At 55.4% G+C, this 281,190-nt stretch overlaps 6 protein-coding genes, 1 long non-coding RNA gene and 1 pseudogene across 13 annotated transcripts; 4 read left to right on the top strand and 4 right to left on the bottom strand.

Moving 5' to 3' along the window:
- The first annotated feature begins 18,782 nt into the window (after positions 1-18,782).
- CEP170B (centrosomal protein 170B) lies at positions 18,783-41,307 on the top strand. The gene is given in 20 exon segments (XM_058290905.2): positions 18,783-20,032; positions 20,130-20,260; positions 27,521-27,610; positions 28,531-28,611; positions 29,150-29,206; positions 30,245-30,380; positions 31,886-31,990; positions 32,094-32,564; positions 32,759-33,468; positions 33,684-33,794; positions 34,004-34,094; positions 34,217-34,380; positions 34,382-35,927; positions 36,736-36,961; positions 37,750-37,909; positions 38,296-38,439; positions 38,587-38,675; positions 39,037-39,130; positions 39,358-39,409; positions 39,573-41,307. Coding segments are annotated over 20 exon segments (5,514 nt in total). The 5' UTR covers positions 18,783-19,206; the 3' UTR covers positions 39,803-41,307.
- Positions 41,308-62,503: 21,196 nt separating this feature from the next.
- Positions 62,504-150,372, top strand: LOC101446272 (uncharacterized). Of its 6 annotated transcripts, XR_011648135.1 has the most exons (8): positions 62,504-62,884; positions 66,150-66,243; positions 66,814-66,951; positions 71,100-71,217; positions 71,906-72,077; positions 72,867-72,944; positions 88,063-88,176; positions 150,290-150,372. It is a non-coding gene; the product is annotated as an uncharacterized lncRNA (long non-coding RNA). The 6 variants fall into 6 exon arrangements; XR_011648140.1 differs by lacking the exon at positions 88,063-88,176 and having other exon boundaries at positions 150,290-150,355; XR_011648134.1 differs by lacking the exon at positions 150,290-150,372 and having other exon boundaries at positions 88,063-90,606.
- Positions 119,143-124,443, bottom strand: LOC105744198 (histone acetyltransferase p300-like; annotated as a pseudogene).
- A 168-nt stretch (positions 150,373-150,540) lies between the features above and the next one.
- Positions 150,541-157,857, top strand: PLD4 (phospholipase D family member 4). Of its 2 annotated transcripts, XM_058290848.2 has the most exons (11): positions 150,541-151,446; positions 152,861-152,953; positions 153,192-153,412; positions 153,863-154,046; positions 154,908-155,028; positions 155,332-155,459; positions 155,959-156,159; positions 156,632-156,771; positions 156,847-157,012; positions 157,088-157,184; positions 157,434-157,857. In XM_058290848.2, the coding sequence occupies exons 1-11, from the start codon at positions 151,420-151,422 to the stop codon at positions 157,634-157,636; spliced, it is 1,581 nt and encodes a 526-aa protein (XP_058146831.1). In that variant the 5' UTR covers positions 150,541-151,419; the 3' UTR covers positions 157,637-157,857. The 2 variants fall into 2 exon arrangements, with proteins under 2 accessions (XP_058146831.1, XP_058146820.1); XM_058290837.2 differs by lacking the exon at positions 150,541-151,446 and having other exon boundaries at positions 152,861-153,412.
- Positions 157,858-160,896: 3,039 nt separating this feature from the next.
- Positions 160,897-204,750, bottom strand: AHNAK2 (AHNAK nucleoprotein 2). Its single transcript, XM_058294905.1, has 9 exons — positions 204,696-204,750; positions 203,440-203,492; positions 198,467-198,599; positions 177,828-177,886; positions 177,624-177,722; positions 176,962-177,063; positions 176,208-176,349; positions 175,786-175,961; positions 160,897-175,701 (listed from the first exon to the last, which is right to left on the bottom strand). Exons 1-9 carry the CDS (start codon positions 204,748-204,750, stop codon positions 161,458-161,460), a joined length of 15,063 nt encoding a protein of 5,020 aa, XP_058150888.1. The 3' UTR covers positions 160,897-161,457.
- Positions 204,751-210,772: 6,022 nt separating this feature from the next.
- Positions 210,773-216,125, top strand: CLBA1 (clathrin binding box of aftiphilin containing 1). Its single transcript, XM_058290863.1, has 5 exons — positions 210,773-211,223; positions 212,122-212,270; positions 213,367-213,497; positions 214,701-214,798; positions 215,816-216,125. Exons 1-5 carry the CDS (start codon positions 210,870-210,872, stop codon positions 215,978-215,980), a joined length of 897 nt encoding a protein of 298 aa, XP_058146846.1. The 5' UTR covers positions 210,773-210,869; the 3' UTR covers positions 215,981-216,125.
- A 5,910-nt stretch (positions 216,126-222,035) lies between these two features.
- Positions 222,036-229,296, bottom strand: CDCA4 (cell division cycle associated 4). Its single transcript, XM_058290901.2, has 2 exons — positions 229,230-229,296; positions 222,036-224,899 (listed from the first exon to the last, which is right to left on the bottom strand). The coding sequence occupies exon 2, from the start codon at positions 224,891-224,893 to the stop codon at positions 224,249-224,251; it is 645 nt and encodes a 214-aa protein (XP_058146884.1). The 5' UTR covers positions 224,894-224,899; positions 229,230-229,296; the 3' UTR covers positions 222,036-224,248.
- A 17,380-nt stretch (positions 229,297-246,676) lies between these two features.
- On the bottom strand, positions 246,677-260,973 carry GPR132 (G protein-coupled receptor 132). The gene is made up of 3 exons (XM_058290821.1): positions 260,871-260,973; positions 256,907-257,018; positions 246,677-248,897 (listed from the first exon to the last, which is right to left on the bottom strand). Exons 2-3 carry the CDS (start codon positions 256,911-256,913, stop codon positions 247,942-247,944), a joined length of 963 nt encoding a protein of 320 aa, XP_058146804.1. The 5' UTR covers positions 256,914-257,018; positions 260,871-260,973; the 3' UTR covers positions 246,677-247,941.
- Between the last annotated feature and the right edge of the window lie 20,217 nt (positions 260,974-281,190).

Here is a 281,190-nt window from a genome sequence, read left to right as displayed (position 1 = left end):
CCCACCCGCCACACACCCCGCCAGCCCATGCAGGGACAAGCAGGGAGGACAGGGGCAGAAACTGCGTCCGGGATCTGCCCGTGCTCTTGGGACCCCGTTTCCTCTCCCTCAGAATTGTGGGTGACTACTGCCACCGCCGCCACCGCCACGGGCAGAGAAGAACGGAGAAAGCAAGTGGGGTGTCGGCCAGAGCCAGAGTTTTGAAATTGGGGAGTGGGAGTCCTCACGTTGATCTTTTCCAAGATTATTGGGGTGCCTTGCAACTCCACAGGAATGCGAGCATCCGCTGGTCCTTCTCTGCAAAAAGGCCGTTGGGATTTTGAGGGGGATTGCGCTGAATCGGCGGCCACACTGGGTAGTTCTGCCTCCTTGGAGAGGCTCTGCATTGGTTTAGGTCGTCCTTAATTTCCCTCTGCAAGTTTTGTGGTTTTCAGTGCACAAGTCTTTCAGGTCCTTGGTTAAATTTATGTCAAGGTATTTTGTTCTTTTGTATGCTCTTGTATTAATACACGGGATTTTCTTATGTTCCTTTTCGGATTGTTCACTGCCAGCGTACAGAAACACAACTGAATTTTGTGTGTTGCTCTTTTACTCTGCAGCTTTGCTGAATTCGTTTATCAGCTCCAGTAGCTCTCTTGTGGATTCTTTGGGATATATAAGATCATATCCCTTGCAAATAGAGATCGTTTTACTTCTTTCCGATTTGGGTCCCTTTTATTTCTCTTTCTTGCCCAGTTCCAAGTTCTGTCTCTTCCTTTTGTCTTTGAACACTTCGTGCTGACAGCCCGTGGGTGCCTCTGGTCTCCGGGGCTGCCGTCGGGAAGTTTCCCCCGGGGGTTAGGGCTCTCCCCTCCCGTGGACTTGCTCCCGTGTTTCGGCTCGTTGTGGAGCTCGCCTGTGCTGGGACTTGTTTTCCCCTCTCCCAGGGGCCTGGGGCCGCCGATGCCCAGAACCGGGCTGGCTCCTGCCGTGGGACCTTCCTCGGGGGAAGCTCGCCGTTCCGAGGCCGTGAAGTGGCCACAGGAGGCGTGAGCAGAGCGGCCGCTCAGGGCCCGGCGCAGAGAGCTGACGGCCAGCCGTGCCGACGCCCCTGCCTGCCCCTCCGGAGCCCGCCGGGTCCGGGGCTCGGCACCAGCTCCCCGCCCTCGGGCGTCAACTCGGCCCCGCGCTGCCCCGGGGGCCCTGCCTCCAGGCCCAAGTGCGGAAGGCGCGGCCACCGGCGTCCCACGTGCTCCCTCGTGGCACCCTCAGACACGCGGCTTCCTTTTTAGAAAAAGACACTTAGATATATAAATGTCACATAAAAACACAGGGGGCTCCCAGATGCCCCGCTCCCCACACCACCCCCGTCAACAGCATCCCTCAGTAGTGGGGTACGTTCATTGCAATTGGCGAACACATTTTGGAGCATTCCCACTAAGTGTGGATTAAAGTTTACGTCGCAGTTTATCTCCCAGTTTATCTTACACTTCTGTAAGTTATGACAAGACATATGATGGCTGTATCCGCCGTCACTGTGTTGTTCAGGACGATTCCCAAGTCCTGGCAGCGCCCTGCTGTCACACCTGCTTCCCCTTCCCTGCCCTCGCGACCGCCGGCGAGGCGGCGTCCTGTCCTCCTGTTTCTCTTTCTCTCTGTATCAGACCCAGCGAGAGAGCGAGACCTGAGCCACGCCGCCCGATGTGGCCAATCAGACCGGATGGATTAGTTTAAAAACATAACCGTTCTCCTTTTGGGACTTACAAAAGAATTTTGAACCATCCCCCGGCCTCAGAGGTCTCCGCACGGGTTGGCCTGGGACACCCGGGCTCCCCCACGGTGGCCCCGCTCCTGCCCCCGGCCTGGGCCTGGCCGAGGCCTAGGCCAGAGGTGCAGATGCCCTCCCCCCCCCCCCCCCCCCCCGGCTCACAGCGACCCCTGACCTCGCCCTGCTCGGTGGCTCCCCCGGCACACGACCTGGCCACAGTGCCTCGCGGCCGCGCGGTCCCGTGTCTGCCCGGAGCAGGGGCTTCCCCGGGGACCCCGGGAGCTGCCTTTCTGCTTCTGAGGCAGCGCCTGCCGTGGCCCTGGCCTGGGCCCTGTTGGCTGCCCCCCCCTTTCTTTCTTTTAAGATTTATTTTTTTATTTCTCTCCTCCCCCCCTACCCCATTGTCTGTTCTCTGTGTCTATTTGCTGCGTGTTCTTCTTTGTCCGCTTCTGTTGTTGTCAGCGGCACTGGGAATCTGTGTTTCTTTTTGTTGCGTCATCTTGCTGTGTCAGCTCTCCATGTGTGTGGCGCCATTCCTGCACTTTCTTTCACACTGGGCGGCTCTCCTTATGGGTGCACTCCTTGCGCGTGGGGCTCCCCTACGCGGGGGACACCCTTGCATGGCACGGCACTCCTTGCGTGCATCAGCACTGAGCATGGGCCAGCTCCACCCGGGTCAAGGAGGCCCGAGGTTTGAACCGTGGACCTCCCATGTGGTAGACGGACGCCCTAACCACTGGGCCAAAGTCCGCTTCCCCACCGCCTTTCTCGTTTGGCTCCCGCTCCTCCCCTCCACCCACAGCCCCACAGCAGGGACCCCTCCTGACTTCCCCCTCAATTCTGTTTTATTTCCACGCTTACTACCACCTAACGTTTAGACAGATTTGTTTGCCCTCTGCCTCCTCCAGCCCTCCAGAGGGGCTCCGGCCCCGACGCGCTCACTGCCGTCAGCCTGGGCCTTGAAGCAGCTGTGCTGCCCGCACGCGCGGGGCGCGGCGCTCTGCAGGGACAGAGGCGGCGGGGCGGCACGCAGCCGGGCACTCCCCGTTTTCCTTTTGCCAATGGAGGTGCGCACAGCGGCGAGCACGTAGTTGTGTGTTCCCCTCGCCCGGGGGGGGTGTTTTTATGGCACACAGTCTCAGTTGGGATCGCTGGGCCCAAGGCCGTTTGTCGTTTTAATGTGGGGGGGTCGGCAGATGGCTTTCCAAAGCGGCTGCGGCACGGCCCATCTCTGCCGGCCGCGAGCGAGGCCCACACCCCCGCCGGCCCCGGGGTCTCGAGGCGCTGCCTGTTGCCGGCCCCGGGGTCTCGAGGCGCTGCCCGTTGCCGGCCTCGGGCAGCCTGCGGCCAGGGCCGGCGGCCGCGCTGCTTCAGGCTGCGTCCCCCTGACGCCCCTGCGTTTGACCCTCCTGCGCTGGGTCGTTTGCCTCTGCTCTTCCGGGAGTGGCTTATTTATCCCCTTCATCCGTTTGGCTCTTGGCTTTTAAAAATCTGTCTCTTGTCCATTTACAAGAGCCTTTTGCAAATTGTAGATACTAATCGTTGTTCTGTCCTCTGCGTCCCAAATAAGCAGTTTTCCATGTTTATCGCTTCTATATTGAGTTTATTGTGGTGTCTCTCCCCATGCGGAAGGCTAATATTTCGAGGTGCCAGCTCCGTCCCCCTTCTTTCACAGCACGGGGTCTCCAGCGCCAGCTGAGACCTTCCCCTGGTTGCCGCCAGGGAGTCTCTGCCCCCGGTGCCCCGTCGCCCAGGTGGGGCGTCCCCGGCTCCGCCCGCTCGCCTGACGCTGGAGGCGGCGCCCAGCCAGGAAGGCCCCTCCCTCTCCCCAGGTGACTTGCCCCCCTTTCTTGGGCACAGCGCTGCCTTCTCCACCCAAGCCCCGGCCCTCCCCTCGAGCAGTGCGCCGCCATCACGCGCACTCCCCGGAGCCTTCGCCGACCCCGCTGGCTCCTTCCCGGCACGCTTCTGCGTCTTCAGGAGCCGACGCGGAACCAGACACCCGGGCAGCCTCGCGTCTTTGGCTGCTGCCGTCCTCTCCCTCCTTCCCCTCGCCCCGTGGGGCCACCTGCGCCCCCCCCGGCCCCGCCTTCTGTCGACAGACTCCTCCCTGCTTTCCCGTCTGTGCTTCCTGGCTCTCCTGAGTTCCAGGGACACGGGGAGATTATACCAAGTCAGCGCTTCCAGCACATTCCCAGGAACGCCTGTCCCCCCGTAAGCCATGTGGGTGAGGGCTCTCTGCCAGGTCTGTCCAGAAGCCGAGCACCTGGGCCCACCTGGGGAGAGCCACGGGCTCGTGGCCATTTAGAGGCTCCGGGAAGTTCCAGGGAATCAACACAAGCTTTCCCAGGCCCCATTTTCTTTCCTGAACACCTGACTTCCCATGGACATGGTCCCGCAGGTTTAGCTTGGGGGTACCCAGCGATTACGGGGCTGCCTCCTGCCACGTCCCACTCGGCGTGCCTGAGTCCAGGGAGGACGGCTGAGCCGAGACTTCCTGGCCGGCCGGCTCCAGGAGAGGCAAAAGCCACGTTGCTCGAATTCCAGGAAGCCTTCCTCCTCCCTCAAGCACCTGGCCCCTGGAGAAGGGAAGGCACCTTGGTTTTGAGACCACAGCCTCGACTCTGGATTCTGGAATGCAAACGAAAAAAGGTGACTCTTCCTCCCTGGGATCAGGCAAGCACGGAAGGAGGACGCAGGAGAGGAGGCTGTCTCAGGACAGCAACGTGTTCTGCGACTTTAGTGAGAAGAGGAAAGACGTGCATGCTAGTCTCCTCTGTCCCTGCTTGGGGGACACTTTTCCCACCCTGTTTCCGCTGGAGTGGTCCCCCAGGCCCCTCTCTGTCCCTGGCAATGGCGAGCACGCCATGCGCCGCGCAGCGAGGACTCGCCCTGTCGGGTGCTCCCGGTGCCCCGGCGGCTCTCCCCGGAGGCAGCGCCCCAGGTGGGAGGGAGGAAGTCTGAGAACGCGGCGCGGGGGATGCCAGCGGGAGGGTGAGGCCAGGCGGCCACTGCGGTACGCGCTCAGCCGGCAGGTGTGAGCCGCAGCTCGGCCACCTCCCCGGGAGCGAGGGCCGGGCTGCTGTGCCCCTGCTCCTTCCCGCCTCCGGCAGGCGCCGATCCTCCCCCTCAGGGTGAGCGCGGACCCGGGGCCCCACGGATTCAGGGCCCCACGGATTCAGGGCCCCACGGATTCAGGGCCCCCACGGATTCAGGGCCCCACGGATTCAGGGCCCCACGGATTCAGGGCCCCACGGATTCAGGGCCCCCATGGATTCGGGAAGGGTGCAGGCAAACGCGGACGCTGGCAGCTGGCGGAGCCACCCAAGGGGGCACCCATGGGGACGGCGCAGCGTTCACAGCCTAGACCACACGAGGAAGCAGCACCCAGGTCCGAGGCCCTCTTTGAACTTCAGCTCTTCTTTTTCCTAATATAAATAATTACAGCTGTGCCTTTTCCTCTGCGCATGCCTGGAGTTGCTTCCCACAATTTTTTTTTTCATTCTTACACTTTTTATTTTGAAATAATTTCAAACTTACGGAACAGTTGTGAAAGTGATACAAACCCATACAGAGAACTCCACCCCCACCCCGACACCCAGATCCACCAACTTTGAACATTTTGCCATATTTGCCAAGCCAGCCTATCATCTGTTTGTCTGTCTAGCATCTATCTATCTCTCCTAAGCATTTATGAATGTACGTCATATATATCATGCTCCTTAAATGACTAATACTTTCATGTACATTTCCTAATATCACGTATATTCACTTGTGTAACCCCCTTATTGTAGTTATCAAGTTCAAGAAATTCGGGAAATGGTTGTGGCTCAACTGATAGAGCATCCACCTACCATATGGAGGGTCCAGGGTTCAAACCCCGGGCCTCCTGGCCCCTGTGATGAGCTGGACCACGCACAGTGCTGATGTGCGCAAGGAGTGCCGTGCCACGCAGGGGTGTCCCACCTGCAAGGAGAGCTGCCCCACGTGAAAAAAGCACAGCCCACCCAGGACTGGCACCGCACACATGGAAAACTAATGCAGCAAGATGACGCAACAAAAAGAGACACAGATTCCCGGTGCCGCTGACAAGATACAAGTGAACACACAAGAACACACAGTGAATGGACACAGAGAGCAGACAACAGGGGGGAAGGGGAGAGAAATAAATAAAATAAATCTTTAAAAAAAGAAAAGAGGGAAGCAGACTTGGCTCAACAGTTAGAGCGTCCGCCTACCACATGGGAGGTCCACGGTTCAAACTCCAGGCCTCCTTGACGCGTGTGGCACTGGCCCACACACAGTGCTAATTCACACAAGGAATGCCCTGCCATGCAGGCGTGTCCCCCACGTAGGGGAGCCCCACGTGCAAGGAGTGCACCCCGTAAGGAGAGCCACCTAGTGCAAAAGAAAGTGCAGCCTGCCCAGGAATGGCGCTGCACACACGGAGAGCTGACACAGCAAGATGACACAACAAAAAGAAACACAGATTTCTGTGCTGCTGACAACAACAGAAGTGGACAAAGAAGAACACACAGCAAATGGACACAGAGAACAGACAACTGGGGTGGGGCGGGGTGTGGGGAGAAGGGGAGAAATAAATAAAAATAAATCTTTAAAAAAATTAACATTGGTATCAAGCTAATGGTTTATGTTCCAATTTTTCCTTAAGTTCTAATAACGTCCTTTCGGGCCTTTTCTCCTCCATTCTTAGATGCCGTCCAGCATCATGTATTGCACTTAATTGTCGTTGTCTCTTTTTTTTCCTATATTTTTTCTTTTCTATGTTATTTTTTTTATTAAAGTTAATAGATCACAAGGACCGTTACATTGAAAAACATAAAAAAACAAAAAACATAAGAGGTTCCCATATAACCCACTCCACACCCCCCTACCTCATCATTTTTGTAAATTGTATTTTTTTAAGATAAATATATATCACAAAAAAAGTTACATTAAAAAATACAAGAGGTTCCCGCATACCCCCACCCCCACCCCACTCCTCCCACACCAACAACCTCCCCCATCATTGTGGCACACTCATCGCACTCACTGAACACATTTTGGGGCACTGCTGGACTACACAGATAATAATTTACCCTGTAGTTTGCACTCTCCTCCAGTCCATTCAGTGGGTTATGGCAGGATATCTAATGTCCAGCATCTGTCCCTGCAATATCATTTAGGACAACTCAAAGTCCCAAAAATGCCCCCACATCACATCTCTTCTTCCCTCTCCCTGCCCTCAGCAATTACTGTGGCCACTTTCTCCACCTCGATGCTAAAATTTCTTCTATTACTCGTCACAATACTTTTACAGTAGAATATCAGTAAGTCCACTCTAATCCATACTCTATTCCTCCATCCTGTGGTCCCTGGGATGGTGATGTCCCCTCCACCTCTAGATCAAGGGGGGGCTTAGATTCCACATGGATGATGGATGCAATTCCTCTGCTTGCAGCTGTAGGCACTCTTGATGCCCTGGTGTGGTGGCTGACGATCTTCACCTCCCTGTTAGCTGACCTGGGTAAGTCCAACGAACCACAGAGTAGGAGTCGCCACTCTGCTGAGGCTCAGGCGCAGCTGGCACACGGCAGTCCAGAGATTCAAGACCCCTGAGTATGCACCATCGCTAGCGCCAACCGCAGGTTCAGTAAAAGTGACAGAAGAGGCATGTGTAGAGAGGTCACATCTGAGTCCAGCTCCATCACTCTCAGGAGCACAAATTCCAAAGTAGGGCCTCTGACATGGCACAGAGCTCCAAATCCATCTGCCATGACCACACACCCTGTGGGTCTCCGTAGCCTTCGGGAGAACCAGCACCTGGGGTTGTAGCTACCTTGGCTTTTCCTGGGGTCCTGCTGAGGTGTGCGTAAGCACGACCCCCCTGATTGACCTCCTGGCTCTTTTTGGAAGACTCTTAGCCATATCAGCTCATTTGTCTTTGCCATTTCCCCCTTTTATTCAAGGCTGAAGAGCAGTTTTTAACGCATGATCCTACATGTGGGCTGAGATGTCACTGTCTCTTGCTTCACTATTTGTTTTAAATTGTGGAATCACAAATACAACATACGCTCTCCCAGCTCAGCCACTTCCCAGCAGGCCTTTCCGTGGGATTTGTCACTTTGCAGTGTCATGCCTCCTCTCCACCATCCGCTGCCGGGACGACCCTACGCCCAAACAGAAACCCAGCGCCTCCCCGGCCTCATCTCCCCGACCCCTCCCCTGCTCCTGGCGGCCTCCGTAAGTTGGCGTATCCTGGCTATTTCTTATAAGTGGGATCATAGAGCAGCGGTCCCTTTGTGTCTAACTTATTTCACTCAAGACGGCATCTCCGAGGCTCCTGTGTGGGCAGTGTTCTCCTCTGCTCAGGAGGTCCCTCCTTCCACAGCAGGGTAATCTCCCGTCGCGGGGATGGGCACGTCTTGTTCATCCGGTCATCGGTTGATGGCACTGGGGGCGCTCCCGTCTTTCGGCGATTGTGAATAATGCCGCTATGAACACTGGTGTACAAATACCTGTCTGATTCCCTGCTTTCAATTCTTTTGGGTTTACCTAGGAGTGGAGTTACCAGGTCACATGGTAAATCCATGTTTAACTTTCTGAGGAAATGCCACAGTGTTTTTCACAGAGGCTGCACCACTATATGTTCCCACCAAAATGCACGAGGGTTCTTATTTTTCTGTATCCTCACCAACACTTTTTTAAAATTTAAATAAGACCCATCCCAGTGGGTGTGAAATTGTATCTCATTGTGGGATTTTTTTATTTATTTCTCCCCTTCCCCCCCCCCACCCCGTTGTCTGCTCTCTGTGTCCATTTTCTGTGTGTTCTTCTGTGACCGCTTCCATCCTTATCAGCAACACTGGGTATCTGTGTCTCTTTTCATTGCTTCATCTTGTTGTGTCAGCTATCCCGTGTGTGCGGTGCCATTCCTGGGCAGGCTGCACTTTCTTTCGCTCTGGGCAGCTCTCCTTACAGGGCGCACTCCTTGCGCGTGGGGCTCCCCTACACGGGGGACACCCCTGCGTGGCACGGCACTCCTTGTGCGCATCAGCACTGCGCATAGGCCAGCTCCACACGGGTCAAGGAGGCCCGGGGCTTGAACCGTGGACCTCCCATGTGGTAGACGGACGCCCTAACCACTGGGCCAAGTCCGCTTCCCTCATTGTAGTCTTGATTTGCATTTCCCTATTGGCTAATAATATTGATCATCTTTTCATGTGCTCATTGGCCATTCATTTATCTTCTTTGGAAAAACGCCTATTCAGGTCTTGGTCCCTTTTTAAATTGGCTGTTTGTCTTTTTGTTGTTAAGTTGTAGCAGTTTCTTTGTATATTCTGGACACTAAGCCCTTATCAGCTACATGGTTTCCAAACATTTTCTCCCCACTGCCAGCTGGGTCCTCTTCTCTGCAGTTTTTCTCTGGCCCCTGGCGGCTCAGGGCTTGGCTTCCTAGCAGCGCTGAACCCCAGTATTTGTGTCCCCAGGATGGGGAGACTGCTCACAGCTCTGAGCTGCCCCGTCCTGCTTGGCCTCCAGGCCCTACCCACCCACCCCTGTGCAGCCGGGCCCTCGGTGTGAGCCCCTCTTTCCAGGCGCCCCTCAAGTCCTGGCCGCCTTGGCTGCCTCCTGATGCCTTCAAACAGCCTTTTTGTTTTGTTAAATCCAGTTTTCAGAGTTGATTTTGGTGCAAAGTTTTGTCTGATATTTGCTATTTGATGTTGCTGAAAGTAGAAGTTTGTATTAGTTTTTGTTGTGTGTTGTCTGAGGCTTTACTTTTGGGTGCATGGAGGCTCGTGACTATTGTTAAAAAGCAAATGCTCTAATAAACCGTTAATGAGAGATTAGATATAGGTCTGCTCGGGAGACAGCAAAAATGGCCTACTGGATGATTTAACTGATATGAGAGAGTATCATATTATATTTTACATATGTGTGGGTGTGCATACTTCTATAACAGAACAAAGAATGATAAAAAAAAAAAGCAAGTTGCTTTCATTCATTAAGACCCCCAAAGAAGGCATATCGTGCTAAATTATCTGTTTTTCTTTTCTTCTCTTTCTCATAAAACTTGCTCTAAGAGCAGGAGCCCGAGACGGACGTGCTAGATTCACTTGGTGTGGGCTCAGCCCCTTGTCCTATCGCTGAGTGGCCTGGAAATCCCAGTGTCTCCAGCGCCAAGCGAGCCTCCCACCCGCACGGCTTGTTCTGAACCTCGGAGGCAGATCATCTGGCCCTGGCACCATCCCAGAGGCTGTGGTCGCTTACTTAGAAGAATTCCAGTTTCTTCCTTCTTTGGTTTGGGTCTCGTTTGAGGACCATAGACCTTGCCACTTTTTGTTTAAATTGTCCCCGTTTAAGCAAAAGACCTGGGAGAAAGGAGCTTGCACAGCACACTCCTCGTTGGCCATTGGAGAGTTTCATAAAATATGTTGAAATTACAGATGAAGACGCGGCTTGAGGCCGTGGCCAGGCAGGGCTGGAGGGGCAGCGGGGAGGCTGACCAGCCTGGGCGCCCGACGCCTGCACCGGGGCACGCCCGCGTTTGGGCACAGCACGCACTTCCTGAAGGCGGGTCACTGTACGGTGTATCTAGAAATGCTGCCGTGGCACTTTTCTATATGTTGACTTTTATTATCTACTGTACAAACAGCGTATGTGCATGAGTTAAAAAAAAAAAATACCCACAGGGGAAGTATAGGGTGCTAAAAAAGAAAAATAAAATAAATCTGAGACTTGAAGCCAAAAAACTCCATTCTTTGAATCAAAATAAAAGGTAATTTGCTTACTAAAAAAGGGAGATTTCAATATATTAAGAAGTCTTTGAGGAACTAAAGTGATAATGACAACTAAAAGTAATACATGACCCTGGGTGGCATCTAAAAAGGGAGGAGAAAAGGCTCAAAGGACAGGTGAAAAGCTGGAAGAGAGACGCCGAGCTTTTAGTCACTGTTAGGTTACTTGGCTTGACAGCTGCACTGACGGTGGCTATGTGTGTGAGTATCACTGTTTGGAAATGTACAGGCAGTGTTAAGTGTTCAAGGGCCTGATGTGCACAACCTACACTCAAGTGTTCAGAGAATGGATGGATGGATAGAGAGAGAGAGAGAGAGAATACAGCAAACGTGGCAACACTTTTAAACTGGTGGGTCTGCGTTCAGGTGGAGGGCTGTATTAGTCAGCCAAAGGGGTGCTGATGCAAAAAACCAGAAATCTGCTGGGCATTATAAAGGGTATTATTTGGGGTAGGAGCTTACAGATACCAGGCCATAAAGCATAAGTTACTTCCCCACCAAAGTCTATTTTCACACGCTGGAGCAGGATGGCTGCCGACGTCTGCCAGGGTTCAGGCTTCCTGGGTTCCTCCCTTCCAGGGTCTTGCTTCTCTCTGTGTTCAGGGTCCCCTCTTCCCAGGGTTTCCTTCTTCCTGGGGCTGGTTTCTCTTTCCTCTGTGAGCTGACTTCCCGGGGCTCCAGCTTAAGTCTTCAGCATCAAAACTCCAACATCAGAAACCCTCCACTCCGTCCTCTGCCAGGCCTTTTATCTGTAGTCCCCACCCAGCAAGGGGCGGGTGCTCCACGCCCTAATCCTAACTCAGTCATGCCCAGGTACAGAGCAGATTACAAGCATAAACCAATATCTATTTTTGGAATTCATAACCACATCAAATTGTTACAGGGGTGTATGTTGAAGTTCTCTTCACAGGGATTGTATTTTTTTTTAACTATCCTGTAAGCTTGATATACATAAACACACAATACTGGTGTTGATGTTGCTTTCACAGAAACATCTATTACCAGTATTTTGAAGACTGGAGTTGGGGGAAGTCTGATCTAAACGCACTATGCAACATGGATTTGTCAGCGTTCAGCTGCAGTGAGCAGAAAACCCAAGCCAAAGGAGCCTAAACACAGCAAGGAGTCTTCGTTTGTTCGTGTAACAAGCATAGGTTCTATGGGTGCTGGGTGCAGTCCAGTGATGGCAGGGTCTGCCCTGGCCCTCTGCTTTCCTCTTGGTCATCAGGTGGCTGCTGCAGCTCCAAGCATCATCTCCTCTTCCAGGAAGGAGCAGGTGGAGGGTGCGGGGCGCCTGGCCTCACCCCATCTCTTTACTGGGAGGAGCACCCTCTTTTCCTCCGCTCCTCTCCCCCCAGCAGACAATCCAACCCCACTGGCCCCAAAGCCATCATGTGGGTGACGGACGGTCTTGGTGACGCACGGTGGCGATGGTGGCACAACGCTGAGTGGAGCCGACGCCGCTGAATCGTGTGCTGGAACACGGGAAAGTGTAGGTTGACGATACATTACCAGAATAAAAAGTCTACAAACACTTAGAACTGAAACACAGGGTGAGCCCTAACGTGGACCACAGTGTGACTCCAAGCACCTCGTTTCAAAAGAAGCAGGTTCCACCCCAAAACAGCTGCTAATAACAGGGCGACTGCGTGTCTGAGGGACCCAGTGCCCATGCCCCCCGATGCAGGGCTCTCCCGCCGTGGCTGAAGGAAGTGGGGGCAGCGGCAGGGGCCCACAGGGGCCACACGGAGCCACGACGGGGCCCAGAGGACGGCAAAGACCTCGGCCTCCCCGGCCGCCTGGCGGCCGCACCCTGCACTGCCCTGTGGGAGGGGGCAGGAGAGGGCCCCCGGACGGCCAGAGAGGGGGCGGCCGCTGCCTTCCCGCCAGGCCTCCCCAGCACCACCCACCCTGGCATCAGGGGAGCTCTGCGAGGGGCACGGGCGGACGGCCTGCCCCTCGGGCCCGGGGGCCGGGGACGCAGGCCCCGGGGATGTCCCGCCTCAGCCCAGACTCTGCTGCGCCCCCAGCCAGCCCTTTGCTGGCTGCACCCCACCCTCCGCAGCAGGCTGAGGGGAGGCTCAGCTGGGGATGGACACACGGACAGCAGCTCGGGTCGCCTGCTGTGGGTGGGGGACAGGGTGCCAGGCAGGACCGGGAGAGCAGCCAGGGACCCCCGCCCCGAGCCGGCCCTGCCTGCTGCCCGAGACAGGCCCCTGGGGCCCTCTCAGGCTGGGCCCCTCAGCCTGGGCAGCCACGACGTGGACACTTCCAAATGGGGGTGGCCAGGCCCGGCCATCCACTGCGCGCCGCAGCCACGAGCCCGGCGGTCAGAGCCGGGCAGGCCCCGGCCAGCGGCCTTTGGCCAGCTGCAACCAGGTCGATGTCCACGGGCCTGCTCGTGCGTGCGGCTTTGTGTTCTTCTCCCTTTCTCCGGCAGGTCAGCTGGAAGAGCTCTGTGGGCTCAGCGCGGCCACTGTGGGAAGGGCACCAGGAGCTGTGCCCAGCAGCACCTGCCCGGGGGGCTCAGCAGGCAGGGCCCTGGACACGAAGGCTCTGCGTGGAGCCACGAGACGCCCCCACCCGCAGCTTCCGCGCCGGCAGTCGGCACCCACCGCCCTCACTCGGGCGCGGCTATTGGGAGTAGCCGGTCTTCCACACCGTGGACTTGAGAGGCGCGAAACGATCCCAGCTCACGACAGCCGTGGCGGCACTGGCCTTCGAGGCAAGTGCTACCAAACCCGCCGCCGCTTCGGAGAAGGGGACCGTGATTGGGCCTTTTCCACCCCAGAAGGGCAGAGACTCCAGGACAAGGAGAGAGCTTGGTCACTTCCGTCCTCCACGCGGCAGGAAGGAGGCGGCTCCTGCAGGAAGCCCGGGAAGAGGACGGCCCTGGGCCTGACAGTTTGCTGCCGAAGAGCAGAGAGCAACCGAGCAGCCGAGCAGCCGAGCGAGCAGGCCGGGACCTGGCAGAGGGGCCGTCCGGCTTCCCACATGGGGCTGGCCCTGGGGAGGAGCGGCCTGGAGCGGCGCTCTTTAGAGCCTGGCGCCTCAAGCTCCTACCCCAAGTAAACACCCTTGGGAAAAGCCGGCGGCGTCCTGGGCTCTGCACCGGCAGCCCCTGGCTGACCAGCACGGGGGAAGGCAGCCCAGCTCATGGGCCGCAGCTGACCTCTGGCTTCCGGTCACGGGCAGACGCGGGCGAGCCCCCGACAGACACCGAGGTGCGTGCCGGCCCCGCAGCGCCCTTCCCACCGGCAGCCAGCACGGCGCCTCCTTAGGTCTCAGCCTGCGGCCGGCCGCTTTCGACGTGCGTGAAACAAGTGGCCGGACACGGGACCCCCCTTTTGGCAAAGAGACGGCCGGGATCTCACAATCCCTGCTGGCGGAGGCTGGGAGGCGCGGGTCTGCGCCAGACCCCAGATGGAATGGGGGATGGAATATGGGGTCCAGGAGGAGGCCGGGGGAGCAAGGCCCCAGCACCGGCCGGTCCCAGTGCCACGGGGCTGCCAAGCTGTGATTTCGCAGGGGCTCGGGGCCCAGGGGCTGGGGACATGGTGGGGGAGAGGCCTCGCCCCCCTGCGCTGCTCTCCAGTTCTGCCCCTCCCCTCGGTGCTGCCCACCAGCTCGACCCCTGTCCTGTGGCCCACGTGTCCTTGTCCCCTGCTGACCCCTCCCTTCTTTCACATTCCCTCCCACCGTCCCCGAGATTACCGTAAACATCATCAATGTGGGGACATTCTCCTCGTTCACCGCAGCCTAGGCAGGACCGAGGGTCAAAGGTGAACAGGCTGGGGCGGCAGGCTTGGCCCAGTGGTTAGGGCATCTGCCTACCACACGGGAGGTCCACAGTTCAAACCCCGGGCCTCCTTGACCTGTGTGGAGCTGGCCCATGCGCAGTGCTGATGCACGCAAGGAGTGCCGTGCCACGCAGGGGTGTCCCCCGCATAGGGGAGCCCCACGCGCAAAGAGTGCGCCCCGTAAGGAGAGCCGCCCAGCGCGAAAGAAAGTGCAGCCTGCCCAGGAATGGCGCCACACACATGGAGAGCTGACACAAGATGACACAACAACAAGAAACACAGATTCCCGTGCCGCTGACAACAGAAGCAGACAAGGAAGACGCAGCAAATAGACACAGAGAACAGACAACTGGGGTGGAGGGGGTGGAAAGGGGAGAAAACTAAATAAATAAATAAATCTTAAAAAAAAAAAGAGGTGAACACGCTCCCGCCGCCCGCAGGCTGCCGCGTGGGCAGGCCTCGCGGTGGGTGCGCAGTCCGCACTTGACCTGACTTCACAGCTGCCGCGCTGGCCGAGGGTCGCGCCACACCTGTGCCTTCCACGGGCAGGATTCGGTTGTGGACGAGCTTTGCGGTGGCAAAGGGGCGACCGGCCGAGTTCCCCAAAGGATGAGACCCCACAAGAGGGAAGGCCCGGTGGGCCGGACAAGCATGTGGGAAGAGGAGGCGTAACTGGGAGGGGGCTGTCTCCCCACCCTTTGGCAAACTCTTCATGTTTGCCAGGCCACCAGGTGAAAATGAGCACCTCTTGGTAGCATTATCTTGCATTTTTATTTTATTTTTTATTATTTTTTAATTTAGCTTGCAGTGTTTGGCTACAGATAATGTTAGGCATTTTAGCAAATGGCTGTTCCCATTTCCTGTCCCTGCTTGTGTGGCTGGTCCTCTCCTTCATTTATTTACAGAAGCGCTTTACCAGGAAAGGCCCTTTGTTGGACACTGAGTTGCAATTAGTTTTTTACTAGTTTGCTGTACTTTCTTTGGTGTTAAGGCTTTATCTAAGCAAAATGTTTCCATCTGGCACATAATCAGACTTACCCCCAACCTTTCTGAGACTGCCTTCAGATCACCCTCTGAAAAGCGGTGCTCACCCCGCGATGGCTAACCGCGCTCCTTCGTGGGCGCCTGCTTCCCTGGGGTCTGTCTTGCCTTCACAAGTCTGGTGCACGTGGGGTTTATTCTGGGGTGAGGACATCACACTGCCTTCTCAGCTGTCCCCTCGCCCCTCGGCCCTCCAGTAAGCGGGGCCCTTTCCCTCGCGGGCTTCAAATGTCCCCACCAAGCCATGCGAAAAGCCCGCAGGGCCTGCGTCCGCTCCGGGCGGCGATCTGCCTCGCTGTGTGTCCACTGTCCTGCCGGTCCCCAACTGTTCTGGTCAGCTCCGAGGCAGATGCCACCCCAGGGTTGAGAGTGGAAGTGCCGGGGCCACAGCAGCCTTCTGACCAGGAGTTCTACCGGCTGCGCCTTTGTTTTCCTCGTGAACTTCAGAATTGGCGTGTCTAGTTACAAAATCACTCAATGTGCCCATCAGCTTGGGGGAGCCGGCCCCCCTTTCCCACCCCGCCCCCTGTTCACCCGGCCCACCTGCTCTGGCCCGGGCAGAACGAGGGCACCAGCCCTTGTCCCCCCACCCTCGCTCACCCCAGCTGCAGTCAGGGTCCTGCTGAAAGAAAGACGCAAATGGGGTACGTCTGGGGCTTTCCGGAAAGGCCATTTAGAAGATGTGGACAAGGGAGGAGAAACCAGCAGTGGTGCTGAAGGCCCTGGGGGGGAGGTGGGGGTCCCACAGCCCTGAGGGCTGCAGAGGCAGGAAAGGGCCACAGGACAGGCCTGACCCCTGGGGGCCAGTGGGGGCAGGGGCCTGCCAGTGCCGGCCACCCCTCTCTGCAGCCAGGAGGCATCCAGGCCTGGCCCACTCTCCCTCCCACCCCCAAATCTTATTCTCCCACCCACTCTCTTTGGGGCCAGAACGCTCTAAAACCCGCATCAGAGGCATCAAACCTTTGGGAGCCACAGTGTCCTCGGGATAAAGTCCAAGCTCCGTTGGCCTCTCCCCCTCTTGCCAGCCCACATCCCCTCTCCCTCCTCTTGCACCTTTGCCCGCCCCCGGGGCAGCTGCCCGTCCCCCAGCCTGCTCCAGGACCTCGGTGCTCCCGCCCTGAGCGCGGGGCCTGGCCCTACTCGACCGGGCGACTGTGCAGGGTCCGCGGGGCAGGTGGCCGGTGGGTACCGGCGCAGCCCTGGAGCGCCCGGACGCCTGGGCCGCGCGCCCCCCGCCTGCAGCTCCCACGACACCCCTCCACTTGGGCGGCCTCCCCCGCCAGGCAGCAGGAGTGCGGGCGAGAGGCCCCGCCGCCCGCCCCGCCCCCGGCGTCGGCCTCGTCCCCTCCGGGACCCCGGGCCCCCCACCGCGGCGCCCCGCGCTGGGCGCGCAGCCGTGGGAACCGACCCTGGGGCGGCGGGCGCCCGGGCCCACCCCGCCCCTCCGCAGGCCCGGCCCGCTCTGGGGGGCCAGGTGGGGCAGCGTCGAGGCCCACGGCGCCGGGGGCGCAGGGGGGGCGTTTGCGCTCGGCGGGTGCGGGACCCCAGTCCGTCACCAGCCACGCCTCCTTCGGGCCGGAGGGGCCAAAGGTTGGGGGCGGCGCCCCCGCGCGCGGTTAAGCTTTAACCTGCGGGCCGGGGCGCAGGGGCGGGGCCCGGCCCGGGCGGGGGCGAGCGCGGGGGCGGGGGCGCGCTCACCTGGCGGCCGCGGGCCGGCCCCGACCTGGACTTCCGGCGGGCGGGCCGGGGGCGGGCCGGGGGCGGGCGCGGGGCGGGGCCAGCCGCCCGCAGTCGTGACGGACCTGGCGCCGAGGCCGCCGCTGCCCGTGGCCCCGGAGCTGGGCCGAGGTGCGGGCCCCGCCGGGCATGTCCTAGCGGCGCGCTGCGGGCAGCCCCGCGGCCCCGCGCCCCAGCGTTCGGCCGGCGGCGGGAGGACGGGCCGGGCCGGGCGAGCGGGGCCCCCGGGGGCCGAGCCGAGCCGCAGGTAAGACGCGCCGGCCCCGCGCCCCGGCCCGGCCGGGTCCCCGCACCTGCCGCCGCGCGCGGCCCAGTGGGGAGCGGGGAGCCGAGGGCGGCGCGGGGCGTGGGCGCGGCCGGGCCGGACAAAGGCGCGGGGGTGGGGGTCGGGGCCGGCGCACCTGGCCAGGCCGGTCCCCGCAGCCGCGGAGGCGGCCCCGGGCCGCGCAGGCGGGGGACGGGGGGCGGCCGGGGCGCGGGCCTGGCTCGGGGGCCCCGCCCGGGCCCCGGCTCCCCCCACGAGCGCTGATTCAGGCGAGGACGGACGCCGCGCCCTCCCCCGCCGGGCCCGGCGCTCCCTCCCGGCCGCGTCGCGCCCTGCGCTTCCCGGGCCTGGCCCGCCCTCCTCCCCGGTGCCCCCCCGCCGTGCCCCCCCCCGCCCCGTCCCCCCCCCCCGCCGCGCTCCCCCTCCGCCACCGCCTCCTTTCCCTTCGCCGCCGCCGCTCCCGGCGTGCCTGCCTCCTCCGGGCCTGTCCCCGGCCTCCGCTCCCTCCGGCGCCCGCCCCGGCGCCTGCGCCTGGCCCTCTCCACGCCTCCCTCCGCACCTCCGGGCCGCGGAGGGGCAAGTTCGGGGTGTTTATTATTATCCTTCCTGGCAACCACGGCCGGCCCAGCCCTGAACGCGCCGCAGGCTGTTGGGGAGCGTCTGCGGCTCCCAGGCCCCCCCTTTCCAGGACTGGCTGGGGAGGGCTGGCGAGGGGCTGGGGGCGGCTGGAGGAGCCTAGGAGGGCCGGGGTGGGGGTGGGGGGTGCGGGCGGCGCTGGCGGGGGGCGGCGGGGTGGCGGCGGGGGGGCGGGGGGTGGCGGGGTGGCCCCGGCTGGCCGGCAGCGGGGACCTCCGTGCGCCGCATCACCAGGCCCGGGCCTCCGCCTCCCTTGGCTCCCAGCGGGGCTGGAGCCTCCTCGGGCGGGGGTCCCAGGACCCTGCCCGCAGGGGCAGCGGGCACGGATGGGCTGGGTGCCCTCCCAGGGGAGCCTGCCTGCCCCTCCGCAGTGGTCCTGTGGAGGTGGGCGGTCCCCTGGGGACAGGCAGGGCGGGCGAGGGGTCTTCGCCGTGGCTGTCCATGCCTCCCCACCGCTCGCTGCGGTCAGGGTCTGCCAGAGAGACGTGGCCGCGGGACCTTGGCGGTTGGGCGGGGCCTAGCCGCAGCCTCTGCCTCTGGAGGGGGGGGCGCACTGCAGGGACCGGGCCTGGGGGTCCCTCCCACCCCTGGGCGGAGGCAGCATGGGGCGTGGCCTTGCAAGGGGGACATCTGTGGGCCCACATGGGCTTCCCGGTAGGCCCCTGCTTGGCAGCGCCACCCCCCCACCCCCCCCAACCTTTTTCCCCTCTACCCCCCCCACCTTCCCACCCCTCAAGCCATGGCGCATGGCACTGGGCCCCCCTCCTTTCCCCCCTCCCTAGCCCCCTGCCCCCAGCCCTCCAGGGTTTCTACACTGCGGCTGCCCCATGAGTCCTCCTGGCCATCGACTCTGATCCCCTGGCCAGGTGTGCCCCTGACTTTTGTGAAGTCCTCCCTCCACTTTGAGTAGACCCCCAGCTGTCCATGGGGCTCACGTCTGCCCAGGTGCCCCCTCCGCTGGGAGACCCCTCCCAGTGCTCTTGTCTGTGTCCCCGACAAGCCGGGCACCCGACAAGGACAGGACCCGGTGTCCCGGTCACAGCTGGTGCTAGGACACGTCTGCAGAATGTGCATGTGTGTCCGTGGAGCGCGCATGTCCGTGGGGTGTGTGCGTGTCTGTGGAGCGTGCGTGTCGCTGTGGAGCGTGTGTGTCCCTGTGGATCGTGCGTGTCCATGTAGTGCATGTGTCCATGGAGTATGCGCGTGTCCGTGGAGTGCGTGTGTCCGTGGAGCACGCATGTGCATGGAGCGCGCATGTCTGTGGAGTATGCGCATGTCTGTGGAGCGCGCATGTCTGTGGAGTATTGCATGTCCGTGGAGCGCGTGTGTCTGTGGAGTATGCGTGTGTCCGTGGAGTATGCGCATGCCTGTGGAGCGTGCGTGTCCATGGAGCGTGCGTGTCCGTGGAGCGTGCATATCTGTGGAGCGCATGTGTCCGTGGAGTGTGTGCGGGTGGCGTGCCCTGGTGGGCGAGGGCGAGCACTGCACGTCTGTTCGGTGCCCGCAGGCACCTGTGCTCGCGGCACACTTGTGCCTGGATGGGGCAGCAGAATGAGACCCTTGGCCACCCTGTGGCCTGCTCTCTCCTCCCCTGGTCTGCCTGCGGACGCATTCCAGCCCGGCCATTCCCAGGACATGCCCTGCGCCCCCTGCCCGCACCACGGCACCGCAGACCTTCCTTCTTGGAGCCTGGGGACAGCGGCACCAAAGCACTGGGGCTGCCTGGCTCTGTCCCCTCCTGGGGTCCGACTCGGCCTCAGTGGTCCCCAGGGGCCATCTGTCCTTCTCTTTGAGCTGGGTGTACCTACCCGTGGCTCCAAGCTCCCCTTTCTGGCTCTGCCCCCAGGTTCCCCCGCCCGGGCCCCCGTTGCCACCCCGTGCCGTTGGCCTGGGGCACGCCAGGCCGCCCATGAGCTGCTCGTGGTCAGCCTTGTGGACCTGCGTGGCTCCACCACTGGCACTGGAGGAGGGAAGGACCGAGTGGGGGCGCCCAGAGGAAGGGGCCCAGGTGACCTGGCCGGAGGCCGGGCTCTCCTCGGGGCGGGTGGGGAGGCAGGTCAACGCGGCGCACCCGCACTGAGCCCGGACGTGCCTTCTGCCCCCAGGGCGCGCCGGCCTCGCCCACGACAAGATGAGCGCCACCTCCTGGTTCCTGGTGAGCAGCAGCGGCACGCGTCACCGCCTCCCGCGCGAGCTCATCTTCGTGGGGCGTGATGAGTGCGAGCTCATGCTGCAGGTGAGGCCTGGGCTCCTCGGGGCGCGGCCCTGCGTGCGCAGGGGTGCGAGCAGGCGCTTAGCGTTCCAGCGTTTCCTCAAAGGCGTCGGGGACCCAGAGCAGGGGGCAGGGGGCCAAGCTGCCCCTCCCTGTGCGGACGGGAGCTGAGGCTCAGGCTGTGCCTTGCAGGAAGGTGGGTGCCTGCCTGGGGGCACCTCGGACGCGAGGGGTCCGGGAGCCCGGGGGCCGGCGCGGTCCGTCAGAGTTGCCTGGAGCAGGGCCGCGCCGCCTGGTGCTCGTAGGTGTCCCCGCGTTGGCGGTGCCCCCTGATGGCGCCCTGGGCCCTTGTCTGTGACGAGCTTGGCAGGGCCCACCCGGGAGCCAGGGCACGGGCGAGTGACCGCCTGGAATTTCTCTCTGGCCTGGTTTCAGGGACCAAGATGGGCCCCCGCGGGGTCCACCCGCTGGTGCTGGAAACACGGGTCGGGGGCACAGCCCTGCAGCCCCATCCTGGCGCAGGGTTCTCCCCGCCGCTCCCGGCCGGGCATGGGTGTGCCCGCAGGCTGCCATGAGGCTGCTTGAGGCGCCACGGGACAGGCCGTGCCAGGGCTCTGCCGCCAGTTCCCCGGGAGCACCGTGGCCTTGCGCAGGCCCGTGGCCCACCTGCGACCCTGTGCCAGGCCCCCACGAGGGTGGGCCGGCCTCGGGCCTGCGCGCTTGGGCAGCAGGTGTGTCCACCCTGTCCCAGGGCCAGCCTGAAGCCCCTCACTGCCACGGCTATGCAGTCCAGCAGGGCAGGTGGACAGTGCTGTGCGTGCTGTTTGTTTCACTTTTTTATAATGAAAAACCCCAAAATACAGAAAAAGATGACGGAAAGCGCCTGCTCATCTCCCAGACGTATGGTTTTTGCCCCCTGGCCTCACCCGTGCCTTCTTGCTGAAGCACTAACCCCAGGCTCGTGCCTCGGTACCCCCGGGCACTGCCCACCGCGACGACCTTTCCCACCCCGTGACAGCCGCCGCCGCCATGGCCGGCGTTCTCCCCGGAAGTCATTGGATTTGCGCGAATCTGGGTCTGACGGGGCCCCCGGCCTCGTGCTGTCGGGTCTCTCGAGCGTCCCGTCCCGTGGGGCGTTCTCTGCCTTTTCCTCTTCTCTCCACGCCTCTGCTGGGTGAAGAGACCGAGCCGGGGTCTTGAGTGGGTTGAGACCCTTTTCCTTAGAGTAGATATTGTAGGCTTCGGTGGGCCATATGGCCGCGGGCCCCAGGACAGCCCTGGACAGCGCGGAACCTGACGGGCGTGGCCGCGTGTTGATAAAACTATTTGCAACATGGAAATGCAGTTGGTGTAATTTTCACGTGTCACAGATGGGCTTTGATTTTTTCTAACCACTTAAAAACATGACGAGTGCGCTTAGCGGTCAGGTGACGCGCTGGATCTGGCTGCTCCTGGCTGGTGGCAGGACCGGTGGTCTGGATTTGGTGCCGGCTCTGGTGGTGGCTTTGGGGCCCCCCTGGTTCCCACCTGTTGGAGGAAGAGGGAAGGGTCCGCTGTTCCCGGCTGACACCCCAGGCCGGAGCCGCCGTGTGTCCGTGCTGCGTCCAGCCCTGAGGCGCCCGGCCTGGCGGAGCTGCTGGACGTGCCCTTCCACCCTGGGCGCTTCAGATGTTTCAGATGTTTCAGGCGTTTCAGAGGTCCCTTGGACGACTGGGCGGCACTGGGAGGGAGCCTGCAGCACCTGGAGCGCCCCCCCACCCAGGCCCCGCCCCTCACCTGGGCCCCGCCCTTCACCTGGGCCCCGCCCCACACCAGGCCCCGCCCCTGCAACAGACCCCTCCCCTGGTCTGGTCCTGCCCCCTGCCCGGGCAGGTTTCTGCTTGGTCCCTTTCCTGGCTTTGGGGGGTGGGGAGCAGGTGTGCAGGGTGGCTGTGGGGTCCCCTGCTGACCTGGCCAGTAGGAGGTGGGGCCCGGAGCACGTCCTCATCCGTCTCTCCAGCCCTTCACCCAGGCGCCCGCGTCTCTGCCCCACTCAGTCCTTCTTGCACAGTTGCCAGGCTGGGCAAGGCCGGCGAGTGCCGGGGGCTGCGCCACGGTCGCCTGTAGCCGCCCCCTCGCTCGGAGGCCCCTTCCTCTCGTCCCTCCGCCCCACCTCCCGCGGAGCCTCTTCTGCTTCTTCCCTTCACCCCTGCTAGGAAACGCGCCCTCCACGCCTCTCCTGTTCTCGCTTCCAGTCCATGAGCACGGGTCACCCCGGCCAGCTCCGCGTCCCCACTGTCCCACTCCAAATCGCACTGCCTGGCTCTGCATCCCCACCCCAGCCCACTCCGTGTCCCACCCCGGCCAGCTCCGCATCGCCACCACCTGGCTTCGTCCCCGCTGCCCCGCTCCACGTCCCACCGCCTTGCTCCAAATCCTCACCACTGGCTCCGCGTCCCCACCGCCCGGCCTCATCCCCACTGCCCGGCTCTGTGACCCCACCTAGCTCCATGTCCCCACTGCCCCGCTCTGCGTCCCCACTGTCCCATTCCAAATCCCACCGCCCCGCTCTGTGTCCCCACCCCGGCCAGCTCCGTGTCCCCACCGCCCGGCTCTGTGTCCCCACCGCCCGGCTCTGTGTCCCCACTGCCTGGCTACGTGTCCCCACCCAGTTCCATGTCCCCAGCCAGGTCCGTGTGCACACCCCAGCCAGCTCTGTGTCCCCACCGCCCAGCAATATGTCCCCACCGCTTGTGCCCTCCTGGCCCCCGCCCCACTGGCTCTGTGCCCCCAGCCGCTGTCTGTCGCTGCCACGGCCTCCAGCCCTTGGTGGCCTTCCCCTACCCCGCCCCCGTCCCTCGGGGCCTCTCCTGGAGCGGCCGCTGCAGTGCCCCTCGTTCTGTCACGCGCCCTCATTGGGCCCCTCCCCACCCATGCCAGGTCCTCTGCCTGCTCGCCCCTTCCTCTCCCTGCGGCCCATCCACCCGCGCCTCCTCACCTCTGCTCAGATGGTCCACCCAGATGGCTCGAGCCCACCCAGCCCCCGGGTCCCGGCCCCCGTTCATCTGCCACATGGCAGCTCCACGTGGGGCCCCGTTGGTGTGAACGACCGGCCATGCGGGGGCGAGCTGGAGACGCAGGGCCGGCCTGCCCTCTGCATGTCACTCCAGGTGATCCCTGAGCGCCGCCTCCAGCCTCGCCCGGGTGGATGGGATCATGCATGGCCGGCCAGGCCTCTGCTGTTCCCACCCCACCCCCCGGCTGACCACAGGGGGCCGGCCCAGGAGGCCATGAGCAGTCCCTGCCATGCTCCCCAGGTGCCCTGGGCCTCCCCTGCGGCGTGCGCCTCCGTTCCTGCCTCCATTCCCTCACGTGTTTCTCTGGCGCTGGTGCTGTGCCAGGGCTGGGTGACCCAAGAGACCCTCTGCCTCCGGGAGCGCCATCCTGGAGGGGCCCAGCCCACAACCGGGCAGCTGGGCGGGGGGCTCCGCGCAGAGACGGGAGGCGGCTTGGGGCCGGCCGGGCGCGTTGGGCCCTGACCCGGGGGTTGGGGAAGGGGTCTGGGCAGAGGGCACAGCAGGGGCCCTTGGAGAGGCCTCTGGCTAAGGAACAGAGGGGCCAGGCGGGGCTGAGTCGAAGGAGGGGAGCTGGGTGGGGGGCTGGGGTGCAGGAGGAGGGGCCCGCAGGGAGGCCTCCCCTGCCCCCCGGGCTGGACCTGCCTCTGCGCTGGAATCACCTGGCCCCAGGCTGCCCTGGTGGTTCACTGGGCATCGGCCCCTGCAGGGGCTGGGGTAGCAGGCAGGGCTCTTAGGGGGAGTGCCCCCAGGCCCAAGGAAGGGCCGGCCAGCAGGGCGGGCTTCTCAGAGGGGACAGAGGCCGAGGCCTGCCCGGGGCCTTCGGGACGCGCGAGAGTCAGGAGGAGGTGGCGTCTCCTCCGCCGGGACCCTCCAGGGTGGAGGCTGTGGCCGGACGCCCGGGGTGTCCAGCGCCGGGAGCCATCGCTGCGTGGGGAGCCGGGGACAGGGAGAGGCCTGGGGGATGGGGGCGGTGCTCTGGGATCGTGTGTCTGCCCCAGGAGCCCACCGGGTCGGCGGGCAGGGCCGAGCCACCCTGCGCCCACTGCAGGCGCCAAGGCCATTCGGCCCCGAGTCGGGCAGAGGCCCCGCCTGGGAGCCCTGCTCCCCTGGTCAGTACCCCCGCACCCCGTCCCCAGTCCTGGGGAACTGAGGTTCTGTGAGGGCGAGGGGTGCCCTGCCGCCCTCTGCACTGGCTCTCCATCCTGCTCTCCCTCCTTCCCCGCCACCTCCCCCAGTTGTGTGGTCTCTTTGTCTATTCGCTGTGTGTTCTTCTGTTTCTGCTTGTATTCTTGTCAGCGGCACTGGAAAACTGCACCTCTTTTTTTGTTGCGTCACCCTGTTGTGTCAGCTCTCTGTGTGGGCGGCGCCATTCCTGGGCAGGCTGCACTTTCCTTCGCGCTGGGCGGCTCTCCTTATGGGGTGCACTCCTTGTGCGTGGGGCTCCCCTACATGGGGGACACCCCTGCGTGGCAGGGCACTCCTTGCTCGCATCAGCACTGCGCATGGGCCAGCGCCACACGGGTCAAGGAGGCCCGGGGTTTGAACCGCGGACCTCCCATGTGGTAGGCGGACGCCCTATCCGTTGAGCCACGTCCGCTTCCCCTCTCCCACCACTTTCTTCCTCTCCTGGCTGTGGGTGATGCTGAAGCGCCCCGTTACGGCCCCAGCACTGTGGGGTCAAGTTGGGCCCTGTGGGTTCCCTGACTGCACGAGAGGGACCCACCACCCACCCACTTCTCAGGGTGGCTGCAGTGCGGAGGCGGCAGTAGCTCCTTCGCCCCAGCGCTGGGTGGGCGCCCCAGTGGAGTGGCCGTGGCTCAGGCCTGCTGCCCCGTGACCCCCGCCTGGCCACAGGCCCCCTTCCCAGGGCCCACCCTGGTGTCAGCCCAGCCCACCCTGTCAGTGCCAGGGTCCAGCACCCCTGGAAGGGCCAGGGTGGGGGGCCCGGCGGCCCCAGCTCTCACCCCACTGCTGGGTGTCAGGCCAGGCTGTGAGGTTCTGGCCTCTCTCACGGTCAGCGGAGCAGCATGTCCAGGGTCCCCCGACGTCCTCGTGAGACCAGGGCTGTGGGGGAGGCAGGGGACAGGCCTGGCAAGTGGAGGACGGCAGCGCGGCTGCAGGGCCGGGCATGAGCCTCCCCAGGGCCGTCCGAGGGGCCCGGCAGCCCGTCCACGCTGCAGGTGGGAAGGCTGAGTGGTGTGCTCAGAAACAGGACCGACCAGAGACACCTGTGAACAGTGAGCGCTCCTACGAGACCCTCTCGTGGCCGTGGGCACGTGCAGGTCCAGATTCCGCAGGCGGGCCGCGAGCCAGGGCGCTGCGGAGTCCCCGACGAGTCCCCAGGAGACGCTGCTGTCCCGGGCAGAGCTGGGGGTTCTCCTGATGTGGACTCACGTCCCTCGGAGGCTGCAGTGACGCGGCGTCCTCGCTGCTGACGGCCACCTCCCTGGTTGATGAAGACGCCACCAGCTGCCTGTGCGACCGCCCCCTGACGACGAACGTCCACGAGTGCCCCGTGTTACGCTGGCCCAGAGCTCGACCAGACCCGTGTGCACCTGACCTGGCCGAGCGGGCACCTGAGCCTGGCCCTGTCGGGGGCTTGTCGGCTGGTGGCCGTGGTGGGCCGGCCTTGCCCAGACCTTTGTCCACACACCCCTCACCCCCCACCCCACAACTTGCTCCAGGGTTCCAGGGAAGAAGGGGCCCTCCCCGGCCTTGGGGCCTCCTGCTGGGACTGTTTCAGGGGGTGTGGCTGGGAGGGGCGGGGGAGGGGCAGGCAGTGCATTGGGGGACAGGTGGGGGCTCAGGTGCGGGGAGGCAGCCCTGGAAGGTGCCGCGTCGCCCAGGACTCACGGGGCGTGCGAGGTCCGGCCCTCCCGGGGGGCGCACCTGCACAGTAAGGTGCAGCCTTCGTTGCTTTGCACCTGGAGCCCCACCCAGGCCGGCGTTAGGTGGGGCGCCCGGGCTGCCGGGATCCAGCCTCTCCTGGGCCAGACCCCAGGCCTGCAGCTCTGTGGGTGGGGGCGGGTCCTGCACAGACCCCCAGGGTGCCCCGCCTCCAGCAGCAGCCAAGGCCAGCCCACCCCTGGCCCCACAGCGCCGTCCGTGGCCCAGGCCTGCCCGAGGGAGCCGGGCAGCCGGCCTTGAAGGAAGGGTCCGGGTGACGCAGGAAGGGTGGGAGCGCCCTTGGATACGGGGCTCTGGTGTGTGCAGGGGCTCAGGATGGCGTGTGCAGGGGCGCAGGATGGCGTGTGCAGGGCGCAGGATGGCGTGTGCAGGGGTGCAGGATGCCACGTGCAGGGCGCAGGATGCCACGTGCAGGGGCGCAGGATGGCATGTGCAGGGGCGCGGGGTGCTGCGTGCAGGGGTGCAGGGTGCCGTATTCAGAGGTACGTGATGCCGGCTGCAGGGGTGCTTTGTGCAGGGTTTTGGGGCACCAGGTGCAGGGGTGTGTGATGCCAGGTGCAGGGGTGCAAGGTGCTGTGTGCAGGGGTGTGGGGTGCTGCGTGCAGGGTTGCGTGATGCCAGGTACAGGGGTGTGGGGCGCCATGTGCAGGGGTGCATGATGTCAGGTACAGGGGTGCAGGGCGCCGGGTGCAGGGGTGCGTGATGTCAGGTACAGGGGTGCAAGGTGCTGTGTGCAGGGTTATGGGGTGCTGCGTGCAGGGTTGCGTGATGCCGGGTACAGGGGTGCGGGGCGCCAGGTGCAAGGCGCCGGGTGCAGGGGTGCGTGATGTCAGGTACAGGGGTGCAGGGTGCCGTGTGCAGGGGTGCATGGGTCACCGGGTGCAGGGGTACGGGAGCACCACGTGCAGAGGTGCGGGTGTCGGGTACAGGGGTACGTGTATGATGGGTGCAGGGTGCTGCGCACAGAGGTGCGTGAAGCGGGTGCAGGGGTGCGGGGTGCCTTGTGCAGGGGAGCGTGGCGGGCGCCAGCCCAGAACCCGATGCATGTGTGTGGGCACGTGGCCGTCCCGCTGAGGAGTGGGTGCTCCAGAGGTGCTGGCTGGAGCGGGGCCTGTGGGGGGTGTCGCCTCCCTGTCCCTCCCTCTGGCCAGGCCTGTCCCCCGCCTGCCCTGGAGGGAGCAGCCTGCCCCAGAGGGGCCTGTCACCTGGGGGCTCCAGAATGAGGGTGAGGGGCTGCCTCCTGGCTGGACCTGCAGGGGGCTGTGCCCCGGGGCCCACCTGGCAGGGACGGCCATCTGACGCTGCCCGCATTGTCTCCCAGTCCCGCAGCGTGGACAAGCAGCACGCCGTCATCAACTATGACCGTGACAGGGACGAGCACTGGCTGAAGGACCTGGGCAGCCTCAACGGGGTGAGTGTGCACCCCACCGCCCCTTTGGACACCGCCCTGCCTCCTCTGTCCTGGCCCCGCCTCTTTGGACATGGCCCCGCCTCCTCTCCTGGCCCCGCCCCTTCAAACACGGCCCCGCCTCCTCTGTCCTGGTCCCGCCCCTTTGCCTCTTGGCCCGCCCCTTGCCGTGGGGCTTGCTGCTTAGCTGGGGGCGAGCCTCCTTGGGGTGCAGAGGCCTGGGCCCCCCTCTCCTCCAGGAGGACTCCCCCTGGGCAGGGCCACCAGCCTCCAAGGGGTGGGGCTCCTTCTCCAGGGGTGGACCCCTGGGGCAAGCAGGGGACACATGGGGGCCCCCACAGACTGGGAAAGGGGGAGCTGAGAGGGGAGGGCGTGCTGGGTACCCCGTTTTCAGGGGGGTGCTCTGGATCCTCCTTCCCTTCTGTGAGGTGTGTGGGTGGGGAGGGGTAGCAGGCAGGGGGCCCTGGCTGAGGAAGGGTGTCAGGGCTGGGGGCGGGCGTCTGTGGGGTCCCCCTCGCTTTGTTCTTCCCTCGGCCTGGGCGGCAGGAGCCCTGGGCTGGGGAGGGTCTCCAGAGACGGCGCGTCACCCCAGGAGCGGGCCTGCAGACAGGGGCCCTGCCGGGGCGCCCCACACATGAGGGCTCGCCACCAGCGTCTCCTGGAGGAACGGCCCTCCCGGGGCGAGCTCGTGGTTTTGTGCCTGGGGGACGACAGGGTCCCGAGCACTGGGTGAAACCTGGCGCGCGTCCGCGGCCCACTGCCCTGGGTTTTCCCTCGTGCCAGTGGCACCCGGGGCTCAGGACGGTGTGGGCGGCTGGGGGCAGGGCCCGGCAGGGACTGGGCACTGCAAGGCCACGCTCCCCTCCCGCCTGCACCCGCGTCGGCCCCGACACCCGCCCCACAGCCCACCGTCTCCTCCGCAGACGTTCGTGAACGACATGCGGGTCCCCGACCAGAAGTACGTGACGCTGAAGCTCAACGACGTCATCCGCTTCGGCTACGATATCCTTTCCCGCTGGCGCTCACTCCGCGGGGCTCCCCGGCCCCTTGGGCCAGAGCTGCCTCGCGGCCCAGGTGACCAAGTGCCCACGGCCTAAGGGGCCAGAGGATTAGAGATCAGGTGACCAGTTTGTCTAGAGGCCCAGGTGATCAGGTGTCCATGGGCCCAGGTGACCAGGTACCCAGAGACCCAGGTGCTCACAGGCACAGGTGACCAGGTACCAAGAGATCCAGGTGCCCAGAGACCCAGGCGACCAGGTGCCCACAGGCCTAAGGGACCAGAGGATTAGAGACCCAGGCGACCAGGTGCCCAGAGACCCAGGTGCCCACAGCCTCACGTCACCAGGTATCCATGGGCCCAGGTGACCAGAGGCCCAGGTGGCCAGGTGCCCAAAAGCCCAGGTGTGGGCCTGGCCATGGCTTGGGCTGACACCAGGCGCGAGTGGGCATGGCCGTGTGAGCCTGCTTGCAGTGCCCACGCAGAGGTGGCGGCAGTACAGTTCCCCGCCTCCCTGCCGTGTGCTCCTTGACGCGCGGCCACATGCCAACATGTACGTGCTGGAGCGCGTGCAGCACCGCGTTCCCGAGGAGGCCCTCAAGGTCAGTGCTGGAGGGCACCGAGGGGCAGCCGGAGGGCCCCCTGTCCCCGCCCGCCAGCCCCGGCCTCTGCCAGCCCGCCCCTCCGGGCTCCCGGCCTGGGGTGCCTCGGGCCGCCCTGCCCGGCTTGGGCTCCCTGAGTCACCACCTGCCCCGCCGGATGGCCCGGTCTGGCAGGCGCGGCAAGTGGTCACCTTCCCAGCCGGGAGGGCGGCTGGGGCCGCGGGGCCAGCACCCTCGTGGCTGTGTCAGGGGATCCTAGGAGGGGCAGCCTGGGGGGCTGCCCAGGGCTTCAGCTGCCCAGGGGCAGTGAGGAGCTCCCTGGCATGCAGGATGGAGCCCGAGGGGCCACTGCTGGGGCCCCCCAGGCGTGAGTGCTGGCGGGTGGGACCGAGGGGCGGGGACCCCGGGAGCGAAGTGCCTCCACGATGCCGCAGACGCCCCCACGACTCGGTGCGGGAGCCCAGCCAGGCTGCCGCGGGGCCGGGGGTGGGACCTGGAGGCGACAGGCGCAGCCTTTGGGGCCAGCTTCCCAGAAGGCCCCGGGGCTCCGCTCCCCAGCCCCCCGCGTAGCTGGACTCCCACTGGGGGTGAGGGGCCCGGGTGGGGGCGCCCCTGCCGCCCAGCGGCCGTCGTGGACGCAGCCGCAACCGTTTGCTAGTGAGCCACAAAGGGGCACCGCCTGCCGGGTCGGCCAGAGGGCAGTGGGGTCAGGGTCCTCGCTGCGGGGTCCTGCTCGGCCGCGCGGGCATCGCCTGCCTGGCAGTGCGGCCGCTGGCTCTCACGTGCTCACACGCACGCCCTCGGGCTCGTGTACTTGTGTGCTCACGTGTTCCCTAGGGCCGTGTGCTCGTGTGTTCACACACACCGGCTGCTGCTGGCCGGCCCGGCTCGGAAGCCGGCCTGGGGGCGTCTGGGGCTCGCACCTGCCCACGCTGGGTGCCCTGACGGGAACCCCGAGTGCCTCCTGCTCCGGGCTGCTCAGGCTGCGGGAGGCTGGGGTCCCCGAGGCTGGTCCCTCACCCCCCGCCCCGCCCCCAGCACGAGAAGTACACCAGCCAGCTGCAGGTGAGCGTCACGGGCCCGGCGCCCAGGGGCGAGCCGCTGCCAGACTCCACCCCGTACTGCGAGTCCTCAAGCCCCCGGCTCGAGAAGGGTGACCGGAGACCAGGAGCAGGTAGGACGGGGGACGGGGAGCAGGTAGGACGGGGGACGGGGAGCAGGTAGGATGGGGGACGGGGAGCAGGTAGGACGGGGGACGGAGAGCAGGTAGGACGGGGGACGGGGCCCAGGCTGGGAGGGGAAGGGGCCGGGAGGCAGCTGAGCACTGGGGCAAGCAGGGCAGCTTTCTACTTGGGGGTGGGGGTGCACCCCTGTCCAAGCCCCCACGTGGGGGTCTGAGCCCACCCCCACCTGTGCAGACATGGGGTCCCCTGCTCCCATACTGCCCAAGGTCCCTCTCCTGACACGAGCCCCTCCGTCTTTCCCCCACTCCCCACTCCCACCTGACCCCGTGCCTCTCCTTCAGCAGCCCCTCCCCCCAGCACAGCCCCCCCGCCTGGGCAGCTCCCCCACCTGCCCATGCCGCCCCACACAGCTGGGGCCAGGGCTTGCCGTCCACGTGTGCTCAGACCCACCTGGGCAGATCCCGCCCCTACAGAACGCCAGCCGCCTTGGCGCCTGGGCACCTGGGCAGACCCCGCCCTAGCTGCAGGTGTGCAGGTGGAACACAGAGGGCCTGTGGGGTGCATTTGGGGACGTCCCGTTCCCCTTGGCCCAGCGTGTACCGGGTGGCGCCCGGCGGGGGCCCCGCCTCCAGGTCTGTGCCCTGCCCGGTGGACCCCAGTGCCACCTCCCCTGGTGAGGCATGGTCTGGGGTGCTTTCCAGCCCCCCGTGCCACGCAGCAGTTGCCAGCCTTCTGGATGCTCAGGGGTGCGGGACCCCAATCTTATGTAGAAATCCTGACTTTTAAGTTTGGGCCCCGAGAGGGCCAAGCAGGACCCGTCTGTGGCAGCATTCAGCTGTTTCTGGGGCCTGCCCCCCGCATGTCCACAGGGACAATGGCCCCTGGGGGTTCACCCGCTGGGCCTCGCAGAGCAGTGGTCTTCCCAGGACGGTGGTGTGGGGACTGTGCTTCCCCAGGTCCCAGCTCGTGGGGGACAAAGCCCCCCCAAATGGCTGCTCGTGGGGCGGGGCAGGCACGGCGGGAAAAGGAACCTCACGGAGGCTCCTCGGCCCCCGCTGGGCCATCGAGGCTGGCTGGGGTCGAGCGTCCCCCGTGGCCGTGCCGGGCGCCCGGGCGGTCGAGCATCCCCCATGGCCACGCCGGGCAGCTCCCGGGCGGTCGAGCGTCCCCCGTGGCTGTGCCGGGCAGCTTCTGGGCAGTGGAGTGTCCCCCGTGGCCATGCCGGGCGCCTGGGCGGTCGAGCATCCCCCGTGGCCGCGCCAGGCAGCTCCCAGGTGGTCAAGTGTCCCCCGTGGCCGCGCCACGCGCCTGGGCGGTCGAGCATCCCCCATGGCCGTGCCGGGCAGCTCCCGGGCGGTCGAGTGTCCCCCGTGGCCGCGCCAGGCAGCTTCCGGGCAGTCGAGTGTCCCCTGTGGCCGCGCCGGGTGCCCGGGCGGTCGAGTGTCCCCCGTGGCCATGCCGGGCAGCTCCCGGGCCTGCCTCCTCTCCCGCACAGACACGGTGACCTACCGCACGCCCCTGTATGGGCAGCCCTCCTGGTGGGGTGAGGACGACGGCGGCAGCCCACCCGAGGACCCCCGCGACGGGGACCCCTTCCCAGGTAGGTCCCCCAGGGCAGCCTCCGCATGTCCCCGTGGGTGGGGCTGGCGGTCCCGCGGAGGCGGTGGCGCGAGGGTGCACGCTGAGGACGCCTCCCGCCCCAGAGCGGCCCAAGGAGCCAGCCCAGCAGGACGGGGAGCCAAGCGCGGCCCCGGCCACCGGCTCCCGGGCCGCCCCTGAGCCGCCCGGCTGCGCCTTCCGGCGGGAGCCCAGCTACTTCGAGATCCCCACGAAGGACAGCCCCCCGCAGGCCCGGCCCCCCGAGGCGCCCGCGCACGAGGCGCCCACCCGGGACCTGGAGCCCGGCGGCGGGGCGGCGCCCGTGGTGCAGAGCCACGCCTCCTTCACCATCGAGTTCGACGACTGCAGCCCCGGCAAGGTCAAGATCAAGGACCATGTCACCAAGTTCTCCATGCGCCAGCGGCGGCCCCCGGGCAGGGAGGCCGTGTCGGCTGAGGCCAAGGTGGCCAGCTGGCTGGTGCAGAGCGACCCCGGCCTCCTGCGCCAGGCCGGCCCGGGGGACGACCGGCACAGCACCAAGAGCGACCTGCCCGTCCACACGCGCACGCTGAAGGGTGAGTGCGGCCGCTACTCCCCTAGCTCAGCCCATCCGAGTTCTGCCGTCGTTCCCCAGGAGCCCTGTCCGTGTCTCCTGTCCCCATGGCTGTGCGTGAGCGTGTGCCAGGGGCCCCCTCGGGCAGGGGCAGGGGGCCTGAGGGCTGCGCTTTCCTCCTCCTCGGCCTGCTGAGTGGGGGTCTCCTGCCCCCAGGCCACAAGCACGAGGACGGCACTCAGAGCGACTCGGAGGACCCCCTGGCCAAGGCCGCGGCAGCGGGGGTCCCCACCGAGGCCGGCGGGGAGCAGGCGCGGCTGCAGCGGCAGATCAAGCGGGACCCCCAGGAGCTGCTGCACAACCGGCAGTCCTTCGTCATCGAGTTCTTCGACGAGGACGCGCCCCGCAAGAAGCGCTCCCAGTCCTTCACGCACGCGCCCCCCGGGGACCCCAAGGCCGACAAGCGCCGCAGCCCCGGGCCCCCTGACCGGGAGCGCACGGGCACCCCGCCCCCGGCCAGGCCGGTGGGGGGCGGCTCGGGGCCCCCGCGGGCCAGCTCGCTCAAGCGGGAGAAGACGGAGGAGCGGCTGAGCAGCCCCGCGCCGCCCGGCCGGGCCCCGCTGCGCCCCTTCGGCAGCGTGGGCCGCCGCTCCCGCCTGGCCCAGGACTTCGTGGCGCAGTGCCTGCGTGAGAGCTCGCCCGGCCCCCGGCCCGGCCCCGAGCGGGCGCCCCCGCCCGCCCCCCTGCTGCCCCGGGGGCCCGGCCCCGCGGCCTCCGCGACCCCGCCACCAGCCCCCGCCGACCCCCAGCTGGCCAAGGCGCGTAAGCAGGAGGAGGACGACAGCCTGAGCGACGCGGGGACCTACACCATCGAGACGGAGGCCCAGGACGCGGAGGTGGAGGAGGCGCGCAGGATGATCGACCAGGTGCGCGCCCAGGGCTGGGGGCCGCACGGGCGCCGCCGGGGCCCAGGCCCGGGCCGGAGGCCGCGCTCTGGCCATCTCGCCTTCCCACCCGCCGGGCCGAGCTGGACGGCTGGGCCGCATGGCCAGACCCTGGCCGAGCTGCCCCCGGGTGACTGGGGTTAGAGGCCGTCCTGACCTCTGACCTGGGGTGCCGGGTGTGACTCTTCTCTCGGCAGGTCTTTGGGGTGCTGGAGGCCCCCGAGCTGTGCAGGTTGCCCTCGGCCACCTTCCGCCCGGTCATCAGAGGCGACAGTGACGCGGGCGTGGCCCCACAGGTGGAGCACCAGGTGTGCTGGGGGGGCTCAGGCGGCTGTCTTGGGGGGCAGTGGGGGGCCCTGCCCCGTGGGCGGTCAGCCCTCATGGCTCGCAGGCGCTGGCTCTGCCAGGAGCCGGGCTTCCTGCGCGAAGGCGGGGTGGCATGCGCACGCCCCCAGGGCAGGCCGCCGGTGGGGCCCAGACCCCCGCAGGGCTGACCCCCGTGGTTCCCTTCCCGCAGGGCGGCCCAGTCCCCGGCTTCCCTGGAGCCTCCAAGTGGGTGTCCCGCTGGGCCAGCCTGGCCGACAGCTACTCGGACCCGGGGCCGGCAGGTACGGCCTCAGCGCTGCGGTGGGGGCGGTGACAGGCTCGGCGCGTCGTGTGCGCGAGCGAGCGTCACGGGCCCCTTGGCCAGCACGCCGCGCTGACGACCTCCCCCCCCCCCCGCCCGCAGAGGACAGCCGCAGAACCGCAGAGCCCGAGGCGGCCCCGCCTTCACGCACCCGGCGCCTCCTCCCGCAGCTGCCCAGCGACAGGGTGGACAGCCCTGTGGGCCCCGAGGATGCCCGGCGGAGCGGGCCTGGGCGGCCGGAGCCGGGCAGCGAGCAGGCTGGCCGCCACCCCCGGCCAGGAGGATCTGGAGCCTGACAGCCTCAGCGACGCCAGCGGGTCAGACGGCGGGCGGGACCCCGAGCCGGGCCGGGCGCGGCTGGAGCGGCGCGGGAGCCCCGACGCGGGCCTGGCGTGGCCGGGGGCCCAGCGCGCCCCCCAGGCCGTCACGGAGCCGGCCCCTGCCTCCTTCTTCATCGGGAGCCGGGACGGCGAGGCCGGCCGCCCCAGGAAAGCGCTGGCAGCTCCGGGCGAGGCCGAGGGCTCTGGCCGGGCACCGCTGTCCTGGGCAGCCCAGCCCAGCGCCCCGGCAGAGGACGGCGTCTACGTCAGCCCCCACGGGCGGATGGTCATCCAGCTGCAGACCAGCCGGCCCCCGGCCCCCGGCGGCCCCAGCCTTGTGCCGCCCAGGGAGGCCCCAGCCTGCGTCCGGCAGAAAAGCTTCACCAGGGAGCCGGCCGGCGGCCCGGCCCCCCCCGGCCAGCTGCCCCACGTCTGCAGCCACCCCCTCCTGCAGGACCTGGCTGCCACCCGCGCCCCACACATGGACGCCCACGTGCAGGACACACAGCTGATCCTGAAGGAGACCGAGACGGCGCTGGCGGCCCTGGAGGCCCGCCTCCTGTCCACGGCCGTGGGGGCGCAGGGGCCGCGCACGCCACCCGAGGACTCGCTGTCCGGGGACTCGGACGTGGACTCGGCCAGCACCGTCAGCATGCTCAGCGGCCAGAACGGGCCCAGCCCCACGGCCCCCCCGCCCCCGGGGCCTCGGAAGGACAAGCGGCCGTCCCCGCCGAGGCCGCAGGAGCCGGAGGGTCCCGGCCTGAGCAGCGCCCGGGGGCTGCCCTCCGAGAAGCAGCGCCACCTGCCGGCCGCCGGGGAGCCCGGCCGCAGAGAGCCGGCGGCAGTGCGCGGGGCCGGGCGGCGGGGCCCCGGGTCCCAGGCGTCCCCGGACTGGGCCGACGAGTGCCGCGGCTCTGACCTTGCCCACCCGCCCGGCGCTGACACGGTCGCCTCAGACCATGAGGTGCCCGCAGCCGGCCGGCCGGGCCCGCGCCGGAAACCAGCCGCCCCGCCACCGTCCCCCGCCGCCCGGGAAGAGCCGGGCCGCGGCTCGGCCAGCGCCCAGAAGGTACAGCAGGCACTGACCCGCTCCAACAGCCTGTCCACCCCTCGGCCCACGCGGGCCTCCCGGCTGAGGCGGGCCCGGCTGGGGGACACCTCGGACACTGAGGCCTTGGACGGAGAGCGCGTGGCCGCGGCCAACCCCGAGCCGTCGGGCCGGCCAGCCGCCGACCCGGCTAAGAAGCTGTCGCGCCTGGACATCCTGGCCATGCCCCGGAAGCGCGCCGGGTCCTTCACGGGGTCCAGCGAGGCCGAGGCCGCCCCGCCCCGCGCAGGCTTCTCCGGCCGCAGCGTCGAGCTGGGCTGTGCCGGCCGCAAGCCCACCGTGGCCGAGGCTCGAGCTGCAGCCAGGAGGACCGCCACCACTGCCGCGACCTCCCGCCAGCCTTTCAGCCGGGCCCGCTCGGGCAGCGCCAGATACCCGTCTTCCAGTGAGCAGGGGCGGGGGCGGTGGGGAAGGGCGCAGTGGAGAACTGACCTGAGCCCACGGCCCTGTGGCCAGGGAGGGCGGGCACCCCTCCCCCATGGACAGCAGCCCCCTCCATGCCCTGCTGTCCTCGGCCTGTGGCAAAGGGAGATGGGCTGCCATGGACTGGCTCCCCTTGGGCGCCGGCCGGCCCCACGTGGTCTGGGGGCTTCTTGGGCGCTCGGTCCAGCGTCCTCGCCGTGGCCTGCCTGAGGGCCACTGGGTCCTGTGGGTGCGGGTGGGGGTGGGGTGCTGACGGAGGGGCTCACGGGGGTGGGCCGGAGCCGGGAGGACGCCCAGAGCCAGCCCCTGCCCGGCGGGTCGCAGCCGACCCCCTCCCTGCCCACTGGCTGCGCTGCCCCTAGCACGTGGCCCCCTCGGTCCCTCCTCACTCAGCGCGGGAGGAGGCAGCCACTTTGGGGCTCGGTGGCGGGTGGCAGGGGGGAGCCCTAGACTGCGCCTGGGGGCTCCCAGGGGCTCCGGGGAGGGGTTGGGCTGGCTGACCAGGCCCGCTGCTCGGGCTGGGCCGTGGGGGCTTCAGGTGGCGGGGCTGTGCCGTGGGTGGTCTCGGGGGCCCCTGATGACCAGATGGGGGGGTGCCGCGGGCTGAGGGCCTTGCAGTCTGCAGAGCTCGCGGCTGTTGGCGCGTCAGTTGGGCCTTAGGGGTGCGTGGGCGCTGGCAGTGACCAGGCCCTGCCCTGCAGCCAGCGCTCCGGGGGAAGCCGGAGCTGACCGCTGCCCTGCCCTGGCTCCTGAAACCTGTGTGCACGCAGCTCGCCGCCGGCAGCAAGGCTCGGATTACACGTCCACTTCCGAGGAGGAGTACGGCTCCCACCACGGCTCCCCCAAGCACGCCCGCCCCCAGGCCCCCTCGGCCACGCAGAGCCCACGGGCCGGCAGCTGCGGCCGTCCCCGGGCCCGGGACACTGACGACGAGGAGGACGAGCCCGGCCCCTACGGCCTCCTCGTGCAGACGGCCGAGATCGCTGAGATCGCCAGGTGAGCGCCGGGCGCGGGTGGCCGTCCCCTGGGGGGCAGCGCCGGGAGCTCCAGACGGGGGGCCCTGCTCCAGGCCCAGAGCAGGAGCTCGGGAGGCGCCCGTGGAAGGAGCAAGGGGACGAGAGAGGGCACAAGTCGCCAGGGCCGGGTGGGCTCCGCCAGACCTCTCGCGCATTTGCCAGGGGAGGGGAGCCGGGGGGGCGGTGACTCGGGGGCCTTCGCTGCTCCGTGGTCGGGTGGTCAGGACTGGCCAGCGCCCCTCTCAGGGTCACAGCCGCCTTCCAGGGGGGGCGGGGCCTGCTTGCCGAGCGGTCCGAGGGGGTGCTACAACCACTGTCCAACTCTGACCAGAGGCGGGGTGCCACCACCTCACCCCAGCCTCCTCCCTGGCCTCGGTTTCCCTGCCTGCCTAGCAGGGCTTGCGTGGCCCCGTTCGCTGGGGGAGTAAGGTCTCCAAGCTCCGCGCTGGAGCCCCTGGGTGGGTGGACATGGGCTTTACTGAGGGGTCTGTCCACCCTTCCCCAACCCCATCTCCCAGCCCAGCTCTTTACCCTTGACCCTCGGGGGCAGGTGTGTCTCAGTGGGGCCACGGCCAGTCCTGGCACGGCCAGCCGAGCATGGTCTGGAGCCAGGTGAGAGGATCACGCTCTCCAGGCCCCGGCCCCTCGCCCGGCGGCTGCCCCCTGGAAGTGGTCAGGCCTGCTGACCAGCAGGGACTCCTGGGAGAGGACAGGGTGGGGACCCAGTCCAGGGAGGACGCAGCCATATCTGCCCCCTGCCGGCCGCAGGCTGAGCCAGACACTGGTGAAAGACGTGGCCATCCTGGCCAGGGAGATCCACGACGTGGCGGGGGACGCCGACCCCCTGGGCTCCCCAGGGCCCACCCGCAGCCCCTCCCTCAACAGCGTGCCCAGCACCCCCGCGTCCACCATCTCCGCCCGCGAGGAGGTGAGCCTGGCCCTCAGGCTGCCCCCTGGGGAACTCCCTGGCTGGTGTCCCCTGCCCAGCCAGGCCAAAGCCCCACGCCCGTGGGGTTCTGGCAGGGGCAGCACACATCTGTCCTCTCCGGCCCTCGCAGAGGCGGGCCTGGCTGTCAGCCTGACCACCGTTAGTTGGGTGACCCACCAGGGGCCCCTGTACCGCGACTGTCAGCCAGTACCCCGACTGTGCTTTCCCCTGCAGCTGGAGTGGGTCCTTCTGGGTCCCCCAAAAGCAGCCTCTGCCCCCCGGGGCTGGGGGGCTGGGGACAGGCCTCAGCCTGTGTGGGCCGGGGGAGGCTTTGCAGGGCCCTGGGCTGCCCCGGGTGCGCCGACGCCCCCCTGCTGCCCCCGCAGCTCGTGCAGCGCATCCCCGAGGCCAGCCTCAACTTCCAGAAGGTGCCCCCGGGCTCCCCGAGCTCCCCCGACTTGGACCAGAACATGAACGCCCGCCGCGAGGAGCCCCTGTCCAACAAGACCAGGCCACGGAACCGCGAGGAGGCACGCACCCTGGGGCGGGGTGGGGCCGGGGCGAGTGGGGCGGGGCCAGAGGCAGGGTGAGTGGGGCGGGGCCAGCTGAGTGGGGCGGGGCCAGAGGCGGGGAGGGGGCGGGGCGGGGCGGGGCCTGCTGACGCCCCTGTCCTCCAGGTGATCTTCGACAACCTGATGCTCAGCTCCGTGTCCCAGCTGTCCCACGCCATCCGCGAGAACACGGAGCACCTGGCCCAGAAGATGAAGTAAGGGGCCCCGCCCCATCAGCCTGGCGCCGGGAGCCCGGTGGGGAGGGGACGGGGCTCAGCCAGGGCTGACGTCCATGTGGGGGGACACCCTCCAGACTCGTGGTCCCCCGCCCAGAGCTGCCCTATCCCCACCTGCACCCCCCGCCTCGCCCGCCCCCATCCAGCTGCCCCTGGCTCAGCCCCTCCCTGCGGCGGGCCCAGAGACCCCCACCTGGCCAGCCCGGCTCTGGGCCTCAGTTTCCCCTTTGGGTCCAGGAGAGAATTGTGTGGACCCTCTTTTTTACGGGGGGAGAGGGCGATGGCCGTGGAGGGGGCCGTGCTGGGTTCCGTCATCACCTCCTTCCTCCTTGCGCCGCAGGATTCTCTTTCAGAACACAGGGCGCGCGTGGGAGGAGCTGGAGGCGAGGCTCAACGCGGAGAACGAGGTGCCCATCCTGAAGACGCCCAACAAGGTGGGCGCCCAGGCCCCACCCGGGACACACGGGAGGCCCCCTCCCCGCCTGAACTCCCGGGACAGGCGGCCTAACCCTAACCCTGCACGCGGCCCTGCCCTCCCCGGACCCCCCCTGGCTCCACCCAGCTGTAAGGTTTAGAGGGGCCCGTGCCTGGGGTCCCCGGGGAAGTGGCCGAACGCGCCCCGCGCCCACCCCATGTGCGCCCTGCCTGTCCCGGGTTCCAGGAAATCAGCTCCATCCTGAAGGAACTGCGGCGCGTGCAGAAGCAGCTGGAAGGTGGGTGTGGCCGGCGTGGGGGCCCCCGGGGGCGGGGCTTCCGGCCTGGGCGCGAGGGGCGGAGCGGGCAGACTTCGGGGCCCACCCCAGGCGGCTGTGGGGCCCTGGGCGGACGCGGGGCCGGGCCGTGCGCGCAGCTCCCACCCGTCCCCTGCCCTCGCAGTCATCAACGCCATCGTGGACCCCAGCGGGAGCCTGGACCTGCTCGCGGGCACCAGGAGCCCTGCGGGCGCCCCCCAGCCGGCGCCCGGGAAGAGCCGGTCGGGGGCGCAGAGCCCGTCGGCGGAGACGCTGCTGCCCGCCCTGAGGGGCTGCCCGCCGCGCGCCCCCTGCGGCTCCCCCAGCCTCCCAGACCCCGGCTTCCTGCCCAGCGCTGAGAGGTTCCTCATCTAGCCGCGCGCGCTCGCGCCCGCGCCGGCCCCGCGCCTCCTGCGCCCCGGCCCGCGGCCCCACGGCCCCACCCAGCTCCCCACGTGTGCCATAGCCCCGGCGGCCGGCGCCCCCACGCCCGCCCCGCTGCCGGCCGCACCCCGCAGGATGGTCCCGGCCGCCGCCCCACGGCCCAGGGCGAGCCCCCGCGGGCACGCGCCGCGCCCCGCCTCCCTCACCGCCCTTTCCGTCTTCAGCTGTAAGGGAAGGGGTCGTTTGTGCCCCGCCGCGCCCCCCTCCCGGCAGGCCCGCCCACGCGCGGGCTCGAGGAGGCCGCCGGGCAGCGTCGGTTCCGAGGCCCTGCCCTCGCGCGCCGAGCCGGGCCGGGCCGCGGGGTCGTTCAGTGCCAAAGGCGAGCCGGGGAGGGGCTGGTGCCTTTCCCGGGACCGCCAGGGGCGGGGTGGGGCCGGCAGGGCGCCGCGCAGCTGCTGTCCCCGGAGCCTGGCAGCTCTCCGCCGGGCCCGGCGAGGGGCGTCCGAGTCCAGCAGTCCTGGCAGGACCCCCGCCCTGCTTTGAGTCTTGGTGCCAACACAACTGCCAAACCCACCGAGCTTGTGGGCTGAGGGGCCTTGGGCCGGCTAAGCCAAGGGGCCCAGAGCGGCTGTGCACGAGGTGTGCGCGCGGGCGCACTCGCACTCTCACACTTGTGCACACACGTACACACCCACATCTGTGCACACACCTGCATCTCAAACCTTGCGCGCACGCCACACAGGTGCGCATACATCCACGTGCACGCTTATACACACTCGCCGTGCGTGCACGAGCCCTTACCCGGGCACGCTGCTGCACCCCAGGCCTCCGAGGGCGGCGCGGGGCCTTTGCACGCGGGCCTGCCGCGGGGGGCGGGGGGCGGGCCCCGCTTCGGGAAGCTCTGGGCTCGGCGCCCCCAGCTCCCGCCTGGGGTGCCGCTGGGGCAGGGGCGGGCCGGAGCGGCGCCTTTCTCAGGATCCCTTCAGCCGGGGACACGCAGGTGGACGAGCTTCCGGGGCCCCAAGCCAAAGAGCCCGGGGGCGGCGGGGGAGGGGCGGCGCGGGCGGGTCCGCCGGGGAGGGGGCGTGCGGCTGGGACCCGGGCTCCTGTTTACATTCGGCCGCGTGGAGCCCCGGCCGCCTGGCGCTTCCACGCGTGCGGGGGGGAGCGGCCCGTGGCCTGCGGTGCGGACCCCTGCATGCCCCGCGCGTCGCCCCCGCCGCGGACCCCGGGCGCAGCCGGCGCCGTTTCCCTGCATCCGAGACTTCCTTTTCCATCCGCTCCCCCCCCCGACTGCCCCCCCTTTTAAATCCACGAGGTCGCGTCCTCCGCCGTTGAGTTCTCGGTGCCCCCCGCCCCCGCGGGTCGTGACCGATTCGTCTGGCTTCTCCGAGGTGTCGCCGTGTCTGTCTCAGGTGGTCGTGTGGATGTGTCAGAAAATGCTTATTTTATATGATTTGTCATGGAGTTTGTTCTAATAAATCATTCTTCTATCACATGGCAGCACGGCGGCGCCCGCCGTGGCCTCGTTTCTCCCTCCGTGGCGCGTGGGCCGGGTCCCCGGGTGCCGGGAGGACACGCCTGGGACAGCCGGCCTGACCGGAGCCGGTGGGAGGCCGCAGTGCCGAGGGCTGGCCGCGAGGTGGAGCCCGGGAGGCGGCGCTGGGGACAGGGGACCCCCGGGGGTGCGCGTGGCTGCAGCCGAGCCCTGCTCCGCTCCCGTGGTGCTCTGGCTTCACGGGGTCTGTGGCCTGACCACGCCCACCCCAGGGCGGTCACTGCCCCCGTGACCACGGGAGGCGCGGGTGGCCTCTCAGGCCTGAAAAGTGACCACAGGGCTGGCCTGGGGTGCTACCCCTGGGCTGGCACGGCCCTCCCAGGACCAAGGGACACCCTGGGGACAGCCTGGGGCCTGCCCCTCTGCCTCCAGCCCGGCCCCTGGAAACCCCCACCCGCACCCCCGTTGCAGGTGCGCTGAGAAGGTCGGGGAGCGGAGGCGGCGGTCACCACCCCGGCTGGGGGCTCGGAAGGCAGAGAGGGCGCTTTGATGGGAAGGCCAGGGCCTAGCCGGTGCCAGGCGCTGAGCGGACACCTGAGGTAGGGGGGCCGCGCAGACGCAGCGCCTCTTTCTGCAGGGGTGTGTGGCTCTGTCCCTTGTCCCTGTGCAAGGATGCCGGCTGCGGGAGAGTGCGTGAGCCCAGCCCCCGCTTCCCGCCTTCTCCTGAACCCGGGATGCAGGATGGGGTGGTGGTCGGGGCTGAGCTACCCACGAGGATGCAAGTGCAGGTGGGGCGCAGAGGCTTCTGCAGGCCCCTTGGGCCCCGCCCTGTGTGAACCCCACTTCCAGGCCCACCCTGGGCGGACAGCTTCGTGGAGGGGGAAGGGGAGACCTAAGGCTGTGCAGCAGACCCCTGAGAGCTGCGTCCAGGAAGGCCGCCCCAGTGTCCAGTCAGCCTAGGGCCCTGGGTGCTGGGTGCTGGGCCCCCACGCCATTTCCAAAAGCTGAACTGACCTCAGTGCCTTGTGGCGTGTGGGATGGGGAGGGGTCGCTGCCAGAGGGCCTGGGGTGGGGGGAGGTCAGCTCAGGCTTCCAGAAGGCCAGGCGGGGGACAGGAAGCCCAGCGCTGTGGCCTCGGGAGTGGCTGCAGGGCTCGGTGGCACTGGGCAGGGAGGGTGCGGGAGGAGATGGGCTTGGCACTGAGATCGCTGCCCAAGGAGTGGGGGCTCCTTTCCTTGTACAGTCAGCTCGGAGCAAGGAGTGAGATCTCAAGTGTCGCAGGGGAGGGAAATCCAAGGAGAGGGAGAATCCTGGCCACCGTTAGAGGGTGGACTGGATGGTGCTAGAAAGGTGAGCCCTGCGAGAGGGTCGAAGAGGGCAAGGGAGATGCCCAGGTGTCTAACCTAAGCCAGCAGGTGGACATGGGGACAGTGAAGGGGCAGCAGGTTGTGTGGTCGACAGCGAGCTCAGGTAGGGGCACATGAGACTCTGAGGGGCTTGTGGGACACCTGGGGGGGTCCCTTAGGGAGTTGGGTATTTGGCTTGGGGTCCAGGGAGAGACCCTGTGGGCATGAAATTTGGGAATCGCTGGCATAAAGGTGGTAGCGCAGTGGCGCTGAGCCTGCCTTGGGTCCTAGATCATTTGGAGACACTGATGAAAGCACGTAAATACATGGATTTGTCTCCAGTTAATTTTGTTGTAGGCAAAATATAACCCCAATCTTCAGAAAGAATAAAATCCCCACATGTTCCATGCAAGATTTAATGGTTTTTTTTAAGAAAAAAGAGACAAACTCAAATTATGCAAAAACTGGCCAAAAAAGTAAACTTTAATTCTGTTGAAAAGAAATCTTAATGACACAGCTGTCATTATTTAGCTTGAAAAAGAGCTTAAAGTTATGGCATGGGCAACTTCTGCTGCTGAACATGATGGAGTAACACGGAATGGACTTCCCTCTCAATGTAAACACAGAAAAACTGGACAAAATATATGAAACATCAATTTAAGACATTGGACAATAGGTAGCACAGGACTATCATCCCGGAGGGGAGCCCAGCAACTGCCCCAGCCTCGTGGCAGGGAGGGGACCTCCAGAGTTTGACGGTGTTGCTTAGTTGAGTAGACAGATCAGAATTTGAGGAGGCCAAGGCTGCTAAAAATTGCAGAGCAAAGTCCTGAAGAGGCAGATCCAACGCAGAGACAGTCCCAGAGATCTGCAGAGGCAGGGAATTAAGCACCAGAACTGGAGCTGAACAAGTCTGAGTTAATGCAGGCCTGGGGCTGGTTTATATTTCTATCAGCAGAGTAGAAGGACCTCATGGTACACGGGGCATTGGTGAAGTCTTCAAAAAGGAATTGTCATTAGTGGCAAAATTAGCCCTGGACTAAAGAGGGCTCTAGACTCCCCTAACAAAGCTTAGAAGGGAACCTTAAAAAAAAAAAAAAGGATTCCAAGTATCTTTGCCAGAACAAAGCTCATCACTTCTTAAATAAATACAGTGAAATCTAGCACCCAACAGTAAACATAACAATGTCCAACATCAAATAAAAACGACTAGGTATGAGAGCACAGAAATGTGGAGTAGGAAGTTTACAAATCACTCCCTCTACAAGAAAAATAAACGAGCTGGAAGATGGATTTGAATCAACCAGGTGCTGACCGTGGACCTAGACTGGACATTTGGAACCGTGGCTGAGCTGGAGGATGAGGGGTGCAGAGAGTTCTGCTTTGGAAGGGAAGGTGAGCTTGAGCCAGCCTCAGTGCCCACTGCTGGGGGCGAAACGGTGGTGCTTGCAGAAATGTGTGGATCCTGGAAGTGACAGCGGGGGGGGGGGGGGTGTGAGGGCGGGGAGAGGAAACCCTGTCTCTGAAGTTGGGGTGGAGGGCCGAGGTAGGTATGTGGACCCCTTGGAGGCCGGCGCCAGTGCTAGCCTGTCTCGCAGCAAGAGCTTCGGCTCCAGCCAGCACCTTCCAGGGCACCTCGGTAGATTTTCTTTCCTCTCTCCTATTCTGTGTGTGTGTGGGGGGGGGGGGTTGTTTGTTAGGATTTTTTTCCTCTTTCTTTCCTTTCCTTTCCTTTTTTCTTTTTCTTGATTTGGTGAACTGAGGAATGGAAAAACTAACTTCCCAGAGGGAACACAATATAAACAAAATGTCTAGTTCCCTGAAAACAAAACAAAACAAAACAAAAAAACAACCAACTAAAAACCTGCAAGAAGACAAAAGAGTATAACCCAGTCACAGGAAGAAATGATTTGATAGAAACTATCCCAAAGGAAGCCCAGTCTATAGTTACTAGTCAAAGATTTTAAATCAGCTCTCTTAAATAGGATCAATGAATGAAAAGACTACATGGAAAAAGAACTAAAGGAAATCAGGAAAACAATATATTGACAATATTGTAATTTAAATAATAAGACAAAAACCACAAAGAGGAACCAGATGGAAATTCTGGTACTGAAAAATACAGTAATGGAAATTAAAAAATTTTATAGAGGTGTTCAGCAGCAGACAGAACAGTTACAAACATAATTGCAACTAAAAACAGGACCCAAAGTATGTGAAGCAAACTCACAGAACTGAGGGGAGATACAGACAGTTCTGAAGTAAGACTTGGAGATTTCAGTACACTCTCAGTACTGGACAGACACCTCGACGGGAAAGTGAGCAAGGACGCAGGAGCCCTGAGCGACACACAGAACCCCCAGACCTACAGGCACACACACTTCACCCCCAAACGCAGAACACGTTCTCTCCAGGTGCACGTGGATCATTTCCCAGGATACAGCGTATTTTAGGGAATAAGACAAATCTCCATGAATTGGAAAATATTGAAATCATACAAAGAAGCTTTTATGACACAATGGAATGAAGCTAGAAATCTATAGCAGGGGAAAACTGGGAAATTTCCAACCCACTTTGAAACAACTACTTGGTTAAAGAAAAAATTATAAGGAAAATAATAACGAAGAATGGGAAACGAAAACACAACATACCAAAATTAATGGGATGCAGTGAGGTTGGTGAACAGAGGGAAATTTATAGCTGTAAATACCTATAATAAAAAAGAAGACAGAGCTAAAGCTAATAACCTAACTTCACCTCTTGAGGAGCTATAAAAATAGAAGCAAAGTAAACTCAAAGTTAGCACGAGGTAGGAAATAATTTAGACTAGAGAAAGATAAAGGAGAAAGACAAGAGTCAGTTCTTTGAAAATATCAAAAAAGGAATAACCTTTAGCTAGAATGATAAAGAAAAAATAAAAGACACAAATAACTAAAATCAGAAATGAAAATAGTGACAATACTGACCTTGTGGAAATAAAAAGGATTATAAGGGAACATTTATAATGAAAATTATATAGCAACAAATTAGACAATCTGGGCAAAATGGAAAAATTCCTAGGTACATACAAATTACCTAAACTGAATAAAACCTCAATGAAACTACAAAAAGTAGACAGCGATCAGTAATCAAATCCCACCAAAGAAAAGCTTCAGATCAAGAGAGCTTCACTGGATAATTCTTCCAAATATTTAAAGAAGAATTAATACCAATCCTTCTCAAAGATTTAGAGTCTTTGAATCCAAAGAATTCAAGAGAAGAGAACAATTCCTAATATGTTTTATAAGACCAGCAACACCATGATTTTAACAAAAAAGCATGATCAAGACATGACCAGAAAAGAACATCAAACAAGCTTGCAAACAAGATGGCAGCACGAGATGTTTCAGGATGCCATTTCCCCACAGACTCTTCCTACAACCAGCAAAAGCTGTCAGAACCATCTAACTCAAAACTCCAGCACACAGTTAAAAGTTGGCAGTAACTGGGCAAATGCTGAATCAAGACAATACACTTTTAAAAGACCCGAATAGACGTTTTTCTACAATACAAATTGTGAGAGGAAAAAAACACGAAAAAATGTTCATGTTAAGAACCAATATCACTGGTTCTTAGGGGAATCAAAGCTACAGTGAGATATTTCCCACCTACTAGAATGGCCACTATTTTTTATAAAAACAGAAAACTACAGGTGCTGGAGAGAATGTGGAGAGATGGGAATGCTTATTCACTGCTGCTGGGCATGTAGAATGGTGCAGTTGCTGTGAAGGTCTGTCTGGCGGTTCCTAAGGAAGTTAGATAAGATCTACCGTGTGACCTGGCAATACCGCTGCTAGGTTATATACCCAGAGGAACTGAGAGCGGTGACACGAAGAGACATCTGCGCACCTGATGTTTGTAGTGACATTATTCACAATACCAACAGACTGAAACAACCCAGGTGTCCATCAACTACAAATGGATAAACAATTGTGTACAGACATGATGGAACACTATGCAGCTGTAAGAAGAAAAGACGTCGTGAAGCACATGGCAATGTGGATGAACCTGGAGGACATTATGCTGAGTGAAGCAAGCCAGACACGAAGGAAAAACACTGTATGAATGCACTTTATGAATTAAACCAACTGAGTAAACTCATGGAATTAATAACGAGAATATAGGTCACCAGAAATAGAATGTGCTAGACAACGGAAGCTGAGGTTTCATCTGTGCAGATTTGGTAAAAAGGTTGTTTGGAAATGGTGAAAAGCACATCATAGGGTTTGTAATTAGTAGTGCTAATTTATGGGTATGATAGTGGTTGAAAGAGAGAGTCTAAGGACATATATATCACTCTAAGGAAAGCTGAAAAATGAAACAGGACTGTATAACATAGTGAACATTTGTGAAAAATAACAGTGAACATTTGTGAAAAATGAGTATTGTTAATAGTGCATATATTAGAATGTTTTTCTCTGAAACAGAACAAACATAGGTTAATGTTACAAGAGGTGAATACCAGGATGATATTTGGGCACAAATACAACCAAAACAAGCTACAGTATATGGTAATATATTAATAACATTCCATCATGGTTTAAAAAAAAAACAGCAGCAGCAGCATGCTAAGAGAAGGAAACTAAAGGTACTACATATAGTTTGGCTCCATTTCTGGAAAATGTAAATACAAATAAATTACTGAGATGGAAATAGATTAGCAGTTATGTATAGCAGGGGAAGGATAGAGGTATTGAGAGGAACTTAGTGATAGCTGTTATTTTGGTATATGTTTGTTTTTTAATTTTTTGGAGTAATGAAAATGCTGTAACATTGATTGAAGTGATGAATGCACAACTCTGTAATTATACCAAATGCCACTGATTGGGTACTTTTGGTCGCTTGTATGGCTTCTGGAAGTGTTTCAATAAAGTTGATTTATGAAAAGCAGTAGGAGAAGCTTGTGGGGCTATTGCTGGACGCCCCCGCCCTGCCCTGGTGTGGCTCAGTGTGGGGTCCATCCCTGTGGGGCCCTGGCCCTGGCCCAGCAGGAGCAGAGAGCCCCTCTGTGCATGCCCGAGTGCCTGTGTGTCAGCACCAGACAACTGGGTGGCAGCGTGAAAGGCTGCACCAGGAAGTTCATCTCAGGATCACAAGACAGGCAGGGCAAGAAAGAATTAAGTCTAAACAGCTTGGGCAAAGGATTATATGCTTTAAATCATACAATCGAGCATCCAAGATAGGAATAAAATCCTTCCAGAGGAGTAAAAGGGGCATTCAAATTCCCGTAAATGGAGGAATTCCTAAGGCCACAAGAAAGCACAAGACGAGGGCAAAGCACTGGCTGGAGAAGACAGAGAGGACCCTGTCCTTCGCATTTGCCTCAGGCTGATCTTCTTCACGGGACGGCTAAACACTGACTCAGAGCACCAGCCCCTGCAGAGCCAGTTTGCAAAAACTGTAAAGGGTGTTTTTTGGGTGGGTTTGTGTTAGTTCCTAGCACCCAAGGAAATTTCTTTCCTACAACTAGCTGGGTACAAACTTAAGGAATAGACATCTCAGGGACTAAATCCCAGAATTAAAACTTGAAAATATTAAAGTGTACGGTGTTCAACAAAAGATTACAGGACAATAAATAAAAGAAATTTTTAAAAAAGGAAAAAAAGTTTACAAGACAAATAAAGAAACGGGAAATAGTAGTTCATCCAATAGAACAGGATAAAAATCCAGAAACCAAAAAAGAAGACCAGATTTTGGACACACTGGACAAAGACTTAAAAAGAAAATGATCTTCAATTTGCTCATGGAGATAAAGGAAAACACAGAGAAAGAACTAAGTGATATCAGAAAAGTAATGGTCAGAAAAGTAAGATTACTACAGTAATCTCAGTAATGACATAGACACTTTAAAAGGAGCCAAACAGAAACACTAGTGTTAAAGACCACACAAACTGAAATGAAAACTTCCCAAGAGGATTTCAACAGCAAAGTAGACCTGGCAGAAGAAAGAATCAGTGAACTTGAAGGCAGGACAGTTGAAATTATTCTGGTATAGGAGCAGTGAGAAAAAAGACCTTAAAAAGCAAACAGGGCCTCGGAGACCTGTGGGACACCATCCACTGTGCAAATATATGCATTATGGGAGTCAAAGAAGAAGGGAAAGCAGCAGAAGGAATCTTCAAAGAAGTCATGGCAGGAAACTTCCCAAATTGAGACAAGCATATTCAAAAAGCCCAAACAGGACAAACTCAAGGAACACTCCCAGACACATAGTAGTCAAACTGTCAAATGCTAAGGACAAGGACAGAGTTCTGAAAGCTGAAAGAGAAAAGCAACATGTTATGTATAAGAGAGCTCCAATAAGATCCCGTGCCGCTGACAACAACAGAAGCAGACAAAGAAGACGCAGCAAACAGACACAGAGAACAACTGGGGTGGGGTGGGAAGGGGAGAGAAATAAATAAAATACATCTTAAAAAAAAATAAGCAAGGAAGATGAACAGATTCAGCAAGTAAAAAACAAGGGAGTAGGAAGAAATAAATAAAATAAATCTTTTTTTAAAAAAGAAAATTCTTTCAACAATTGTATCAAAGGTACCACACTAATGCAAAGTGCTAATAATATAGGGGAGCGGTTAATATGGGAACTCTACTTTCTGTATGAGTTTTATGTAAACCTACAACTTCTCCAACAAAAAAACTACATAAAAGAGAAAATTACATTCTAATTTCATTTGTGAATATCAATGTAAAAATCCTTAACAAAATACTAACAGACTGAGTCCAACAGCATAATAAAATGATTATACGGCAGGACCAAGTTGGGTTTACTCCAGGAATGCAACACTCAGAATCAGCCAGTGGACTGCCCGGCATAGAGAGAATGAAGGAAAAGCCCATATAGTTATCTCCATAGACACATAAAAGGCATTTGACCAAAATCCAGCACCCCTTATTGGTAAATAGACCCAGAAAACTAGGAATATAAGAGAACTTTCTCAATATGAGAAAGGCCATTTTTTAAAAACCCACAGCTAATTTTCATATTACATAACTAGAAACTTAAAGCTTTCCAGTTCAGATCAGGAATAATTTAGGGATGCCTGCTTTCCCCACTGCTACTCAATATTGTACTAGAAGTTCTAGCCAGAGCAGTTAGACACAGGAGGAAGGGAGGGAGGGAGAAAGTAAAGGTATCCAAATTGGAAAGGAAAAAATAAAATTATCCCTAAATCAATACATAGAGAAAACCTAAAGAATCCATAAGAAAATTTCTCAAGGTAATAAGCAAATCCAGCAAAATGGCAGGGTACAAAATCAATAAAAATCTATTGTGTTTCTATACATTAGCAATGAACAATCCAAAGAGGAAATGCTGAAAACAATTCCTTTTACAGTAGCATCAAAAATAATAAAATACTAGTCACAAATTTAACCAAGGGTATAAAAACTTGAATACTGAAAACAACAAAACACTGCTGAAAGAAATTAAAGATGACATAAATAACTGGCAAGACATCCCGTGCTCATGGACTGGAAGACTTAATATTGTTAAGATGTCAGAACTAGGCAAAGTGATCTACAGATTTAATACAATCCTATCAAAATTCCAGTAATGTTTTTTTTTTGTAGATATGGAAAAGGCAATCCTCAAATTCATGTGGAACTCCAAGGGGCCCAAAACAACCAAAAAAATGGAGAAAGAACAAAGTGGGAGGACTCACACTTCCAGATTTCAAAATGTACTGCAAAGCCACAGTAACCAAAACTGTGTGTAAATGGCAAAGAATAGACAAATAGACCAATGGAATAGAACGGAAAGTCCAGAAATAGACCCATCAATCTATGGTCAATTGATCATTGACAGTGTTGCCAAACCCACTTAATTGGGGAAAAATTAGTCTTTTCAATAGATGGTGCTGGGAAAACAGAATATCCACATGCAAAAGAGTGAAGCTAGACCATTCTTCATACCATATAAAAAAATTAATTCAACATGGATCAAGGACCTAAATATAAGCACCAAACCCATAAAACTCTTAGAAGCTAACATAGGCAAACCTTCAAGACCTGGAGTTTGGCAATGGATTGTTAGATATGACACAAAAGGCATAAAAAAAAACCCAGATAAATTTGACTTCATCAAAATTTAAAATTTTTGTGTATGAAAGGACATTATAAAGAAAGTGAAAAGACAACCTACAGAATAGGTGAAAATAGTTACAACCATTTTTTGGATAAGATTTTTTTGTTTTGCTTTGTTTTTTGGATAAGGTTTTAAAAATATCCAGAATATATAAAGAACTTTCATAACAAAAAGACAAAAAAAAAAAATTTAAAAATGGGCAAGGGTGGGAAGCAGACTTGGCCCAACGGATAGGGCGTCCGTCTACCACATGGGAGGTCGGCGGTTCAAACCCCGGGCCCCCTTGACCCGTGTGGAGCTGGCCCATGCGCAGCGCTGATGCGCACAAGGAGTGCCCTGCCACGCAGGGGTGTCCCTGTAAGGAGAGCCGCCCAGTGCGAAACAAAGTGCAGCCTGCCCAAGAATGGCGCCACACACACAGACAGGTGACACAACAGGATGACGCAACAAAAAGAAGCACAGATTTCTGGTGCTCCGCTGATAAGGATAGAAGGGGTCACAGAAGAACACACAGAGAATGGACACAGGGAGCAGACAACTGGGGGGGGGCGAGAAATAAAAATAAATCTTTTTTAAAAATAAATAAATAAAAATGGGCAAGGGGCTTGACAAGGCATTTTCCCAGAGATTATACAAATAGTCCAATAAGCATATGAAAACATGCTCAACATCATAACAATAGGGCATTGCAAATCAAAACCATGTGCTATCACTTCACACCCACGAGGATGGCCATTCCATATTTAGAACGGGAAAATAAGTGTTGGACAGGATGTGGGGAAACTGGAACTCTAGTGCCTTGCTGGTGGGAATGCAAATGGCATAGCCACTGTGGAAAGCAATGGTGGTCCCTCACAAAGGTCAATATAGAATTACCTTATGACTTGGCAGTTCCACTTCTAGACATATACCCAAAGAAAGCAAAAACCAGATCTCAAACAAATACTTGTTCACCAATGATTATACCAGCATTATTCACAACAGCTAGTACGTGGAAGCAACCCAAGTGTCCGTCAACAAATGAATGGATTAACAAACTGTGGTAACACACTGTGGAATATTATCAAGGAATAAAGTTCTGAGACATGCTGACACATGGAAGAAACTTGAGAACATTAAGCTTAGTGAAATAAACAAGGCACAAAGGGACAAATATTTCATGATGTCACGGATATCTGAAAATGCAAACTTGCAGAGATAGAAAGTAGATTAGAGGTTATTAAGGGGTAGGGAGAGAGGGGAAGGGGACTTTTGCTTGGTGGCTATAGAGTATTTGTCAATAAAAAATAATTTTAAAAAAGAATTGGTTTAAGCTATGGCCTCTGAGGAAGAGCTGAGGCTGGAACTATTGTGCTCCATTTAAGCTCATCTCTTCTATTTGATTTTTTTTTTTTACCATATGTGTGTGTCACCTTGATTAATTATAAATATTAAATAAATTTATGCACATAATTATATGCATAAAAATGACCAGGCATTCAAACAAGCAGAATAATATTTAGAGATAAAAATATCACATTAGCTAAAATGAAAAATATATTGGATGGTATTAACAGCAAATAGATACTGTAGTAGAAATAATCAGTAAGTTGAAGATATGACACTAGAGACTACCCAAAATGAATCACAGGAAAAGACTTTTTAAAAAGATGAACGGAGCATCTTGGGACAATATTTCAGGCAGTCCAACATATGTGTAGCTGGAGCCCCATAAAAAGAGTGGGTGACAAAAACAATAAAAGAAATCATGGCCAAAATTTTCCCAAATCTGATGAAAACTGTAAATCCATGAATCCAATGAGCTCAACAAACCCCAAGAAAAGTGCAAATAAAGATCATCACTAACACGTCATAAATTGCTGAGATTCAGTGGTAGGGGAAATGGAAAAGCAGTCAGAGATAAAAAGATTTATTACATCCAGAAAACAAAACTATGATTGGCCTTAGACTTCTAATGTCTAATGTTAAAGGTATGACAATAATCTCCTAGAAAATAAATTAGAAGAATATGTTCATGATGTTGGGTAACAGAGATTTCTTAAATTGAATACCAAAATCATTAACCATGAGGACATTTTTGATAAATTGGGCTACCTTAAAACCAAGAAGCTTATTAATCAAAAGACACCTTTAAGAGAGCAACCTTTAAGTATGGTTCTGCTCAACCAGTAACTTGTATCCAGAATATATAAAGAACAACTACAAGCCTGAAAGTGAAAGACAATCCAATAAAAATGGACAAGTGGCTTGAACCAGTCCTTCACAGGAGGGTGTCCAAGAGGCCAGATGCCTGTGGAAAGGTGGTCAGCATCACTGCAGCAGAGAAATGCAGATTGAAAGCCCAGTGCGACCCCACCACCCCCGAGACAGCAGCCTCAGAGACCGCTGCGCTGGGATCTGCTGGGACGGACGGCTGATGAGGAAAAACCGGCCGTGCTTAGTAAAGCCACGTCTGCTGACTGAGGGTCCAGCAAGGCGGCCCCGAGGTGACACCTGCCGTGGTAGAGTCAGGGCCGCCACGGAACCCCAGGCCTGCGGGTGAAGCCACCTGCAAGCAGGACCCTTGAAGGCACTGCTGGGGGAGCGAGTCAGGCTGAATCAGGCCGGGCCCTGGTCCCACGGCTGGAGGCCTCGGGAGGAGAGGGCATCTGCCGCGGTCGCAGGAGAGAGGGGGAGTCGGGGAGCAGCGAGGAGGCAGCCTGGGGCCCGGGGCCGGCAGCCACCAGGGAAGGCGGCAGGCTTTGGAGAGAGCCCGGAGCGGCCCCCCGACACCGCGACTTAGGCTTCTGGCCTCCGAGACTGTGAGTCATGAACCACTCCTGTTTAGGCAGACAAGCCGGTGGCGTTTGTGACAGCAGCGCTGGCGAGCTAAGATAATGCCCAAGAGAAATGGGGACATGATCACCCACACGGCGCGAGGAGGCTCCGCAGCTCAGCGTAAAATCCCCTGCGACAGCCAGGGGCTGCGGCGCCCAGAAGTGGGCTGGCTGTTAAAATGGGAATTTTATTGGGGGTGAACGTTCACAGTTCTGAGGCTGCGGAAAGTCCACGTCAAGGCGCCATCGGAGCTGCTTTCCCACCAGAGTCGGGGACGGTGGGCCTGGTGTCCCGTGACATTGTTATAGACGCGATATCGACCAGACTCAGACTCTGAATAAAGTTCCAATTGAGAGCTTTATTAGCCGCGCGGCGACTGCCTCGTCCTGCGCAGAGGGGAGAGCAGCCCCGAGTTTGCTGATATAGGCCTTTAGGTTCAGGGCAGGGGCGCTAGCTCAGCAAGCCGGCGCGGGCAGAAGCAGGAGTGTGCGGGTAATCAAGCGCTGGGAGTTCTGTCGCGAGGTAAGCGGCTGGGGAGTTCTTGTTACTTACAAGGGTCTGGGTCAGGTTGGTCTGGGGGCTGACGACACTTTCTACAGGAGGTGGCCTTGAGATAAGGCTTTACAGTCCAGCAAGCTTGTTACAGAAGCGAGGTAATGCGGTGAGGGGGCTGTGGGATTTTCCTCTCGGGTGGGGTGGTCACAGGATCCCACTTCTCCACAGCGTCAGGCAGGACGGCGCACCTGCTGGTCTCGCTCACCTTCTCCCCGATCCGGCGGTGGCCAGGCGGGCCTCTCTCTCGGGCTTCTCTCCTTGCGCTCAGCTGTGGGTAAACCTGGGGCCCTTCCTCTGACGTGGCCGGAGCAAATACGGGGCTTCCTTCACTCTGCCCCCCTCTGTGTGTCTCGGTTTCCATCAGACCCAGCCAGAGGGCAGAGTCCAAACTGGCTCGCCCCTCACAGTCCAGTCAAAAGCAAGGCAATCACACGACCTGGAGAGACTCTAGTGCAGCCAAAGTGCTCCATACCACATGGGAGTGGATCCGTTTAGGAACATAATCTTTTGGATCAACAAAAACTGTCACACCCGTCAATAAGAGAAGGGATAAATAACTCTGGTAGATTCATGCACTGGACTACTACACAGAAATTCAGAACTATTTTCCCACAATATGGACGAATCTCACAGATGGATCAGCGGGTAAAGGAAGCCAGACACCAAAGTCTACATGCTGTATGATTTCAAAAATAGATAAAATTAATCTATGACAGTACAAGTCACAAAGGGCTTACCTCTCGGGGGGAAGGTATAGCTAAGAAAGGGTTCGAACCCGGGGATGAGCCTCCCTGGCAACGAGGGACCACTATCAACTACCAACTGATGATGCAACTGGAAAATGACCTTATACGGAAGGTTCAATGCAGATCAGCAGAATATCCATGTCTACATAAAATACCATGACTTTAAAATGCTGTTTGACCTAAAGTAAGGGGGAAATGGAAAGGAGAAATGAGTTTATATGGCTACGAGTTTCTAAAAAAGAGTCTGGAGGCTGGCAGAAGGTTTGCCCTCATGCACAACTGAGCAGAGTCAGAGAGACAGATAAAGCAGATACAACCCCCAGATATTGGTTCCTTTGAGGGCTAAAGAGACCCACGGGAGTTATGGTCATGGCCGATGGGGTTAACTACCAGGGCAGATGGCCCCTCTTTGGAAATGGTGTTTATGTGTGATGAATCTGGACTCAGATGGGATCTCCCTTCATAAGACTTTCATGCCAATGTGCTGGAGGTGCAGTTAATGTTGGGGTTTAAGATATATTTAGGGGATTTGAATCTCTGGACTGACAATGTGATAGCCAGATCCTGAGCCTCAACAGACTCCAGCACCTACAATCTGATTTATTGGACTTACCACACTCAGCTAAGATGGAGTTGAAGAAGGACAACCACCACACCATGGAGCCTAGAGTGATTACAACTGAAAATGGGAGGATTGCATCCAGCATCCAGGTGGAATCTGACCCTCCTCTTGACATAGAGGTGCAATGGACACAACCAATCCAATGTCCACATAGAAGAGGTGGCATTGGAATGGGAAAAGTGGACATAGTGGACGAAGGGTATGGGGAAAGGCAGGAAGAGATGAGAGGTGGAGGCGTCTTTGGGACATGGAGCTGCCCTGGATGGTACTAGGCAATCACCGGACATTGTAAATCCTCACAGGGCCCACTGGATGGAATGGAGGAGAGTATGGGCTATGATGTGAACCAATGTATATGAGGTGCAGAGGTGCCCAAAGATGTACTTACCAAATCCAATGGATGTGTCATGATGATGGGAACGAGTGTTGTTGGGGGGGGGGGAGAGGGGGGGTGGGGGGATGGGGTTGAATGGGACCTCACATATATATTTTTAATGTAATATTATTACAAAGTCAATTAAAAAAAAATTAAAAAATAAAAAATAAAAAAAAAAATAAAAGTGGTAAGATTTCTTTTTCTTCAACAGCCAAGGAAATGATAAGGTTAAAGTATAAGAGACTCTTTTGATAAAGGAGATTTTTCTTTTGTATACTGATTAGACATGAGAAAAACTTTTTGCAAACTTTTGCTGAACCATACCGTTGATTTGGAGAATTTTGTTATTTTAACAGAGAAAGAACAAAATTTTAACTTTGCATCTGTATACTATTTGATATTATAGCTTTTAAACCTTTATATATAGACATAATAAATTTTACTTAAATTTAGCTACAAAAAAAAAAAAAAAAAAAGAAAGGGTTCGAGGGAGAATGTTTTCCCTCTTGGCCTGGATAGTAGTTACCTAGTTGTACATTTATGCAAAAAAAGAAAGAAGTTTCACACTTTACAATTTTTGCCCTCTACATATGTGTGTCATAGTGTAATAGTAATTTGAAAAAATAACGATGATGGTATTAATAATAAGCACTGCGTTGTCCATACTGTCCTCTAGTTGTATTTCTAACACCCGTGGCATCTGTTGTTCTGCCTTCATTTTCACCCTTATATTGGTAATTCATGCCTTCTCTCTTTTTTTTTATCTTGCTTAGTCTTACTCATGATTGCCAATTTCATTATTCTTTTCACACTTTTTGGTTTCGTTTATTTTTTCTGTTACACGTTTGTTTTCTATTTCATTAATTTCTGATCTTATTTTAATATATTATCTTTGCCACCCCCCCCCAATGTTTCTATTGTTTTCTGACTTATGAGATGGATCATTATTGATTTTTAGCATTTCTTCTTTTCTGATGTATGTGTTAAAGGCTATAAATTTCCTTCTAAATATACTTTAGTTGATCCTCTAAGGCTCATTATACCATATTTTCATTATCATTCAGGCGAAACAATTTCTAGAGTCCATTGTGATTTCTTCCTCAGTCATTTAGATATGTTGGTAATTATGAAATAATTGAGGATTTTCCAGTTGTTTTCCTATTGGATTCTAATTTATTTTTACTCTGGTTAGAATATATGTTTCAAATTATTCCACTCATTTGAAATATAGAGAGAATGCTTCATGGCCCAGTAGACGGACAATTCTGATCCATGTTACTGTGCCTTGAAAAGAAGCACGGACACCTCCACTGTTTGCAGAGGTGCTCTCGAGGGTTTGCGGACATCCTGCTCTTAGAGCGAATCCATTCCTGGGCATGTCAGCCTGCTGTAGGCAGGAGCTCCCGATTAAACGTCTGATTAAACCAGCGAAGTGCCTTTGGTTAGACTGTGGGGCGCAGAGTCTTAATCCTCTTACTGGACTAAAAAGCTGCAGACACCACAAAACAGCACAGAGACAGAGAGAAGCCTCCAGAGGCTGACGAGCCCAGGACAGAGAAAGCCACAGACGGAGCAGCCTGGAGCTGAGGGGAGGCCGGCGGGGCCGCCTCGTGCTCGCCGTGCGGCAGGCGTCCAGGGTCGCCAGCGGCCGGCCTCGCGGAGGGCCTGGCCTGATGCCTTGGTTGGGATGTTTTTCTCAGCCTCAAAACTGTCAGCCTTTAACCTAATAAATTCCCATTGTAGAAACCAACCCATTTCTGGTATATTGCTTCCAGCAGCTTTTAGAAAATTAAAACATTCTCCCTTTAGTTAGTTAGGTCAGTTTATGAACCGTGCTCAAATCTTCTGTGTCTTTACTGATGTTTTGGCTGCTTGTTACGTCAGTTACTGAAGGAGGTACATTAGAGTTTGACATCATGGTTGCAGATTTATCTATTTTGCCTTTTCGTTCTGTCAGTTTTTCTTTTTGGATGTTGAAGATATGTTATTAGGTGCTATATTAGTCAGCCAAAGGGGTGCTGATGCAAAATACCAGAAATCTCTTGGCTTTGATAAAGGGTGTTTATTTGGGGTAGAAGCTTACAGTTACCATATAAGGCATAAGCTCCTTCCCTCACCAGAGTGTGTTGCCCCGTGCTGGAGCAGGACGGCTGCCGGCGTCCACCTTCCTCCCGCTCTCAAGCTCGTGGTCCCAGCTTCTTCCAGTGTCGGCTGCAGGCCTTCGGGCTCTCTAGGCTTTCTCTCTCCCTGGGGCTCGAGTCTCTCTGGGCTCAGGCTGGCTTCTCCCCACAAGGTCAGCTGTAGACTCTCAGGTGAGCGGCTCTTCCCGGGGCCTCTGCCGCGTCGAGAGAGCCATCTCCATCCTCTGTACTCTCCCCCTGCACTTCCTGGGCTGCTTCCCCGGCTCCAGCTCAGAACGCCAGCATCAAAGCTCCAGCTCTCTTCCCTGCCGTGTAGTTTTCCCTTTGAGTCCCCTCCCTGACATGGCCCAATCAAAGCGCTAATCATAATTTAATCATGCCAGACCAGGTTGCAAACATAATGCACTCTCTATTTTTGGAATTCATAAACAATGCCAAACTGCCACAGGTACATACAGTTTAGAATTGCTATATTCCTAGTTGATGTATCCTTTTATCCTTTTATCTATCGACCTCTTCTTTGTCTCTAGTTGTGCTTCTCAACTTAAAGCTTATCTTCTTTGACATTAGTAGAGTTATGCCAGATTTCTTTTGGTCAATGTTTTCATGATTTCTCTCTCTCCATCCTTTCACTTACACTTTTCAGGGTTTTCTTTTTCAAAATTCAGTCTGACAATATTCGTCTCTTACTTGAGTTTTTTAGTACATTTATTGTAATTACTGACATATTGGGGTTGAAACATACTATCTTCCAACTATTATTTGCCCTATTTTCTCCCTTCTTTCCTTCTTTAGGATTAATCAAGTATTTTTTTAATTATATACCCTCTCATTTGCTTGTTAGTAGTACTTACTTTTATTATGCTGTTACCCAAACAATGTTTACCCAAACAATTGAAAATTCATTCTCCACTTATTGTGGTCTAATGGAAATCTGTTCTTTCTATCATTATAAAACAATTCATAATTACAAAATTGAATTATCAGATTCACCCTTCACTTATTAGAGTCTCATGTAAGTTTGTACTTTTACCACTTTCTGGTTGAGGAACAAGGACCTCCCAATGCTTAAAATCCAACTGCCAGAACTGCTGGGAAGACGCTGTGCAAGGAGCAGCGGGCTCACCACCTCTTCCATGAAACAGTAGGCTTCTTCCTAGAGCAACTGTTGTGGGGCTCGGGAGGTCGTGGGGTAACGTGCAGCATTCAGGAAAGAGCAGGAAGTTGGAGAAGCTGCAAAAACTGTGAATCAGCCCCATGGCGGGGGCGCCCACCCCCCACCCTCGAGGGAAGCAGCCTTGGGTGCAGTCCCAGCCGGTGGCCACCAGCAGAGGGGGCTAGAGACCTCCCTCCCTGGTGAGAAGGCAGGGCGCAGCCAGGGACAAGCGTGGCTGTCCAGGCATTTTTCTTTTTCTTTGTCCTTCACTGATTTGTTAAAAGCACATTTTGAGTCACATGATCTAAAAATCGAATGAGATATATATACTATTTTCATAAACAGGTTGGTAGTTATGTTCTCTCACATTGAAAGTCTAGAGAGTGAAAGGTAATCCTTTGGGTCCCACCAATATCTGTTTTTCCTTTTAATAATTTGCATATAAAATGCCAGGTAGTGACATGGAGCTTTTGGTTCTTGCCGTCAGGTTTTTAAGTCAGATTTTGCAGTCACTGCTATGACTATTTTAGGTAATAGTGTTAGCACTCACTGCCAAACTATTTCTACTTTAATATACTTAAATTTTCTTCATTCCTACCTTTTTGTCATTGTTGTTCATCATTTATTTAATTCCTGAAACTGTCTCAAAAATGGATTATTTCTTGTTTTCACCCAGTCAGGAACTTAGATAAATTTCTATGCCTTTTTCTATAAAGCAACTTAACTGAGTTTTTTTGCTCTTTCATAACAAGCAGTGCTAACTTGTTAAGTAATTACTTTGAGTGACCAGTTATCAGTGGTATTTGGTATAATCACATAATTGCGCATTCATCATTTCAGTCATTTTTAAAGCATTTTCATTATTCCAATAATAGTAATAATAAAACAAAAAACAGCAACAACACAACATCATCACCTCTCAATCTGTTTCCCTTGCCGTGCATAACTTCTATTCTGTTTTCTTCTCTCTAGCATATTTGTATTTATATTTTGTAAAAAAGTCTTACATATGCAGTATCACCCAAATTCATATTTTGCATGAGGTTTCACTGTTACACAGTCCCATGTTAAATTTCTTAGCTTTCCTTCTAGTAATATACAGACCTTAGAGTTAACTTTTCAACCACTGTCATAACACACATAATAGCTCTGTGATACACTTTCACTATTTCTAAGATTCCAAAGATTTACAACCTTTTTACCAGTTCTGCACAGATTAACCCTCGGCTTTCCATTCTCTACCCTCCTATTTTCTGATGGCCTATATTCTAATCGTTAACTCCATGAGTTTACATAATATGTTTAGTTCATAATAGCACAATCGTAAAGTATTTGTACTTTATATATAGAGAGAGTTTAATAATGGAGTTTACTAGAACACAATTTTTTTCTTGGTTAATTGCCATAATGTTTGCCAGGTGCATTCTCTAGTAGCGTGTATTAGAACTTCCCAGGACTGAACAGTCTTCCATTGTATGTGTACACAGCGACGTTTTGTTTATCCAGTCAGTCGTAGACACTTGCCACCTACACCATCTTAACCCAGCAGTATTCTTGGAGGTCCTGCCAAGAGCATGGATTGATTCAATATGTAATTACAAATCAGGGAAAAATCTGTCAGGAAATTAGGGCTATGAAAAAGGATTGCGTATCTCCCAACAAAGACAAAATCTTCTAGTCATTGCAGATCTAAGTGTAAAGGAAGTCTAGTGGCTTCTTTCCCCCATTTCTAAAAGATGAATGCAGGTTTTTTTCTCTAAATTGTAATGTGAAGTTTTCAAACCTGCATAAAAATTGGAATAGTCCAATAAACACCATACGCCCTATTTCTATGTAGACTCTAGACCTCCTGATGCTTCACCTGATACTAGACCGCTAAGTTTCAGCATATATCTCCTCATAATAAGCATTATTCTCCAAAACTATAGTACCATTATCATGCCTGAGAAATTTAACATTAGTTCAATAATGCCATTTAATATTCAGCCTATATTCAAATTTCTCCATTTGCAACTCAGTCTTTCAAAGTTTTTACATTCATTTTGTTAGATATCTTCTGTCTTCTAATCTAGAAGTCATCCCACTTTCTCTAGTCGTCACACATTTTTTACATAAAATCTTATTGAAGTATAGCATTCATACATGAACATTCATAAACAGTGTCTAGTAAAAGTTGCGAACTTCCAAAACAAGCATACATACCGTCATATAGGGTTCCATACGACAGCGCACCGTGACCGCCTTGCCTTGTTATGAAACATTTATTACAAACTGTGAAAGAGCATCAGCAAACTATTACTACTAGCTATAGCCCTTACATTTGGTGTATTTTCCCTAACGCACCTGAGTAACACCCTGTATTCATATTTGTTATTTGTCCTGTCAACTACAGTCCGTCTTCCACCGCTAGATTGCCTGTGTCGTACAGCCCCGTGTTTCATACAATCCATTCAGGGGCTCTCGCTTTCATCCCAGAGTTGCTCACACACTGACTTTTCACATGCCCAGTTATCTTGTAGATTGTGCTACAATTTGGCTTTATCTGATTGTCTTCTTATAATTAGATTTGGGATGAATATGTCATAGATGATGGATTGAATATGATCAAGCTGTAAAAACTTCAATGTATCTTGGCACTCTTGTTTGCCTTTAACTAGTCTTTCTTATAGGAGCCCTGTTCTCTCTTCATTGTTAAATTATTGGTTAAGTTACTATCTTTCAACTGTCTTAGGAAATTTCTGGAACTGTTATCAGAAACTCACTTCTGCTTTACTTTGTACTCTCTTCTAAAGATTTTATAGCTCAGTTACTTAGTTGCAGTCCTCTTTACTGTATGTTTCCAGGCTGTCAGTTCTTTAGAAAAATAATATTTAGGATGATGTCATCCTATCTTTACTTGAGGTTTGTAGTACCGTATAGGACATAGAAACAAAGCAAACGTTTGCAGGAGAGCGGCAGAACCATTCAGCCTGCTGTGTTGCGAGCGACTAGATGGGCACAGTCTCTAGTCCACACGCTTTTGGGCGTTATAGACCAGCGATATTGACCAGACTCAGACTTTGTCAAAGTTCCAATTGAGAGCTTCATTAGCCGGGGCCACTGTCTCATCCCGGTGCAGAGGAGAGAGCAGCCCGGAGTTTAAGGGAAGAGGTGCTTGTATAGCCTTGGGGGGGGGTGCTAGCAAGCAAGCAGGCACAGAGGCGGACAGCGGCTAGGGGAAGGGGGCGCATCTATGTTTCTTCTTCCAGGCCCCTTCTTGTGGGCAGCCCCGCGTCATTTACCGGCGCTCTCCTCGGAGCCGCCCTGAGTCGTTCACGCTCTCCTTAGGGGCAGCCCTCAGTTGCTTACACTCTTCTTTCAGCAGTCCTAAGTCACTTATCTATCTGAAGGCGCTTGCAATTCCTACTTCCTATGTAGTCCTGTTCCTGTTTTCCCTACGCGGCCTCACCCTGCAGGGGCGCACCCAAAAGATGGCGCGGGGCACGGAGCCAGGGTCCCCGCCCTCCCGGGAGCCCCCCACCCACCAGCGCTGCCGGGAAGCCGGGAGGCACCGCCGCCGCTTCCTCACAGAGCGCGCCCGACCCGGCCGGAGCGAGTGTAGCTCCCTCGTCGCACCCCAAGAGCCCCTCGTTCAACAGGTGGAGACCCTAACCCTCACCCCAGCCGCGACGCCCCCGCCGTCCACACTCGGGTAAGCGGCCCCCGCGGGCAGCTCCCCTCCTGCGCCCGCTGCGCGCCCCCCGCGCCCCCGGGAGGAGGCACGTCCAGCGCCAGGGCAGCCCGTGGCCAGTCCTGGGACCCACAGCCGCGCCCACCCGGGCTCTCCACCGTCTCTGCGCGACCCCCGGGCCTGCGCTGCCCTGCTAGAGCGCATGCGCCGCAGAGTTCACGGGCAACGCGCGCCCTCCCGGCCTCGCCCCTGCCCCAGCCCCGCGCGCTGCCTTTGGGGGCTCCGGGGACCCCCAGCCCCGGCCCTGACACAAGGGCCGCACACCCTCCCCGGCGCGCCCCCCGCCGCCGCCGGACCCCCGCCCCGCGCGCCGCGCGTCCCCCTCCCCGGGGTCCCCGGCGGGGCGGCCTGTGGCGGCGGCGGGGCCGGGGGCTCCGGTGGTGGCCAGGGGTGGGTGGGACGGTGTCCCCGGGGTGGCGGCGGCAGCAACTCTGGGCGCGCGCGGGCCCTTCCGGCGGATCTCCCGGGCTGCGCGCGCTCGCCGTGGGCCCAGAGGAGGCGTGGGGGGCGCGGGGGGAGCCTGCCCTCCGTTCCCCCCCGCTCGCCCCTCCCTCCAGGGCCGGGTTTCCCCCGCCTCCCCTCAGCCAGAGCCTCGCAGCAGACTTAAAATTAGTGCAAACCAAGGGAATCCAACTGTTCAATTAAAACAAAGCATCGCAGAAGCCCGCAGCGAGTGTTACGAGGTATGATTTCTGCCCAGTGCTCTAAATGTCAAAGTAAGAAAACCCTTGTCCAACAACAGCCAAACCTTAAGCTCACAGAGCCCAGGGCCAGCCCCAGAAAACTCCTGCATTTATTATACAAAAAAACAGAACAACGAGCAAATGGCGCTTTCTTCATAACTCACAAGCCGTCAACTCTCATGGAAACAATGAGCTCACCACAACCAGATCTCCTCATCCCTCAGCTGTACACAAAAATGGTTATATTTTTATCATAAACATAAAAGATTGTTTCTTTTCCATCCCACTGCATAAACAAGATCGCCAATATTTCACCTTCACAGTTCCGGCAGTTAACCGTGCTCTACCCACTAAACAGTACCAATAGAAAATCCTCCCCCAAAACATGAAAAACTGTCCCCTCTATGTCAAAATTTCGTGGGCAATGCCACGTTACCATTGCAAACTTACTGCCAAATCATCCACTACATGGATAGCATTCTCATAGCACACCCTAATCAAAATCACCTAACAAACGGTTTTAAAGTGTTACTCCACGATCTAGAACAGTGAGGACTACAAATCGCCCCCGAAAAGGTGCAAACTAAACCGCCCTTCAGCTTTCTAAAATAGCTTATCGATACGGGCATCAAGCCCTCGCCACCTCCTCTAACACCACAAAACTGCACGTTAAATGAGCTGCAGAAGATCTGCGGGGACGTAAACTGGATCAAACCGCATCTATTCTCTTGCTGTTTTTTTAGGTTCTCTTAATTCTTTTTGTGTTCATTTTTGACTTCTCAAGTGAATGCTCACTCTTTTCTTAAAAACGAGCTTATGTATGGGAGACGGATGTGGCTCAACCAGTTGGGTTCCTGTCTGCCATATGGGGGGTCCAGGGCCCGATGCCCGGGGCCTCTTGGTGAGGGCAAGCTGGCCCACGCAGCGAGATGGCCCATGCAAAGTGCCGGCCCACGTGGGAATGACGGCCTGTGCAGCAGTGCCGCCCTGCGTGGGAATGACGCCCAGCGCCGGCCAGTGGCGAAGAAGCTGGGGCAGCAAGATGCTGCGGCAAGGTACACAGAGGAGAGCGGATCAGAGGCTGCGGAGGAGCAGCGAGTTGAGGCGGTGCAGGAGACTAACCACCTGCCTCCCAGCCTGGAAGGTCCCAGGATCGGCTCCTGGAGCCGCCTAATGAGAGTGCGAACGGACACGGAGAGCAGGCAATGGGGGGATAGGGGGGAATGGGAGGGGAGAAATAATAAAATAAATCTTTTTTAGAAAACCAGCTTGCGTAAGGTTATTCCTTCTCAAGTTAAGATTGAGTCATTGCTTGCAATCATATGCCCGGTATTAAGTCGACTTGGAGGCTTTGGAATGCTGTGCTGTTTTCACGTAGTAACATAAGAAACTTCATAATAGAGAGTATTCACTTTTTCTTTTACCTAATTGCACTATTATTCTTGCCTTCAAACAAATAACTTTTCTGTAAAGGAATATCTACACATGGAGTTCTTTACAGTGACAAATACAGAATTGTGGATGACACAATATATTTCAGGAATACTTCTAGCAACTATGTTTCAGAAAGCTGGCCTGTTGTTAAATAGAGAGTTCTACCCAAGCACTTAAGGAAGCTTGGCTGAATGAAGGCAAGAGTATCTTTCTTCATTTAGAGAAACAACATTCATTAAAGTTTTCGGAAGTAATATGTGCACATAGAACTATTCAAGCCATCGAGGAGCAGGAGTCAGTAAAAAACAAGTGTTTCACAAAACCCAGACACTGCCTCGCATCCCTCTAAGAGGCGCTGTTCTTAGGTGCCTGTGTTCATACGCACAATTTTATGCTAATGAAAGTTTGTGCCTGTCAGTAGTTAAGTCCCTTAATTTGGGTTCTGGTTTTCTGCTTCTTTTAACATTATCACACAAGTATCTGTTGCTATAAAACTTTAAGATTATCAGAAGTAGAAATCTTTAGTCAAAATATGTCCACAACCTTTTTATTCGTTAACAATTGCCAAATAACCCTCTCAGGACATTGTGTCCGTCTACAAACCTATGAATTTTGGTTGAAAATGCTTCTTACTCCATACTCTTCCAGTACACTTGGTATCCTCAAAATTTGAGAAGTTTCTGACAATTAAAATATATGAAAAATGTTTTAAGTTTTACCTTAACTGCAAATACATTAGAGCATATATATTTTAAGTTGTATTTTTCTGTAAAGTTCTGTTCCTTTCCTTTTGGATCATTCATCTTTTTCTTACCAGTTTGTAAACACACATAACATCAGCATTTATATACGTGTTGCTAAAATTTTTTTTTTTTTGATGTGTCATTTTCCTCTTGGCTTGGTGTACATTGTTTCATGTATTGATTTCCTACTGGAATGTACAGATACTGTCCTCCGTGGCTTCTGAGTTTGGGGTCTTCGAAAGGATAAAAACTTGTGATGTTTCTTCTAGTGTTTTTATAGCTCTTCCTTTTTTCTTTTTTTTTTTTCTTTTAATTACTGCTATTTAAAATATTCTCTTTTTTGTGTTTTTGTTGTTTTTAACTTAGGTGCTAGTCCTATGGGAGTGAATGGAGGTGTAGGGGTTCAAACACCAAATCTTTTTTCTGACTCGATGATGCCTTCAGCCATAAATTCTCAAAAGTAAGTTTTATCTATGTCACATTTCAAATGCTTGTTAAGTTCCAAATTTGAGTTTTTAAATTTAGTTTTCTTGATTTGAAGAATATCCTTGTTGATTGAAAACAGAGTATTTGGCTCCATATTTTAGTCTATCCATATAACCTTATTTGAAATGTGTCAGTTATCTGTAGTAATTATATTTTCTCAAATACAGTTGGAAGTTGCAGGGTTGCAGCTACTTTAAAAATGAGTCTGCTCTATTCCAGTGTTAAGAATTCATCTATTACCCAAGGGGGTGTTTCCTGAGATAAGCTGTGTTAAAGTGACAGCTTAAGGTGAATTTATAACTCACTAGACTTCCATCCTTCTCTCCACCTAGAGGTGTTGTGGTTTATCGCTTTCCCTCACATAACAACAAACATACATACACTGATCACATACCCTTTCTCACCCAGATTTCTTTATGTGCATAGGTTCCTCACGGTATTTTGGGTCCAGTGCAGTAATCACTGTCAGCTCTATTTAAATAAGATCTTTCTCCTACCCTTTTATAATTATTTTTAAAACTGTTTTACGATTCCTTTTTTAAAGCCCAATGATGAGTGAAAATTCCAGTGTGGCCTCCCTGGGTTCTGTGCCAGCAGCACCTCAACCATCGAATACTGGAATTCGGCAACCATGGCATGAAAATATTACTCAGGATCTTAGAAATCATCTTGTTCACAGACTGTAAGATTGTGGGCATGTCTTACTCAGAAAGAGTTACGTGAATATGCTTCCAACTAACTCTGCAGTGCATTTTACCCACCAGAGGAATATTACTGGTATTTCCATAGCTTGGCTGTTGCTACTGTTATGTCTGCTTTTATGGCTTCTTTTTCTTATTTTCCCTTAGATAAACGTTTTTATTTTAGAATAGATTTAGATTTACAAAAAAACTGCAGATAGTACAGGGAGTTCCCATATACCCCACACTCAGTTCCCCTATTAACATTTTACATTGGTGTGTTAAATTTGTCACAATTAATGAGCCAATATTAATGCATTATTACTAACTAAAATCTATACTTTATTCAGATATTGTTTTTACCTAATGTCTTTTTTCTGTTCTAGAATCCCACCCAAGATAACACATTACTTTATTTTATTTTATTATTTTTTTAAAGAAGCTTTAGATTCACATTACATTTTTTTTCAAAGATTTATTTTTTACTTATTTCTCTCCCCTCCCCCCCAGTTGTCTGCTCTCTGTGTTCATTTGCTGTGTGTTCTTCTGTGACCGCTTTTATCCTTATCAGTGGCACCGGGAATCTGTGTTTCTTTTTGTTGTGTCATCTTGTTGTGTCAGCTCTCTGTGTGTGAGGTTCCATTCCTGGGCAGGCTGCACTTTTTTTTGCCCTGGGCGGACACATCAGCACTGCACCTGGGCCAGCTCCACACGGGTCAAGGAGGCCCGGGGTTTGAACCTTGGACCTCCCATGTGGTAGACGGACACCCTAACCACTGGGCCAAGTCCGCTTCCCTCACATTACATTTAGATTGTCATTTCTCTTTAAGCTCCTCTTGGCTGTGTAGCCTCCTCAGCCTTTTCTTGTTTTTTGATGATCTTTTAAGGAGTACTGGTCAGATATTTTGTGTCATCGCCCTTCAGTTGAAATTCGATGTTTTTTTTCTCAATTAGACTGTGGTTGTGGCTTTTGGGAGGAAGAGACCACAGATGTGAAATAACCATTTTTGTCGTTATTTTTTAAGATTTATTTCCTGACAACACCCCGCCCCTGCCCCTGTGCCTGCTCTCTGTGTCCATTCTCTATGCATTCTTCGCTGCCTGCTTGTCTTCTCTCTTTAGGTGGCACCGGGAACCGATCCTGGGACCTTCCTGAGTGGGAGAGAGGTGTTCAATCTCTCGCGCCACCTCAGCTCCCTGGTCTGCTGTGTCTCTTATTGTCTCCACTTTACATCTCTTTGTTACGTCGTCTTACTGTGCCAGCTCTCCCTGTGGGCCAGCACTCTGCTTGCACCAGCTTGCCTTCACCAGGAGGCCCTGGGAATCAAACCCTGGACTTCCCACAGGTAGACAGGAGCCCAGTCGCTGGAGCCACGTCGTATCTGTGTACATGCTAACAGTATGACTTTGCACCATTGTTGTTGATTTCATCATTGATGTTAATCTTTTTTTTAATTTTTTAATTTTTTATTGAGGTATATCATTCATACGTGAACATGCATAAACAATAGGTGTATAGTAAAGATTGTGAACTTACAAAATAAACATATATAACATCACACAGGGGTCTCATACATCGCCCCTCCACCAACTCTTTGCACTGTTGTGAAATATTTGTTACAAACTATGCGAGAACATCGTCAAAATATTACTACCAACCATAGTCCTTAGTCCATTTGGTGTATTTTCCCCCCAACCCATACTATTTTTTTTTTTAATATATTTTTGTTACAGATATTGTGAACTTGCAAAACAGCCCTACAGATGTGTAGATTTCCCAGACAGCTCCACAGCCTGGGGGAACACTTGTTCCTGATTATGAGACAGTATCGCCAGACTACTCCCACCAGTCGTGGTCCATAGCATGCATCTCGTGCTTTTCCAAACACCTCCGTTACCAACACAGCACAGCTTTGGCACTGATGCGAGGATACAGTGTTGCTGTTAACCAGTCTGTGAGGTCACACCGATTGTACTTTTCCCATGCTTCTCCATATTCTTACACTGATGTTAATCTTGATGAGACAATGTTAGGTGTTAGGTTTCCCACCTTTTTTTTTTGGTACCAGAACCGGAAGTTTTATTGTCTCATGGCAGTATACTTAAAAAGAGTTGTCCAATTTAAAGATAAGTCCTGCATATTCCTTTTACAAGAAGACAAAGGAGTTCTGAATTTTCTAGCATTCTGTGATGACACATTATCAGCAATATGATGACCAGCGATGTTTTTTTGTTTGTTTGGTTTTGATTTTTTTTTTTTTTTAAGCAAAATTGTGAGCTTCAAAACAGTTTTAAGACTTTTTGGCATATACACAACCTAAAATTTCCTCTCTTAAACCGCCTTCAAATCAGCAATTCAACAGTGTTAATTACATTCTGGTTGAGCTTTTATGGTGTTGACAAGTTGAATCAGGTAGGGTGGACTCTCTGGTCACTTCGTCTTCCAGATGTACGGATAGTAACCATTTGTGAAATGTCTTCTCTATTATTTGATTTGAAGTTGATACATGCCATGTACCCTTCCTCAAAAGTATCTGTCTTTTATCTTGTCAGAAGAAAGGGGAAGCGTATAGAGTCGTAAAATGAATATGCATTCAAGATCATAAAAGTAGAACTTGGATCTCACTGATTTACAGGGCTTTTGTATCTAAACTACATGCATCATTTTTTTACTCGGAGCAGTCTTTTTGCTTCCATTTAATTAGAGGGGCCTCCTTTGTTCCAAACACATTTGTTTTTGGCTTGGAACCATATGGCCTAGCTTTTAGTTTTTCAATTTATTTTTATGTTACATTAGCTAACCAATTATACTTGAATTTCATTACTGAATTCTAAAATGATAGTGCTAGAAATGGAATTTGACAAAGTGAAAACTCAGATTTTAATGAAATATATTAATAAAGGATAGCCAAAACATACTATTATTTTGTGATAACTTGTTTAGAAAATGTTATGTAATTTACAGAGCAGGTAGATTATTTGGGATCACTTATTCGACTTGACTTTAAAAGTTTATTTTGGAGGAAGTGGCTGTGGCTCAATCAGTTGGGCTCCCGTCTCCCACATGGGAGGCCCTGGGTTCGCGCCTTGGGGCCTCCTTGCAAAGGCGGGGTCACCACGCTCCAGAGGGCCGCCTGGCCCGCAAGCACCACTGAGAGCCAACTCAGGAAGGTGACGCAACAAAAAAGGGAGACAAGCAAAAATACAGAAGCGCGCATAGCGAATGGACACGGAGGGCAGACAGCAAGCAAGCCACAAGGGGGGAGGGGAAATAAAATAAATACAGACACAGAAAAATGCACAGCAAATGGACACAGAGAGCAGATAACATGCAAAGGGCCACGGTGGGGGGATATAAAAAAAAAGTTTCTTATGGGAGCAGATGTGGCTCAAGTGGTTGAGCACCTGCTTCCCACTTGGGAGGTCCAGAGTTCAGTTCCCAGTGACGTCTCTAAAAAAAAAAACAAAAACAAATGAGAAAACCAACTTGGAGGCCAATGTAGCTCAGTGGCTGAATGCCAGCTTCCCACATGTGAGGATCTCTGGTTCAATTCCTGGCTACAGTACAAAAAACAAGTTTATTATAAGCTTAGCACTTCTCTGCCGATTCATTTATTCTTGTAACCTTCATTGATAGCATCTCCACCTGGTCCCTTTAAAGTACTGTGTGAACACAGGGCACCCAACGTAAAAGAGTGAGCAACTTTGATTCTAGCAGAATTAATGTGCACTTCTGCCCCTTCCACTTGTTTTTTTTTTTTCTTTGTTCTTGATCTAAGTTCTTGAACTAAACTGAGTAAATTTAGGAGAGTAAAGGAATTGAAGGCTCTTGCTAGTTGATAACTGACAAATTTTTTTTGCTCTATATAACATTTAGAATAACAAGGACCAGAGAATATTTTTATACAGTAGTTTCTTACATTCTGATCAGTAAAACTCTCTGTTCCCTGCAAAGAGACAGCATCATCTTGGTTAGTATTGTTTTATGTTTCAGCATACTCCAGCCTCCATTATTTTTCCTTTTACTCAATATATTCATTGTATAAAAGTGAGAAAATATTAATCAGGAAAAAGTTAAAAGGATTGCACCTGCCATGATATGAATGGAAAGCTGGCATGATATTACAGTGGTTGGATTTTTTGTTCCTAGTGTTCAAGCCATATTTCCTACTACGGATCCTGCTGCTTTACAAGATAGACGGATGGAAAACCTCTTTGCATATGCCCGGAGAGTGGAAGGGGACATGTACGAATCTGCAAATAACCTAGTGAGGATCTCTTTTTTTTCTGTATGTAGTCAGAAATAGACCCTATTAATTTATCCCTGTTCTGTAATATTTGCAAGCAATAGTGTGCTTCAGAGACGGAGACCCTTTAGCTATCCCGTCTTTGGTGCTCAGTGAAGATAAGAGCAATTTTCTTAAAGTGTGCCATCATGCATCTTAAGTTCTTCTTTTAATACGGTGCACTTATGAGGCACTATATTATCTAGGTTGTCCTTCTGTCAACCCAGAAAGTGGCGAGGCTGTTACTAGCTCTGTGCTGTTTTCACCAGAATGCAGTGAATCAGCTGCTTAGTGTGTTCATCTTAAGCAGTAGTCCAGTTTCTCTCCATGAGTTGAACTTTCTTCTCTAAATATGCTCTTCAAAAGGTAGCATGCTTCTTCCATATCCTTTAGGTTGCCTGCGTGGATTTAGTCAATCTACTTTGAGATGTAATGCTTTACTGTGGAGGTTCAGAATAAAGTTGCTGGTCATCTGATCAGTCCAAACACAAACTCATGTTTAGAATCATCCGATAGATTCTTCCCAGTAAGTTAGTTACTGCTTACTCTCTTAATGAAGCTAGTATCTGGTCTTAGTTCTTTTTTTTTCTTTGTTACTTGCTTGTAGTTCCTTCTGGTAGTTCCTTCCCCAATCCTCATGGCTCTTATTTTGCTTCCAAAATATGAAAAGGAGGAATACTACCACCTTCTAGCTGAGAAGATGTATAAGATCCAGAAAGAACTAGAAGAAAAACGAAGGACTAGATTACAGAAACAGAGCGTGCTGCGAAATGCAGGCATAGCACCAGTTTCCATAAACCCAGGGCCCACCATGGGGCAGCCACAGCCAGGAATGACTTCTAGTAAGTGCTTTTTGTTATATTTATGCATCTTTTAAAAATTCATTAATTTACATAAACTTGTGTAATTACTGTTCAATTTGTGAATGATGCTTTGCATTTGCCAAGAAAACAACTCATCCACAGTAAAAACACTAGCCAAAAGGTATGTTTAAGATTTCTGGCCATGGTACTTAATACTTCTTGATAATCTGGCATCCTTTTTAGACCCCAAATCTGTTCTCTCATAGTGACTCTTAAAAAATGGTAAAAACAGCATACATACATACATACATAAATGATAACCCACAGATTTCAGCTATCTCCTGATAATCGGGCTTTCTTTGACACTCACTGATTTGCAGTGTGGTATGCTGCCAATAAATGTTGGCAGACTGACCAAATTTAGTGGTCCCCATGGAAGAATTTTTACTTCCTACACACAGAATATCATGTTACATTGTCACTTTTTTCTTCTTAACACTATATATCTCAAGGCTAAATAAAGGACTATTCATTTTCTAGGAGCATCATTTAAAGTTACATATCCAGTAGCTTACATTTACAGCTGGCCGTCTCAGTGTTCTGGTTATAGAAGTTTTCTTGACCTGATGAATTAACTAGTAGATAGCCAAGATTATGTATTACCTTATGAATTCATAGACAATTCAGAGCTTTATTCTTTTTAGATTCAGACTGAATTCTCCAAGGGATTCTTAAAGATACTTCGTGGGGGATTTTTTTGTGGGTTTTGTTTGTTTAAGGTAACATCAGATGACTCAAAGATGCTTTTCTAACTCTCTTTCACCCTAGATGGTTCTCTGCCTGACCCAACAATGATCCCTGGCAATGTGCCAAACCAGATGATGCCCCGGATAACGTCACAACCTGGTGAGTTGTGAAAGAAATCCCTGCACTAAACCATGGTCTTTTGTACTAGAGGATCCCTAATGTACTACAAGATTACATTTACTGCCTCATTTTGTTCCTCGGGCCAGCAGCCAGTGTCATAACCACTCACTCGAGAAAATGGAAAGCATTTAGCGCTAAAACCAGAGAAGAAGGGAGGAGGATGAAAAGATTAGGTCAAGAAACCATAGGTTAATTTAACAGTGCCTTTCTTTGGCTCCTGTGAATGAAAATGATTCATTTACAGTCAGAAGATTCAAAGCAGGTTCTTCAGGTTCTTTTATTTGTTGTGCTAAAATGACTTAAAATTAGTAAAAATGAACTTGCTCTTTATTCTCTGATTCCATGAAGGTGTTCAGATCTAAGTATTTGCATATATTCACGGGTTTGAATCAATTTGGCCAGTCCCCGACTGGACCCCGGCAAACCTCTCCCCTTCAGCACCACGGACAGTTGGCTCCGCCTGGATCTCTCAACCCGGTCAGTTTGACTTCTTTGGGTGATCAGTTTGGCCTTTACCTGACATTTAAAGAAAATTTTTGAAAAAAAACAACAAACCTTTTCTTTGCTTCTACTTCATAAACAAAAAGTCTCACACTTGTGTAAACATCAGCTGAAAGTGATTGGTCCTTGACCTTGATTATTTTTCTGCATTTTTGTTGTATGTGGTCTGTAATAAAGACATAATCAAAGCATTATACATGTGTTCAGGAGATGAGAATAAATAGTTAATTAAAAGAAGTGGAGTGCTTTTTTCGAGGAAACCCCGGTCGCTGCAGCAGCTGTCTTTCGGCTCCCCGGTCCTCCTGACTCGCCGCTGTTCACTCTCTCCGAGGAACAAGTCGGTCAGGAAGCCACGCCGCAGCCGTGGCCTTTAAGGACACCAGAAATACCCCCGTGGAGCCAGGGGTGGCGATTCACCGGGTTAGAATCGCCCTGAGCAGCCGCGATGTGAAGTCTCTGGAGAAGGTGTGTGCCGACTTGATTAGAGGCGCAAAGGAAAAGAACCTCAGAGTGAAGGGACGGATTCGGATGCCTGCCAAGACTCTAAGAGTCACTACAAGGAAAACTCCTCGTGGCGAAGGTTCAAAGACTTGGGAACGTTTCCAGATGAGGATCCACAAGTGACTCATTGACCTGCACAGTCCTCCTGAGATTGTTAAGCAGATTACTTCCATCAGTATTGAACCAGGAGTAGAGGTTGAAGTCACCATTACAGATGCATAAGTCAGTTGTTGTTTTTTTAATTTTTTAATTCATTTTTAAAAAAATATTACATTAAAAAAATATGAGGTCCCATTCAACCCCACTGCCCCCACCCCACCACTCCCCCCACAGCAACACTCTCTCCCATCATCATGAGACATCCATTGCATTTGGTAAGTGTATCTCTGGGCACCGCTGTACCTCGTGGTCAATGGTCCACATCATAGCCCATACTCTCCCACGTTCCATCCAGTGGGCCCTGGGAGGATCTACAATGTCTGGTAATTGTCCCTGAAGCACCACCCAGGACAACTCCAAGTCCCGAAAACGCTTCCACATCTCATCTCTTCCTCCCATTCCCCGCACCCAGCAGCCACCATGGCCACTTTTCCCACACCAATGCCACATTTTCTCTGTAGACCTTGGATTGGTTGTGTCCATTGCACATCTATGTCAAGAGGAGGCTTAGATTCCACATGGATGCTGGATGCAATCCTCCTGCTTTCAGTTGTAGGCACTCTAGGCTCCATGGTGTGGTGGTTGACATTCTTCAACTCCATGTTAGCTGAGTGGGGTAAGTCCAATAAATCAGAGTGCAGGAGTTGAAGTCTATTGAGGCTCAGGGCCTGGCTATCATATTGTCAGTCCAGAGATTCAAATCCCCTAAATGTATCTTAAACCCCAACACAAACTACAATTCCAGTAAAGTAGCATGAAAGTCTTGTGAAAAGAGATCCCATCTGTGTCTGGCTCCATCACGCAGAAACACCAGCTCCAAAGAAGGGCCAACTGACATGGCAGTGAACCCCATCTGCCATGACCATAGAACCTGTGGGTCTCTTTAGCCCTCAAAAGAACCAATACCTGGGGTTGTATCTACTTTATCTGTCTCTGAGACTCTGCTCAGGTGTGCATAAGGGCAATCCTTCTGACAACCTCCAGACTCTTTTTTAGAGACTCATAGCCATATAAACTCATTTCTCCTTTCCATTTCCCCCTTACATTAGGTCAAACAGCATTTTAAACTCCTGTTATTATATGTTATTATATGTTATTATATAACTCCTGTTATTATATTCTGCTGGTCCACATTGAACCTTTAATTCAAGATCATTTTCTAGATGCATCATCAGCTGGTACTTGGTAGTGATCCCTCGGTGCCAGGGAGGCTCATCCCTGGGTGTCATGTCCCATGCTGGGGGGAATGCATTGCATTTACATGCTGAGTTTGGCTTCGAGACTGGCCACATTTGAGTAACATGAAGACTGTCAGGAGGAAACTCCCAGGCACAGTGCTGCTCTAGGCCTTGTTATTATTTCAGGCATATAGGCTCACAAGCCTAGTCATTAGTATCAGGGGCTCACTGTTGGACCCTCATTCCTTCCTGGTCCTTACCATCGTGTAAGTCAGTTATTTTAATAAATATTGTCAGTTGCTAAAAAAAAAAAAAAAAAAAAAGTGGAGTGGAGAAAATTAAATTATATACCACAATTTGGCAGTGAATACTAAAATCCCTAATTTTTGCTTTCATTTTTTTTTCACCTGGAATTTTGTTTTTAGAAATTTTTTCCTACTGAAATAGTCATTAAGATACTACAAGGATATAATATGAAGGGAAAATTCATGTTAAGAATATTGTACTGTTCAGTCTGTTAAAAATAAGTGGACATGTCCTGAATGTAAATTAGAGGATTCATCATGATTAAGTCATGGTACACCTGTAAATTGGAATGCTCTGTAGGCAATGATTTATGTAATAGGATGAAAGCTATTCACAGCTTTAAATCGAAAATATCTGGTTTCTAAAAGATGCATACTGTAGGATCCAATGTAGTTAAGAACTCTTTTGGTTATTAATATATATGACATGTTACTTTATAGAAAATAAATACCAAAAGAGAAATTTACATCCAAAGTAGTAGTGCATACATAGTTTAAAAAGTGAAATGTTCTACTAATGATTGAAGTGATAAATGCACAACTGTGATTATACCAAATACCATTGATTTTACACATTGGATGGATTGAATCCTTTATGAATATGTATCAATAAAATTGATTTTAAAAAGTCAATAGTACTAACAAAGAGTTAACCCTAATGTAAACTATAGGTTGTAGTTAATGTATAATTACAATAATACTGTTTGATCAGTCAAAAAGAATCTAGTCCCCTGCCCCTGGGTCTTGCTGTTAAGTAGCTTGCAGAGTTTCATTCAGTCACTTCTCTACCCTAGTGTCTGGCTTTACCAAGCCCAGAACCTCCCCAGACAGGAACCACCCATCTTTTGCAAGGGTGGTGGAGTGAGTGCCCTGGTTTTAGAGAATAGGAGCTCTGAGCATTCTGCTGTTTCTTATGCAGACTCTTCGCCAATTGATTTGGTTTTCCACTTTGGTCCCAACACTTATCCTGTCCTTCAGAGTTAGCTGTACGTCCAAGTTTGGAGGCTTTTGAGGTTCTCCAGCATTACTTCTTCTTGGTACCAATCAGCCATGTTAAAGAATAGTCTTAGTATTTGGTTTAATCTGTAAGACAAATGCCTTTCTTAGCTTATGAGGTCTTTGGCCTTTGATATTCCAATTTTCCATCTGTTGGAGTCGTGGACACGAAGGGTATTGGGAGTGAAAGATAAAGAGAGATTGGGATCAGGGGATCTGAGAGCATTGAAGCCTCAAGCTCATCAGACAAGTTTATTAATATTAGGGGCTTTTTTATATACCCCAAGCAATCGTGAGAACCAGCAACTATTTTAGCTAACTATTCCCATTATTTCATTTTTGAAAACACAGTGCACAGTGGATAAGATAGTAACCAAAGCTCAAGATGTTCTATTATGTTACTGAAACAAATATAGTCATAAATCTTGTTGCCCAGGTTATTCATACTATCAAGTCCTGGTTCTGCTGGAATATTATGTTTCCCTGAGAGATTAGCGACCTGCATGTATATCTCTAGGGACAGCATGACCCAGTGGTCAGAAAGTAACTTGCTACTATGGAAAAAACATGCCTTTGTTTCCCACATTTCCCCCTTTTTGTTTTAGTCAGGGTGGCTGTGCCTGTCTTAGGTTGCCCTCCTCTGAGAGTCTTACCCGTCATTGACTACCAGCCAAGCACTCTGACCATGGGGAACAATATCAGATTTTTTTAAAAAAAGATTTATTTATTTAATCCCCCCCCAACCCAGTTGTCTGTTCTCTGTGTCTATGTGCTGCGTCTTGTTTCTTTGTCCGCTTCTGTTGTCGTCAGCAGCATGGGAAGTGTGGGTGGCGCCATTCCTGGGCAGGTTGCACTTTCTTTCGCGCTGGGCGGCTCTCCTTATGGGGCACACTCCTTGCGCGTGGGGCTCCCCTACGCGGGGGACACTCCTGCGTGGCAGGGCACTCCTTGCGCGCATCAGCACTGTGCATGGGCCAGCTCCACATGGGTCAAGGAGGTCCAGGGTTTGAACCACGGACCTCCCATGTGGTAGAAGGATGCCCTAACCACTGGGCCAAGTCCATTTCCCCTATATCAGATTTTTTGCAAGTACCAAGTTATTAGCTTGTCCCATCACATCAACATGGTGCAGTCTTCGGCATACTTCTCGTTCCAGGCAAGCAACAACAATGAGCAACAAGATTAACACACAAAGTCCTATTCCTAATGCTGACAAAAAATGTTGGGACTTCTACTAATTTACTGGATTAAATTTATTGAAATGAGAAATCAAATCATTAAAGATATCCTTATCTTTAGCTACATCAATCTGATTATGAGACATTTCTAATATCTTTTTTCGTAATTCTTCTAATTCTAATGACATATTACCTTTATGACTTATCGAATGATTTCTAATCTTTTCCCAATCAAACATAGAATTATTATAAGCAAGTGGAGTAATACAAAATTTACTTTCATTCCAACCACATTTCAATCCCCTAAGTAGATTTAAGTTATATACTTGATCTCCAAGATGTAAAACTGCTGATTCTAAATCATTAACTCTACTGTTTAATTCTCCATCAATATATTCTTGACTATGCCATAAGTCGCTAGCATTCTTATGCCAATCATGCACGTATTGTTGAGTCTGCACCGTCTCATGCAAGGCCATGATAGCTATAGCGGCAGCTGCGATGGCACCAATAAGTCCTAAGATGCCAGCTATTATCAGTCCCACAAATCGCTTCGAGCGTTTCAGGATTTCTCGAGCCATATGGAACAGCAGTTGACTCTCAGGTGACGATTGCCAAATTCGGTTCAGTCGCACTGGGATCCACACTCCCTGCCGCCTTTGAGCCATTGTAATGAAATCTCCATTCTGTAAAATGTTCTCAGACAAACAAGTACGCAAGGCCCCATTTTTATAAAATAGAGCATTCTCAGTAATGGTTAATTTTTCAACCACAAACACATAAGGGTCTCTTACTCACGATTGAAAATGATGAATTTGATCTAAATGCCGATACTGACCATTCTTACTATTATTCCCACTCCATTCTATAGTAGGAGCTATTCCTAGAAAAACTTTCCACAAATTCTTTTGTTTATATATAGATATAATGTTACACCATGGAGAAGGGATCCATTTCCCTTTATATTTTCAAGCACTATTATTTTTAGTAAAAAAAAATTTTTTCATCTAAATCAAGGGGTTCATGAAAAGGATATTGCATATTACTAATTTGCTGTCCTTTACTATTTAGACCATACCAAATAAATCTGCCATTATGTGGAGAGGGACTCCCCATTGGGGCACTCTCCCACACTATTCCATAGGAATCATTAAAAATGACAGATCCTCTTCTTTATCCCTACTGTCTTTTTGCGGACAATCATAAGTAGGATTTTTGTCATGATAAAATTGTAAGAGGGAAATAAAGTCACAATAGACTGAGTATTATTATTTTTGAAGATAATCATGGTCTGACTTTTTAACATACATGCAGGAGGGATGGTTACCAATGCATAAGGGTCGATGATCAAATGGTAATACGAGATTATGGATTCTTGGTCCGTCCTCATGGGGTTGAATTGGTAACTGATCATCAATTGGTCCAGGGAATATATGGGTTTTATTCAGATATATATGGAAGAATGGATCTTTCCAGGTTAACACTCTAAGTAAGGGGGGTTAGGTATGTAGGCCCAATAAGTGTAATTACCGGCAGCTTCCTCAGTACTTACGATCACCATCATCAGAAGTTGCAGGAGACCCCATCTCTTCATTCTGAGGTTTAATCCTCTTCACAGGTAGCCAAATTCGTTCTCCATTTTCTGAAATGATAAGAGCATAGCCTTGTCCCCACACTTTGATCCTGCCTTTTTTCCATTCGTTGCTTAAAATATCTTTCCAGAATATTGGTTGATCTTTATTTCTTGCGTCCACTGTAGATGTTTGACATTTTCCAAAGTGACATTCCGTAGGTGTCAATGAATTATAAACATTAAGAAATTTTAAAGTAAATAAAGCTTTTGCCAATTGATCTTTTGGTGTTATAATACCATCATCTCCCCCTTTTTGTTTTAAAAGCATAGTTTTTAGGGTATGATGGCTGCGTTCAACTATGGCTTGACCTGTAGGATTATAAGGAATACCAGTAACATGCTCTATAGCATACGTAGAATAAAAAGAAGCAAAAGACTTACTGATGTAAGAAGGACCATTATTAGTTTTAATTTTCAAGGGGCATCCCATCACAGCAAAAGCAGACCATAAATGGGAGCGAACATGATGAAAACGTTCACCACTTTGTGCAGTAGTCCACAAAAAATGAGAGTAAGTATCAATGCAAACATGGACATATCATAATTTACCAAGTGATGGTATGTGAGCAACATCATCTGCCACAGTTGATTAGGAGCCAGGCCTCTGGGGTTAGTCCCAGCCTGAAAAGGCACTGTGGTCAAAGGTCCACAGGTGGGACAGGTACGAATAATTTATTGAGCTTGATGTTTTGTTAATTGAGGAAATTTATGTCTAAGTCCCTTAGTATTAATATGAGTTAATGCATAATATTTATTGGCATCTTGCAAACATCCTACTAATAAATCAGCTCTTGCATTTTGAGTAGCTAGAGGACCAGGAAGGGAAAAATGAGACCAGATATGAGTAATATATATGGGCTGATTTCTTTGCCGAATGAGGGCTTGAAGGTCAGCAAAAAGTTGAGACAATTCATCAGTAATAAAAATATGAGCTGTTTCAATATGACCTACAGTTAAACACACATATTCGGAGTCAGAGGCAACATTCAAGGGTTCTTGAAACGTTTGTAAAACCTTAATGATGGCTGAAAGCTCTGTGCGTTGAGCAGATGAATAAGGAGTCTGCCAAACCTGTTCTTTTTGAGAGGTAACGTATGCTGCTTTTCCATTACTACTACCATCAGTAAATACTGTACATGCATTTCCAATGGGAACAGTTTTCACAATTTTTGGTAAAAATCCAAGTGGTTCTTTGTAAAAATGTTAACAGTTTGGAAGTAGGATAATGATTATCAATAATGCCTTGAAAATTACTAATAGCAATTTGCCATTGAGGATTAGTTATATATAAATGTTGAATTTTTTCATGAGAAAGATTGCAAATAATTCTATCTGGATCAGACCCCTTTAATTGTAACAACCTCACATGGCCTTTTGCTAGAACGGAAATAATTTTTTGGAGATATGTTTGCAATCTCTTTTGTTTATTATTAGGTAGAAAAACCCATTCCAATATACCTTTTTGCTAAAATAAAGCTGTAGGAGATTGAGGGGTTGAGAAAATAATTAAATCAACAGCTTTATCAGGGTCTATTTGTGTTAATTGCCCTTGAGAGATTCGATCCTCTATCAACGCCAATTCTTTTTCAGCCTCTTTAGACAAGATTCTAGGGCTAGACAGATCAAATCTCCTGTTAATATTTGAAATAAATGAGTTAACATGTAATTAAGGATTCCTAATGTTGGTCGAATCCAATTAATATCTCCCAGCAATTTTTGGAAATCATTTAAAGTATTTAACTTGTCTTGGCATATTTGTACCTTTTGTGGTATAATATGTCCATTAGCCAATTTCATACCCAAATAACAATATGGTGCATTCCTTTGAATTTTTTCAGGGGCAATTTGCAAGCCATACTCAGGAAGAATTTGTTCAGCATACTGAAATAACTGTTGCAGTTTGTCATTTGAAGCATGAGCAAACAATATATCATCCATATAAAGAATAATCATTGCTTTTGGAAATTTTGCTCTTTTTAAAAAAATTTTTTTTTTTAAGATTTATTTATTTAATTCCCCCCTCCCCTGATTGTCTGTTCTCTGTGTCTATTTGCTGCGTCTTGTTTCTTTGTCCGCTTCTGTTGTCGTCAGCGGCACGGGAAGTGTGTGCGGCGCCATTCCTGGGCAGGCTGCACTTTCTTTCGCGTTGGGCGGCTCTCCTTAAGGGGCGCACTCCTTGTGCGTGAGGCTCCCCTATGCGGGGGACACCCTTGGGTGGCATGGCACTCCTTGTGCGCATCAGCACTGCGCATGGGCCAGCTCCACACGGGTCAAGGAGGCCCAGGGTTTGACCACGGACCTCCCATGTAGTAGACGGACGCCCTAACCACTGGGCCAAGTCCGCCGCCTGGAAATTTTGCTCTTAATGCTTCTAAAGGTTGATGCACAAACAATTGACACATGGTAGGATGATTCATCATACCTTGCGGTAATACACACCACTGATATCTTTGCATAGGTGCCTGATTATTAAGAGCAGGTACTGAAAAAGCAAAGTTTTCTTTGTCAGCAGGATGCAAAGAAATCGTGAAAAGAGCATCCTTTAAATCAATAATAATTATGTGCCAATCTTTTGGAATCATGGATGGTTGTGGGGCCCCAGGTTGCAAAGGTCCCATAGGGCTCATGACCTTGTTGATAGCTCTTAGGTCAGTTAACAGTCTCCAATTGCCTGATTTTTTCATAATAACAAGCACAGGAGAATTCCATGAACTACTAGGAGGCTCAATATGTTTCTGAGTTAACTGTTCTGTTACAAGACTATGAAGGGCATTAAGTTTTTCAACTGTGAGGGGCCATTGATCAACCTATACAGGTGTATCTGTTAGCCGACTTATAGGCATTGGGCTGCCCTTTTGTTCAATGACCCCTATGGAAAATTTTCCTGCCCAGAATTTTGTTGACCTAAATGATACCCAAATCCTCTGTGATCTCCTTTTCTTCTACTATTATATTGCATATCCATATATTAAAACTTTGCTTGTTCTGACAACGTAGGAATGTGAATAAAAGCTTCCCGCTGACCAAGCAAATCATGTCCCCACAAGTTGATACCCACATCTGCTACATAAGGTTGTAAAGTAGATTTTTGTCCATCCAGAGCTAAAACATCAAATATAGTAGTACTCTGATATACATCACTCATCGTACCTATGCCAGTAAACATAGTGGGTACTTTCTGCAATGTCCAAGACTGAGGCCAATGTCACTTAGCAATAATAGATACATCAGCACCTTTATCTACTGGTCCAAAAAATACCTTCCCATTGATGGTAATTGTTGTCTCTGGCCTGTCATCACCTACAAAAGTCTGCCAATAAATTCTTTCTCCTGTAGAACCAAATCTACCTTTTCTATTAAAGGTGAGGGTACTTGGTTTATGATAAGGAAGCAATAGTAATTGAGCAATCCTTTGTCCAACATTAATTTGAACTTGACTCACTGCTTGTACCATTACTTTTATTTCTTCTTTAAAGTCACTATCAGTAATACCAGTTTGAACCAATAATCCCTTCATAGTCAGACTACTTCTTCCTATTATCAGACCAACCGTATCAGAGGGCAACGGTCCTTTTACTCCAGTAGATATAGTTTGCATACCCATTGCCGATGTTACAAGCTTAGTTTCAGTAGATGGGAGATCTCCTGCAGCACTGCCTCTTGTGGCAGCTCTTAATTCTGAAACTGGGATGCATGTACTGGCCGTTGCTGACCGGATATTGTTTGCCCAGGCTCATATTGTTTGTCTGAGGGCCCTGAGCCCGGCCCGCAAAGTGGTTTCCCGACCCAATTGGAGCTCCATTTTTCTGAAATTTCGACCTGCTCTCATTGGCCCAATGTTATCCTTTCCTACACACTGGACATATCTTAGATGGAGATTGCTGCCTTCTATTCGGAGCGAGACCAGCTGGATAAGATGGACACTCTGATAATGACCAAGCTTTCCACATTTAAAACAATTCCCTTTCTTTCCTTCCTCCTTTTTACTATCTTTAAAAGCTGGGCCAAGACCGCCCTCTGGTGGGTGGTGGAGCCACCCCACCATCCTGACGAGCTTTACTGTAATCCTGGGCTGAGCCTCCTGCTGCCTTTAAGGGTCGAATTCCCCTTCTACATTTACCATTAGCCTGACCAGCTGCGAGTGTTAGCAAAATCAACTCTCTTGCTTCTGGTATCTCGATTGTTTTAATCAGAATGTCGGTTAATCAGGCTACAAATTCTACATAAGGTTCATTGACTCCCTGCATTATTTTAGCAAAAGACTGCATTGGCCTTCCAGGAGCACAAACCCGCTTCCAGGCGGCCAGACAGGAGCCGCGCACCTGGGCTATGGCCCGATCATCATAATGAAGCTGCCGTTGACGCCGGACCATTCACCAATACCTAATAACTGTTCAGCAGAAATAAGAGCAGGAGGATTTTGCACAGCATTACGGCGCGCAACCATATTGGCTTCATCTGCCCAACAGGTTTTAAAGTGTAAGAGCTCAGCTGGATTTAAAGCTGCTCTAGTGAACATTTCCCAGTCCCACGGAATAAGGCGGTCAGTTTGAGCCATGGAATAAGGCGGCCAGTTTGAGCCAACCCTTGTACCAAACCAAAAGTATAAGGGCTAGTAGTCCTGAATTGTGCACACACTTGTTTAAGTTCTTTCAAAATTTTAAATGGCAATGGTTCATGATGAGCATATATTCCTTCTTGGGGGTTATTGGCATCGGGGGGAATTTGTTGAATATTTACTGGGAAAGCTTGTAATAATTGCATTGCCTCAGGATCCCCTTCTCGGGATCCTTGTAATAATGCATCATTGGGGTTGTAGGAGCCAGATTGGGTATAAATATGCTTTTAATAAATGGTTGGGTGTCAATGGCATCAGTAAATATCCCTGGGGCTGCAGGCATAGTAATTGCTGGAGCCATAGGTCAGCATTACATAAATTAGGATAAATGCCAGCTTTAGAAATATTCAATTTAGACATTTGCTTAGGCAGAAGAGGATTAGTTTCTTTTTCATTGGAAGGCTCATCCTCCCCCTTGTCCTCTATTTCCTCCCTGTCCTCACTCTGATGGCCCGTGTCATGGGGCTCCCTGGAAAAGATGGTCATTTCTTCCTCCTCCGCTTCAGACTGCAGCGGATCTAAGGCTGCTGCAATCTGTTGCCCCAGTGTCCACACTGATAACGGTATGGTTTCTCCTTTTTGATATGCTCTACGTAGGGCCCTCATTGTCTGTTTCCACTGTTTAAGATTTAAAACACTTTTCCCTTGCGGCTGAAACCAATAACAGTGTTTTTGTACTAGAGCAAAAAGTTCAAGTAAATCAGCAGTTTTTACTGAGACTCCAACAGTATTTAAAAGAGGTTTTAGTACCTGTGAATATTCTTCCAGACTTCCTGGTTGATTACCCATACCCTGATGCTAACAGAAACAAAATTAATTAAAAATCTTACCACTTAAGTCACCCTTTGATGGACGCCTCAACCTTTCCGGAAGGTTTTCAGTTTCTGCGTTCCCGATACTGCCATGGAAGAATCTGTGCTGCAGTCACTGCTTCGGGCCGCATGTTGGGTGCCAGATGTTGGAGTCGTGGACCCGAAGGGTATCGGGAATGAAAGATAAAGAGAGATTGGGATCAGGGGATCTGAGAGCATTGAAGCCTCAAGCTCGTCAGACAAGTTTATTGATCTCAGGGGTTTCTTTATATACCCCAAGCAACCGTGAGAACCAGCAACTATTCTAGCTAACTGTTCCCATTACCTCATTCTTGAAAACACGGTACACAGTGGATAAGATAGTAACCAAAGCTCAGGATGTTCTATTATGTTATTGAAACAAACATACTCATAAATCTTGTTGCCCAGGTTATTCGTACTAACAAGTCCGGGTTCTGCCAGAATGTTATGTTTAGCCACCTGCACGTGTATCTCTAGGGACAGCATGACCCAGTGGTCAGAAAGTAACTTGCTGCTATGGAAACAACATGCCTTTGTTTCCCACAGCCATCCTTTATTAAAAGGCCTGGATTTGTGTAGGTAACTGTGAGGCTGTTCCCATCATTTTGGCAGGAGAGTCTGTTCTTCCTTCTTTCTGCATCCTCTTCTTTCTTCTTCACCTATTGTCTTATTTTTTCTCCTCTTCTGCTTAGTGAGCCTGACAGCAAGCTGGGCCAGAGCAGCTGGTGTGATTCCAGCTCTAGAGCAACAGTGTGGTGAACTAGTTTGGTACTCTTTTTATTTTCTTTCAGCCTGTGGGCTATGGGCCTCGCAGACAACAGCCTCCCAGCAGAGCCAGGTCCTTCCCCCGCTCAGCTCTCAGCACAGGGAGTGAATGCATCGAACGTGCCTTTGGCTCGGTCCAGCGGTCAAGCACCAGTGTCTCAAGGACGTCTCCCAAGTGGATTTTTTTCTTGTTCTTGTGATTTTTGAAACTTTCTTGATAACCAGGTTTTTACAGGAAAGGGTGGCAGCAAACATTGAGTGAAAGCAGATGATTCTTTTTAAAATTTTAATAAAACAGTTCTGGACATATGGTATTCTGAACACGCAGACTACTCCGTGGCATAGCAATGGTGATGATTGTTACAAACTAGGACTTAGGTTAAATTGATGGTTTAACCTTTTTTTTTTTTTTTTTAAGTAATGAACACATTTTTAAAAACTGAAATCTTGGTGAGAACTGCAAGACACAGATTCCCGTGCAAATGGACACAGAGAACAGACGACTGGGGCAGAGGAATGGATCTTTAAAAATAGACCTTTCTCCAGGATTGAACCCCATGTGTTGAAGGCAGGCGCTCAACCACCGAGCTGTACCTGCTCCCCTACCCCTTTCTCTTATTGTTTTAACCTGTACATGTCTTGTATTATGCTTTTCCCCCCACTTAATGGCATATCATTTTGGCTTTTTCCACAAGTTTTCTTAGTTTTTAATGAATATATGACTGCATAGACAAGTAATTATAAATGGACATTTTGGTGTTTTTGTGGGTTTTTTTTTCCTAATTTTACAGTTTTACAATAAAAGTGAAATGCTTTTGAAAGATTTAACAGTGGAAATAACAAGAAATCTCTAGTACCTGGAAACTAGTAAACTGGTGTTATTACAGATGCTGTTAAATTAGCCAGATGTTGACTATTTCTACTGCAGTAGGAAAATTGAAAAATGCAGATGGGGGCGGGGGGTTTGCACTGCAGCATTCCTTCCACCAAGTGAGCACCACGCTGTGATGACAAACTGCGTCATGACCGCCCTGGTGGGGTGTGTTTTCACACCTTTTGCAGGGAGAGGGCTTTGAACTGCAGGGCCGTAGTCAAAGTATCAATTGCCCAACAAGAGGCAAAGTTGCCTAACGATGACTCAATACAGCCTAAAGAGCCTGCTCTTCTTGGGCCCCAAGCTCTGTGTCGGGATCGTCACTGTATTGCCCTCTACACACACCAGTGGCTTTACTGGCAGCGGGTAGTTTTTTTCCCCACTGTGGCACTTAGCCTTTGGCTGCATGGGCTGCCCACTGCAGGAATGGGGCTGATCCAGCTCTGTTTCAAAGGAAAGTGGGAGCTGGCGCTGCTTCGAGGGGCTTTCAGTGGAACAGGGTCTCCACGCAGTTGATGCTGGAGAAGAGCAGGTCGGGGTGGGGCTCGTGAACAGTTTTCCAAAAATGATTCTAAGGAAAATTGCTGTAGGGGGAGTTAGTGACTACTTCTTTATTTTCACTCTGGCTTGTCTTTTAAATGTGACTTTTTTAGAGCTCTCCTTGTTACATTGTGGGTAAGAAAGCTTAAAATATTTGCAGTAATTCTTGCAACTTCAGAAGGCTCAGCTGGCTAGAGACAATGTTTTATTCCTGTATTGAGCTTCCTTTTTCTTAAAAATAATTTATGCTTATTATAAAATATAAGCAATATGAAAGTTTATAAAGTTTTAAAAATGAAAGTCTCTCACCTGCCCTTCCATACCCAAATTCCTCTCCGCAGTAAATACTTTTGCATCTTGTCATACATTATGGACATCCTTCCATGTCTGTTGTTATTGTAATGAGTGCATAGTATTCTATAACCCATCACGTCCAAGAGTACGGCTCTGACTGCCCTCCACCCAATCAGAGGTACCACTTGAAATTCAGGTGCCCATTGCTGGCTTCTAATTTGGTTAGGAGTGTGAAGTTGTAATGGGTGAAAAGACATAATGGCCAGAAAGAGTATGGTATGTTTGGTTTGGGAATGCGTCATCTTAACTGTCCATGTGGTAAATAAATCAGTAGTATTGAAATGTCTGACAGGTACAGAAAATACTGTTCAACATTGCTCTTTGGTCAGAGTAATCAGGATAAGGATATGAAGAGCAGCCTGAGATTAGAAATGAGAAACTTTACCTGCCTCTTTTCAGGAAATTAGCTTAAATCTAAGTTGTGTTAAATACTTTTTTTTTTTTTAGGAGATATTGGGATTAAACCCAGGACCCTCATACGTGGGAAGCAGGCACTCAACCACTTGAGAGTTGGTTTTAACGTCTCTAGAGTTCATCATCTAGTATTTTACAACCAACAGTATCATGTAATGAATATTACAGATAAAGTTAGCAATGAGCACAGATGGAGGGAATGTGTTTTTAGCCCCACGAACTCAAATGTTTTTCCCTGTTTTGCACAGGAGAGTATACATATCTTATCTCGATTGTGTTCATTTCTTCCATCCTGAATGCTTGAGGACGACAGTCTGTCATGAAATTCTAGTTGGATATTTGGAATATGTCAAGAAACTAGGGTAAGTATACTGATAATGAATGCTATTTTTAAAAACCATTCATTGATTCAGTTAAGCCTTTGGGTACAGTTTGATTTGAAGAGCTAGACCCTAAAACTACATGTGATCCTTTTACACCTGAGTGTAGAGACCCAAAAACACAGCAAACTTTCAAGACATGAAAAATCTTAAGACTGGCCCCTTACCTTTAAATGTACAGTGTATTGGTAGTATCCTTGAAAATATCTGCTAATTCTCCTTGCAGGTTATTCATCTTAAGAATTGTCATTTTATTTAGCACTCTTGTTGAAATGGAGCCATTTTCCTTTCCATTGTATGTTTCATTTGGTCTTAATATGCAAACTTGGGATTTGGGGGTCCAGAGCTAAGATCTTACCTCAGTGACTGAAATTCTCAACATTCCTCTGTGATCCACAAAAGAAGTAGCCATTTTGCTATCTAATATTAGTGCTATGTAGTATGCCTAGTTCTGGCCTAAGAATTTTGATCTAATGCTGAGTTGTACACTTTGTTGTCTTGGGGAGAAATCATAGGTTTCTGTATTGGCTCCACCTTGTGGTGTAAAATGTAGCAGCATTCGGGGAAACGGACTTGGCCCAGTGGTTAGGGCGTCCGTCTACCACATGGGAGGTCTGTGGTTCAAACCCCGGACCTCCTTGACCCGTGTGCAGCTGGCCCATGCGCAGTGCTGACGCACGCAAGGAGTGCCCCACCATGCAGGGGTGTCCCCCACGTAGGGGAGCCCCACACGCAAGGAGTGCACCCATAAGGAGAGCCACCCAGCGCGAAAGAAAGTGCAGCCTGCCCCGGAATGGTGCCGCCCACACTTCCCGTGCCGCTGACAACAACAGAAGCGGACAAAGAAACAAGACGCAGCAAATAGACACAGAGAATAGACAACTGGGGGAGGGGAGGGGAATTAAATAAATAAATAAATCTTAAAAAAAAAAAAAAGAATTCTGTACCCAGTAAAATTATCTTTCAACAAGGAAGGTAAAATAGAGACATTTTCATGTTACTAAGAACTGGGAGTTTATCAACACCACCCCACTCAAGGAAAAAAATTAACAACCAAGAAGTTTATACCCAGCTCAACTATTATTCAGGTAGCTTTCAAAGGATGTATTTCAGGAAAAAAAGACTATCATTTCCAGAGGGAAGGACTGAAATAAAAGAAATGATGAGTAAAGAAACTGGTAAAAGTGGATAATTCTAAATAAACCCTGACTGATAAAATAATTATAAAATATATAATTTGGGGGATTTAAAATAATGATAATATCTCAAGATAGAATAAAATAATTGACAAAAGTATCATATAAGCTGAAGGTGATTGGAGTTAAAACTTTTTTGTATTATTCAGGAAGAGGAGACAGACATTGTCTTTAAACTTTCTTATGTATGCAAGGTAAATTTTAAAAAATAAGCTAAATGTGTGTGGAAACATAGCCCCCAAATATCAATACATCATTCCAACAAAGGAATAATGTGTAGCTGATGTGAAGTCTGCTGTGATTCTGAGTGACTTTTTGGGGAACACTCCTTTGGTTACAGCCCAGAGATCCAGGTTGATGCGACTCTCCATCATCTGGGGCCATCCGTGAAAGGAGGGAACGCTGGTGCTCCTTGCACCAAACGAAAGGCGTCAAAAGAGAATGGGCACGTGTCACTTTCATTCAAGATGCACGGGTCACCACCGGTCACCTGTCCAGCTGAACCAACCAGAGGAAGGCTGGAAGGGCAATCCACCCTAGTGTCTGAAATGAGAGCTTGCCATGGGTGAATTCTAGGAGATTCCATTATAAAATATTGTTACTAAAAGAATAGAATTACAGCAGTAGGAGAAGATGGAATAAGGAAAAATCAATCAATCCAAAAGAAGGCAAGAAAAGGAGACAAAAAAGAAATGTACAATGTGGGCGTAATAGTATAAAATACATCACTAATTACTAATAATGATCAGTTAATAAAATAAATGTAACAAATGTAATGAATAATAAATCAGTAATAAATGTAAATTGGCCAAACTCAGCTAAACCAGGTAGAGATTTTCTGGTTGCTTTTTTTCCAACTCCAACAATTTATAAGATACACCTAAACATCTAAAATACAAGAACATATAACTTAAGATAAAATGATATAAAAATAAATAAGGGAAATGTTAATAAAATGAAAACCACTGTAGTTAAATTGACATCAGACAAAATAGATTGGAAGACAAAGACCATAATTAGGGGAAAAGAGGGTCAGTATATGATGATAAATATTTCAGTTCAAAAGATACAAAGAGTCTAAATGGACACATTCCTTAAAAAGAATTATTGGCCAAATTTGGTTTCCAGAGAAACAAAACCTGAATAGTCCTATAATCATTAAATTAATTAATCATCTAAAATCTTCCTACAAAGATATTTAAAAATCCAATACAGTTTCACATGCATGTTTTAACAAAATTAAAAGGAATATTTTATTCCACCTTTAGAAACTCTCCAAAATATGGAGGGAAAGGGAGTACATTATCCAATACAGTCAGGGACTCTAATATATTAAACACAAGACAATACAAGCACCTGATAAGAACAGAAAAGAACTAGCAAACTGTAGGCTGGGGCATAGATGAAAAATCCCACATTAGATCCAGCAATGGATAGAAAGTATATGCTATCATGGTCCATTTAGGGTTATCCCAGGAATCTAATGTTAATCTAACTTTTTAAAATTATTTTTTAAAAATTTTTCAGGTTTTATTTTTGTGTGTGTGTTTAATTTTTTTATTAAAGAAATTGTAGGTTTACAGAAATACCATGCATGAAACAGAGTTCCCATATACTACTCCATTGTTAACACCTTGCATTAGTGGAGTATATTTGTTATAATTCATGAAAGAACATTTTTATAATTGTACCATTAACTATAGTCCATCATGTAGAATAGGTTCACTGTGTTGTATGATCCTACTTTTTTTTAAAAATATTTATTTATTATTATTTTTTAATTACATTAAAAAATATATATATATGAGGTCCCATTCAACCCCACCGCCCCCGCCCCCCACTCCCCCCACAGCAACACTCTCTCCCATCATCGTGATACATCCATTGCACCTGGTAAGTTCATCTCTGAGCATCACTGCACCCCATAGTCAATGGTCCACATCATAGCCCAGACTCTCTCACGTTCCATCCAGTGGGCCCTGGGGGGATCTACAGTGTCCCGTAATTGTCCGTGAAGCACTATCCAGGACAACTCCACGTCCCGAAAACGCCTCCACATCTCATCTCTTCCTCCCGTTCCCCACACCCAGCAGCCCCCATGGCTACCGTTCCCACACCCTCTGTGGACATTGGATTGGTTGTGTCCATTGCACACCTATGTCAAGTGAGGGCTTAGATTCCACATGGGTACTGGATGCACTCTTCCCGCTTCTAGTTGTAGACACTCTAGGCTCCATGTTGTGGTGGTTGACCTTCTTCAACTCCATGTTAGCTGAGTGGAGTAAGTCCATTAAGTCAAAGTGTAGGAGCTGAAGTCTGTTGAGGCTCTGGGCCTGGGTGTCATATTATCAGTCCAGAGATTCAAATCCCCTACATATATCTTAAACTCAGCACCAACTACAATTCCAATAAAGTAGCATGCAAGTCTTGTGAAAAGAGATCCCCTCTGAGTCCATTTCCATCACGCAGAAACACCAGCTCCAAAGAAGGGCCATCTGTCATGGCAGTGAACCCCTTCTGCCATGACCATAGAACCCGTGGGTCTCTTTATCCCTCAAAAGAACCAATACCTGGGGTTGTATCTACCTTATCTGTCTCTTAGACTCTGTTCAGTTGTACATAGGGGTATTCCTTCTGACAACCTCCAGACTCTTTTTTAGAGACTCACAGCCTTATAATCTCATTTCTCCTTTCCATTTCCCCCTTACATTAGGTCAAACCGCTTCCCGAAGTCATGTTATTATATGTAGACAGGTATATTCTGCTGTTCCACATTGAATCTTTAATTCAAGGTCATTTTCTAGTTGCTTCTTCAGCTGGTATGTGGTAGTGATCCCTCGGTGCCAGGGAGGCTCATCCCCGGGTGTCGTGTCCCACGCTGGGGGGAATGCATCACATCTACACGCTGAGTTTGGCTGTGAGAGTGGCCACATTTGAGTAACATGAAGGCTGTCAGGAGGAAACCCCCAGGCACAATGCTACTCTAGGCCTTGTTCTTATTGCAGGTGCATAGGCTCAAAAGTGTAGCCATTAGTATCAAGAGCCCACTGTTGGGCCCTCCTTCCTTCCTGGTTCTTGCTGTTGCACCTGGAGGATTGCCGCTGCTCTCCCAGGGCCCACAACAGTGACCCCCCGGCCAGGAGCCCAGTACCCCCCTAGCTGTTGTTTTTAATTGTTTCCACTATGAGTGTATATAGACATTACCATATACCCTGGGCATATGCCCTGTATAACTCCCTGTCAACCATATATATCCTGTCAATAACATCCCATATCAGTATTCCTCCGCTGCCATTGTTGAACCACTCTGTGATCCAAAACTTCCCGTAAAGTGAATCCCAACATAATGTCAGCTTCAGAAGAGTCTTAGATCACCAAAATTCATATATACAATATACAGTATTTCCCCAGATCCATCATAAAACCTTTTCCCTTCCACAGCAATAATCTTTTAACTTATTCATATCATATTTCCTGAAACTGATGTACAGATTCCGAAACTATAGTTTTCAAACAAGGTAACATTTGTGCTTACTATGTGGTCCATACTTTAGGTTGTACAGTTTTCTAAATTTTTTAGTTATCCTATGTTTTGTCTTATGGTTTTCATTATTAGTCTGTCGTCCCCTATATGTTTTTGGTGTAATATTAGCTGTTTTATATTCATCCTCGTGTACTCTCACATAACTCCTCTTTTGCCCCCTTATTTACCTTTGTTCTATCCATTGCACGTCCATTTTCCCCTCCCCTTAGGGCCCACAACGCCTGCCAATCTAATGCCCTGGGAGCCGTCCTTTCTCACGAGAGATACAGTTCTCTCTATTCGACGGCATTAGTCTTCCCCAGGATATGGGTCCACCCCACCCAATGGTAGAACCCACCTTGGCAAAATGAGCCTTCAGCTATTCCCTCCAGAGTCCATCCCGCATCAGACCATACCCCCTGAGCGTCCTAACCAGGTGACCCTCCTATTTATACTTTGATACGTTTTACTCAACATTTAGTTCTCAACGAACTTCTGGCACTCTCCCATGTTTGTATGTTGCCCCTCCCTCCCACCTATTTCTTGGACCATATTACCCCTCTTCCCATCCCCAGCCCCCCTCAAACCCAGAAAACCCCACCCGAAGGTAACCCCTTGCCCCCATTTTGTCCCTTCTTTGTGCTCATACTTACCCCCAGCTCATCACAGATTCCACCCCTACAGACATTAACTCACATCCTTCCTCCACCCCCCGATTTCCAGTAAGCCACTTTTCCAGACTCTAGCTCTCTGAGGCAGTTAACTTATTTCATATCATTGAGGTCATATAGTATTTGTCCTTCAATGCCTGGGTTGCTTCACTTAACATAAGATTCTCAAGGTTCATCCATGTTATCACGTGCGATTGTAGTGTATTGGTTCTTACAGCTGAGTAGTATTCCATTGTGTGTATATACCACATTTTATTGATCCACTCATCTGTTGATGGACTTTTGGATTGATTCCAACTTTTGGCGATGGTGAACAATGCTGCTATGAACATTGGTGTACATATATCGGTTTGTGTCCTTGTTTTCAGATCTGATGGGTATATACCCAGCAGTGGTATTGCTGGGTCATATGGCAAATCTATGGATAATTTTTTGAGAAACTGCCAAACTGTCCTCCAGAATGGTTGGATCCTTCTGCATTCCCACCAGCAATGGATGAGTGTTCCCCTTTCTTCACATCCTCTCCAGCATTTGTATTCTACTGTTTTTTTCATGGCTGCCAATCTTATGGGAGTAAGATGGTATCTCATTGTAGTTTTGATTTGCATTTCCCTGATAGCTAAGGATTTGGAGCATTTTTTCATGTGCTTTTTAGCCATTTGTATTTCTTCTTTGGAGAAGTGTCTGTTTAAGTCTTTTTCCCATTTTTTAAATGGGTTGTTTATCTTTTTGTTTTCGAGATATATGAGTTCTTTATATATGCAAGTTATAAGTCTCTTATCAGATATATGGTTGCCAAATATTTTCTCCCATTGTGTGGGTTCCCTTTTTACTTTCTTGACAAACTCCTTTGAGGTGCAGAAGGCTTTAATTTTGAGGTAGTCCCATTTATCTATTTGTTCTTTTGCTGCTCGTGCTTTTGGAGTGATATTCATGAAGCCATTTCCTATTACAAGGTCCTGTAGATGTTTCCCTACACTGCTTTCTAAGGTCTTTATGGTCTTGGCTCTTATATTTAGGTCTTTGATCCATCTAGAGTTGATCTTTGTATAAGGTGTGAGATGGTAATCCTCTTTCATTCTTCTACATATGGCTATCCAGTTCTCCAGGCACCATTTGTTGAATAGGCCATTCTCTCCCAGTTGAGAGGGTTTGGTGGCTTTATCGAATATTATATGGCTATATACATGAGGTTCTATATCTGAACTTTCAATTTGATTCCATTGGTCTGTGTGTCTCTCCTTATACCAGTACCATGCTGTTTTCACTAGTGTAGCTTTGTAGTATGTTTTGAAGTCAGGAAGTGTGATTCCTCCTATTTCGTTTTTCTTTTTCAATATGTCTTTGGCTATTCGGGGCCTCTTTTTATTCCAAATAAATTTCATAGTTAGTTTTTCTAGTTCCTTAAAGAAGGCTGTGTTGATTTTTTATTGGGATTGCATTGAATGTGTAGATCAGTTTTGGTAGGATAGACATCTTAATAATATTCAGTCTTCCTAACCATGAACAGGGAATATTCTTCCATTTATTTAGGTCTTCTTTGATTTCCTTGAACAATCTTGTATAGTTCTCGATGTATAAGTTTTTTACCTCTTTAGTTAAATTTATTGCTAAGTATTTGATTTTTTTATTTACTATTGTGAATGGTATTTGTTTCTTGATTTCCTCCTGATCTTGCTCATTATTGGTGTATAGAAATGCTACTGATTTTTGCGCATTGATCTTATAACCTGCAACTTTGCTAAACTCATTTATGAGTTCTAGGAGTTTTGTTGAAGATCTCTCAGGGTTTTCTATATATAGGATCATGTCATCTGCAAATAATGAAATTTTGACTTCTTCCCTTCCAATTTGAATGCCTTTTATATCTGGTTCTTGTCTCAGTGCTCGAGCCAGTACTTCCAAGACAATGTTAAATAGGAGCGGAGACAATGGGCATCCTTGTCTTGTTCCTGATTTTAGAGGGAAGGATTTCAGGACTTCGCCATTGTAAACAATGTTGGCTTTAGGTTTTTCATATATACTCTTTATCATGTTCAAAAAGTTTCCTTGTATTCCGATCTTTTGGAGTGTTTTTATCAGGAAGGGGTGCTGTATTTTGTCAAATGCCTTTTCTGCATCTATAGATATAATCATGTGGTTTTTTTCTCTCAATCTGTTTATATGGTGTATTACATTGATTGATTTTCTTATGTTGAACCATCCTTGCATACCTGGGATAAATCCCACTTGGTCATGGTGTATAATTCGTTTAATGTGTTGTTGAATACGATTAGCAAGTATTTTGTTAAGTATTTTTGCGTCTAGGTTCATTAGAGAAATTGGTCTGTAATTTTCCTTTCTTGTGGTGTCTTTGTTTGGCTTTGGTACTAGGGTAATGTTGGCATCATAGAAGGAATTAGGCAGTGTTCCTTCTGTTTCGATTTTTTGGAATAGTTTCAACAGGATTTGTGTTAGTTCTTTCCGGAATGTTTTGTAGAATTCACCTGTGAAGCCGTCTGGCCCTGGGCTCTTCTTAGTTGGGAGATTTTTAATGACTGATTCTATCTCTTTGCTTGTGATTGGTTTGTTAAGATCATCAATTTCTTCTTTCGTCAGTATGGGCTGCTTATGTATTTCTAGGAATTTGTCCATTTCCTCTAAATTGTCATTTTTGTTGGAATATAGGTTTTCAAAGTATCCTCTTATGATAGTCTTTATTTCTGTGGGGTCAGTGGTGATATCACCTTTCTCATTTCTTATTTTGTGTATTTGCATCTTTTCTCTTTTTTTCTTTGTTAGTCTCGCTAAAGGTTTGTCAATTTTGTCGATCTTCTCAAAAAACCAGCTCTTGGTCTTGTTTATTTTTTCAAGTGCTTTCTTATTTTCTATTTCATTTAGTTCTGCTCTTATCTTTGTTATTTCCTTCCTTCTTCTTCCTGTTGGGTTACTTTGTTGTTGTTTTTCTAATTCCTTCAAATGTGCAGTTAATTCTTCAATTTCTGCTCTTTCTTCTTTTTTGATATATGAATTTATGGCTATAAATTTCCCTCTCAGTACCGCTTTTGCTGCATCCCATAAATTTTGGTATGTTGTGTTATCATTATCATTTGTTTCAAGGTAGTCATTGATTTCTTTTGAGATTTCCTCTTTGACCCACTGTTTTTCTAAGAGTGTGCTGTTTAATTTCCAAATTGTCGTGTGAAGTCTGGGTCTCTGTCCCTTGCAAATTTCCAGCTTGACTCCACTGTGGTCAGAGATATTGTTTTGTATGATTTCGATCTTTCTGAATTCATTAAGCCTTTCTTTGTGGCCTAGCATATGGTCAATCTTGGAGAATGATCCATGTGCGCTTGAGAAAAATGTATATCCTGCTGTGTTTGGGTGTAATGATCTATGTATGTCTATTAGATCCAGCTCTTCTAATATACTGTTCAAATGTTTTGTTTCTTTAGTGATTCTCTTTTGAGATGTTCTGTCCAGAGTTGATAGTGGTGTATTAAAATCCCCCACTATAATTGTAGATGCATCTATTCTTTCACTTAGTTTTTCCAGCGTTTGCCTCACATATTTAGAGGCGCCCTTGTTAGGAGCATAAATATTTATGATTGTTCGATCTTCTTGACAAATTGTCCCTTTCACTAAAATATAGTATCCTTCTTTGTCTCTCACAATTGTTTCGCATTTAAAGTCTATTTTGTCTGATATTAATATAGCTACTCCTGCCTTTTTTTGGTTGTTGTTTGCTTGTATGATTGTTTTCCAGCCATTCACTTTCAACCTCCATGAGTCTCTGGGTCTAAGATGTGTCTCTTGTAGGCAACATATAGATGGGTCGTATTTCCTTATCCAGTGTCCCAGTCTGAATCTTTTGATAGGTGAGTTTAATCCGTTGACATTCAGTGTTATTACGTTTAGAGAGTTATTTATGGTAGCCATATTTTGGTTGGATTTGTGTTTGTTATATTTTGTTTGTATTATTTTATTTTCCCCTTCTATTTTTGTCTTTCTTGTTGCTTTTACACTCTCCTCCATCTCTGACTGTCCTGTTTTTTCCTTTCTTCCTGCAGAATTCCCTTAAGAATTTCTTGAAGAGGAGGTTTCTTGTTGATATACTCTTTCAGTTTCTGTTTATCTGTGAATATTTTGAACTCTCCATCATTTTTGAATGCTAGTTTAGCTGGATAGAGTATTCTTGGTTGGAGATTTTTTTCCTTTAGTACCTTGACTATATCATACCACTGCCTTCTTGCCTCCATCGTTTCAGATGAGAAATCAGCACTTAATCTTATGGAGTTTCCCTTGTATGTGATGGTTTTCTTTTCTCTTGCTGCTTTTAGAATTTTTTCTTTGTCTTGAGTATTGGATAATTTGACAAGTATATGTCTTGGGGTGGGCCTGTTGGGGTTTATGACCAGTGGAGTGCGCTGTGCTTCTTGGATATGTACATCTGTCTCTTTCAGTAGATTTGGGAAGTTTTCAATCATTATTTCCTGCAACACTCCTTCTGACCCCTTTCCCTTCTCTTCTCCTTCTGGAATGCCTATAATACGTATGTTTGAGCGTTTTGCGTTATCATTCAGGTCCCTAAGTCCTATCTGGATTTTTTCTACCTTTTTATTGACCACTTCTACTATCTGTTTGATTTCCAATGCACTGTCTTCCACATCACTAATTCTCTGCTCTGCCTCTTCTAGTCTGCTGATATTTGCTGCAAGTGTATTTTTGATTTCTTGAATTGTGATGTTCATTTCCATCATATCTGTTATTTTTTTGCGCATGTCTGCAATTTCCCCTCCAAGTGTTGTCTTCACGCTGTTAACCTCTTTCATTACTTCATCAAATTTGTCGGTGATAAATGTTCTGAGATCTTTCATTGCTTGTGCGAAGTCCTGCCCCCCTTCCTGATTTTCAGTTTGTTGATTGGATTCAGCCATGTTTTCCTGATTACTGGTTTGGTTTGTAGATTTTTGTTGCTGTCTTGTCAACATTTTTTCTTGACGGATTTAATCAGTTCCTTAGCTTCTTTGTCTAGTCTTGGAGATTAATTAGCTGTTGTTTTTGCGTAAGTGTTATATCTTCTCTTTGTCACTTTGTTCTTCTTATTCCAATTTCTTATTGCTAGTTAAGCTCACTTTAAAGGAAAGTATTAGTGCTGGGGAAAGTCAATTGTGTAAGGAAGGAAGAAGTGTGAAGTAGTATTGGTGATATATGTTTACAAAGCAACAATATGAGTTCTGGGAGGATGGAGGTTAGATCATGTAAATTGTGTAGAGTTATAGTAGTAGGAAAGTACCTATAATGAGGTAGACGACTGAATATGGGAGGAATGTGGTACGTACTAAGAGGCTATTGTTTTCGTGAGAGAGGGAAAGAGAAAAGAAAGGTAATAGTTTCAGGGATGAATACCAGATGGAAAACTAAACAAAGGTATTAGAAATTAAGAGTTAGACACTTTGTGGATCAAAGAAAGGGAGATGGAATATAGGAGAGATAGCAGATGGTGGAGGATAGCAAGTTGTAGGGGAAAGGGGATAGTGTAGATAGGCTAAATCTATTCACAGAGAAATGAGGCAGTGGAGGGTGAGGAAACCCAGCAAATGTGAGGTATTTCCTGTAGGACCTATTGTATTGTTAAGGTAAAATAGTATAAGAAGAATATTGGGGACAAGAAAGAGAGGATTGAAAAAAAAAAAAAGAACAACAAGAACAACAACAACAAAAAATAAAAAATAAAAATAAAATTAAAAAAAAACAACAAAAACAAAAACAAAGAACAGAAACCCCGCTGCCAGGCTCGGCTGGGCTCAGCTGGGCTCAGGTCCCCCTCCCGCCGCACGCCGCGGCTCGGCTGGGCTCGGCTGAGCTCGGCTTTCCCGCCCGCCGCCCGGCGCGGCGTGGCTGGGCTCGGCCCCCCCGCCTGCTGCGGCTCAGCCGGGCTCGGCCGGACTCGGCTTCCCCGCCCACCGCCCGCCGCTGCGGCGCAGCGCGGCTCGCCTCTCCCGCCAGCCGCCCGCCGCGGCACGGCTAGGCTCGGCTGGGCTTGTCTCCTTCGCCCGCCGCCCGCCGCGCGGCTCGGCTCTCCCGCCCGCCACCCGCCGCGGTGCTAGCTGCCTCGGCTCCGCCTACCCAAGGAGGGAGTCCTCCACACGTAGCTGGGATCTCCGTGTATATTTCACAGATGGATCCTCTCTGTTACCTTCCCTCCAAATCGATGTCCAGACACCTCCGGACCAGGAAAAATCCCGAAACAGCCGGTCCCAAAGAGTCTCCGACGCCTCCCAGCCGATTCCCCCCAGTAGCTAGTAACCGGGAAGTTCACTCAGCCGCCATCTTGCCTCCCCCTCCTGAAAAGTCCCAAATTATATCTTATAGACCAGTCCTTTCCGTTACCTTCCCACCAAATCGATGTCCAGACCCTTCCTGCCCTGAAAAAATCCTGAAAAAGCCTGGTCCCGGAGAACTTCCAGCGGTGCCCAGCTGCCTCTTCCCAGGAGAGACGGCAAGGCAAGCTCACTCAGCCACCATCTTGCCGGAAGTCGATCCTACTTTTTTTTATTCTAGTAATATATATACACTTAAAATTTCCCCTTTTAATCACATTCATATATATACATTCACAGTGTTGTGCTACTATCACCACCATCCATTGCCAAAACTTTACAATCAGCCCAAATAGATATTCTGTGCAATTAAAGGATTAACTCCCTATTCTCTAACCCCAGCCCAGCCATGTAACCTATATTCTAGATTCTGACTAGGAGTTTGCTCATTCTAATTATTCCATATCAGTAAGATCTTACAAAATTTATCCATTTGTGTCTAGCTTCTTTCATTCAACATGATGTCTTCAAGGTTAATTCGTGCTGTTGTATGAATCAAAACATTATTCATTTTTTACAGCTGAATAATATTCCATTTTACAGAGGTGGATACTGAGATTTGCGGGCCCTAACTGACTTATCTAAGGGCCCCTGACCCAGTAAGTGGGGGAGCTAGGAATTGAGCCCAGATGGGTCTGTCTGACTCCAAAGTCCATGCCAGCAACACCTGAGGAGTCCTGGAAGAGAGAGAGGACCCAAGTGAGGACCTCACACTTGCCCAGGGCTGGAAGGGACGGGGGCCAGGGGGCGTGTCCAGAGACGTGAGCAAGGCAGGCGAAGCAACAAAGCAGAAAAGCACGTGATCGACAGGGGAGCGCGTCCAGCTTGACTGCAGCAGATGTGTGCAAAGGGCAGGAATGGCAGATGAGATGGGACAGGCGATTGGGACCATGAACCAAGAAGACGGAACGTTGGTTTTTTGGACAGAAGATAGACAACGTTTTTAAAAATCAGAATTTTAAAAATTATTGTGGTTACAGATATATAACTGAAAGTTTGCTATTTTAATAATTTTTAAATGTGGTGTTAATTATACTTACAATAGTGTGCTACCATCACCACCATCCATTATCAAAAATTTTTATCACCCTGAATAGAAACTCTGAATTCGTTAACTCATCATTCCATTGTGCCAACACTTCCTACTCTTTTTTTAAAGACAGCTTTCCCAGTGGTTGTGAAGTGCTTTCTTATTATGATTTTGATTTGTATTTTCCTAATGATTAATGACATTAAACATCCTTTCATGTTTGTTAGCCATTTGTATATCTTCCTTGGAATACTGTCTAATCAAATCCTTTTCCCATTTTTAAATCGGGTTGTTTGTCTTTTTGTTAAGTTGTTGGAGTTTTTCATATGTTTTGGATAGTAAACCCTTGTAGGATTTTAAAAAATCAATTGGCCATAGAGAGTATGGTTTATTTCTGGCCTCTCAATTCGATTTATTGGTCTATATATCTATCCTGGTGCCAGTGCCATGCTGTTTTGAACACTGTAGCATTGTAATAAATTTAAAGTCAGGAGTGTGAGTCCTCCAAATTCCTTCTTCTTTTGCAAGATGGTTTTGGCTATTCGAGGCCCCTTACTCTTCTATATGAATTTGATAATTGGTTTTTCCATTTCTGTGACGAAGGCAATTGGAATTTTGATTGAGATAGCGTTTGTTTATTTTTCTTGCTTAATTGCTCTGACTAGGACTTTTAGCACAATGTTGAATGACAGTGGAGACAGCTGGCATCCGTGTCTTGTTCCTGGTCTTAGAGGGAAAGATTTCAGTCCTTCACCACTGAGCGTGGTATTAATTGTGGGACTTACATATATGCCTTTATCATGTTGAGGAAGTTTCCTTCTATTCCTGTTTTTGTAAGAGCTTTATCAAGCAAGGAGGCTGGATTTTGTCAAATGCCTTTTCTGTGTCAATGGAGATGATTATGTGGTTTCTCCCTTTCATTTTATTAATGTGGTCTATTATATTAATATTATATTAATTGTTTTTTATATTGAACCACCCTTGCATGCCTGGAATAAAAGCCACTTGATCATGGTGTATAATTCTTTTAATGTGCTACTGGATTCAATTTGCAAATAGTTTGTTAGGATTTTGCATCTATGTTCATAAGAGAAATTGGTCTGTATTTTCCTGTCTTTGGTATCTTTATCTGGTTTTGGTGTTAGGATGATGTTGGCCTCATAGAATGAGTTAGGTACTTTTCCCTCCTGTTCAGTTTTTGGAAGAGTTTGAGCAGGATTTGTGTTAAGGGTCCTGCAAGTTTGGTAGAATTCACCCATCAAGCCATCTGGCTCTGGGCTTTTATTTGTTGGGAGATTTTTGATGACTGAGTCAATCTCTTTACTTTTAATTGGTCTGTCGAAATCTCCTATTTCTTCTGGAGTCAGTGTAGGCTGTTCTTCTGTTTCTAGGAATTTGTCCATTTCATATAGGTTGCCTAATTTGCTGGTGTACAGTTGTTCATAGTCTCCTCTTATGATCCTTTTATTTCTGTGGAAATAAAACCAGTAATGCTCCCCGCCCCCCCCGCACCCATTTCTGATTTTATTTGTCTCTTCTTTTTTCTGTTGGTCAGTCTAGCTAAAGGTTTGTCAATTTTATTCATCTTTTCAAAGAACCAACTTTTGGTGGTGTTAATCCTCTCATTTATTCTGCTCTATTTTTTGTTATTTCTTTCCTTCTACTTGCTTTTCTAGTTTTTCCAGGCATGCAGGTAGGCTTTGATTTTAGCCCTTTCTTCTTTTTTAATGTACACACTTAGGGCTATGCATTTTCCTCGCAGCACGGCCATTGCTGCACCCTATTAGTTCTGGTGTTCTCATTTTTATTCATCTCATGATACTTACTGGTTTCCTCTTGTAATTTCCTTTTTGACCAAGTAATTGTTTAAGAATGTGTTCTTTGCCTTTTGTATCTCTGTGGATTTCCCAGTTCCCTGTTACTGACTTCCAGCTTCATTTCATTATGGTCAGAGAAGATGCTCTGTATAATTTCAATCTTTGTAAAATTATTAAGGTTCGTTTTGTGACCCATCATGTGGCTTGTCCTGGAGAATGGACTGAGTGCCCTTGAGAAGAATGTGTGACCTGCAGCTTTGGGGTGCAGTGTCCTGTACATGTCTGCTAGGCCTAGTTCATTTATCACATTATTCAAGTTCTCTGCTTCCTTATGGAACTTTTGTCTAGAGGTTATATTTATTGATGATGGTGTTGCATTGACGTTTCCAAATATTATTGAAGAGGGGTTTTGCCAGTGTTTGCCTCATGTATTTTTTTTTTTAAGATTTATTTATTTATTTCTCTCCCCTCCCCACCGTTGCCCCAGTTGTCTGTTCTCTGTGTCTATTTGCTGCGTGTTTTTCTTTGTCCGCTTCTGTTGTTGTCAGCAGCACGGGAATCTGTGTTTCTTTTTGTTGTGTCAGCTCTCCGTGTGTGCGGCACCATTCCTGGGCAGGCTACACTTTCTTTTGCGCTGGGCGGCTCTCCTTACGGGGCGCACTCCTTGTGCGTGGGGCTCCTCTATGCGGGGACACCCCTGCGTGGCACAGCACTCCTTGCGCGCATCAGCACTGCACATGGGCCAGCTCCACATGGGTCAGGGAGGCCCAGGGTTTGAACTGCGGACCTCCCATGTGGTAGGTGGACGCCCTAACCACTGGGCCAAGTCCACTTCTCATCATGTATTTTGAGATACTATTCTTAGGTGCATAAATATTCATGATTGTACTTTCGTCTTGGAGGAATGATCCTGTTAATATATAGTTGGGTTTTTTTTGTTTTTTTTTTTAAAGATTTATTTATTTATTTAATTTCCCTCCCCTCCCCTGGTTGTCTGTTCTTGGTATCTATTTGCTGCGTCTTGTTTCTTTGTCCGCTTCTGTTGTCGTCAGCAGCACAGGAAGTGTGGGCGGCGCCATTCCTGGGCAGGCTGCTCTTTCTTTTCACGCTGGGCGGCTTTCCTTACGGGGCACACTCCTTGCGCGTGGGGCTCCACTACACAGGGGACACCCCTGCATGGCACGGCACTCTTTGTGCGCATCAGCACTGCACGTGGGCCAGCTCCACACGGGTCAAGGAGGCCCGGGGTTTGAACCGCGGCCCTCCCATGTGGTAGACGGACGCCCTAACCACTGGGCCAAGTCTGCTTCTCATCATGTATTTTGAGATACTATTCTTAGGTGCATAAATATTCATGATTGTACTTTCGTCTTGGAGGAATGATCCTGTTAATACATAGTGTCCTCTTTGTCTCTTGTAGCAGCTTTTGACTTAAAGTCTGTTTTGACTGATAACAATATAACTGCCCCAGCTCTCTTTTGGTTATTTGCATAGTTTATCTTGTTCAATCCTTTTGCTTTCAACCAAGGTTAATTTAACTTTAAATTCCCAATTCACTCCATTAACAGCTCAAAGGAGAAAAAACATCTGCTTATCTCAATAGAAACATAAAAAAACATGTGGTACTCCTAAAGAGAGGAGAGACTTGCTTACCAGACAGCAAGTCTTAGTACAAAATGCTAAGAATGAAATAGGACAGTGTGGGCCCAGAGATGAACAGGGAGGTAGAACAGAACAAAACACGGGACGATGACAGCACACATGGAGATGTGACCTAAGCAGAGCTGGTGGAATCAAATCCCAGCACCTTCCAAATACTGCATTTTTTTTCAGGTTAAGTTTGTGTCCTGGGGAAGGTAATTTGTTTGTTTCCATTTTGTCTTAGGCACCTCCAGGTGTAAAGGGAAGTTTCTGTTATCTTAGTTCATGACTTCAATTTGAGAGAAGTGACCATTTATTCCAAAGCTTATGGTTTATAAGGATGGAGGAAAAAATCTAAAAATTGGGGGTGGGAGTCGTATCAGTCAGGCCTCAACTGCAGATAATGAAAAACTCTAACACCATTAGACCTAGAAGTGGACTTGATGCCGGGAATTAGGACCTAACAAAACTGTTGGAGCAGGAATGACTCCCAGAATATTACCACAGAATCCCCTGCCAAGGGGCCTTCTCTGGTGCTCTGGGGAAGCTGGGCCCCGGATCGCTCCGTAAGGCCATAATCCAGGCACAGAAATTTGCCGAGAGACTGGGCCTTGGCCTGATAAAGCTGCACCAGCAAATGCAGCTCATTTCCAAATCTGAGTCTCCCGCAGGTGGACCTCCCTGGCAGAACCAGAGCCACAGGGATCTCCAGCTGCAAGGGGGTCTGGGAATGAGGGGTTTAGTTTTCCATCCTCTGCAGTGCAGGAAGGCTCTCCAGGGCATGGTCCACGGCCCGTTTGCCCGTCAGGCGATAACCAGGACCCCTTCTCAGAATGTAGCGGCAGAGAGTTTTATGACATGCAACATCGGCATGTCTTTAAATTAAACTTTGGGATTATTCAAAATTGCATTTTACAACTTTCCCATAATTTCAATACCTGATACCCTAACACAGTTTAACATCTGTTCAAATGGTCATTTTTGGCAGACAGTTAGAAATTCGAGTTTTCCCACGCATCATAAAGCCAGCTCCACCATGCTCGCCTACCTTTTTGCAGGCAGTTATCCACTGCACTCAGAGCACTCTACGTCAAAATAGAAAGCATATTAAGTCTGATGTGGGCTATGCTGGGGCTGTTTGTCTCTTTGTAGATAACCTGAGCTGTGTGTGTCCTGAGCTGTGCATGTGGGACAGTGAGAGCTGCAGCCCTGTCCTTGGAGACCATGGCAACAACTCCAGCCCTGGAGAAACAGTTCAGCCATGCAAACTCTATGAACTTTAAATATTCAGGGAAAACGCAAACCAAACATGCTAAAAGTTTGCATGAAGTCCATGCTAAAAGCTTACCTCGGATGTGGAAGATATTTGCTAATTCAAGCTTACTGAGCACTGAAACAAAGACCCATTTGGTCCTTCCTCTGTATAAAAGGAACTCAAAAATCTTGTTTGGGGCTTGAATTTTGAATGAGAAGCTCCGAGCCTGGCCAGTTGTAAATAAATTACTTTTCCTTCCCAAAATTTTCCTGAATCCTGGCCTTTCCATACACAAATAATTGAACCTCTCTCGATGTCTACAATAAGTCGACACCATACCGTGTATTATTTAATAAATATATCACACCTGCACCAACAAAACTATAACGTCCCCACAAGAATAAGTTTTCAAATGCATAATATAAAATTACAAACGAGATAGTTACATATATTGAAATACAGTTACTAAATAAAAAAACTTACAATATAATACTATACATATGTGCTTCTTTCTTAACATTAAATAATCCATCAAAAATATAGGAAAGTTAAAGTTAAATTTCATTGTGCAGACTGTTGTTTATCTTGAATAAGAATATTAAGCTGTGGTGTAGTATCTGACAAGGCAACGTGCATATCATGTTGGACATCTGATCGAGTTGATTTTTTTTCAATTCAGCCTCACAGACCCCCTGAAATCTTCCAGGACCCCTGCGTAAGAACCCTTGCTCTGGACTTGCAGAAGATGGCTGACTAGAAAGACACAGGACTCTCTTCTGCTCCAGAAAAATAGCAAGAGGACAGGCTGAGCCAGTCCAGAACAAGGTCTTCTAGGGTTTAGGACACCAGGCGAAGGCTGGACATGCCCAGAGGAGAGAGGGACAAAGGAGGGAAATCGCAAGACAGAACCATGAGTGGAAACCAGCGGCCCCTGCTGCCGGCCCCCTCCCCACACTAGACACTGTAGAATTCTCGGGCCTCTGGGCCTGTGGCCACAAAGGGGGCTCCAGGGACCCACCCCCAGGAGAGGGGAGAGAGAGGGGCACAGCCTAAGGCGGCCTCAGCTGCTGACCCTCAGGTCTGGTCTGCTGTGTCTTGGAGCCGGCAAGGGGTTAAAGAGATACGACCCCCAATCTCCTTCTCTACTAACTGGTGAGGTTGCGGCTCGCTGGGTGAGGAGTCCGCAGAGGGGCCGCAGGCAAGTAACAACGAGGGGAAGAACCCACACGGAGGCGAGGCTGATGGCGCAGGTCTGATTTAATGAGGAAGTGCTTGACAATATAAGCCCGAGGGAGCGGGGGTGGGGCTAGCATGGGGTGAGAGCGGACTGGTGCGCACGGGCAGAATTCCCTTATATGGCCAGGAGATGCAGCGCTGCAGACTAGTGGGTGGAGACGGGGCAGAGGTGGGCCGGCGAGGGGGCGCAGCCGGGGGCAATGTGAGGGCGGAGTCACCGTACCAGGCGGAGGGCGCAGTCACCCATTCCCGCCACCCCTCCCGGGCAGCTGTGGCACCTTACAGCTGCCCCGGGCTGGCCACAGAGGCTAACCATACCTCCGCCTGCTTCCTCTCCTCAATCTGGGACTGCTTGTTGAGGACTCAGAGGGGAGTGGAAATATTTCAGACCCAGGGAAAGGGAGGGGGCTGCCAGAGAAGGCTGGAGAACTGTCTCAGAGCAAGTCTGAATCACAAGGCTCCTCACCTCTAGGCAGGAAACTGTTACATTGATTCCGTCTGTGTTGCAACAACTACACTCTGTCCAGGCATTTGACTGAGAGCTGCCAAAGAGTGCCATCTGCTGGCACATCAAGGAAGTGCATGTGATAAAATTAAAAATAAGGAGGAGAGGCTTTTTCTGGCCTCTAAAACCTCCCAACTCAAGGCCCTGGGAAGCGACTCTACAACCAATTCCTGGGTCCGGTGCCCAGTGTTGAGCAACCAGGAGGATGATCCTAACAATCCAGGACAAGCCAAGAATCAAACACACAGAGCCTCCTGCCACTAAATCCTTATAAAAGAGAAAGGAATTGGGCATCTACGTAAACTACATCCTAATCAGAGGTCTAGATAGCAGCAAAAATTAAGAGTCATACTAAGAAAATAGAAGGCATGGCCCAAGGAAAGGACTATACCAAAGCCCCAGAAGGGACCCAGAATTTCAGAGAACTAATCAGTGAGATGTGCACGAATTTCCAAAATCAATTAATGAGTTGAAAGGCAATATGATTAAAGAGATAAATGACATCAAGAAGACATTGAGTGAGCACAAAGAATTTGAAATTCTGAACAGAAAAGTAACAGAGTTCATGGGAATGAAAGATACAATAGACAAGATAAAAAACATATTAGAGGCACACAACAGCAGATTGAAATGATAGAAGAAAGAATAAGTGATACAAAAGATAGAAGAACTGAAATTGAAGAGAGAAAAGAATGGAAAAAATTGAGCAGGGGCTCAGAAAGTTGAGTAACAACATGAAACACAACAACATATGTGTCACGGGACTTGCAAAAGGAGAACACAAGGGAAAAGGGGCAGAAAGAGAATTTGAGGAAATCATAGCAGAAAATTACCTGACTCTCATGAAAGAAATGACCTTACACGTCCAAAAAGCACACCCTACCTCAATCAGAATAAATCCAAACAGAACTACTCCAAGACATATACTCCTCAGAATGTCAAATGTCAAAGATAAATAGAAAATTTTCAGAGCAGTGAGGGAGAAGTAAACCATCATGTACAAGGGACACCCAGTAAGACTTGACAGATTTCTCTTCAGAAACCATGGAGGTGAGAAGACAGTGGTGTGATACAATTAGGATACTGAAAGAGAAAAACTACCAGCCGAGAATTCTTTATCCAGCAAAATTGTCCATCAAATACGAAGGTGAGTATAACATATTCACAAACAAACAGAAAACTAAGAGAGTTTGCAAAAAAGAATCCACCTTTGCAAGAAATATGAAGGAAGCCTTAGAACCTGAAAGAAAAGACAGGAGAGAGAGGCCTTGAGGAGAGTATAGAAGAAAAAATAGCAGAAAGGATAGCCAAAAGAGTAAAAACACAGACAGAAATATGATACGACATATGAAAACCAAAGAATAAAGTGGTGGAACTAATAGTGCATTTGCAGTAATTATCATTGAATGTGAATGGATTAAACTCCCAAATCAAAAGAAACAGGCTGGCAGAATGGAAGAGAAAACATGAGCCCTTGGAAAGCAGCTGTGGCTCAATGCAATTGCGCTCTAATTTACCAGGTAGAGGACCCAGGTTTGAACCCTAGGACCTCCTGGTGAAAAAAGAAAAAACACATCCAAGACCTGTGTGGCGAGGTGCAGGCCCCCGCAACAAAATACCACACCAAAAAAAAAAAAAAAAACAAAAAAACCAACAACAACAACAACAAAAGACGATGATGCAACCAGATAGGAAAAAAAACAAAACAAAAGATGAGCCATCCATATGCTGCCTACAAGATACTCATCTTAGACCCAGGAATATGAAAACGTTGAAAGTGAAAGGTGGGGAAAAGATACTCCAAGGAAATAGTATCCAAAAAAGATCAGGGGTAGCTGTACTAATATCAGACAAAACAGACTTTAAATGGAAAACAGTTATGAGAGATACAGAGGCCATTATATATTATTAATAATAAAAGGGGCAATCTACCAGGATGATATATAAATATCTTTGCCCCTAACCAGGGTGCCCCAAAATACATGAGGCAAACTCTGGCAAAACTGAAGGGAAGAACAGACCTCTCTACAGTAACCACTGGAGATGTCAGCACCCCACTCCCATCACTGGGTAGAACAACCAGACGGAAGATCAACAAGGACACAGAGAACTTGAACAACATGGAAGCTGAGTTAGACCTCACAGACACGTACAGAGCACTGCCTCCAGACTCAGTGGGTTCTACACTCTTCTCAAGTGCCCATGGATCTCTCTCCAGGAGAGACCACGGGATAGGCCACGATGCAGCTCTCAATAAATATCAAAAGACTGAAATTTTACAAAGCGCCTTCTCAGATCATAATGGAATGAAACTGGAAATCAATACTAGACAGGAAAAAAAAGTAAATTCACAAATGTGTGGAGGCTGACCAACACACTTGTAAATAATCAGTGGGTCAAAGGAGAAGTTGCAAGTGAAATAAGTGAATATACTGAGAAATTAAAATGAGAACACAACTTTCAAAACTTACGGGATACAGCGAAGGCAGTGCTGAGAGGAAAAATTATAGCTCTAAACACCTATGTTAAAAAAGAAGAGCTATCACGTGTGTTTGTAGTGTATTTGTTCTTACAGCCGAGTAGTATTCCATTGTGTGTATATACCACATTTTATTGATCCACTCATCTGTTGATGGGCATTTGGCTTGATTCCAACTTTTGGCAATAGTGAACAATGCTGCTATGAACATTGGTGTGCATATATCGGTTTGTGTCCTTGGTGTCAGTTCTATTGGGTATATACCCAGCAGTGGTATTGCTGGGTCATATGGCAAATCTATGGCTTGGTTTTTGAGAAATTGCCAAACTGTCCTCCAGAATGGCTGGATCCTTCTGCATTCCCACCAGCAGTGGACGAGTGTTCCCCTTCCTCCACATCCTCTCCAGCATTTGTAGTCGTCTGTTTTTTTTTTTTTTTTCCATAGCTGCCAATCTTATGGGAGTAAGATGGTATCTCATTGTAGTTTTCATTTGCATTTCCTTGATAGCTAGAGATTTGGAGCATTTTTTTAGCCATTTGTATTTCTTCTTTGGAGAAGTTTCTGTTTAAATATTTTTCCCATTTTTAAAATGGGTTGTTTATCTTTTTTATTTTCAAGATATAGGAGTTCTTTATATATGCAGGTTATAAGTCTCCTGTCAGATATATGGCTACCAAATATTTTCTTCCATTGTGTAGGCTCTCTTTTCACTTTCTTGACAAACTCCTTTGAGGTGCAGAAGGCTTTAATTTTGAGGAAGTCCCATTTATCTATTTGTTGTTTTGCTGCTCGTGCTTTTGGTGTGATATTCATGAAGCCATTTCCTATTACAAGGTCTTGTAGATGTTTCCCTACACTGCTTTCCAAGGTCTTTATGGTCTTGGCTCTTATATTTAGGTCTTTGATCCATCTAGAGTTGATCTTTGTATAAGGTGTGAGATGGTAATCCTCTTTCATTCTTGTACATATGGATATCCAGTTCTCTGGGCACCATTTGTTGAAGAGGCCATTCTCTCCCAGTTGAGAGGGTTTGGTGGCTTTATCGAATATTATATGGCTATATATATGAGGATCTATATCAGAACTCTCAATTCGGGTCCATTGGTCTGTGTGTCTCTCCTTGTGCCAATACCATGCCGTTTTCAGTACTGTAGTTTTGTAGTATGTTTTGAAGTCAGGTAGTGTGATTCCTCCAGTTTCGTTTTTCTTTTTCAGTATGTCTTTGGCTATTCGGGGCCTCTTTCCTTTCCAAATAAATTTCATAGCTAGTTTTTCTAGTTCCTTAAAGAAGGCTGTGTTGATTTTTATTGGGATTGCATTGAATGTGTAGATCAGTTTTGGTAGGATAGACATCTTAATAATATTCAGTCTTCCTATCCATGAACAGGGAATATTCTTCCATTTATTTAGGTCTTCTTTGATTTCCTTGAACAGTCTTGTGTAGTTCTCTGTGTATAAGTTTTTTACATCTTTAGTTAAATTTATTCCTAGGTATTTGATTTTTTTTATTGACTATTGTAAATGGTATTTGTTTCTTGATTTCCTCCTCAGCTTGCTCATTATTGATGTACAGAAATGCTACTGATTTTTGCACATTGATCTTATAACCTGCGACTTTACTAAACTCATTTATGAGTTCTAGAAGCTTTGTTGTAGATCTCTCAGGGTTTTCTGTGTATAGGATCATGTCATCTGCAAATAATGAAATTTTGACTTCTTCCTTTCCAATTTGAATGCCTTTTATATCTGGTTCTTGCCTCAGTGCTCGAGCAAGTATGTCTAAGACAACGTTAAATAGAAGGGGTGAGAGTGGGCATCCTTGTCTTGTTCCTGATGTTACAGGGAAGGCTTTTAGGATTTCTCCATTGTAAACGATGTTGGCTGTGGGTTTTTCATATATACTCTTTATCACATTTAAAAAATTTCCTTGTATTCCAATCTTTTGCAGTGTTTTTATCAAGAAAGGGTGCTGTATTTTGTCAAATGCTTTTTCTGCATCTATAGATACAATCATGTGATTTTTTTTCCTTCAATCTGTTTATATGGTGTTTTACATTGATTGAATTTCTTATGCTGAACCATCCTTGTATACCCGGAATGAATCCCACTTGGTCATGGTGTATAATTCGCTTAATGTGTTGTTGAATACGGTTAGCAAGTATTTTGTTGAGGATTTTTGCCTCTAGGTTCATTAGAGAAATTGGTCTGTAATTTTCCTTTCTTGTGGTGTCTTTGTTTGGCTTTGGTACTAGGGAAATGTTGGCATCATAGAATGAGTCAGGTAATGTTCCTTCTGCTTCAATTTTTTGGAAGAGTTTTCACAGGATTGGTGTTAGTTCTTTCCGGAATGTTTTGTAGAATTCACCTGTGAAGCCGTCTGGCCCTGGGCTCTTCTTAGTTGGGAGATTTTTAATAACTGATTCTATCTCTTTACTTGTGATTGGTTTGTTGAGATCATCAATTTCTTCTTTTGTCAATATAGGCTGCTTATGTGTTTCTAGGAATTTGTCCATTTCCTCTGAATTGTCATTTTTGTTGGAATATAGTTTTTCAAAGTATCCTCTTATGATAGTCTTTATTTCTGTGGGGTCAGTGGTGATATCTCCTTTCTCATTTCTTATTTTGTGTATTTGCATCTTCTCTCTCTCTTTGTTAGTCTAGCTAAGGGTTTGTCAATTCTATCGATCTTCTCAAAGAACCAGCTCTTGGTTTTGTTTATCTTTTCAAGTGCTTTCTTATTTTCTATTTCATTTAGTTCTGCTCTTATCTTTGTTCTTTCTTTCTTTCTTCTTCCTGTGGGGTTACTTTGTTGTTTTTTTACTAATTCCTCCAAATGTGCAGTTAGTTCTTCAATTTTTGCTCTTTCTTCTTTTTTGATGTATGAATTTATGGCTATAAGTTTCCCTCTCAGTATTGCTTTTGCTACATCCCATAAGTTTTGTATGTTGTGTTATCATTTTCAAGGTAGTTTCAAGGTAGTTATCAATTTCTTTTGAGATTTCCTCCTTGACCCACTGTTTTTCTAAGAGTGTGTTGTTTAATTTCCATATCTTGGTGTGAAATCTGGGCCTCTGGCCCTTTCAGATTTCCAGCTTCACTCCACTGTGGTCAGAGATATTATTTTGTAAGATTTCAATCTTTCTGAATTCATTGAGCCTTTCTTTGTGGCCTAGCATATGGTCTATCTTGGAGAATGATCCATGTGCGCTTGAGAAAAATGTATATCCTGCCGTATTCAGGTGTAATGATCTGTATATGTCTATTAGATCCAGCTCCTCTATTATACTGTTCAAAGTTTTTGTTTCTTTAGTGATTCTCTTTTGAGATGTTCTGTCTGAGGTAGATAGTGGTGTATTAAAATCCCCCACTATAATTGTAGATGCATCTATTCTTTCACTTAGTTTTTCCAGTGTTTACCTCACATATTTGGAGCAACCCTTGTTAGGAGCATAAATATTTATGATCGTTCGTTCTTCTTGAGAGATTGTCCCTTTCACTAAAATGTAGTATCCTTCTTTGTCTCTCACAATTGTTTTGCATTTAAAGTCTATATTGTCTGATATTAATATAGGTACTTCTGCCTTTTTTTGGTTATTGTTTGCTTGTATGATTGTTTTCCAGCCATTCACTTTCAACCTCCATGCGTCTCTGGGTCTAAGATGTGTCTCTTGTAGACAGCATACGGATGGGTCATATTTCCTTATCCAATGTCCCAGTCTGAATCTTTTGATAGGTGAGTTGAATCCGTTGACATTCAGTGTTATTACTTTCAAGGAATTATTTGTGTTAGCCATATTTTGATTGGATTTGTGCTTGTCATGTTTTGTATTTTTTCCTTCTATTTTTGTCTTTTTTGTTGCTCTTACACTCTCCTCCAACTCTGCCTGTCCTATTTTTTCCTTTCTTCCTGCAGAACTCCCTTTAGAATTTCTTGAAGGGGAGGTTTCTTGTTGGTATACTCTTTCGGTTTCTGTTTATCTGCAAATATTTTGAACTCTCCATCATTTTTGAATGCTAGTTTAGCTGGATACAGTATTCTTGGTTGGAAATTTTTTTTCTTTAGGACCTTGACTATATCATACCACTGCCTTCTTGCCTCCATGGTTTCAGATGAGAAATCAGCACTTAATCTTATGGAGCTTCCCTTGTATGTGATGGTTTTCTTTTCTCTTGCTGCTTTTAGAATTTTCTCTTTGTCTTGAGCATTGGATAATTTGACAAGTATATGTCTTGGGGTGGGCCTGTTGGGGTTTATGACCAGTGGAGTGCGCTGTGCTTCTTGGATATGTACATCTCTTTCAGTAGATTTGGAAAGTTTTCATTCATTATTTCCTGCAACACTCCTTCTGACCCCTTTCCCTTCTCTTCTCCTTCTGGAATACCTATAATACGTATGTTTGAGCATTTTGCATTATCATTCAGATCCCTAAGTCCTAGCTGGATTTTTTCTACCTTTTTATCGACCAATTCTATTATCTGTTTGATTTCCGATGTACTGTCTTCCACATCACTAATTCTCTGCTCTGCCTCTTCTAGTCTGCTGATATTTGCTGCAAGTGTATTTTTGATTTCTTGAACTGTTGTGTTCATTCCCATCATATCTGTTATCTTTTTGCGTATGTCTGCAATTTCCCCTCCAAGTGATGTCTTCATGTTGTTAACCTCTTCCTTTACTTCATTAAATTTGCCGGTGATAAATGTTCTGAGATCTTTCATTTCTTGTGCGAAGTTCTGCTCCCCTTCCTGATTTTTAGTTTGTTGATTGGATTCAGCCATGTTTTCCTGATTACTGGTTTGGTTTGTAGATTTTTGTTGCTGTCTGGTCATCATTTTATCTTGACGGATTTAATCAGTTCCTTAGCTTCTTTGTCTAGTCTTGGGGATTAATTAGCTGTTGTTTTTGTGTAAGTGTTATATCTTCTCTTTGTCACTTTGTTCTTCTTATTCTAATTTCTTATTGCTGGTTGAGTTCACTTTAAAGGAAAGTATTAGTGCCGGGGAAAGGCAATTGCGTAAGCAAGGAAACAGTGTATAGTAGTATTGGTGATAAATGTTAACAAAGCAAGAATATGAGATCTGGGAGGATGGATATTAGATTCATGTAAGTTGTGTAGAGTTATAACAGTAGGTATAGTATCTATAATGAGGTAGTTGACTGAATATGGGAGGAATATGGTATGAATTAAAAAGCTAGTATTTTCGTGAGAGAGGGAAAGAGAAAAGAAAGGTAGTAGTTTCAAGAGTGGATAACAGACAGAAAACAAAACAAAGGTATTAGAAATTAAGAGTTAGACACTTTGTGGATCAAAGAAAGGCAGGTGGAATATAGGAGAGACAGTAGATGATGGCGGATATCAAGATGTAGGGGAAAGGGGATAGTGTAGGTAGCCTAAATCATTTCATACAGAAATGAGGCAGTGGAGGATGAGAAAACCCAGCAAATGTGAGGTGTTCCCTGCAGCACCTATTGTATAATTGAGTTAAAATAAAATAAGTAGAAAATGAGGGACAAGAGGGAGAGAGAAAACAGAAAAAATAAAAATAAAAATAAAAAAAGAAAGAAGAGAAGAAAGGAAGAAAGAAAAAGGGAGTGGTCAAAGGGTGGGGAACAGGTAGGGGAAAGAAAAAAACAGATATACACGAACCACAATTGCAACACCAACTACAACAACAACAAAAAACCCTAAATAACTGAATAAAAAAGAGACTTTGGGGGATACGCTGGGAGAAAAGACTAGGGGATAATGCAATATTAGCAATCAGGACATTAAAAAAAGTAAAAAATAAGATAAAATGAAAATAAAAACAAAACAAAATGAAACGGTAAAGAAAAAATGCAAACGTTGAAGGCTAGGGCATTCAAGGACCTCAGATGGACCTCAGGGCGTGATGGATTCAGGGGTGGAAAGTCTGAGATATTGGAGACTCAAGAGGTGTGAGTCTCTGGGGTGTGGGCCACCAGAGTTTAGGGGACTCAGACCTGGCAACCTCTAATCTGGTCAACAGGAAGCCTAGGAGCCCCGCAGTGTAGCACAGCCTCAGGGAGCCCCGCAGCTGGGTGCCAGCCCTATGGGGGAAGTCAGATCCGCAGACTCTATATTGTGACTGAACCCTGCAATTCACTTACTCACTAGGGTTTATTTTTGTGGCTGTTTCGTCAATTCAGCTTTTGGACCGCTCCCACCCTGTGATCCCCCAGAACGGCCACCCGAGGGCGCCTCTACACTGCAGCCAATTTAATGACGCAGATCAGAAGCCAGGCCCATGGGTGGGGCTTCAGCCTGAAACACCAACAACAGAGTCCAAAACTGGAGTTCCCAAGCTTCACAAAATATTCCCCAATTGGCTTCCAGACGTGTCCCCCTCCCTCGCCGCACCCTCTAACAACCTCCCAATTACGTCTCTTTATTGCCAACACTCTAATTCTGCTGCAGATCGGCAGCCGGGCTTGTGGGGGCAGGGCTCCAGGCGGAAGTGCTATTACTTGTGTCCACAATCAAAAATTCCCTGCTTCACAACAAAACACCGTCTGTCTCCCCAAATCGGTCCGCAAAGGCGTCCTGTCCCATCAACCCCCCAACAGCCCGCCCAGGACTCGCAAATTCCTCAGCACTGCAGAGCCACCAAAAAGCGTGGCCGCAGCGCCGGTTCCACGGCTCCACCCCCCCTCAAGGAGGGAGCAACCTGTGTGCAGGTCTCACCTCCGTGCAATAGAACCCAAATTATATCCTATAGACCAATCCTCTCCATTACCTTCCCACCAAATCGATGTCCAGACACTTCCTGCCCTGTAAAAATCCCGAAAAAGCCTGGTCTCGGAGAACCTCCAGCAGCGCCCAGCTGCCTCTTCCCAGGAGAGACGGCAAGGCAAGCTCACTCAGCCACCATCTTGCTTCTGTCAATAGATTACTAGCTTACAAGTGACCCACAACCCACTTCCCTCGCTCTGCCTAGAGGAGCCTGCCCCAAGTCTCGGGGTGCCCTTCCATCCTTCTCTCCCATTTCTCAGAAAGCTGTTCTCTTCCCCCATTTTCCAATAAATTGTTCTGGCCTAACTAGCCTGGCATGTTCTTAAATTCTTTCATGTGACACAGCCAAGACCCTAGAGGAATCCAACCCGTCCCAGCTTTGTTAGTTAAAGTCTGTGGTTTATGTTAGGGGTCACTGTTGGAAACCTATTGCTATTTCCAATTCAAATTTAACATATTCGCTTCTTTAATTTTGTACTTGTTTCTCTTTTCCGTTATACGGAAATTTTGGGTGTCTAACAACAATAATATAAATATTATGTTAATGTAATCTTGTCTTTAGCTTACATGTTTAAATAGTGTCAGAATAATAATTCAAACACCAATCACTACAAACAATACCACTAAAGGAAATATAAGATTTAAAATTTCTTCGGAAGGTTTTTTTTTTTTTTGCTATTGTATATTGTAATATATCTAAGGATGTTAAACCAAATACTGTGTTCTAAATTCACGTTTTTTCAATACACTTGGAACTGACTTTTTTGTGCATTAGGTATCCAATTTCTCTTGTTTTCCTTGTGGTTAATTACAGATAGTCCACCCTCTGCCCCCAGATAAGTCACGTCAGCTCTGTTCTGTTTTGCTTTCCAAATCTTTATTGTGGTGTAATTTTGAAAAACTTTATTGCCGTATGATACTCCATTAATCATTTTTTAAGAATATGCCAGTTTAGTTCAGCCAGTAGTTTATTGAAAAATGGGAGAAAAGACAGAATCATGCACCTAAAGTGCACATGCAGGGTCGCTTAGGCAGAGATTTGGGGTTACTGGACGGCTTTATGAAGCCACTCCCCCTCCTGATGTTGGGGGGGGTGCTGCTTGCTGCTCTGATTGGTTGTCCCACCTGTCGGTTCTCAGGGACCAGTGGTGAGGCCCCTTGAGGGGACCCAGGCTTCCCCTCGCCCCGCACAGAATCTTGTTCCAAATGGGATCTCGTGGCCGGGGTCTCACGGGGTCTTCCCACCTTTGTTCTTGGCCCTTCCCTCAGGGGGTCTCCAGGTGGGGCTTTGTGGCCACGTCTCTGCCAGGCCTCAGCTGCGACTCGGCTTCTCTTTTCCTAAACTAACCTGCCTCAATGCCCCCTCGGAGAGTTTACACCCTTACTCTCGAGGGGCGCTGAAGGGCGGCGGGCTTTCCTCTGTAGCTGCTTCCTGCCGGTTAGGGGAGCAGCTGGCTGTGACAGACTCTGCTTCGCTCTGTCTCTTGGAGAGGTGCTTCGGGCCTCCCACGGCTGGCACTCGGACATCCCGTCAGGTGCTCCTGGCGAGCCAGTGCTTCCTCGGGCAGCTGCTTCCTCGGGCTAAGTGCACCAGTGGCACTTCCTTCACCGTTAACCACTGTGGGGGAGACGAGGCCCACAGAGTGAAGTCCCTTCCATTTGGCCCTACTAGGGACTGAGGCCTGTTCTCCTGCCAGGTTTTGGTCAAGCCTGGTCTCCAGGTTCAACGTCAGGCAGAGGTAATGTTGTAGCAGTTGAGAGAGGTTCAATTATTTGCGTATAGAAAGGCCAGGACTCAGGAATGATTTTGAGAAGGAAAAACGGTTTATTGATGGCCAGCTGGACTCGGGAGCTTTCTGTTTCAAACCCAAGCCGGCAACAAGAATCCTGAGTTCCTTTTATGCAGAGGAAGGGCTAAATCGTTCTTTGTTCCAGTGCTCAATAGGTTTTGAGGGATGAAACGGGGTCCCTGTTAAGGGACGAGCGGGGTCCCGTTGTGGGACGAGCGGGGTCCCATTGTGGGACGAGAGGGGTCCCTGGCGTGGGGAAGAAAGCCTCGTACGGCCGCTGAGGCTTCCCTCGGGGGCTCCGAAGGCGTGGAGGGCGCACGACCCAGGAAGGAGTCGCGGAGACAGGCTGATGGCACAAGTCTGGTTTATTGCAGAAGGGGATGCAGATTTATAGGATTGGGGAGTGGTGTGGCGGGTTCTGATTGGCTAGGGCAAATGCTGTTTCCATATAAGGCAATGTTCTGGCATTGGGCTAGTGATTGGCCGGTAGAGTATGTGCTAACTCTTGATAGGCTGACACTGTTACTAAGCTGATAGGTGGTTGTAAGCTGTTGCTGGGCAAACAGCGTACTAAGAGATTAGGTTTAAGGGAGGGGGGAGGGGAAGTGAGAGCTGGGCTAGGCGGGAGATAGGAAGGGGGAGGGCAGTGCCGGCCAGCCCTTAGCAGCAAAGGCCTAGTCAGGCGTGGTCACCTTGTCTAGGCCCAGTGGGCAGAGGCGGTGTCACCTCCTGCCGCACTGTTTGCCACTGAGGCAAGCCGGGTGCCCCTCCTCCCACATCTCCCCCTTTGTTTTTAATATGCCGGGGCTCTCGACGTTGGGGGGGGAGGACGCGGAGGGGAACAGGGGAGGAGGCAGAGGTGAAGGCAGGGGTGGAGGTGCTCAGGCACGTGCTCCTGAGAGTTTTATTGGTGCCTCTTGATCATAGTGGGTCGGTATAAGCCCCCGACATGGAAGGAGAAAGCCATCCAGCGATTCTCCCAGACCGCCGTGGATTGTATGAGGTCACCAAGGTTCAGGAGCAGCAATGCAGAGCGAAAAGATAGGGGTGAGAAGAGGGGGGGGGCCGCCAGGTTATGGAGTGAGGCGGCGGAGGTTCTCGGGGCCCTTACCCTCGGAGCGGTGCAGTGGTGGGGTTGCTTTGGCCCCACATTGGGCGCCAGTTGAGGGACGAAACGGGGTCCCTGTTAAGGGACGAGCGGGGTCCCTGTTGCGGGACGAGCGGGGTCCCTGTTGCAGGACGAGTGGGGTCCCGTTGTGGGACGAGCGGGGTCCCTGTTGCGGGACGAGCGGGGTCCCGTTGTGGGACGAGCGGGGTCCCTGTTAAGGGACGAGTGGGGTCCCGTTGTGGGACGAGCGGGGTCCCTGTTAAGGGACGAGTGGGGTCCCGTTGTGGGACGAGTGGGGTCCCGTTGTGGGACGAGCGGGGTCCCTGTTAAGGGACGAGTGGGGTCCCATTGTGGGACGAGAGGGGTCTCTGGCGTGGGGAAGAAAGCCTCGTACGGCCGCTGAGGCTTCCCTCGGGGGCTCCGAAGGCGTGGAGGGCGCACGACCCAGGAAGAAGTCGCGGAGACAGGCTGATGGCACAAGTCTGGTCTATTGCGGAAGGGGATACAGATTTATAGGATTGGGGAGTGGTGTGGCGGGTTCTGATTGGCTAGGGCAAATGCTGTTTCCATATAAGGCAATGTTCTGGCATTGGGCTAGTGATTGGCCGGTAGAGTATGTGCTAACTCTTGATAGGCTGACAGTGTTACTAAGCTGGTAGGTGGTTGTAAGCTGTTGCTGGGCAAACAGCGTACTAAGAGATTAGGTTTAAGGGAGGGGGGAGGGGAAGTGAGAGCTGGGCTAGGCGGGAGATAGGAAGGGGGAGGGCGGTGCCGGCCAGCCCTTAGCAGCAAAGGCCTAGTCAGGCGTGGTCACCTTGTCTAGGCCCAGTGGGCAGAGGTGGTGTCACCTCTTGCCGCACTGTTTGCCACTGAGGCTGCCGGGTGCCCCTCCTCCCACAGGTTTGAATTAGCATCTATCTTCCACATCCTAGGTAAGCTTTTAGCGTGGACTTCATACATTCTAGATAAGCTTTTAGCACATTTGGTTTGCACTTTCCCTGCATATTTAAAGTTTATAGAGTTTGCATTGATAAACTGTTTCCTGGGACTGGAGTTGTTGCCATGGTTACCAAGGGCAGGACTGCAGCCTCTCACCATCCCACACCCACAAGTCAGGACAGACAGCTTAGGTTAAGGTTATCTCTGAAGAGACAAGAGCCTCCCACCCATAGCCCACATCAGTAACTCACGTTGGGGCTGGGAGGATTTTGTTCCAGAGCTCCTGGATGACTTGGTGAGCTTCCCTAGGTGGATAAAGTATTTGGGGAGTTCCTGGGTCTCCTGACCTGGTGCCAGGTCCTGGGCGGCGAGGAAAGGTCGCCATTTCAAAGGGCTAAGCTGGAGCGGGTCTTTGGAGCCATGCGCAGCCGCAGCAAAGCAATGGGCAGGGTGGTGACCCAACGTGACAGTGTCCTGGCAAAGTCTGACCAGAATTTGTTTTAGTAGAAACTTTCTTTCTACTTACCCTGAGGACTGGGGCCTCCGGGCCTTTGAAGACGGTGTCTCGATGTGGGCTATGGGTGGGAGGCATCTGCTGGCCTTGTGGGTGTGGGGCCTGGGCCTGATCTGGGAGCAGGTGCTGCTGGGGGCTCATGGGGCTGGGCTGAGCAGGGGCCCCACCGTTGTGAAGGAGTCGTTGCTGATAGGCCTGCAGACTGGCTCCTGCCGGCACTCCAGGCCTGGGGGAGCTGCCCGTCTGCCCCGTACGTCCTTGTTGTATCTGTTGCCTGTGATGCTGCATCCGCTGCTGCTGCGGGGGTAGCTGACCCCTTGGGGTTGCTGGAACCGGTTATGGCTGGCCATTCCAGGTCCTATCCCCGGTCCTGCTCCCTGCTGCTGCTGTTGCATCATCTGCTGTCGTCTCGACGTATCGCGGAGCTGAGAAGGCACGGTGCTGTGATTCTTGTTTGTCGGCTGAGCCTGGGGGCTCATCCCTCCTGTGGGTGGCTGGAGTTGCTGCTGTGGTTGCTGCTGGGGCAGACCAGCCCCCTGGACGCCTGCCTGCATGGGATCCATGTTCTGCATGGCTGGGCTGGAGTGGACCCCTGCTGGCCTGGCTCGGTGGGGGGCTGCAGCCCTGGCTGGCCCTGGGGGATGCCGGGCTGCCCGGGCAGGGACTGCGGATGAGAGCTGGCGTGCTTGGCAGCCTGCTGCTTGATGAGTGCAGCCAACAGCTGCGGGTTGGCATGAAGGATGATAAGCACCTGCTGCTGCTGCAGGGAGAGCTGGGAGACCTGAGAGTCCGCAGAGGTTTGTAAGGCCCGTGGAGACACAGGCCCGGTGTGAGTGGGCTCCCGCCTGCCTGGGCAGTCCTGGTGGGGAGCCATGTTCAAGGGCTGGCCCTGCTGGGCCACCGACATCAAGGCTGGCCTTGGCGTCCGGGGTCGTAGGTGCTGGGCCGAGGCCACCTGCTTGGGCCCAGGGTGGCTGCTGCTGGATCCCTGTGGGCCCCATCCCTGGCTCCAAGGTCCACTGGGAGCTCTGGCCATGGGGGGGGCTCATTCCCATGGGAGCCATCGGAGTCACCTGGGGCAACTGCTGCTGGATTGGCCTTTGAAAAATTTGCACGTGGGCCATCTGGCGCTGCGTCTCGGCTGCCCTCTGCATCTGCACTGCCATCTCCACTGCTGCAGGTGGAGGCCCAGGAAGCGGGGGCTGAGCAGCCTGAGGGGGTCGGAGGGGCTACCAGGCCTGCTGCCTTCCCCTGGGACACCAGGCCAGCACTTGACTTCTGGGCAGGTAGGGGGGATGCTGTTGGGAGGGGTAGGCTGAGGCTGAGAGGTGGGCTGGGGCTGGGGCGTCTGAGGGGTGGCGGGCTATGGGGCAGTCGGTGTTGGAGTGGCAGGAGTCGGCGAGGGCAGGTCCTGCTGCTGCCCCACCACTCCTGTCCACTACATGCTGGCCATCCTCCTGCGGAGCATCTGGGCTTCCTGGAGACGGTGCTGCAGCTGTCGGAACTTTTGCTTGATGTTGAGGCAGAACAGCACTGAGCACTTATTCTCCAGGCAGTGCTTGGCATGGTAGCAACAAAGGGCAACGAGCTGCTTAGAGATGGGGCACTGACTCTTGATTTTTCGTTTGCAACACCTGGTGTGCCACACAACCCACTTCATCTTCCGACAGGAGGGCAGAGAGCAATTAGCATTTCGGCACTGGCAGGCACGGACCAGAGACTGGATGCAGCGCTGGATGCTCAGGCGGCGAGAGACTCCTGGGCTCGGGGTGGCTGCAGCCTGCTGGTCGTTGCTTTCATCATCTAAGCCAAGATCTAGCTTCTCCATTTTGTGGTCATGGTTTTCAGTGTTACAGCAGGAGATGCACAAATCACAGTCCTGGGAAAAAAACGTAGGTCATTCAAAAGCACTTTACGTGTTCTGCTTGGGCTAAAAGCTTCCTTTAAAGAGTCAAAACCAGTCTCTCCAGCTGTACTAATCAGACTGGAGGCCAGGCCCTTCCACCTTGCCTCGCCACCCCTGGCAATGGAGGAGCCCGGGAAGGCCCAAGGGGCCTGTGGAACATGTCGGGGCATCGCACTGCAGGCGATCCCAGCCCTCCAGGCCCTCTCCTGCCCACGAAGCGGGGGCGTACCTCACAGACAGTGCAGCGCCATCTGGTCTCCACGTGGTGCCTGCACTCGCGGCAGGTGTAGACAGAGCGGCCCTGGCGCTGGGTGTGCAGCTCCACCCGCATGCACGGGGTTGACCACTGGGCTCTTCGGAGTGAAGAGAACTCCAGGTGCTTGTCGCTTGCTACGGTGAGGAAGGCCTGCCAAACGTCCATCAGATGACGGGACGAGAGGGTCAGGGTCAGCGAAGGGAGGCAGGGAGTCGGCTGCAGGGCCAGCGATGAGACGGATCGCAGGAAAGACCTGCAAAACAGAGCCTCACTCTGATTCTGGAGCTAGAGACTCAGGTCTTGGCGGGTCAGTGGCAGGCAGCTGAGTCAGGCTGGACACAGGCTGGAAAATTCCGCATTGGTTTTACAAGGTAACACCACAATGATACTAAATGGTATCGGCACATCTCCTGCTTCACACAGAGATCTCTCCTGAGACTGACTACGGTGGACCTGAAATTCACATCTTGTTATCTTTTCCATTTCATTCAGTAGTTCCTTCAACATAAGAGTTGTCTAGTGCAGGTAAAGCACAGGTACCATGGACATTTTGCTTTAAGATAAATCTAGTTTAACCAGGTTTTACTCATGAGGAAACAAATCAGACAAATCCAATCTGAGGGACATTCTGCAGAAGCAGTGGTTCTATAGAAGCAGTCACAGCTAAGTAAGCACACAGGAAACAGGAAGGACCCACCTTGCACCCATCCTTGGAATTCAGCAGCTTACTAACTAAGACATGTGCACACAACTCAAGCTAAGACACGAGAAACTGCATGGTTAGAGAATGACTTGCAGGAATGTTTGGGAAAATACCCACTGGCTATTTTCTTCCCCATGAATGAGTACAGATGAGAAATTTAGTAATTTAAGTTCATATCATGACATAGCCTATTTTCTGAATTTTAAAAATAACATGACTATTAAGAATACACTTTTAGTCACATCTTTAAAACAGATTTTTGCTGATCTACAACTCTTCTAAAGCTTAGTTTTTTCTTTCAAAGATTTGTAAAAATATCAAAACACTGATATATTCAATTGACTGAATTTAACAAACGGCTAAAACATTTTGTCACATATACTCATCTTAAAAATATTTTGTTGAAGTGTTTTTCTTTTGTGCAATCGGTATAATTTTGCAAATGACCTAGTTAGAACAAAAATATAAGGCTTTTGTTACTAATGTTGCTGGCTCTATATTCTGTTCTATGCAGTTTGTTTCCATTTTCACTGCTTCATTTCCGTGCTCCAACTGACCTCACAGTCATGGACGACTCCCTCCTTCGCCGCCTTGCCAAGCATCTTTTCGTACCACTCCTGTAGTCGCTGGGGCTTGGGCGTCTTCTGGTCGGGAGGATGGCAACGGAAGATACAGTCATCTCCTTCACTCGGAGGACATGCCCAAATATGCCCTGTCGTATACCTATCAAAACAAAGCAAAAGGAAAAGATGATTTTCAAAACGGTCACAGTCAAGAGAAAAGATCATCTGTTCTGGAAAGAATGCTGCTACATTTTACACCACAAGGTGGAGCCATACAGAAACCTATGATTTCTCCCCAAGACAACAAAGTGTTCAACCCAGCATTAGAGCAAAACTCTTAGGCCGGAACTAGGCATACTACATAGCACTAATATTAGATAGCAAAATGACTACTTCTTTTGTGGATCACAGAGGAATGTTGAGAATTTCAGTCACTGAGGTGAGATCTTAGCTCTGGACCCCCAAATCCCAAGTTTGCATATTAAGACCAAATGAAACCTACAATGGAAAGGAAAATGGCTCCATTTCAACAAGAATGCTAAATAAAATGACAATTCTTAAGATGAACAACCTGCAAGGAGAATTAGCAGATATTTTCAAGGATACTACCAATACACTGTACATTTAAAGGTAAGGGGCCAGTCTTAAGATTTTTCATGTCTTGAAAGTTTGCTGTGTTTTTGGGTCTCTACACTCAGGTGTAAAAGGATCACATGTAGTTTTAGGGTCTAGCTCTTCAAATCAAACTGTACCCAAAGGCTTAACTGAATCAATGAACGGTTTTTAAAAATAGCATTCATTATCAATATACTTACCCTAGTTTCTTGACATACTCCAAATATCCAATTAGAATTTCATGACAGACTGCCGTCCTCAAGCATTCAGGACGGAAGAAATGAACACAATCGAGATAAGATATGCATACTCTCCTGTGCAAAACGGGGAAAAACATTTGAGTTCGTGGGGCTAAAAACACATTCCCTCCATCTGTGCTCGTTGCTAACTTTATCTGTAATATTCATTACATGATACTGTTGGTTGTAAAATACTAGATGATGAACTCTAGAGAAGTTAAAACCAACTCTCAAGTGGTTGAGTGCCTGCTTCCCACGTATGAGTGTCCTGGGTTTAATCCCAATATCTCCTAAAAAAAAAAAAGTATTTAACACAACTTAGATTTAAGCTAATTTCCTGAAAAGAGGCAGGTAAAGTTTCCCATTTCTAATCTCAGGCTGCTCTTCATATCCTTATCCTGATTACTCTGACCAAAGAAGAGCAATGTTGAACAGTATTTTCTGTACCTGTCAGACATTTCAATACTACTGATTTATTTACCACATGGACAGTTAAGATGACGCATTCCCAAACCAAACATACCATACTCTTTCTGGCCATTATGTCTTTTCACCCATTACAACTTCACACTCCTAACCAAATTAGAAGCCAGCAATGGGCACCTGAATTTCAAGTGGTACCTCTGATTGGGTGGAGGGCAGTCAGAGCCGTACTCTTGGACGTGATGGGTTATAGAATACTATGCACTCATTACAATAACAACAGACATGGAAGGATGTCCATAATGTATGACAAGATGCAAAAGTATTTACTGCGGAGAGGAATTTGGGTATGGAAGGGCAGGTGAGAGACTTTCATTTTTAAAACTTTATAAACTTTCATATTGCTTATATTTTATAATAAGCATAAATTATTTTTAAGAAAAAGGAAGCTCAATACAGGAATAAAACATTGTCTCTAGCCAGCTGAGCCTTCTGAAGTTGCAAGAATTACTGCAAATATTTTAAGCTTTCTTACCCACAATGTAACAAGGAGAGCTCTAAAAAAGTCACATTTAAAAGACAAGCCAGAGTGAAAATAAAGAAGTAGTCACTAACTCCCCCTACAGCAATTTTCCTTAGAATCATTTTTGGAAAACTGTTCACGAGCCCCACCCCGACCTGCTCTTCTCCAGCATCAACTGCGTGGAGACCCTGTTCCACTGAAAGCCCCTCGAAGCAGCGCCAGCTCCCACTTTCCTTTGAAACAGAGCTGGATCAGCCCCATTCCTGCAGTGGGCAGCCCATGCAGCCAAAGGCTAAGTGCCACAGTGGGGAAAAAAACTACCCGCTGCCAGTAAAGCCACTGGTGTGTGTAGAGGGCAATACAGTGACGATCCCGACACAGAGCTTGGGGCCCAAGAAGAGCAGGCTCTTTAGGCTGTATTGAGTCATCGTTAGGCAACTTTGCCTCTTGTTGGGCAATTGATACTTTGACTACCGCCCTGCAGTTCAAAGCCCTCTCCCTGCAAAAGGTGTGAAAACACACCCCACCAGGGCGGTCATGACGCAGTTTGTCACCACAGGGTGGTGCTCACGTGGTGGAAGGAATGCTGCAGTGCAAACCCCCCGCCCCCTCTGCATTTTTCAATTTTCCTACTGCAGTAGAAATAGTCAACATCTGGCTAATTTAACAGCATCTGTAATAACACCAGTTTACTAGTTTCCAGGTACTAGAGATTTCTTATTTCCACTGTTAAATCTTTCAAAAGCATTTCACTTTTATAGTAAAACTGTAAAATTAGGAAAAAAACCCACAAAAACATCAAAATGTCTGTTTATAATTACATGTCCATGCAGTCATATATTCATTCAAAACTAAGAAAACTTGTGGAAAAAGCCAAAATGATATGCCATTAAGTGGGGGGAAAAGCATAATACAAGACATGTACAGGTTAAAACAATAAGAGAAAGGGGTAGGGGAGCAGGTACAGCTCGGTGGTTGAGCACCTGCCTCCAACATATGGGGTTCAATCCTGGAGAGAGGTCTATTTTTATTTGTTGTTTTTTTTTTTAAAGATCCCTTCCCCTGCCCCAGTTGTCTGTTCTCTGTGTCCATTTGCACGGGAATCCGTATCTCTTTGATGTTGCATCATCTTGTGTCAGCTCTCCATGTGTGCAGCACCATTCCTGGACAGCCTGCACTTTCTTTCGCGCTGGGCGGCTCTCCTTACGGGGCGCACTCCTTGCGCATGGGGCTCCCCTATGTGGGGGACACCCCTGCGTGGCACGGCATTCCTTGTGCACATCAGCACTGCGCATGGGCCAGCTCCACACGGGTCAAGGAGGCCCGGGGTTTGAACCACAGACCTCCCATGTGGTAGACGGACGCTCTATCCTCTGGGCCAAGTCCACTTCCCTCTATTTTTATTTTTGAATTCTAGGTTATTTCATGTTTTAAAATTGGATTTTAATGAACTTTTCCCAATCTCCAGAGCAATCTGTAAAAACTCTGTGATAAAATCCTAGAGAAAATATTGGTATATTCCTCACCCAGAGGGCCAGATGACCTCATGATGAAGTACACAAATCTGATGCATCTTCCTGCCACACTCTTTACATTCAACAAACCTGGAAATGCAGAACCAAATCCAAGATTAATTCCAAAACTTTAATCAATTCAAAGTTTAGCATATGCCCCTTGATTTCTTACAAAGATGGAGCCAAGTCACTCGCAAGGGATTGGAAAAATATCTTTTGTTTTTAAAAGCTCTTTAGTGTTACAGGTAGAGCAATGTCAAAAGCAGTCATTTTAACTGTGACAGTGTAAAGGTAGCGAGAAGGCAAAGCTCACGACCTCTGCCGCTTCCAAGTGCGTCTGCCAGCCCCCCATCTCTAGGGACACTGGAGGAGTGGCGCAGGTCAGCGCCCCTTAGTCTTAAAGGCCTCATGACAAGGGGGGGATATGGACGCCCCACCTGCTCTATGAGCAGCGATCACCTGCATGAAACGCAGAGGACGACAAGATGGAACATACAGACTGAGGACAGGTAGCGTGGTGTTCCACTTGGGTTTTTTATATATGTACGAAACATCAAAGTATTAGGTAGATTCAATGAAATATATACTAGTTGTAAGTATGCTAACAACCCTAACACTTAATGTTTTCCACATTTCCCTGAGCTATATTAGGACCATGTAGAGTTAGCCCAAGAATACAGATAACCACACAAACCAGTAAGGGACGGAAGAAGGAAAATTAAAGTTCACTGAACATTCAAGGAGATTCTGAAACCACTTACAGTTCAGGATCCAGTGTGTCATTTTTTCTTTTGGAAAATTGTTCTTTATTTATCGTACTAAGGAGAGAAGATAAATACAATGAGAAAGAGTGATACCAAGAGACAACAATCTGATCACTCTTCTAACTAAAGGGAACTATAAATGGATTAAGTCCTCTAGGACTATACTAAACATATATTAAACAAGTAGGTGCTTGGCTAACACAAAGTGCTTGATTACGTAAAGGAATGCTTGTGCTTTTGAAAAGGACTTTCTTTATAGGAAATCTACTTCCCCTTATAGGAAAATGGAGATCCTGGGCAGAACTAGCAATAGCTAATTAGCTCCTTCTTCTTTATCTTGCCTACTGTTTCTGGTGTTTGAGATATTTTTATCTTTTTATAGTTTAATGTTCCTAGACTAAGCTACACAAGGTGGTTTTTATAGTGGGAGGTAAACCTCTATTTAGAAATAATATTCTTTTTTTTTTCCTAGAAGAGTCTAGTCAAACAGCATGTTATATCAGTAAAGCTTTTCTTTTTTTTTTAAAGATTTATTTTTATTTATTTAATTCCCCTCCCCTCCCCCGGTTGTCTGTTTTCTGTCTTTTTGCTGCCTCTTGTTTCTTTGTCCGCTTCTGTTGTTGTCAGCGGCACGGGAAGTGTGGGCGGCGCCATTCCTCGGCAGGCTGCTCCCTCCTTCGCGCTGGGCGGCTCTCCTTATGGGTGCACTCCTTGCGCGTGGGGCTCCCCTACGCGGGGGACACCCCTGTGTGGCACGGCACTCCTTGTGCGCATCAGCACTGCCCGTGGGCCAGCTCCACACGGGTCAAGGAGGCCCGGGGCTTGAACCGCGGACCTCCCATGTGGTAGATGGACGCCCTTACCATTGGGCCAAAGTCCGTTTCCCCAATAAAGCTTTTCAACCTTAAGAATACGTGTTTCAGGTCATTTATAATTACCACCCACCCCCCAGGGGGAAAAAAGGTAATTGTGAAGGGTAAAAATTCTATATTTCATACTATGTATTTAAAATTTTTTTCATGTCTCCTATCCTGAAATCCAGCACAACACAATGCTTATAGACTCACTATGTACAAAAACTAACAAATCAACTCTATCTGGAGGAGGAAGACTTTCACAAATGCCATTTTTCCTTACAAAAATGAAGACACGCCTCAACGTCTAAACTATTTCTCACACAGTTACAGCAGACACAGAGCAGGGGTTCCTGACAAGGAGCCCGCGAGCTTGAACTGAAATTCCAGTAAGCATTATTCCTGTGGGGATGTACAGGTGTGGGCATGACGTATTTATTAAAGAACACACAGGACAGCATGGATGTGTAAGGAGTCCACGATTTCCACCTGGCCAGCAAAGGGGTCTGGGGAGCAAAACCCTGGGGGAGAGGCTCCTCTCTGGAAACGCCCTTTCCTGAATGGCCTGAGGCCTTACTTTTCGACTCAGGGGGTCTGAAGACGAGCAGCAACAGAAGGCCTTGGGGCTTTGTCAGAAGTGCCCCCTCTCAGGCCCTGCAGACCCGCTGCATCAGGAGATTTCCAGGCTCTTCCGAGTCTGAGCGGCGCTGCCCTGAGCTGCAGGGCGCTGGGCCAGCCGCTCGGCCTACGTGCGCTCCCGAGTGCAGTGAAAGTCCTCTTTTCCAACGGCAAAGCTGGCTTCTCTTCCTACGTTAGGAACGCTTACCTAACAGCGGACACCCACGGTTTAGCCAGCGGCCAGAGTGTCTCTTAAGACAGAAGAGTCTCCAGTATCTGTTTTCCAGAACAGTACTCAACCCCTGCTATACTGCATTTCAATAGTGACCGAAAGGGAAAGTGCAACTTCAGAACCCAATTTGGAAATAGTAACCTTTTTGTCCCCTTCAGAATGCCTGTTTTAACAGTAACACGACAATTCTGTCATTCCACTTTTATTCTTGTGGAATGTTCTGAATAGTTATTGTTTATTCTAGTTTACACCAGAAAATATGAACCTGAAAACTATCAGAACTATACAGTAAACAGTTCTTTTTTTTAACAAAATATTTCAAGTTGAAAATACAGTCTTAGAGTCTAAATCTTTAAAAACTGGGAGCGGGTATAGCTCAGTGGTTGAGTGCCTGCTTCCCATGCACGAGGCCTTAGTTTCAATCTCCAGTGCCTCCTAAACATCAAACAACAAGAAAACTTACAGAAGTGCTCTTAGACCGTTTCTGGGCAGATTTACCACACGGTGAGAGCCTATGAGACTGCGAAAGCCCGGCCCAGGCTCCTTCTAGTAAGTCACTTTCATGAACTCCTCAATTCCTATAGTTTGCTAAATTCAATTCACTGTGACAGCGATTTAGGTATTCTGTTAGCCTACTAAAGAAGGCTGTAAGATGTAATACAGTACCCCCAAACACAGAAGAATTAAGCATAAGTTCCTCTGCATTAACCTTTTAATATTCTAATGCCGATGAACTCTCTAGATCAGGGTTGTCAAACAGAACTTTCTGCACTGGTGGAAATGTTCTATCTCTGTGTGTCCAAAAGCCTGAAATGTGCTTAGTGCAACTGAAGAAAAAAAAATTAATTTTAATTAATCTATATTTAAATGGCAGTAAGTAGTTAATGGCCAGTAATTGGAAAGTGTAGCGCTGGACCTTAGAAACTGAACATAATCACCTGACATCAAATAGAAATAAGACAGCACTTTTCAAAATAATGAAGTTACTTACGTTTGAGGCTGGGAAGGGTCATCCCCCAAAGAAACGCTCTCCCCTTGGATTGCACTGAAACACGTCTCACAGAAATGAAACCTGCGGGCAAGAAGCCGGTGCTGGGGTGAGCGCTTCCCCCACAGCACAGCCCAAGCCCAGCAGCGAAGCCGCAACCACAGCAGCCAAGCGGGGGCGGGCGCAGAGTGCAGGTCACCAAGGCCACGCAGATTTTTGGGCCCCACAGTTTGGGTTTTGTTTTGTTTTTTTGTGTGTTTTGTTCTGTTTTTTTTTTTTTTTTGCAATCAAAACCAAGTGCAGACAACAACAAGCATGAGTGAGAAAAAAAACACACAAAGCAAACGAAGAAATGAGGGATTGCAGGACAACAAAAACATAAAAGCAAGACAGGAAAACACAGAGCGGAAAGCCAAGGCAAAGCACAGATCAGCATTAAATATCTCAAATGGGATCACAAGTAGCAAACGATTACAGCAAATAAAATAAAAAAGTTCCACTTAGACCCATACCATTTCATTTCAGTAATTAATGTTCCTTGATGGAAATAAAAAAAATCAAGAGGGATAAATATCTTGGGGAGGGAAGAATCGCTATTCTGACCATTATGTAAACATAGCTATCTAAAGGAAAAAAATCCACTATGGATTCAGTAGCACAAAGCAATCATTTTAAAAAAACAATAAGAGATCGTCCTTTTGATCCAAAGGAAGCCACAAAAGTAAAGAATGTGTTTTTCACCAAAAAGCCTGCATAAGCAGTTAAATACTGACTATAGCCATCGACTGACACATTTTAAAAGGCAAGGAATGGCACTGGTGTGTCGCAGGTACGTGGTCACCTTGGACCTTTGTACTTTGGTACAAAGATGAACAAATGGTGCAGAATGATGTTAAAAATCTAAAAATGGTGTAAATTTCAAGATTGTACACTGAGGAAAGTCCTATGCCCATCGTTACCTGCTTTTTGAGAATAAGGTGTTTTTAAAAACTTGAGTCCCAACTTATCCAAGGTTTCAGTGAGTAAAAAACTGAATTCTAATGACTACAAAGTATTAGGAATGCACATAACTTTTGTAAATAAAACGAAAAGTTTGAGTGACTTTTACAAAGCTAGAAATGCGCCTATAGCACACAAGCTCAGCGAGAAACACCAACCTGAGCTGGGCATCGTTAAAGAAACACAGGGAATTAAGCAGCCAGCCTTTCTATTAGTTTATCAGAGCCCCAAATAAACACTCCATGCAAGGTTTCTCATGGGCCGACTGCTCAAAACAGGAGTCAGATCCTGGTTAAGATAGTAGTGAATGCAATTTATGAGATTAAGGTCATTATTGGCAGGAGAAAGTAAGGCAGAAGTGCTTCATTTATTAGAGCCATACCCATCCTGTAATAAGTCAGTTTTTGTAGGGAAAAGTCTGGTGCAGCAGAGCTAATTTTGGAATTTCTCGTTTTTATTTGCTTACTAGAGGCAAAGTAAAGACTTGGGACCCTTGTTTTCAAACACTCCCAGGAGAACCACTTAAGGACTGGCTACAAAGGGAAACATTTCCAAAAAGATGTAAGCTGGCTAACAAGCTTTGGTTCAAAGTTTCCAGGTAGTTTTCAGAAAAGAGATAGTCACCAATTTCATGGACCAGCAGAAAGGCTAATTATAATTAATTAGTAAATCGCAGTTTTGCCTGAGGTTGGGTGAGCTATATACAGTGTTTGGATGGACAGAGAAGGGGGATTGGGATGCAGTCCCATCTCTGCCACCAATTCAGAATTACTGAACTTTCCAAGGCCTTGGGTTCCTCAGGCTTCTTTCTTATAAAAATAGGGGCTCAGACACCTGATACAATGCTGTTCTATTTTCTGATAGAAAATTTTGTAATTCTGCAAAGACAGAATGCGAAGAACAGAACTCGTGTTGTACAGCTGTTTTCAAGCACGCTGCCAATGAACCACAGCTGTGTGCGTGCTGGCCCATGCACGTGCTCTCCCTGGACACACGGACACACGGACCACGGGCCACACACGGTCAAGCTTACCTGTTCTGGTAACTGTAGTAAGTGGCATCACGAGGGATTGTGCACAGTTGTTTACCATAGCAACAGAGCGTCTGTGGAAAGAACTCCAGCTGCAAAAGAAACCATGCATTACATAGCACAGAGGCTGAAGGCCGAGTCTGAACAGTTACACTGGCAAACCAGAAACAGAAGCCAGCAACGCCGTGGTCCTCGCTCGTGTCACCCACACTGGGCTACTGCAATTCCCGAGACCGTTAACAGAAGGGAAACCCTCCAAGCCACCCTGAGGTGGGCGTAGCGCTCCCAACTTATCACAGAACTCAGCAGGACAAGCAGAGCTGGGAAATGTGAATTACTATGCCTGGAAAAACCGTTACGTGCCAGGCGGTTTGCACACAGACGGCTATGGTAAAGGGCTTGCTCCAGATGCGCTTGCAATGTGAGCGTTCAGGATTCTCATGGGTGGAGTTCTCAATACAGTTCACATCTGTGCAAAAAGTGTCTTTACAGAAAGTCCATCCTATATAATCAGACATTACCGGGTCCCACGCAAATAAGTATAAACAAGGCATTAAAGACCCTTAAAAGCCAGAAGTAGAACTTTCTTTTACCTCTAGATACCCTAGAAAATTTATAGCTAGGCCTGACAGTCATTTCTTACCTTTCTGCCACAGCAATATCCAAGGCTTTGCATGACTGGATCAATTTCTTGTTCAAAGACCTCAGACAGTTTGGAACAGTATTTGTACACTTGCGATGTCTTCCGATGATACAACCAGGCACTGTTGAACACAAGCCAAATATCATCCACATACTGCCAGGGCTCCTGATACTGTCCCGTGTCCAACTTCCTCTTGATGGTAGACAGATCCAGGGGGCTCTTGACAATGTCAAAGTCATCCTAAGGAGAACAAAACACCAAATGTTATCCCAGAGGCAGAATATTTAAGGCAGATGACTCAAGTACCCTCCTATTACCCCTAATTTTCCAAGTAATGTAGAGGCTGTGACTTCTCTCTATCACCGAAGAGTTGACTGACAACCATTATTTCTTTAAATCATTATCCATTTATTTCTGCCACCCCTCACTGCTTGCATTTGCTGTGTCCATTTGTTGTGTGCTGGTCTTCTCTCTCTTTTTTTTTAAAGGTTTTAAAAAAAATTTATTTCTCTCCCCTTTCCCGCCCTCCCCACCCCAGCTGTCTGCTCTCTGTGTCCATTCGCTGTGTTCTTTCTGTGTTTGCTTGTATTCTTGTCAGCGGCACCCGGAATCTGTGTTGCATTTTGTTGCATCATCTTGCTGTGTCAGCTCTCCATGTGCGCAGCGCCATTCCACGGCAGGCTGCACTTTTTTTTGTGCTGGGCGGCTCTTCTTCCGGGGCACACTCCTTGCGTGCGGGGCTCCCCTACGTGGGGACACCCGTGTGGCAGGGCACTCCTTGCGCGCATCCGCACTGCGCATGGGCCATTTCCACACGGGTCAGGAGGCCTGGGGTTTGAACCCTGGACCTCCCATGCGGTAGGCGGATGCCCTATCTGTTGGGCCAACTCCGCTTCCCCTGGTCTTCTCTTTATAGGAGTTACTGGGAAATGAACCCAGGACCTCCGATGTGGGAGGGAGACGCCTAATTGCCTGGGCCACCTCCTCTCCCTTTTAAATTATTATCTACAAAGATAGCGAAGCTGCTCGGAGAGCAGAAAGAGTAAGAAGCGGACACCAGGGCTGTGAGACACTCTCCAAACAACAGACACGTCTTCTGCTACGCCGCCAAGGGTCTCACCACGGCATGTGTGACAGTGCTTTAAAAGCCAAGACGACACAGATCCTTAAAAGGCTAGTTCCAGAAGGGGCAAGGGGCCTACACATTATTAAACTAAGCAGGGTGAACTTCAAACATTCTAACCAAAAGAACTTTTGGTAGAGTCAGTAAAGGGACGTTGTGATTAGATCACGTCAGTTAAGGGCCTTTAATTAGATTGTGGGACCCAGAGTGGGTTCCAATCCTTTTATTGGAATCCCTTATAAACGGAGGACTAGGGCAGCAGACGTGGCTCAACTGATAGAGCGTCCACCTACCATACGGAGGGTCCAGGGTTCGATACCCAGGGCCTCCTGACCCGTGTGGTGAGCTGGCCCACGTGCAAGGAGGGCAATGCCACGCAGAGGTGCCCACACACAAGAAGTGTGCCCCACAGAGCCGCCCCACGCGAAAAAAGTGCAGCCCACCCAGGAGTGGTGCCACACACACAGAGAACTGATGAAACAAGACTTGGCCCGGTGGTTAGGGCGTCCGTCTACCACATGGGAGGTCCACGGTTCAAACCCCGGACCTCCTTGACCCATGTGGAGCTGGCCCATGCGCAGTGCTGATGTGCGCAAGGAGTGCCGTGCCACGCAGGGGTGTCCCCCGCGTAGGGGAGCCCCACACACAAGGAGTGTGCCCCATAAGGAGAGCCGCCCAGCGCAAAAGAAAGTTCAGCCTGCCCAGGAATGGCGCCACACACACGGAGAGCTGACACACAAGATGATGCAACAAAAAGAAACACAGATTCCCATGCCACTGACAACAACAGAAGTGGACAAAGACGCAGCAAATAGACACAGAGAACAGACACCCGGGGTGGGGGGGGAGGGGAGAGAATAAATAAATAAATAAATCTTTTTAAAAAAAGAGAGAGAGGCAGTTTCCCGGTGCCGCCTGACAATACAAGCGGACACAGAAGAACATACAGCGAATGGACACAGAGAGCAGACAACAGGGGGAAGGGGAGAGAAATTAATAAAAATAAATCTTAAAAAAATAAATAAATAAACCGAGGACTAAAAGCAGGGACACGCAGAATGAAGCAGCAGAGAGAGAGAACCCAGAAACTGGGATCAATGGAACACAGAGGCTGAGAAGAAGCCACCTTTAGCCCAAAGGTGAAAAAGAGGCTCAAGGAGAAGGCAGAGACAAGCCACGTGTCACAGCTGAACTCGGAGAGCAAGGCAGCTGCCTGGAGGAGAATGCAGAGACCAGAGACCAGCTGCCTTTAGCCTGCCCAGCAGCAGGAGGCCAGGACCGCCAGCGGACTGCCTGGCTGAGGCAGCGTCTCTGACGATGGCTTGATATGGACATTTTTACAGCCGCAGAACCTGAAGCTTTTAGCCTAATAAATTCCCATTATAAAAGCCAATCCACTTCTGGTATGTTACACTTGCAGCCTTCAGCAAACTAGAGCAGGGAGGCTATGGGGACGACTGCTAATGGAGACAGGGTTTCTTCTAAGACGAAAGTGATCTATACCGATAGGGCAATGGCTAAGCAGCTGTGAGTATAGTAAGAACCAATGGTTTATATACTGTACATTGTATAATACATGAATTACATCTCAATAGGGTATTAAAAAAAATAAAACAGAAGTACCGCCACATACTTACAGGGATTCCCAGAAGCTGAGGGTCCACAGGTTGGCGGAAGGGAAGGGACTCTGGGTCCTGACGGAAAAGTGCCTCCAGAGTCGGCATCAACGCCTGCCGTAGCTCTTCTGGTTTGAAAACTAAACGATACATTTGAAGTTAGAATCAACTAAAGAAAAGACGACAAAAATATTCAGGTTTAATCTCTTAGAGTACCTTAAGAATCACAAAACATCAACTCGACTACACTGTCCCGTGGAAATATCTCTAAGGGCTCAGCTCCTGTTTCTAACTCCGGGGAGGGGAGCAGTGCTGTCTGCCTCAGGCAGTGCCAACGAAACAGCGTATCTCATCACCTTAAACATCCCATGGCTCAGCTAAACTTTTCAATCAGAAACTTGTTAAAATAAGAGTTGGCCAAGTAGAAACGGAACCCGAAATTTTTAAGGAGATTTCTCAAGACACTGGTGGTAGGACGCGATGTTGTCAAACGAGAACAGGAAGACGTCCTCACCCGTGACATCGGTATTTAACAAGTCGGACATGAAACCTGGCTGTCACCCAAGGAGTCAGAACCACCAGAGGCAGCAATCCCTCATAAAGATGATTGGTGTTTCAGAGTTTAGGAGAAGAGAAATTTAACTTTTTTGTTTTTAAGGAGGTACTGGGGATTGAATATAGGAAGCAGGTGCTCAACCACTGACCACATCTGCTCCCCAATAGGAGTTGGTTTTTTTCATTTGCTTGTTTTGTTTTTGGAGGTACTGGGGATCAAACCCAGGACCCTCATACGCGGAAGCAGGTGCCCAACCCCTTGAGCGACATCCACTCCCACATTTAACTATTTTTAATGACAAAAAATTTAAGTCTAAAAACAGAGAATGAAATGGCTATTGCTAGACTATTAGACTTGTAGTTGATTAAACTATGTTCACACATATTCTTAGTATGTTTCTCAAAAGTATAGGAAAGATTTGTACGTGAGTCCCAAATGGTGTTAATTTATGTTACTATTCAAGAAGCTAGTCTTTTTTTTAAAGATTTATTTTATTTGTTCCATTTCCCCCCCCCACCCCCCGTTGTTTGTGGTCACTGTCTGCTCTCTGTGTCCATTTGCTGTGTGCTCTCTGTACCTGCTCATCTTCTCTTTAGGAGGCACATCAGGAACCCACCCGGGACCTCCCATATGGGAAAGAGGCATCCAATCACTTGAGCCACCTCAGTTCCCTGGTTTGTTGTGTCTCTTATTGCCTTCCCCCTTTGCCTCCTTGTTGCATCATCTTGCTGCGCCAGCTTGCCGTGCCTGCCGGTTGTGCCAGTTCACCTTCTCCAGGAGGCACTGGGAACTGAACCCAAGACCTCCCACGTGGCAGGTGGGAGCCCAATTGCTGGAGCCACAACTGCTTCCTGAGCTAGTCTTTTTATGGGTTCGATTTTGAGCATTACAGTCTGAGCAACGGCCTGATTTCTTCTATACACAAATTAATTTTACCTTCAGAACAGCATATTGGTAGTACTTTAGATTAAAAACTTCAAGGTATGAGGGTGTGGGTGGTTGTCATGAAAAAAAATCAGGCTAAACAGATGAGAGGCTTTTCTGTTTCTCGTACATGGTTTCGCTCAAAATAAACATAACTTGAGAAAAGTGATTCTTAATAGTAAGATGGGGGTTTGCTGCTGCCTAAATTAAAATAAACAAAATTTACTTTTAAATGAAAATAATTTTTAAAATTCAAAGGTTTTGTATTACTGAAATACTCATTATCTTCTCCAAGGACAGCCACTCATCCTTGAGTAAATCTTACATTGCTCACATCCTGAGTTCTACTCCAAATAGTAAGTAAACTAATTTCTGTATCACTTAAAGTTTAACACTTTATGCCATGCCACACTGTTTGCTCAGCTCGACCCACTAATTTCCAGCAGAACTGTTCAAAGCGGAGACCAGATCTGAATTGGTCTGCCTGGGTTCACATCCCAGCCCAGGCACTAAACCAGCTGAGTAACCTCGGCAAATTACATAACATTTCTAGGTTTCAATTTTCCTACCTGTAAAATAGGGATCAAAAACCTCTTCGAGTAGTTGTGAAGTTATTAAATGAAGCAATGCAGGTATCTGGCATAGTATGTGGCACATAGTAAATGAACAATAACTATCCGCACTGTCGGAGTCGCAGACCCGAAGGGTATCGGGAATGAAAGACAGAGAGAGACTGGGATCCGGGGATCCTGGGAGGCTGAGGCAGGAGGCGCGCTTGAGCCCAGGCGTTCTGGGCCGCAGTGCGCTGTGCCCATTGGGGGTCCCCGTTAAGCTGGACATCAAGATGGTGACCTCCCGGGAGCGGGGGACCACCAGGTTGTCTGAAGAGGGGTGAACCGGCCCAGGTCGGAAACGGGGCAGGTCAAAACTGGCGTGCCGATCCGGAGTGAGGCCGCACCTGTGCACGGCCGGTGCTCTCCAGCCTGGGCAGCGCAGCGAGACCCCGTCTCCTCATCCCCGGGTTTGATCCTTTTCGCCGGTACCCAAATTTGCTCTCCATTTTGTGAAATGACAAGAGCATAGCCTCGCCCCCATACTTTGATCCTGCCTTTTTTCCATTCATGGCTTAAAATATCTTTCCAGAATATCGGTTGATCTTCATTTCCTGTGTCCACTGTAGATGTCTGACATTTTCCAAAGTGACATTCCGCAGGTGTCAATGAATTATAAACATTAAGAAAATTTAAAGTAAATAAAGCTTTTGCCGATTGATCTTTTGGTGTAATAATACCATCATATTGTTGGTGAGCTCGTTAGCAAGTAACATCTAGCCAAAATGGCCGCTAAGCATACATAATGGCTATCACAAACGGCACCGCCCTTCTTCCTCGTCATCTTGCTGCCAGAGAAGCCCGCGCGCCAACTTCAAACCTGCCTCATCCAATCAGTAGCCGCTTCAAATTACCCAAGCCCCCTTAGCCTAGCCATAATTGCCACGTCACCTCAAGCCCCCACCCCTGCCTATATAAGCTGTACCACTTCCCCAATAAACCAGACCTGCGCCACGAGCCTGCGTCTCCGGGGTGGTTACTGTGTGATTAACCTGGCTGTGTGGTACCGGGGCCCCGTCATCACTCACAACCCGTTCGAGAAGTTCGCCTCACCGAGGTGAAAGCCGTCTAGCTAACCGCCACAGGGAACAGCAACACATATTACTACTGTTACGACTGTCTCCAGCATTCTAGTTGAGGGTATTATTAATATTTTTTTCTTTTCTGGAAGAGAGATCGGGTTTAGAGTTTGGTAACCTCATATACCCACCCAACCCTGAAAAACGATGGGTATGAATGACCCAGTGGTTGCAGCAAGTCAATACACCTGAAACAAAGAAAAGTTGTTTTCCAACACTGATACTAAGCGGTCAGCTCAGAGCACCCAGCTTGGCGAAACGCAGTGCCGTGCATCCCTCTCTAACACCCAGGAAGCCTGATCTCACACTCCGCTACTTGGTTTCTTCCCTGAAACTTACTCTTCCTCTTGGACTGTCCTGGAGCTGGAGATGACTGGGTGGTTGAAGTGCTTGGCTGCTCTTCTTCCTCTTTTACTTCAGTTTTTAATTCAGGGCCTCTCTCTGCTGTTTCTGTAGCTTCCCCATTACAGTCTTCCACTTTACTCTAAAAAAGGCAAGAATTTTCAGTATTCCAAATACCCACCTGGGAAGTAACAAGATCACAATCATGTTATCTCCTCTCCCCTGTGGACATATCTGAAGATCCTTTCTTACACGGGAATCACGGAAATGAGACCTAATTAGAATACTGTGACATGATTTTTTTTTTTAAACTTGGGTTTCTAGGCTAACATCTTAACAAAATCGACCCAGTAACTGCCCTCCTCTCACCTCTGGAATACCTCCTGGCTGAGCAGCTGCTGGTTCTGGTTGATCCACTTCCATGTTAGCCTCCATTTTCACTTCCTGTGAAGGCCGCTTCTCAGGAATGGTCTGAGAATTCACTTCTGTGCTGCTAGTAGATGGACGGTTTGATACCAGCCCTTCAATGCTTACAGCTGGCTGAGAAAGCTGGGCAGAAAGGAGGGAGGAAAAAAACAAAAAGTTCACCCATTATACAACCAAATTTTAGGCTACAGAACAGGATGGCCCCCCGTTTTTCTAGGCTAGTGTCATTATTTCATTAATGATGCTTGTACATATTCTGCCTACTTCACCCCTTTAAGTAAACAGTGGTTAAGAACAGGCTACGAAGACTTGCAAATACAGGTTACCTAGCCATGAGACAGACAACAAACGTTTCTCTGGTAGCTATCATTCTGTGGGATAAAAGTTACAAAGATGATTGTCTCACAGGAGCTTATATTTAAATAGAAACGGAAGGAAGGAAAAAAAAGGACTTTTTTTTGGTGTTTAACTTTTCGTTGGGAGGTTGTGATTGTCCTGAAAAGTAGAGAGAACTATATGAGGCACTCCCGGGCTGGGTGGTCGTCTTGAATCGCCAGGTTCTAACCGCCTACTTTCCTCAGCATGTGCCAAGAATGCAACACTAGCCGGCAATCGCTACGCTTCCCCAAGTCTTCCAGTGTGATGTCTCATAAGAGGTTAGTGATTTCAGGAGAAAACCCAAAATAGGATAAAGTGAAGTGGATGCCCAGACTCCTCTCTGCACTTGCCCGTCCTGGACAATTAGAGGCTGGGATGACCAGCTGACAACGAACGGTGTTTTAGCAGGTGACTCACAGGACTTCCCACCTAACAGGAGAGGACTCCAGTGTTAGAAGGAACTTATTAAATAACGAGCATAACGTTCAAAGCTGTCACACAATGTTCTATTAACAAGGATTCCATTACTAGATAAGATTTTGTATTTCTCTTTTATGCGTGACCAGCCTCAAACAAGGAAGCTAGCTGTGAGTTTGCTCCAGACCCATAATTCTATCATTTTTAGATCCTGCTATTTTAATTTTATATCGAGTATTATTAGCGCAGACTGCTTGAAAGATTCTTGAGTGTATGTGAACCACTTGGTGCACTACACGATACCCTAAACAAGCAGCAGGGGGTCCTCTCTCCTTCCACGTCTTTAGGAGTCAGAACACAACGTGAAGCTCACCATGGCCAAAGCCAGACGTAAACAAAGTGCTGTGAGCTCCTTCTAAGTAAGTTAAGTTCTACAAAAGGAAGGAAAAACAGAGGAAAAGAAAACTGCTAGCTAAAATGAGATTCCAGTCTAACTGGTAAAATAGTTGATGTGGGCTATGGGTGGCAGGCTCTTTGTCTCTTCAGAGATAACCTAAACTATCTGTGACTTGTGGGTGTGGGATGATGAAAGGTTGCAGACCTGCCCTTGGTGAGCAGGAGACAGTTTAACAATGCAAGGTCTATAAACTTTAAGTATTCAGGGGAAATGCAAAGTAAATATGCTAAAAGCTTACTAAGATGTGGAAATATATGCCAATTCAGGCCTATTGAGAACTGAAACAAAAGGACCATTTGGCCTTTCCTCTCTATATAAAAGGGACTAAAAAATCTTGTTCGGGGCTCGGGATTCAAACAGAAAGTTCCTGAGTCCAGCCGGCCATCAATAAACCATTTTTCCTTCTCAAAATCATTCCTGAGTCCTGGCCTCTCTATACTCAAGTAATTGAACTTCTCTCAAATTCTACAACATAGTGAGAGATGAAACAACAGGGAAAGGAAACATCACAAAAGTAACACGCTGTAACAATTCCACTTTAACCACATCTCTGCTCACTGGAGTTGCAGGCTGTTGCTGTAAATTCCTTGGGGTCTCTCCGCCAGGGCAAGATGCCCGCTTCAAGCCTCCAAAGGAAGAAGCTCTCGGCGGGCTAAGGCAACAGAGTTTAAGCCACTGAGGCACACTTAGCCACATAGGCACCCCTTCAAACGCACCGGCCGAATGAACCGAGATACCTTGATGGGAGAAAGCTAGTCCGTTTATTGTAAAGGGGGACTATCTTATACTCTTTTTTGAAGGATCGTGTAAAAGGTTGATTGGATGATATCGAGAGGGGTGAGCTGCACGTCAGAGCTCTAGTGCTGCTTGCTGGGCTCTTATTGGGTCTGTGCTCACTCGGTTTCAGTTGCCTTTTCCTGGAAACGGCCAGTTTCCAGTACATGCTGAGTCATTGCTTTAGGCGCCATTTCATTACTTCCGCGCCGTTTTCTCCAGGCGCCATTTTGTTGTTTTGTTTCCTTTTCGTGCCGTTTTGGTAGGACTTTCCACCGAGGGGTTTTTTGCTGGAGTAAGAAGCATTTTCAACCAAAATTCATAGCTTTGTAAACTGACAGAATGTCCTGAGAAGGTTATTTGGCAATTGTTAACGAATAAAAAGCTTGTGGACATATTCTTTGACTAAAGATTTCTACTTCTGATAATCTGTCTTATAGTTTTATAGCAACGTACAGATATTTGTGTGATAATGTTAAAAGAAGCAAAAAACCGGAGCCAAAATTAAGGGACTTAACTACTGACAGGCACAAACTTTCATTAGCATAAAATTGTGCGTATGAACACAGGCACCTAAGAACAGCGCCTCTTAGAGGGATGCGAGGCAGTGTCTGGGTTTTGTGAAACACTTGTTTTTTACTGACTCCTGCTCCTCGATGGCTTGAATAGTTCTATGTGCACATATTACTTCCGAAAACTTTAATGAATGTTGTTTCTCTAAATGAAGAAAGATACTCTTGCCTTCATTCAGCCAAGCTTCCTTGAGTGCTTGGGTAGAACTCTCTATTTAACAACAGGCCAGCTCTCTGAAACATAGTTGCTAGAAGTATTTCTGAAATATATTGTGTCATCCACAATTCTGTATTTGTCACTGTAAAGAACTCCATGTGAAGATATTCCTTTACAGAAAAGTTATTTGTTTGAAGGCAAAAATAACAGTGCAATAAGGTAAAAGAAAAAGTGAATACTCTCTATTATGAAGTTGCTTATCTTACTACATGAAAACAGCACAACATTCCAAAGCCTCCAAGTCGACTTAATACCGGGCATATGATTGCAAGCAATGACTCAATCTTAACTTGAGAAGGAATAACCTTACGCAAGCTGGTTTTTTAAAAAAGATTTATTTTATTATTTCTCCCCTCCCATTCCCCCTTTCCCCCCATTGCCTGCTCTCCGTGTCCGTTCGCACTCTCATTAGGCGGCTCCAGGAGCCGATCCTGGGACCTTCCAGGCTGGGAGGCAGGTGGTTAGTCTCCTGCACCGCCTCAACTCGCTGCTCCTCCGCAGCCTCTGATCCGCTCTCCTCTGTGTACCTTGCCGCAGCATCTTGCTGCCCCAGCTTCTTCGCCACTGGCCGGCGCTGGGCGTCATTCCCACGCAGGGCGGCACTGCTGCACAGGCCGTCATTCCCACGTGGGCCGGCACTTTGCATGGGCCATCTCGCTGCGTGGGCCAGCTTGCCCTCACCAAGAGGCCCCGGGCATCGGACCCTGGACCCCCCATATGGCAGACAGGAACCCAACTGGTTGAGCCACATCCGTCTCCCATATATAAGCTCGTTTTTAAGAAAAGAGTGAGCATTCACTTGAGAAGTCAAAAATGAACACAAAAAGAATTAAGAGAACCTAAAAAAACAGCAAGAGAATAGATGCGGTTTGATCCAGTTTACGTCCCCGCAGATCTTCTGCAGCTCATTTAACGTGCAGTTTTGTGGTGTTAGAGGAGGTGGCGAGGGCTTGATGCCCGTATTGATAAGCTATTTTAGAAAGCTGAAGGGCGGTTTAGTTTGCACCTTTTCGGGGGCGATTTGTAGTCCTCACTGTTCTAGATTGTGGAGTAACACTTTAAAACCGTTTGTTAGGTGATTTTGATTAGGGTGTGCTATGAGAATGCTATCCATGTAGTGGATGATTTGGCAGTAAGTTTGCAATGGTAACGTGGCAACGCCCACGAAATTTTGACATAGAGGGGACAGTTTTTCATGTTTTGGGGGAGGATTTTCTATTGGTACTGTTTAGTGGGTAGAGCACGGTTAACTGCCGGAACTGTGAAGGTGAAATATTGGCGATCTTGTTTATGCAGTGGGATGGAAAAGAAACAATCTTTTATGTTTATGATAAAAATATAACCATTTTTGTGTACAGCTGAGGGATGAGGAGATCTGGTTGTGGTGAGCTCATTGTTTCCATGAGAGTTGACGGCTTGTGAGTTATGAAGAAAGCGCCATTTGCTCGTTGTTCTGTTTTTTTGTATAATAAATGCAGGAGTTTTCTGGGGCTGGCCCTGGGCTCTGTGAGCTTAAGGTTTGGCTGTTGTTGGACAAGGGTTTTCTTACTTTGACATTTAGAGCACTGGGCAGAAATCATACCTCGTAACACTCGCTGCGGGCTTCTGCGATGCTTTGTTTTAATTGAACAGTTGGATTCCCTTGGTTTGCACTAATTTTAAGTCTGCTGCGAGGCTCTGGCTGAGGGGAGGCGGGGGAAACCCGGCCCTGGAGGGAGGGGCGAGCGGGGGGGAACGGAGGGCAGGCTCCCCCCGCGCCCCCCACGCCTCCTCTGGGCCCACGGCGAGCGCGCGCAGCCCGGGAGATCCGCCGGAAGGGCCCGCGCGCGCCCAGAGTTGCTGCCGCCGCCACCCCGGGGACACCGTCCCACCCACCCCTGGCCACCACCGGAGCCCCCGGCCCCGCCGCCGCCACAGGCCGCCCCGCCGGGGACCCCGGGGAGGGGGGCGGGGGTCCGGCGGCGGCGGGGGGCGCGCCGGGGAGGGTGTGCGGCCCTTGTGTCAGGGCCGGGGCTGGGGGTCCCCGGAGCCCCCAAAGGCAGCGCGCGGGGCTGGGGCAGGGGCGACGCCGGGAGGGCGCGCGTTGCTCCGTGAACTCTGCAGCGCATGCGCTCTAGCAGGGCAGCGCAGGCCCGGGGGTCGCGCAGGGAGGTGGAGAGCCCGGGGGGGCGCGGCTGTGGGTCCCAGGACTGGCCACGGGCTGCCCTGGCGCTGGACGTGCCTCCTCCCGGGGGCGCGGGGGGCGCGCAGCGGGCGCAGGAGGGGAGCTGCCCGCGGGGGCCGCTTACCCGAGGGTCAGCTGTGAGCCCCTCCTCAGGCCCCACCTGTTGAACGAGGGGCTCGTCGGGGCGAGGACGAGGGAGATAAACTCGCTCCACGGGCTCAGGACGCGCGTCTGCTTTCCCGAGGCTGGTGGGTGGGGGGCTCCGCGCGGAAGGAGAGGCGGGCTGGGGGCCTTGGCTCCGTGCCCGCGCGCCATCTTTTGGGTGCGCCCAAAAGCATGTGGACTAGCGAGTGTGCCAAGTCCCTGGAGGAACCCAGCGTCCCCCAACTTCAGAATGACTGAATTTATATAGGTTGGATCCCTTGTTGTGCTTTCAGAAATATTACACCAGGCAGAGCAGGTGTAGCTCGGGGGTGAGCACCTGCTTTGCATGTTTGAGGTCCCAGGTTCCATCTCTGGTACCTCCTAAAAAAAAAAGTTAAATGATTAATGCAGTATCATAAGGCAATAAGGTTTTTCAAAATTACACCAGAATAAAGATTTGGAAAGCAAAACAGAACAGAGCTGATGTGACTTACCAGGGGACAGAGAGTGGACTATTAGTAATTAACCACAAGGAAAAGAAGAGAAATTGGATACCTACTGCACAAAAAGTCAGTTCCAAGTGTATTGAAAAAACGTGAATTTAGAACACGGTATTTGGTTTAACATCATTAGATATATTACAATATATAATAGCAAAAAAACCTTGCAAAGAAATTTTAAATCTTATATTTCCTTTAGTGGTATTGTTTGTAGTGGTTGGTGTTGGAATTATTTTTCTGAAGCTATTTAAACATGTAAGCTAAAGACAAGATTACATTAATATAATATTTATATTGTTGTTGTTAGACACCCAAAATTCTCATATAAGAGAAAAGAGAACAAGTACAAAATTAAAGAAGCGAAGATGTTAAATTTGAACTGGAAATAGCAACAGGTTTCCAGCAGTGACCCCTAACATAAACCACAGACTTTAACTAACAAAGCTGGGACGGGTTGGACTCCTCTAGGGTCTCGGCTGTGTCACATCAAAGAACTTAAGAACATGCCAGGCTAGTTAGGCCAGAACAATTAACTTATTGGAAAATGGGGGAAGAGAACAGCTTTCTGAGAAATGGGAGAGAAGGATGGAAGGGCACCCCGAGACTTGGGGCAGGCGCCTCTAGGCAGAGCGAGGGAAGTGGGTTGTGGGTCATTGTAAACTAGTAACTATTCTGCCCCTTGCTCTGTCAGGGGAGGGGCCCCAGCAGCTTGCTGTTCTGATTGGTCACCCCACCCGTCAGTTCCCCAAGGGGCCAATGGTGCGGCCCCTGGAGGGTGTGGGGCTTTCCCTTTATCCTGAACTCGCTCTCCCTCCACACGGGCTTCCCGCAGGGCCCCTCCAGCGCCCTCCGGTGGGGTCTTTCCCCAGGGGGTTTCCAGGGGGGTTCCGTGGCCACGTGTTCCCTGGTCGTGTTTTCTGACAGGTCTTCGACTAGTCTCCCCTTTCAATAGTACAATTATTAAAAAGTGCTATGATCACTTGAACGAATGTTCCACAGCAACGCAAGGGGTGGGTGGGAACCCTGTATTTTATGCATGATTGTTCTGCAAACCCAAACTTCTCTAATAAAGAAAAATAAATATGTAAACATATTTTCCCCCTAGCTCTATTCATTGAAAAGGCCTAGACACAAAGTGGCAATGGACTCCTAGAGCACCCATTTTGGGTTTCTAAATGCCATTTCCTTATTTTAAGGAACGATGACATTGTAGAAAAGTAGCTGACTTTGACCTGGTGCAAAAATGTATACGCTGAGCCTGGATATCTTGTGCCAGAAAATAATTGAATTAAGTGTTCATAGGTTATTGGAGTGATGTCAAAAGAACCTAGCAGGCAGATGATTGATTCTGTTGGGGGGGTGATAAAGGTGGTGAGAATGTGCAGAGAATTTTCTTTCTTTATTTAGAAATACCTATTAAAGTATTTCGATGTGTCCTAAAGTTTAAAATTCTTCAGCAAAAAATAATGATGAAGGGGCTCCCACTAATCAAAGACTGATGACTGAAATTGATGGAAATTCATTAAATATATAAAAATCTATGAGTCCATAATGATGCATTAAAAAGAAACGAAACAGAAACAAAAAACAAGGGCTCATCTGCCACCATCCGAGATGATCTTTACACAGATCCCTTACTCTGAAATGGGTCACCAAAGAGGAGGAATCAAGCATTCACCGGCCTTTCCAGTAGCAACTGCAGTTTTGGGTAAGCAATAGCCTTAGTTTACAACAGAAAGCACCGCTTTGCAGAAGAATGACTGCCCCAAAGTGAGGAAGGAATTAGAAAATTAGAAAGTCAAAGGATGCTAAACCCTTTAGGCAAGAGGTTAATGGGGAACTGGAAATTTACCTATTACCAAAGTACTAGCCCTCAGGTTACTTGCTGGTTGCAAAGTAGAAAGGGATTCCCATGCGTGCAGACAGGAAAATTACAGAAGACTCTTCAAAGTCCAAATACAGGGACGCAGATGTGGCTCAACCACTTGGGCACCTGCCTACCACATGGGAGGTCCCGGGTTCGGGTCCTGGTGCCTCCTAAAGATGAGCGACGCTGCCCCAGCCACAACGAGAGATGCCACGAGCCAGCGGACACGGCAGCCCATGGAGAGCGGGCCACTGGGCACTTGCCTCCTCTGTGGGAGGTCCCGGGTTCGGGTCCCGACGCCTCCTGGAGAAGGTGAACAAACAGTGAGCAGACGGAGGGGAGAACCATCTGGGGGAGGGGGGGATAAATAAAGAAAAATAAAGTAAATAAAATAAATTTTTTTTTAAAGTGCAAAGTATAGCAACTTTGCAAAGTACAAAGTATATGCACAAAGTATAGCAACGTTCTGTTGATGTCCAGCATAGACATTCTTTCTCCCCACACACTCTAAAGACCAATTCCTGAGACCCCTGGGGTTTCAGAGAGAGAACGAGTTATTTGTTTGTGCAAAGACCGTCAGCGGCCTTGTGGCCCCAAAAACTGCCTCCTGGATCTGCTGAAATCCTAACATTTTATCACATCTGGGTGCTAAGGAGTAATTGGGGTGAGCTGGACACAGGTTCCTCCACAGCAAACGTTAGGGTATGCACAGGACGCGGTGGGCACCTAGCCAGGGGGCCTCACAAAGTGACGGGGTCCCAGGGATCCAGGTCCTGGGGAGAGGACACGGAACAAAGGCAGCCCCAAGGCTGCACACATGGACATTAAACAGGAGGCAGAGTGGTCACCTCCTCAAAAGAAACGCTCACATACAAAGGCAAGGTCCTTCCAGAACGATCTTCACCACGGCAGGAATTCAGCTGGAAACGGCGTATACAAAGCATGAGGTCAACCTCGCCAGGTGCAGAGGTTCCAGGTGTTACCTTTGGCTATTTTATAATTTACTGGAAGTAAAAGGCACCTATATAATGATGTAGTAATCATAATTATTTGTTAATTCTTAACCCTCAGTTAGACGGTTAAATACATTGGAGATAAATACGTGCATCGCACAACGATAATGTAAGTCCAGGGAGTGAAAAGCACTCATTAGAGTGAAGAACGCCCTGGGGAGGAGGGAGAACGCGAGGCTTGGAGAGACAGAGATTAAAAAGGATTAATAAATTCTGTTATCCTAAGCTGGGTGGTGGGTACAGGTGCTTGTTTTAGTGTTGTTGTTATTATTACCACATAGATCTTTTATTATTTTGTGTGCATAAAACAATCACTTTTAGAATGTATAATGTCCAGACCACTGGGAATGTGAGGTAGAAGAAAACAAAGAAAATGCAATCAATTCAAGAGTAGACAGAAGGAAAAAAAAAAGCCAAGAAAAAGTACAGTAAAAGCTCGACCTAAGATGTTAGAATTCAGACATATGACCACTCACAACAAATGTACATGGGCTAAACCTGCCAGTTAAAAGACAGTGATTTTCAGGCTGGATGGAGGGACTCCTCAGGCACCAGGTCTCTGTGTTCTATCAATTCGGCAACAAAGTGAATCCCAGGATGCCTCAGCTCCTCGGGCATTTTCCGTCCTAAGGTAGATCCCAGGTCGACAAAGCCCCAGCTCTGAGTCCCTGAGGGGGTCAGGAGAGGGCAGTAAGTAAAGGGCTTGGGCCTGGAGGCTGGGGTCACTTCCCCCGGGCTCCTCCCTGGGACGCTCGGGGCAATAGCAGGGTCCCCCTCTGCCCAGTGGCCACTGGCTTCCCAAGGCTCGGTTCCGAAGCACCACAGCCGGGCAGCTTGCTCCTTCCAGGGCTGGGAGCCGGGGGTCCGAAGCTGAGGGGTCAGCAGGACCACGCCCCTTCTGAGCGCTGGGGCGGACCCTTCCTTCCCTCTTCCGGCACCCCTGGCCGTCCTCTGCTTTTAGACTCACACCCCAGGCCGCCCTCCGTGTGCCCGGGCCATCTCCGCCTTCCTCCTACCAGGCACCTGGCCCTGGATTGGGGCCCACCCTGAAGCCAGGACCTTTTCACCCAGAAATCCTCGCCTGGACCCTTCCTGCAAAGACCCTGTTTCCAAACAAGGTTGCGTCCACAGGTTTGGGGCTGAAAGTTCAGCACACCTGCTGGGGCTCAGTCAGCCGGCTGGCTCACGAGGCACGTCCAGCTGATCACCTGCTGGCTCTTTCCCCGCAGGTGTGTTCTCCTCCGTTTCTCTTCATGGAACCCCCCCAGACGCTGAGACCTGGTGGCAGGATCAGAGGCCAGCGAGCTCGAGTGCTGAGGGCGCAGAGCGCGATCTGTGGGTGGGTGGGCAGGGAGGACGGGGGTGGCTGGGAGGCGGCCCTCCCGCGAGAGACCTCCAGGCAGCCGAGGAGAGTCCTCCGAGCCCCGGCCACGTGTGTCACGGGGGACAGAGCGTTTCCGTCCAGCCGTCCTGAGCCGGGTTACCTGCACACTCGCCCAGAGTCCCCGGAGGCCCAGCTGTGGGTGGGGCCTGGGCCGGCGGACATGGGGCCAGCAGCATTCGGGCACCTGGTGACCGTCTGGGGACAGAGGCGAGACCACCCCCGGGCCAAAGCGGGCAGAGCGGAGGGCCTGGCGGGGCATTCTTTCCTGGTCACCCTCCCCTCCGCGGGGGCTGCCACCTGCCCGAGGGGCGTCCACCCCCCTTGGTGGCCCTCCCCCATGGTGCCCGAAGGCCAGCACCCTGGACAGGGGCCCCGCCCTCTCAGGCAGTTCACAGGCAGCGTCCCACCCTGGGAACTGGGGCTGCGCAGCGGCAAACTCTAGCCAGTCCTACCTTTACAGGTGGGCCAGGAAGGGCCACCTGCCTTCTCCAGGGTGGAGGTCCTAGCCTCCCCCTTCCCCAGCCTCCCTCGCCGCGAAGTGAGGCCCTGTGACTGAGCTGCAGATCCTGAGAGGTGGGTGGGGATCTCTGATAGGTCCCTTCTGCTCTGCTGGAACACAGAAGCAATGGCCGAGCTCCAGCAGCCATACGGGGTCGCGAGGCCAGCCCTAGGCATCTGGAGCTGAGCGCCAGAGGCAGCCTGTGTAGCCAGAGCCATTGCCAGCCCCGGCTGCCACGAGAGAATTAAACCATCTTGCCTAAACCACTGCGACGTGCAGTCCAGCCCAGCCCCTTCAGAGGCCTGTGACTGAGGGGGAGAAAGTTCTCAGGCTGTGTCCGGAGCCCGCCCACCCAGGGGAGGGGGGCACTCAGGAGAAAGAGGAAGTGGTGGAGGGGAAGCGGCGGGTGCAGAGCGGGCAGGTGGGTGCGTGGCGGAGCGGCCGCTGAGCCTGCCACCGAGCGCTGGCCGAGCAGGATGGACGCCAAGGAGGCGCCCTCGGAGGTGGGTGAGCGGGGACGGGGGCGGCGGGAGGCCCGGGAGGGGGCTGCGCTCAGCCTGCACGTGCGCCCAGAGCTGGGACGTCGCCAGCCCCCCGGCCGGGCCTGCGGACGACCTGTCCCTCCCCCCATTGTGCGGCAGAATCCAGGGGCCTCAGGGTCACGGGCACATGGACGGTCCAGGCCCTGCCCCCGGCCGGACCAGCAGCCCCCAGGCACAAGTCCAATCTCGCTGGGCCGCCCCCGGGCTGCAGCGGCCTGGCACCTGCCCCCCCCCGCCCCGCGTGAGACGTCACCGTCGGTGGGTCTCCCCCCGGCACCCCACCCCAGGCCCGGGGGCCGCAGCGAGCGAGCAGGTCTGCAGGTCCAGCAGGCCCCCCCAGGCCCCAAGGATCCGTCCTGCCCAGCAGGAGGCGGGGGGGGGTGCTCTCCAGGCTGGGCCTCTGTGGCCCGGGGAGGGGTCCCACCAGGCTCCAGGACCGCCCAGCAGGGGAGGGACAGCCCCTCCAGGGATGCTCAAGGCCGGGGCCAGCCCAGGCGCGGCCTTCACAGCAAAGACCTGTTCTGAGAGCTGGCCAGGGGGCTGTGTGGTGACCCTGTCACCAAGGAGGCTGGATGCTGGACCGAACGCCCCTGCTGAGGGGACTCTCCAGGCCGCGGGGTGGGGAGGCGCCCTGAGCTCTGCGGGGAGGGGGAGGGGAGGCTGGGCCACGGCGTCTGCACCCCCAGGCCCCCCCAGCCACTCCCGCCCTCGCGGTGCAGACGGCCCCCAGCCCCCACTCCTGATCCTGCAGCTGGCGGCCTGGGCCCCGGCTGGCTCCAGCACAGCGCCCGGAGCCCATCTAGGCAGTGCAGTTGCACCCGGGGCACCCAGAGCGGGGGTACCTGCCACCCAGCAGGGCCCAGGACCCTCGAGGAGGCCCCTGCACAGGGGGTCCCGTCCAGCCCACGCCGGGCCCGCCGGGGGAGGTGACCCCTCTGCCCGGTCCGTGCAGCCTCCGCCCCCATCAGGCATCACGCCCCCGGGACCAGGTCCTGGCGGGAGGCGGCTGTTCACTGTCTGCGAGGAGGCCCGGCGCAGGTGAAAGCAGAAACGGCGTTTTCGGTTGTGGTTGAAACAAGGAAGTGCGCTCAGTGGCCAGACCCCACCGAGAGCGGGAGCACGGGGCCTCGGGGAGCGTGGGGTGCAGGGAGGGCTCCAGCCTCGGGGCTCCCTGGAGGTCGCCTGGTACTGCCCGGCGGGGGAGGGGCGCGCGGCCTGGCGGGGCCCCAATCTGGGGTGCACCCTCAGGCCGCCCTGGGGAGGCTCCTGGGGGCTCGGTAGGTGCCTGGAGGGGCCCCCACGGGCGGCTGTGCCCAGCGCCCACCTGTCAGGGGTGGGGGCTGGAGCTGCTGGTGACGCCAGGCCCCCCGTGCAGGCAGCGCTGAGGCCTCTGCAGAGACCAGCCGCGGGCCCCACGTGGGTCTGCTTCACGCCCCCGCACAGACCCCGGGACAGAGCGGCCAGCCTGGTAGGACTGGGGGACCCGGAGGGGCTGGGGGCCCGGCAGCCTCACTGGTCCTAGCCGGAGGGGCCAGGACAGGCCGGAGCCAGCGGTGGGGTGTCCCAGGGAAATGGGGGGCACGCGGACCTGCGGGGGGCCTGGGGCCGGGTCCCCTCGTCCAGGGCCTCCCCCCGAGCTCAGGCCAGCCTGTCCTGGGCCGGCAGGACCCCAAGGCCGCAGCGTCGAGCCCCCGCCCCGTCCACAGGCACAGGTGCTGGGGGCCCTGGCCGTGCTGTGTCTGGGGGTCGTGCTGTGTCTGGGGGCCGTGACTGTGTCCCGCCTCCTGGGGCACGCGCCTGACCCGCCCACCCGGGACTGCCCCGGGGAGGGGCCCCCTGGGTCCTGGGGCCGAGGCCCCCACCTGGCCTGGGAGCCCCCGAGAGAAGAGAGACGGGACTCCAGGGGGAAGGAGCAGCACTCGTGCCGGTGAGGGGGCGACGGGCCTGCGGGGTCTGGACCCCCAGCACCGCCCCTAGGAAGGTGGGGGTCCAGGGAGGGAGGCAGTGGGGGCAGCGGGGAGGGCCGGCCTGGGCCTAGGAGGATGGGAGCAGGGGCTCTTGGCTGCGCACACATGCTGGGCACGGCAGACGCCTCCCAGGCCCACCCGAGGGCTCCCCACCCCTCCCCGCACTCAGCCATCCCTGCCTGGCCCCCCAGCCCCCACGGGGAGCGTCCTGGAGGCAGCTGGCCTCCTCCTGGCCCAGCCCCTGCTCCCCCGGGCGCCCCCACCCTGCCTCTGCAGGGCCACCCAGGCCACCGCCTGCTGCTCGGCTGCCCCTCTCTGCACCCTTGGCCTGGCGTGGCCAGTGGGGACAGCTGGCTGCGAGGCGCCCGGGCAGCTCCTGGGCCCACGCTCGGGCTCTCTCGGCCCCACAGACTCGTGCTTGTGGAGAGCATCCCCCAGGACCTGGCGCCCGCGGCCCGCAGCCCGGCAGCCCAGCCCCTGGCCCACGCCTGGCTGCAGCTCCTGGACGCGGCCCAGGAGAGCGTCCACGTGGCCTCCTACTACTGGTCCCTGACCGGGCCCGACATCGGGGTCAACGACTCGTCAGCGCAGCCGGTGCGCCCCCAGCTGAGGCCCCCAGCTAGTCAGGGCAGGGCCTGGGGCCGGGGAAGTGGGCGGGCCCTTCCTGGGGGGCTCTGGGGCAGCCCCAGCCACAGGGGGTCAGGCCTCCAAACACGACCCAACTCCAACCTGGGGCGGCGGGCTGAGGGGGGAGCTGGGTGGTGAGGGTGACCTGGGCTGAGCTGGGCTGAGGGGGGAGCTGGGTGGTGGGGGTGAGCTGGGGTGAGCTGGGCAGTGGGCAGTGGGGGGGAGCTGGGCTGAGCGGGTGGTGGGGGTGGGCTGGGAGGTGGGCTGAGGGGTGAGCTGGGTGGTGGGCTGAGGGGGAAGCTGGGAGGTAGGCTGAGGGGGGGAGATGATAGGGGGCAGCTGGGGTGGGCTGGGCGGTGGGCTAAGCTGGGCTGAGCTGGGTGGTGGGCTGAGGGGCGAGCTGGGCGGTGGGGGTGAGCTGGGCTGAGCCAGGTGGTGGGGGTGAGCTGGGCGGTGGGCTGAGGACGAGCCGGGTGGTGGGCTGGGGTGAGCTGGGCGGTGGGCTGAGGACGAGCCGGGCGGTGGGCTGAGGGCGAGCCGGGCGGTGGGCTGAGGGCGAGCTGGGCGGTGGGCTGGGGTGAGCCGGGCGGTGGGCTGAGGGCGAGCCGGGCGGTGGACTGGGGCGAGCTGGGCGGTGGGCTGGGGTGAGCCGGGCGGTGGGCTGGGGTGAGCCGGGCGGTGGGCTGAGGGCGAGCCGGGCGGTGGGCTGAGGGCGAGCTGGGCAGTGGACTGGGGCAAGCCGGGCGGCGGGGTGGCCTGAGGCAGCCTGTCCAGCGAGGGCAGCCGGGGCGCGCCCCTGGCCTGGCCTCACGGCCGCTGGCCGCACAGGGGGAGGCTGTTCTGCAGAAGCTGCAGCAGCTGCTGGACAGGAACGTGTCCCTGGTGGTGGCCACCAACGCCCCCACGCTGGCCAGGAAGTCCAGTGACCTGCAGGTGCTGGCGGCCCGAGGTAGGTGCAGCACGGAGGGGCGGGGGCGACGGGGTGTGGCCTGGGGAGGGGCCCTCTAAGAGCACAGCACCGGGGGGTCTTGGGAGGCCCAGGAAGCTCAGGCTGGGCCCCCAAGAAGCAGTGGGCCAGTCCCATAACCTCGCCGTGCCTCAGTTTCCCCGCCTGTAACATAGGGACAATACTCATCGACTCAGGACTGGCGTGAGGACAGGGCAGTCGAGCCAATCACAAAGCGCTTAGGGCCTGCTCGCCGCAGTTAGCGCGACGGAGAGAGCTCCTCTGACCGCCTGAATTCCCCGCCAGGTGCCCAGGTGCGCCAGGTGCCCATGGGGCAGCTCACCGGGGGCGTCCTGCACTCCAAATTCTGGGTGGTGGACGGGCGGCACGTCTACGTGGGCAGCGCCAACATGGACTGGCGGTCCCTGACGCAGGTGAGCCCGAGCCAGCGAGCGCAGGACCCCCGGGAGCTCTGCCTGACGCTCAGGTGTCAGGAGAAGTCAGCAAGTGGAAACGGGGGGTGGGCCACGCTCAAAAATACAATAGCGGGGAGGACAGAGGGCGGCTGGACAGGTGGTGGAGTCCTGCGCGGCTCGGGGAGGGGTCCGAGCCCACTTCCGGGGAGAAGTGCAGAGCAGGGGCGAGAGCGCCCTGCAGGGGAGAGCAGCCAGCACCGAGCACGAGACGCCAACAGAGAAATTAGGAGCCGCTTGCGTCTCCTCTGCGCTTTTACACGTTTAAAAAATGAGAATAGGCGAGTATCGCTTTGATCATCAGAACACAATGTCCTGCGAGGACACCAGGCCTCCATCCCGGGCACCGAAGCCCTGGCCGAAGCCCGCCGCGCTCAGATCCCGGCAGGTGCTGCGCGGCCGATGCCGTGCCCGCTGGGCTGCCCTCCCGCCCCGTGGCCGCTGACCCTGGCGCCCGCAGGTGAAGGAGATCGGCGCCGTCATCTACAACTGCAGCCGCCTGGCCCGAGACCTGGACAAGACGTTCCAGACGTACTGGGCGCTGGGGGCACCCGGGGCCGTGCTGCCCAGAACCTGGCCCCAGAACTTCTCGTCCCACATCAACCGCTTCCGGCCCTTCCGGGGCCACTTTGACGGGGTGCCCACCTCCGCCTATTTCTCGGTAAGGATGGTTAGTGGGGGCCCACAGAGTGCCCCGCTGCTCTCTGTCCCCAAGCACCGAGAAGAGGCCACCAGGCCGCAGGAAACTGCTCACACGCTGACCTGCCCAGCAGGGAGGGGGGCCCCGTGGCCCTGGCTGTCACGCGGGGTCCGGGAGCCCCCACTCCAATCTCAAAGGGCCCCCCCAAGCCCAGGGCATCGCGGGGAGGTCGGGAGGCCGAGGGCGCCCACCTGCCCGCTGGCCCACCTTGCCCAGTGGACACAGGCAGGGCCCCCTCCCGGAGGCTGTCCATCTGGAGCAGGGCCGACTGCCCCCCGCTGCCCCTGCACCTGAGCAGCCCCTCCCCACCCCCGGGGCGGTCCAGCCACCCAGGCAGCTTGGTTCCCAGACGTGGGGAGCGGCGTGGGGGACCTTCCCTGCTCCGGCCCCGGGCGCTGGGCAGGGGCTGGGCCTCACGCGCGCTCCTGGTCAGGCGTCACCGCCCGCGCTCTGCCCGCACGGCCGCACGCGGGACCTGGAGGCACTGCTGGCAGTGATGGGGTCGGCCCGGGAGTTCATCGACGCGGCGGTGATGGAGTACTTCCCCACCACGCGCTTCAGCCACCCCGCCAGGTGCGCCGGGAGCCGGCGGCCGAGGAGCGGGGGGCCCGGGGGGCTGGCCCGCGGGCCTGACCGCCCCTTGCCCAGGTACTGGCCGGTGCTGGACAACGCGCTGCGGGCAGCGGCCTTCGACAGGGGCGTCCGCGTGCGCCTGCTCGTCAGCTGCTGGCTCAACACCGACCCCCGCATGTTCCCCTACCTGCGGTCCCTGCGCGCCCTGGACAACCCCTCGGCCGGCGTTTCTGTGGACGTGGTGAGGACGCGCCCCGGCCGGGCTGGGGAGGGCAGCGCCCCGTCCGGCCCCGCTCACTGCCCCTCCGTCCCCAAGAGGGTCTTCATCGTGCCGGTGGGCAGCCACTCCCGCATCCCGTTCAGCCGGGTGAGCCACAGCAAGTTCATGGTCACGGAGAAGACGGCCTACGTGGGTGAGCGCGGCGGGCGAGGCAGTGGGCACGACCCGAGGCCGCCCAAGCCCAGAGAAGGGACAGCAAGCCTGCGGAAGGGGCAGCGGCGCCCGGGCCAGGCCTGCCGGAGCGGCTTCGGGCACCGCCCCCCGTCCCTCTGGCCCCTCGGCCGTGGACCGGGAAGGGCTAGCTGGGGGGGCAGGTCAGCGGGTGCGTCCCCGACGTGCGGGAAGGGTGACCCCGTGACCGGCTGCCGCTCCGCGCCCCCAGGCACCTCCAACTGGTCGGAAGACTACTTCAGCAGCACGGCCGGGGTGGGCCTGGTGGTCAGCCAGAGGGCCCCGTGCGCGCGGCCCGGGGCGGCCACGGTGCAGGCGCAGCTGCGGCGGCTCTTCGAGCGGGACTGGAGCTCCCGCTACGCCGTGGGCCTGGACGGACAGGCCCGTGCCCAGGACTGCGCCTGGCGAGGCTGAGCCCGGCGCCCTCTGCGACGCTGGCTGGGCCCGGCCGCAGCCAGGGCTCCGGCTCTGCACGGCCAGCTCCGCGGGGCCTCGGCCAGCGCTGCTCCCGCCCCTCCGCGCTCCCAGCCCCGCCCGCCTAGCCCTCACCTCCTCCGGGACCCCTCCAGGCTGCCCCTCCTCTGACCCCGCGCGGCCTCAGTGGGGCCCACGCACAAAAAAAAAAACTAAGAAAACTCCTCGTGGGTCTCGCGGTGCTGTGTCGGTCCTACACGGGGTGGGTGGGCAGAGGCGCGGCCCAGGGAGCAGCGCGGGCAGAGGGGCATCCCGGGCAGGGGCAGTGAAAGGGCCCCTAGGGCCGTGGGGCGGAGCCTGGTGTGCAGGGGCGGGGCCACAGGCTGGGGGCGGGGCCTAGGACTGTGGGCGGGACCACGGGCCGTGGGGCCAGGTGTGTTATGCAGAGGCGGGGCTTAGGGCCATGGGGCGGGACCGAGGGCTGGGGGCGGGACCACAGGCTGGGGGCGGAGCCTATGACTGTGGGCGGGACCACAGACTACGGGCAGCATGGCGTGCAGGGGCGGGGCCTAGGACTGTGGGCGGGACCACGGGCCGTGGGGCCAGGTGTGGTATGCAGAGGCGGGGCTTAGGGCCATGGGGCGGGACCGAGGGCTGGGGGCGGGACCGAAGGCTGGGGGCGGAGCCTATGACTGTGGGCGGGACCACAGACTACGGGCAGCAGGGCGTGCAGGGGCGGGGCCTAGGACTGTGGGCGGGACCACGGGCCGTGGGGCCAGGTGTGGTATGCAGAGGCGGGGCTTAGGGCCATGGGGCGGGACCGAGGGCTGGGGGCGGGGCCACGGACTGGCGGCGGAGCCCAGAACAGTGGGGCGGGGCCAAGGGCTACTGAGCATGGCGTGGTGTGCAGAGGCGGGGCCTAGGGCTATGGGGCGGGGCCACAGACTATGGGGCAAGACAAGGTGTGCAGAGGCGGGGCCTTGTGCTATGGGGCGGGGTCAAGGGCTGGGGGCGGGGCCACGGACTGGCGGGGGGGGGGGGGGGGGCGCTCAGCGCTGTGGGGCGCGGCCTGGGGCTATGGGCAGGACAAGGCGTGCAGAGGCGGCGCGGGGCTCGGGGCGGACCCTAGCTGCCGAGTTGGGGATCCCAGGGTTTTGGGGACGGGACCTGGCACCGGGAAGAGATGCACGACTTGGACTCAGCCCCTTCGGAGCTCACCCTGCCCCGGGACCCGAGGCCACTGCCCAGCAGGGGCAGGCCTGAAGCCAAGGTTCCCGCCCTCTTGCCACTTCCCAGCCCCCACGCCCCCGAGCAGCCTGCTCCCAGCGCCGCGGCCGCTCCCCCAGGCGCTTTCTGAACAAGCCCTGGGGGCCCCTCTGACCCGGATGGAGACCCCCAGCTACGCTAGGCTGGAGCTCGGGCTGGCTCTGGGGGGCTGAGGGGAGTCGCCAAGAAGCTGAGTGGGGCCAGGCGTGCTCCTGCTCTCAGGGTCCTGGGGGAGGTCTTGGAGAGCCCCCCTCGCCCTTCCCTAGCCCTCCAGGAGCTGGCAGAGCCTGGGCCAGGCACGTGCAGGCCCCCCTCCTGTGCAGGTGGCCCCAATGCCACCCCGCTGTCCTCCCCAGACTCAGGGGGCTCCGCAGAACAGCAGGACGTGGGGGCCGGGCCCCGCGGCCTTGACCAGACCAGCCCAGTGCTGCCATGGCTGCTCCCGGGCTCCCGCCACTGCCCCCGCTCGGGTGCCCTCTGCCCCATTTGCCAGCAGCCGCAGCCCCCCACCCCCCAGCACACACCGCCCCCGGCCCCAGCTCTTCCCCCCCAGGGCTGCACGTGTGGTCTGCCCTTCCTTCTCCTCCTCCGACACCTGTGGCCCCCCCCGGGCCCTCAGCCCCCACAGCCCTTCCTGGAGGCCTCCTGCCTGGGCCTCAAGCCACGCCCTACGGGGACGGGGACAGCAGCCACGAAGCCTGAAGCAGAGCACGGCAGCCCTCAGCCAGCGGGGGCTGCAGGCACGTGACCCGGCAGCCGGCCTTCGGGGTTCAGGAGGTGCCTGGGGGGGCGAGTGCTGTGGCCCTTCCGGGGTGGCCCCATTGCCCCCCACTTCCTGGGCAACCCCTGCTCTTGAGTGTGGGGGGCCTGTGGCTTCCTTGTAACCAATGGGAAATAGCGAGGGCGAAGGGATGCCCCGTCCATGATTCCCGGCACAGGATTGTGACGTCCGTCTTGCTGGGGAGTGTGTGCCTTGCTGGATCAAGGACGCTGCTGGGTGGGGGGCTGCCCCAGCCCCAGCCACACAGCCCACGAGGACCTGAATGCCACCCACAGCCAGGGGCCTTTAGAGGCGGGTCCTGCCCCCGCCGTGACCCCAGCTGACGCCTGATCCTTTGCAGCCTGTGGGACGCTGAGGCAGAGGGCCCAGCTGAGCCGTGCTGGACCCCTGCCCCACAGAAGCTGGGGGACGAGGAGCGTGTGTTGCTACAATCTGTGGCGAGGTTGTTACGCAGCATCGGTGACTGCTGCAGCAGGAGTCGAGGCCACACTGGAGGCCCACCTCCAGGACCAAGGCCCACTGCCCAGATTAGCCCCCGGGTCTCCAGTGGGCACACAGGAGTTGGAGCAGCTCTGGCCGGTAGACAGACCCTGCTGATGTCCCTTCCTCACCCCATGCCTGAGCCCACCCAGTGCCCACCCCGTCAGCCCACTCTCCAAAAGGCTTCCACAGCCCCTGCCTGAAAGACCCTCCCCACCAGCCTCGGCGGAAGGCAGGACTGCCCTGCCCGCTGCGGCGAGGGGACTGCCCCAGCCACGCCCCGTCCTCCGCGGCCACCACTGCCCGGGCATCTCAGGGCAGGTGCCCTCAGGCCCACAGCCTCCGGGGGTCTCAGAACTGGCCCTCGCCCCACGGGGTAGGCCTTAAGAGCAGACCCCCGGGCGACGGAGCACTCCTGGCCAGGCCGGGCAGGGCCGACGCCCCACATGGCCACTCCCAGGGCACCACGGGCCAGCCTTCCCGAGCCGCTGCTCCGCGCCTCCGGTGGGGGTCTCCTCCCAGCCTGGGAGTCTGAGGCAGCGCTGTGCCGCCGTCCTCCCCCCCCGAGCCTCGGGCTCCGAGGAGGATCTGATCAGACGTCTCTGGCACGAGCCAAGGACTGAGCGGGCCCTGTTGACCCGTCCACTGGAGCGGTGTCGTGGAGGTTCTGGGGGGGGGTGGGAGAGGGGCTGGGGGGGGGTGTCAAGCCCGAGACACAAGACCCACAGCCTCATCGTGGGCGCAGCGCTTCCTTTATTCCAGGAGGAAACAGCGGGGTGACCCGGTCCGTGGGCAGCGGGGGCAGGGGCCGCGGGGGGCTGCGCGCACAGCACACGGCAGACACCTGCAGGCGCGTGTCCTGGCAACCCCGGGCACCGAGACCGCCTCCGTCAACTGGCCACCAGGCCAGCCCCCCCGCCCCCTCCGCCAGGTGAGTGCGCTGTCCCGCGGCCCGGCTCCGCCGAAGAGCAAGCTCACGATGAGGGGCAGGCGCGAGCTTTCCTGCAGCGCAGCGGGGAGTTCACCAGGAAGCAGCAGCAGCAGAACCAAGATGCAGCGACACCTTTCTAGGCCCTTCCGCAGAGTCCAGCACCCAGCACTGCGTTCTTGTGAGAATAACAGTCCGCGAGGCCGATGCGCAGCCAGCACCTCCAAGCACACCGACACGCCGTGGGGACCCTGGCGTCTCCTGCAAGGCAGGCTGCCTCCTTCGCCACCAACGCCTTGACCCATTTTCCGTCCGATTCCGGAAGGCTCCGTGGGCGCACACGCGTGCTCGCGCTTCCTGCCCCACTCAGCGCTGCGGCTCGGCAGATGTGAAGCCCGGGACGCCGGCGCCGGCCTCCCGGGGGGCTGACGTCTCGCTGGCCCCCCGGTCCTGCTCCAGCAGGACCAGCTCGGCTCTGGCGGCAGATGTCACCACCCCCCTGGGACCCGGGCTGCCGGGCGCAGCCCCCGCCGCGCCACCCTCCTTCTCTTCGGGGGAGAGATTCTCTCGTGCGTCAAAAAAGGCGACGGCTTCTTCCTGGGCGTCCTGCCCCGCGGGCACTGCCGGCTCCTGGGTGCTTGTGCTGCTCTTGGTGGAAGAGGAGAAGCCCAGTCTGGGGAACCGGAACCAGCCTGCCCTCTCCGGCTTCGCGGGCGGCCCTGGCGCGGGGCGTGCCTCGGGCTGTGCTTGGACAGGAGCGGGCCTCTGGGCGTCCACTTTGGAGTTAGGACCCGTGTCGTCGCTGGAGGAAGAAAACCCGATGCTGGGAAGCCAGAGGCGGAACAGCCCGGAGGGCCTTTTGCTTCCCGCTTTCTCCTTTGGCTCCGCGCCTGCAGCCGACACGGGTGCTGCTGCGTCCTGGGCGTCTTCGGGGAGAAACTCGAGGATTTCAGCCGGCTCGTCGTCGTCGGAACAGCTGGCGGCAAGCTGGCGGCCAGGGCGCGGCTCCGGGGGTCCCGGCTCGCCGGCGCTGGGGGGGATCATCTCGAAGGGCTCTGCGGGGTCGGGCTGGGGGTCGGCGCCCGGGCCGGCCTGCTCGGGGGCCTCTGCCCGGGCCCCTGGCTCTGCGGAGCCTGGCGTGGCCCCGTGCCCTCCAGCCTGCGCGGGGGGCTCCGGAATTCTCACCTTTAGCAAGGAAAATCCGTAAGCAGGCACCCGAGCCTGCGATCCAGGGAGCTCGGACTCCCGCACCACCTGAGTGGACGAGCCCTCCGTCCCCGGGAGGCCGGAGCGCCCCGCCGAGCCGCGCGCGCTGAGCTGCAGGCCCTCGGCTGGCGCACCCTGGATGTGCACCCTGACCTTGGAAATCGGGGGCGCTTCTGTGGCGAGGTCAGCATCGGCCGGTCGCTCCCCGGGGGAGCCGGGCCCGGCCTTCACGATGCTGGCGCCCCAGGCCCCGTCCGCCCGCAGGGCCGCCTCCAGGCTGGCCCGCGGGCACCGCACCTCTCTCACGGCGGGGATGAAGACGTCGGCCTCCGCGCTGGGCGCCGGCGCGGCGAACTTGGGAGCCCGGAGCCTGGGGAACGTGACGGTGACCACGGAGTCCTCCCAGCGGCGGCCCGTCCCGACCACGGACACGTGGCGCGGCACTTCGGTGCTGGAGGTGGTCAGCGTGAGCGGGCCCTCGGCGCGGGGAGGCCGTGCCCCCGCGCTCTCCTCCCCGCCCGGTCCGGGAACGGGAGCCTCGCCGGGGTCTCCCGGAAGGGCCTGGAATTCCGCAAGCCTCGCACTGGGCATCCGGAGGTGGGAGGGGGCGTCGGCAGGAAGGGGCCCGTCCTCGGGCGCGGCAGCGGTGGGGGGGTGCGCCCTGGAGACCGCACTGCCCGCGGGCCGCTTGACTGCCTCTGCGTAGGACGCGGGGGCATCTGTGCCCGGGGGTTGCAGGTGCGGCCGAGCCTCCGCCTCTGGCCCGGGAGCACCAACCCCCTGACCCGGCCCCGGGGTTTCCTCCCCACCTCTGGGGTCGGCGGCGACAGGCACGTGGGTGTGGGGGGCTTCCGGGAAACCCGCCTGGCGCTGCGCCTCGGAGGACACGCGCCGGGAGCTGTGCCCACTGGACGCGTGCGTGTTAAACCAGCTCTCCTGCGCCTCTGCCCATGCCACCCCCACGGGGGCCCCCTCCTCGGAGCTTCCCACCCCGGGCGGCTGGAGGGAGGCGTCCACACCGGGGGCGCCTGCCCCGCGGGCCAGGCCTGCGGACACGGCCACAGCCGCGACTCCCTCACAGCCCACGCGCAGAGGCCGGGCAGGCTGGGACACGGGACTGTCGGCCGCGGCCTCGGCCGGGCTGAGGTGGGGCTTGGCGGAGCCCACGCTGGGCATGCGGGACTGCGGCGGGGGCGGGCACCAGGCCTCTCCTGGGGGGCCTGCTGTCGGGCCAGGGACGGCCCCGTGGCCACCGCCGGGACCCGCGCTCTCTGTGCCTTGACGGTCGCCTCCTGCTGCGGGTCGCGGAAGGGACGGAGCCGCGTCCTGCGGCAGGCTGACCCCTGCCTGGGCTTTGGGACACGCCAGCGTGGGCGTGGCGAGGTGGGGTTTTTCCCCCTCCCCCGTGCCTCCCTCTTTCTCGGGGGGCAGGTCCGTGCTGGTTTCCGGGTGAGAAATGCCAGTCGCAGGCTCGGCAACCGCCTGACGCACGTCGGAAGTCAGGCGGAGCTTGGGGTCTCCCGTGCTGCCATCCAGGCCCCCTTGAATCTGCACCTCCTTTTTTGGAGACCAGCTGAATGAGGGGAGCTTGAACCTCGGCCTTTTCAAAGGCCGCCCCTTCCCTTCACCACCAACATCTTCAGATGGACCTTCCGGAACTTTCCCTGCCATGGCACCAGGAGAAACGAGCACACCCGCTTCGGGGGTGGCAGAGCCGTCAGACGATGGCAAAGGCGTGCACAAGTGCAGGGTGGGAGGAGGAGGTGAGCACGGCGCCGGGACACTGGGTGCTCCCGCAGGACCTTCCGGGCTGGGAGACGAAAACCCAAAAATAGGTTTAAAGAATTTAGGAAAAGACACCCTTCCATAGGACGGGGAATACGGAAGATCCACAGGGATCTGGGCAACGTCCTCGTGAACGTCCAAGTCCACATCAGGGAGGGTCACGTCCGCCTTGGCCCTTTGGACGTCGGCTTGGGTGGTCTGGAGGTCTATCTTGGGGCCCTTCAGGTCCTTCTTTGCACCCTTCAGTTCCAACTTGGGCACCTTGATGTCCACATCGGGGCCTCTGAAGTCCACCTTGGGAGCCTTGAAGCTGGGCATCTGGAGCTTGGGCAGGTGTCCCTTGACTCCAGCTCCCTCAGCCTGCGCCGTGATCTCACATTCCGCCCGCGGCATCTCCGGGAGCTTCACCTCTATCTCCACTGGCTTCACCTGCAGGTCGGCGGACGGCAGCTCAACATCGAGGCCACTTGCCTTGAGTTCGCCCTGCGTGGACGGGAGGGACACAGCCCCTTCTGCCACTGGCAGAGTCACATCGACCGACGCCTCGACGGGCTTGCTCGCCGTCGAGAGGCCAAAGGAAGGCATCTTGAAGGAGGGCATTTTGAACTTGCCGTCCTTGGCCTTGACGTCCTTGTCCCCGAGCTTGGCGTCGGCGCCCACTTTCGCGCCCTCCGCCAAGAGATCTGGGCCTTGGACCTCCACGGCCAGTTTTGTTTTTGGTATGGCCACGTCCACATCTGGGAGGGTGACGTCCAGCGTGGGCCCCTTGACGTCCACTTGGGTGGTCTGGAGGTCTACCTTGGGGTCCTTCAGCTCCTTCTTTGGACCCTTCAGGTCTAACTTGGGCACCTTGATGTCCACATCGGGGCCTTTGAAGTCGACCTTGGGAGCCTTGAAGCTGGGCATCTGGAGCTTGGGCAGGTGTCCCTTGACTCCAGCTCCCTCAGCCTGCGCCGTGATCTCACATTCCGCCCGCAGCACCTCCGGGAGCTTCACGTCCACCTCTCCTTGCTTCCCGTGGAGCTCGGCAGCTGGCAGGTCGACATCTAGGCCCGTGGTTTTGAGTTGGGCCTCAGTGGACGGCAGGGACACGTCCCCTTGTACCTTTGGCAGAGACACTTCCACCGACACCTCGACGGGCTTGCTCGCTGCCGACATGCCGAACGAAGGCATCTTGAAGGAGGGCATTTTGAACTTGCCGTCCTTGGCCTTGACGTCCGCGCCAACTTTCACGTCCTCCCCGGACAGCTCTGGGGCTTGGGCAACCACTGCCACCTTGGCCACGTCCACGTCCACGTCCACGTCCACGTCCACATCAGGGAGGGTCACGTCCGCCTTGGCCCTTTGGACGTCGGCTTGGGTGGTCTGGAGGTCTATCTTGGGGCCCTTCAGGTCCTTCTTTGGACCCTTCAGTTCCAACTTGGGCACCTTGATGTCCACATCGGGGCCTCTGAAGTCCACCTTGGGAGCCTTGAAGCTGGGCATCTGGAGCTTGGGCAGGTGTCCCTTGACTCCAGCTCCCTCAGCCTGCGCCGTGATCTCACATTCTGCCCGCGGCACCTCCGGGAGCTTCACCTCTATCTCCACTGGCTTCACCTGCAGGTCGGCGGACGGCAGCTCAACATCGAGGCCACTTGCCTTGAGTTCGCCCTGCGTGGACGGGAGGGACACAGCCCCTTCTGCCACTGGCAGAGTCACATCGACCGACGCCTCGACGGGCTTGCTCGCCGTCGAGAGGCCAAAGGAAGGCATCTTGAAGGAGGGCATTTTGAACTTGCCGTCCTTGGCCTTGACGTCCTTGTCCCCGAGCTTGGCGTCGGCGCCCACTTTCGCGCCCTCCGCCGAGAGATCTGGGCCTTGGACCTCCACGGCCAGTTTTGTTTTTGGTATGGCCACGTCCACATCTGGGAGGGTGACGTCCAGCGTGGGCCCCTTGACGTCCACTTGGGTGGTCTGGAGGTCTACCTTGGGGTCCTTCAGCTCCTTCTTTGGACCCTTCAGGTCTAACTTGGGCACCTTGATGTCCACATCGGGGCCTTTGAAGTCGACCTTGGGAGCCTTGAAGCTGGGCATCTGGAGCTTGGGCAGGTGTCCCTTGACTCCAGCTCCCTCAGCCTGCGCCGTGATCTCACATTCCGCCCGCGGCACCTCCGGGAGCTTCACGTCCACCTCTCCTTGCTTCCCGTGGAGCTCGGCAGCTGGCAGGTCGACATCTAGGCCCGTGGTTTTGAGTTGGGCCTCAGTGGACGGCAGGGACACGTCCCCTTGTACCTTTGGCAGAGACACTTCCACCGACACCTCGACGGGCTTGCTCGCTGCCGACATGCCGAACGAAGGCATCTTGAAGGAGGGCATTTTGAACTTGCCGTCCTTGGCCTTGACGTCCGCGCCAACTTTCACGTCCTCCCCGGACAGCTCTGGGGCTTGGGCAACCACTGCCACCTTGGCCACGTCCACGTCCACGTCCACGTCCACATCAGGGAGGGTCACGTCCGCCTTGGCCCTTTGGACGTCGGCTTGGGTGGTCTGGAGGTCTATCTTGGGGCCCTTCAGGTCCTTCTTTGGACCCTTCAGTTCCAACTTGGGCACCTTGATGTCCACATCGGGGCCTCTGAAGTCCACCTTGGGAGCCTTGAAGCTGGGCATCTGGAGCTTGGGCAGGTGTCCCTTGACTCCAGCTCCCTCAGCCTGCGCCATGATCTCACATTCCGCCCGCGGCACCTCCGGGAGCTTCACCTCTATCTCCACTGGCTTCACCTGCAGGTCGGCGGATGGCAGCTCAACATCGAAGCCACTGGCCTTGAGTTCGCCCTGCGTGGACGGGAGGGACACAGCCCCTTCTGCCACTGGCAGAGTCACATCGACCGACGCCTCGACGGGCTTGCTCGCCGTCGAGAGGCCAAAGGAAGGCATCTTGAAGGAGGGCATTTTGAACTTGCCGTCCTTGGCCTTGACGTCCTTGTCCCCGAGCTTGGCGTCGGCGCCCACTTTCGCGCCCTCCGCCGAGAGATCTGGGCCTTGGACCTCCACGGCCAGTTTTGTTTTTGGTATGGCCACGTCCACATCTGGGAGGGTGACGTCCAGCGTGGGCCCCTTGACGTCCACTTGGGTGGTCTGGAGGTCTACCTTGGGGTCCTTCAGCTCCTTCTTTGGACCCTTCAGGTCTAACTTGGGCACCTTGATGTCCACATCGGGGCCTTTGAAGTCGACCTTGGGAGCCTTGAAGCTGGGCATCTGGAGCTTGGGCAGGTGTCCCTTGACTCCAGCTCCCTCAGCCTGCGCCGTGATCTCACATTCCGCCCGCGGCACCTCCGGGAGCTTCACGTCCACCTCTCCTTGCTTCCCGTGGAGCTCGGCAGCTGGCAGGTCGACATCTAGGCCCGTGGTTTTGAGTTGGGCCTCAGTGGACGGCAGGGACACGTCCCCTTGTACCTTTGGCAGAGACACTTCCACCGACACCTCGACGGGCTTGCTCGCTGCCGACATGCCGAAAGAAGGCATCTTGAAGGAGGGCATTTTGAACTTGCCGTCCTTGGCCTTGACGTCCGCGCCAACTTTCACGTCCTCCCCGGACAGCTCTGGGGCTTGGGCAACCACTGCCACCTTGGCCACGTCCACGTCCACGTCCACGTCCACGTCCACATCAGGGAGGGTCACGTCCGCCTTGGCCCTTTGGACGTCGGCTTGGGTGGTCTGGAGGTCTATCTTGGGGCCCTTCAGGTCCTTCTTTGGACCCTTCAGTTCCAACTTGGGCACCTTGATGTCCACATCGGGGCCTCTGAAGTCCACCTTGGGAGCCTTGAAGCTGGGCATCTGGAGCTTGGGCAGGTGTCCCTTGACTCCAGCTCCCTCAGCCTGCGCCGTGATCTCACATTCTGCCCGCGGCACCTCCGGGAGCTTCACCTCTATCTCCACTGGCTTCACCTGCAGGTCGGCGGACGGCAGCTCAACATCGAGGCCACTTGCCTTGAGTTCGCCCTGCGTGGACGGGAGGGACACAGCCCCTTCTGCCACTGGCAGAGTCACATCGACCGACGCCTCGACGGGCTTGCTCGCCGTCGAGAGGCCAAAGGAAGGCATCTTGAAGGAGGGCATTTTGAACTTGCCGTCCTTGGCCTTGACGTCCTTGTCCCCGAGCTTGGCGTCGGCGCCCACTTTCGCGCCCTCCGCCGAGAGATCTGGGCCTTGGACCTCCACGGCCAGTTTTGTTTTTGGTATGGCCACGTCCACATCTGGGAGGGTGACGTCCAGCGTGGGCCCCTTGACGTCCACTTGGGTGGTCTGGAGGTCTACCTTGGGGTCCTTCAGCTCCTTCTTTGGACCCTTCAGGTCTAACTTGGGCACCTTGATGTCCACATCGGGGCCTTTGAAGTCGACCTTGGGAGCCTTGAAGCTGGGCATCTGGAGCTTGGGCAGGTGTCCCTTGACTCCAGCTCCCTCAGCCTGCGCCGTGATCTCACATTCCGCCCGCGGCACCTCCGGGAGCTTCACGTCCACCTCTCCTTGCTTCCCGTGGAGCTCGGCAGCTGGCAGGTCGACATCTAGGCCCGTGGTTTTGAGTTGGGCCTCAGTGGACGGCAGGGACACGTCCCCTTGTACCTTTGGCAGAGACACTTCCACCGACACCTCGACGGGCTTGCTCGCTGCCGACATGCCGAACGAAGGCATCTTGAAGGAGGGCATTTTGAACTTGCCGTCCTTGGCCTTGACGTCCGCGCCAACTTTCACGTCCTCCCCGGACAGCTCTGGGGCTTGGGCAACCACTGCCACCTTGGCCACGTCCACGTCCACGTCCACGTCCACATCAGGGAGGGTCACGTCCGCCTTGGCCCTTTGGACGTCGGCTTGGGTGGTCTGGAGGTCTATCTTGGGGCCCTTCAGGTCCTTCTTTGGACCCTTCAGTTCCAACTTGGGCACCTTGATGTCCACATCGGGGCCTCTGAAGTCCACCTTGGGAGCCTTGAAGCTGGGCATCTGGAGCTTGGGCAGGTGTCCCTTGACTCCAGCTCCCTCAGCCTGCGCCGTGATCTCACATTCCGCCCGCGGCACCTCCGGGAGCTTCACCTCTATCTCCACTGGCTTCACCTGCAGGTCGGCGGATGGCAGCTCAACATCGAGGCCACTTGCCTTGAGTTCGCCCTGCGTGGACGGGAGGGACACAGCCCCTTCTGCCACTGGCAGAGTCACATCGACCGACGCCTCGACGGGCTTGCTCGCCGTCGAGAGGCCAAAGGAAGGCATCTTGAAGGAGGGCATTTTGAACTTGCCGTCCTTGGCCTTGACGTCCTTGTCCCCGAGCTTGGCGTCGGCGCCCACTTTCGCGCCCTCCGCCGAGAGATCTGGGCCTTGGACCTCCACGGCCAGTTTTGTTTTTGGTATGGCCACGTCCACATCTGGGAGGGTGACGTCCAGCGTGGGCCCCTTGACGTCCACTTGGGTGGTCTGGAGGTCTACCTTGGGGTCCTTCAGGTCCTTCTTTGGACCCTTCAGGTCTAACTTGGGCACCTTGATGTCCACATCGGGGCCTTTGAAGTCGACCTTGGGAGCCTTGAAGCTGGGCATCTGGAGCTTGGGCAGGTGTCCCTTGACTCCAGCTCCCTCAGCCTGCACCGTGATCTCACATTCCGCCCGCAGCACCTCCGGGAGCTTCACGTCCACCTCTCCTTGCTTCCCGTGGAGCTCGGCAGCTGGCAGGTCGACATCTAGGCCCGTGGTTTTGAGTTGGGCCTCAGTGGACGGCAGGGACACGTCCCCTTGTACCTTTGGCAGAGACACTTCCACCGACACCTCGACGGGCTTGCTCGCTGCCGACATGCCGAACGAAGGCATCTTGAAGGAGGGCATTTTGAACTTGCCGTCCTTGGCCTTGACGTCCGCGCCAACTTTCACGTCCTCCCCGGACAGCTCTGGGGCTTGGGCAACCACTGCCACCTTGGCCACGTCCACGTCCACGTCCACGTCCACGTCCACATCAGGGAGGGTCACGTCCGCCTTGGCCCTTTGGACGTCGGCTTGGGTGGTCTGGAGGTCTATCTTGGGGCCCTTCAGGTCCTTCTTTGGACCCTTCAGTTCCAACTTGGGCACCTTGATGTCCACATCGGGGCCTCTGAAGTCCACCTTGGGAGCCTTGAAGCTGGGCATCTGGAGCTTGGGCAGGTGTCCCTTGACTCCAGCTCCCTCAGCCTGCGCCGTGATCTCACATTCCGCCCGCGGCACCTCCGGGAGCTTCACCTCTATCTCCACTGGCTTCACCTGCAGGTCGGCGGACGGCAGCTCAACATCGAGGCCACTTGCCTTGAGTTCGCCCTGCGTGGACGGGAGGGACACAGCCCCTTCTGCCACTGGCAGAGTCACATCGACCGACGCCTCGACGGGCTTGCTCGCCGTCGAGAGGCCAAAGGAAGGCATCTTGAAGGAGGGCATTTTGAACTTGCCGTCCTTGGCCTTGACGTCCTTGTCCCCGAGCTTGGCGTCGGCGCCCACTTTCGCGCCCTCCGCCGAGAGATCTGGGCCTTGGACCTCCACGGCCAGTTTTGTTTTTGGTATGGCCACGTCCACATCTGGGAGGGTGACGTCCAGCGTGGGCCCCTTGACGTCCACTTGGGTGGTCTGGAGGTCTACCTTAGGGTCCTTCAGGTCCTTCTTTGGACCCTTCAGGTCTAACTTGGGCACCATGATGTCCACATCGGGGCCTTTGAAGTCGACCTTGGGAGCCTTGAAGCTGGGCATCTGGAGCTTGGGCAGGTGTCCCTTGACTCCAGCTCCCTCAGCCTGCGCCGTGATCTCACATTCCGCCCGCGGCACCTCCGGGAGCTTCACGTCCACCTCTCCTTGCTTCCCGTGGAGCTCGGCAGCTGGCAGGTCGACATCTAGGCCCGTGGTTTTGAGTTGGGCCTCAGTGGACGGCAGGGACACGTCCCCTTGTACCTTTGGCAGAGACACTTCCACCGACACCTCGACGGGCTTGCTCGCTGCCGACATGCCGAACGAAGGCATCTTGAAGGAGGGCGTTTTGAACTTGCCGTCCTTGGCCTTGACGTCCGCGCCAACTTTCACGTCCTCCCCGGACAGCTCTGGGGCTTGGGCAACCACTGCCACCTTGGCCACGTCCACGTCCACGTCCACGTCCACGTCCACATCAGGGAGGGTCACGTCTGCCTTGGCCCTTTGGACGTCGGCTTGGGTGGTCTGGACGTCTACCTTGGGGCCCTTCAGGTCCTTCTTTGGACCCTTCAGTTCCAACTTGGGCACCTTGATGTCCACATCGGGGCCTCTGAAGTCCACCTTGGGAGCCTTGAAGCTGGGCATCTGGAGCTTGGGCAGGTGTCCCTTGACTCCAGCTCCCTCAGCCTGCGCCGTGATCTCACATTCCGCCCGCGGCACCTCCGGGAGCTTCACCTCTATCTCCACTGGCTTCACCTGCAGGTCGGCGGACGGCAGCTCAACATCGAGGCCACTTGCCTTGAGTTCGCCCTGCGTGGACGGGAGGGACACAGCCCCTTCTGCCACTGGCAGAGTCACATCGACCGACGCCTCGACGGGCTTGCTCGCCGTCGAGAGGCCAAAGGAAGGCATCTTGAAGGAGGGCATTTTGAACTTGCCGTCCTTGGCCTTGACGTCCTTGTCCCCGAGCTTGGCGTCGGCGCCCACTTTCGCGCCCTCCGCCGAGAGATCTGGGCCTTGGACCTCCACGGCCAGTTTTGTTTTTGGTATGGCCACGTCCACATCTGGGAGGGTGACATCCAGCGTGGGCCCCTTGACGTCCACTTGGGTGGTCTGGAGGTCTACCTTGGGGTCCTTCAGCTCCTTCTTTGGACCCTTCAGGTCTAACTTGGGCACCTTGATGTCCACATCGGGGCCTTTGAAGTCGACCTTGGGAGCCTTGAAGCTGGGCATCTGGAGCTTGGGCAGGTGTCCCTTGACTCCAGCTCCCTCAGCCTGCGCCGTGATCTCACATTCCGCCCGCGGCACCTCCGGGAGCTTCACGTCCACCTCTCCTTGCTTCCCGTGGAGCTCGGCAGCTGGCAGGTCGACATCTAGGCCCGTGGTTTTGAGTTGGGCCTCAGTGGACGGCAGGGACACGTCCCCTTGTACCTTTGGCAGAGACACTTCCACCGACACCTCGACGGGCTTGCTCGCTGCCGACATGCCGAAAGAAGGCATCTTGAAGGAGGGCATTTTGAACTTGCCGTCCTTGGCCTTGACGTCCGCGCCAACTTTCACGTCCTCCCCGGACAGCTCTGGGGCTTGGGCAACCACTGCCACCTTGGCCACGTCCACGTCCACGTCCACGTCCACATCAGGGAGGGTCACGTCCGCCTTGGCCCTTTGGACGTCGGCTTGGGTGGTCTGGAGGTCTATCTTGGGGCCCTTCAGGTCCTTCTTTGGACCCTTCAGTTCCAACTTGGGCACCTTGATGTCCACATCGGGGCCTCTGAAGTCCACCTTGGGAGCCTTGAAGCTGGGCATCTGGAGCTTGGGCAGGTGTCCCTTGACTCCAGCTCCCTCAGCCTGCGCCGTGATCTCACATTCCGCCCGCGGCACCTCCGGGAGCTTCACCTCTATCTCCACTGGCTTCGCCTGCAGGTCGGCGGACGGCAGCTCAACATCGAGGCCACTTGCCTTGAGTTCGCCCTGCGTGGACGGGAGGGACACAGCCCCTTCTGCCACTGGCAGAGTCACATCGACCGACGCCTCGACGGGCTTGCTCGCCGTCGAGAGGCCAAAGGAAGGCATCTTGAAGGAGGGCATTTTGAACTTGCCGTCCTTGGCCTTGACGTCCTTGTCCCCGAGCTTGGCGTCGGCGCCCACTTTCGCGCCCTCCGCCGAGAGATCTGGGCCTTGGACCTCCACGGCCAGTTTTGTTTTTGGTATGGCCACGTCCACATCTGGGAGGGTGACGTCCAGCGTGGGCCCCTTGACGTCCAGTTGGGTGGTCTGGAGGTCTACCTTGGGGTCCTTCAGGTCCTTCTTTGGACCCTTCAGGTCTAACTTGGGCACCTTGATGTCCACATCGGGGCCTTTGAAGTCCACCTTGGGAGCCTTGAAGCTGGGCATCTGGAGCTTGGGCAGGTGTCCCTTGACTCCAGCTCCCTCAGCCTGCGCCATGATCTCACATTCCGCCCGCGGCACCTCCGGGAGCTTCACCTCTATCTCCACTGGCTTCACCTGCAGGTCAGCGGACGGCAGCTCAACATCGAGGCCACTTGCCTTGAGTTCGCGCTGCGTGGACGGGAGTGACACAGCCCCTTCTGCCACTGGCAGAGTCACATCGACCGACGCCTCGACGGGCTTGCTCGCCGTCGAGAGGCCAAAGGAAGGCATCTTGAAGGAGGGCATTTTGAACTTGCCGTCCTTGGCCTTGATGTCCTTGTCCCCGAGCTTGGCGTCGGTGCCCACTTTCGCGCCCTCCGCCGAGAGATCTGGGCCTTGGACCTCCATGGCCAGTTTTGTTTTTGGTATGGCCACGTCCACATCTGGGAGGGTGACGTCCAGTGAGGGCCCCTTGACGTCGACTTTGGTCGTCTGGAGGTCTACCTTGGGGTCCTTCAGGTCCTTCTTTGGACCCTTCAGGTCTAACTTGGGCACCTTGATGTCCACATCGGGGCCTTTGAAGTCGATATTGGGAGCCTTGATGCTGGGCATCTGGAGCTTGGGCAGGTGTCCCTTGACTCCAGCTCCCTCAGCCTGCGCCATGATCTCACATTCCGCCCGCGGCACCTCCGGGAGCTTCACGTCCACCTCTCCTTGTTTCCTGTGGAGCTCGGCAGCTGGCAGGTCGACATCTAGGCCCGTGGTTTTTTTTTGGGCCTCAGTGGACGGCAACGACACGTCCCCTTGTACCTTTGGCAGAGTCACATCGAGCGACGCCTCTACGGGCTTGCTCGTCATTGAGATGCCAAAGGAAGGCATCTTGAAGGAGGGCATTTTGAACTTTCGTTCTTTCGCCTTCATTTCTTTTTTTCCGAGGTCATCTTTCACGTCCATCTTCAAACCCTGTGTGGACGTGCCAGGACGTTGAGAGTCCACTGCTATATTTGTCATGTTCATGTCTACATCGGGGAGGTTTACCTCTCCTGTGACCCCTTTAATGTCCATGTGGGCGGCCTCTATATTTGCCGTCGGTACCTCGATGTCAGCTACAGAGTCTTTTACGTCTGCTTCAGGCACTGTAATGCTGGGTATGTGGACCTTTGACACGTGTCCCTTAACATGTATCCCTTTCCCTTTGGCCATGGCTTCCTCTGACACCTGTCCCTCTAACACCTTCTTTGCTGCTTTGCCTGTGTTTATGTCAACTTCTGCTCCTGGGAGCTGGGCTGTCGCTCCTGTGTCCTCGATGTCACTCTCCAGAGATGTCAGGGCCACGTCTACTTCAACACTTGGAATGGACGCTTCTACATTGGGTGTTGTTTCTTTCCTTGGCTCTGACACCCCGAAAGCTGGTCTCTTAAATTTGGGCATCTTGAACCTGCTGTCTTTGGTGGCCAGATCTTTTTCTTCAAGGACGAGGCTGCCCTCCAGTCTCACCCCTTCCACTTTTCTTCCTGGAGTTTTTATGGCGTTCAATTCTTTGTCCTCCTTTTCGTATTTTCCTGCTCCTTCATCTGCTGTTACTTCTCTCCTTGCTGCGTCCCCTGCGTCCTGTCTTGCCCTTGCCTCGCCTTTTGTCTGCACGTGTGTTTCTCCACCTGCCTTTAGCCCCTTGCTGGGCGACCGCCCGAACGAGGGCCTTCTGAACCTGGGCACCTTCAGCCTGGCCTCGCCGTCCTCCGTGTCGGCTCCCTCTCGCCTCGCCCGTTCCTCCTGGGTGCCAGCTCCTTCTCCAGCCACCTCACCCTGCCTCCACCCGTTCTGGGGGACGGGGACTTCTCCTTCAGCCTCCACCACTTTTTCTTTTGAAAATCCAAATTTCGGCGTCTGTAAGTTGGGTATCCGGACCCGGATTTCCTGGGGGCCGCTCTCCGTGCCCCCGGCAGCCGTGCTGTCCCGCGGGGACAGGCGGGCAGTGCCGGCCTCCAGCCCCCAGAGCCCGCCCTGGGGTTCCTCCTCCGCCTGCCCTGTGGCAGGGCCGACGTCCAGCGGCTTCCGCCTCGGGGTGGCCGCCTGGGCCGTGACCACGGAGCGCGCGGCCTCCCCCAGGGCACCCTCCCCGCGGCCGGGGCTGCCGGGCGGGGGCCTGGCCTCTCGGGCCTCTGGGGCTGCCTCCTCGGGGCCCCCCGCGGGAAGCGCCTGGCCCTGGGGCCCTCTGCCGGGGTGCCCTGCCGGCGGCTGGCCCAGCCCGGGACCCGAGCGGAACCTCAGGTTCAGGAAGCGCCCCCTCCGCTGGCCGCCCGGCCCGCCCTGCTGCTCACCGGCCGGCCGCCGGGCCTCGGTGTCTGAGCCGGTGGGGAAGTCGTCGGTGGAGCCCGGCTCGCCGGCCTCCGAGGAGCTGCGGGACCTGCGGGGCCCGGGCCCGCGCTTGGCTCTGATGGACTGGAATTTGGGCCAGGACAGCCTCTCCTTCTGGGGCCGCCGGCCCCTGCCCTCCCTGGGCGTGGCGATGAGCCTCTCTCGGTCGCCGCCTCCTTCCAGGGTCTTCGTGGGGGTCTCCACGGCCCCGTCGGCAACATCGTGGTCCTGAAACACAGGTGGAGGGGCTCGTGGAACCTGCCCGGAGCCCGGTCGCCGGGGACACGGCCAGGGGTGGGGGCGCGTCCTCACCTTCTCCGCCTCCCCCGGGCCCGGCTGAGCACCACGGGCAGCCCCCTCCTCTCTGGCAGGAAGTCTCCGCTTGATTTTGAACTGAACCTTGTAGGGCTCTGAGTACTGAAGGATTTTGAGAGCGTCTTCGTATTTAACATCGTCGAAGAAGATGGTTGCGCTGAGCAGCTGATCTCCTAGACGAGGGAGGTGCGTGCTCAGGCCCCACCCCGCCCTGGGAGGGGTCCGCAGGGAGCGGCAGGTGAAGGAGAAGGGGGCCCTGCTGCGCCCGGCCCCTCCCTCCACCCAGCCCCGGCAGAGGGTTTACCTCGATTTCCCAGCCGAGAAAACCAAGGCCCAGTGGCCTCCAGCCTGGAGGCGTGGCCCTGCCCCCCAGGCCACACAGCCCCCGGGGCGGCACCAGAGGTGGGGCAGGCGCGTACCTTCCCGCAAGCTGAAGAGCTTGGCAGCCGCGGAGTCCTTCAGCACCTGCTTCACGAAGAGCCCCTGCGGCCCCCCGCCGGCCACACTGTAGCCGCTGGCTCCTGCCTCCGCGTCCGTGTCCAGCGTCACCTCTGTCACCTCCTGCTCAGGACAGGCCAAAACCACACGGAGCCCGGTGAGTGGGCAGCGGGCCGCGCTGCCGGGCTGCCTCTCCTGAGGCTGGGGTCCCACCGTCCTGCCCTGTCCCGGTGACACAGGTCAAGGGGGCAGCAGGCTGGTGGGCCCCGGTGGCTGGGCCTGAGCAGCAGGGCGTCGTGGGAGCCCCCCGCCCCTGGACTCAGGGGTAGCTGCCCGCTGGCCGCCCAGGGCTCTCAGGAGCAGCGTGGACAGGGCTGGGGGCCGCCGGGGCTGGGGGCAGCCGGGGCTGGGGGCCGCCGGGGCTGGGGGCCACCGAGGCTGGGGGCGGCGGGGGCTGGCGGCCGCCGGGGCTGGGGGCCGCCGGGGCTGGGGGCCGCCGGGGCTGGGGGCCTCTGGGCTCCTCGCTCCAGGCAGGACCGCCATACAGGGCGGGGGCCTTGGGTCCAGCCTGGGCCGGCCCTCTAGCCCCAAGACCAGCCTCCAGCCTGAGCCCAGGGGGGCGGGGATTCCCGCGCGGTGGCCCGAGCCCGGCCATCCTGGTCCTCCTCCTGCCCTGGGCGCTCTCGGGGGGCTGTGGGCAGGGCACCCCGTGGCCGCCCGCTCCCCCGTACCCACCTCTGGACGACTCATCCTGGACAGCGTCCGTGAGTCCCCTGAGTCCCGCTTCCACCAGGACCTCCGTCTCCCGGAGGAGGCGCGGCCGCCTGGGGGGTGTCCCTGCAGCCACAGGGTGTGGAGTCACCGCCAGCGGGGCAGGGAGGGGCGGCAGAGGCTGCCCGAGCAGGAGGCCCCGTGTGGAGGCGCCCCTGCCCGGGCCCTGCGCTTCCTGGCGGGGCCAGCCCCCCGCCCAGGGCTCCCCGCTCTGGGAAGCCCCACGGCAATTGGGGTTTTGTAGGGAGGGGTGAGGAATTCGGCAGTGCAAGCGCAGGGCCTTCGGCAAGCAGGCGTCCTCCCACCCCTTCCCCAGCCCCTCCGCAGAGCGGCCCCGGGACCCCCGTCTGCGCCGCCCCCCAAGGACAGCACGTGTGCTGTGAGGCGTGGGCGCGCACCCTGGCCCTCCGCTGCCCTGCTCCAGCGGCAGAAGCACAGGGCCGCCCTCGGCTCCCACCAGCGCTCCGCAGAGCTGCAGGGTGCTCCCTGTTGTCCTCGGCCGGGGGGCGGGCAGGGCAGGGGCAGAGGCGACAGGGGACGGCCAGGGGGGCACGGTGGGCCCCGGGGGCCGCAGGGAAGGGTGGCCTGGTGGCCAGCTCACACAGGGCGACGTCCAGCAGGCTCACCTGGAGCCCAAGGCCAGCGCCCTCGGCCGCGCATTCGTAGACTGGAGAGGATCCCTGCGGCCGTGGCCGAATGCCCTCACCCGCAGGCCCGTCAGTCACCTGGTGGGAGGAGAGAGTCTGGGTACCCTCTGCCACTGGGGCCCTGGCCCAGCCCAGGAACGGAGGGGGAGTAGGGGGCGAGTGCACCCCCCCGGCCTCACTTACAGAGGCGTCCTCTTCGGTTTCTGCATCTGGCTCCTCAGGCTGCAGCTGCCGTCCAGACACTGCAGAGAGAGGCTGAGTTAGCGCAGGTAGGAGGAGGAGCAGGTGGGCCCTGGGGGGAACCAGGAGGAGCAGGTGGGCCCTGGGGGGAGCAAGGAAGAGCAGGTGGGGCCTGGGGGGAGCCAGGAGGTGGTACAGGTGGAGGCCTGGGAGGAACAGGAGGAGCAGGTGGGCCCTGGGGGGAGCAGGAGGAGGAGCAGGTGGGCCCTGGGGGGAACCAGGAGGAGCAGGTGGGGCCTGGGGGGAGCCAGGAGGTGGTACAGGTGGAGACTGGGAGGAATCAGGAGGAGGTGCAGGTGGGCCCTGGGGGGAACCAGGAGGAGCAGGTGGGCCCTGGGGGGAGCCAGGAAGAGCAGGTGGAGCCTGGGGGGAGCCAGGAGGTGGTACAGGTGGAGGCCTGGGAGGAACAGGAGGAGCAGGTGGGCCCTGGGGGGAGCAGGAGGAGGAGCAGGTGGGCCCTGGGGGGAACCAGGAGGAGCAGGTGGGGCCTGGGGGGAGCCAGGAGGAGCAGGTGGGGCCTGGGGGGAGCCAGGAAGAGCAGGTGGGGCCTGGGGGGAGCCAGGAGGTGGTACAGGTGGAGGCCTGGGAGGAACAGGAGGAGCAGGTGGGCCCTGGGGGGAGCAGGAGGAGGAGCAGGTGGGCCCTGGGGGGAACCAGGAGGAGCAGGTGGGGCCTGGGGGGAGCCAGGAGGTGGTACAGGTGGAGACTGGGAGGAATCAGGAGGAGGTGCAGGTGGGCCCTGGGGGGAACCAGGAGGAGCAGGTGGGCCCTGGGGGGAGCCAGGAAGAGCAGGTGGAGCCTGGGGGGAGCCAGGAGGTGGTACAGGTGGAGGCCTGGGAGGAACAGGAGGAGCAGGTGGGCCCTGGGGGGAGCAGGAGGAGGAGCAGGTGGGCCCTGGGGGGAACCAGGAGGAGCAGGTGGGCCCTGGGGGGAGCCAGGAAGAGCAGGTGGGGCCTGGGGGGAGCCAGGAGGTGGTACAGGTGGAGACTGGGAGGAATCAGGAGGAGGTGCAGGTGGAGCCTGGGGGGAGCCAGGGCGCACACATGGGTGGCGTAGCCTATCCTGGACTGCCTGAGGTCATGGCCGCTGGGCCAGGAGGTTGTGGCACCGCGTCAGAGGGCAGTGAGCTGGGACTGGGTGAGCTCAGACACAGTAGACAGATTTCAGAGACTTAGTCTTAGAAAGTTAGTCCAACAAACATAAACATAATAACAAGAGCATCCCTGGGGCTGGCGGGGAGTCAGAACCCAGAGTGGCTACAGTTTATGAGTTGTCCAGTATCCAACAAAAAGTCAAGACGGGCAGAGAATGAGGACAGCAGGTCAGGGAAAGGCGGGCACACCCAACTGCCCATGAGCGTCCACGGGCGTCGACTCAGCGGACTTCAAAGCAACTATTACGTATTTGTTCAAAGAACTAAAGGAAACCATGTTTAAAGGATTAATAAAAAATGTGATGACAGTGGTTCTGTGGAGAGAAAGAAAGAGAAAATACAAAAAAGAACCGCATGGAAATTTTGGAATAGTACCATATGGAGGTCCCGGGTTTGGTCCCCAGGACTTCCTGGTGAAAAAAAAAGAAAAAATGGCGTCTCAGACCGGCGCAGCGTGGAGAGGCGCAGGTCCCCGCGTGGAGCAAAGAGGCACAGGCCCCCATGAGGCAAAGCGACACACTGAAAAGACTATGATGCAACCAGATAGAAGGAAAAAAAACTTACTGGGGCTTCAACAGCAGATTTGAAATGTCTAGAGTCATTGGAGGCATGTGACCTCTCTACACGTGCCTCTTCTGTCACTTTTACTGAACCTGTGGTTGGCGCTGGGGTTGGTGGATGCTCAGGAGACTTGAATCTCGGGGCTGCCCGTGTGCCAGCTGGGCCCTGAGCCTCAGCAGAGTTGCAGCTCCTACTCTCAGGTTCACTGGACTTACCCAGGCCAGCTCACAGGTTGGTGAGGATGGTCAACCACCACACCAGGGAACTGAGCGTGCCTGCAACTGCAAACAGGAGAATCCCATCCATCAGCGGTGTGGGATCTAAGCCCCGTCTCGATATAGAGGTGGAGTGGACATCCCCATCCCAGGGTCCACAGGATGGAAGAATAAAATATGGATTACAGTGGATTTACTATTATTCTACTATAGAATTATTGTGACTAACAATGGAAGAAACTGTATCATTGATGTGGAGACAGTGGCCATGGTAGCTGCTGAGGGCAGGGAGAGGGAAGAAGAGATGTGATGTGGGGGCATTTTCGGGACTTGGAGTTGTCCCCAATGATATTGCAGGGACAGATGCAGGACACTATATATCCTGCCATAACCCACTGATTGGACTGGAAGGGAGCATAAACCACAATGTAAACTATAATCCATATGGTGCAGCAGTGCTCTAAAATGTATTCATCAAAGGCAATGAATGGGCCACAATGATGAAAGAGGTTGTTGATGTGGGAGGAGTAGGGGGCTGGGGAGCAGGATATACAGGAACCTCCTGTATTTTTTAATGTAAGAGTTTGTGTGATCTATGTATCTTTTTAAAAAAAAGAGTCAATAGAAATTAACCAATTTGAAAAACAGAGTGGGGGAATTGGAAGAAAAATGAACCAATTCTCAGAATTTGTGGGACAAAATCCAGCTAACCAAAATATGTGTAACTGGAGTTCCAGAAGGAAAAAAGAGAAAAAGGCAGAAAAAAGACATGGGAAGAAATGAGGACTGAAAACAATCTACAGATCCAAGAAGCTCAATGAGATCCAAGTAGGGGCAGTGGACGTGGCTCAACTGATAGAGCGTCCGTCTACCACATGGAGGGTCCAGGGCTCGATCCCCAGGGCCTCCTGACCCGTGTGGCAAGCTGGCCCATGCACAAGGAGTGCCGTGCCACATATGGGCGCCCCTGCATAGGGGAGCCCCATGTGCAAGGAGTGCACCCCGCAAGGAGAGCCGCCCCACGTGAAAAAAGCGCAGCCCACCCAAGAGTGGCGCTGCACACACAGAGAGATGACGCAGCAAGATGACGTCACAACAACCAAAAAAGAGATGCAGTTTTCCAGTTTCACCAGATAACGCAAGCGGATGCACAAGAACACACAGCCAATGGACACAGAGATCAGACAATGGTGGGGAAGGGGAGAGAAATAAATAAAATAAATCTAAAAAAAAAAAAAAGACCCAGGTAGGAAGAACATAAAGAGGTTCACACCATGACACATCACAGTGAAAACATTTAAAGGTAAGAACAAAGAGAAAATTTTGAAAGCAGCAAGAGGGAAATGATTCATCACGTAAAAGGCACTACAATACAATTAACACGACTTCTCATCAAAACCATGGAAGCTAGAGAGAGTGGAGTCATATTTTCAAAGTGCTGCAAGAAAATCACTGTCCACTGGGAATTCTATATTCTATATCTAGCAAACTATTCTTAAAAAATAAAGGCAAAATAAAGACATTCCCAGATACAGACAGAGAATTTGTTGCCAGCAAATATACCTTGCAAAAAATACTTTTAAAAAGTTCTTCAAGCTAAAAAGAAGTAACAGCAAATGATAACTCAAATTCACAGTAACAAAAAAAGTAGAAAATGGTAAATAAGTGGATAAACGTGAAAGACTGAAAATATATTTTTTTCTCATTTCATCTCTGAACTTCTTTAAAAGACATAAAATTGTATAAAGCAGGGATGGCAAACTTCTGTTTTAAAGAGTCAAATACTAAATATTTTAGGCTTTTCAGTTTATGTGATATCCGTTGCAACTGCTTGACTCTGCAATTGCAGCACGGAAATGCCTCCAAACAAGACTTAAACAAATGAGCATGGCTTTTGCTGCAGGAAAATGTTTTTGTATTTGTTTTTTTACTTTGTGTCTGGTTTCTTTCTTTCTTTTTTTTTTTAAAGATTTATTTTTTTATTTCTCTCCCTTTCCCCCCTCACCCCACTTGTCTGTTCTCTGTGTCCATTTGCTGCGTGTTCTTCGTCTGCCTCTGTTGCTGTCAGCGGACCTGGGAATCTGTGTCTCTTTTTGTTGCATCATCTTGCTGCGTCAGCTGTTTTTGTTGCATCATCTTGTGTGTCAGCTCTCCCTATGCGCGGCACCATTCCTGGGCAGGCTGCACTTTCTTTCGCGCTGGGCGGCTCTCCTTACGGGGCACACTCCTTGCGCGTGGGGCTCCCCTACGCGGGGGACACCCCTGCGTGGCAGAGCACTCCTTGCGTGCATCAGCACTGTGCGTGGGCCAGCTCCACACGGGTCAAGGAGGCCCGGGGTTTGAACTGTGGACCTCCCATGTGGTAGACGGACGCCCTATCCACTGGGCCAAGTCTGCTTCCCTCTGGTTTCTTTCACTTAGCATAATTTTTGTCTGATATTAACATCTTGTAAGATTAACATACATTTGCTCAGTTTCAAACAAAAATGGTCTTATATATGTAATATTACTTATATTCATATTTCACATGAGGTTACACTATGCTATACAGTCCCATGTTACATTTTTTAGTTTTCTTGTTAGTAATATACATAACCTTAGACTTCCCACTTAAATCACTTTCATGGCCACATAATAGTAATGCTAGTTACAGATACCACGTTGTGCTTTCACCTTTTCTATTCATTTCCTAAGATTAGCATACATCCTTTTTACCAATTCTGGACAAGTTAACCCTCAGCTTTCCATTCTCTAACCTCATTCTACTTTTTCTGGTGATCCATATTCAAGTTAGTATTTACACAATATATTTAGTTCATAGTAATGCAATCATACAGTATTGGTCCTTTTGTGTCAGTGTTTCTTTCAGCACCCTAAATGTATCACACCACTGTCTTCTCACCTCCATGGTTTCTGCTGAGAAATCCACATTAAGTCTTACTGGGTGTCCCTTGTATGTGATGGTTTGCTTCTGCCTTGCTGTGAACAGATTTTCTCTTTATCTCTGACATTTGACCGTCTGAGTAGTATGTGTCTTGGAGTAGGTCTATTTGCATTCATCTGATTGGGGTACACTGCACTTTTTGGACATGTAAGTTCATTTATTTCATGAGAGCTGGGAAATTTTCAACCATTATATCCTCGAATACTCTTTCTGCCCCTTTTCCCTTCTCTTCTTCCTTGGAAATCCCAAGACACGTATGTTGCTGTGTTTCGCATCATCATTCAACACCCTGAGCCCCTGCTCAGTTTTTTCTTTCTTTTTTCTCTGTGTTCTTCTTTCCAAATTCAACTGTTTTGTCTTCTGTATCACTTATTCTTTCTTCTATCATTCCGTTCTGCTGTTGTGTGCCTCTAATGTGTTTTTTATCTGACTTATCATGTCTTTCATTCTCTTGAGCTGTTATTTTTCTATTCAGGTTTTCAAATTCTTCTTTGCGCTCACTCAGTGTTTTCTCAATATCCTTTATCTCTTTAGCCAATTGTCTTTCAACTCATCAACTTGATTTTAGAAATTCGCGTGCATCTCATTGATTAGCTGTCTCGAATCTGTGTCTGTTCTGGGGCTTTGATATATTCCTTTTCTTGGGCCACGCCTTCTGTTTTCTTTGACGGCTTGTAATTTTCGCTGCGCTCCGGGCATCTGCCTGGGGTGGTGAGCTGACTCGATGCTCGCCCTCTCGCTCGCAGGAGCTAGTTGCGGGCGGCTGCGTTACTGCTGCTCTTTGATTCTTGGTTCAGCCTGGTCTGAGGGTTTAGGACTGTCCCCATCAGGTGCTCACACCTGGGCCCCGGCCTCTGTCCTGGCTTGCAGGCCACGTCCCAGGGACTTGGGGAAGGAGACGGTAAAGCAGGAAGAAGCTTCTTAGTTACTGTCTTCACAAGCTGCCAGCAGGTGGCGGCCCTCTCAGAAGGCGTTTGCTGCAACCTGGACCGGATCAGCGCGATAGAGGATCCTGCCTGGAGCCTAAGAGCCCGTGATTCAGACTTTCTCAGAGGCAGTTCTGCAGCCTTTCCCAGGGAGGAGATATTTCCACTCTCCTCTGCATCCTCAACAACCAGTCCTGGCCAGTAGAGAGGGAGACTGAGTGGGTTCTTTATCTTTAGCCCCTCGCCGGCTCCCCACCCCACCCGACGGGCTCCTGGACACAGCAGGCCACATCTGTGGGTCAGGAGCTGAGCCGGCCTTGGGCTGTGTCCCTCTCTCCGCTTTCCTCGAGGTGGGTCCCTGCGGCCGCCTTTGTCTGAAGCCACCAGCCTGGAGGCCTGAGGATTCAAAAGTGTCTACGGAAGGGGGTCGTGCCGACATTTGCAGCTGCAGCCTTAACTCCCGCTTTTCCCGTCACAGCTCTCCTTTGCCCTCTCTCTTCTGGGCGGTGTCCAGCCTTCCCCTGGTGTCCTAAACCCTAAAAGATCTTTTTCTAAACTGTTTCAGACTGTCCTCTAGCTATTTTTCTGGGAGAGAAGAGAATCCTCTGTCTTTCTAGTCCGTCGTCTTCCCAGAGGCCTCACCCTGAGTTATAGTTCTGTAGGCGAGAAGTCTAAAACGGTGTGGCAGGGCTGCATTCTTTTTGGAGGACCCAGAGGAGAAACTATTTTCATGCCTTTTCCAGAAACGTTCTTTACGAAACAGATGGCAGCTGTGTGGCATGTGGGACGTGGCTGTCCATCCCCAGCAGAAAGCAATAGTCCAATCCCGCGCCTTTTGGCGTAAGACACACATATGACAAAAGCCAAAAGGAGGGGGAAAAGCCACCTTGCAGCGGAGTTTCTGTTTTTCCAGAATTAAGCTAGTACTGCCTTGGTCTGGGAGTGTGTGGTCGTTTGAGTCTGGGTGGACCCCAGAAGTTCAGGTCCGTAAAGCTGGGTACCCCTGTGGGCGAGAGCCTACCGTCGGGGCCTTTCGATGAGGTCACTGCAGCCAAGGAACAGCCCGGGGGGGCTTCATCCTCTTACCAGAGGCCATTACAAACGGGATGAACATGGGAGAGAGAGCGCACGCCCCAGAAGCAAGAAGCTGAAGCGATGAAACCCAGGAGAGAAAGGAGAGAGCGGTGGGCACTGCCAGGCACCTCGCCACGGACAGGAGTCCAGGCTCACCAGCCGGTCTTTGGGGAGAAAGAGTCGCCTGATGACGCCTTGCTCTGGACAGCTCTCTGAGCCTCGGCACTGCAAGCTACAAGCTAACAAGCCCCCCTCGTTCAAGCCGGCCCGTCTCTGGTCTGTTGCCTTCAGCAGCCCAGCAGGCAAGACAGTGGGAAGGGGCAAGGGCTGTAATGCGCTCGAAAATTTTGGTGTTGATGGAAATGTGCTGAATCTGAATTAAGGTGATGGTTGCATAACTCTACAACATTGCTAAAAAATGACTGAATTGTACATTTACAGTTTGATATTCTTTATGAATTACAAAAAAGAGATATAGATTATGTTTGTAAACTGGTCTGTTCCTCTGGGAGTGATACCCTTTGATTGCATTAAATTCAAAGGGTTTCCATTTACTGGATTATGTTACGATTAGGGCTTTGACTCGCCTGCCTCATTAGGGCATGCAGGGTTGAGTCCCTGCACGGTGGGCTATACAGAGGGACACTCAGTCACGGACACAGAAGTAGACACGTGAGAAGAGAGCGCGCTCCATAGACACAGCAGAGGGCCCAGGAAGAGAGAGCCATTCGCCTGATAAGTCACAGCTGACCTTGTGAAGAGCCCAGAGCAGCTGAGCCAGAGAGAAACGAGCCCTCCCGCCACAGCTGAGATCAGAGCTGGGCCCACGGGGCCTCCAGAGCTACGAGGAGGCGGGACCCGCGGAGTCGCCTGCCATCTTGCTTCGACGCACCGCAACCGTTTGGGAAGGAAGTGACCTTGAGTTGGGCTCTTCAGGGCCTTGGGACTGTCAGCTTCTACCCCAAACAAATACCCTTTATAAAAAACAAAAGATTTCTGATACTTTGCATTAGTGCCCCTTTGGCTGACTGAAAACATGGGTTTTATGGTGTGTAAATTGTACCTCCATAAGGCTGTAAAAGAAAAACGTAAAAGTAATTGAATTCATAAAAGAAAAATAATTAAAATGTACTGCAGACTTTAACTCAAGGAGAAATAAATTGCATGACAACCATAGCATGAAGGACAGGTTGGGAGTAAAGGGAAGTTACTGCTGTAAGGTCTCGTGTTTACATGCAGTGGTGGAATGTTATTGGAAGGTATACATTGATGAGCTAAAGACACAGAGTGTAAACCATAAAACAACCATTTAACAAATAAGAAGAGATGCACAGTTAAAAAGCCAAAGATGGAAATAAAATGGAATGCTAAAATATATAGATACATAAAATACATACATGTGTATGTATAATTTTTTCAGTTAATCCTAACAAGATGAGGAAAAAGGAACAAAGAGAAAAAGAATTAGTAAAATGATAGGAGTAAGCACAAACTTGTTCAAGGAGCTTGATGTATGCAACCTACACTCGTGTTCAGAAAAGGGACTGATAGACAAACAGAAAGGCAAACAGATGGACAGATAGCTAGAATGATACAGTGAATGTGTCATAATGTTAAAACTGGTGGATCTGGGCATCTGGAGAGAGGAGTCTGTTGGAGTTTTTCATATGGGTGATTCTGTAACTGTCCTGTAATTGTGAAACAATTTCAAAATAAAAAGATTTTTTTAAGTAAAAGGAAAGAAAAATACAAGCCATGCAAAAGCTAACCATAACAACTCATAATGCTAAAGGGGACAATTCATCCAAAAGCGGCAATGAGATCTCATGAAATTTATAGAACACTCCCAAGTAGCAACGTCCACATTCTCCTCAGTGCACGTGGAACATTCACCAAGACAGCCCATCTGCTGCTCATAAAAAAGTCTCAGTACTGGGGGAAAGTGTAAATCACACTGTAAACTATAATCCCTCTGGTGTAGCAGTGCTCCAAAATGTATTCACCAAATGCAATGAATGTGCCATGATGATGAAAGAGGTTGATGATGTGGGAGAAGTGGGGGGTAGGGTGTGGGGTATATAGGAACCTCTTATATTTTTTAACATAACATTTTTTGTGATCTATGTATCTTAAAAAGAAAAAAGACCCAAAAAAGCATAAAATATATTTTTAAAAATGCTATTGCCAAAAAAAAAGTCTTACTAAATTTAAGATAATTTAAATCATACTAGGCATTTTTTTCTGACCCTAATGTAATTAAATTATAAATCAACTACAAAAAGATGTGTGGAAAAGCCCTGAAACATTTGGAAATTAAACAGCTCACTTCTAATAACTGTAAAAAGAAATCACAAGGGAAATTAGAAAGTATTTTAAACTAAATGACAATAATAAAAACAACATCAAAATGTGTAGCATGCAGCTAAGGCATGGCTTGGAGGCAAATTTATAGTATTACATGCTTACATTAAAAAAGAACAAAGGGCGGGGTGGATGTGGCTCAGGTGACTGGGCTCCCGCCTATCATATAGGAAGGTCCCAGGTTCGATTCCCAGGGCCTCCTGGTGAGGGCAAGCTGGCCCGTGCCACCGTGGAGAGCTGATGACAGGCAGTGAGCACAAACAACAAGGTGGGGGTAAGAATAAGTAAATGAAATAAAATAAACAAGTCTTTAAAAAAAAAAAAGAACAAAGTCCAAAATCAATGATCTAAATATATACGATAAGAATCCAAAAAAGAAGAAGAAATCAAGTAAAAGGAAGGAAGCAATAATGGTAAGAATGGAAAAGACTGAAATAGAAAAGGGAGACTCAGCTGAGATATAAACAGCACCAAAAGCTGATTCTTTGAAAAGATCAATAAAAATGAAAAACCTCTAAATAGACTGACTAAGAAAAAAAGAGAAAACACAAATTACTAATATCAGGAATGAAAGAAGGCATAACCTCAGACTCTATGGGGGTTTCTCTAAAAAGATAACAGGGGAGATACTACGAATGTTACGCCAGTAAATTTGACAACTTATGTGAAATGGATAAACTCCTGGAAAGGCAGGAATTACTGGAACTAGCTCAAGAAGACAAAGATCAACTGAATAAGCCCGTCACCACCAAGTGGACTTTATCCACGGGACACGACATAGGCTCAGCGTTCTGAATCAATCAAGGGGGAGCAGGTGCAGCTCAGTGGCTGAGCACCCGCTTCCCATGTATGAGGTCCTGGGTTCAATTCCTGGTACTTCCAAAAAGAAAAGTAAATAAAAAAATAAAAGAGAAAAAAATATGAGCACATCTCAGTAGGTGCAAAATAAAACTTATTTGACAAAATACAACATACAAGCATTTTAAAAAGCAAAACTCTCAGCAATCTAATAACAAGAGAACTTCCTCAACCTAATAAAAGGCTCCAGTGAAAAAACCTACAGCTAACATTACATTTAGGGGTGAAAGCCTGAAGTCTTTTGCCCTGAGATTGGAACTGGGGCAAGGAGGTCCACTCTCACCATTTCTAGTCAACACACCTGGAGGTTCCAGCTTATGGAAGACAGCAAGGACCCACAAGTGTCTTTATTCAGAGACATGGTGACTGGGTATCCAGAAAATCCTAAGGAATTCACACACAAAGAAGCTGCCAGAATAAGCAAAATGCGATAAATCAAAGCATATGTGATCAACATGAAAAATTAATTGTATTTCTACATACTAGGAAGAAACAACTAGAAAATGAATGTTAAAAACCAATGCCACTAATAATAGCATCAAAAAATACTCATAATTTTACTTTAACAAAATTTTTACAAGATCTGTACCCTACAAACTGCAAAATATTGTGAGGGAAATTAAAGGAAGACCTAACTCAGTGGAGGAATTTAACATGTTACCATGTCCCCGTGTGGAAGACTCAAGACTGTTAAGATGTTACATCTCCCTAAAAGATTTAATGCGATCCCCATAAAAATCACAGCACGGCTTGTTTTGTTTGTAATTTTTTGTCAAAATTGACAAGTTGACTCTAAAATTTACCTAAAAAAAGGCAAAAGGCCTAGAATAGTGAAAACAATTTAGAAAAAGTAAAACAAAATTGGAGTATTTTCTACCTGTTTTCAAGACAACAGTATGGTAAATCAATGGAAAGGAACAGAAAGTCCAGAATAGATCCACAGTAAATGGTCAAGTGATTTTTGACAAAGCAGTTAAGTTATTTCAATAGGAAAATAACAGTCTTTTCAACAAATCATACTGGAACAACTTTATATTTACTTGGAAAAAATAAACCTGTTAAATGTAAAACTTAAAACTGTAAAGCTTGTAGAAGAAGACATAAGAGAAGCTCTTTGCCACCTTGGGGAAGGGAAATATTTCTTAGATAGGATACAAAAAGTATGTAATTATAAAAGAAAAATTGATGTTAGATTTCATTCATAATTTGAAACTTTTATTCTGATAGCCATTGGTAAGGAAATGAAAATGCAATATGTATCTGACAAAGGACTTGTATCCATAAAACTCCTACAATTTGATAGAAGATTTTTTAAATCTCAATTTAAAGTGGACATAACATTATGAATTATAGACCTGAATTATAGATCTGAAAGTGGATACAACGTGGAAGTGCAGGCTGTATATACGCTACCAGACTGATACATTTTTAAAGCCCATGTGCTGTGTAACGCCAGAGTGAACCAACATGAACGATGCGCTACAGTTAACAGTATAATCACAGTGACACTGTTTCACCCATTGTGACAGGGGCCATGCTGACACGCGTGGCCAACATGAACGATGCGCTACAGTTAACAGTATAATCACAGTGACACTGTTTCACCCATTGTGACAGGGGCCATGCTGACACGCGTGGTATAGGAGAAACGGTGTGGGGGTTATTTAGGGACGCTGTCCTTTCTGGTTTTTCTGTAAAACTGCAACTCTAATTTTTAAAAATGGGCAAAATATTTTACCAGACTTCACAAAAGAAGATGTACAAATGGCTAATAAGCACAAGAAAAGATGGTCAACGTCTTTAGTCTCCTGGAAAATACAAATTATAACCGCATTGGAATAGCACTGCACACCCACTAGCATGGCTTAAATTTAAAAAGACTCATAATACCAACTACTGGTTAGATGTGGAGTAAAGGGAACTGATACACTGCGACGGAAGTATAAAACAGTACATTACATTGGTAAGCAAACCAGCAGTTTCTTATAAAGACAAACTTGCCCTTAACATATGACCTAGGGATTTCGCTCTTCGGTGTGTACCCAAGAGAAATGGAATCACATCCACGCGCAGACACTGATGTTCACAGCTGCTTGCTCACAGCAGCCCATGAGTGGAAACAGCCCCCTGCCCAGCACGTGAGTGGACACGCAAACCATGAAGACACAACCGTCACGTGCCACAAGAAGGATGACTCTGAAAACGCGAAGCTGAGTAAAAGAATCCACACACAAATCAGCAGACATGTGATCTCACGCGTGTGGAATTCGGGAGAAGACATTTCCCAACCTGACTTCCAAAGGCAGAGCAGTGGTTGCCAACGACGGCAGGCAGGACACTCCACCCGCCTGCCCCACGGGATCCAAGGCCCCTCTCGACTGGAAGCAGAGCGGACACCACCACCCCAAATCCTGGAGACTGAAGAATGACCAACAGGAGGGGGAATGCAGCTACGACTGAAGTTGACTGTTACTATTCCAGCTGTGGAGAACTTGTAACATTGGTCTAAAGGCAGTGGGCGAGGCTTAGAGAGGGGAGAACAGGTGAAAGCTGGGGCGTTTGGGGGACATTGGAATTGTCTGCATGACATTGCAATGAAGGATACAGGCCTTTAAACATTTTGTCAAAACCTATAAAACTGTGCAATGTGTAAAACATAATATAAGCTATAGACCGTAGTTAGCAGTAATACTTCATGATGTGCTCATGACTTGTAACAAAGGCGCCACACTAATGAGCGACGTTAACGGGGAAAAGTGGGGGGGGGGGGATGCATGGAATCCCTCTGTGTGAGCTTTACGTGATCTAAAGATACTTTAAAAATAAAATCAAATTAAAACGTTTTTAAAAAGCAGGCCAGTGAGGCACAGCTGCCGATGGGTTTCCTTTAAACCCACCGACAGTGCTTATTTCCTGTGCTTGGAGGAAAATCACTTTGGGGGAGGGGATTTGTTGTGTTACGAGCAAGAGCAAGTGCTAAATTAAAAGATGGCCCCATCTTCAAGTGGGAAAGTCCATTCTTCCTGTAAAACTTGACAAACATCTATTCATTTCACCAATCTATCATTTTTTTTAAAGTTTAAATGCCTTCTCCTTTTGAGGGAAAAAGGGTGCTTTTTATTGTATAAAGCAGCGTCTTATGTATTTTGATATACCATTGTTTGAACTTCCATCTTTAGCTGATAGATTCTCAAATATCCTTGATTTTGGATGTTCACTAGGTTTGTGTGAGAGGTTTCTAGAATGAATCTCTTTGTGCCCTAAAGAGGAAAAAACCAAAATAGCAATGTTTGGTTGAGTGTGTGAAGCTCAACGTGTAAGAACATCTTTTTTGTCTAGGTTTTATTTTTGCTCTTTTTGAAGACATTCAACAACAACAAAAAAAGTTTTGAGAGAAACTAATTTTCTTTGACAAGGATATTACTTAGTATTTTGGCCTATTAAAGTTTCCCTAGTTAGTACTTGAATTCCCTGTGCTAATCATTCAACATATATATTATATAGATACACTGTTTACTCTGTACCAAACTGATTTCAAAAGTACTACACTGAAAATAAACTAGTAATTTGGTGACTGTTTTTCTTCATAAAGTCCCACGTTGGCATCTTCACATTTTCCAAACTGCATCTGCATATCAGAAATGTCACTATTCGAGGTCTTTTTAGTGTGGCTTTAGTATGGCTTCCTTTTGCTACTGTACATACACTGTATCTCTGTTTTATGGTAATAAGTAATAAAAATGTAGACTTCATATTTTGTACAAAATGTCCTATGTACAGAATAAAGTAGTTCAGAGAAACAGAAAAAAAGAAAAAAAGAAAAAGCAGGCCAGTGGCCGCCTCGGGCCAGGCACGGGGACCGTCAGCAGAGGGGCGTGAGGGAACTTTTTCCAACAACGTAGATGACCGTATCTTACTTGTGGTGGCGGAGACAAGGATGTGTACATTGTCAAAACTCAACTAACAGTACAATTGAAATGATTGTATGTTAATTATACTCCATAAAATTATTTTAAAAAATAAAAATAAACCTGTGGGAGGCAACAAAGCCATGTTTAGAGGTAAAAATATAACCTTAAATGAACATAGGAGAAAAGAGGAAACTAAAAGTCAGTGACAGAAATATCCACCTCAAGATTTAGAAAAAAACAGCAAATTAAAACAACTCAAAAGATAGATGGAAAGTCTTGACAAAGATAAAACCTGGAGTTTTCTTTTTTAATGGAAGAAAACAATAAAAAGAATCAAGAAAGCCAAACATGGTTCTCTGAAAAGACCAGTGTGATTGATAAATCCCTGAAAAAAAGGGAGAGGTCACAATTTATCACTAGTAGAACTCTAAAAGAGGACATCATTTTCTTACAAAGCGTAACTTGACAAAATTGACGCAAGAAGTAATAGAAAATCTGGATAGTCCTGTAACAATGAATAAAATGGAATCAGTGATCAAAAATTTCCCTGCAAATCCAGACTCAGTTGGTTTCACCAGCGAATTGCCCCAAACATGTAAGGAAGAAATAATACTAAGCACCACAAACGCTTTCATCCTATCGGGAAGGAGGGAGCTTTTCTCATGTCACGTGGTGAGCACAACAAGAAACAAAAACCAACAAGGAAAGGACAAGAAAGATAAACAATAGACTAATTTATCTTACAAACATAGGGGCAGAAATTCCAAGCAATCGATTATATAATCAAAGTGATATAATTATAATATATCTCGATAGAGCTGGATTTATTCCACGAATAAACCACTAAAAATAAATTTCACTTTAGAGGAATAAAGGAGAAAAACAATACGATCACTTCGATAGATTCTACAAAAGCATTAAATAAAATTCAATAGTCTTCCTTGGTTCAAAAAAGAAAAATTCTCACCAAATTACAATAGAAGGGAACTTCTCAATCTGGTAAAGGTTATCAAAACAAAACAACACAAACGAACAAAAAGCTATTGCAAGCATCATGCTTCAGGGTGAGATACTGAAAGCTGGGCCAGGGCTCACAATTACCAGCTGTCAAGACGTGCAAGGATAGACAAACAGACTCATAAAAAAGACTAGATATTCCAGATGGACGCAGTGAGAAACAGACAAGGTTTTCAATAAATGGTGCTGGGTCCATTAGCTATAGGAGAAAAATTCACTTCGACCCCTACCTCAACCAAGCAAAAATCAATTTCATGGTTCTAAAATTTTCTTTGGTGAAGAATGTACAACATTGTTATTATATTAAAAAGTCATTGATGATACATTTTGGATAGATCATATGGTATGTGAATATATCTCAAAAAAGCTACTGAATAAATAAATAATTGTACTAGAGACAGCAGCTGTGTACAGCAGGAGGCACAGAGAGAGATCGAGAGGTAAAGAAATTTCTTGTTTACTTGTTTGTCTGTTTTTTGCTTATTATTATTGAAATAACGAAAATGCTCTAAGAATGATTGAAGTGATGAATGCACACCTATGTGATTATTCCAAATACCATTCATTGTACACTTTGGATGAATTGTATGCTTTATTAATAGGTATCAATAAAATTGATTTTTTAAAATCAATTTCATATGGATTATAGGTTGAAAGTTGAAGGTTTACCAAATAAAAACTTCTAGAAGATAAATTGAAATGACTTTGGAATAGGGGCACAGAAAGCACTGGCTATAAAGGAAATGACCAATAAATTGCTCCGCATAAAAATCAAGAACTTAAGTTCATCAAAAGACACCCCTGAGGGAGTGGAGGGTCAAGCCGAAGACTGCAGGACCATCTTTGCGACACTTTGATCGAACAAAGGCCTCCTACCCAGAATACAGAGCATTTTTACAAGTCGAAAGAAAACGACAACCCAATAGAAAATCGGGCCAAAATTTTTTGAAAAGGCAATTCACAGAAAAGGACGTCTGACCAGGGGGTAAGCAGTGGTGGGTCCTCAGGCGCCAGGGAGTGCAGCAGCAGCACTGCAGACTCAGGCCAGCGACTGAAACCGACAAGGGCGAGGAAGTGGGTGCCTGAGCCCTGCCCCGTGCAGGAGGCCCTGGACACACACCCTCACTGGAAAACAGTCGGTACCTACTACATAACGTGTGGCTCAGAATGCCATTCCCAGGCACGGCCCCAACCGAAAGGCATGTCTCCGAAAGACATGCTTGCCGTGGCCAGAAAGGCTCAAATGTCCATCAACGTAGAGCAATTTAAAAATAACTGGTGGTGTATCTGTGCAGGGGAATATTAGATGGCTGTGAAAATGAGCTCGCTGTTCGTGTGCAACACAGACGAGTGTCTCAGGCGTAATGCTGAGATGAAGAGGCTGGACGGGAGCGAGTTCACGCGGGGGGACGCCACTCCCACGCAGGCCACGGCCAGCGCAGCCCGGCGGGCTGGCGGGACTCCACCTCTCAATCCCACTACTGGTTTCGTGACTGCGTCCACTTAGTGGAAATGCATCAAGCTACAAACTTAGGATTTGTACTTTCTAATTAAAAACTTTTAAATTTCTACATACAACGAAAAAGGGGAAATCATGAAGTTTATGCCAATAAATCTGAATATTTGGGCAAATTGGACATAGTCCTAAAAAAACACAATACCAAAACTGCATGAGAAATAGTTATCATCTTAAAAACTCTTCGATAATCTGAAAATCAATCCCTGACTTAAAACCCTCCACAACTGAAACTCCAAGCCCGGCTCCCAGGACGTCACCAGTACTTAAGCGGCAGTAGTGGACACGGGCGGCAGGTGCAGGGAGGGGAGGCAGCTCGTGCCCACCCGTGGAGCGGGCCTCCAGCAGGGGGGGCCCCGGCATGTCCCTGTCCTGCGGGGTGGGAGTTTGGGCCCACCTCTCCAGTGGCCAAGCCCAGACCCCTGCCTCCAGAGACCCTTGACCCCTGGTGAGCTCTCAGGAAAGCCACTACCTCCGCCTCCCTACCCGTAAGGCCAAACTTGAAGAGGTGTCCACCCAAGAATGAATCGCCCCTGGGAGGGGCCCCCTGGCCCCTTCTCCCTAACCGGGCAGGGAGCGTCTTGGGGTGGAATGGACGGCGCCCACTTCCTGGGCCCCGCACCGCCATGACCCACCTCGCCCGTGGCCGCCTGCCCCCAGGGACCCACGGCCCCTGCCGCTCTCCAGGACTGGCTCCTCCCCTCTCGGCGGGGCTGCCCCCTGCCCCGTGGCCCTGCCGCTCAGCAGCCCTGTCCACCCCCCAGCCTCTGCTGCCCACCCCAGACCCCTGCAGCCGGGATCCTCCTGGCACGGGGTGGCCGCCCTGCTCAGGCCCTGCCCTGGCTCCCCAGCGCCTCCCCTGAAGGCCAATCCCTGACCTGCGCCCCGGCCTGGCCTGGAGCCCCCGCCCCCATGGCCCCAGGAGTCAGAGGCACTGAGGCTCAGAGCGGCAAAGCCACCTGCCCAGGTGGCTCAGCAGCAGGGAGCGGCCAGGGTTTGGACGAGGTGGGGGGCTGGTGCCAACGCAGGGCAACCCCTGCCCCAGCCCAGCTACACCGCTGGGCCAGGGACGAGCCTGCACCCCCACCCCCCAACCCGGGGCTCCCGGGGATAGGACAGAGGGGGCCAGCTTCCGGGGAGCCCTGGCCACCGAGGCCTCAAGAGCACCAAGGGGGTGCCGAGGAGGGGGCCGAGGAGCTGGGGACCCCGCCGGTTCCCTCGGAGCCTCCCGGCCCCCCGGGGCCAGGGGCCTCTCGTTGGGTGGGGCGTGTCCTGGGGCAGGGGGCGCACCCTGGGGGAGACGGGGTGCTGGGGCCAGGGAACGCCCAGGAAGCGCGCTGGGGGGGCTGCGGGGCTGCGAGCAGGGCCGTCGGGTGAGCACCCAGCAGAGGTGCCCGAGAAGCTGCGGGGGTCTGGTGGGCAGCAAAGGCAGCGTCAGGGAAGGCGCAGCAGCTGGAGGGCCGCGGGCACACCCTGCGGGCCGGGGCAGCGGGGAGCAGCGCAGGAGGGCGGGGGCGGCGGGGCCCGTGGGGGCAGTGGGCCCGGCGGGGCGCTCGGCACGGTAGCCCGGCCGTCCCTCCCGTCGCCTCTCAGGGACCACCAGTCCGGAGCGCCGCCGCCAAGAAGCCGCTTCCTGAGCCCGGCACGCCCGGCCCAGGCGCAAACAGGAAGGGGCGGCACCGTCCCGCGGGCCCGGCCAACGCCCGCCGCGAGCCGCAAGCTCCAGGACCCCGGCCGGCGCCCCCGCCCCGGTCAGCCGGCCCTGCGCCTCCCCACCCCGGCCAGGCAGTGTCGCAGCTGGAACTGGCCCCCCGCCAGGAGAGGAGGTGGGCGGCGCCCCTGCCAGAGGCGGCCCAGCAGGTTGTGTCCAGGGCGCCGCCCAGACGCGCACCTGGGCCTCCCAGGACGCCTTCCGCCCCCTCCTCCCCCAGGGCCTGCGCAGGCCCCCCCTTCGCCACCCACATCCCACTCCTGGGGAGCAGAGCCCCAGCAGGACGCCCGGGGGACGAGCTTCCCCGCCCCTGACCCGCGGGCAGTTCTGGGGAGCCGACAGCCCAGGGGGAGCTCTGCACAGGGGGGGCTCCGGCTGGTGTGGGGAGGGGGCAGAGCTAGGGAGGGGCCGGGTGGGGCCTGGGGGCAGGGGGAGAACGGATGGGGCGCAGCGCAGAAAAGGGGCTCTGCCCAGGATGCCGGCCCCCCCACACCTAGAGCCACAGCACCCCACATCTGTGCTGAGAACTCTGGCTGCCAAGTGGGGGCTCAGGAGGGCCCAGAGTGGGGGGCCTGGGGGTGCAGCTCTGCTCAAAGGAAGCCCAAGCGTGCACCCGGCTCCAGGCAGGGCCAGGGGGCGTGCGGGCAGGTCAGCGGGGCTGGGGGAACCTGGGCCCTCCCGGCCCGCGGGGAGGACACTCGCGGGGCCCAGCGCTGGCCGCCCGAGGAGCACGGGAGTGTGCGCGCTCGCGGGATCTGCACAGCAGCGTGCGCGTGTGCCGGGACATGCAGGCCGGCCTCAGAGCCCCAGAGGGGCCAGGCCGGCCACCGGCAGCGGCCAGCGCGGGGCCCCGGGGCAGGCGGGCAGGCGTGGGCCTCTGCACAGGCCGCCCCGGCCTCACCCCCCCAGGAACCTCACGAGGAAGGCGCTGGGCCTGCTGACCGGTCACGAGACCTCCCGGCTCTCCCAGGCAGCGCCCGCAGCCCTGCTGGCCCCTTCCAGCTTCTTCTCAGGATGATTCTGTCTGGCGAAGGTGGGCAGCGCCCAGCGCAGGACGCTGGGCCGTCTGGGCTCCTGCTTCGGCCCCAGGCTCCAGGCAGGCCAGGGGCCCGGAGCTGGCCTTGCGTCCTGCACCTGGGAGAGGGCTCCCCCCTGCCCCGACCGCCGGGCAGCCTTGGTGGCCCCAGGCTGGTCACTGCGCTCTTGCCCACCACACTCTCCTGTAGCCCCCGGGTGCCTCCCCCAGCCGACTCCTGCAGCCTCCACCCTCTCTGCCCCTTCCTGGGCCCCAGGCCTTCTGGCTGTCCGTCCTTCCCTCCACGTCCAGGCTCGTGGCTGCCTCCGAACCTTTGCACAGGCTGCCTGTCCTTGGCCTGGCCACCCCCAGGCTGGGCTTGGCCGCCTCGCGGTCACTCCTGGCACAGCCCCGTCCCCAGAGCACCTGGCTCACCTAGCATTCCACCATGGAGCCTGCATGCAGCTGGTACATAATAAATGCTAGTGCCAGGCCAGGGTGGGGAGTGGCAGGCCGGGGCCGGCCGGACACCCAAGGAAGGAGGAAGTCTGCGAGGCCTGAGAGTGAGGCTGGGGGCGTGGGCTGGATGGGCAGTGGGGCCAGCCCACCTCGTCCTGCATGTGGAGCAGCCGGCTGGCAGCCCACCCACGCAGGGGGCTCGCAGCCAAAGCAAACGCCCCCTCGCCCCCAGCCCCGTCCCCGCGGGCCCCTCGACGCCTCCAGGAAACAAGCCTGGGCAGGCCTGACGCGCCCGCCCCCAGCACGCCAGGGTCCCCACCCACCAAACAGGGACAGCGGCCGCCGCGGTGACCCCTTTCCCGGGCCATACAACTCGTCCCGGGAACCCGCGTGTCCTGGGCCGAAAGGCTTTGCCGACCGCCCCGGCGGGTCCAGCTCCCCCAGGTGGAATCACCGTCCCCCCTGCCAGTGCCCGGGCCAGCTTGGACAGCCCTGCCGCACGCTGGGGGCCCGGGGCCCGCCTGCAGCCAGCAGGGCTGGGCAGCTGGGGCCGCTCCGGGGCCAGCCCAGGTTTCCAGGTGAGTGGGGGTCTGAGACAGCCCCTCTCTGACCTCCCTGGAGGGTGCAGGTGGCACAAGCTCAGCTGGAGCTCGGCCGCCTGCGCCTCTGGCATCGGGGTGCCCAGCGGGCGGAAGGGGACAGGCAGAGGGTCGAGCCGCCCAGTCCGGTGCCGCCCGAGCCCCTTGCTTGCTGGCCTTCTGGCTGCCCGCCGGCCCGCACAGAGCTGCTGAGAGGCCGGGGGTGACCCGGGAAGGGGGTGAGGGCAGGTGGTGGGCACGGAGGGCGGGCGAAACAGCTTACCTGGGCCAAAGCTCCGCCAGCTCGCCCTGAAGTGAAGATCGCAGAGGCCCCTGCGGCCGGCCGCCTCCCGGCCCGCCCCTCCACCCCGCGGCCCCGCCCCTCCCAGGGCCGCCTCCGAGCAGAGGCTCCAGCCCTGCCAAACACGCCCCACAGCCCACCCGAGGGAGCAGGAGGGGGCTCGGCCCTGCTGCCTGGAGCCTGGGACCCGCCCCCGCCAGGGCCCCCAGCCCCAGCAGCTGACTGCGGGAGGAAACCCCCGCCCGGCCCGGGGGACGTCTGAGTCACTGCAGCCAGCCGGCCTGGGTGTGCACTGAGTGTGCACCGGGCGTGCAGCGCACAGCACAGCAGGGGGACAGGGAATGGGCACACAGACCGTGAGGCAGGCTTGCCCCGACCCTGGGCCTCAGTTTCCCTGTGGGTGAGGGGGCAGGGTCTCAGAGGGGTGCAGAGAAGGGCCGGCGCTCAGAGGCCTGCCTGAGGCCCCCGCGGCCCCGATCCAGAGGCCGAGGCCCCGGTGCTCGCTGGGCGCCCCCACCCAGGGCACAGCGAGCCCCCTCCAGGGCCGGCGTGGCTGCCGGAGGCCGGAGCAGCACTGGGCCGGCACCTTGGGGGATGTGGCCATGGGCGCTGACCACCTGCCCGCACCCCTCCAAGGCTCTCTCTCCCCAGAGGCAGCAGCCCCCTCCCTCGCGGCTCCAGGACGCCAGATGAGCTGGGTGGGGGAGGGACCCCTGCAGACATCTTTAACAGGCCCCTGCTAGTCACCTGGTGCGAGGGTCTGCGGGGACGGCCCTCCCCCCGCCTCTCCACCACGCCCCCCTCTTCCCGGCCGCCCACACCCAGGAGCAGAGGGCAGCAGACGCCGGCCCCTCGCCAGCTGCAGGGGCGCGGGGGGGCCTGGCCCACGGCCGTGCTATCTGCAGATCTGCCACCCAGCACCTCCCTCCAGAACACAAGTCCAGGCCCAGGGCGGGCCGCGGCACCCAGAGGCAGGCCCGCGCAGGCCCCCCAGAGGGCACACGCCCAGCCCCAGGGGGCGGGGATGGCACCAGCCACCCCCCCAAGCCCAGGTCCGCAGGCGGCTGCGGGTGGGGGGCTGGTGGGGGCGGCCGGCTACAGAAGGCCGGAAAGCTCCACGGGAGCAGCCGGGGGCCGCCCCTCCTGCCCTGGGCGGGCAGCCCAAGGGGGGCCCTGGGTGGGCCTGAGGGTTCCCAGGCTGGGAGAAGACCCCGGCCGGGCTGGGGGCACTGGGGGAGGGGGGAGAAGGGAATAGGGGCCACCCCGAGCCCTGCTCCCTGAAAGTGCTGCTGCTAAGTCCTAAGGGTCGCGGCGTGGAGCCCGCCTCCAGGCACGAGCGCGGGGAGCTGGAGGGTCCCCAGCTCACTCTCACCCCCCAGTTCACACCAGCCCGTAGCCCCCCAGGGCAGGGCGGGGGCAGCTGACTCAGCACCTTGCCCCAGAGCGGCTGGGCCCCGCTGGTATCAGCTGGGAGTGCTGGCACGCAGCGGGTCGGGGTGCTGGGCGGAAGGTGGCATCACCCCATTCACCCAGAGCCAGGGTGCCCCAAATCAGCAAAGCATCTGCCGCGCCTCTCCTGCCAGGTCCCCTGCAAAGCGTCTCCGAAACCCAGCCGCCGCCCTCTGGCTGCCCAGCCGCTGCCCTCTGGCTGTCCAGCCGCCCACCGGGGACCTGGCCCATTGCCTCTGGCCTGGGCCCCGACCCCAGACGGACCACCCCTCACTGCAAAGCCCTCCGGCCTGGCCCCTCACCAGCTCTCTATACGCTGCCCCCTCAAATCACTGCTCCCCAATTTGCCAGGACCCTGCGGCCACACATACCTTTGGCCCTGCCCGGTCCCTGGACACTGGCCCGCTGCCACGCTCCAAGAAGCCCCCACACGTGCAGCTGGCGCCGTGCGCCCCCTGGCTCCTGGGCGCATGGCTGGTGGGTGCTGGCTGGGCAGTGCTTGTGGGGAGGGGCCCCAGCCGGAAGGGGTCTCAGGCAAAGACGTGAGACAGTGCCCAGGACCACCCAGCCAGGGAATGCGGCAAGGGGCTGCGCCAGGAGGGGCAGGAGCCAGGGCATTGCCTGGGCTGGGGGCAGGCCGTGGCATGCCCCTGCCCCACCTGCCTCAGCCCCCAGGAGCCCCCGCTGGGCCCTGCTCCACCTGGCCAGGCTGGGTGGCCGCAGGCACGCTCCATCCTCTCGGGCTTCAGTGCCCCATGGGTGAGGGCAGGCAGCCTCTGCCACGCGGCTATGCCACAGATGCAGAGAGCCACACTGCCCAGCCTGTGCCACCGACAGCGACTGCACTGGCAGGGGCGGCCCCAAGCTGCCCGGAGCCTGGGACCCTGCCCGGAGCCCCCACGGGAGCTTGGCATCTGCCAGGGCTGGGGGAGGGACAAGGAGGCCGAGGCAGAGCCTCACAGCTGTGGGGTGTCACGGGGGCACTGTGGGCACTCATGCCAGCCCACTGCGGGGGCCCCAAGGCCTGCCCAGGACACCTCCCCCGTAAGGGCCATCGTCTTCCCTGACCAAGGAGGGACCCCGGCCAGCCCAGCAGGAAGCAAGGGCCCGGTCAGGGTCAAGGGCTGGTGTGGGAGGGCCGGTCAGCGCCCCCAGAGCCCAGTGCCCCTGGGGAGGGGGCTCCACAGCCCCCCAGAGGCCAGCAGTAACAGGGCCTAGAGTCGGACCCCCACCAGGTGGGGCGTTCAGGGCTGGAGCCCCAGACTAAGGCGCCTTGGCTCGTCCAGCAGCCAGGGCGTGGCTGGACAGTGGGCCTGAACCCTCAGGCCACCCCACCGTGCAGACAGGGGACCAGGGCCCCCACTGCACCCCGCTTTCTGGGCCCCACTGTCTTCTCACTGCCACGGGTCCAGGCTAGAGCACAGCTCCCCAGCCCTTCCCAGGACACTGCCCCCAGCCCCTGCCCAGCGCCGCAGGGCCCCGCCTGCCTCTACGGAGTCCCCCTGGCCACGGGTGGCCCCAAGCCCAGCCCCGCCGCCCAAAGCCCACTGTCACCCCAAGCTCCCTGGGGAGAGGGGCCGACGCCCCCCGTGCACAGGAGGGCCAGCCATGGGCAGGCGGGTGGGGGCTGGAAGGGCGCAGCGGGCGGGGCAGCGGGCAGGCGGGGGCTGGAAGGGCGCAGCGGGCGGGGCAGCGGGCAGGCGGGGGCTGGAACCGGCGCAGCGGGCGGGGCAGCGGGCAGGCGCCGCCTCCCGCCCCACCCCAGCCCCTCGGCCTCCTGGGCCCGGCTCCATTTTTCCGTTTTAGAAAGTGCTCCTGACTATTAAATATTTATCCCAGCAAGGCGGAACCCTGGAACCCGGCCAGCTACGGCCTCCAAAAAAAGAAAAACAAGGAAATCTGGAGCAGGGGTGGGGAGCTCACAGCGCAGGCGTCCAGTAGGGCCGACGGGGGGGGGGGGCACCCCTAGAGTGGGGCGGGGCCGGTCCTCCCCTCCCCCCGCCCCCCAGGGCGCCTCCCAGCATGGCCCTCTCCGCAGCCTACCTCCCCCAACCCCCTGCAGCCCCCCCTCCAGGTGTCCTTGCCCCTTGTGCCCATCTTTTCTGTTACCCCCAGCCCTCCCTGACCCCGTGCACCCCTGGGGGCTCGGTGACCGAGCCCCTGCTCTGCACGCATGTGGCCTCCCAAGCCCCAGAGCTGGGACCACCCCGGCTCCCAGCCAGCGAGGGTGGATGGACGGGGGGCGGGGGGGAGGCTGCCCACTCCCAGGCAGAGGCCAGTAGGGTAGATCTGTAGGATAGATCTGAGCTGTCCCCTCCTGGAATGGGAGGCAGTCACCCGAGGGACAGAGCCCCACCCCATCTGCCCAGGGCTGGAGGCCGCTTCTCCCCGCACCTCCACTTCCTCAGCCCCGGCAAGCTTGCCCCACGCTGACCTGAGGCCAAGAAAGGATGCAGAGAGGGCTGGGGTCCGAGGGGGAACTGGGGGGGAACCCAGCAATCTGGGGTGCTTCCTGGAAGAGGCAGCCCCCAGCCCAGTCCAGGACCAAAGAACCCTGCAGGTGGAGGAAAGGAAATGAGGCCCAGCTGCAGGCCGCAGCGAGCCAGGTGGGGGTGGGCACAGCACTCTGCCAGCGTAGGGTGGAGATGGGCTGGGGAGGCTCTGGACACTCCCACCGGGACTCCCCTGGGCCTCGGTTTCCCCAATCTACTTCTTCCCTGGGACCAGGTGGGCACCGCCCAAGTCTTCAGGCAGGGCCCAGCTGCTGCCAGTCCACCCCAGGGGCGACCATTCCTGCCACGGACAGGCCAGGCCGGAGGGGGGCCGTGAGAGCACCCTTGCCCGCCTGGCCGCAGAGCCAGCCCCACCCCACCGCCCAGGGCTGTGTCGGGAGCCAGGGAGCCTCTGTAGGGTGCAGGCTCTGCCCCTCACCGCCCCGAGCCCAGGGCCCCTGCAAAGGGGGGCACAGGCGCCCCCAGAGTGGACAACGGAGGGAGGACAGTCAGGGAGACCACAGCCCAGGGCTGCAGGGCAGGGGCCAGGCCCAGGGGAGGGGGCCACCCAGGCCCAGCTCTGCCTCTGCCCAGGGCCGGGGGCGCCACCAGTGCCCGTCAGGAGCCCCACAGCCCAGGGGGTGCCCCCAGGAGGGGGGCGGGGCGGAGCCCTGCACTGGACCCGCGGCCTGCACGGCCCCAGGCGGACACCAGGGGGCAGTCTCCGCCCGGCCGGACAGAAGGGCCCTCCCTCCCTGGTGGCCGCGCAGGGCACTTGGGCTGGGGAGGCCGTGGTGGCACAGGTGCAGGACGAGGGCGGGAGGCCGTGCCCAGCCAGGGCCCACGGGAGGGGACTGCGGCTGGGAAAGGTTGGACCAGAATTCCCCAGGCCCTTGTCACGAACGCTCCGTGCTCAGAGCAGGGCCCCGCTCCGTGCGGGCGGGCGAGCGCCGGCATCTGCCCCAGGATTCTAGCCCTGCAGGACTCCCCCCAGAGGCGCTGGGATCCGCTGACCTCGCCCCCTAAGAGAAGGGGATTCTGTAGGCGGGACACGAGGTGGAACTTCCCTGGGGGGGGCAGGACACCGGGCCCAGAAGCCCAAACAGGAAACAAGGCCCCCGGCAGGGGAGGGGTGCCTGGCAGCCCCTGGGGCAGGACGGGGGTCGAGGTGCTCCCAGACCTCGCAGCACGGGGCTCTCCAGGGAACCTGGGGTGAGGGCCGAGCTTGGGAGCTGGAGGCAGAGCAAGTTGCCCGGACTTCTCCCCAGAGGCCCTGGGGGTCCCCAGAGTGAGGGAGGAGGGGCGGGGTCCACCCACCCCTTCTCCAGCCAGATGCCCACGGCCAGTCCCCCTGGCCTGGGCAGACCAGGCCTCGGTGCTCACCAGAGAAGTGGGCATCGGGAAGGGCCCTGGAGGCTCCAGCCACAGCCGGGGGCGTGCCAGGCCGAGGGGCGATGCCCTGCCCCTGCGCCAGCGTCGGCAGGTGTCACCATCAACCGCCGTTTTCCCCAAGGACAGGGGTCCAGACCTGCGTCCACACAGCCCTGCCCCCTTGCTGGCTGCTGGCCAGGAGCCCTGGGCGTGGCCCTGCTGCCGCATTGCCGACCCGCAGTCAGGGCGCTGCCCCTGCCCACCCAGATGCTGGACAGGCCTTGGGGCAGGGGCGGGGCAGGCGGGCACTCTGCAGCCATGCCCGGGCACCCGTCCTCCCTCGCCCCGCAGCAGGGGCCCCGCAGCCTGATTCCCACTCCACGCAGGTCCACACCCCATCAGGCCTCAGGCGGGGCCCTGCCGCGACCACCACTAGCCCGGGACGGAGCCGCACGGCAGACCCCGCCTCAGCTGAGGCCGCAACCCGCTCCCCGGCCATTCAGCCCCGTCCTCGTCCAAACCAGGTAAGGGGACGGGCCTGGCTGCGGGTCCCACTGACACGCGGCCCTGCCCCAGCGTCCAAAGAGTATGGACGGGGGACAGAGGGGACAGACAAACTGACACAAGTCAGCGACCGAGAAACTGAGCCGAGGGGGCGCCCCGGAGAGTCGCGGTGAGTGGAGCAGCGGGAGACCGGGACGCGCGGGAAGCGAGGCGCGGGGAGGGAGGCGGCGCCCCGCGCAGCCCGCGGAGGCAGAGCAAGCGGCCCACCCAGCCGGGTCCGCGCGCCGCAGCCTGGCCCGCAGTGCGCGCCCCGACCCCGCCCAGGCGCGCGCGCCCGGCCCGCGCGGAGCCCACCCGCCCGGGGGAGCGGGCTGCAGGCGGGGAGTGGGGCGCACCGCTGCCAGGGGCTCCGGGCCAGGTGGGCAGCACCAGGTGGAAGCAGTCGCACATCGCGGCGGCCGGCGGTGCGGGCCGGCGGGCGGCCCGTCGCGTCCCCGCTCGGCTCCCGGCTCCGGGGCGGCTGCAGTCCGGCCCGGGGCGGGCGGACGGCGCCGCGCTCTGGCTCGCGGGCCTGGCGCTGCGGCGGGCAGCGGGACTCCGACTGCGGACGGAGCCCGCGCCTCGCGCCGGGTCCTAGGCGGCCGCCGAGCCCCCGCCCCCCGCCCGCCCGCAGCAGTCCCTGCGACCACTGCGGAGCGAGCGCGCGGGCGGTGCCGCCGGCCTCATTCAGCCCATTGGCCGCCGCGCGCCCCGGCCCGCCCCCGGCCCGTCCCCGCCCCAGGGGTCCCGAGCTCCCGCTGTGCCCGCCCCCGGCGCCATCCCCCAGGCCCCGTTCCCCACCCGCCAGCCCCGCCCAGACCCTGGCGCCACCCCGCACCCCTCACGGGTCGGGATCCAAGAAGTGGACTTTGGAGCCCCGTGGGGGACGGGTCCGCAATCCCGTCCCCCCGAGACCCTGGACTTGCCCCGCGCGCCGCTCCCTTGACCACCCCTTCAGAACCCACCGCGTGGCCCCCCTTCCGCTGACAGGCGCCCTCCCAGTGGGGTCCCTGCAAGTTGTGGGCAGCTGGGTCCGCAGCAGCGCAGGGAGGCGACCACTTTTATCTGGGCTGGTAAGGACAAGTTGGGGTTCTCCAGGGACGGGGAGGAGAACGGGGGTGCGGGTGGGGGACCAGCCCAGGATGTGCGCTGGGAGGTGGCTGGCAGGACAGGGCGACCCGCGGGGAGGGGGCAGTGCGGGGTCGAGGGGGTGTCCTGGAGCCCACGGCCTCCAGGAGGGGCCCTGCAGGGCTTCCTGGGGGCAGTCTAAGCGGGGACGCCGGGGATGAGGCGGGAGTCAGGCCGAGGAAGGGCGTTCTGGACGGGGAACAGAGCCGTGCTGCGCAGAGGATGGAGGGTGAACAGCTTGTGCCCCGGCCGAAATTTTGGGGTGGGGGCAGGGGGAGATGGTGGAGGGCGCAGAGTGCAGAGGGGCCCCGTGGGCAGGGGGGCCTCCCAAGTCACCAAGCAGGGACTCCCGTGGCCGGTGGGAGCTGAGGAAAGACCACACAGGCAGCTGAGCGTTTCCCTGGAGGCCAGGAGCCCTGGGGGGCGGGAGCTGGACCAGGGCGGTGCTGGGGGGGGGGGGGTTGTAGATGAAACAGGGGGGACTTGGTGAGCACTGGAGCGGGGAGTCCCTGGGATGCGGGTCTCCCTGGCACCGACAGGCAGAGGATGGCCCAGCCGTGCCAGGGAGGTGGAGGGGCAGGCACAGGTGTGGGGCAGGGGGAATTGGGGGGGGGGCTGGGGGGAGGGGAGAGCTGGGGAGGGCCGCACCGCCCAGGAGTTGGGAACTGGTTGGGGGATGGGGCAGGGGGCTGGGCTGGGCGCGCTCACACCCCTTGTCCTGGGGCCCACCGGGAGGGCCACGCACACTCACACCCGTGACGCGGACACGCACACGAATGCACAGACCCTGGCTCACGGCGAACTCGGCTACGTTCCCCACGCACTCAGAGACAGGCGCACTCGCGCCCAGGCACCCACAGACACACTCGGGGATACACGCAGACACGCCCACACGCGTGGGCCCACCCAGGCGCACACGCACCCACGCGCTCTTCAGGACCCAGACGCGCCGTCACGGCTCCGCCCAGTCTCACGCCCCTGCGCGCACTCAGGTGCGCACGCGTGGGGCTCCCGCGGACCCGCACAGGCTGCGGCGGGTGACTCAGGCGGCGCCGTCCCCGCGTTCCCGTCAGCCGCGCCGCAGCCGGGCAGGCTTCCAGCTGCGGGTCAGCGGGACGCGGCTCTCGCTGCCGGGAAAAGGCCCCTCCCGCCCCCAGCCCGGGACCCGGGGGCACGGCGCCCTCTGGGCAGGGCCCCGGCACAGGGTTCGCCCCTGCGCCTGCCGTTTTCCCCGGGGGCGGAGACCCTCCTCCCCCTCTCCTCCCAGGCCCTTCCCTGCGCATTCGCCCGGGGGTGGTCCCTGGTGGGCGCAGCCCGCAGGCAGGGAGAGCTGTCCTCGCGTCACTCGTGCCCCGGATGTAGTGTCCCTATGTCCACCGTTTCTCTGAGTCTGGCTGTGGGAGCCTGGGGGCAGGGCCTGGGGGCAGGGCAGGGCCTGGGGGCAGGGCAGGGTGGGGGGCCCTGAGGAACAGGGACCTGGTGCACAGATCCAGCTCTGAGTGCCCCCTCCAGGCGGGTGACCTCGGCAAAGTCATGTGGCCTCTGGGGCCCTGTCCACATGGGGCGGCCTCGCTCGGCCTGGTGTCCCCTGGGCCGGCAGCTTTGTGGCGGTGAGGCCGTGCCGGGGGCAGGGGTGGAGGCTGGGGGCTGCCTCCGGCCTCTCGCCTCCACTTCCTGCAGCAAGATGGGCGAGACCCCCTGGGTGGCATGGATGGGGGGGACCGCCAGCCAGCCCCTCCCACGTGCTGGGCCCGGTGTGGACATGCCTGGGCACCCACCCTCAGCCCCCTCAGCCCGGGGGTGCCAGGACCCTCTGCGCTCTCTCCACGGCACCTGCCTTCCCCTCGCTCAGAGGCGTGCCCGGAGCCTGGGGCCAGGGTGCTGGTCGCTGTGAGCGCTGCCCTCTCCAGGCTGCCCACCCGGGTACAGGTCCCTGGACCGAGGTCTCTGAAATCCCCAGCTCTGTGGCCCTGGGCAGGTCCAGGCTCCCCCCACGGCATCGGCTTCCTTGTCTCAAAGGGCGCCCAGACCCTTGTCCTGCTGTGGTGAAGCGGCCTGCAGCTGGAGGGGGGGGGCTCAGCTGGACACACAGCCCTTGGTCAGTCTGGTGGGGGCGGGGGCTGTTGGAGAATCTTCCCAGAAAGCCATGGTTCAGGGGGGGACTCCAGCCGGGCTGGGACTGGAGGGAGCCCAGCCATGCCCCCCCCGCCGCACCTCTGCCCGTCCCCCCACCAGAGGCTGGGCCGGCGCCGCCGCAGTGCCCTGTGCTGCCAGGAGCTCCCGCAGCCCTCCCTCTCCTGTCTTCTCCCGTTGGCCCCAGCCCCCTCCCGATGCCCCCTCCAGGGCGCGACGGCCGGCCGCGGCAGGCCACAGCAGCTGGGCCTGACCCAGGAACCACTGCCCCTCCCGGCACAGGCGACACCCCAAACCTGTTCCAAATGTGACCCCCTGGGTGGGGCCGGCTGAAAGTGTGGGAGAAAACTGCTGCCACGTGACATGCCCAGGACTGGCCTCCTTCTTGGGGCCACCGTGACCGGACACTGGGGACCACTCCCCCAGGGTGGCCCTGGGTCCCTGGCCAGGGATCTCTGGCTGTGACTGGACACTGGGGACCACTCCCCCAGGGCGGCCCTGGGTCCCTGGCCAGGGGTCTCTGGCTGGCCTGCAGCCTTCCTGAGGGTCAGTTCTAGGGCCTGGGGTGCAGAACACAGGGTGGGGGGCGGGGGGGGACATGAGCCCTCCTGGACACAGCCCGCCCTGCCCCCACTGGCCGCAGGCCCACTGCCCTCCGCCTCTCCAGGCAGGCAGGGACGCCGGAGGCCAGTGAGGATGCCTCCTTGCGGCAGCCGCAGAAGCAAAAGGCGCTCTGCCGCCCTGCCCGGCCCTGGGCTCAGCGCAGAGCCCAGCTGGGGGGCACGAGAACCCTCTCCTCCCCCACCCTCCCTGGGCCCCTAGCGCTCAGAGGGCGGGGGACCTGCTGGTCCAGGTCTGAGGACTCCAGGGAGCAGACGGGGTTGGTCCCTGGGTCGGCAGCCTCACCCTCCCCCTGCCCACGCCCACCCTGGCTGGTCCTCCGTCTCCCCCAGAGCTGAGAGCCCACTCGGGCCTGAGGTGGCCCCCAGTAGCCCCGCTGCACCCACGCAGCTCAGCACGCCGCGACGCTCGGGAAGGCGCCAAGGGCTGGTGCCCAGTCCAACCAGGGCAGGTGCGCTCGCTGCTCCCGCGGCGCCCCCCGCTGACAGCAGCTGGGGCGCCCGCTCCACGGGCCCCAGGACCGCTGGTCTGAGGACCTGGAGAAGCAGGATCCTGGGCGCGTTCCTGGCAACAGGACTGCTCCCCAGTGCGTCCTCCCTGGAAGGCGGTACTGGGGCCGAGTCCTGCGGACACGGCCAGCCATGGTGGGCTCCAGCAGAGCCGCCACCCAGGCCAGGCTGCCCACCCCCCCCGCAGCTGGGGCTCGGGGAGGGCCCATGTGGGAGGGTCCCGTGGCTCCTCCTCCTGGCCAACCCCCCCACTGCAGCCCCTCCACGGTCCCTTGGGGAGTCAAGGCCTGTGACCCACGTGCCCCCATGCTAATGGAGGCCCCCATTGACAGTCTCCCCTGGGGACTCTCAGTTCTGTCCGTCCCGCCCTATAACCCAGGGGTCACCCATGCACTGTCTGGGCTGTCCCCCCTCCGGCCACCCAATCCCAGGGACACCCCTGCTGTCCCATGCACCTTGGCTCTCCCGAAGGAGCCCCCTCCCACCGAGGCAGCTGAGGGCCACCCAGGGGGGTTCCTGAGGCTGCTGAACAAATCCCCAGGGAGCAGCGGCTCCGCACAGCAGATGCGCATTCTCTTGCTGACCTGGGGGCCACGGGACAGAGTTCCTTCCGGAGGCTTCCAGAGTGGCCGCCCGGCCTTGGCTTCCCACGGCCGCTTCCCCCCTCCTCTCACTCACCAGGACCCAGGCGACGACACTGGGCCCCCTGAGCCAGGACACCCCCCTCCTCGAGTTCCTTACTCCACCCCGTCTGCAGAGCCCTCTGCCCGCGAGGACCCTAACGGGGCGGGGGGGCTGGGACTGCAGCTCCTCCCAGCACAGGGGGGTTCAACCAGCCTCGGGCCAGGGCGAGGGTGACCGCCCCTGCCCGGCCCAGCCCGCCACCTCCGGCAGCACTCCCCCCACTCTTCAGAGGGGCGCGGGGGTTGCTGGGCCTCGGCCTCCCCCTTCACGCGAGGACAGCCCTCCTCAGCACCCCGGCTGGAAAGGCAGGCAAGACGGCGGCTGCCGGAGCCCCCGGGACACCAGGGCGGGGTTTAGAGCCTCCCACCCGAGGCGCCCCCAGGGTGGGCAGGGCGGAGGACGAGGGGCCCGGGCCAGCCCAGGGGTCGCAGTGGGGCACTGAGCCAGCACCCCTGCCCTCAGGCCATCATTCGGCAAACGCTGGACTGACCCTCCCGACAACCGCACCACTCCCCCTCAAGGGAGCCAGAGGTGGGGGCCGAGGACCGCAGGGCCAGCACCGGAGGGGCAGTGTGGCCACAGGGCCCTGCTGTGCTGCCTCTGGGAGGTGAGGAGGGGGCTGGGGGCTGCCATCAAGGGGCTGAGAGTGACTCCTCTTGTAACTTTTCAGTGAAAATTCGGGGTAGCTTGGCAGAGAAGGAACCGGGCCCGCGGGCCCACGGGTGGCAGGTGGGAGGTGTGTGAGCGGGAGGGGTGGGCTGCTCTGCCCAGAGCAGGCCGCCCGGGGCCTGGGGAGGCCAAGTCGAGCCCTCCCCTCAGGGGCACCGTGGGCCTGCGGGTGGGGGAAGGGCTGGGAGGCGAGGTGGCCGCTGACCAGGCAGCCTCGGGCCTGGAGGGGGCGGGAGACCCGGCTCCTCCTGCCCTGCGCCGGCGGGAAGCTGGGGAGGGCGAGGTTCTGGGGGTTCGCAGTCCCTCCTGCGGGAGAAAACCGCAAGCCCCATGGGCCCGCGGCGGGGGTAAGAGGGGCGGGGGGGAGGGGGGGTAAGAGGAACAGGGTAGGAGGGCAGCGGGGAGGGGGGAGGGAAGAGGGGCGGCAGGGGAGCAAAAGGGGCGGGAGGAGGGAAGAGGGGCGGCGGGGGAAGAGGGGCGGCGGGGGGAGAGGGGCGGGGGGAAAGAGGGGCGGGAGGGAGGAAGAGGGGCGGGGGAAAGAGGGGCGGCGGGGGGAGAGGGGCGGCCGCAGGGGAGGCGGGGGCGGGGCGAGCGCCCGGGCTGGCCCCGCCCCCGCGGCTGCGCGCTGACGTCACGGGGCGAGGAGCGACGCCGGAAGCGGGGGCCGCCGCGCGCTGTTGCCTGGCAACGCGCTGGCGCGGGCCGGAGGAGACGCGGCGCGGCGGCGGGAGCGGGACCCTCGAGCCCCGCGCGGCCCGGGCGCGGGCTCCCCGGCTCCGGCGGGCCATGCGGCTGCGGGGCGCGCTGAGGGGCCTCGCGGGGGAAGCCGGCGGGGCCGCCCGCAGGGCCTCGGGCGACGGGGGTGCGAGCCGGGCGCCCCGGGCCCTGCGCCAGGGCGCCTGGGAGCGGCCGGGGACCCCCTGCGGCCGCCCTGGCCCCGCCGAGGCCCCGGCCGAGCGCGGCGGCGCCTGGGGCGAGTTCGCAGGTTTTCGGGAACCTGCGGCCACTTCCCCGGAGCACCTGGAGGGGCCCGCGGACCCTCAGCCGCCCGGAGCCGCTTCCCGAAGGGAGCGCGGCGGCCACCGACCTCACCCGGGCGGACCCGGCGGGACCCGGCGCGCCGCCCCCACGCCGCCCGAGGTACTCTCGAGGGCCCGCGAGGCGTGGGGCAGAACGCGGAGCCCGCGCCCCCGCGCGCCTCGGCGTGGGGCCGGCCCAGCCCTGCTGACCGCGCCCGAGGCACTGGGGGGGGGGTCGGGTCCACGCGGCTGCCGCGCAGGGCGGCTGCCCCCAGCCCGCTCCAGCCTGCAAGGGGCACCTGGTGTGAGTGGTTCATCACTGACTGAGGAAGTCCAGGGATTCTAAAGCCACGGGGACACCCGTCTGCCGCTGGGAGAAGCGTTCAGGAGGCGACGTCCATCGGGGCTGGCGCAGGCCGCCCCCATGCCCCTGCCGGGTTCTCTCTCGTGGTTGGTGAGGTATAATTGATATGTTAGGGGAGTCTGAGCATAACATGAAATCTGCATTTGCTTCTCAATTCTTTTCTGCAAGAAACTCTGTCCCCGATGAACAGAGGCACAGGGACACAAAACGCGTACATAGCCACCACGTGTGCCTCGCACGCCCACCTCCCCAGCTTTCTGCACTTGCCCACACTTGTGCTATAAGTTTCTGCCCAATCCTAGCCCCCCCTCTCCCACCCCTTCACAGTAACTTGGGTGAGAACTGCTCCAACTTCCACTTCCACAAGCAAACCTCGGGTCTTAGCCAAAGTAAAGAATGGGCAGCTTCTTAGCCAGTTAACACGGGAACTGTGCAGCCATTTTCAGCAGGTGTCTCAGCTGCCCTGAAGAGTTCTGCGAGTGCTGTGCCCAGTCTCGTTTCTTACCTTCTTCAGGGGACTGCAGGGCAGGGACACAGACTTCACACAGGAGCACTTGCAGTTCAATCAGCCACAAATTGCATCGGTACCAAAAGAACGTGTTTGGATAAGGTAGCTGGCACAAGTCTTTTCTCAGGTCTGTGTTTTTCTTTTCAGCCTCTACTTGGCTATGAGAAAACTTTCAAGTTTGCTTTTCAAGAAGTACCAGTCCAGCAGGCAACTGAAGGTGTTTCCACCTTAGACCATTTTTTAAACAGCAGCAGTGAAGAAAGACCTGGTCTTGAATCTGTACATAAGCAATTATGGTAACAAACTTAAATTGGAACAGAATGTTTATTGCAAGGATTCTGGGCTTACACTTTCGGTTGGGGGAAGTAGGTGCGTGAGGCCTCATTTTGCCTTTGCAGTGTCCTTCCTCCTGGAGTCCTGTGGTCCCCGAGGGGCCTGGGCAGCCGGGGCCATGAGCTGGTCATCTCTTGAGTCCGCTGTCCCCGCCCTCCCAGTGGCCCTGGCAAGCTTGGCCGGCACAGACTGGCCTGAGGTCGGCTCCCGCAGTGTCCTTGCCCTGCCCAGGGAGCGTTGCGTGGGCAGAGGCTGGCAGGGCCATGGCCGGGCTGGTTCCTGGCAGCCTCTGCAACCGTCGGCCCCAGCTCAAGCGCGGGGCCCACCTGGTGTCCTGGGGGGACACTGCAACCCCCGGCCAGCCGCGTGTGCAGGCCTGGAGCTGCCCGCAAGGCCCAGGGTTCCCAGCAGCTTCCTGGGGCCCGAGGAGTGGCGTCGAGGGGGAGAGTTTGACTCGGCGGCTTTTAGCTCTGGCTGTAGAGCTCAAGGGAGGGTGGACCACGGCTGGGCGGGCGTGAGGGCGGCGAGGGGCACCCTGGGTCTTTCTGGAGGCCTGCGCAGCAGGGCAGCCCTGTCTAGTGCCCAGGCCTGCTCACGAGCTCCGGCACCGGCTCTGGGCCCTGGGGGCAGGAGCGTGTCCCAAACTCTAGGCTGGCTTTGGAAAGGATGTTGGCGCTGGCCTCGTCTCTGCCCAGCTGTCTGTGCGCCTTCCCCTTCCTCCGAGGGTCAGCGCAGGCCTGCCTCCTCCCTCGACCTCGCCTGCGGCCTCCGCAGCAACGCGCGGCACCTGGCGGGCGGCCCCCACCCCTCCCTCGCCGTCTTGTCCGTCTCAGCCCTCCTGTGCGCCCCGTGTTGAGTGTATTTGTCCCCTCGCGATGTGTCCACACTGAGGCCGGGCCGGGCTGGGTAGAGAAGTGCTGTAGAAGGGGGCGAGCAGGGAGGCGGTGGGGCCGCTGGCCGGGACTGGCAGGACAGGACCCTGCGGGCTGCTGGGACGCAGCTCGGTGCTCGTCCTCAGAGCTCGCTGGCCGCGCCTTGATTACGGCATCTGTTTCCCAGTTCTGAGTCTAGGAAACTCTGGAGAGTGCTTCAGAACACAAGTACCACATCCGCTCCACGATGCCCCTGGACTGGATCTCGCTGCCGAGAAAACCTCTTTCTCGTTCTCGGGATAGATGCTGCGCTGAAGGTAGCACGCTCTGTGGGGCCCACTCCGGGTTGGGGGGACCTAGTGGCCCCCCACCCCTGGGACCGCCTCCTGCCGGGGGCACGCCTGCTGGCGGGACCTGAGTTGTGAGCGGCGGTGTCGTGAGCCGCGGGGCGTGGCAGGAAGGGCAGGGAAGCGACTGGCCTTGGTGAGCGCCTGCCCTCCGGAGCGGGAGGCAGACGTGGAGGCTGGTGATTAGAGCCACACGCGAGTGTCGGCGGAAGACGCCGTGGGGACCCGGGATGCGGGGCCCAGGCCTGCCCAGCGAGGTCGGGGGCTTCCTGGAGAAGCCCCTCTGCACCGGGCTTGGGGTGGGCCGAGCAGCGTGCGGACGCAGAGGGCCCTGGGGGCTCAGGAGGGTGGCGAGGCGGGCTCTGCTCCGGATGGTGGATGCGGGTGACGGGCCGGGTGTCCTCTGGGTGTGCAGGTGGAGACTTGGGGTTCGCCTAGGTGTAGCCGTAAGTTCACCCTGGGAGGCATCGCTAAGGCCTGAGGCTGGCGCCAGGCGCAGGGGCAAGCCCAGAGCCCAGAGCAGGGCGGAGGCCCAGGAGGGGCCCAAGGAGGTGGCCAGGGAACCCAGCAGTGGGCGCAGGTGGCCAGGCGGCTCGTGACGCGACGTCAGACGCCCCGTGCTGTACAGCACAAGACGCCACCTCGCCGAGCCGCTGCGTACCCCAGCTGCTCTCAAGGTCTCTGCTTGAGGCTCAGGGCCCAGGGCCCAGGCCAGACACGCGCGTGTCCAGAGGTCCCAGGAACGGTCCCGCGGGGCTGAAGGCCTCCTGGTCCTGGGGTCGTCAGCACTGGGACGGGGCCTCACCGCGGCCTGGAGCGCGCGTGGGCTCAGTGCCCTGCACCGGCCCGGGGGCCCCACAGATGTTGCTGGAAGGTCGTCCCTGGCTCTGGTAGGGCGTGGGGTACCACAGCCCTGGGGCTCAGCAGCGCACACAGTGTGGCCCAGCCTCCATGCTGGGGGGAGTGGAAGTGGGGAGCTCCGTCTGTGCTGGGGGAGTGGTGTAGAAGTGGGGCTCCTGCTGGGGGCTGCCGTGGAAGTGGGGCTGGCCCCCGAGCAGCCGGGTGCTCGCCGCCCTCGCGCTCCGCGTGGAGCTGCCCGCCGTCCACCCTGACCCGGATCGGGCTCGGCCCTCAGGCCGGACGTGCCGCCTGGCGGTGGTCTCTTTCCTCAGGGGCCGCCGTTCGGAAGGTTCTGGCCCCGCAGCGCCTGAAGAAGCTCCTGGAGGAGGCGGCGTGCACGTGAACCCCTGCGCAGCCCTGATCCAGACCAAGGTGCACTGCCACCCGGCATGGGGGGGTGAGGCGGGGGTGCTGCCCCGAGCCCCTGGGGCCCCACAACGAGTCCCTGGGTTTCTCTTTGATGCCTTGTTTGTGAGGAATGAGCATGTGCGCTCGTAGGGCCGGCAGGTCGCTGCAGAGAGAGGCTCCCAGGGAGAGCTGGGGGGGGGGGGGTGGTCCTGAGAAGCTGGGACCCTCGGTGTGGAGGCTGGGATGTGACCGGGCCAGGGCAGCGGACGCGGCTGAGTCGGGGCCTAGGAGACAGGCAGCCTCGGGCCCCAGGCTCAGGCCGCGGGGCGTGGGGAGCATGGAGGGAGCTGGGTGCCTGTCCCCCAGCTCTGGTCTGGAAGGCGGTCTGGAACAGGCCGTGCCCCAGCGTTGCGGGCTGGAGGCTGGGGCCCACCTTCTGCGCCGTGTCCTCTCCTGGGGACTGCCCACTGCAGACCGCAGGACAGCCGGCCTGGCCCCCCGGCCCCGCCCCCCGGGGGAGGGACTTGGGTGCAGTCAGGGGTCCGCACTGAGCCGGGGGAGGGTGGGGACCGGGAGTCCAGCACAAGGACGCTGCTGGAGGGAGCTGGCGGCCACTCGGCAGGGAGCGCAGGGAGGGGCAGGTGGGAGGCTGCTGCCCGGCCCATGAGGGGCCCATGGACGCCAGCCGCGCAGCGTGGTGGGAAGGTGAGGTAGGCGAGGCGGCCCTGGGACCTGGAGCTGAGCGCGGGGCAGGGGTGCTGGGATGCAGCTGAGCGGCCCTGGCCAGTGGAGACAGGTCCTCTGGGTGCCAGGCCCGTTCCTTCAGAAAGCACCGTTGCACAGGAGGTGGAAACTTCCGGAAGCACGCTGCAGGGGTCACCTTAGAGCATAAAAACCTTCCCTGTGCCCACCAAGGCAAGAACTGGGAAGGCGTCCTTTGGTGCTCAGCTAGTCGGACGGCGGGCTGGGGCCCCACGGCGCTGGCGGGTCCACGGCCTGCTGGCCCGGGCGCGCAGCTGACCGGCTCCTCTCCCCCCGCAGCTCTCAGAGGCCCCCGGCAGCAGGCAGGGCTGCCTGGTCACCTACAGCCTCTTTCTGAAGAAGACGCCGCTGCCGGGCAGCGTGCCGTCTCTGTCGGCTCCCAGGAGGAAGGTCTTCACTGTGCGGCAGCTGACGACGGCCTGGCCTAACGGGGACGGTCACTGAGGCAGAGGGGCGCCTTCTGTCGTGATGAGACTGCGTGGTTTTTTGCTGGACCCAGAGCTGCTGTGTGGAATTAGTGCCCAAATCTGCTGCCTGGACTTCTGTTTTCTGTGTCTTTGAGTTTATAATCTCAGTGCTACTTTCCTTATTAACTTTATTATTTTTCAAGAGGTTCTGGGGATCAGACCCGGGGCCTCAGCAGGTGCTCGGTGCTGAGCTCCGCCCACTCCGCCCCCAGACTCCCCACTTAGCCCGCCCTGTGCCGGGTCACGGGGCCACTCACCAGGGGTCAGCTGTGGGGTGTGCCGCAGCCGCCCCGGGCCCCGCTGAGGCGGGCGTGAGCACGGGGTGCCAGGTGCCGGTGCCATGGGCCTGGTCGGGCACAGGCTGGGGCGGGGGCTGTGACGGGCCTGGGCCGGGACAGGGCGGCAGCCCCCAGCAGCGTCCACGCCAGGGCCCCGGGCCAGCAGTGTGTGCCTCCCCCTCACTGTTGGGTTTCTCTGAGTTTCAGAAAAAAGAGGGAAAGGTCAAGTGTCACTGGGCAGGTGGCTGCCAGAGAGCGCCAAGCAGCCAGATGGAGAATGGCGTGGAGGGTGCCCACTGCCCCTGCCCCTCGCGAGCGTGGGCCCTGCCGCCGCTCCCGGACCCCCGCGGCCGTGCAGGGGGCACTCCCGGGGCCTGAGGGCAGGCCTGCCAGGGCTGCCGCACGGGTGGCCTCCTGCGGCAGGGCGGGCTGCGGGCACCAACGCTCTCAAGATCCTACTCAGGCGGAGGCCTCGCGAGAATGGGCTGAGGCCGTTTCCCGCCTGCCACAGAGCCCCCGGCCGGTCCCTCCGGAGGGCGAAGGCGGAGACTGGCCAGAGCGCGCCCCCAGCCAGAAAAGGGCGGAGCTTGGGAACCCTGCTCTAACGTGCACCTGCTTCAGGGCAGCCCCCGTGGTCCTGCAGGGCGCTGCCGGCAGAGACCCCTCGGGGGGCCCTGGCGCCCCAGCTCTGAAGCTGGAACTGCCAGGACGGCTTGTCCTGCGCCCTTCCCCCCTCTCCAAGGCCCTGAGTCCTCACACCACCCGCAGGCACCCTGGCATCCACACTGACTGGTGCTTCTGAACAGGAGCCCTGGACCCCACGGTTCCAAGTGGACCCCCACCCTCAGAGCCCCAACAGCTTGGCTTCTTGTCTGCCTACTGGTGGCACCGCCACCTGCTCAGCTTCCCAAGCCAGAAGCCAGGACCTGCCCCCCGTCGCCTCACACCTCACTTCTCACTTGTGCCTTTGATGCCATCTCCTCGTCCAAGTCCATTTGAGGAGGGGCTTCCTGAGTTAGGGGGACCTGGGCGTTCTAAGTACTGGGTGTTGCCTCCGATTCAGATCTACGAAGTACAACCAGCCCAACAAGTGACAAAGTTATAGTTAAAAAAAAAAACCCAGAGAGGTAAGAATAAAAGAAAGCCAAGAACTAAAGCAATGAGCCTTTCCTCAGAGAAGAGGCACGTGTTGCTCTTTCCTGGTCAGCAGTGGGAGGCCAGTACAGAGAATGTTTGCTTGTTGAGCTTTTAATTGCCACAGGCAGACGCGGGGACATGGGCGTCCTCGGCCCCACAACACAAGTTGGAGCTTGTCCCCCGGCTCTCCACATCTTCACTGTTTGGGCGTAGGATGCCAAAACCCAGAGGTAGAGAGACAAGCTACCCCAAGGCCAGCGGGGCCACCCCCAAGTGGAGGGCAGCGTCCCTCAGAGGTTGGGGGTGGGGTGGAGGCAGGAGAGCCGGGGGACCCCAGCAGTGGCTGGAGATGGTGCCAAGTCCAGAGAGGTGGCAGGGGGCTGAGCGAGGAGCGCAGGGGACTGCCCTCCGGCGAGGACGCGGCACCGAGGGGCCTGCTGTGGTTTCCCAGCTGCTCAAGCACGTGCTGCGCAATGGGTCGGCCTGGCTCAAGGCGCTGAGGCACGTCAAGGCCAAGAGGCGATGCCTTCTTCCTGGGGACACGCGTTCCGGGGCCGGCTGCCAGGGCCCCCGGTCCTGGGCTCCCCTGGCGCCAGGCAAGGCCCATGGTGGCCCCTCCAGCCTCTCCCCCTTCAGTGTTGTGATTTCAGCTTGTTGCTCTCCCTCTGTGGCCTTTCTCTGTGTCTGAATTTCATTCTCTTATAAAGGACTCCAGTACTAGGATTAAGACCTTGCTGGTTGGAGTGGGCCACACCGTAACTGAAGTCGCCTCATCTAAACCCTACGACAATGGGAGGTCTCACATTTAGGAACACGTTTTCCTGGGGTCCGTAGCTCTAAACCACCAGTCTCCCCGGCACAGAAAGTTGAGGTGGAAACAGAAGGCAGAGAACCCTCGAGAGGTCTACAAAGAGCAGAGGCCTGCAGAGAGAGCAGAGGCCTGCAGACACAAGCACAGCAGAGGGCTGCAGACAGAGCAGAGGCCTACAGGCACAGTAGAGGCCTACAGGCACAGCAGAAGCCTACACATAGAGCAGAGGCCTACAGACGCAAGCACAACAGAGGGCTAAGACACAGCAGAGGCCTACAGATACAGCAGAGGCTAATGGGCACGGCAGAGGCCTGCAGGCACGGCAGAGGCCTACACATAGAGCAGAGGCCTACAGACGCAAGCACAACAGAGGGCTAAGACACAGCAGAGGCCTACAGATACAGCAGAGGCTAATGGGCACGGCAGAGGCCTGCAGGCACAGCAGAGGCCTGCGGGCACGGCAGAGGACTGTGGGCACGGCAGAGGCATTCGGCCAGGCGCAAAGCCCAGGCCCCAACACCGGCACCTTGGCTGGGAGTGCCAGCTGAGCTCCAGAGCCTGCAGCACAGCCTCCAGCTGTGCTAAACAAGTGTCCCGATGTCCCTCGAGATACCTGTGGCCTCACTAGAGCCCCACGGAGTCCCCATCCAGCTCCCACAACAGGGGCCTGCCCTTTTTGGGAAGTAATTGTTAATCAGTTCCTTCTGCCCTTTCACACAATAAAAAGTTACCAGACACAAAAAAAGCAAGGAAACATGGTCCACAGCTGCCTCGTTTCCCATGGCTGCTGAGAGAGGCACCAGTCGAGGTGGCTTAGAGCACATCTGCTCTTGGCCTGGAAGCAGGAAGTCTGAAGGCCAAGCCTGGGCAGTTCTCCCCTGCCTCCCCCCGCCTCCCCCGCAGCCCTGTCTGCGCCAGCCCCGCTCCCTGGTGCCGACCGCTGCCTCCATCTGCACAAGGCTGCCTTCTCCCTGCACGGCTTGTCCTCTAGGGAGGACACCACCTGACACAGTCGGGGCCCGGCCATCCGCCCGTCAGAATGCCCCAGGCTCCCTCAACTTGTGCGAGGTGTTTCCAGGTAAGAGCCACCGCCACGGCCCAGGGGCAGGAAACCTCAACCCCCCGTCGTCACCAGAGGCAGACACGGCTCAGCACGTGGTGAACTACGGCAGAAGCGGTACAGGATCTAGTGGAAACAGTGGCAGCATACGTGGGAATATGCAAGTTTACAGCGAAAAAAATGGACATAAAAAATATAACCGGTTCATGACTTGGGCTTAATAGCAGACTAGGCATTGCAGAGGAAAGGATCAGTGAACCTGAAGACAGGTCTACAGAAACTATCCAAAAAGAAACACAATGAGGAAAAAAGAATAGGTATCCAAGATCAAATGGCCTAACTTTGGTGTAATTGAAGTCCCAGGAGGAAAGAAACTGAGGAAAAATACTTTAAGATTTAATGGCTAAGAAGTTTCTAAAAACTGATGAAAGACAATAATATACAAATCCAAGAATCAATACCTCAAGCAGGATAAATAGGAAGCACACCACACCTGCACATATCAAGGAGCCAGAGTAGAGACGAAAGGCGGCAACCCCTCCCAGAGGCAGCGGTGGCCAGGAGCAACGGATCAGCATCTCCACTGTGCCGAAGGAAGAGTTGAGTGGGACTTCTACGGCCACTGAAATACAGCAAGCAAAACGAAGGTACCGAGAGCAGTTGCGGTCCAGCCCAGCGACAGGCTAAACCAGTTATTTGGACAGGAATACTTTGATATAAAGAACGTCATGTAAGGTGGTGAGCTAAACAGGCCAAGCAGCAGCAGGTGCGGGAGGGGGCCGCTGCCGCTCCTCAGGAGAGCCCCTCCTCCGCCAGCAGAGGCTCTGGCCTGCACAGGGGATGGGCTGCTGTAGGGGCGCGGGGCCTGCGGTGGTGAAGGAGCCCCCCAGTGGGCGGGCAGAGGCGGTCTGCATGAGCATCTCGGGGTGGCAAGGCAGGGGTGCGAGGAGGCACACGGGCCGAGCCCAGACACCGAGGCAGGAGTGCATGGGCATCTCACAGATGGCCAGTGTTGATGTGCTACTTGTTTTTAAGGTCAAAAAGAAAAAAAGTGGGGGGAAAACCCAAGATATTTGGATACGAAGTGTTAGATAGCATTAAGGAATTATTAATTTTCCAAGTGCAAAATGGTATTGCGGTTAATGTAAGAAAATACCCTTATTTTTGAACCTTAACATTGAAGTGTTTAGGAATGAAATGTGTCGATATCTGAGACTTGCTTTAAAATTCTTTCACATAACATGAAAAATGTTAACTGGCCAGTGCAGACCGGGCACAGGGGTTTGGCATACCTTTGTGTTTAAACGTGTTTACAGTAAATTGTTGTCTCTGCAGGTTCAGCATACTCAGATTCCCCTGAATGCCGTCATTCCTTCCAGCATGCTTCCAGAAAGTCAAAGGGGAAAACAAGGCCGCTGTGAGTGGTTACCGGCCGGCGAGTTTCTCCAGCAGGGCTGTGACCTAACAGGGACCCTCCCCTCCCGGGCAGCCCCCCCCAGAGCCAGGGCCGCCTGTCGGCAGGGAGGGGAGCCCCCGCGGGCCCCGGGGCCCTGGGTGCAGTGCCCAGTGCACCCTGTAAATGCCTCTGAAAGCAGCGAGGGGGAGCGGCTCAGGGTCAAAGGGCAGGCAGGCACGCTGAGCTGCACACGGGGTCCTTGCTCCACCGCCCTGGGCAGTTCCTAGAGCGATGGTGGCAGGGGGGAGGAGGCGTGTCCACGCCCAGCAGTCAGGGGCCAGTGCCCTCACTCAGCCCCCCGCCCGGCACCCAGCGGCACGTGGGCCCGCGCAGAGCCAGGCCCCGCCAGGGGAGTGAGCGGCCTCCACGGCCCCCACCCGGCTTGTTCCACTGGACGCCGATGGCGGTCAAAGGGTGACCCCAGCAGGGGCAGCGGCAGGTGCCCCGCTGCCCGCACCCAGGGCCACCTGCTCCTCCAGAGGCCCCGCCGGACAGTTCGGGCAGCTCCCAGGCCTCCGGCCGCCTGGCCGGGAGCCGCGGCCTAGCTCAGGATCGGCTCTGGGGTTCCTCGCCAGCACCGGGAGGAAAGTCCCTTTCTGAAATTCCTGTCTGTCAGCCCAAGGCAACGTGACCCCCTTGGGGTGTGGCCGTGGTGCTGGGGGATGCTCCAGCGGACGGGGAGAGCGGAAGCTGCTGGAGTAGGGAGGAGCTGCGGGGCGGGGTGGCCGCGGGAACACAGGCCTCTGCAGAGTGCGCGGGTGCACGCGGGGGTACCGAGGCAGAGTCCTGAGGCGGGGAGCGTGGGGGCGCACCGGGCTTCGCCCTCCAGGCCAGGGGGTCTGCTCGCTCTGCGTCCCGGCCGACCTGGCACCCACCAGCTCTCGGGCTCAGGGGCCGAGGCGCGCCCAGGGGGCCACAGAGGCCCACACCCGCCGCCGCCCGCCCGCCCACGGTGGGGAGGGGCGCGCCCAGGAGGCACCGGCCAGCAGCCCGCGGTGCCGGGATCCGGAGGCCAGGGAGGGCCTGGCCAGGGTGGCCGAGACCAAGGCCCACTGGTCCCTACGTGCAGCAGGGCCTGCCACGCCTCTGCCCCCCGTGGGGGCTCTGCCCCTCGAGCCCAGGGACGGGCGCCCGCCTCCGGAGCCCGCGGGCTGATTTCTGCTGCCCCCTGACCCCTGCTCCTCGGCCAATGCTCCAGCCTCTGAGCCGCAAAGCTCCGGCCCAGCACGGCCACGGCGGCCGGGGGCTGTGCAGCTTTTTGAGAAGAAAACACAAAATCACAAACCCAAGTTAGACTCCGGGTTTTAGTGGAGAAACGACAAAGGGTTAAAGAAACACTACAAATTCCAGAAAAACCCTTTGACTGATGGACTCCCCGACCCCTCCGTCGTTTTCCCTGCGTTTCTCGCCCATAAATTGAAGATGCCTCCTCGTGTGACAGTAACTTTATGGTACCATTTTCTGAGATAAAACTTCAGTTCTCCATGCTGCGGCAGGTGGGTTTTCTGCTACGTTTAGAAACGCTTCCTCCAGCTTAGACGGTTCCCAGCAAAGCCCTGTGGACGTCTGGGGCTGCCGTCAAGCTGGGAAAACCTCTGGGCTTTCTGGAGGTTTGGGAAATCCTTCCGAGGGCTTTCGGCTCCACCCATCCCAGTGCACGGCCCTCCAGCCCTCGTCCCTTGGCCGCCCTCCAGGGCTGGGGATGTGCCTGTCCCCTCGGCGGCACGCGTGCTCCTGGAACGCCGTCCACCCCAGGACCGCCAACAGCTTCGCTGGGCTTGGGAGCAACTGCGGACGCGCAGCTGGCCGGCACGCTCCAGCTCCACCTCCGCTTCTCGCCGCCCAGGCCACCCGAAGCCCACCAACCCAACTAGGGGGCGCAGGGAGGAGAACGGGGGGCGGAGAGGCTGTGGCCAGGGCGCTCCTGGTCACCTCACACCTGATCCCTCACCAGCCATTGACCGCTCTCCACGCCCCTCCGGAGACCCCACCATGTCCTGCCTGGGACCCCCAAGCCGCCAGTGCCTGGGGCAGTCGCAGGGGAGGGGGCTTCCAGCTGCGTCCGGTGGGGGGTGCTGGACAGTGTGTGGTTGGGGAAGGGCCGGCAAGAGCAGAGGGAGCAGGGAAAGGAGGGTCCACAGGCCTGGCGCGCACCGTCCAGCTGTGAGGACCCTGAGGCCTCCCATCGGCCCAAGCGAGGTCAGGGTGATCTGCGTGAGGGAAGGGGCACCCCGCGGGGGTCCTGGGTGGCTGGGAGAGCGGGCGACCCCACTGCCCCGGGCAGGCCTCCGAGGGAAGTTCTCTTCCCACCTGGCCTTACAGCCAAGTGATGCGCTGGACCGAGGGGGAGAGAGACTCCACGGCCAGGAGGCGCAGCCCCACGCCTGCTCGTTGTGCACTTGCTGGATGCGTTTAATTAACGAGAGCGTCACATGTGACGTGGCCATAAACAGAAGAAAAGGAGCCTTTCCAGGCTGAGGGGTGGGAGGCAGGAGAAGCCCCTCAGCAGCACCGTGGGGACGGGGAGTGGAGCTTCACTTCCGGGCGGTCCCTCGGGCCCCCGCATCAGTGGCCCCCGACACAGAGGCCACGGGTCACGGGCCTGACTTCCTGTCATTCTAGACTTCGGTCCGGCCTGCGGGTCTTGTCCCAGCCCTCCACGACCGCCCGCCCGGTCAGCGTGGGGGCCCCGCCCCTGGGCAGGCGCCCCGGGAATAAGATCCAGGAGGGCCCAACCCGGGTGAGGGAGTCCCAGGACGAGACGGCCTGAGACGGCCCGAGACGGCGTTCACACACAAACAGGATAAATCATGCCCTCGCGACGGTCAGCTGCAGCTGAGCAAGTCAGAGGAAGCGCTCCGGAGGGGGCGAGAGCCAAAGGCAAAGGCCAGGCGCCCCTTCCATCACCCCCGGGCCCCGGGCCCCGGGCTGCGAGCGTGGGAGGCTTACACGGGCGCCACAGGGAAGAGGCGCTCCTTGAAGAAAAAGCCCTTTCCTAAACCTGAAGCCGGTGAAACGTGCCGACTACGATGGTTCAGGCTATAAAAATGTCTAAGGTAGCAGCAGAGGATGTTCATAAAAAAGATATACTTTTAAGAAAATAGCTGGAAAATATAAAAAATACAAAAAGTTTAAAAAATATATCTTAAGATAAAATATTGCCCAAAACATATAAAACTTAATTTTTAAAACTCCACCTATCTAAACGAGAGACCCGATGCAGAGGGAGGCCACCCTCGACAGAGCCGTGGTGGGGCAGGGGCCAGTGGGAACGTCGAGGGTGGTCCAGGAGGTTCCGGGGCCGCCCGCGAGCAGCCGCTGTCCCGCGAGGGACGCACGGGCAGGCGCAGCCGCTGTTCCGGACGTCCTGACCGGCAGGAGAGCGAGGCTGGCAGTGGCCGCGGGCGGGCAGGACGCCACGCAGAGCTGCGCCGCTGGCCCATCCGAGGGGCTCTCTGGAGGCAAGCGTCCACGTCCCGCCCGCGCCACGCACTGCCTCCGCCTCAGGTTTCCACCAGGATCTCCACGATGTGGTCGAGCTCGCCAAGGTCAGGCCTGCAGCTGGCGCCGGGGGCCGGGGCGTCGAGCGCGTGGTGGGGGGCCGGCTTCGCGACACCCACCACGCCCGCCAGCACCGAGTCCAGGTCGTAGGCAGAGTCCGCATCTGGGAAGAGGCCTTCCGCGGCGCCGGTCGGCCCGCCGTCCAGCGTCCCCAGGAGGTGGCCCAGCGACCTCGGGAAGCCCCCACTGCTCTCTGGGGGCCCGCCCTGAGGGCTCCCGGGCGCCCGTGCGGCCGCGGCTGTGCAGACGCCCGCGTCCCTGGGGAGGCCGCCGGGGGCCGGCCCCTCTCCCTCTGGCTCCCGCGGCGCCCAGCAAAGGATGTCTGTGGACACGAGGCGGTCGCGTGGCGCCAGGCCCGCGCTCGGAGGGGCCGCCGGCCGCCAGCCGCCGTCCAGGGTCATCTCCTCCTGCACCTGCCGCACGGTGTTGGCAATGAGGACGGAGCGACACAGGTCGGGCTCTGCCAGCACGTGGCACAGCTGCAGCTTCGCCAGGGACATGTCCAGCAGCAACTGCCGCTGCGCGGCGCGGGACGGGGCGGTCTCCTCAGAGTCGGAGCGTTTCCTCTTTAATCCGCGTGCAAACATCGCGTCCTGCCAAAACCAAGCGAGATGCCGTTTAGCACCGCTCACGGCCACAGCCCGTCACCGCCCCGAACGCCCCGAGGCGAGGCAGCCGCAGCTCCCTCCGTGGCAGAGGCACGCAGGGGCGAGAGGGCTCCCGCGCGGTGCTGAGTCTCCCTCTAACCCACGGAGCCCGGGAAGGCTGGCTGGCTTCCCGTTTCTTGCAAATGTCTCGTCCCCACGCTGCAGCACAACTTTTCCCTGTAAGCAGCACAGGAGAGAAATGCGAGCCACGGCGGTGGCCTGGAAACCTGTGCCACAGGGGAGGCGTGGGGCCCACGAGGGACCGACAGCCCGGGATGGAGCCGGGCAAGCCCCGAGCCCAGGACGTGGGGGCGCAGTGCCTCCTCACCAGGCCCCTCGGGGCGCCGGCCGGCCAGGAGCCCTGCGGGGGACAAGACCACGGCTGCACGAGAGCTGCTGGCGCGTCCCCCCCGCATGGTCTCATCTCCCGGAGGCAGGGAAGGAACCGCTGGGTGTGCCTCCTTCTTGCCAGCGCAGGGGCAGCGGTGAATGCCCGGCTGCTCGGTGGCTGCGTCTCCCGAGAGCTTCTCCGAGACGAGGGCCGGCGCGCCAGGCCACAGGGGCGCGTGTCCGCGCCCCAACCTGCGGGCAGCCGGCAGTGACCCCCCACTCGAGGTCGGTTCTCCCCGCGGGCAGAGGCTTTCTGATTACGCCGCCCCCGGGCCCTGTCGGTGTGAAGGCTGGGTTTTGGCCAGAGCTGGCCCGGTGCGGCCACCTAAGCTCCCCGTCTCACTCCTAACTCCTTCGCCCCTCCCAACAACCGGAGGCCACGGGCCGGCGTGGAGGGGGGCTGCGGCCTCAGGGCCTCGCCCGGTTTGCTGGGACCCACAGCGCAGCCGGCCAGGCCAGCAGCCGGGGGAGCTCCGGGACGCAGCCAGCGCTCCAAGGCCCCGGCGAGGCCGATGCAGCTGTGCTCCCAACGCCAGCCGCCAGGACAGCCCCGGCCAGGCCAAGGCCTTGATGGGGGTTGGACAGTCACTTCCGTGCCGTCCTCTGGCGACGGCACGAGTTCCGCCGGCCTCTGAAGTGCACCTCGAGGCGACACGCGCGTCGCCCTCACGTCACTTAGCAGGGGCCTTACGGGCCCACGGCCACGCCCGCAGCAGGAGGGGTCTCGGGGCTAAAGCGCCATCGTCAGCATGCACCGAGGTCCTTAGACAACCTGGGGAAAGGCCCTCGGCTTCCCCAGCCACGGTCACACCGCACCCGAGACCCCAGCCTCAGCCCGCTCCCGGCCACCCCTCTCTGCCTGTTGGTCCTGCTGCTCCCGCCCGGGCTGCCCCATTCCGCCCCTGGCCAGCGCCAGCCTGGCCCTCCGCCCGCGTGCAGGCCTCCTGGGCTGCTCACCCCGGGGCCGGCCTGGGGGCTCAGGCGCACTAAAGCTTCCACTCCCAGGAGGAGCAGGCAGGCACAAACCATCCCCGGAACCGGTTCTAAGCCGAGAAAGCCTGGGGCACGGAAAGCTGTCCTCGAGGGCCACCACGGCCCGTGAAGGGCTCGGGGCAGGGGGCCTTCCAGACACAGGGGCAGGGCTGCAGCCTGACCCCGCCGGTGGGACACGCACACAGCTACACGCACGCACACATGCACAAACAGGCACAAGCACACGCTACACACATGCACATGGGTGTGCACATGCACGCCACTGTCAAACTGGTTCTGGGAAGGCTGGGTCAACGCACCCACCAATTTTCTAGTGCATTAATTTTTTTCACACTTGCTGGTAAACTTCCCCTTTCCAATTCACCAAGCGTCCCACTGTCACAGTTAGAAACTGCCGCCCCCCACCTCACTGGAACCCTGCGTATGCAGCATCTAAACATTTCAAGATTTAAAACAAGCTGACAGCTGAGGTGAGGCAGAGGTGTGGACTTAAAAGCTGCATCACTCCCATGTGCCATGACACGTGCGGTTAAATCACTCCGGCCCCGCAACAGTTGCCCTGCGTGAAAACAGCACAGCTGCCCAGGAGTGGCGACGCACACGTGGAGAGCTGATGCAAGATTATGCAACAAAAAGAGACACAGATTCCCCGGACACAAGAGCAAACAACAGGGCAGGGAATAAATCTTAAAAAAAAAAACAAAAAAAAAACCACTCCGACCTTACTCATTTAAAATTTCCAAATGCTAAGCCACCGTTATTTTTCCATTATACCCAACACAGAGCACCCAGACTGCTCTGAACACCTGGAGGGCAGTTCTCCATCCGCAGTGCCCTGGGGACCGAGACCCTCCTCGACCCGCCTGGGCAGCTCCCTGGGTGCCAGGGGAGTCTGGGCTGGGGCTGCCTCGGGACCGGCTGGCCGCAGAGCCTGGCCCACCAGTAAGTCTGGACAAGAGGCAGACACACGCCTGCCTCGCCCCGGGGCCGGGGCCCACCCGCTCCGCTGAACGCCCCAAGTCCACCAAGGCCCGCACTTTACCCCACGAGCATCAGTGGGGACCCCCCCCAGGTGAAGTCGCGGCAGCGCCCCGCTGCCTCAGCCCAAGCCCAGCGGGCCAAGCACAACGCGACGGGGTCCCGGCAGGCCCTGGGCAGCTCCACCTGGCGGGGGACAGTGCGCCGGGAGCTGGGCCCAGAGGGAGCCACGAGGTCGTGGAGCAAGGCATGCCTGAGGCCCGCGGAAGGGACCCCACCCCACCACCCGGCCCAGCGCCTGGGTCCCCGGGCTGGGCAGGCCCCGGTCGCCACCGCAGCCGCTGCTGAGAAGCCCAGGGAGGCGCGGGGTTCAGAGGCAGAGCCGCGCTCACATGACCTCATCAGATTTGCTGCAAAACACTTCTTCAAAGACAAACCTGGAAAACTGAATTGGAGCGATGGGTGTATGTGAGTTCATCTCTCCACTACAGTCTGAAATTTTTTGCAAGCAATTACTAAAACCTTAGTTGCAAGTGCTCTTGTTACGTGGCTCGAAACACCAGCTTCCTGGTATGCCTGCCCCTCTCCCTGCAGGAAGGCAGTAACCGACCTTACTACCAAGGATGGAAAAACCTGAAAACAAGAGTGGGTGCGGGAAAAGTCCCCTGGACGTTAGGCTCGCCTCTGTGAAGAGGCAATTCCCCCTCGGCTCGTTCTGAAAGAACGGCCGCCTCCGGCCTGCTGCCCCAGGAGAGAGCGCGCAGCCGCCAGCCCCACCCGCGCAGGCCGGTCCTTCAGCTGGATTCTGAGGCCTGGAAGCGGCTTCTGGTACTTTCCTAGTCCCAGGGCCATGGCTCCCCACCTCTGACCCGGTGCTGTGGGGGCTCGAGGAGCCCCTCTTCCCAGCCCCGTCCCACCGTCAGCCTCCCGTGAAGGCAGCTGAAGCCGGACTGCAGCGGGGGCAGGCAGACCCCGAGTTGGCGGCACTTGCTTCCCTTCAGGCTTAGACACGACGGGGAGGGACGTGCCTCTGAAAAGAACCAAAACCGAAAAACACAGGCAAAGAAATGAGCGCTCACCGGCCAGCCCAAGCCCTGGCGGAGGGCCACAGAAAGGTGCCCGGGCGCACCGGCCTGGAGGGGCTCAGGTGCAAGCCCGCCTGGGGGCTCTGCCGGGTGCAAGCACCCAGGGTGCAAGGCCGCCTGGGGGCTCTGCCGGGTGCAAGCCTGCCTTCCAAGCTAAAACCCAAGCACTCTGCTGCAGGCCGGCGCCCCCTCAGCTCAAGGACTGCACGTTAGGGGTGAACCTAAGGGCATCGTCCGCCCCGGGCAGCGGTGGGCGGAGGGAAAGCTGGGCGCCGGCCGGGCTGGATGGGACAGACAGACAGAAGGCTGGAGGGGGAGTGGGACCCATCAGGGCCGTAAATTCAGGAGCCGGCGCCGCCCTGCAGGTCTTGCAGGCCGGGGCGGGCGCAGGGCTGAGCGGACGAGCCCGCGCTCGCTTCCCAGGTCAAAGGTGAAGAGCCGACGTCCTCCCACGCTGCCCCAAGTCCATTCCAGTTTTCTTCCTAAAGCCAACAACTCGGCAAAAGCCAACGAGGAAGAGGAAGCTGGAGTACCACGAGGTCCCGGAGGCTGGTGGCTCCGGGTGGCCTGGCTGGTGGTCTGCGAAGCCCACCCCGCCCCGGCCACCTGCGCCCCGCGGTCCCAGACTGCCCCCAGGTCTCCGGGGGAGAGCAGCCGAGCCGCGGGGCTGCCCGGAGACCCAGGGGGCAGGGGGGCGGCGGGGCGCGGGGCCTCGGCTGGGCGGGGGCCGCGAGGCCTCGGGCGCCACACAAAGGCCGGGCCGCGGAGCCATCTCGAGCGCCTCGCCCGCCCACCGGCTCACCTGCGCGCCCCCCGCCCCGGGCGCTCACCTGCGCCGCAGAGAAGCGCCCGTCCCGCCGGTCCCGCCGCGCTCCGCGCCCGCAGCCAGCAGGGCCCGCCGGGGCGGCGCGGGGGCGGGGCCGGGGCGGCGCGAGGGCGGGGCCGGGGCGGCGCGGGGGCGGGGCCGGGGCGGCGCGGGGGCGGGGCCGGGCCGCCCACAAAGGGTCACCATGGCGCCGCCGCGCCGCGCACGCTGATTGGCCGGACGTGGGGGCGGGGCCGCGCGGTTCGAGCGCGGGGGCGGGGCCTCGCCGGCGGTGTTCCCGCGCTTGCGGCCCGGCCGTTGGGCTCGCGCGGGGTCGGGGGCGGGGTCCGGGGGGGGTCCGGGGCGAGCCACGGGGCTTTGCCCCCACCCGCTGGGGCGCGCGGGCGGGGCTGCAGTGGGGGAGGGGGAGTGGGGGGAGCCCGGGCGGGGGGCCGCGCAGGGGGGAGGGGGAGGGGGAGGGGCCGCGCCGGGGGGAGGGGGAGGGGCCGCGCCGGGGGAGGGGGAGGGGCCGCGCAGGGGGGGAGGGGGCCGCGCAGGGGGAGGCGCGGGCGAGCCCGGGGGAGGCGCGCGGCCTCGGGGGCTTCCCCGGCCGCCCCGGCGCTGCGCCCCATCCCGGCCTGTCCATCTCCGCCTGCTCAGACGCGGGGGTAGCCCCAGGGGGTTCCCAGGTTTACGTGTAAGGAGTGAACCCATCAAAAGTAGTAACCAAAGTGTATTTTCAGAGAAAATAAATCATGTCTTAGTGGAGAGCGCATTAGCTGGTGTACAGGATCCCGAGACCTCTACTCGGGGGTCAGCCCTGAGCGGGGCCTGGGCGTCCAGCGGCCGGGCATGCGCTGCGGTCGACGCGCTGCGCGGGGAGGGGGTCCTTAGGGAGGGGGCTCTGCGCCGTCCTGCACGGTCAGGGGAGGGCTTCGTTCTGGGCCTCCAAGAGGGAGGAAGGGTGCGGATTCCAGGACCCTCTATTGACAAAAACAATCGACGGAAATACAGTGATCTTGAAAGCTTTCTCCTGAATCAAGATTGTGAAAAAGACTTCTGCGCTCATCGCTTCTATCCAACCTTGTACTGAAAGGCCCAGCTAGGCCAAAAAGGAAAAATAAAGAATATACGAGAGTTTGAAAAGAAAATTGTCTAAAAGATAATTCCTAAAAAATACTTTGAATGTAGAAAATCCAAAATAATCTCCAGATAAAATGTTCAAGTGAATATGAATAAAGAATTAAGCAAGGGAAACGGACTTTGGCCCAGTGGTTAGGGCATCCGTCTACCACATGGGAGGTCCGCGGTTCAAGCCCCGGGCCTCCTTGACCCGTGTGGAGCTGGCCCATGCGCAGTGCTGATGCGCGCAAGGAGTGCCGTGCCACGCAAGGGTGTCCCCTGCGTAGGGGAGCCCCACGCGCAAGGAGTGCACCCATAAGGAGAGCCGCCCAGCGCCAAGGAGGGAGCAGCCTGCCGAGGAATGGCGCCGCCCACACTTCCCGTGCCGCTGACGACAACAGAAGCGGACAAAGAAACAAGACGCAGCAAAAAGACACGGAAAACAGACAAGGAAAACAGACAACGGGGGAGGGGAGGGGAATTAAATAAATAAATAAATAAATCTTTAAAAAAAAAAAAAAGAATTAAGCAAGACCAATGAATCCACACTTGATGCAATACAGGAAAATGAATTCTAGTTCTATGTACAAGTAACTTATAAAATGAAAAATAAAATTTAAGTCATCCCATTAACAAAGTATCAGCATATACTGGGCAAAGAGTAATGTGCAAAGATGGAAGAGTAGGAAACCCAAGGAATTAAATCTCTCCACTAAAGCAATTATTGTGTTGAGGAATAAAAAGCATAACCTTGCAAAATATCTAACAAGTTGCTCCTGCCCCGCTTCTGTGGATCAGCCTGTGAGGGCATGGCCTTGCAGGAGCATATCAAATAAGTAACTCCTGCCCCTGTTTCTGTAAATCAGTCTGTGAAAACACAGCCTAGTAGGAAGATATCAAACGAGTGACTCCACCCCCTTCTGTAAATCAGCCTGCAAATTTACAGCTGCACTCTGCCTCTCTAATCCCCCTGCTTGCAAATTTTCGCCTAGCAACGCATTAGCCAATGAACAAAAGCTATGCTGATCCCACCCGAAATCCTATATAAAGCTATGAAAACTGAAAAATAGGGCTCAGAATTTGGAGATTGACTCTCCTCTGGGCCTGCGCGTAATAAAACTGTTCATCCACCCTTCTGGAGTGCCGGTTGTAAGTTTCTACGGTTCAGAACTCCTGCTGTAACAATTGAATTGGCAGGAACTGTCAGGATCGACTATTTTGGAACTCTGGAGTCTAGAGGAAGACTGCAGCGTTCAGGGAAGAGCTGGAGGGAGAGGCTGGTCTGCTCACTGTTGCGAATTTCACCCTCTGTGCAGTGGCTCGCAGCCGGCGGCAGTGGGAGGAAGCAGCCAGGCTCCTGGGGCAGCTTGCTGAGGTCTGGTGCGCTTCTAAGGACAGAGTCTTCCAAAATCTTTTTGGTCAGCTACTTCAGATTGCTGGGGGTGGGTGGGGGGCTCTGCGAATGGCAATTGTTCCAACCTACTCGCCAATCATCCCCTCAGGCAAAAGCAGCAGAGGAGTCTTAAAGAGGCAGTATCTCTTCATTCTCATTTGAGAACAAAAATAGTTCGCAAAAGTCACTAATTGATGGCTCCAGCTTTCAACAACAAAAATTAGCAATCCTGTAGGAGGGGAAGAACTAGATTTTCAAAGGTATAACAAGATCATACTCAGAATGTCCAATCCTCAACAAATAATTATAAAACATGCAAAGAAAAAGGGAAATATGACCCTTTCAAAGGAAAAAGAGAATTTTTCAGAAACCATCCCTTAGGAAGAACACACATTGGAACTATTAGTCAAAGACTAATAGTCTTAAAAACATCCCGTGGGTTTAAGAGATCCATACACCACCTAAGGGAAGTTAGGAAAATGTCTGAACAAAATAAAGGGGTGGAAATTATAGAAACCAAACCAAACAAATTTTGGAGCTGCCAAGCACAATAATTGTAATGAAAAGCTCATTAGATGATTCAACAGCAGATTTGAATACGCAGAGGAAAGTACCAGCGATCTTGACGACAAGACAACTGAAATTATCCAATATGAGGAGCAGAAAGGAAAAACATGAGAACTGAAGAGAGCCTGCGAGACCTGTGGGACACCATCAAGCATACCAAATACACATCGCTGGAGTCCCAAAAGGGCAGAAAAAGGTTTTAAGGAAATAATGTCTGAAAACTTCCCAAAACTTATGAAAGACATGAATATACACATCCCAGAAGCTCAACAAACTCAACATAGGACAGATGCTAAGAGATCTACACCAAGACACACTAAGGCAAAACTGTCAAAATCCAAGGGCAAAGAGAGGATTTGCAAGAGATATGCAACTTATAACTAGGAGGGATTCCCAATAAAAATAATGGATTTATCATCAGAAACCAGGGAGAGCAAAAGAGAGGGGGGGAAAGCATATTGACAGTCCTTAAAGAAAAAACTCTCAATAAAGAGTTCTATATCTGACAAATTATCTTTCAAAAATGGAGAAATTAAGATATTACAGATAAATAAAAGCAGACTTCCCAACAAATGTTAAAGGGAGTCCTTCAGGTGGAAATAAAAGGATACCAGACAGTAACTGGAAGCCATGAGAAGACATAAAAAACATTGATAAAGATAGCAATAGGAAAACATAAAATCCTGTATTGGTGTATGTATTAGTCGGCCAAAGGGTGCTGATGCAAAATACCAGAAATGGGTTGGTTTTTACAAAGGGTATTTATTTGGAGTCGGAGCCTACAGATACCAGGCCATAAAGCATAAGTTACTTTCCTCACCAAAGTCTATTTGGAGCGAGATGGCTGCTGACATATGTGAGGGCTCAGGCTTCCTGAGTTCCTGACTTCCTGGGGCTTGCTTTTCTCTGGGTTCAAGGTTCCTTTCTTCCTGGGGTTGGCTCCTCTCTCCTCTGCGTGCTGACTTCCCAGGGCTCCAGTTTAAGTCTTCAGCATCAAACTCCAACATCAAACTCCATTAAAAGCCCTCAACTCTGTCCTTCGCCATGTCTTTTACCATGCCCTTGGTGGGTGGGGACACAACGCCCCAATCATAACTCAATCATGCCCAGGTATAGATCAGATTACAAGCATAATCCAATATTTCTTTTTGGAATTCATCAACTATATCAAACTGCTACAGTTATTACACTAAAAGTCAATGTATTAAACTCCCTATTAAAAGGCAGAGTTTGGCAGATAGGATGAAAAGCATGGTCCATCTACAAGAGACTCACCTTAGGTACAAAGACACAAAGATTTTCAAAGTAAAAGGGTAGAAAAAGATATTCCATGCAAACAGTAATCAAAAGAAAGCCAGCGTGTCTATATAAATGCCAAACAAAATAGACTTTCTGTCAAAAAGATTATAGGATTGTGGTGAATTTTCTGTACCCCAGAAAAACATGTTCTCAAATCTAATCCACCCCTGGGGGTGTGAGCCCATTGGAAGTGGGGTCTTTCGACAAAGCAACTTCAGCTAAGGTGTGACCCACCTCTTTCAGGATGGGTCTTCGCCCTATTTCTGGAGTCTGTTATAAACAGGATGAGTACTGAGGGAGTCTTCCACAAAGATGGCAGGTTACAGACATGGGACTTACTTATCTCCTGGAAAAATAGCTAGGGGACAGGTAGAAATGGCCTGGGGAAAAACGGTCTAAGGCTGGACACCACCCAGAGGAGAGGGGCACGGGAAAAGAACCTGGACATGGAGACCGCGAGTAGAAGCCACAGCTGCCACCAGCACCCTTTCCCCACCCTTGGAGCAGAGAGCTTTGAATTCTCTGGCCTCTGGCTGGTGGATACACTAAGAGCAGGCTGCAAGGGCCCACCTCCCCAGAAATGGGAGCGAGAGGGACAAAGCCCAAGGCTGACTCAGCTTTTGGCCAACAAATTGGTCTGCCGTGTCCCATCAACACATCCAGGCTAGGAGGGTCTGCATGAACCTTTGCCTTGGGAGTCAGCTTTGGAATAAAGAGATCTGACCCTTCAGTCACCCTCCCTGCTGACTGGACTGATTGTTGAAGACACAAAGGGGAGGGAAATTATTTCCTACTTGTGAAAAGAGAGAGCTGCCAGCAAAGGTTGGAGAACAGCCTCTGAGAAAGTTGAATTGCAAGGCTATAAACCTCTAGGCAGGATCCTATATCACACTGATCCAGGCATGTTGCAGCAGACACTCTCCAGCCTGGCTTTACACTGAGAGGGCTGCCAAAGGGCACTATAGCAGGCAGATCAGGAAAGTGCATGCAAGGAAATTTAAAGAAATAAGAGAGGGGAGCAGATGTAGCTCAAGTGGTTGGTGCCTGCTTCCCATGTACAAGGGCCCAGGTTTTATCCCTCATACCACCTAAAAACAAACAAAAACAAACAAAACAACAACAAAAACTCTCATTGGGGGGCAGACAAGCTCAGTGGGTAATGACCTGCTTCCCATGTACAAAGTCCTGGGTTTTTCTGCTAGGTGCTTTTTCATATTCTTTGCTGGTTTCATTATTGCCTTATTAGTATTTTTATTGATTGAATGGAGTTTTTTATATGAAGGAAATTTGTCTTTTTTTCTTATGAGCTGTAACTATTTACATATTTTTCTTTTTAAATTTTGTTTACAAGGTCCTTGATAGTTCAGAAAATTTTGATTTTTAAGGAGTGAAACCCAACAATATTTTCATTTTTTGGCTTCCAGTTTTCATGTCATGCTTAGACAGACTTTCCCCACTCTAAAATTATAAAAATATTCACTCATGCTTTCCAAATCTAGCACCTTCATTATTGCATTTTTGATGCTTAAATTTGTGACCCACCTGTAACTTCTTTTGGTGTAAAAAAGTGAAGTAGAAGACACTACCAACATGGCTGTTTGGCCCCACTCGTGACTATTAAACAGATCATTTCCCCAGTGATTTGAAGTACACCCTTCATCACACCATAAACTCTGTACACTGGATCTGTTTTTGAACTCTCTTGTGTTCCACTGATCTATTCTGTACCAAGACAAAAATGTGTCATTTTAATAACCTCATACTACGTTTCAGTATCTTGGAGTTCTTAAACTTTCCTGATTAATTGAATTTTTTAAAATTAAGATGAAACACAATAAAGCTTACCTCCTCTCTCTCTCACACATACCTCTCTCACACATACACACACACACAAAACAACAAAGTCCTGGGTTCATTCCTTTATATCTCCTGAAAAAAAAAAAAACAACAACAACAACAACCATGAGAGGGCATACTAAGAAATTGGAAGAAGTGGCCCAAGCAAAGGAAATATATCAGAGTCCCAGAAGAGACGCAGGATTTGAGAAACCTGATCAATGAGGTTCATACAAATATCCAAAATCAAGTTAATGAATTGAAAGACAATATGCCTAAAGAGATAAAGGACATCAAGAAGACACTAAGTGAGCACAAAGAAGAATTTGAAAAACCTGAATAGAAAAATATCAGAGCTAATGGGAATGAAAGACACAACAGGTGAAATAAAAAACATATTATAGACATAAAAACAGCAGACTCAAAATGATACAATGAAGAATAAGTGATGCAGAAGACAAAACAGCTGAAATTGAAGAGAGAACAGAACAGGGAGAAAAGAACGGAAAAACTGAACAGTGGCTCAGGGAATTGACATCATGAAACACAACAACACACGAAACAGGGAAGTTCCAGAAGGGGAAGAGAAGGGAAAAGGCACAAAGAGTATTTAAGGGGAAAACAGCTACAAATTTCCCAACTCTCATGAAAGAAATGAACCCACATGTCCAAAAAGCACAACATACCCCAATCAGAATAAATCTGAATAGACCTACTCCAAGACACATACTACTCAGCATATCCAAATCAAAGATAAAGAGAAAATTCTGCAAGCAGAAAGGGAGAAGCAAACCATCACCTACAAGAGCCACCCAGTAAGACTTAGTGCAGATTCTTCGTCAGAAACCATGGAGGTGAGAAGACATTGATATGATATAATTAGGAAACTGAAAAAGAAAAATTGCCAGCCAGAAATGAAGAGAGTTCATAAAAAGAATCTGCTTTTGCAGGAAGTATAAAAGGAACCTTACAGCCCAGAAGGAAAAAAAAAAAAAAGACAGGAGAGAGAGGCTTGGAGAAGAGTATAGAAGGTAAGACTACCAGAGAAGATAACCAAAAGAGTAAAAAGACAAAAATAAGATGACATGAAAATAAAAGAATAAAACGGTGGCAGTAAATCCTCGCTTGAGTTTGACCTTCTCCAGCCTCAGAACCATGAGCCAGTGAGTTCCTGCTGTTTGTTGTGGCAGCGGGAAGCTACTGCAGAAGGCAGTTTCCCCCACGAGGCCTGCCAGGGAAAGCCTGTGCGATTGATGAGGTTTGGGCCTGGCGATCACATGCAGGTTTTTGGCCTGGAGTTGGACTCCTCACTTATGTCCACACAAAAACCTGCATGCAAACATATATATTAATGTATTTTTTAAGATTCATTTGATTTATTTATTTCTCCCCCCACCTCATTCTTTGTACTCTCTTTCTGCTCTCTGTGTCTGTTCATTGCGGGCTCTCTGTGTCTGCTCGTCTCCTTTTTTTTAGGAGGCACCAGGAACCAAACCAAAGACCTCCCACGTGGGAGAGAGCGCTCAATTGCTTGAGCCACCTCAGCTCCCTGCTTTGTTGTATCTTTTATTGCCTTTCCTCTTTACATCTCCTTGTTGCACCATCTTGTTGCATCAGCTCACCACACCTGCCCTTTGCACCAGCTTACTGTCTTGCTCATCTTCTCCAGGAGGCACTGGGAACCAAACCAGGCACCTCCCATGTGGGAGGGAGGCACCCAATTGTTTTGAGCCACCTCTGCTCTCTGCTTATTGTCTCTTATTGTGTCCTTGTTGCATCATCTTTGTTTGTTGTATCAGCTCACTGTCTTGTTCGCCTCTTCAGGAGGCCCTGGGAACTGAACCTGGGACCCCCCGTGTGGTAGGTGGGTGCCCAACTGCTTGAGTCACATCTCGTTCCCATGCATACTATTTTTCAAACAACTTTCTTAATATTTGCCAAAAATTGGAAACAACCAGATGTTCTCCAACAGGTAAACAGATAAACAAACGGCAGCACAGTCACACAGTGGAGAATCAATCAGTGGTGAAAAGACATGAGCTGTCAAGCCACAGAAACACCTGGTTGCATCTTACACGCAGGTTGCTACGATGAAGAAGCCAGTCTGCAGCGTCTTGTACTACTTGATTCCAGTTAAACCACGTTCTGGAAAAGGCAAATCTCTGGAGATGGCAGAACGCAGGGCAGATGCCATGTGGGGCGGGGTCCAGGGAGAGCGGGTCGCAGAGGCGCAGGGGATTTTGGAGCAGCGAGACCATCTGTGCGGCGCCAGCGCGCTTGTCAAAGCCCAGAGAACTTCCCGCGCCAAGAGCTCCCTAGGGTGCAAATTTAAAACTCATCCGGAGGCCGGGGTGTCAGGGAGGCTGAAGGCCGAGACAGGGGCTACCTGAGATACAGGATATGAGACAACAAGCGGGGTGCGGGGGCGCAGGGGCGCGGGGGCGCAGGGGCGCGGGGGTGCGGCGTGCGGGTCCTGCGGGGGCTGCGGGAGTGCGGGAGTGGAGGTGCGGGGGCTACGGGGTGAGGGGGTGCGGCGGGTGCAGGGGGTGCGGGGGGCGCGGGAGCGCGAGGGTGTGAGGGGGTGCGGGGGGGTGTGGGGGCGCAGGGGCGCAGGGTGCGGCGTGCGGGTCCTGTGGGAGTGAGGGAGTGGAGGTGCGGGGGCTACGGGGGGTGAGGGTGCGGGGGGCGCGGGAGCGCGGGGGCGCGAGGGGATGCGGCGGCTGCGGGGGTGAGGGGGCCCCGGGGCACGGGGGTACGGCGGGGGTGCTGCCCGAGCCCTCTGGAGACGCGCCTACGGCCAGGGCGCCCCGGCAGCGCGGCTCGCACGGAGCGCGCACAGCGCAGGCCACGGCGCGGAGGCTCGTCGCGCACGGAACCAGCCGCGGACACGCGGGGCGCGTGGGGCCGCAGGCCAGGGCCGACGCTGGGAGGCGCGCGTGGGCGGGGGCGCGGGCCGTGGTCCGCGCAGGTCCGCACGCGCTGGCCGGTGGGCCCACGGGGCCGGGCTCGGACGGGCAGGTCCACGCAGGGGAGCCGGGCACTGCGCTGCAAGGCGGGGGCGGCGGGCAGCTCTGCGGCTGAGCGCCCGCGTCCCACGGACAAGGTCCTGGTCCCGTCTCGGTACCGTCTTAAAAAGCCTGAAAGCGGAGCCCGGAGATGCAGGCCCGAGAAGGCGCTCGGCCCGCCCAGGGCTCCCGGCGGCCGCCGCTGGGGCAGTTCTGAGCAACGAGTGAGTGAAGTGTGTGGGGGAGGCTGTCTGCACCCCAGAGCCGTTCTTAGACCCACCCCATCCCCAGGGGCCCGAGCCCATTGCACGGAGGGCCTTGAGACGGGCGACCCCGCCAGGTGATCCCCAGTCGGGGCGGGCCTTGATCCTCTTACTGGAGCCCTTCAGAGAGGAACGACGAGAGAGAGACAGAGACAGAGATAGAGAGACAGAGAGACACAGAGACAGAGGCAGAGAGACAAAGATAGAGACAGAGAGACACAGAGATGGGGAGACAGAGACAGAGAGAAAGATACAGAGGCAGAGAGGGAAAGGCAGAGACAGAGATAGAGACAGAGAGACAGAGTGACAGAGACAGAGAGACAGAGAGACAAAGATAGAGACAGAGGCAGAGAGGGACAGAGATAGAGAGACACAGGCAGAGACACAGAGAGAGACAGAGAGATAGACAGAGAAAGACAGAGACAGAAAGAGAGACAGAGACAGTGATAGAGACACAGAGACAGAGACACAGAGAGAAACAGGCAGAGAAACAGAGACAGAGACACAGTGAGAGATAGAGACAGAGAAAGAGAAAGAGACAGAGAGATACAGAGACAGAGACACACAGAGAGACAGAGAAAGCCACAGAAGCAAGAAGCTGAAATCAACGAAACCCGGAAGAGAAGGGTGAGGCCCGCGCCCGCCGCCCCGTGCCCGCTGTGGGGAGGAGCCCAGGAGCGCCAGCAGCTGGTCTTCAGGAAGAACGCATCGCCCTGATGACACTTTGATTTGAGCTTTTTCTCAGCCTCAAAACTGTAATCGAAAGTTCCCAATGTTTAAAATCAACCCATTTCATGGTATTTGCTTTAAGTGACCTAGGAAACTAAAACATACAGTAACACTGAAGTATATCACAAGCATAGCAGCTTGATATCATTGATGAATTCCATAAAGAAATATTGGGTTATGCTTGTAAACTGCTCTTTTCCTCTGGGCATATGAGAGTACATTGGATTCAGAGGTTCACTTGATTAAGTAGTCATGTAAACCTCTTGTGCCAGTAGGGCGTTGGGGTGGGCACTCACAGGTAAAAGGCATGGCAAAGGAAGAGTTGAGGGCTCTTAATGTTGGAGTTTTGATGTTGGAGTTGGATGCTGAAGTCTTAAGCTGGAGCCCCAGGGGAAAAGACAGAGCCCTTTGCCTGCTAGTCTACAGCTGACCTTGTGAAGAAAAGAGAGGAGCTGAGCCCAGAGGAGCCCAGGAAGCCTGAGCCCTCGCAGACGTCAGCGGCCGTCTTGCTCCAACATGTGGAATTAGATTTTGAGGAGGGAAGGAACTTATGCTTATGTCCTGGTATCTGTAAGCTTCTACCCCAGATAAATACCCTTTATAAAAACCAACCCATTTCTGGTATTTTGCATCAGCACCCCTTTGGCTGACTAATACACCAAGTGAAAAATAAATGTTCATGAGTCCATACAGTAACAAAGAATTGACTGAATGGATAAATAAATGGGGGAGAAGAGACAAATGTTTCACTCAGAAGTCTCCAAATAATTTATGTAGATACTTTGTCCTTGAGGAGGGGCTGACCCTGTCCTTCACTCTGAGCTGAGCACAGTGACCTCCTGCAGGATGGAGAGGGGGAGAAACCTTGCGGACGCGACCTCGCCAGGTTCAAGGTCACCTGGCACTGGGTGCCCCGGGCAGGGTGGATGAGAAGGGCACTTGGCCTCTGGGGTCTTCCTCCCAAAGATCCACCCCCCCAGTCAAATCATGGGAAAAACAGGGAAATTTCGGCAGAGGAAGATTCCACAAAACATTTGACCAGCGCTCCTCAAAACTCTCAAGGTCATGGAGCCCAGGGAAGTCTGAGGACCGTCTCAGCCGAGGGAGGCCACGGAGACACGGCGACCGGATGTAATGTGGGGCTCAGGGTGGGGTGGGGTCCTGGAACTGGAAAGGACACTGGGGAAAACAGCAGGGAGAGTGAGCACGGCCTCAGGAGCGGCGTGTCTGTGGGCTCGGGGACCGTGCTAGTGGACAGCGTCCACCCGGGGGGCCGGGGGCACATGGGAACTCTGTGCCGTCGCCTCAGTTCTTCTGTTGATCTAAAGCTGCTCTAAAGTAAAACTTTTTAAAAATGCACGTACCTGGGCCCCCCAAAGCCTCTTTTCTTGAGTGCTCACCTGTGCTCCCGGGGCAGCAGGTGTGTGGTGCTCATCACAGAGCATGGAGTGGATCTACTGTCCATCTATGGAGCGCAGGCGTGGACTGTGGCGCATGTGAGCTGCGGAACACGCGGCAGCGAGGAGGAACGAAATCGCTACGTCAGGCAGGGCATAAACCCTAAAAAGCAAGTCACCCCTGCACGCTATTCACATATAAAATCTAGAAAGCGTCGGTCAGTGTGGAGCAGAGCCGCGGGGCTGCGGCAGACAGTGGAGGTTTGCAGCGGAGGGCTCGGCAGGCAGCGAGCCGCCCTGCACGCAGAGGGCACTGGCGGCTGACGGGGTGATGGAGACGACGTGCCCCTCCCGGAGGCCGGGCAGCCCACGCCTGAGGGACGCCGCTGGGAGGGCAGGACCCGGAAACGCCGAGCCCACACAGGGCTGGGGCTGGAGGCGGCCGAGGGTTATCTCCTGATTCGGAATCGCTGCGTTTATGTGGACGGCGTCCTCCCTCGAGGAGGTGCCTCTAGCTTCAGGGTTACGGGTAGCAAACAGGGCGGGAGGGCGGCGCACGGCAGGGCCGAGGTGATGACGCATGTGCCACTGGGGGCAGGGCAGAGGGAGGGAGGAGCTCTTCGTAGAATGTTTGCACCTTTTCTCTAAACTGGAAATTATTTCAAGTGAAATGGAGAAAGGCGTCCACGCCGCGCGTGTCCCGGGAGTGTGTGCGGGCGAGCCAATGATCAGGAAAGCCTGGACGGAGGCGCTCGAGTGTCTACCTTGAGAGGACCTCAGAGGAGGAAGGACGCAGGAGGTGGTTTAAATGCGTCAGCACTGCCTGGAGTTCCAAATGTTTACAAGGAAAGCACGTCAGGATGCCACTTGTATAGTTAAACGAGTCACAGTCAAGGAAAGAACGCAGGAAGAGGCGTGCTGAGGTGCTGGAGAAGGCGGTCAGAGTGCGGCACCAACGCACACGCCTTCTCACGTGGTGCAGGCCCGGGCACGAGGGCTGGGGTGGACCGGAGGCGAAGGCCACTGGCCAAGGAAAACATGGGTGGGGTGCCGGGCGCAGAGGGCGGCTCCCCTGTGTGTGTCATGCTCCGACAGCTTCACCCACAGAGCCTCGAGGTGGCTGCAGCAGCCCCAGACCTTGCGCCCAGTCTTGCAGCAAGCACAGGAAAGAGGGTCTTTCCTCCAGGCGGCAAACTGGAGTGCAGGCCCACCTCTCACGGGCGGAAGTGTACCACGGCCCATCCTGCTGTTTGGCTTAGACCAGAGGGTCTCAAAGGGTGGGCCTGAGCCGGCTGGGAACGCATTACAGATGCAAATCCTCTGGCCCACCTGAGCCTCCCACTCGAACTGTGAAATCCGCGTTTAAAGTCCGCAAGTGACGCTGATGCGGCTGGAGCCTGAGCGCAGCGGCCTCCCTGGGCGCAGACACGGGGCGCGCGGGGCGGGGGCGCGCGGGGCGGGGCCACAGCGAGGAAGACGCAGGACGGCGAGTGACTCCGCGCGCAGAAGCTGCAGGCCCAGCTCACCCCCAGCGCCCGCTGGGCCGTCAGCCTGCGGGGCGGTGCACGCGGGCCCCTTCCCCATCGAGCTGGGCGCCGACCTCCCCGCGGGGCCGGGGCTGCGGGCGGGGGGAGGCGTCCGCGGGTGGGCACGGCAGCCTGTGCTCTGCTGTCCCGGGGGCCGCTCCTCCGCGCAGCCTCCAGGGGCCGGCCGCAGCCGGGGGCCCCCTGCCCGCCACCCCCGCCGGCCAGAGCCACCCCGCGCCGCCCCCCGCCGCCCGCGCCACCCCCGCCACCCCCGCCGCCCCCCGCCGCCCCGCGCCGCCCCCGCCGCCCCCCGCCGCCCCCCGCCGCCCAGCGCCGCCCCCCGCCGCCCCCCGCCGCCCCGCGCCACCCCCGCCGCCCAGCGCCCAGCCCTCGCGTGACGCGCCGAGCCATGCCCGCCCGCAGCTTTTCCCGCTTCCGCTCCGGGCCGCCGCCTGTCGCCGGGGTGCGGGGCCGCGGGGGTCCACGGCGTGCGCGTACCGGGCCCCGTGCGCAGGCCCTTCCGCCGCCGCCCCAGCGCCTCCAGCAGGGCTGCCGCGGTCGTGGGGCGTGGGCGCTGCCCCCGGTGGCCGCGAGGCGAGTGCGCGCAGGAAGGCAGGGCTGCCAGGGCCCCCGGAGAGCATCAGCAGGTGACCTCAGCTCTCTCCTCCGTGGAGCTGGAGAGAAAACCACGAGGATGCGGAAAGCAGTCCTGCCCCAGGGGAGCACGGCCCCGGGTCACCCAGGGTTGTCCCGTCGGCGACACGTCCAGCTAAGGGAGCTGGGAGCAGCCAGACCCTTCCACCTGGCGCAGGCCCTGCGAGCCCCTCACCTGGGCACGTCCCCACACTGTGAGGGGCTTCGGGCCGGGCCGCACCCTCCCGGACACTGCCCCCTTCTGGACCAGCGCCCAGACCCCAGAATCCCAGCAGAGCCCAGAACCCAGAGCCCGGAACCCCAACATGCCAGCAGAGCCCAGAATCCCAGTAGAGCCTGGACCCCAACATGCCAGCAGAGCCCAGAACCCCAGAATCCCAGCAGAGCCCGGAACCCAGAGCCCAGAACCCAGAGCCCGGAACCCCAACATGCCAGCAGAGCCCAGAATCCCAGTAGAGCCTGGACCCCAACATGCCAGCAGAGCCCAGAACCCCAGAATCCCAGCAGAGCCCGGAACCCAGAGCCCAGAAACCAGAGCCCGGAACCCCAACATGCCAGCAGAGTCGGGGACCCAGAATCCCAGTGGAGCCCCTCCAAGTGCCTGGCCCGGACTGCGCGGCCTCTCCCAGGGCCTGTCGCCCAAGGGGCATCTTTGAGCTGAGGCCCCTTGGAACATCAACACTGGGTGGGCTGGTGCTCCTCCGACGTGCCACGTTCCAGAGGGCCTGGGGGGTCACACGTCTGAACCTGAGCGCACCTGAGCGCACCTGGTGTCTGGCGTTCTTGCCGGGGAAGGGAGCCAGAATGGACTGACGGAGCGGCTGGCTAGGTTGGTTGATAACCCTGGAGTTTGGACCCGTGTGGACCCTGCGAACGCCGGGTCACCTTGGCGGGTCTCAGAAGCAGGTGCTGAGCGTGCACCAGGTGTGCTGGCACCTTCCTCTCATCTTGGGGGGCCTGTGGGGGCCCCGAGCACAGCAGTGAGCACACCCAGGAGGGCCTGCCTCGGGGCCACAGTCGGGGGCACCTGTGGAAGCAGGCCCAGCGTGCAGGGGGGGCGCTCGAGGTCCTGGGGGCCCCCTCCTCAGCCCCCCACCCTGTGTGGACCTCCTCAGGCCTGTGGCAGCTCCTCTGCCCACCTGTCCCACGCTGGGGCCTGCAGGGCAGGGGGGACTTGGCAGAGGGCAAGGAGGGAAGAGAGAGGGACAGCCTGTGAGTGTCTGAGTGGGTGAGGAGTGGGCGGGGGTGAGGGGCGAGGGGTGGGGGGCCAGGGACGAATGAGGGGCCAGGGGCAGACGGGCATGAAGGTCCAGGGGCAGGCAGGATCAAGGGGTGAGGGGAGGGTGGGGGTCAGGGGCCGGGGGCAAGGGGCAGGCAGGCGGGGGTGAGGGGCCAGGGGCCGGGGTGGAAGGGCGTGAGGGGCTGGAGCGGGCGGCGGCACCCTGGTCCCAGGCCTGTCTGCCCACTGTCCCCCGGGGCTGTGCCCTGCGGGGAGCCTGAGGGGCTCCAGGCGCGGCCACAGCTCTCAGCAGCCCCACCGACCCGTGCAGTGCAGCCCGCGTCCCGCCTCCCTGGCGCTTTCTGGGACTGTCCGGTGTCTCTTGTGGTTGTATGGTCAGCGTCCTCCAGGGAAACCAGAGACACTGTGAACAGTGAGCGCTCCTACGAGACCCTGTTGTGGCCGCGGGCACATGTGAGTCCAGATTCCGCAGGCGGGCCGCGAGCCAGGCACCGCGAAGTCCCCAACAAGTCCCCAGGAGACGCTGCTGTCCCGGGCAGAGCTGGGGGTTCTCCTGATGTGGACTTACATCCCTCGGAGGCTGCAGTGACGCGGCGTCCTCGCTGCTGACGGCCACCTCCCTGGTTGACGAAGACGCCACCAGCCGCCTGTGCGACCGCCCCCTGACGACGAACGTCCATGAGTGCCCCGTGTTACGCTGGCCCAGAGCTCGACCAGACCCGTGTGCACCTGGCCTGGCCGAGCGGGCACCTGAGCCTGGCCCTCACAAGGGTCATTTAAGAAGAGGTGCTTCATTTTGCTTTAAATAAAATAAAGGCTGTTGAAGCCCCCTGGCTCCCCGCACCCCTCCCCAGAATCAGGTGTGTGTTTTCCAGGCCGTGTCCTGGCCTCACGTGCAGCCCCTGAGCAGTCCTGGGGGAGCTGTGGTTTGCTCTCGCTGCTCTTGTTAAGAGCGTTCTTTCTCAACTACGCGTGGGACCCTGCCCCTCTCGGGGGCCACAAGCACACCGTGGCCCTCGCTGGCTCTCTCACCGTTTCCGGCACATGTCCCCTCCCCTGGTCAGGCTGGCATCCCCTGCTGTTTCACACCTATGCACCTGCGCACATCCTGGGCTCTGGGCCTAAATCCCTGCCCCACCCCAAGCACTTAACAAACTCCTACTCAGGCTTCAAAACCCAGTTCTTCACCTCTTCCTTTGTGACTCCATCCCTGACCCATCCAAATGACAATGACAATAGAGGGCAGGAGGGGGCAGCATCTGGATGCCATGAAGCCAGAAGACGGGGAGTGGGGGGGGAAGAGGGGGAGGGGAAAGGAGGAGAGGGGGGAGCACTCTTCCAGAAACCCAGAGGAGAAGAGAGCACGGCAGAGGCAGGGCCAAGGCGGGGCGGGGGATGTGGCAGGCGGGGGCTCTTGCTGGGGGCCTGTCCGGGAGGGGCCGCCGGCCGCAGGCCAGGCCAGGCGTGGGGCGTGAACTCGCGGGCTGGCGGCGCCCACGGCTCCCTGGCAAGATGGAGACTACAGCCTGCTGAGGACTCGCTCACGTGCCCCCGGGCCCCGCGCCGGCTCCCCTGCCCTCCTGGGACCTGGGGGCCGCGGGCCTGGACGCCTCCCGGGACGGCCTCCATGCTGCGCTTAGGCCCCTCCACAGGGGCCGAGGAAGCAGGGGCCCCTTACGCCGCTGCTGGAGGCAGCGGTCAGGGGACGGAGGGGCAGGGGGGTGCAGCTCAGGGCGACGGGCCTCCCGCCCCACCCCCCACGGGGGAGCCTGCCAAGGCCAGCCGCGCCGCCGAGTCCAGCCAGTAGAGGCGGGCAGCCGGGTGGACCGAGGAGGGCCAGGGTGTCCGAGGGGCTTGTGCCAGCTGTGGGCTGTCGTGGGGCCCGGGCGGGGGCTGGGCGCTCCGGGGCGGCGGGTGGGCCCTGCCTGGCTCTGCCCCTCCGGCCGCGTGGGGCGGGAGCTGGGGCTCGGGACCCAGGCCAGGGCCCGGCCCAGAGGACGGTTCACCGCTGGTGTCCTCCTCGTCCCAGGCTTGGCCGGCGTGAGGGCAGTGGGACCCGAGGGGGCCGGCAGGGCGCTGACTGTGGGGGGCGGGCGGTGAGCAAGGAAGGAGGCGCCCCGCTGGTGCACGCTCACAGCTTGGGGGCCCTCCCGGTGCCCCTACCCCATGGGTTCCCTACCCCATGGTGCCCCAGACCAGGCTCACGCCACGTCCCAGTGCCCAGTGCCCTGGCGTCTGCCTGGAGGGTGGGGGGACGCGGGCCCCACCGCGTGCGGTCCTGGGCTGGGGGGCGTGCTGCTGCTCCCTGCCGAGTCAGTGGGGGGGGGCCCTGAGGAACCCGGGAGAGGGTGCTAGGCCCTATGGGCCCCTCAGAGGAAAGGTTTACCTCAGAAGGTAAAATTGCATTATTTCGTTTAAAAGGGATTTGGAACTAACATGTATTGTATGATTTTATTAGAAAATGCATTTTCTCAACTGCCTTGCAGAAATGAAACCTTCCTTTAGCGCTCGACCCCACACAGCTCTGTGGGAGACAAGTCCTGGGACGGCCTTCAGGCGGCTGCCGGCCACCCCCGTCCACCAGCCTCCCTGTCCACGGCCGGCCAGGCCACAGCTGGTCAGTCTCCTCTGCTCTGGTCACCGTCAGCCCACACTGCTCCCACTCGCAAGGGGACTAAGGCCGAAGGAGGGGGCAAGGGCCAGGCTGGACAGTGACCGGCTGAGGTCGACGCGGCCCGCCAAGGCAGGCGGCTGAGGCAGCTTCGTGGCCGGAAGCGGCCGGAGCACGTCTGTGCAGGCCAGGACCCGCCTCCAGCCCAGGCCACTTCCAGGGAGCAGCGCCACCTCCGCGCTGTCACTGCCCCGGTTGGGGGGGGTGGCTGGGGCGTCCGCTCCCGACCGGCTGGTCTGAGTCCTTGGCCGAGGTGTTCAGCGCGTCCTGGGCCTCGGGGCAGCGTGTTAGCCCACGGCGGGTGCAGGGCTCGGCGCGTCTCCGCCAGACCGGCAGTCCTGCTGAGCACTTGGGGTTCCCCGCGGGGATGCGGGGGCTGCTGTGCGGAGCTGCGCACAGCGGCTCGAGGCGTCATTCCTGGCCACAGGCCCTCGGGGCGGGCTCCTGTCCACCTGCCAGGCCTGGGGCTGTCCCAGGGTGACCGGTGACGGTGCTGGGTGGCCTTCGGGGGATGCATGATATCACGAGGCAAAGGCACGCAGGAAGCCCCGTGCCCCGTCCGCCGCTGCTCAACTCTAGCCTGAAAGCCCAGACCGTGGAGGCTCCGGGCCAGCCCCGCTGCGCACTCGCGGCGACGCTGGGATGCAGGGCCCCCCACGCCTCCCCGGGCTCCCCGGGGCCTGGAAGCGTCACCATGGACCCCCGGTGGGAGGCCAGCTTCCCAGCGGTCAGCCTGGGGGCCACGTCCCCCAAGGGGCAGGGGCTCATGGAGGAAGTGGCTCTGGGAACAAGAAGCCAGGGGCAGGTTTCCTGGAGAGGTTCGGTCGGCCGGCGCCACGGGCCTGAGGCTGGTGGGCTCAGAGCGAGCCACGGGCCCCTGGACTCCTGCGCCTGTTTGTCCCCTCCTATGGGCACTTGGGGTCAGCAGGGCTGCTCGCACAGCCCCTCGGGGGTGCGCGGGGAGCCCCACAGCCCTGACTGTGCTCCCGGGAGTGGACGGGCCTGGGGAGCCGCCGGCAAGCTTGGCGGGCGCCCTCACCTCCGTGGATCACGCAAGCTGCCGCCGTCGGTGTTCGTGGACCGCTCTCTCCACTGCCTGTGGATCCTGCTCAGTTCCTGCCACGAGTTGTCGGTGGCCAGCACGTAGATGATGGGGTCGGCCACGCTGTTCACCGTGCACAGGCACAGGAACATCGCTGACGGCGTGTACACCCGGATCTCGAAGTCACACACCGCGGCCCAGGTGCCTCTGTGGTAGGAGAAGGCGACGGCCTTGACGAGGAGCATCAGGTGGTGGGGGGCGAAGCAGACCAGGAAGATGACCACGACGGCGGTCAGGGAGCGCCGCACCCTGGCCTTCTGCACTGCGCTCAGGCCCGCGCTCAGCCTGATGCTCTCGAAGATCCGGTGGTTGGTGAAGGCGATGACCGAGAGCGGGACCGCGAACCCCACGACAAACCGCGAGTAGTGGTAGCCCGCGGTCTTGTGGTCCGTGGGCAGTGTCTCGAAGCACCTGTCCTCGTCCTTCATCTGGAACACGGGGTAGTGGATGAGCCCGACGAGCACAAAGACCGAGGCGGAAACGGCCATGGCGGTCCTCTGGTTGCGGCGGCCGTGGCTCTCCAGGGCATACACCACCGCCATGAAGCGGTCGCAGGAGATGCAGCACAGGAAGAGGATGCTGACGTAGATGTTGCAGAAGAAGATGTAGGCGGTAAACTTGCAGGCCCGGGGACCCAGGGCCCAGTGGTGCCCGTTCTGGACGTAGACGACCCAGAGCGGCAGGGTGCTGAGGTAGAGCAGCTCGCACAGCGCCAGGCAGAACAAGTAGACAGCCAGCACGCTGCCCTGCAGAGCCTGCAGCAGCGTCAGCCACGCCGTCAGGCAGTTGGCCGGGAAGCCCAGGGCGCACACCACGCTGTACAAAACCACCAGGAACACCCTGCTTTCCTCGAACGACGGGTCGCACCGCACTGCCGAGGTGTTGTCTCCTGTGGGACAAAGACCAGAGTGAGGAGGGGTCCCAGGAGACTGGGCGGTCGCGAGACAAGACGGGGAGACGCACGGCAGCTCCGGACCAGAGGCACCAGCGCCTAAGCGTGCCCAGGGGTCCTTAGAGTACGACTTCCTGCCCAGCAGTGGGAGGGCAGAGAACATGGGCTGAGGCTTCGCAGCCCACTGGAGCCACTTTTCAGGAATGTTGCCAGCGGGCTTGTGAAGAGTGTTTATTCTCGGCCACATCCGATTCAAGATGACGGCGTGAGCGGCTGCAGGGCGCAGCCACCGGCAGGGACGTCTCTGCAAGCTCCAGGGAAAGGATGGCGGAGCAGGCGTGGCGGTTTGATGTGGTTACAAAAGTAGACGCTGGATTGTGTTTGTAATCGGGTGGGCACTGGGCCGTGACTGGGCCGGGTCATGACTGAGTTACGGTTGGGCTGTGACTGGGCGCATCATGACTGAGTTACGGTTGGGCTGTGACTGGGACGCATCCTGACTGAGTTACTGTTGGGCTGTGACTGGATCACGTCAGCACAGCGTTGAGTCCCCGCCCCTTGGTGGGCGGGGCTCACGGATGACAGAGCTGGGAACTTTGATGCTGGAGTCTTGAGCTGGAGCCCAGGAAGCGGACACACAGGAGAAGAACACAGAGGACGAGAGACGGCTCCACAGACATGGCAGAGGCCCTGGGGAGAGACACAGCCGTCCGCCTGACAGTCCACAGCCGAGCTTGTGGAGAGAGCACAGCAGCGGAGCCCAGAGAGGAGCAAGCCCCGGGAAGAGGAACCCAGGAAGCCTGAGTCCTCGCAGACGTCGGCAGCCGTCCTGCTCTAACACGTGGAAATAGACTTTGGTGGGGAAGTAACTTGTGCTTTATGGCCTGGTATCTGAGAGCTCCTACCCCAAATAATAACCTTTATAAAAGCCAACAGATTCCTGGTATTTTGCATCAGCACCTCTTGGGCTGACTGAAACACAGGGCAACTACTCAATCAAGAAAAGGCCATTTTAAGTGGTGAGAGTCTCACCCCACCCCAGCTGACCACCTCTCCACCCCCGCTGGCTCAGCACAGAGCCCACCTGCGCTCCCGGTGCAGGTCCCTGGGCCCGGTTCCAGAGGGAGCAGAGTGACCCTGGAGCACATGCCGGGAGCACGGGGCCTGGCCCAACCTCTGGCCGTGGCCTGAGGGACTCGCCATCCGTCCAATGCCCCCGGTGGAGCGACCTCCTACAGAGGCTGTGGGAGAGCAGTCGAGCCGTGCTGCCTGGGAGGGGACTGCTGGCCACAGGCAGGAATGTTTCCTAGGGAGGAGGGACATGGGACCCTCTAGCCACACACACAGGCCCCAGACAAGACAAGCAGAAAGGATGGGGGAGGCCCCTGGCTTTGCCCCGAGCTACTCTCTCAACTCACAGTAAGGACAAGCCCCGAAGCAGAGCACCTGCGCAGGGCCACCTGCAAAGACTGTTTTTGTTTTTCCTTCTTTTTTTTGGTTAGCTCTTGGCATCAAGGAAAGCTCTGTCATAACACTAGCTAGATAAAGCTTAAAAAAACAGACGTCTCAGAGTCTAAATTCCAGCAATAACACAAAAAATTATCAAAACGCCCAGGTTTCAACAAAAGGTTACAAAACATAGAAACAAACAGAAAGCAATTGCCCTAAAATGCTCAAAAAGCTAAAGGAAAACATGGACAAAACTAAATGATAGATGAACACAAAGAGAATATCGGCAAAGAGATGGAAATTATAAGAAGAATACAGAGCTGAAGACCACAGTAACAGAAATTAAAAATCCCCCAGAAGTTCAACAGCAGGACGAGCCAGAGGACCTGAAGGTAAGACAACTGCAATCACCCAGTCTGAGGAGGAGGAAAGAATGAGGAAAGTGACGGAGCCGACGGAGCCAGGTGGCCAGCAGACGCAATGTGGGGGCCCAGAAGGAGAAGGAAGAGAACATTCCAAGAAATAATGGCTGAAAACGGCTGAAAAAATGGCAATAATGTTAAAACCGATTTAACAAAAGACATGAATATACATACCCAAGATGAACTACAAACAGGATAAGCCCAAGTAGACCCATGGCTTATAATCAAACTGTCAAATCCCAAAGAGAGAATTCTGGAAGACAGAAGCAAGGTGTCACATACAAGGAGCCCAGTAAATTAACTGCTGACTCAACAGAGAGGCAAGAAGGTAGTGGGATGACATAGTTAATGTGCTGAAAGCGAGAAAGTGCCACCCCAAAATTCTATATTCATCAAAACTGACTTTCAAAAGTGAGGGAGATTTAGACGTTTCCAGATTAACAAAGGCAGAGGGAGCTGGTCACCACCAGCCCGGCCCTACAAGAGGTGCTAAAGAGAGCCCTGCGGGCTGACGGAAAGGACACCAAGCAGATGGGAGCCGCCCACAGAAATAATCACCTCCACTAAGTGTCACGCAGGGGTAAATATGAACGGCAGTACTACTGCAGTTTTGGTTTGTAAGTCCACTTTTTACTTCCTACAGGATCTAATAGGTAAATGCATTAAATGTAACGATAAATCAGTGGTGTTAGACTCACCGTATGAACGTGTAATTTGTAATAAGAACTACATGAAGGTGCGGAGATGGAAGGGTAAAGAACACAGTTTGTGCATGCCCTTGAGGTTGGGTGGTGTCCAAGCGAATGAGAGTGCTACAGACGTGGGATGTTCCCCTTAGGGCCATGGCCACCACCACCCAAACGTCAGGAAGGTGGAGGCTCAGAGGTGAGGGTGCAGGTCCCGGGAGCTGGGGCAGGGCGACGGGGAACGAAAGCAAGGCTGGTACGGGGTTTCTGTGTGGATGGGAAGTTTCTAGTAACAGAAGGTGCTGAAGGTACCACAACAGCGTAGACGAGTAAGCCCCGTGACTGGTGCGCTGGGAGTGGTTGAGATGGGAAAGTTTGGGAAACGGACTTTGGCCCAGTGGTTAGGGCGTCCGTCTACCATATGGGAGGTCCGCGGTTCAAACCCCGGGCCTCCTTGACCCGTGTGGAGCTGGCCATGCGCAGCGCTGATGCGCGCAAGGAGTGCCCTGCCACACAGGGGTGTCCCCCCCGTAGGGGAGCCCCACGCGCAAGGAGTGTGCCCGTGAGGAGAGCCGCCCAGCGTGAAAAGAAAGAGCAGCCTGCCCAGGAATGGCGCCGCCCACACTTCCCGTGCCGCTGACGACAACAGAAGCGGACAAAGAAACAAGACGCAGCAAATAGACACCAAGAACAGACAACCAGGGGAGGGGGGGAAATGAAATAAATAAATAAATCTTTAAAAAAAAAAAAAAAAGAGATGGGAAAGTTCATTCTGTGTGCTCTCACGATTCAAAAAAATAAGCAAGTAAAGAGACAATGTAATTAAATGCAGTGTGTAATCCTGGGCAAGATCTAACAGTGGAAGAGAAAAGACCCAAAAGGATATTTTGGGGACATAAAATAAATTGGAGTATAAGTTTTATAGCAATGTTACATTTCTTGAACTTGAGGTGGTTCCAAAACTGAATACCCTTGTTCTCAGGAAATGTACAGGGCAGTATTAGGGTTCAGGGAGCATGACGTGTGCAACCTGCACTCTAGTGTTCAGAAAATGTTTTTAATAGATGGATGGAACGATAGGTAGATGGGTGACAAATGTGTCAAAATATTAAAGTTGGTACATCTGGGTATCTGGGTATGTTGGAGTCCTCTGTAATGGGTTTGTATTGTTTTTGTAACTGTTCTATAAGTTTGGAAATATGTCAGAATAATAAGTTGGTTTTTTAAAAAGACTTTTTATTCTCTAGTTGTCGAGTCGCGGATGCTCGACGTACATCCTCGGTGTGGTCGAGGGTTGGGCCCTGCCTCTTCCAGAAGGACGCACAAGCCTTTGGGGCTCGGCCGCTCTCCACCCCCAGCGCGTGAGCGGCCAGCTGTGTGAGCTGGACCCAGCTGTCTCGCTTCCCGACCGTAACACGTCAGCCAGCCGCTTTCCTGCCGGCTTGACCCATCAGTTCCCGAAAGATGGTTAGCGTCTCTGCTGTGATGCAGGATTTGTCCATTTCTCCTTGTAGTTCTCTCAGCGTTTGCTGTATGTATTTAAAGTGATGGTTAATTGGCACATATAAGTTTAAAAATGCCTCTGCTCTCCTGGGGAAGTGACCCTTTTATCATTACGTACGCCACAATGTTCTTTAGCTCTGAGGTAGGCAGAATATCCGCCCACCCCAGTAGCTCCGCGACTTCCCCCGGAACCTGTGACGGTGTTGGGTTAGTGTGCAAAGGAAAATTAGGCTGCAGCTGGAATGAAAGGCGCCAGTCAGCTGACATGGATGTCAGGGGCGAGGTCCTTAAAAGTAGTTCAGTTCGTTTACAATTATAACGTTATGGGTACATTTTTATTTATTTTCTCCATCTTATTTGCTCTTATCTATTTCTATTTTCTCTCTTTTTATTCCCTTTCTTTTAGATTTTTCGAGGGTTTTGTTTCCCTCATTCTATTTTACCTCCTCTATTGCCTTGGGCATTATTGTCTAATTTTTCTTTTAGGTATCACCTAAAAATTTTAACAGGCCTATTTAATGAACTTAACATTATTCAGAACCTTTTCCCTCCTGAATATACAAGGATTTCCAAAGGCTGTAACTCTAATCACCCCAAAGTCTGGCTTGTCCAGTTATTTTAGTTGTGGGGTTTTTGGGGGGGGTGTTGTTTTTAACCCCAGGAGTTAGACATTATTGTTATTTCCTAAAGCCAGCCCGTTTAAAGCAGCCGCGAGTTTTGTTTTTGCTCACTCTTGCTCTTCACCACGGCCTGTCTTCGAGACTGGGCTCCTTCCTTGAAGGAGCCCTCAGCGTTTCCTCAGCGGAAGCGAGCTCCTTCCGTGTCTGGGCATCTGAAACGCCCTTATTGTGCTCCTGTTCTACAGAGGGAGCTTCGCTGTGGATCCGTTTCCAGCTCGGCCGCAGACGGGGTCCCCCTGTGTTCTGGCTTCTGCGTCTAATTGTCATGCCTTTGGACCTTCTGAATCTGAGAATTTACTCCTTCCATCAATTCTGGAAAAAAACCAAACCACTCGCCTCGTGCTGTCTCTGTCTCGTCTTCTCCAGGAACTCAGATTAGCCACGTGGGGACGCCTGATATCTTATCACTTCCTAGACCTCCGTCTCCTCCCACACTTTCACTCCTTCCGCCTTTTTGTCTTGGACGATGCCTTCTGGATAATTTATTCATATCTAACCTCTGTTTATTAATTTTCTTTTTATCTATATATCTTCTTTTTAGCTCATCCACTGAGTTTAAAAGTTCAGTTATTGTAGTTTTCATTTCCAGAAATTTCATCTGTGTCCTTTCCAAGTCCGCCGGGCCTCTCGGTGGGCTGCTGGTTTCACTCCCTCTTCTGTCTCGTTTGTTATATCAACGTACTTCTCTCGCGGCAGGAACTTCTCTCTCAATCTTCCGGCTCCACCCGGGGAGCCGCTTCCTGGCGTGCCGCAGGGCCTTGTTCTCTGCGGCCTGCGTGCAAGGCGAGGACTGCGGGGAGGGAGTGGGCTTGCTCCCCTGGCCCCCTGCACCCCAGGCCACGCAAGGCCAGCGGGCGGGGGCCAAGTCTCCCCCACAGAAGGCAGGCTCCCCCCGAAGCCGTCCCTGTGCCGGTGGACCCTGCGCAAACCGCGCCCACTCCCACCCCACCCCCTCCTGCTGTGTCCCGGGGCCCCCCCACCCCATGACCCCCTCCTGCTGTGTCCCGGGGCACCCCACAACCCCCACCTCCCCACCCCATGCCCCTACCTCCTGCTGTGCCCTGGGGCCCCCCCACCCTATTACCCCCCCCCTCCTGCTGTGCCCCGGGCCCCCCACCCCCGCGTCCTGCAGTGCCCACCCCCCATTTTCCTTCCCTCTGTGAAGGGGCAAGAACTCGGAGCTGCCAGGCCTCCATGGCGCTTCTTGCAGGTTTGAGCTGCGCTTCCGGGCTTGACGCCCCTGCTGAGGGGCGCAGGCCCGCGCCGGCCTCGGCACGGCAGGGAAGGCTGCGCCCCTCGGGGGCCGTCGCCCTGAGCCCCAAGGCCGCCTGGTGGCTGCTTACACGGAACCGGGAGTGACGAGGGACGCTCCGGCATGCAGGCCTCCGGGCGCGGGCAGGGTGGCCGGGCTGGCCGTTGTTGGCACATCGGGGCATCCGCGGTGCCACGTCCTGGCCGTTCCTTGGCCCCTGAGCTTGCAGGCCTCACCAGTAAAGCCCCGTGTGTCCCAAATGCCCCTGGCCACCGCCGGGACGGGCTGACACGCGGCCCCCAGGGCCTCGCGGCGGCGTGGGGCTCGCGGCAGGAGGCAGCGGCAGAAGCCAGGGGGGCGCCTGGGGCCGTCGGCTGCGGGCTGGTCGCGGAGGACGAGGAGCGGAGCAGGTGGTCCAGGGTGCAGCCCGCCTCCCGCCCGCGCCCTTCCCGCCCGCTCTGGGCACGCGGTGCCCGCCCTGGCGGTCGCCGGCCTCAGGAGTCACGCAAGAGCAGCGGGGCTGGGGGCGCCGTGAGGAGGCGTGGGCCACGGGGCCCGGGCTGGGGAGAGGGCGCCGCTCCGTCCCCGGGCGCTGCACAGACACTACCCGCTAGGGCGCCAGGACATCCCCCTCCTGGCCCGAGGCGGTGGTGCTCCCGGGCTCGCAGAGACCCCCGGCCATCCTCGCGCCCCGGCTCCCGCTGGCGCACCTGCCCGACCCACCCCCGTGCATGGGCTCCAAACAGCCCCTGTCCACCAGCGGCCCGCGTGGCACCAGACACGATGGCCTCATCCACAGAGCCCCGCCCTGGGTCCAGCGCGGCCGAGTCCGTCCCAGCATCTCCGGGGGCCGCGTCCCTGGGGCTGCCAGGGGGCCCTGCAGGGCCCCACGCTCCCCAGAGGCTTGGGTCCGACCCCTGCAGCCCCCACGCCTGCTGAGACCAGCTCACCACTGGGTTCGCACGAAGGGAAGGCGACGCAGAACTGAAGAAATAAAGGACAGAAAGAGAGACATAGGAGAGGAGATAAAGATGGGACCAGGGGTCTCCCAGCTTCTGGAACTGAGAGCCTCAACCCTAGTTTCCATCTCGTATTTACTGGAAACTACCGAGCAGCTGTTTGCTGTTAGAACTGCAACATCACCTACAATAACAGGGAGCAACTGCAACATCTACAGGTGTAACATTTACAATAAGGAACAGGTAAGCCAGTATCCCACAACACACACCCGCCCGGTGCAGGGGAGGGTGGCCCCCTCTGCCCCAGACCCCCTGCCCCGGAAGAGCCTAGGGTGAGGGCAGGGGCCTCGGGGCCCGGCCGTGGGGTCAAGCGCTCCCAGGAGAGCGCAGGGCAAGGGCCAGCCCCAGGGGATGCAGTCAGCGCTGGCTCAGCACTGGCCCCTGTCCGGAGGAGCCCAGGAGCCAGCCACAGCCCCTCGCTGCCGTCCTGGAGCTCAGAAGACTGCGCAGCGGCCAGCTCCAGGCTCCGGCGAGCGCCTCCAGCTTCAGTCTTGGACTTCGTTTCTGATTTCAATAAAGCTATTTTCGCTAATTTTTAAGAAGATTTATTTACTTATTTCTCCTCCCCCCCACCCTCCCCTTGTCTCTACGTCCACTCGCTCTATGTACTTCTCTGTCTGCTTTTCTTCTCTTTAGGCGACTCCGGGAACTGATCCTGGAAACTTCCGGAGTGGGAGAGAGGCTGCCTCAGCGTCCCGGCTGCTGCGTCTCTTGTTGTCTCTCCTCTGTGTCTTTTTGTTGCGTCATCTTGCTGCGCCAGCTCTCCCAGCTCTCCGCTCAGGCCAGCTCCCCCTCACCAGGAGGCCCCAGGAATCGAACCCTGGACCTCCCTCATGGTAGACGGGAGCCCAAGCGATTGGGCCACACCCACCTTCCAATATGTTGATATTAAGTAATTATCCCCGTTATGAGACCAAGCGCACAGTAGGAAAAAAAGTCCTCAGGGGCCGCCTCGAACACGTAGCCGGGGCGTGGCGGCCGCGGGGCTCACTCACCTGCCATCTTCCCAGGAGTCCCGGGTCAGAGGTGGCCCTGAAACAAGTATCCCAGCTCACTCCGTGCGCCTTGTCGACCCCACTGGGACGTTTACGCCGAGCTTTAAATGCCCTGGAAAAAAGGAAAATTGAAACTGCTTTAGAGAAATCCGATTAAGCCACAGATTAACTGAGCTGATGAGGGGCTAATAACCCTCTTGATGTTCCAAGTCTGCATTGATCCTGCGGAATAAAGTAAGTCCTTTATATATAAAGAATTCGCACAGATCAACATAAGACAACATAAGACAACATTTGTCAAAAGCCATGAACAGATAATTCACAGAAGAAATAAGAACAGCTGCTAAAGATCGGGAGAATGCCAGCTCCACTGACAGTCGAATGACTGTGGATGTGAACACGAGACGGCAGTAGTTTTTGCCCATCAGACTGGTGGAAATAAGGGATTTAATTGTTGGTGTTCCTGCGAGGAAACGGGTACCCAAGCTGTTCACGGGAGTGTGCACGGCACAGACTTTCGGGAGCACAATTTGGCAACATGTTTCCAGAAATTTTAAATGCGTGTAGCTGTTGCCCCAGTAAGGCCCCTTCTAGGAACTTCTCCCGGTGAGGTCGTCAGGCAGGGCGCCGGCGTCTGTTGAATTACTCACAGCCGTCACCCGGGATGGAGAGGGTGGGACCCTGGGGAGGGCTGGGGCGAAGGGCAGGTGGACGGGCTCGTGGGTACCTTCTCAGGCTCCTCCACTAACCACACTCGAGATTCCAGGCGCACGGCCGACTCATCTGCACCTGGTGAGGGCAACGCACCCCAAGCCTGGGCACCGAGGGGCAGGCTCGTCCTGCGCGCGTCCTGGCCGCAGGCCCCGCCGGCCCACCAGGCACCCCATTCCCGTCCCCAAAACCAGTGCCCTTGGCCGGGCCGGGCGCACGGGGTGGTCCCGGTGCGTGGACCTGTGCCTCGTGTCCTGGCCTGCGCAGGGCTCCGAGGCCCCCAGAACTTTCTAGAAACCGCGCTCCAGTGGGGGAGCCCCCGGTCCTCCCTGCTGAGCACTCCCGGCCCTGCTGGGCAGTGAGCATCGCGGCCTTTTTTTCAAGTACGTTTCTCAAAACTGGAGCTGACAGGAAGCCCTGGCGTTCACCTGCCATTACAGGAAGTGCTCTGACTTGGGAAGAACCTGAAAATAACCCTCCGAAAACCCGACGAGGCCCTGCGGTGAGACAGAGGACAGAAAGGTCACCTCCGGGGGGGACCCCGCGACGCGCCCGCGGGCGTGTGGCGCCCGGCCCCACGCCGCTCGGGGAGAGCTGCCCGGGCCTGCACGGGGACGGGACGACCACCCGGTGGGACACAGCCCCCCCACACACACACACTCAGGCTTCTTGGGGTCAGTTTCAGGTTCCGATCTGGAAGGGGGAAGGCGGGGGGGGGGGTGGAGGTTACTCGGTGGGGACTTGGGGAGATTTTGGACGTGTGTGGGCCAGCTGAGGCCTGCATGCCAAGATGCCAAGAGGCGGAGCGAACCGGGGGGGGGGGGGGAGGTGGACTGAGGGACCCGGGAAGAGGGTCCAGGGTCATGCAGGCCGGGGACATGTGCACACTTACGAGACCCCCGGGGCCCGGCCTGGCTCTGGGGGGCCGGGGTCTGCCCTCTGAGGCCCCACGCGGCGCCGCCACGTGAGCCTGGCGCAGCCCCGGCGCGGAGGCCAAGGGGCCTTTGCCCGGCAGCTGGAGGGCAGGCGTGGGGCCCGGGCCACTTCTGCCCAAGCAGGGGAAGTGGCGGCTGTCCCGAAAGTGCACACTCACGCCCCGGGCGGGCAGGGCCCTGCCACGCCGGCCTGCGGGAGGGGGCTCTGCGGAGGGCTCCTCGGCACCAGGAAGACCCCAGCCCTGCCCCGGGCCCCAACGCGGACGTCCAGGTGGGGGGAAGGGCTGCCTCTCAGGTGGGGACAGCCCAGCTGGGACAAGAACCTTCCAGAAGGCACCGCCCAGCCTTGGCCCTCCAGGAACTTCCTGTTGCCTCATGGAGACTGCAGGACCCCCCCCCGGGCCCCCCACCCTGCCCCCTCCACCCCCGACCCTCCATCCCTGCCCCCTTCCCCCTATCCCCCCCCACCCTGCCCCTTTCCCCCCAAGACCCTCCACCCCTGCCCCCATCACCCCTGCCCACCCATCTCCATCCCTGCCCCTGCCACCCCTGCCTCCTCCACCCCTGTACCCCTCCCGCCCAGACTCTCCCTCCCTGCCCCCTCCACCCCGGACCCTTCACCCCTGCCCCATCATCCCTGCCCCCCACCCCTGGACTGTTTCCCCCTCCCCCCCATCCCTCTCCACCCCTGCCCCTCGAGCTCTGCCCCTCCCCCTGCCCCTCCCCCCTGCCTTCTCCCCCCATCCCCTCCATCCCTGCCCCTCCCCCCAGGGCCCTCCCCCCATCCCCTCTCCCCCTGCCCCCTCCACCCCTGCCTCCTCCACCCCTGCCTCCTCCACCCCTGACCCCTTCCACCCCAGGCCCTCCGCCCCTGCCCCATCATCCCTGCCCCCCTACCCCTGGCTGTCGCCCACTGCCCCCTCCCTTCTGCCCCCCTCCACCGTGGACCCTCCCCCCGTCCCCTCCACTCCTGCCCCCTCCACCCGGGACCCTCCACCCCGAGCACCCTGACAGGCAGCGTGCGTGACCTGCTCTTTCCTTAGTCACCCCCACCCGCTTTTTGGGTCCACAACCCGGGATGCACGCCGGCGGAGGGGCGTGTGGAGCAGGTGGGGCGACCAGACTCGGGGGACGGGCCCTGCTGTCCGGCCTCGCCCAGCCCAGCCCTGGACAACACAGCGTCTCCTCCCTCGGCCTCCACCAGCGGCCGCTCACCTCGGATCTGCGGCAGCTGCCGCCAGACATGCGGTCACGGCGCGGTTACCAGGACGCCAAGTGCCCGGGGCAGCCCGCCCCTGGGCTCCCACGCCGCGCCTGTCCCTCGGCCTCTGGACCCCGCTGCCCCGGCCCAGCCCACCTCGCCCTGCCTCTGTGTCCGCAGCCGCCCTGTCCCAGCCGGCGCTGCCACCAGCTTGGCTCGCCCATGGCTCCTGCCCGCTCACTTCGGGACAATATTCCAATATCCGTGAGCCGCGGCGCAGCGGTAAAGGCCGGCTCGCCCCCAGCGACGCCCCGCCCGGTCCTCCAGGCTTTGAAATCTACCATCAGACTTTTACTATGAAAAACCTCATACCTGCGCCTACACGCGGCCGCAGCCCCACACGCGCCACGCACCGGCCTCTCCAAGCTCCCGCGAACGCCTTGCCTGCGCACCTGGCCCCTTCCGCCTGCGTTTGGCAATCCCCGGGGAGGGGGTCCTGGACCCGAGCCGCGGCCCCGCAGGGTCCCTCTGGAGGGCGCGCGCTGAAGCACCTGCAGCCCCCCGGGGCGACCCCGCTTCAGCCTCGGGGTGAGCGCGGAACGCGAGAACACCCTGCTTTAGAAAGCGCAGGGCGCTCGGGCTCCCGGGCTGAGGCGCCCCACGCCTGGGGCCTCCGCGGGCGCAGCCCACCCTCGCCCAGCTCCCCCTCGGCCTCCGGAGGCATCGCCGGGGCCCGGCAGGCTCAGGCAGCGCCTCCACTGCGCCCCCGCGACCGGGCTGAGCAGCCCCTCGTGGCCCCCGCGCCCCTGGGCCCAGCGAGCCCTGGAGGAAGGAAGCTGGCACAACCGCGGCCCCGACACGGGGGGATCCCCAGTGCCTGGCAGGGGCAGGCGAGGTTCTGGGGGCAGCAGCCCGGCCACGAGCAGGGGCGGGGCCTCTCCAAAGCAAAGGGTGGGACGGCGGCCGCTGGCCTCCCTCCCGGCCCTCCTGCCCCTGCCTGCAGGCTGCTGGCCCCATGCCTGGGCTCTCTCCTCGTGCAGCCCCCCACGTCACGCAGACAGGCCCCCCCCGTGCCTCCAGCGCCCCGGACCCACTCCGGCCGGAGCCAGTGACTTACTCAGAGCACCCTGGCAAGGCCGACCCCAGCCCGGCGGGAGCTTTCGGGAAGTGGCGCCGTGGCGTCCCCCAGCTCTGTCTCTAACTCTCCCGGCTGCGGGCCAACTGCTTACAGTTTCAGGGTGACAGTCTGGCCTCGTCACCTTCCTGGGGACAGGCGTGGCAGGAAACAGCCTTGACGCTCTGCTCCTCGTGGCTCGTGGCTCTCACTGGGTTGGGGGAAGCGGGGAAGGCTGGAGGGGGGACCCCAGGGAGGCGGGCCAGCTCCCCTGCGGCCCAGGCAGGCTGGCACAGGCAGGGCCAAGGGCTGGCACCCAGGTCCCCCTCCCAGGAGGCCAGTGGGGGGCCCGCCCCTCACCGAGGGCCCCCCAGACCAGCCGGCGCCTGCCCCCTCACTCTGCCTCTGTGCCCCCCGCCCTCCTCGTGGGGTCTCCTCGTGGGCTGGGAGGCGAGGGGCGCCCCGGGACGAGCTCTGTCCCCACGGGCACGGCTGTCCTTCTCTCCCCTCGTGGGCAGTCCCCAGGCCCCTTACCGCCAGCTGCCCAGCAGGCAGACAAGGGGCACGGCGGCCCCCGCCATCCCGGCCCTGGCGCTTGCAGTCTGCACAGCCCGGCAGGGCCCCACCGAGGAGCTGGGGTCCACAGACGTTTCTGGGGTGACCCTGCCTGCCGCCGTCCGGGGACATGTGTGGGCGCTGCCCCAGGAGCACGGTCCCCAGCAGCTACACCCCTGGGCGTGTTCAAGGTGGGGGAGCCCCAGGGCAGGTGGACACTGGCCCGAGGGCCCCTGCCACGTGGTGCTTTCCCTGCAGACCCGAGGCTCGTGGCTCTCCTGGCACCTCTTTGTCCCATCCCCGGACCGCAGTTTCGGAGGGCTTGGTGGGGGTGCCCAGGCCCTGGAGCCTGCCACCTGGCATGGAGCACGTGCAGGTGTGAGCTCCAGGTGAGCTCGTCCTTCCAAAAACATCTGCTGGCGGCTGTGCTCCCTGGAGCGTCTGGCGCAGACACCAAGTCCAGCCAGGGCCACTGCCCAGGAGTCGCTCGCTCTCGGGGGCCGTGGGCACAGGGCAGCCCTCCCAAATGCCCGATGGGGCTGAGGCTTTCTGACACAGCCCCAAGACAGGCCTGTCCCTCCAGCAGTCTCAGGTGGCCCCAGGACCTTGGGAAGTCGGGGGGGGGGAGGCGTTTGCCAGGGCCCAGCAGGGGCCAGGCTCCAAGGGAGGGCCCGGGGGCACTGCTGCTTCATGCTGGCGGCGCAGGCCCCTTCCTCTGGGACCCGTCTCATCGCGACCCCTGCCAGGTGGTTCTGGAGGCAGCCGCCATGTTCTCCAAGGTTCCTCCGAAGTCCCAGCTGACGGGGCCAGGACCGAAGCCCATTGGAACCGTCCCCGCCTTCCGGCGTTGCTGCCTGGCCTGGGGGTGGTGCCCGTTAGGGCAGGACAGCCAGCACCCGGGACCTGGGGCAGGGCGGTGGGGCCTGCCCGGGCGGTGGGAGCTGGGGCAGCTGCTCCCCCTCCCCCAGGGGAGCAGCCAGCCCAGAGGAGAGGGGAGGCCCAGGAGCCTGTGCTTGATGGGTGCTGACCGCGTCCCTATTCCGCCGGGCCACCCTGGGGAGGGGCTGGGGTCCGGCCCCCGTCCGTGGGGGAGGCCCTGCAGGTTCTCCATCTGGCTTCCTCGAGCCCCTCTCCCTGAGTCTGGCCGAGGGCTCTGAGTCCCAGGGGTCCCCAGCTCAGTCCAGACCACGCACTGCCCACTGCCCTGTCCCTGAGCAGCGAGCCTGGGTCTCCAGGCCCAGCCCTGGCCTGAGGGACAGCAAGACCCCACCCCTGTCCTCTCCCTCTCTCTGCCCGTGGGGAATCCACACTGGCTCCGTGGGAGCCGGAGCCTGGGCCCTCATCTCAAGGGACACAGCACGGCCAGGCTGCCTGGGTGCACCCCAGAGACTGCAGGCTCTCGGGCCTCTGTGGGCAGCTCCCGGCCGCCCTTGGCCAAATCACAGACAGCCCAGCTGGGAGGGCGCCTGGTCACAGAGACCCCAAGCCACGCCCTGGGAACTGCACAGCTGCCCAGGGCCGCCCACCAGACCCCTCGCTCACCAGGAAGGAGAGCGGGTCACAGATGCTGTGGCAGTTTGCCATTATTGTATGAATCCCCAGAAAAGAAGTATTATGTTTGTAAACTAATCCAGTCCTCTGGGTAGAATACCCTTTGACTGCACTGTGTCAGTGGAGGGGCCTTGGATTAGATTGCTTGACGAGAGTGCTTTCGGGCACTTCAGGGAGGCTGTCTCTGCCCCCTTGCTAGGTCTGACATAAACAGACTCACACAGACAGACATAGTCAGAAAAGGGAAAAGGGAGCCAGCATATTTGATTCTGCAATGCAAGAGAGAGGGTTGCTTAAGCACGGAGCCCCCAGGAGCCTGGGCCCATGGAGCAGCTCAGGAGACTTGGGAAGAAAGTGGAGTAGCCGAGACTGATGAAGGAGGGCCGGAAAGGACAAGCCCATGCCCGACTGCAGCTGAAAGCGGGAAACACGCAGGGCAGCTGAGCCTGAGAGAGGAAGGCCGGACGGGAGAGAGAGACCAGGCAGAGCTCACCCGCCACCTTGCTCCAGCCTGTGGCAGCTGACTTTGGTGAGAAAGCATCTCTCCTGATGCCTTAATTTGGAATTTCACAGCCTTGGAACTGTAAGCTTTTACCCCAAATAAATACCCTTTATAAAAGCCAACACATTTCTGGTACTTAGCCTCAGCAGCCCTTTGGCGGGCTAATACAGATGGAAAAGGGGACACCCTAACGTCTGCCTGGGAGGAGGGGGCTGAGCCGTGCACCCTGGGCTGGCATCGCCTCCGTGGCCCCGCCCCGCCGGTGCCTTCAGTGAGGTTGGCTGCACGCGTCTGTGCTCCTGCCCGCCCCCTGCGGGTGGCTCCAGGTGGGCGGGTGATGACGCAAAGCACCTAGGGAATGCAGAGAGAGCCACAGTCCCCTGGCACACTTGTTGCCCCCATGACGTGCCCTGGGGGGTTGCGCTGGCCCAGCTATGCTGACAAGGTGAATGGGGCGGGGGGGGTGACAGCCACAATGGCCTCTTCTTTGAAAATTGCACTCGTCAGTGGGCGCTGCTTGGGCACGCGTGGACGTGGCTTCTCCGACTCCTCGCTCCTGAGCCAGCCATTGTGCTAGGTTTGCTAAGCGGTGACTTCCCACTCACCGAAGTCTGCATGTGCCAGCCGGCATTCTGCTGCGAAAAAGAGCTTCCCTCACGGGGGCGAACCCTACTTCCTCCTAACTGAGTGGTGAAATCGCTCCTCCAAAGGTACCTGAGAACTCTACCATGGACCCATAGTTTTTCTTCTTTTAAAGATTTATTTTTATTTATTTCTCTCCGCTTCATCCCTCCCCCCATTGTCTGCTCTTTGTGTCCATTTGCTGTGTGTTCTGTGTCCGCTTGCACCCTTGGTGGCACCAGAGAACTGCATCTCTTTTTCATTGCATCACCTTCCTGCGTCAGCTCTCCATGTGTGCAGCGCCACTCCTGGGGGCTGTGCTTTTTTTTTTTCACGCAGGACGGCTCTCCTTGCAGGGCGCACTCCTTGCACGTGGGGCACTCCCATGCAGGGGCACCCCTGCGTGGCACAGCACGCCTTGCGGCACTCCTGGTCAGGAGGCCCTGGGTATTGAACCCTGGACCCTCCATATGGTAGGCGGACGCTCTATCAGTTGAGCCACGTCTGCTTCCCGGACCCATACATTTTTATATCTTCAATGTGTTTCAGTCAACAGCAGTCAAATTCTTGATGATGCCCAAATTGCCCAAATCTGACCAGTGGGAAGCCCTTCAAGCTCCTATGTCTTTTTAAATATATATAAATTATATTTATTGGAAGAATTATATAAAACACAATTTTTACAACTGAAGATATCAAAAACAAGGCTTTTTTTATTGTGCTGACATATATAACTCAAAACTTTCCATTCTACCCATTTTTAAATGTACAATTCTGTGATGTTAATCACATTCACAATGTTATGCTACTCTCGCCACCGTCCATTACCAAAACTTGTTCCTCCCCCAAACAGACGCTCTGCGCCCACGAAGCATCACCTCCCCGTTCCCCGCCGCACCCGGTGCCTGATCGTCTCATCTATGAATTCGCCTGTTCCAGGCAGCTCAACGAGGTGAAGTCACACAGTGTTTGTCCTTACACATCTGGCGTTTTCACTCAGCACGTTTCCGAGCTTTGTCCCTGCCGTCGCTGTGTCAGAACTCCATTCCTTTTTATGATATTCCACTGATGGCTGGACCAAAGTTTGTTTCTCCACTCACCTGTCGGTGGGCGCTTGGTGCTTCCACTCTGGCTGTTGTGGATAATGTGCAAATGTCTGCTGGCACCCCCGCTTTCAGCTCTTTGGGGTGCATACCTAGTGGTAGCATTGCCGGAGCCTATGGTAATTCTACGGTGAACTTCCTGAGAAACCACTCAAGGGCTGGCGCAGCGGCTGCTCCGCTCCACGCTCACGCCAGCAATGAGCCAGGGCTCCTGTTCCTGCCCTGCTCCTTGCCGTGTCCGCTGGCCCTGTAAAGTGGCTTGTATTTATCCCCTCCATGCACCAGTGTTTGTTCACACTGCCCTGGGGGTGACCCGCGAGTAGCCCCGTCTTCCGCTATGACAAGGCTACAGCGAACCCCTTTATGCCCACTTTTTTCCCTCTCCTGCCTGGATATGTCATTTAGATGCCTTTCCAGTAGCAGGGTGGCCAGCTCAGATGGACGCACCTGTGTCGTTTGATAGACATTGTCACATGGCCCTCTAGGAAGCCCCCAGCACACGCTAGCCCACGCCACCCGCCCCACACGCTAGCCCACGCCACCCGCAGCACACGCTAGCCCACGTCACCCGCAGCACACGCTATCCCACGCCACCCGCCCCAGCACACGCTATCCCACGCCACCCGCAGCACACGCTATCCCACGCCACCCGCAGCACACGCTATCCCACGCCACCCGCCCCAGCACAGGGCTGTGAAACTTTTCAGCCTTTGCCCATTTGACAGGTCAAGAGTGGCATTTCGAGGTAGTTCCGCTGCTTATCTCCCCTTTTATGAGTGAGTCTGGGCCTCTGTTTCTGCTTAGGTGCCTTCCTGTTTGTGCCCTGCCTGTCCAGATCTTAGCCCATTAAAAAGCGGGATGGTAGTCTTCCTTCCCATTGATTTGTATGCGTTCTTCATACTTCAAGGAAATATGTGTTACTCACTGTATTAGTCAGTCAAAGAGGTGCTGATGCAAAGTACCAGAACTCTGCTGGCTTTTATGCAGGGTGTTTGTTTGGGGTAGAAGCTGGCAGTGACAAGGCCCTAAAGAGGCCGACTCCAGGTACCCTAAGAGGCACTTCCTCACCCAGAGTCTGTTGTCACGTGTTGCGGGTTCAGGCTTCCTCCTCGCAGGCTCCGTGGCCCCAGCTTCCTCCAATCTCAGCCACAGGCTGGGACGGCGCGTCTCCTCCCGCGGCGCGTCTCTCTCCGGGCTCAGTGGCTCTGCTCTCTCCACAAGGCTGTGAGCTGTCGATGAATGGCTTGTCTCTCTCCCCGGGCCCCGGCCTTCCGAACGGAGCCTCTCTCCTTCCTCGCCTGTCTGCTTCTCTGGGCGCTCACTTCCCAGGATCCAGGGTCAGAGCCCCAACTTTCCCCCGTCCTGCCATTTTCCCTGTGAGTCCCCACCCCCTCGGGAACTGCTGACGTGGCCCAGTCAAAGCCTTAATCATTATTTAATCAAGTAAAGGTGAAACTTCTGAATCCAACCCAATCTAATATGCCCAGAGGAACAGACCAGTTCACAAACATAATCTGATATCTACTTTTGGAATTCATAAAAAATATCAAACTGTTACATTCATTTTGCTTAAAGAAATTAATCTTTCATAATATGAGTTAGAAAGTGATTTTAAATTTGTTTATGAGTGTATTAGTCAGCCAGACGACTGCTGATGCAAAATACCAGAAATCAGTTGGTTTTTATAAAGGGTATTTATTTGGGGTAGGAGCTCACAGACACCAGGCCATAAAGCACAAGTGACTTCCCCACCAAAGTCTATTTGGAGCAAGACGGCTGCCGACAGCTGCGAGGGCTCAGGCTTCCTGGGCTCCTCCCTTCCAGGGTCTTGCTTCTTCCTGGGCTCAGGGCTCCTCTCTTCCTGGGGCTTGCTTCTCCTTCCTCTGTGAACTTACTTCCTGGGCTGCAGCTTAAGGCTTCAGCATCAAACTCCAACATCAAAACTCCAACATTGAAAGCCCTCGACTCTGTCCTTTGCCGTGGCTTTTATCTGTAGTCCCCACCCACCAAGAGTGGGGGCCCAACTCCCTGCTGGCACAGGAGGTTTCCCTGATTACTCAATCAAGGAAACCTCTGAATCCAATATAATTTAATACGCCCAGAGGAAAAGATCAGTTGACAAACATAATCCAATATTTCTTTCTGAAATTCATCAATAATATTGAACTGCTACAATGAGTTTTTTCCTTTGTTTTTACTTTAGGTGGACAAAGAGGACATTTAAATTCTCTGCAGTAGAATTGCCTTTTCTTTCACAGCTCTGACTTCTGAGTCATAGTTAGGAAGAGCTTTCTCGCTCCAGGCTTTTCAAAGAACTCCCCTGGGGTCCTCCATTGCCGTAAATGTTTCATTTCTTACGCTGAACTCTTTGATCCACTCTGAATTTATCCTGGTTTATGGAATGAGGGAGAAATCCAACTTAATTCTTCCCCCGGGCTGCCCCGCATCACTTAGGCCACCTGTGGCTGCCGGCTTCCGCAGAGTTGGAGCAGATTCGGCAGGCCGTGGCCGCCCGCCTCGGGGCCTGTGTGTCCCCACCCAGAGCTTGGCTTCTGAGAGCAGTGCCAGCCGCAGCGGCCTGTTCTCCCGTGCCTCGAGCCCCGTTCCCGAGACACCAGCTCTCAGAGACAACGAGCTCATTCGTCTGGGCAGACAAAGGAGGCCGTGGCCTTACACGGGCCGAAAACCGCCTCCTCGACTTGCGGTCTGGTATTCTATACGTCGGGCGCTAATGAATACTTGGGGTCGAGATCGCACAGGTTCCGTCACTAATACACTTTAAGGGCTGAAGAGGAGGGGTCGTGGGTGAGGCACAGAGCTCCAGGCCTCGTCGGCGATGGACGCACGGGGGCAGCACCACGGCCGGCACAGGCCGCCCACGTCGCGTCAGAGAGGACGGGTCACCCTTTCCCCGAGAGGTCAGATCAGGTCCCCTGGAACTGTCACCACAGTGGCCACAGGCAAAGGGCGACGCCAGTCTAGCCAGCGTCAGTCATTTCAGATGTTAACCCTTCCAGCTAATCTTAAAAGCATCTGTACAGCATCTCAGTAATCACGATTATTGGTTAATTCTTAACCTTCGGTTACAATATTGTAATATTTTAACTTCCGACGGAGCTGGTCATCCCATTGCCCGTTTCCCCCAAGGATTTCCTGGCTAGTCTTGCTTTGTGTTTTCTTGTGACCCTCAGAACCTGCCTGGCTGTGGGGCTATTTATCCAGATCCAGGAAACGTGTGGCCGAAGCAGGATGTCGGCGCCCGTCCAGGTCCCCGTTCCCCGTTCCCCGTCGCTTCACTCGCCTTTCGTGCCCCTTGGGGGGTGGGCGATGATGCTTCTTACTGAACCTCCCTGCACATCCTGCGGTCAGACGCTCCCAGGAATTGCGCTCTCCGCCCTCCCGCTCCCTCCCCCTCTCCCTCCCCCTCTCCCTTCCCCCCTCTTCCTCGCTCCCTCCCTTTCCCCTCCCCCTCCCTCCCCCTCCCCTCTCCTCATCCCCCTCCTCTCCCCTCCCCCCTCTTCCTCTCTCCCTCCCTTTCCCCTTCCCCTCCCCCTCCCCTCTCCCCTCTCTCCCGCTCTTCCTCCTTCTCCCTCTGCCTCTCTCCCCCCTCCCTCCCTCTCCTTCCCTCTCTCCCTCTTTCCTTCTCTCCTGCTCTCCCTCGTTCCCTCCCTCCCTCCTGCCCTCTCTCTCCCTCTCTCCCACTACCTGGTAAATGAAGTCTTCCCCCTGATTCCGTGCTCCAGCCGGCTGTTTCTTGATGGACGATGGCATCAGGCTCTCCACGTCTTTAAACTACCTCCGTTGTTGGTTATAACAGCCGAGCCTCCTGGGGGGCCGTCACCACACCCCGTAGACCCGCCTCGTCCCTCCCGGTCTTTGTGCCTCTGCTTCCCTCCTCTGTCGAGCTGGGTGGGCCTGCAATGTCCTCGCCCGTCCCCGTGCTCTTGGGGGCCGCAGTGGCCCCTGGACGTGCGCTGGCTTCAGGGCCGATCCGAGGTAGGTCTGACCATCTATGGAAATGTCCACTTATGCCCATTCGTTCAGAGTTTCCATCAGAATCGCTGTCACGCGCGTCACCCGGCCGCGTCCCCGCCCCGCCTGCTTCCTGCGGTCTGCGAAGGAGCCACTGGATCCCGCTGAGGCGGGATTTTTCTTTTTTAGGACGAGTGTTCCCACATTCTGCCTCTTGGCCCTGGGCTGCCTCTCGCCCCAGCTCGGAGGCGCACTCCGTCCCCGCTCCTCGTCCTCCGACTTCGCGATGCGAGTCAGCGACGCGGGGCAAGATAGGCCAGCAGGAACGGGGCGAGGGGCCTCAGGGGGCTGGGAAGGGGTGCTCAGGGCGTGTGAAGAGGCTGCCTGAGAGGAGGCTCAGGGATGGACGGGGGTCGGAGAAGCGCCAGCCGAGGGCGGGACGAGTCCACAGCGCCTGTGGGGCTGCGCTTCTCTGACCCAGGCACACCCCGATTATGAATTAAATGAGTCGAGGTTTCCACAAGTGATATTGTGTCCTGGCTTGGCCCGGGACACAGGCTTAGCACACAGGGGCACTCTCTCTCTCGGGGATTGCATGGAAACCCCAGTGCCTTATCTCATGGGCAAAGAGAGCTGCTTGGGTTCCAGCCTTCACATCAGTGTCCCAGGTGTCAGGAAGGAAGGAAGGAGAGGACAGTGCACCTCCGCCCTTTGCTGACGTGTCCGTGCTTCTGCTCCAGCCTCCTCGGCAGAGCGTGGCCCTGGCCTGGGAGCAGGCGGCCGGCGAGCAGGGACGTGTGTTTCAGCCACACCAGCCGGGGTACAGAGGCACCTTGTCCGGCTCCTCTTCCACCTGCGAGGGCAGGTCCCGGGTGTGGAGAGGATCTCGGTGGCCCAGCCCAGGGATGTAACGGCCCACACGGGAGCAGGACCTGGGAGCGGGATGGAACCCAGGGAGGCCGGGGGGACGGGCGGGGGGCGGCCCTGGGCCAACGGGTCCAGCTCGCGGGGCCCCTGGGGACACCCCTCCACCTGGGAGACCGCAGGGCGCGGCCCCGTCTCCGTGGACACGCCTTGCTCCCCGGGGGACCCTTGCCAGGAAGACCACCGTGGCGGACACGTGTCCCGTCCATTCCCACAAGCTCCAGAAAGATCCGCCGGCTCCTCAGTGGACAGCTGGAGCAACGCTTCGTACCCCGTTGAACCCCTTGCCTCAGTTTCCCCAAACGGTCTTCTCGGGACGCTTAGGCGGCCCTCCCGGCCCTGCGCACTGACCGCCGTCCTCAAACCAGCACGGCAGGCCCGGGGCAAGGCCCCGCAGGAGCCGGCCAGCCCCGCCTCTCCCAGGGTCTCTGGAGCCGAGTTCGCGGGTGCTCACGGGGTCGGCCTCGCGGAGGGCGCCGCAGCGGTGAAGCGAGCCCCTGCCGAGGGGGGGCGGCGGGCCTGATCGTGCTGCCCCCGACCCTTGGGCCTTGCACCCCGTGTTGGGAAATCGCTCCGAGCAGGAGGTTTCAGTCCAGCCTCGGGGAGGTTTTTGTGATTCCGGGTTGAGCAGGGGCCCTGAACCAGGATCCGATGGCACTTGGGGTGAACGGGGAGTCCCTGATGCCACATGGGGCCCGACGCCGGAGGATCTGAGCTAAACAGAAAGTAAGATAGCAAGGCGAAGAAAAAGCCGCGTGTCCGTGGGCAGGTGGGGCCCGGCCAGAGCCGAGGCGACGCGCAAAGAGCAAGAGGCCCTGGTTGTCCAGAGACGCCCTAGGGGGCGGCGAGACCCCGGGCAGGAGCGACGGGCAGCGGCTGGACGGGGCCATGGGCCGCTCCTGGCACTTAGGCGGAGAGCTTTAGTCAACAAAGGAGAAAGGGACAAAGGCGGGGCAGGCGGTCGCAGGAGAGGCTTCCCGGGGGCGCGTGAGGTGCCGGCGCCGGTCACCGCCCAAGAGCGCGAGCTAACAGCACCCGGGGGGCGAGTGAAAAGCAGGACACGGTCACCGAGAAACCCCCCCTGCTGGGGCCACCGTGGACCCCAGCCTGCGCTGCTGCGCCACCCTCCTCGCGTGGGGGATGCCCCAGGCTCATCGGTGGGAGAGTCGCGGTGGCAGGGGGCGGGGCCGTGGGGAGGGGCGCAGATGGGAGGGGCCCGCCGGACATTCGGCCAGAACTGTCGGCCACGCTCACGTGCGGGCCACACGGCCGCGCGGCAAGAGTTCAAGCCGGGGACCCCGCATGCACGTTTCTGCGCTCGTCAAACTTAAATGAGGGCTTAAGAAAAGGAAGGAATAACGAGGGCGGGCGCCGACGTCGGGCAGGTGTGTCCAGGCGCCCCAGGACGCAAGGAGGCGAGCCGGTCGGGACGCCGGCTGCCCCGCATCAACCCGGGCTGGGGGCCTGCTGAGCCAGGACCTGGGGCTTGAGGACCCCCTGGGGGGGGCGGGGCAGGGGCGGGACACGCACGCGTGGCCTGAGTCCCGCCCGCGGCTCCACGGTGGCCTCTGGCCGCCATCGCTGACCTCGCCGCAGGGCTGGTGGCAGCACGAGCGCAGGCAGAGTGCCGCCAGACAATTCCCTACAGAACTACAGAGCGACTAGCAGAGGGCGTGGGTGTCCCCGCCGGCGACAGAGAGGGACAGACAAACCTCCAAAGGCACAGCTGGAAGCCAAAGGACGGAGGGATGCGGCGACTTCGAGGGCTAGCGAACACTCGTCAGATTCACGTGGGGCTCCATCAACATGGGAGCTTCTGCCAGGCAGGAGGACGGGCACTGCCGCAGGCGGACACTGCCAGGACGGACACTGCCGGGACGGACACTGCCAGGGACGGACACTGCCGGGGACGGACACTGCCGCGGGCGGACACTGCCGGGACGGACACTGCCGGGGACGGACACTGCTGCGGGCGGACACTGCCGGGGACGGACACTGCCGTGGGCGGACACTGCCGAGGAGAGGACACTGCTGAGGACGGGGCACTGCCGGGGACGGACATTGCTGAGGACGGACACTGCTGAAGAGGGACATTGCTGGGGACGGACACTGCCGGGGACGGACACTGCCACGGGCGGACACTGCCGGGGACGGACATTGCCTAGGAGAGGACACTGCCAAGGAGAGGACACTGCTGAGGATGGGGCACTGCCAGGGACGGACATTGCTGAGGATGGACACTGCTGAAGACGGACACTGCCGGGGACGGACACTGCCGGGGACGGACACTGCCAGGCAGGAGGACGGGCACTGCCGCAGGCGGACACTGCCAGGACGGACACTGCCGGGACGGACACTGCCAGGGACGGACACTGCCAGGAACGGACACCGCCGGGGACGGACATTGCCTAGAAGAGGACACTGCCAAGGAGAGGACACTGCTGAGGACGGGGCACTGCCGGGGATGGACATTGCTGAGGACGGACACTGCTGAAGAGGGACACTGCCGGGGACGGACACTGCTGGGGACGGACACTGCCGCGGGCGGACACTGCCGGGGACGGACATTGCCTAGAAGAGGACACTGCCAAGGAGAGGACACTGCTGAGGACGGGGCACTGCCGGGGACGGACATTGCTGAGGACGGACACTGCTGAAGACGGACACTGCCGGAGACAGACACTGCCGGGGACGGACACTGTCAGGGACGGGGCGGGAGTCTCCAGGGCCAGCACCTCGCAGTGGTGGTGGCGAGCAGGAGCAAGGGGCCGCACTGCTGGCCACCGCGGGGCGCCCAGGCCCAGCGCAGGGCAAAGAGGAGGTTCAGGCACTGTCCACAGCCGCACAGCACGGGCAGCAAGGATGGCGCAGAGGCCCTGCATCCGGCCACAGCGGACAGGCTTGACCTCATGCGGTGGACACAAGTGGACACAGAGCTCGGTGCTTGCACGAGCCACCGCCAAGACGGATGGGGCTGCAGTGGCTGGGGGCCTGCTGGGGCCTGCTGGGGGTCCAGGGCCGGCGCTGGGGCCGGGGGCTGCGCTGACGTGGCGGGAAGGTTGCGGGTGTCGCCACTGTTTAGAGCCCTTGACAATGGTCCCTTGACCTCTAGGAGGGCCGTCCCCACCGGAGCTGCCAGGGGGCGGGGGCCTGGCTGCAGGGGGCGGGGCCTGGCTGTCAAGGGGTGGGGCCTGGCTGCCGGGGGCGTGGCCTGGCTACCAGCACGACAGGGAGGGGCAGCGCCTGGAGGAAGCCCCTGGCTGGGGGCACCAGGACAGGCAGGGCTGGCGGGAGAAGCCACTGGGCATGGCGACAGCTGGGGGGGACGCGGGGTCCCTGGGCAGCGGGCTGGGGGGAGCCAGGGCGGGCGGCCCCCCCAGCATTGGTGAGAAAGAGCAACAGGATGTGGGGCGGGCGGGAGGGAGATGAGGAAGCTGCGGAGAGGCCGGGGGCCCCCTCCTTAGTCCCTCACGCCCGCCTACCCTCCCCACCGACCCTCGGGGCCTGGGGCCTCCGTCCCCCCATCTCCTGCAGCAGCCTGAGCCCTCCACCCGCTCCCCCCATGCTCCCCTACGCACTCACGGCTTGTGCCCCGACGCCTGTCCCTGCAGCCCGGACCTCGGCCACCCCAAGGAGGCCCATCTGTCCCTCTCCACATGCCTGCCTGACTCCTGCCCGCAGCTCTCGGCGCCTTTGGCACCGTTCCGGTGCTTTCTGTGGCTCCGGGCCTGGCCCTGCCACCCCCACCTCCCACCTGGGCAGTGGGCTTCATCAGTTTGTCCGTCTGTCCCTGCTCCAAGCAGCAGGGCGCTAGCCAGCCTTCCCCACCACGGAGTGGCTGCCGAGCCGGCAAACACGCTCATTTCCCGGGCCCTGAGCGCGGCCCCCGCCACGGGCTCTTCTCCGGCCGCATGGGGGCTCTTCTCTGGCCGCATGGGGTCCCAGAGAGCCCGCCTCTGCTTTGCGCTTGCCTCAACCACGCCGCGGTGGCCTGTGCCCCATGGAGGGCGCGGCCTGAGCCGAGACGGCCTCTGGTCAGCCAGCCTGGCACATGCCGCAGCCGGGGACGGCATCCGCTCGGCCCATAGCAGCTTATTAAGCACCTGCTGTGTACCAGGCCTGGGAAGGGGGCACTTCCAGCAGCAGACCCTGCCCCAGGGTCCCCCCCACAACTGCTGTCCCCCCGCTCCCAGAAGGTGGCCCTGGGCCCTCGTGGTCACCCCTCCAGGGCTCTGAGGACTGTGTTTGCTCCTGAAAGGCCCCTGTGAGACAGGAAGGCTCATGGTGGCCCCAGGCTTTGGGGCGCGGGGTCCCTCCCGCCAGCTCTGCTCCCCGTGGGCTTCCCCAGGTCCGCCCAGGGGACTCAGAGTGCAGGCTGGGGCTGGCAGCCGCGTCCCCGCCCCCCGCCACCCACAGCCCCTCACGTCCAGCCCCCGACCAGGGCCCCCACACTGGCACCCCCGGGTGGGTGAGCAGGATGGGGCAGGGGAGACGTGCGCCCTGACGTGCGGCTCTGGTTACACCCTCGGTGACGTCTGCCGAGCGCCTTGTCCACTTTCACTTCATTTTTCTCCTCTGTTGTCCAAGTTTAGAAATTAAAATCAAATCCCAGCCGTGCTCCGAGCAGCCAGGCCGTCCCCGGCTGCCCTGTCCAGGCCCCTGGCCAGCTGCTGCAGGCCTGTCCCTGTGGCATCCTGGGTGCCAGGCAGGATTTAGAGCCTTCTAAAGCCCCAAAGCCCCCAGCCTCCAGGAGCTGCTGCCACGAGGGCGGGCGGGCCCACGTCTCCTCAAGGAGGGGCCAGCCCTGCGGGGCCAGCTGCCCCTGCCCCCCTGCAGCCCTGACCCCCACCCCAGCAGCCCCTCCCCACAGCCCTGGGCACCCCCAGCAGCCCCTCCCCACAGCCCAGGCTCCCCACCCTGCAGCCCCTCCCCACAGCCCAGGCTCCCCACCCTGCAGCCCCTCCCCCACAGCCCTGGGCACCCCCAGCAGCCCCTCCCCACAGCCCAGGCTCCCCACCCTGCAGCCCCTCCCCTGCAGCCCTGGGCACCCCCGGCAGCCCCTCCCCCTGCCAGTCCTGGCCCCCCGACCCAGGAAGCCCCACCCCCACACCTGGCAGACCTGGGGATCGTGTTGTTGGCTCCAAGGTGGGCAGGGGCTGGGAGGGTGGCAGGGAGGGCAGAGATCGGCGTCTGCACCTGTGGGCCCCTCCCACCCCTAACCCTTAGAAAGCACAAGGGACTGGGGAGGGGGCTGTGCGGGAGGCCGGTGCGCACCGCCCTCGGGTCCTGGGCAAGGCCCGCTCACACCGCCTCCACCAGCGGCACCGCCCAGGCCTCTGGCCCAGAAACTGGGGCCCCACGTGGACAAACAGCCCCCAGCGCACTGGAAGCAGCTTCCGCCCGGGGCTCTGGACCCCGTGCTGGGCTGGGGGCGCAGGGCGCGCCGGCCACCACCTCCCCAGGGGGCCTGGGCAGGCCTGCCAGCTCGGCCCTGCCCCTCAGCCCAGCCACACGCAGGGTCCCTGCGTGGCCCTGGCCTGGCCTGGGGCCTGGAGGGTGGGGCCGCAGTCCACCAGGGCCCACAGGTCAGCAGGCTCCGTGGAGAAGCACTGGACAGAGGACCCTGGGGGCAGGCTGACGCGTCTACAGCAGTGAGAAAGCAGCTCAGAGGCACCTGGAGCCTGGGCGAGGCAGGGAGGGGTCTGGGGCAGAGGGGGTGAGCGCAATGGCTGGGGTGTCAGGAGGCTTGGGTGCTCAGGGCCAGGCTGGGGGTGGGGGTCAGAGCAGGAGGTGAGGCCCGAGCGGGGAGAGGCGGGGGTCCTTGCAGCTTGTGTTCCAGGGGCTGGCGAGATGAGGCTGAGTGTGCCCATGAGGGCAGAGGCCAGAGGCCATAGGGCAGCGTCCAGGCCTGAGGCAGAGAGTGGATAAGGAGGAGGGGGCTGGGGGCCTGAGGACCACTGGATGTAGGTGGGAGAGGAGGTGGCGTGGGAGGAGCCGAGCAGCTCCAGGCAGACAGGTGTACCTGGGCTGAGGTGCGCATATGGAGATAGGCACATACGCATGAGTGTGTGAGTAGATGTGCGTGCACGCTGGTGTGTGCATGTGTGAGTGCAGGTACGTGTGTGCGCACATTGGCAGGCACACGTGCATTGTGTACATGCGTTTATGGTGGTGTGTGAATGAGAGTACAGGTGTGTGTGCACGTGTGTGAATACAGGTGTGAGAATGTGCACGTGCCCATTGGTGCCCTTGGTGTGTACAAGTGTGCCTGAGGGCATGATATAAACGTTCATGTGTCTGCACATGTCCACGTGTGAGGCACGTGTGGTGTGCGCGTGTGTGCAAGTGCACGGGCTTGTGAGAGCGCATGTGTGCTCTGCACGTGTATCTGACATGATTGTTGCCACATGCATCTGATCAGCCTGCTCTGGTTCAGTGGTCGATGCTCCTCCCACCTCGGAGAGGAATCAGGTCAGGAGCGTGCGCTGCCTCCGCTTCCTGCCCCTCACCTGCTCCCCACCTGCAGACTCCACCCCTTGCCTGTGTCACCTGCTCAGTCCGAGGTTTCTCGCCCTCCCCACTTCCCCACCAGCGGCCCCACCCCATCTGCCAGGTCAAGTCTTGCTTGTCTTTATACACACACACACGTACACAAACCAAAGGCACACGAACAAACCCAGTAATAATCTAGATGAAATGAAAAAGTTCCTGGAAGCACACAAATTAGCTAAACTGGCCCCAGAAGAAATAGCAAAGTCCTGGACCAGATGGCTTCACTGGTGAATTTTACCAAACATCTAAAGAATTAACACAGATTCTGATCAAACGCTTTCAGGAACTGAAGAAGAGGGAACACTAACTCATTCTGAGACCAGCATTACTCTGATACCAAAGCCAGATAAACACAGCACAAGAAAAGAAAATGGCAAACCGCTGCCCATGTGACTACAGGTGCAAAGGCCTCAGGAAAACACCAGCAAAGCGAATCCAGCAGCATATCGGAAGGATCATACACCAGGACCAGCTGGGATTTATCCCAGGGATGCAAGGCCAGCTCGCCATTGAAAAGCAGTCAACACGCAACACTGACAGCGCTGGGAACGCCACAGGCTCATGTGAACGGGCACAGAAAGGACATCTGACAGAATTCAATTCCCTTTCACGATGAGCAACCCTCAGAAGACGAGGACTAGAAGGGACCTTCCTCGACATGATGAAGGCCATTTATGGAAAACCACAGCTAACCTCCTCATCAACGCTGAAAGGTAGATAGCCTTCCCGTAAGAGCAGGGACAAGAAAAGAAAGCAATGCCCACTCTCACCACAGGTGTTCAACATTGTATTAGAAGTTCCAGCCAGAGCAATGAGGCAAGAAAAGAAATAAAAGGTATCCAAATTGGAAAGGAAGATGTAAAACTGTGTTCGCAGATGGCATGCTCCTACATATAGACAATCCCAAGGAATCTATAAGAAAACTATTTACAAATCCAGCATAGTTCCAGGATACAAGATCACCAAGCAGAAAATAAATTGTGTTTCTATACACTAGCAATGAAAAATTGAAGAAATTAATAACTCCATTTATAACAGCAAATAAAAGAATAAGATATCTAGGAATAAAACTAACCAAGGAGATGAAAGACATGTACAGTGAAAACTACAAAACTCCACTGAAACTAATTAAAGAAGGACTAAATAAATGCAAAGATATCCCACGTCCATGGATTGGAAGGTAACATTGTTATTACGTTCATGGACTGGAAGGTAACATTGTTATTATGCCAATACTAGCCAAAGCGGTTTACAGACTCAGTACGAACTCTATAAAAATTCCAGCAGTCTTTTTAAAAATTTATTGAAATATATCACTCATACATAAAAGTACACAAACAATAAATGTGTAATAGTTGTAAACTTACAAAACAAACATATATAACATCACACAAACATATATAACATCTCACCCTTTTTAACCTTTTTAACTAATGATTAAAGATCATTGTCAAAATATTGCTACTAAAGTATTTTTCCCCTAACCAATCCGATTATTATCTTTATAACATTTATATATGAACATATACAGACAATTAAGTGTATAGTAAAAGTTATGAACTTACAAAGCAAACATGCATAACATCCTACAGGGGTCCCCTACATCAACCCTCCACCACCTTGCCTCGTCATGAGATGTTTGTTACAAACTATGAAAGAATGCTGTCAATCAAAATCTTACTACTAATCATAGTTCTTATCTCACATTTGGTATGTTTTTCCCCCAACCCACCCTATTATCATTTTTTAAATATATATATTTTTATGACAGAAGTTGTAAACTTATAAAACAATCATGCGCATGTGCAGAATTCCCTCTAGCAGTCTTTTTTTTTTTCTGAAATGGAAAAGCTGACCCTCAAATTCACAGGGAAGTGCAAGGGGTCTTGTCTCGGTTTGCCAGGGATGCTATGACAAACGCCAGTGAGCGAGTGGACGACAGGAGTTCATCGTCTCACCGCTTTGGAGGCGAGAAGTCCACCATCGAGGTAGCACCTGGCCTCCGGTCTGTTGCCTCCTGGTCGTGCTCAATCTCTGCATCCACCACACGACCCTCCGTCTCTTTCGTGTCTCCACGTCCATGTCCACTTCCCTCTGCTTGAGCCATACTGGATTCAGCCCCCCCATTCAGTCTGGCCATGCTCTGACCTCTTCACAGGTCCACTTTACAGATGGCTTCACGCCATAGGGTCAGGGATTAGGGCGACACGATTCAATCCCCAACAAGCCCTGAATAGCCAAAACGATCTTGAAAACCAGGAGCAGAGTTGGAGAACTCACGCTTCTGATCTCAAAACTTACCAGTCTACGTAAGCAAGAGTGTGGTGCTGGTGTGAGGACAGACGGAGCCAGAAGTAAACCCACACATCTGTGGCCAATGGACTTTGAAGAGGCTGCCAAGTCCAGGTGATGGGGAAAGAGCTGGGACAAGTGGAAATCCATGTGCCAAAGAAAAGAGCTGGGCCCCTGCCTCACACCACACACAAAATGAACTCAAAATGGATCAAAGGTCTATCACGAGAGCTAAAATCATAAAACTCCTAGAAAACACAGAGGTTTTTTTAAGCTCTGCGGTTCCTAGGCTGGCACAGAGAACTCTCATAGGGCTCCCCGAGGACGGGGCAGCTCGGGCCTGGAGCAGGGGCGGACAGGCCTAGAGGCCAGGCACTGTTCACTGCCGAGAAGCACGGGTGCCCGCTGGTTTGTGCTGTGGGCTGGCCGGGGTCGGTGGAGAGGTGCTCCTTCTGCCTGAACCCCAGCGCTGGCAAGGCAAGGGTCCGACGGCGCCCCCCTCCTGCCCGGGACCACCAGCTGCTACTTCGCAAAACCCGCAGCTCCTAGTGGTCATCAGCCTCTGACCGCATGTGTGAGAGCCCTCGTGCCGGGCCCTGCCTGGCCCCATTTCTCTCGCGCCGCCCTCCTCAGGCCCCGCTGCCAGGATCCAGGCTCAGCTCACCCAGGAAAGGGGTAGGACAGGGGCTCCCCAGCTCTGCCACCGGTCGCGGGGGGGCTGGGACGTGCCTTCCTCCTCATCCTCAGCCCAGGAAGCCAAGCGCTGAGCAGGAAGGGCGCTGTGGAAAAGTGAAGCTGACCGGCAGCGCGCCCTGCGCCAGGCCGGGGCCCCGCTCTACTGCCCAGACAGGGAGTGACCCATGGGGGATTAACCTGACTCACAGACGAGCACCAGTCGCCCCAGGCCAGAAGGTCTCCCAGCTCCGGCCAGCGCACCAAGCCCAGGTCAGCGGCCCTGCCGGGCTCCCTGCCTCAGTTTCCCTCGTGGGCACTGGCTCTCAAGGCCTCTGACTCCAGCGGCTGCCCCCCCCCTCTGGGCCCATTTCCTGTCGGTCCAGGGAGGTGTGGCCCCCAGCAAGTGTGTCCATCTGTGGGGGGGCTGCGTGCCCCGGCCAGGCACTGCCCGAGCGGCCGTGGGGCGGGGATGGTTTGGGCATGCTCCGCGGTGTCTGCGGGAGCCTTGGGCAGGGGCTCTGGTCCCAGGCTGACCACCAGATGGCCGTCCCCTGGCCCAGCCTTGTCCCCCGCTGGGCGCAGGGAATAGAGCTCACCTTGCCCCTCTCCTCGTCCGGGGGCCAGTGGTCCCAACCCCCCACAGCCTGCTTCTGGGAACAGGGAGGACCAGCCGCCTGGAACGCTCACCAACCTCTTCCCCCTTTTCATCGGAGGGAAACTGAGGCACAGGGAGACAGAGAGTTGGTCAAGCTCACACAGCCCCTCAGAGGTCGAGCAGGGGGGCTCAAGTTTCTTCCATACTCCCCACCCCCCAGGGTTAGCTGCCTCCCTCCCCCTCCTGTCACAGGCACTCCAAGGCGAGGTGAGGGCGGGGGTCCCCGCTGCCACCTGAGTCGCCATGGCGACCGGCTCAGCCCCACCCGCGCGGCCTCTGCGGGTGCCCTGCGCTGGCCTGCCCTCTGGTGGCCACTGTCTGCACTGCAGCCCAGCCCTGGGCGAGGCCCCGCTGGGAGGGCGAGTCCCGGGGCCAGTCCGGCAGGTGACCTCAGGCGCAGGCCACGCCCAGGGCTCGCTCCTCGCCCAGGAGCTGAGACGCTCCCCGTCGGCTCTTGGGGGACCCCCAACACGCCCTCTGCGGCCACAAACACGCCGCCTTGCCCCCCCCCGAGCCCCCGGGAGCCCTGCGGACCCCGGCCCCGGCTTCCTCCCCTGAAATGGACTCGCAGGGCCCGCGGGCCCGCGCAGGTGCGCAGGGAGGGGCGGGCGGCCTGCGCTCGGTGGGGGTGGGGGGATCCGCCAGGTACGCGCGGGCCGGAAGCCTCCCCCGCCCCCCGCCCGGCGGCGCGGACTCTCACTGCCCTGCCCACCCGCACCCCGCGCCCACCCGCACCCCGCCCCTGCGCAGCCCGCGAGGAGCGGGCGTGGGGGCTGCGATCCGTGCGGCTGGGAGGGGGCCTCACCCACCACGCACCAAGCCCCCCAGGCCGGCCGGGGGGAGCGGGAGGAGCCGTGGGGCTGGCTGGGCCACGACCCGCGTCGCCGCCCGCACGGGCCGGTCCTGGGGTGCCTCCGCGGG

This window comes from Dasypus novemcinctus, chromosome 3, assembly GCF_030445035.2.
Source record: "Dasypus novemcinctus isolate mDasNov1 chromosome 3, mDasNov1.1.hap2, whole genome shotgun sequence".
Taxonomy (NCBI): domain Eukaryota; kingdom Metazoa; phylum Chordata; class Mammalia; order Cingulata; family Dasypodidae; genus Dasypus; species Dasypus novemcinctus.
This window is presented reverse-complemented; position numbering and strand designations above follow the sequence as displayed.

Bases quoted from the DNA above. Each gene is read 5' to 3' on its own strand.
- PLD4 (XM_058290837.2), top strand. From the start codon at position 153,057: ATGGGGGGCACGCGGACCTGCGGGGGGCCTGGGGCCGGGTCCCCTCGT. The intron at 155,460-155,958 runs GTGAGCCCGAGC...TGGCGCCCGCAG, and splicing joins ACTGGCGGTCCCTGACGCAG to GTGAAGGAGATCGGCGCCGT. The intron at 156,160-156,631 runs GTAAGGATGGTT...GCTCCTGGTCAG, and splicing joins CCACCTCCGCCTATTTCTCG to GCGTCACCGCCCGCGCTCTG.
- AHNAK2 (XM_058294905.1), bottom strand. From the start codon at position 204,750: ATGTGCGACTGCTTCCACCTGGTGCTGCCCACCTGGCCCGGAGCCCCT. The intron at 177,723-177,827 runs GTAAGTGAGGCC...TCCTCCCACCAG, and splicing joins AAACCGAAGAGGACGCCTCT to GTGACTGACGGGCCTGCGGG. The intron at 177,064-177,623 runs GTGAGCCTGCTG...CTGTGGCTGCAG, and splicing joins GCGCTGGCCTTGGGCTCCAG to GGACACCCCCCAGGCGGCCG.
- CLBA1 (XM_058290863.1), top strand. From the start codon at position 210,870: ATGCGGCTGCGGGGCGCGCTGAGGGGCCTCGCGGGGGAAGCCGGCGGG. The intron at 212,271-213,366 runs GTAACAAACTTA...TCTGTTTCCCAG, and splicing joins TCTGTACATAAGCAATTATG to TTCTGAGTCTAGGAAACTCT. The intron at 213,498-214,700 runs TAGCACGCTCTG...CTTTCCTCAGGG, and splicing joins GATAGATGCTGCGCTGAAGG to GCCGCCGTTCGGAAGGTTCT.
- CDCA4 (XM_058290901.2), bottom strand. From the start codon at position 224,893: ATGTTTGCACGCGGATTAAAGAGGAAACGCTCCGACTCTGAGGAGACC.